General features: G+C 42.7%; 5 protein-coding genes and 3 non-coding genes across 22 annotated transcripts; 4 read left to right on the forward strand and 4 right to left on the reverse strand.

Moving 5' to 3' along the window:
- Window positions 1-15,947: 15,947 nt before the first annotated feature.
- PARG (poly(ADP-ribose) glycohydrolase) lies at window positions 15,948-131,427 on the reverse strand. 4 transcript variants are annotated; one of them, XR_014789332.1, is made up of 19 exons: window positions 130,770-131,031; window positions 126,571-126,637; window positions 116,067-117,065; window positions 113,754-113,937; window positions 107,560-107,682; window positions 104,350-104,433; window positions 98,650-98,724; window positions 75,754-75,846; window positions 72,976-73,133; window positions 60,104-60,183; window positions 57,190-57,250; window positions 53,885-53,960; window positions 45,576-45,723; window positions 32,798-32,876; window positions 30,733-30,841; window positions 25,158-25,246; window positions 23,326-23,431; window positions 20,519-20,647; window positions 17,227-19,251 (listed from the first exon to the last, which is right to left on the reverse strand). XR_014789332.1 is itself a non-coding variant. In XM_084845298.1 (18 exons), exons 1-18 carry the CDS (start codon window positions 131,023-131,025, stop codon window positions 19,094-19,096), a joined length of 2,985 nt encoding a protein of 994 aa, XP_084701424.1. In that variant the 5' UTR covers window positions 131,026-131,427; the 3' UTR covers window positions 15,948-19,093. The 4 variants fall into 4 exon arrangements, 3 of the variants coding, with proteins under 3 accessions (XP_084701424.1, XP_084701425.1, XP_084701426.1); XM_084845298.1 differs by lacking the exon at window positions 25,158-25,246 and having other exon boundaries at window positions 15,948-19,251; window positions 130,770-131,427; XM_084845299.1 differs by lacking the exon at window positions 25,158-25,246 and having other exon boundaries at window positions 15,948-19,251; window positions 130,783-131,031.
- TIMM23B (translocase of inner mitochondrial membrane 23 homolog B) lies at window positions 130,840-155,590 on the forward strand. 2 transcript variants are annotated; one of them, XM_084845311.1, is made up of 7 exons: window positions 130,840-131,517; window positions 133,043-133,101; window positions 136,537-136,630; window positions 139,567-139,651; window positions 147,634-147,692; window positions 148,868-148,978; window positions 154,862-155,590. In XM_084845311.1, the coding sequence occupies exons 2-7, from the start codon at window positions 133,051-133,053 to the stop codon at window positions 154,975-154,977; spliced, it is 516 nt and encodes a 171-aa protein (XP_084701437.1). In that variant the 5' UTR covers window positions 130,840-131,517; window positions 133,043-133,050; the 3' UTR covers window positions 154,978-155,590. The 2 variants fall into 2 exon arrangements, with proteins under 2 accessions (XP_084701437.1, XP_084701436.1); XM_084845310.1 differs by lacking the exon at window positions 130,840-131,517 and adding an exon at window positions 131,520-131,813.
- On the forward strand, window positions 135,876-136,079 carry LOC146350624 (small nucleolar RNA SNORA74). The gene has a single exon (XR_014789710.1). It is a non-coding gene; the product is annotated as a small nucleolar RNA SNORA74 (small nucleolar RNA).
- LOC146350625 (small nucleolar RNA SNORA74) lies at window positions 138,712-138,913 on the forward strand. Its single transcript, XR_014789711.1, has one exon. It is a non-coding gene; the product is annotated as a small nucleolar RNA SNORA74 (small nucleolar RNA).
- On the forward strand, window positions 141,629-141,825 carry LOC146350626 (small nucleolar RNA SNORA74). The gene has a single exon (XR_014789708.1). It is a non-coding gene; the product is annotated as a small nucleolar RNA SNORA74 (small nucleolar RNA).
- A 347-nt stretch (window positions 155,591-155,937) lies between the features above and the next one.
- NCOA4 (nuclear receptor coactivator 4) lies at window positions 155,938-178,492 on the reverse strand. 10 transcript variants are annotated; one of them, XR_014789335.1, is made up of 11 exons: window positions 178,399-178,492; window positions 164,947-165,098; window positions 164,047-164,187; window positions 162,890-162,978; window positions 162,260-162,368; window positions 161,694-161,768; window positions 160,850-160,993; window positions 159,670-160,656; window positions 159,344-159,433; window positions 157,798-158,416; window positions 155,938-157,261 (listed from the first exon to the last, which is right to left on the reverse strand). XR_014789335.1 is itself a non-coding variant. In XM_084845305.1 (11 exons), exons 3-11 carry the CDS (start codon window positions 165,085-165,087, stop codon window positions 157,256-157,258), a joined length of 1,782 nt encoding a protein of 593 aa, XP_084701431.1. In that variant the 5' UTR covers window positions 165,088-165,098; window positions 176,663-176,769; window positions 178,399-178,492; the 3' UTR covers window positions 155,938-157,255. The 10 variants fall into 10 exon arrangements, 5 of the variants coding, with proteins under 5 accessions (XP_084701431.1, XP_084701430.1, XP_084701428.1 ...); XR_014789336.1 differs by lacking the exon at window positions 178,399-178,492 and adding an exon at window positions 176,663-176,729; XR_014789334.1 differs by lacking the exon at window positions 178,399-178,492 and adding an exon at window positions 166,804-166,878.
- A 3,283-nt stretch (window positions 178,493-181,775) lies between these two features.
- Window positions 181,776-192,686, reverse strand: LOC146350628 (elastase-1-like). Its single transcript, XM_084845309.1, has 6 exons — window positions 192,448-192,686; window positions 189,181-189,290; window positions 186,200-186,294; window positions 184,803-185,083; window positions 183,354-183,517; window positions 181,776-182,006 (listed from the first exon to the last, which is right to left on the reverse strand). The coding sequence occupies exons 1-6, from the start codon at window positions 192,584-192,586 to the stop codon at window positions 181,830-181,832; spliced, it is 966 nt and encodes a 321-aa protein (XP_084701435.1). The 5' UTR covers window positions 192,587-192,686; the 3' UTR covers window positions 181,776-181,829.
- Window positions 192,687-202,883: 10,197 nt separating this feature from the next.
- Window positions 202,884-242,823, reverse strand: GPRIN2 (G protein regulated inducer of neurite outgrowth 2). Of its 2 annotated transcripts, XM_084845307.1 has the most exons (3): window positions 228,253-228,565; window positions 224,156-224,248; window positions 202,890-206,176 (listed from the first exon to the last, which is right to left on the reverse strand). In XM_084845307.1, exons 2-3 carry the CDS (start codon window positions 224,223-224,225, stop codon window positions 204,402-204,404), a joined length of 1,845 nt encoding a protein of 614 aa, XP_084701433.1. In that variant the 5' UTR covers window positions 224,226-224,248; window positions 228,253-228,565; the 3' UTR covers window positions 202,890-204,401. The 2 variants fall into 2 exon arrangements, with proteins under 2 accessions (XP_084701434.1, XP_084701433.1); XM_084845308.1 differs by lacking the exons at window positions 224,156-224,248; window positions 228,253-228,565 and adding an exon at window positions 242,559-242,823 and having other exon boundaries at window positions 202,884-206,176.
- Between the last annotated feature and the right edge of the window lie 12,392 nt (window positions 242,824-255,215).

Below are 255,215 nucleotides of genomic sequence, written 5' to 3' on the forward strand. Positions count from 1 at the left end.
TGCAGGGTTAGAAATGTAAAGAATTATTGCTATTGGTCAAACTTGAAATTCCATGGAAATTTTTCATTGTTTCTTGCCCACCAAGCTGCTCTTCTGTAGGTTTAATTAACATGATTCAATTTAAATGTGGAACATTTTGCTTGCACTGCAGTTTCACTCATTTGAACTGTAGCTTCCTTGCTTGCTTTTAAAGTTCTAGCAGCTATATTAGTGAACAGATTACTTCTTTAAGCTCTGGAGATCCAACAAAAGTAGAGATAAGTTCTATTTCAGCTGGTACAGAGGTTTTTACACTGTTTCCCCAGCACACTCTGAGGTTTCCCTAGCACACCCTAGAGCACCATAAGGTTTCTTGGAATTTACCAGGGAATTCCTCAGTGAGCGGAAGTACTGGACAAGCTTCCCTGACAGTCAGATTGCCCACTACTGTTGATCTTCCTCTACAACTTAAAGCCACAGGAGAGTGCTGCTGGATGTATCTAGGGTGAGGTCCAGCAGGCCTGGCCAGTGTCTTGCATCAAGTAAATATTTGGCCTTGAGAATCTTCTGCAACATGCAGAGGTTCAATGGCAGATGTGCAGGAGTTTGTTGCCAGACATATGGATGTGGAAATGGTTCTCTGAAGCTAGAATGTTTGAAAATCACCAATCTAGTTCCAGTGAACCATAGTAAAGGGGGAGGGGAACACACCTTAAGGCAGTGGCTTTCAATTTTCTTCCCTGAGGGAAGCCTTTCCACATCAGCTTTTCTTCCAAAGAACTTCTGCCATAGTACCCTTGTACATTTCAGAGAATTCTGGGGCATATATAGAGGGAAACAGTTCATGCGAAGCATGGGCCAGGCCCTCTGGGCCAGTTCGCTGTCTTTCAGGAAAGCACGCTCACTATCACTGATCTTCTCTTGGAGAAATCGGTGGTTGAGCAACACCACCCCTTTTAGAAATTGTTTGAAATGTTGGTAAGAAGAGACAGAGCCCTTCCCTTTGCACCCCATTATGGTACCCAGTGCCAACTGGTGCATGATGGTGTTGGTACTGAGTGCCTTATTCAGAAGGATGTGGCTCTAGCGAACCTAGGACATGCTTGATGCCTCTGTGATTCAGGGTTCTCCCTCGGTCTTTGCACAAGGATAGGAAGGCTTTCCAGGTTACATTGTATATTCTGTTCATGCAAAGCTTTCTTCACACGGAGCTTTTATCCTACTATTGAGATTGCTCCTTCATGGAAGTTTGCGGGCTCCTTACATGATGTTGTCATCATCCAAGGCGTCTCCTGCCCTTTGTTCTGTTTTTAAATAGATTGAGGATAACGAGTTATCAAATTACCCCATTGTGTTCCACTTCAGTTTCCTCTGTGAAAAGAGGAAAAGCAGCGAGAAGAGGAGCGAGATCAATGAAAGATAATAGAAGACTCAGCTATGGGGAGAAGGAGGGGGAAAGGGGAGGGGGAAAGGAAGCGGGTGAAAAAAGGAGTCATTGTGATCCTGCATTTAAAAAGGAAGCAGAAAGCCCCATTTTAAATGCAGGATTTTAGGCTGGTGTAGAGATGACCTAAGGACAGCAAGGCCTGGCGTGCTATGATCCATGGGGTCACGAAGAGTCGGACACGACTGAACAACAACAACAAGAGATGACCTAAGTCTTCTGAGATGAGAGCAATGTCTTCAGTACCTCATCTGAATATCCCGGCTGGATCTACACTTACCGCCTTTTTTCGCTTCCAATGAGGTTTCACCACCCGCCTTTCACACTACGCTGTACCCACCTCGAATTGAAACCGGAATTTCTTACTTCCGTGCTCTTGCTTTCAATACCCTAATATCCCAGAATTTCCCCGTAATGTGCTCTGATTTTCCGCCTTCACTACCGTATCCAGTCGTAGTCCCCTCCCCCACCTGTCCATATACGGCAGTGTTTGTATTTCCCTCCTGTCCAATCGCAGCTCTCGACGGCCCCATGTCTTCTTCTGGCTACTGATTGCATAGCTTCCTCAGCAGCCCCCGTTTCCTCAGCAACAAGCAAAGGGCTGGATGTGCGCGCGCTTCTCTGATCTCGGAAGCTAAACGGGGTCGGCCCTGGTCAATAGTTGGATGGGCGACCGCCTGGGAATCAGGCTTCCTGCATTGAGCAGGGGGTTGTTCTATCCCTTCAAATGAGATTAAGTTTTACCCCCTCCTATCCCCTGCTTCGGATGTGTGTTTTTTTAAATTAAGGCATTATCCTCACAGAATCGGGGCTTCTCCGCGATGTTTTTTTTTTCTAATTCAGGCATGATCTTCGAAGCTTTGAAGTTGTGAAGCTTCACTTAGCTTCTGAGATCAGACAAGCGTGCACAGGAAAACAGCACTGCGCTCGAGTGTGAACTGAGCTCTTGCATTCGATGAAGCACTGCAACAGGGAAAATGGGTGAGTGTGAATAATCACGTTTTAATGCAAGAGCGTTTAACCCGACGGGACTCCAAATTCATTGCGATGGCAGGCGCAATGTAGATCGGCCCCCCCATCTGGTCAGCCACTGTCTTTCTGCTTCCAGGCAGTTAGAAAGAAGAGTTCTGGTCATGGATCAGAATTGGACCCTAACACAGTAGATCCTTTCCATTGGGAAGCTTCCAGTGGTCCTGCATTGACATGTTCATCAGATATGGGAACCATGGTTGTCTCAGCTAATAAGGAGCTGAGTACTGCCAGCTGCTTTCCTGCCATTGGGGTACATGTTGTTTCTGATGCTGCCAGAAGCTCACAGGTGGTTGCAATGCTGCTGCTGCTACCAGAAACCCTACCTGGTCTCTCTCAGGTGGGGGAGGATGCTCCAGGTAATACCAATCCAGCGAGATGCTCCCCTCTCCTTTCTTTGTGGAATGCACTTGCTGTTCTTTCTGGTCACATTGGGAGGTTGATGAAGGGCAGAGGGAAAGAGGCTGAGAGTGAATAAAAGATTTAAAAAATGGAAGGACTTGTGCTTTTAGGAGCTCCAGCCCAACACATCTGCTCTGCTCTTTAAGCTGGTCTGAGAGGCCAAGGTAGCTCCTCCCACTGGAGAGGCATTCAAAGAAGCCTGCCTGTCTGCTGCAGGAGGAGGCACCACCCCCAGGTTAGGAATGCCCTTTGGGAGCCTCAGCACAACTGTGCTGCATTTTCTGGCCTCCTCTCTACATACATTAACAAAATGTGGAGAAATGGTACATGGCAAATATCTTGAAGCACATATGTACAGGTCCCCCAAGAAACACTAAATGTACATATCCCAGCTTTAGTGCTTAAGCTTTAGTGCTTAAGCTACACAAACACTATGTCATCATCATTGATATAACTTATTACTAATTTGTACAAAGATAACACACAATCAATCAGGTACTTGTGGTATAATTAATACATATCAAGGAGTAACTGAAACACACTGGATCCTTTTTAACCATTTTCCAAGTGTTACTTCTCTCAGAATTGCAAATAAGATTGTGATATAAGGAGACAGCTTGGTTAGCCAGAAATTGATGGCACTGCTGCAATGGAGCTATGAGTAGGAGATATCTCATGTATACCTTATAGGTTGTATTCACTTAAGCAATGATAAATTAACATGGAATAGGCTCGCTACATAACAAAATCATAAATATATGGCCTTTTTAGCTGAGGAAATGTCAGAAAGCTACAGCAATGGTACTTCACAGAAGTTTATACATCTTGTAAATCCTGTTAAAAATGCTAGATAGTATTGGTAAGGATATTCTTTTTCAGGTATATTTTAACTCTTTCAAGAGAGTCACTCTAATATTGGGACTTCTATACATTATAGAACCTGGGAATCAAAAGGGTTGTGAAGACTAAGCCTTTTACAATAATGCATTATTGGTATTCCAGTGTCATGACTCCCCTGGGAGATTCCGCATTAGAGGAAGAACTTGAGCCTTCAGAGCCAAATGTCCCAGGGTCACCCCACATGACCCTGGGACTACCTAAAATGGTCCTGGGCCCTCAGGGGTGATCCCTTCAGATCTGCCTCCTTGAGAGTCAGAGAGCTCAGCTTCTGAGGCAGAGAGGGATGCTGAGCCATCACCTAGCCAATCAGAACCCTGGCACTCTAAGATTCAGACTAGGATAGTGGCCAGGTGAAGAAGTGCCCACTTGCTGAAGAGGGCTCCTCAAGAGTAAATGCCTCCTTGTGAGCAAGGTCATGATCACAAGTTGATTTCTGGGAAAGAGCCTCTGATGTGCTGCATCTGAGTCTTAGGTGAAGATCTGGAAGCTCCAGTTGAGACCTGCTGCTTGCTGGAACACCTTACTTCAGCTCCTAGTGCCTTGAAACCTTTCTTCCTTGAAATTTTTATTTGTTGAACTGACTCATGTTGTTGACTCTTGGATTCCTGCAAGTAACCTTGGACTGCCTTCTTGCTAAATCTTTGTTACTGTGCTCAGAGAACTTCCTGGCTTTGACCTTGGACTGACTTAATCTTGCTACTTGTCTGCTCCTTGACTGAACTGGACCTTGTGGACTTTGGCGGGTTTCAACTTTGGACCATTATTCCTTATCCAAGCTCAAGCCTTTCTAAATAAGACATCCAGTAGCTAGCTGCTTTTGACCAATAATCTAATTCTAAGGTCCAAACAAAGATCTCTAGGCTCCAGAAAGTTGCTTGGGAATCAATAGCCATGATTTGGGAAATCTCTTTCGCTTGGGTTTATTATTGTATCCTAGCCTCCCCTAGCAAATAGTCTTGGCTGGGTAATGATAATGGGAGTTGTAATCCAACACATCTGGAATGCACTGATTTGGGGAAGGCTGCTATATACTGTGGGAAGGCATTGTATATGATAATAAAACCAGAAACTTTGCATTCAAAGCAACAGAGAGCAAAATATAATGCCCATAAAATGGACATTTTGAAATTTGGACAGCTTCTGCTTGAATTTCAGTAGCTGCTTCGAGTAGCTGAAGGCCTTGCTTAGCCTAGTTGCAATATTAGACAATTTATAGCTTTTAAAACTGAGATTTTTTTCAAGTTTTGAACAGACACAAGGAGATGGTATCAAGAGCACCAATCTATAAACTTTCCTTGATACTTAAATTGTTTCACAAAGTCTTTCCACATCCAGTCGGGCACCAAGAAAACTATACTGACTGACCTTTAAAAAAAAAAGTAATAAAGGACACTGAAGTAGCATTTGCATCCCTTTCAATCTATCTATCTATCTATCTATCTATCTATCTATCTATCTATTTATTATACTGTATAGATACCTTATAAATACGTTCTCTGGGTGCTGTACAAAATTGATTAAAACATAACAATAAGGGTGCAATCCTATGGCCGCTAGTCAGTGGCTAGACAGCCATAGAATAGGTCGGTTCCCTGAGAACTGAACTCTACTCCCTCCCACACTGCCTCGTAGGCAGCATGGAATGGCCCTGTGCTCCATGCTTGGAAGAGGAGTGCGGAGGGGCGAAAACAGGGCATTCCTAGGGGCGTGTCGAGGCGGGGAAGTCGGAAATCTGGTACGACGCATCCAGCGTGTTGTCTGGCCACTGCTCCCACACTCCGACTTCCTGCAGCTGTCTAGCCGCAATTGCAGGGCGGCTGAAGCGCAGAGAGGATGATCCCCTCCACGCTTCTCCTGCCCTGTGTCGGATAGGCGGCCGCCTCCTAGTTTGGAGGCGGCCTCCTATCCCGGTAGGATTGCTCCATAAAAGCAATAAAAATTCCTAAAAAAATCTTTAAAATCCAAACCACCAAGAAAATCTCAACTACACAATAAAAAGGTAAAGGTGTCCCCAGCCAGTCGTGTCCGACTCTAGGGTGTGGTGCTCATCCCCGTTTCTAAGCCGAAGAGCCAGCGCTGTCCGAAGACGCTTCCGCAGTCATGTGGCCGGCATGACTGAACACCGAGGTGCACGGAACGCTGTTACCTTTCCCGCCGAGGCGGTACCTATTTATCTACTTGCAATTTCTTGCTTTCGAACTGCTAGGTTGGCAGAAGCAATTACACAATACCAACACAAAAATACAATACAAATTGCAGGAGTTAAGCACAGCCAGACAATACAGGAGTTAAACCACTGCCAATGCTACAAGAAATAAGCTAACAAGATCTTTAAAGGTTTTTTTAAAAAAAGATTTTAGAAGTCCTGGGAGAATAGAAGGCTCGATGCCAGGCGGACTTCCCTAAGGATAGCATTCCATAGCTGGGGACCACCACCAAAAAGGGACGCGGGTGGCACAGCGACTTAATGATGCTGGAGTTTGCCAGCCAGAAATGGTCGACACTCCAACAGTTCGAGCCCAGCTCCGCGTGACAGAAGTGAGCTCCCGTCGTTTCATCCCTAGCTCCTGCCCACCTAGCAGTTCGAAAGCATACCATCTGCAAGTAGATAAATAGGTACCCCCATTTCGGTGGCGGGAAACGCTGGCAGCACTCTATGCAGGGAGCAGGAACCGGCGCTGGATCTGCCTGGACGCCATCAGTGGAGGAGCGGTGGAGAAAAAGCCCGGATGAGCTGACTTCACCCAAGAAGGCTGCTGGCCAGCTGATGCACAGCTAGCTCGCCCTCTTGTGGTGCATCAGTGCAACAAAGACTAGCAACTACTGGCACCAGAACATCTACCATGTAAAAGCATTGTAGACTCCCTGGCAACGTGTGCCATACGCTAAATAAATAACCACCAAAAAGGCTCTTTCCCACATAGCCACCCTCTGAACTTCAGATTGAAGGGGCATTCAGAGGTGGGCCTCCATAGAAGACCGTAAGGTATTGGTGGGTACATAGGAGATAAGGCATTCCATCAGGCACCAAGGGCTTTATTAATCAAAGCCAGCACCTCTGAAACTATTCAGAAGCCAGTGGAAGCAAGAAAGAATGAGTGTATGTAATACGTTCATAATGGCCCATTCAAAATTGTTTTGCACCAGCTGAAATTTCTTTGAATCCATCTTCAAAGTTAGCCCCCATGTACAACCATTACATCAATGCAAATGGGAGGTTACCAGAGCATGGATCCCTGCAGCCAGATTATCCATCTTCAGACAGGGTCGAAGCTGAGATAACCAAAGCTGATAAAAGACAGACCCCTTGACAATTATGGATGCACGAGCACCTGGTCCTTTGGTGAGGGAAGTGGAATCCCTTCTCAAACAGGTTGAATCCCACACATCTTGTATAGTTGGCAATTATGTGGGGAAAGAGTACGAAGTCCCTTCTTCACCCAATGATACACTGGATGAAGAAAGGACCCTGGGTGGTGTAAATCATGACACATTTAGCACTAATCCATAAAAAATTGGACACCACAGTTAATATAGTTCCATCAGTAGGTGTCCAAAGCACTGTCTGGTTCAGTTTTATTGGATGAGTTTCAGTTGTTGAGGCCCGAGGATGTGGATAAGGTGCTTGGCCAAATCCAGTCAACCACCTGTGTGCTTGACCCTCGCTCATCATGCCTTATTACATCCAATAGGGAGAGGATGTCCAGTTCGGTCCAGGAGGTTGTAAATTACTCCTGGAGAGAGGGAGTGGTACAGGCTTCTTTAAAGGAGGTGGTAATTAGGCCACTCCTGAAAAAGCCTAACCTGGACCCAGATGAAGTTAACAACTATAGGCCAGTAGCCAACATCCACTTCCTGGGCAAGGTGCTAGAGCGGGTGGTTGCCAGTCAATTCCAGGCACTCTTGAATGAAACTGATTATCTAGACCCATTTCAGTCAGGCTTCAGGCCTCATTTTGGAATGGAAACTGCCTTGGTCACCATGAGGGATGACCTTTGCCAAGAGAGGGATGGGGGAGTGTGACCCTGTTAATTCTCTTGGACCTCTTGGTGACTTTTGACCATGGTATCCTTCTGGATAGTTCATCTTGGTTGGGAGTTGGAAGTACTGCATTGCAGTGGTTCCATTCCTACTTGAATGGCCAATTTCAGAAGGTGGTGCTGATTGCTCTGTTCTTTGGCAGCCATGCTATGGGATTCCACAGGGCTCTACTCTGTCTCTGATGCTGTTCAACATCTGCATGAAACCACTGGGGAAGGTTATCTGGAGGTGTTGGTTGAGGTGTCACCAATATGCAGATGATACTCAGGTCTATCTCTCCTTTTCATCAAATCCAGGTGAGGCAGTGAGGTGGTGAATCAGTACCTGGACATGGTAATGGACTGGATGAAAGCCAGTAAACTGAGACTCAATCCAAAAAAGATGGAGGTACTGTTAGTGGGTGGTTTGTCTGCCTGGCTAAGTGATGTTCAACTTGTTCTGGAAAGGGTTGCATTCCCCCTAAAGGATCAGGTTCGTAGTTTGGGTGTGCTCTTGGATCTAGCATTGTCACTAGAGGCACAGGAGGACCGAGTGGCACAGATCACCTTTTATGAGCTTAGGTGATATACCAACTGCAACCTTATCTGGACAGAGATAGTCTAGCTACAGTTATCTATGCTCTGGTGATGTCTCGACTACAATACATTATATGTGGGGTTGCCTTTGAAGACGTTCTGTAAACTTCAGCTGGTCCAAAATAGGACAGTGAGATTGTTAATGGGGACTGCCCAACATGATCATATTATGACAGTACTTTTCCATCTGCACTGGCTACTAGTCCATCTCTGGGCCTAATTTAAAGTGCTGATATTAACAGTCAAAGCCTTAAACGGCTTGGGGCCAAATTACCTAAAGGATAATCTCCTCCTATATATACCTGCCTGGACCCAAAGTTCGTCTTTGGTGGTCCTTCTCCAGGAGCCCCTGCTAATGGAAGTGAGGTGAGCGGCTACTAAGAAGAGGCCCTTTTCTGTTGTGGCATCTGTTGTGGAATGAGCTCTCCTGGTGCATACGGTGTGCTCTTTTTGGTGCCAGGTAAAGACCTTATTTTCCCAGGATTTTAGTCTTTCAGTTTCTGTTTTAAATCTGTTACAGTATTTTAAATCTTTGCACAGCTGCTAGTTTTTATTTTTGTTTTATACTGTTGTTTTAAACTTTTATATTGTTTTTTATCATGTTGTATTTTGTGGTTTTAATTGTGAACTGCCCAGAGAGTTTCAGCTATTGGGTGATATAGAAATATAATTTTCAAAAAATAGAGTTTTGTTTCCTGCTACCTCCAAAAATTGTGTGATACCACTCCTGGCAGAAATAAGGAGATATTAAATAAAGCCCTGACTGTTTTTAAATGTGAAAGCACTTAAATGAACTTAACAGGAATGATGGCCAGCTTTTCCACTCCTGAGCATTAACTAATATTCCCAAGGTTGTACAACACAAGAAACAGCCTACCCTTCATGAGGATGGGTAGATTGTCTGAGTCTTACTCAAGTCTTGAGTTTTGAAAACAGAACACGTGAAGAGAAAATGAGGCCTCTCACTGCCACAAAGCTTTCCCATCAGCAAATGTTGCTGCCACAAAGAGTTTACATTTTTAAAGAGCAGATGCTTCTTTTAATAATTTAAAAAATCATAAAGATGCATTTTCTGAGTTCTGCTTGATGCATTTTGTTTCATATAATGACATTCACCCAAGTCGGGTGGAAGAGATATTTAAAAAGGTCACAAACAAGGAAGATTGGGGGTGGGGAGCTCTAGTGAGGAGCAACCACTGACAACATCCTGCTGTTGTTGGAGCTGCACCAGGGGGGACACACTTCAACCTGTCTCTGATGTTATCCAGGGGGCTGAAATGAACATCTATGCATGAATATTTATGTACACAAAACAGAAAGGTAAATTTATGAATAACAAGCTGAAGACAGGACACACACAAGAAATGATAATTTGTAATTTGCTCAAGCAATATTAAAGATAGGATAATGTCTTTCTTACTAGCTCTTTAATGTGAAGCAATCTAGACATCCTAAAGCAGCAACAACAATAAAAAGCACCTTAAGATCATGCAATATAGTTATAAAAAATTCAACCTATATTTGGTTTGGGGGCTTTTAGCCCAACCAATCACAAGGGTTTGGATGTGTAACTAAATACTGGCACAGATAAAGTATGTAAACTGGATGAGATTTGATTTCATCCTCTTCTTCTGGCTAGTCAACTTTAAAATAAGTACCAGAGGAGAGAATAGCAGGGACCTTAGAAGAAACAGTGTATAGCATGTGATTAAATTGGCAGTAGATTCAGGACAGACCAAAAAAAGTCAACATGTAATGAACTAATAGAATTACCCTAGTTATCACAAGATGTGGTAATGATAATGAGATACAGGACCTTTTCAAGATCTGCATCTTTCTAGTGAGCAGTCATTTCCCTGACTTCAATCTTAGGAAAGGCAGATTTACCTGTACCTGTAGTTCTTCAAATGGTCATCAGTGCATTCACTGTGCGCCTGCGTGGAGCCCCATTTCAGGAAATTTCTATAGCTGAAGAATTTTGGCAGGAACCCTCCCCCACCGTCCCAGTGTGCAAGTCTCTGGTAGGCTTCCACCTATTCCCTCAGTTCCTTGAGACCATCCATTGCAGTCTCAGAACCAAGCAAAGCCTCAGTATCAACATCGATATTGACACCAAAATAGGGATAGTGGGTGGGTTGTGTGAGTGCACAGATGACCACTTGAGGAAGGGTCAGAAAGGGTCAGTGGACCCCCCGCACCATCAATCGTACTGTGTCGCGGTCCAGATGCAGTATCTTGCCTCGATCCCATGTGATCAGGTTCATTATCAACTCTGTTTTTTTCAAGCCAGAAGCAAGCTGTCATAAATTACTCAAGTTGAGTGATAAGCAGCAGCTAGCGTTAGTCATTAAATAGTCCAAGGTCAAGAAGCCAAAAGTATCCATCCAAAGTCAAGGAAAACCAAACCAGATACAGGGACAACTAGTCAAAGTCATTCTGGGTTTGAGAATAATCAGAGCCAGGTCCAGGAACTGGCAGGAATGTTTTCTGCTATGGATAAGCATCAACAACTGCTTCCAGTACCTGAACTGGGTTGGAGGCTTGTCTTTTATGCAGAGGCTGATTGATAAGTAAGGCCATCTGGGTTGAACTGCAGATGTCTTCCGCCTGCCCATGTACTGGGCCCCTCCCCAAATACTCTCAGGCTGAGGTGTTCTGTGTCTTCCTCCATCCCAAACAGAGGCACAACAGTATTGGCCATGGCAGTGGAACTGGAGGAGGAACCAGAAACAATCCCTGGGCTGGCAGAGCTGAGAAACTGTAGCTGACAGTGCGCATCGGTACCAATCAGGGGAGACAGGTCTTGGATAATGAGTATGATCTTGGTATTATTCGTCCAAAGTCTGCCCTCCATACCCAGAGTGCAGTTCATCCCAATAGTAGTTGCGTCAAGACAGTAGGTCCAAGCATGAATGCCTATCCTAATCCAAAACTAGCAACTGCGTTCTGTATTTGGGACACTCGTACAACCTAGAGGTATAATCCCTCCAACGTGAGGAGCAGGAGCCCGAAAACATGGAATCCAGAGACCCTCTCTAATTGGGAGACTGGAGACCCTGGCGGTAGGGAGATCTGCCCTGGTAATCAGTCCACCTCCAAGTTGGTGTCAGGACTGGCGATACCTCTCTAATCTCACCTTCTGTTGTAGATGTAATCAGTGCAGGATCCTGGACATGATCAGCTGTTAGAACCAGTTCTGTAAATTGGGCTTCAAGCAGTATCGGCAAATCAGGGTTTGGCAGAGGAGCTGGTACAGTCAACAGTACTATCGGTACAGATGCAGGCAATTGCTCCATCAGGTCCATAGGCAGCCTGATTGCTGTCTTTTTCCATTTCGTTTTCTTCCGCTCCAAAGGACTGTTGCGCTCTGGCCTTTTTCAATAGCTTCTTTGCTACCGTAAGCTTAAATGATTGCCCAGGTGTGAGTGAGTTGATATGACGCAAATTCAGAGCTTGAGCGGGGGAGGAAGCCATCTCCAAAACTCCCAAAGGCTGAGGTGAATGGGAAAGTGTCTCTGATGCCCCGGGGTGTGTGTGTACCTTTGACACCTGCGCCGTAGTGGGCTTGTCTGCTAACAACTCCACCACTTCAAGGGCTTTTCTCTACAAAACAGCCTGCAGCCTGTCAGAGCGATTACATCTAGCCTGTTTTGTAAAGGGTTGACAATGTGCGCTGGCCTCCACTTTGAAGCCTTCTCCCAGGCAGAAGAGACACAAGGAGTGTCCATCAGTAGGAAGCAATTTACTGCCACAACGGACACACTTCTGAAATGGAGCCCTCATGCGCATACACCCATAGGTGATTGTGAAAGCAAAAGAAACAAATAAAATCCCAAACAGCAGTAACAGGAAGAAAAACAAGGGGGCAGAAAGATAAAGTGGAAGAAGAAAAAACATCTCAGCAGTTGTAATACAAATGGTGAACGAGAGAAGTTCCCTATGAGGCTACCAAACGGCGGCCAAGAGAACTGAGGGAATAGGTGGGAACCCGCTAGGGACATGCACACCGGGATGGTGGGGGAAGGTTCCTGACAAAACTTCCTCAACTGTAGGTTTCCCAAATGAGGCTCCACACAGGCACAGAACCTATATGCATGATGGACAGGGACTATGAAGAACAAGTGGTCTGCATTTGAAGAAAGTATCCCAAAGCTATTTTGGCCACCAGAGCCAGATATGACAGCACAGCTCACATCCCCAAAACGTTTGGGGTTATGTGACCCTTAATTAATGGGAAATAAACGAATTTAGAAGAACCATTTTACTTTGAACGTAAACACACACATATTTGTACTACTGTTGTTATTGGTATACTAGTATTATAAATGACAGGCATCGTACTGGGTCATGTGGATGCTACTTCTGAGGCAAAGGTTGTCAGTTGTAACTATGTATTGTGCCCCAAGCCAAACTCTTAGTACAGTGGCACTGTGATGATTTCCTCTTCTATGGGACTCTACCCGCAGGAATGTGCAGATAGAAACACAATTCCCTGAACACTAAGGAGAGGGTCTTAGTTCTGTGGCGGTGCATATGCATTGCATACAGAAGGGCCCAGATGTAATCCTTGGTATCGCCTAATAGGGCTGGGAGATTCCTGTTTGAAACTCTGGAAAGCCATTGTAAATTCAATATAGTTCAGGGGTAGTCCAAAACATCTGGAGCTTACTGGGTTGCCTACCTCTGGTGTAGACCCTACTGAGCTAGACAGACCAATGGTCTAATTAGGTATAAGGCAGCTTCCTATTTTCCTTCCTAATTTAAACTTCAGTGATTTACAGTGCAATTCTTTATGTGTCAACTCAGAGGTAAGTCCCTTTGAGTTCAGTGGGGCTTACTCCCAGGTAAGTGACTATAGGGTTGCAGCATTAATCCGTAGAACAACAGTAAGTGATCAAATAGAGGGGAAGAGAGTCAAGAGGTTACTGTTGATGAAAAACACAGACACACACACACACTCATTATAGTTCTGTCAAACCTGGCCTCTCTACACCTTCCTGTGGCCTCCTGGCAATTTCACAGGTGCAGACAATAAAGGTAAGGCTGTGTGTCAACTGGGAGAAAAAGAAATGTTGAATTCTTTAGCCCTTTGTGTGTGAGAGATCTTTCCCAAGCACTAATCTCAAGATAGCCTCAACCCTTTGGCCTAATTCTGACTCAAGTCAAGCTAGTATCACTTTCTGCCCAAAGCTAAACACTACAGCGGTCATTTATGTTACTCAATGTCCTTGTAATCTGATATATGTTGGGATGACTACCAGAGCTGTCAGAATAAGAATTTTTGAACATAAAAGCTGCATCTGCTCCAGAAGACTACAAGCCCCTATGGTGAAACATTTCATGGACATGGGACATGATGAAAATGATTTGAAGTTGTAGATTACTGAAAAGATTCATGGTTGTGGAACTATACTACACCATCTACTGAGAAGAAAGGAATTTTCTGGATATATACATTAAGAACTATGTTGCTTTATGGGCTTAATGAGGAATTAAGTTGGATGCTATATTTGTAATTATAGTAGTAAGTTTCTTTGTGCCCATCTTCTAATCAGTTTCATATTATACTTGCCATTGTTTTATTTTATTACTTGCTTGTTGTATTTTAGTAATAGTTTTTCTGATTGTATATTCAGGATTATTTTATTGGTACCATGTTTGTACAGATCTTATTTTCTTGGCCTCCAAGATCACCGCAGACAGTGACTGTAGCCATGAAAAGTAAAAGACGCTTGCTCCTTGGGAGGAAAGCTATGGCAAACCTAGACAGCATAGTAAGAAGCAGAGATATCACCTTGCCGACAAAGGTCCATATAATCAAAGCTATGGTTTTCCCAGTAGTAATGTATGGCTGTGAGAGCTGGACTATAAGGAAGGCTGAGTGCCAAAGAATCGATGCTTTCGAACTGTGGTGCTGGAGAAGACTCTTACGAGTCCCCTGGACTGCAAAGAATCAAATCAGTCAACCCTAAAGGAAATCAACCCTGACTGCTCATTGGAAGGACAGATGCTGAAGCGCAAATATTTTGGCCACCTAATGCGAAGAGAAAAGTCACTGGAAAAGACCCTGATGCTGGGAAAGATTGAAGGCAACAGGAGAAGGGGACGGCAGAGGATGAGATGGCTAGATAGCATCACTGATGCAATGAATATGAACTTGAGCACACTCCGGGAGAGAGCGGAGGACAGGAAGGCCTGGCGTGCTAAGGTCCATGGGGTCAACAAGAATCGGACACGACTTAACGTCTGAACAACAACAACCATGTTTGTAAGCAGTTGTTCTCTGTGTATCCGACATGGGTGTAACATCTGTTTGGCTTCCCAATATACATGTGGCTTTAAAATTTCTTCAGGCTCCTTGACTTTGAGAGTAATGCATTCAGTATTAGATAATTACAGGCACTCTCCCTTTGCCAGATAACACACCTGCATTGAGCTTTGATTAAGGCCTTTATTTAGAAACCCAGATTACAATAGTAGATGGCTACTCGCGGTGTCCAAGCCACATGGTGGAACTGGATGTAGTGCTAAAAATCTTTTTTTTCTTGAAATAGAGCTAGATATAGTCCTGCTTAGTATACATTGGTGGAAGAAATTTACCATTTCAGGTAAGAATATTTTAAGGGTTTTTAGCTGATGGGTTGCTCTCATTGCTGTAAGGGATTTTGTGGTGTGATAACTTGGACATTTTTATCAGGTGTTTTGACTTGTAATGTTTTACATATGGGAGGAAATGTTTATACTCCCCTATTCAGCAGATATACATACATACCATTTGGCGAGAAGCCTACTAGTTTAAAAATTGTTGGTAAATATACCTTCTGCTATTTTTGAGCTATTTTATTGAGTCAGTGATAATTTTTTATATATATTTAAATCTGTTTTTGTTTTACAGGCTTTATGTAGCATCGCTGCAATTATGATATATTAGTTGTACTAGGTGATTATATGGGCTGTAATTTGTGTGGTTACCAGTAGTAAGCTGGTTATCACTTTCTGCTGGACATGAATTTTTCTGTATGCATTTTATTTTTGTATTATTTCCTCATACAAGCTCTGGTCTGCAGTCTGAAGTGGTACAGCCCTGGCACTGGTTTACCACTTCCATGAGGACTAAATTGTAGGTGCTGCTGTTAAAAGGAATTCAGGACTTTTCCTGCCTCTGGAGAGGTTTCTGATAACTGAAGAGGAAGCTGTAGCTTCACTATTTCATGTGACTATGAAGTGTATTCCTACTATTGCAGTGAATCATGGAGTTATTGAAAGTGACAGCCCTATCTGGAAGGAATAGTTGCTTTCTGTTAGGACTGTGATCTGGCTACGGATGCTATGACGGACACAAAAGATCAGATAATATGTGTAACAACGTAGTTATTTCAAAACTATGTAGGATGGTTGAAATGACTGCCATATGAATTAGTCATATCCTAAAGGTCAGCTGTACAATGCTCATTAATTTTCCCCACAAATTGCTGTTCGCTTAGCTTGCATGCTCGTGCTTGACTGTGGATTATGTAGATTTTAAAAAGCTTTTGTTAGTGAAATAAGCACAAGAAATAACATACAAGCATTTATTACAACATGATTAGCATTTATTACTGCTAAAACTAACACAACTAAATGTGTATAGCATCAACAGTATGTAATGGCACAGTCCTTGCCCCAGATACCAATCCATAAGAAGACTTCTCCTCTTATCCCATGACTGCTGAAGTTTTTTCAGAAATCTTTGATGAGGTTCAAAGAATACTTGCCTCTTTAGGTAATGCAGCAAAGTGACATGATACTGGCTCATTATACAAATATATTCTAACATTTCTGCCCCACAAAAATATAAATATAAATGCAACATCTTTTATGTATTGTAATCATTGTGCATTTCTTTCTATCAATGTGCTTGTATCTTATTCTAATATCTGACCACCATGACCCTCAAATATTATCAAAATAACAAAAATAATTATGTTAAAGCAGTGCCAGTCCACTTGACCTCAGCAAATGCAATCATGGGGGCATGTATGATTTGGACTGGGCCACAATTTCAATTGCCCTCCTAGAGCTGTTACATGCCCCATATGAAGAACTGAAACATACCTTAAGTATGCTCTCATGGGGCAAATAGCAGCTGGAAGCACTTCAGGTAAGGAAAAAACACAGCAATTCTCCACCAGCCCCTTTCAGCTACATTTACCATTAAAAAAACATGGCTTATCAAATTATGGATCTCCCAGTATCTTCTCTAGTTTGGTCCTCAGACCAAGATCCATCTAATCAGACACTGTTTCTAACAAGAGCTAGCCAGATGCCTTCAGGTGCTCAGAGTATGTAACTTATTCAATGGAGTGTATGCACTGAGAACATGCTGTGATGGCTTAGATGAGCAGAATGTGGTACTGAGCGAAGATACGAGCTTCCTAACCAGTTTTCTTTACTTTTAATTTTTTTAAAAAGAAAAGCAAGTTTCTAGCACTTGTGGCTGTGAAAATATCCCTGAAAGTGTGGGGGTAATACATGGATGAAACTCAGAAGCCAGAGAGGTGGCTGAGTAAGACTTTCATTGCCTTGCTCCTTCTGCCTCCCTGACTAGTTAAACGAGAACATATTAAGCAAAAATTAAAACATTGCACAAAAACCTTATTGCAAAATAAAGACCTGTACATTTGCTTAATTTGCATAACATACAGCTGCAAAGTTCAGGGATTTTTGGTGCAGAACTTGGTTTGTTTGGCTGTATAAAATTTTATTTTTAGTGTAGAGTATGCATAGCTTAGACTATGTTCCCGGTGACAGGACACAATTTCCTCATCAAAACTCCATGTCAACATGCTTCAAATGAACATATCAAAAGACAAATGTGGAGAAAAATGTTCCTTGGTTTTATTATTTTCCATTACAAAAAAAATAATGTACACAACATACTGATTCTTCACCGCCCCAATCAAAAAATATAACAAATGCACAACTTGCAAGTTTAAAGAATTAATGATACATTTCAACCTTTTATAAATTATTATATATACCCATGGGAGACCATAATTGCATGTTTGTCACTGAGGAATTTTAGATGGAGATTGGTCAAGAGAGAAAAGCACTCTACCACACAGCTGATTACAATGGCACTTTCCCATCTAATGGATGACTGGCCCATCAGCTCTTTCAGTATTTAGGGTGCAGCACCAGGCAGTTCTCTCTCACTAAAAATAGAGAGTACACCACATAGTTGAGAAGGAAGATACTGAGCAATTACAAAAGAAATTAAGATGAAGGGGAAATACTGAATTGACCTAGAATTATCCCTTTTGGCTTTGATGAAGCATCCTGGACAGTTTAGTTTTCTCTTTAATTAGGAAACTGCTGGGACTATATGGCTGTTATTACCCTATTAACCCTGTACTATTTTGCTTTAAAGCTGGAGACGAATACAGTATCGTGCCGTATTCAACATTAAACAACAAGGTTTTCTTAATGCAGCTTTCCCTCTTAACTACTGTAGAATTGGTTACAGCGAAGTTTCTACTGCTGAATAATCTCTATTATCTCTTGGCAAGCTCACAGCAAGCAACAAGTACCTTATATTTTTATTTCCTTCCTTTTGTCACAGCACTTTCCCATAAAGGACAAAATCCAGCAGGAACATTTCCTATGTCCCACTGAAACAACAGAGAGCAATGAAAGTCTGCAACTGTAGCTTTGGACAACTCCCATTTGTTCCAGTGGAACTAGTCTTGGAGAAATTTAACCTGGATTGTGCCCTAATTCTTGGAGCATTTATCAAATCCCAGTTTGAATGAAGTTTTCCACAGTTACCAACACATGCTTTATATGGGTTTTATATTATATAATGAAACCCCAGGTATAATATTCACTGTACATTAAATATATAGATATATTTCTCCACCTACATCCCAGCAACAAAACTTCATGCAATTTAAAACCATTTAAAAAAGCTTTTTAACCATTTCATGAATATATGACCCTTGCTACAGATTTTTAGAATGTAAGAAATAATATACAAAGTCAATTTCACCTTCTCTAAATTTCATCTTGGCTATTTTTGTAGTCCAGATCCATCATACTCCTTTCCTTCCTGCTGTTCATGCTTTGTCTCCCAACCATGCTCCCATTCGAAAGGAGATGTGCCCTGGATATTCCTTTCGTTATTGTTTCTAAGGCATCTTTGCCTATCTTATGTCTTTCAATAAACTGAAACAGAAGTGGGGTTGTTTGTAAAGCTAAAATTAAAAAGTCTAAGGGGCTACAGCAACCTCAGGAGGAAATGGAACTGTATGTCCAACACAACAGATAATTAGAAGGCTTTCTCCCCATATCAACCTCAAATTATACCGCTGGCATGCTAAGTGGTTTATATAGGAAATCTCTCTCTCTCTCTGATTAGCTCTATAAAAATTGAAAAAAGGGTAGATGTGTATAAATCTGCTGTTTTCAAATATACCCATACAGAATACAGAGTGAAAACCTAACCCTGAACCCAGGAAATAAAGTATGTTAACCAAACATTTTGTTTTATGTGTGATGATTAGGGTTTACATTCTACATCAGAAAGAAAACCTGTTCCTTTTCAAGATTGATCTTCAGGTAACATAAAACAAATGCAATATTTATATACATGGATGTTAAATTAAGCTACACCATATGTTACATTTAACAATTCAACTGATATTCTACAAGGAAAAGAAGGATATTCACTCTGCAAATTTTCATTCTAGTCATCAAAACATGTTCCTCTCTCATCATCAGTGGAATCTGCATAGGATTCTACTGTATTGTATATGAAAGTGTAGAGTTTGACTTCTGGTCTTGGTGTAGAGCAACACCTGCATTCCTCATTGTAATATCTGAGCAACAGCCTGTAAACATCCCCTTGAAAAAAAAAAAAAAAACGATAACAGAAAAAATAAAGTCAGTAATTTTGAAATAGAAATGTACCAAGATTACAAGCATGAATACAAAGAGTCCTCCTTGGCATTTGATGCTAAATGGGTCCATTACTCATAAGGAAAAATAGTTCCACAATCTTTTTAATGTTAAGGACCATGTTTATACTATCAGTAATTATAGGGAAATGCCACCAAGTGGTGGCATTTCCCTGTAATTCTTCTGGGGCTACATGTTCTTATAAATATGTCCCACATGATGAACTTGACCCAACCATCTGAAGCTTAGGGCACAATCCTATGGGATGTGCCCTGGCTACTCATAAGCCTCTGAACTCAGAGGCTTATGAGTATTCTATGCAGAGCGGGAGGGACCTCATGCCTCCCACTCTGTATTTTAGCTAGAAGAGTGATTTTTCCTGGCTAGCAGAGGCTTCAGGGAGGGAGAGGGAAGGAGGTTGGGGCTATCTCATATTCTCACATTCACAGTCTCCTCCCTGCCCCTGTGAGCTTGTAACAGCAGCCGGCGTGGGGTGGGGGGTTGTGGGGGAGGGGGTTGGAGCGCAGTTTCCTGTCTCTGAGCTCAGATCCAGGAAACTGAAATACCCTATGTCAAAAAATTAGGAAAATTCAATTTCCTAATATAAAAATATATATGAATAATTTAAAAAATAAGGAGCAATTTTCCAGCCATTATGGTTGTGGCAAATATGCATCACAATGCACATTGTTGGCTGAATCTCAAAAGCCAGATGAATTCCTAACTAAGATTTCTCATGGTCAGAGTGTGGGATTTCAGTGCCCTAGAGAGTCCCTAAGCCCATGACTAACTGACACAGAACAAAGTATGTAAAGAGAAACCATGCCAATCTGTATGGTTTACAGAGTTAGCATGTTTCATTTTTATTATCCACTTTCATTGCTCATTTTATTCACACTTTTATTGTCACAGAAAGCGTGTTACCTTGGCACATATTTCTTTTCAAGCACAGAGTTGACACTGCACATAGGTTGCGTTATAAGAATAGAGGCAATCCAATAGCGTATTATGAGGGATATTTAAACAACAACAAAACTACCCATGTTTTAAAAGTGTGTTTGTGTAGGACTGAATTGTAAACACCACAGCTCAGCTTCTCCATTTGCCCAAGATGTTTGCCTTGATTTAGGGCAGTATTATAATAGCGACCATGACCCTCCCTTGTTTATCACCATACATGCTTCCAGAGAGAAAGCTATTAGTTGATGCTTACCAACAGTTTGTCCTTTCTCAATTAGGAAAGTGTGCATGCTGTAAATGTCTCTCATCAGCTCAGCATCTCCAAAGGTGAAATAAACAACATCTCGTCCAGCCTCCGCAGCTGCCAAGATTTGTATTAAAGCTGAAGCAAATTCACACAAAAGGAAACAACAACAGGTAAATAAAGAATGAGAAAGTTTACCAGGAAAACACCAGACAATCCCATTTTTCATCTGCAGCTCCCAAAGGTGTTTATAAAAGGCAAGCAAGAACTTCTTTACTTGTTCCTCACATGTTCTGAGGAGCAAATAAACCTCAGACCAATGAGAAGATGCTGCTGTGTTCATGTCGAGGCCAGGGGTGGGAAATCTCAGGCTCGGGGACCAAATCCAGCCTGCCAAGCTTCCCCAGATATCCACATCCCCTTCCCCTGGCCTTACCCCATTTCCCCCAACCACTGATCGTTTGGTGGTTTCTTGCCTGTTGTGCTGTTTCTCCCCATTTTAAAAGCGTGAAATGCCTCTCCTGAGGCTTAGTTACTGGCAGTAAGCTAAAATCTGCTGGTAATTTTTGTATTTGTGGCCTCACTCATTTTGCCTTCAGCCCTGCCCACCACTGGAATGTGGCCCCCAAGAGCTTCTCCAATTTGGCCCTTGGACTAAAAGAGGTTCCCCACCCCTGGCCTTGGCTATGGATAGAGCCTTGACTCCATGAGGCCAAAGATTGCTCATCTAGATGCCAATATGTCACTTAATGTGTTAATATGTGTTAATTAAGTGACATTAATATGTCACTTAATGCGCTCCCATACCCCTCAGCCAAAGAATCATTGCACAGTAGTTTTCCTATCTGATATCCAGGCTTATTTGCCATGATGCAAGAAGTGTAGCATGAACATTTTTACATGGTGAGTACGTTTACTCACCAGAAATGAGAGTATTAGCCACAAGCAGGAGTGGCTGAACGAACCACAAATCTTCTGTCTGTGGCTTGTTCATCATTGCATGCAAACCAGGAACTCTGGCTTGTCTCTCCCTTGACATGCAACACAACCGTCTAATCTGTGTATTCACACTACAAAAGATACTCATGCCACTCTTCATACATTATGGTAAGCACAAGGTCTCCTATAGCGAAATTAACTGTAAGTACAGCAGAAAATAATTTAAAAGAGTGAGGGAGATAGTTCAGATGTTATTAAACCTAACAGCCTATTTGAATAGGGAATGGATGAGAACCATGTGCATCTGAAGCAACAAAGTGGGAACTAAGCTGCCTCAATGTATTTCCTAGAACAATTTACTGCCTTCCCTAAGTAGGGGAGAATAAGCAAACTCATTCTGCAAAGAAAAACAAACCCCTCATCTCCTGCAGCAACGTAGCTTCTCAGTATAGCTCCTTTATTTACTGGATGATACTGTATTAAAGCATGAAGGAAAGATGGCTCATTTTGCACCCAATATCACGGGACAAACAGATGAGGGCTTTCTTTAATCCTAATTTTACTCACTATTGCACCATTTCCCTATTTCCAATATATATTCACCTTAAACAAAGAATACATTACCTTGGCCTTTAATTCCCTAGCTTCGTGGAAGAATTTATGAAAATAAAAGGTCACCTTGCATGTTTTAATTACAAGGATTTCAGACATATGAAATAAATGGTGGGCAAAGGGTTGCTATTGTGTTTTTTGTTTCTGCACATTCTCCTGTGGTGTGATGGCTCATCTTCCACTTGCAAACCTTATAAGTGAATGTTATCTGCTTTCTAATTACCAAAACAAAAGTGGCAGATTTTAGTTAGGGATTTTTTTGTTGTGGATCCAGGCATTCATTGTTCAGTTTGGAGAAAGGGGCAATTTACATGCACTGATGTAAGAAAACACCATCGTATTTAATCAAGGGGCTCTAGGAAACCCACAACTGAATTAATGGCCCTCATGACGTATCAGATCAATCTCCATTAACGGCTGATGTTTTAATCAAACTACCAAGCAGTCTATGAATTTGGTAAAGCTTCAGTAACCCAGTTTTTATGAAAGCACCTAATTAACCAGGCAGCACAGGAATGTGTGAAAGAGAGACTTCTAGAGAAATTCAGCAGCAGCACCACCACTGGTGAAAGATATCAGATGACCCTTTGCTAAAACGGAAATAACTTGCTTACTCAGATTACAATATGATGGTGAGGACAGGATACCATACCATTGTAACAGAAAGTTCATTTGTTTCGACTATGAAGCAAAACTATGAGAACTGCAGAATGGGCAAAACAAGGTTAGGGAAGGCTCTGACTGCACAGATGCTAACATTTCAGTCCTGAATCAATTCTGCACAGATACACAGCCAGTTCAGCTACTTGGGGCTAGCTTCAGGTTCACCTTTGTGAAGCATTCTCACATAATCATAATGGACACATTGTGGGCTGGTTCATACAACAGCCTATAAATGAGGCTCCATATGTACTGAAGCCTTTGAATGCCTGTAAAAATGAATGGCTTCAATAGCTACTTCGGACACCCATGGCTGGTCAGCCCCCTTCCAAACCGCCCCTTGCCCCATCATGGTGTGGTGCATTATTGCTGCTTGTCCACTCATCTGCCAGCAGCCCTTCACATTTTCTGGCACAGAACAAGGAAATCCATCTCAGCAATTTCCCCTCCTTGTTCACCTTGCTCTCAGCTGTTCTAGCCCGCAGTTGGAAGAGCAGGGAAAAGCAGCAAATGACTGAGAGAACAAGGAAGAAAAACAGCGGGGAGCAACTTGTTTGTTTTACCTTCTTTACAACATTCTAACATTGAACTATAATAACATTTACCTTTCAATCTTGAATCACCTCCAAAGGCCCCACACCCCCAGTTTCCTGTAGCTACTGCTGAAAGGTGATGTGGTGGGATACCAGGTCGAGAGAAACCACAGTAAGCCTAAGGACAGAAAAGCAGCTCATAGCACTTTGCAATTTTGGTTTATCAGGCATGTGTGCATTTTTATTAACACCATAAAGAACTTTAGCTAATGGACCACTGCAAAACATCATGTATGACAATGAACCTTCATGTGCATTTTCTTTACATCTGTCTCATGGCTGCCACAATTTCCCCTACTACCTACCTAACCTCTGTGCCTTTTCTTTCATCCATTCCCACAAGTCCCAAACTTTCCTGCCTCAGTCCTTGCCCCAAAATTCCATAATACTTTAAAAATCTGTATCTTAAAAGCAGAAAATGTTATGTATATCTAGCCTTAAGTAAATCCAATTCATTCAGAATGTTTTGTTTGGATTATCAGTTTCCTTGGCACACAATTTCAGTTGTTTTAGTATTTAATATATGCATCCCTATGTGTGGCCCACAGGGAGGGATTTTCTTCTCTGATCCACTAAATGTTATAGAAGGAAGAAGTTAAGATCACAGTCATCAACCCTTCGCTCCAGAACGTTTTGGTGGCATGTGAAAATTATAATACTTTTATTTATTTACAACATTTATATACCACTCCATATCTAAACAGATTCTGGAGTGGTGAACAATAAAAGATATCAAGAATGATCCTATGTCCTGGGCTCAGGAACTACTCACCCACAGGACTCCCATGTTGCCAGGATTCAGCTTCAATTTATTGGCCCTCATATAGCCCATAATGGGGTATGAATCTAAAACCATACCAGTAAACCCCATCATTTGATTTGAAAATGGCACAGTTGTTTCACTTGAGCCAATTACAGAAAGCAAGTGTACAATATTACACTTCAGAAGAATGCGGGCCCATCAGAAGAATGCCTGAGGCAAATCTTAAAGTACAGGCAGGCTTATATAGGTGAAAGCAGTCTTTCAAATAAACTGGTCCTAAGCCATTTAGGGCTTTAAAGGTTAAGACCAGCACTTTGAATTGGGCCCAGATGCGTACTGGCAGCCAGTGCAACTGGAACAGAACTAAAGTTGTTTTCAGACTTCCCAGCTCCCAGCTAACATCTGGGCAGCTGCTTTTTGTACCAGTTGCAGTTTCCAGACCATCTTCAAAAGCAGCCCCACATAGAGCACGTTGCAGTAGTCTAGTGTGGAGGTAACCAGTAACTGAGACCAGGTATGACTGCTCCAGATTAAGGTTGTAGCTGGTGTACAAGCCACAGCTTATAAAAGGCACTCGTGGCCACAGCCACTACCTGCAACTCACCAGACTGTGACAGGTCCAGGAGCACCCACAAGCTGCACACCTGGTCCTTTAAGAGGAGTGCAACCCCGTCTGTTTCACACCACATAATGGGGCATGAAGAACGCTCCTCCCCAGGATTTTGAAAAAGCTATTAAAAAAACCCCTTATACATATGTATATGTGTCTGTAATCACACTGTCTTGGATGGATTTATAGACTTGTTTCTTCCATCCCCATGGGGGTTGTACATTCTGACCAATATTAATTTTAATTTGGCACTCCACTATTATTCATGATGGAGAACTTACTCAAGATATCACACATTATAACAATCCCATTGGGCATATGTGGCTTTAAAAAAATCATGTATGTTTGATGTGACACCACACAGAAGGTTTATGAGAAATTATGATATCCAGTACGCCTTTGCACCAGCTGTGGAAAATCACAGAATAGTAGGGCTGGAAGGGGCTTATAAGACCATTGACCAGCCCCCACCAGAAAACAAGCTTGTCTTGGAGATACTTCTGGAGCATCATTAACATATCAGCTTGACTCCATTTTGTTTATCTTTAGAGGACACATTCCTGAAAAAAAGGTGAGAAGGGAACATAAAGCAACCATCCAGAAGAATGAGGCAGGCTGCCTTTATAAATATAGCTACCTGCATTTGCTGTGAACACTATTAATAGAATTAGACGTTACAAGAAATAGAGCAGCCGCCACTCTCGATTACTCCCCATTTCTTGGGATAAAGCACATGGAATGATGCTGTTGCACTGATAATTTCCTTGCTGCTGAGAGCCAATGAGGCAGGAGCAGTGAATGCCCAGCACAATGACTACATCGCACAATGGGGCTGTTCACATGTAATGGTGGCAAGTTGTGGTGTTCCACAGCCTTTTTGAATATTCAACCCCCAATAAGGCCAGGATGCTATAGGTTAATCATGGGTTAAACAACCCACAGTTAACCTAAATACTAATTGTAGGTTAACTATGGCTGAGATTGGACAATCAGTGGGGGAAACAATGCTGTGTCAGTTGTTCCCCCCACCCCGAGTGTGCCAGTCATACAATGGGATTATCCTAACTACCCATGTTGAATCACGGGTTGCTATGTCATCTGAACCCAGCATGTGGCGCAGGCATAGTGACTTTTCACCTACCCTACAATCCATCGTTTGCAGTAGGGATTGTAAGGTGGGTGAAAAGTCACTACTCCTGTGCTGGACACCTGGTTCAAACATGGCAACCCACAGTGCAGGTAATTAGGGTAATCCCAGTCAAGTGACTGGTACTGAAGGGAAAACAACCAACGCTGCATTGTTTCTCCCATTGATTGTCTGAAACTGGGGTATGTGTTCTTTAATCTACAATTAACCTACAGTGTCCAGGTTTGGACATCATGTATCAACCCCTGAATGGGGGCTGAAAATTCAAAATAGCTGTGGAATGTGCCTGGCACATGTCGTGGCAAATTGTGGGCTAATTAACCCACAATTTGCCACAATTATGTGTGAACCGGGTCATGATGTTACCATCATTCCTTCTAACACTGACTCAGGTTTTCTTGTGCTCATGAAAATGTAGCACAAGGACTTACTGGTTTGCCCATCTGTGAAGTCAATTAGGCTGGGTTAGGGCTTTCTTGGGGGTGGTCCCACACTGGTGAAGTGCTGTTCCTGTTGAAATACATATGGCGCCATCATTACAGGCCTTTGAGTGGGGCCTATGGATCCATTTGTTTAAAATGGCTTTCTCATAAGAAAACTCTTTGGGGGTTACAGTAGGATATGAGCTACATATTTTTAATTATTGATTTGATCTTACTGGGCTGAATATTTCTTGTGATAAGTGTTATTGCTGGGTCCTGCTGTCATTAATTTGTTATAGCATTTTATTAAATGGATTGAGTATATGTTGTAATCCTGGCATATAGAAGGGGAAGAAATGGAAGCAGTGACAGATTTTATTTTCTTGGGCTCCAAGATCACCGCAGACGGTGACTGTAGCCATGAAAGTAAAAGACGCTTGCTCCTTGGGAGGAAAGCTATGGCAAACCTAGACAGCATAGTAAGAAGCAGAGACATCACCTTGCCGACAAAGGTTCGTATAATCAAAGCTATGGTTTTCCCAGTAGTAACATATGGCTGTGAGAGCTGGGCTATAAGGAAGGCCGAGTGCCGAAGAATTGATGCTTTCGAACTGTGGTGCTGGAGAAGACTCTTATGAGTCCCCTGGACTGCAAGGAGGTCAAATCAGTCAATCCTACAGGAAATCAACCCTGACTGCTCACTGGAAGGACAGATACTGAAGCTGAAGCGCAAATATTTTGGCCACCTAATGCAAAGAGAAAACTCTCTGGAAAAGACCCTGATGCTGGGAAAGATTGAAGGCAAAAGGAGAAGGGGACAGCAGAGGATGAGATGGCAAGATAGCATCACCGATGCAATTAATATGAACTTGAGCACACTCCGGGAGAGAGCGGAGGACAGGAAGGCCTGGCGTGCTATGGTCTATGGGGTCATGAAGAGTCAGACACGACTTAATGACTGAACAACAAATATGTTGTAAATTTGTATGTTGGAAGCTTCCTTAAGAGGGAGCCTAATTTTAAAAATAAAAATAGCTAAAACCATACCACCCACAGACAAGTCAGAGGTATCAGCCGTCTCAGGGTAACCCCAAGGTTTGCAGGGGTACAACCCTGGCACGGGGATGGGAGAAGGACCCCAAAAGCAGCCCAGCTTTGGAAGTTTACTAACAGTGTAACACACTTTTCACCTTGTGTCTACTAAAGACAGGATTACATGCTTCTAGGTTATGGAACTCTCTACCAACTAGTAAGCAAACATAATCATTCTTGAGTTTCTGTTGCTTGCTCTAAACATTTCTATTGACGCAAGCCTTACCTGATCTGTGACCAAGCCCATATGTGTTTACCATTGTTTTTTAAGACTGGTTTAGTGTTGCCTTATCTGGATTGTATTGTATTTGTTACTGCACTGAACATACCACTGTGTATATAAATGTAATAAAATAAATAAAACAAATGCAGTGGCACAGAATGTTGACAGAGGAAAAAACCCTGATTACTGGATTGGAGGTAATAGAATAGAGTGGCTGGCAAGGAGGAGGAAGGAAGAGACAGAGATAAGAAGAGTAAAGAGAACCATCTCATTGACTGGAAAGGTTATTCTCTGGTTCACACTGATCAATGGGGAAATCAAATTTAATGTAGCTGGGATTAAACACAAGTGTGTCCACACCATGCCACCTTCCAGTAAAACCCCCAAATGGAGGAACTAAAACCCAAATAGAGAAAAAACCACCTGGAGTGGCTGGCACCCTGAACAGAAACACTCCCATGCTGCAACTTTCTAATGCAGGGCCACACTTGTTCCCTCTACTTCCAATGTGTAGAGCTGAGTAGTGCTGCTTATGTAGACCAAACAGCACCATCCAGACACAAGAAGGAGGGAACAGCAGGCTTTGGGAAGCCCTGAGGTTTACAGAAGTACAAAAAATATTTAGAAAAAAATCTAAGTAGGGAGACCCCAAAAAACCCCAATGAGGACTCAGCATTTTCAGTCACAAAATGCTGGCTATTGGGAAGGGGAGAGGAAAACTGGGTGGGAGGGTGAATGGAATATCTCGGAAGAAGGCACATGGACTGAAATACTGAACAAGATACTCCACACTACAACATTCTGTTGCAAGTCCCACTTCTACTATGTGACACTAAGAAGAAAAGCGAGACACATACAGAGGAAATGAGTAATGGCAGGCTTGTACAAGGGAGGGAACCAGGGACAAGGATGGGGCTGGCACCCCCCTGACAATGGTTAGGCTAACATTTGTGCAAACACACTCCACAAATAGCATTACATTTTGCTACATGACAGGTGCAATAGTGACACCTGCAATATCCTGAAAGGAATATGCCTAGAGATTCTTAGCCTATGGTGATATAGTTCACAATTTCCTCATAAATCTAAGTTTACTTTAGTTAATGAAATGTAAAATGTCACTTGTCTCATATACAATCCACTACTTAAAACCCGCCACTACCCAAAGAGGAAGAATTCTGTACAGCAGAAAAATGCATAAAATCTATCCTAATGTACAATTTGCATCTTTCCTATCAATGTGATTGAATACATGAAGTCTGATGTCATATGCTTGGAGTAGGTGATTTAGTTTTCCAATTAAGCTGTCAGTGAAGTTTACAAATTTTATTTACTGTCTTTTGCAGAGCTTACTTTATTGCCATCTGTGATGGTATCTGATGTTACTTTCAATATGAAGCACTAGCTTTTACTTCCTTTTTTAAAACAAAATTAGTATTAATCATGCTATGCCATTTTTGAAACCATAATATTAAGGTGTGTGTGTGTGTATGTCTTTCTTAGATGGAAAATTAAGAAAAGCCTGTCACACTAAACTGAATATGCTTAAGCATATATGGTAGGATGAGATGATCCAAATCCTTCAAGATTATTAGATATATTTATATGCCAGAAATGAAGATGCATTACAAATGATAGAAATGGATATGCTTCTGTATTTGTTTTCTTGTTGCTACACCTGCCCTAAAGAGCTCCATGGCTAATGTGGGACACCAATGCTGTAATTTATTATTCTGGAGGGATGTAATATGTTGCATGCTATTAAAAACTCTTAGGAAGATTTGAAAGAAAACCGTGTAAATGCACTTTCAAATTCTATTATTTCTTTAGAAGACATTTGGGTGGGATGCTGTTATAGTGGATTCAGACAACCTATTTTTACCAGACATGAAAGGACTTCTTCAATCAGAGTAAGATTCTGGTGGAAACATGTTGTTTGTATTCCACTGACACCACAAGTTTAGCAAGCTATGTTTTTGAAGTTTGGTTAAAGCGTTACTCTTCAATTGGTGGGTCAAGTCCCACAAGTGAGGCATACACAAATGTATGGTTACATGAGTGACACCACCATTTCCTTCCTCTTCTACAATTTTTTTTTTTTAAATAGACCTGGTTTGCATGTCAAAACAATCCAGGTTGGTTTTTTCTCCCAAACCCTGGGTTATTGTGAGTGAAGTGGGAGCAAGTAAGCATTCTGCTTCTTGCTGCCCAATTACTCCCACAGCAGGCTGGGTTGTTGATCATGACGCCTGAACAAAGTATTCTTGGTTATTGGGGGAGAGGCCCAGAGTTGTAACCCATAGTTTGTTCTTGGGTTACAGCTCTGGGTTGTCTTTCCCCCCAAGAACCCACAATTCTGGGTTTGGGCATCACAATCGACAAAAGAAAAAGTGAGAAAGACAGAAGAAAAATGGGGTGGCCAGGGGGTGGGGGGAGAGTGGGAAGGAAAACATATATGGCAAAAACTACCATAAAGTCCCATATTACAGGCTGGCATTAAAGGTGGGTTCTGTATCTGAAAATGTCAAAGGCTACTGGGCTAAATAATAAGTATAATAATCATTGAGTTTCTTGCATGCTGGACCTTTTCAGATAATCTAATACCACTAGATTGCTACAAAGCGTACCACATACTGAGAAGAATTTGTTAGCCTGAATCTACTCCTCAGCAGAAAGAAAATTTGTTTCTCATTGAAAAACGAACAAAACAAAAACTAACCATTCTTCAACATTAGCTGCTACCTTTAATGAATCTAAGCAGTATTTCATTTAAAAACTAGGAAGCTTATCTAGAGTTATCTAATCATAACAACACATTGCAGAAGGTATTGGTAAGTATAATTGCTTTGCAACCATTTTTGTGGACACTTGGATTACACTTTAAAAACAAAACTATGAGTTCAGTTTTCTAAATGAAAGGAGGTATTTCATGAGAGAATCCCTTCTCAGCCAGATTTAAACTGGCCAGCTTCAATTTTAATCTTACTGTTGAAAATATGAATAACACCTTGTGTGAACTGACACTGCAATTAAGCAGAAAGTCTCCCTTCGAAGAGTTGTTGACATTGCAAAAATTATTGGACAGCACAACTCAAACACTAATGAAATGGCTACAAATAAATGATGGGCTTTAGGCTGCAGATGGATTAAGGAGTTACTGGCCTTGTTGAGCTCTCTTCTAATTTTCTCAGGAGCAAATTGATCAAGGAAACGTCTGAAATGAAATGCATCTATGGCCACAATTTCTGTGCAGCGCCTCTGCCATTCATCCCTACATTGGAGAGTGGGGGAGAGAAAGAAAAAGAGTGAGGTGGTCAGTAAAATTAACTGTGATAATATTGGTCATATAAGCAAGACTGAAAATGAGTTCATCTCTCAAGGGCTTCGCCAGTGGTGAAAAGCACAGAAATAATGTCAGGGAAAGGCAATGCTGTCATAGATCATGGGTGAACTCAGTCAAAGGGGTGGGTGGGAGGGAAAGCTGATGCAGGAGGAGACATGAATTTTCCCCACAGATTTAGAAATGCATTAGTTACACAGTGTGAATGTCAAGAGCTCAAATATTAAATAATGGACACGGTATGATGTCAATTATTTGCAAATATTCCCTGGATGGCCAAGAAATATAAAATTTTATTTTCTGTATGTCAACATAATGACAACATAACATATATGTTTCAAGAACAGTCCTTTCTTCTCAGCCTTTATTCACCCTGTACTGAAATTGTAATCCTCAACTAGGTGGTAGAAGGAAAGAAACTGACCAAGCTTTTGTCCCGAAACTTGGGTCTCTGTAACAAATGTACTATATATCTTACAGTTCTTTTCACATTCTGGGCTAACACATAATGGGGTTATTTGAATGACACACCAGCCCGCTGTGAGTTATCTAATCCATGGTGAGGCTGCGGTGCATGCAGCCGCCATTTTGATTACACAATCCCCAGCAAGCATGTCATGTGAACCCAGTAAGTGTGGGTTATGTGAGGGGTAAACAATCCTCACATATCCCATGGTCTGTTTTAGGATTGTTTAACACTCATATAACCCACACTCACCAGGTTCGCATGACATGACAAGCCCCGAGCAGGGGTTACATATTCAACTTTGCACCCATAGGGTGCCCGTGGCTTGTCATAGGGTAAATAACTCACGATGAGCCGTGCCATGTCATCCGAACCAGGTCACTGTTTAGTTAACACTACTGTGTCAGACCGCCCCCCCCCCCCAATAATCCTGTTTCAGAACTGCATTTAGAAAACTAACAGTGGAAGACATCATGGAACCAGTTCAAGTGGGAATTAAGACTTCTGTGCAAGTAGCAGGATCAAATCTTTTTCATGTGTATTAAGAGTAAAAAGTCAGGAAAAGTGTTACCACAGTGCATAAAAACTGAATTACACCAAGTGAAGGCTACTTCTCATCTTGCTTTTGAAGACATGGTGGCACTCATGGGAGTCACGTCCATGACCACATTATACTGGTATACACCCCCTCTACCTGTGAGAGAAAGTTGATAACTCCAGAACTGCTCCAGATTTTTTTCACATGTGCACCTTCTCTCAGAAGTAGCCCACATGTATGTTTTCATGGCTCTTCAGGTACACATCAGATGTGTCTTGAAAGTTCCCCAAGTATTTCCAAAGCAAGGTGGAAACATGGCTCTAAGAGGCCTGAGCAATTTTACACAAGCACTTGGAATTGGAACCCAAAACTCAAGATGTGAAGAAACAAAAAAAACAGTGAACTCAGCTGGTGAGTGCTGACAGGACTGTAAGCAAAACAGGGCCACTGAGAAACAAGAGGGAGGTACCAGCATCCTTGGGGAAGACCTGAGGTTTATTGAAGTAGAAACATAAATATTTTTTAAAACTAAGGGGTCAACCCCCCCCCCCACACACACAAAAGCATACCAATAAAGACTTGAGCATGCTCAGTAATTACAGAATGTAGAGTGACAGATGGAAAAGAAAAACAGAACAGTGTGGTGTAGGAGAGAAGAGTGGAATGCCCTGCTTGGAGGGAATGGTTCTTGTTCACGGTTCCAGCCAACACTCCTTTTAGGAGCGAGGTTCCATGGCAACTTTTTATTGCAGGTCCCACTTGCATTATAATAATGTCAACCTCAGTCATTTGCAGTGAGTTTGCAGCAATGTACAGGACTGAAGATCTAATATCAAGTTTCACTGATGAAAATGTCCAAGGCATTCATTTGCAAGCACATTACCTGGGTGTTTCATCTTCATGGCACCTGGCCCACCGATATGTTTCTGCATAGCCAGTATATTCACTATATTGCTCTGCACCTGAAATAAATAAAATTTTGCATTATATAAGCCATTTTCAGCTGAGTATTTTCTTTTCCTCTGTACAGACATTCCTCTTCTGAACACCTGTGCCAGTTTCATTAGTGCTAATAGAATAGTGGAGGGACAGAAGAGGAATGTCATCTGAATAAACAAAAGCAAGTAGATGGGATCCAGAAAAGCCAAATGCACAAGATTGGAGAAATCTGTGCAAAAGAGCGCCCCCCCCCCCGTAGGAAAAGGTGTGTATGTCAAGTGTTGAACAAGTTGCCAAGCTCTATTACCAACCATCTTCCTCTGTCTCATCCTAACAAAACTCTTATCTTACTGGAATTGTGAATGTATACTGAAAACAAAGTCTAAATGCCTTACAAATGGGAAATTAGGTTGTCAAGAACCAAAGCGAATAAAACAAGTCTGCAAAATTCTACTCTCTGTGTGTGCGGGGCGGGGGATGTGAGAAAAGTGTTTGGTTAGCATTATTGTAATTCACTGTCTGCCTTGTTGAAACAGAAGGAGGTTGTCATGCTTGATTGGTATAGAAGGCCAGCAAAGGTTACACCGTCTCAGGGTCTGAAACTCTGTGATGAGCTCAGAATAATCAGCTATTCTTTCATACAACCTAGACTAGAAAGTACATTTCCTTCTGATTTTAAGAACCATATAGCAATTTCTAAGCCACAGATTAGAAAGTTCACCAAAATCGAATTGCTGTAGTTTTGCATATAAAGAAATAATGGATATATAATCACTAGCATTCTAGTCTGGAAGCTTGTATCACACTACATATTTAGGTTATCTGTGAAATCTGAAACAGGATAGGAGGTGGGACAGTCATGCCTCTTCTGAAACATCTGGGAAAGATTGCCCCCTTTGTTGTCAAGATAAATTAATTGCCCCTATTGAAATATAGTTTTAATTTTAATTGTTTCTCTTTTCTTCTTTGCGTTTTTTAATCTCTTATATTTAGGACTATTTTACACTTTATACAGCACGTTTGCAGTGGTAAACATGTAATGTGTGAAGGAGATGGATGAAAGTGTTAAGTGTGAATATTCCAAAACACTTAGTATGATATGTGTTGTTGTTCAGTCGTTCAGTCGTGTCCGACTCTTCGTGACCCCATGGACCATAGCACGCCAGGCCTTCCTGTCCTGCGCTCTCTCCCGGAGCGTGCTCAAGTTCATATTCATTGCATCCGTGATGCTATCTAGCCATCTCATCCTCTGCCGTCCCCTTCTCCTTTTGCCTTCAGTCTTTCCCAGCATCAGGGTCTTTTCCAGGGAGTTTTCTCTTCGCATTAGGTGGCCAAAATATTGGAGCTTCAGCTTCATTATCTGTCCTTCCAATGAGCACTCAGGGTTGATTTCCTTTAGGATGGACTGATTTGACCTCCTTGCAGTCCAGGGCACTCGTAAGAGTCTTCTCCAGCACCACAGTTCGAAAGCATCAATTCTTCGGCGCTCAGCCTTCCTTATAGTCCAGCTCTCACAGCCATACATTACTACTGGGAAAACCATAGCTTTGATTAGACGGACCTTTGTCGGCAAGGTGATGTCTGTGCTTCTTACTATGCTGTCTAGGTTTGCCATAGCTTTCCTCCCAAGGAGCAAGCGTCTTTTACTTTCATGGCTACAGTCACCGTCTGCGGTGATCTTGGAGCCCAAGAAAGTAAAATCTGTCACTGCTTCCATTTCTTCCCCTTCTATATGCCAGGAAGTGATAGGGCCAGATGACATGATCTTAGTTTTTTTAATGTTGAGTTTCAAACCAGCTTTTGCACTCTCCTCTTTCACCCTCAACAAGAGGCTCTTGAGATCCTCTTCGCTTTCTGCCATTAGGGTGGTATCGTCTGCATATCGGAGGTTGTTGATAATTCTCCCAGCAATCTTAATTCCGACCTCTGATTCATCCAACCCGGCATTTCTCATGATGTACTCTGCATATAAGTTAAATAAGCAGGGTGACAATATGCAGCCTTGTCGTACTCCTTTCCCAATTTTGAACCAATCGGTTGTTCCATCTCTGGTTCTTACTGTTGCTTCTTGACCCTCGTACAGGTTTCTCAGGAGACAGGTAAGGTGGTCTGGTACTCCCATCACTTTCAGAATTTGCCACAGTTTGTTGTGATCCACACAATCAAAGGCTTTAGCGTAGTCAATGAAGCAGAAATAGACGTTTTTCTGGAATTCTCTTGCTTTCTCCATGATGCAGCGAATGTTGGCGATTTGATCTCTAGTTCCTCTGCCTCTTCGAAACCCAGCTTGTACTTCCGGTAGTTCTCGGTTCGCATACTGCTGAAGCCTAGCTTGTAGGATTTTGAGCATCACCTTGCTGGCATGTGAAATGAGCGCAATTGTGCGGTAGTTTGAACACTCTTTGGCGTTGCCCTTCTTTGGAATTGGAATGTAAACTGACCTTTTCCAGTCTTGTGGCCACTGTTGAGTGTTCCAGATTTGTTGGCATATTGAATGCAGCACTTTAACAGCATCATCTTTTAGGATTTTAAATAGCTCGGCTGGAATACTGTCATCTCCGCTAGCTTTGTTGTTAGTAATGCTTCCTAAGGCCCACTTGACTTCACTCTCTAGGATGTCCGGCTCAAGTTCAGTGACCGCATTATCATGGCTATCAGGGACATTCAGATCTTTCCTGTATAGTTCTTCTGTGTATTCTTGCCACCTCTTCTTAATCTCATCTGCTTCTGTTAGGTCCCTGCCTTCTTTGTCCTTTATCATGCCCGTCTTTGCACAAAACGTTCCCTTGAGATCTCCAATTTTCTTGAAGAGATCTCTAGTCTTTCCCATTCTGTTGTTTTCCTTGATTTCTTTGCATTGTTCATTTAAGAAGGCCTTCTTGTCTCTCCTTGCTATTCTCTGGAACTCTGCATTCAGTTGGGTATATCTTCCCCTTTCTCCTTTGCTTTTCGCTTCCCTTCTTTCGTGAGCTACTTGTAAAGCCTCATCAGACAGCCACTTGGCTTTCTTGCATTTCTTTTTCTTTGGGATGGATTTCGTTGCTGCCTCCTGAACAATGTTACGGACCTCCGTCCATAGTTCCTCAGGCACTCTGTCTATCAGGTCTAATCCCTGAAATCTATTCCTCACCTCCACTGTATATTCATCAGGGATATGATTTAGGTCATACCTGAAAGGTTTAGTGGCTTTCCCTACGTTCTTCAATTTAAGCCAAAATTTTGCAAGAAGCAGCTCATGATCTGAGCCACAGTCAGCTCCAGGTCTTGTTTTTACTGACTGTATGGAGCTTCTCCATCTTTAGCTGCAAAGGACATAATCAATCTGATTTCGATATTGACCATCTGGTGACGTCCATGTGTAGAGTCGCCTCTTGTGCTGTTGGAAAAGAGTGTTTGCTATGATCAGCATGTTCTCTTGGCAAAACTCTATTAGCTTTTGTCCTGCTTCATTTTGTACACCAAGGCCATGCCTGCCTGTTATCCCGGTGATTTCTTGACTTCCTACTTTAGCATTCCAATCCCCTATGATGAAGAGGACATCTTTTTTTGGTGTTAGTTCTAGAAGGTGTTGTAGGTCTTCATAGAACCGATCAACCTCAGCTTCTTCGGCCTCAGTGGTTGGGGCATAGACTTGAATTACTGTGATGTTGAATGGTTTGCCTTGGATTCGTACTGAGATCATTCTATCATTTTTAAGATTGTACCCCAGTACTGCTTTTCCCACCCTTTTGTTGACTATGAGTGCTACTCCATTTCTTCTAAGGGATTCTTGCCCACAATAGTAGATATGATGGTCACCTGAATTAAATTCGCCCATGCCTGTCCATTTGAGTTCGCTGATTCCCAAGATGTCGATGTTCAATCTTGCCATCTCATGTTTGACCACCTCCAGCTTACCTTGATTCATTGATCTGACATTCCAGGTTCCTAAACAATATTGTTCTTTACAGCATCGGATTTTCTTTTCACCGCCAGACACATCCACAGCTGAGTGTCCTTTCGGGTTTGGCCCAGCCGCTTCACTCTTTCTGGCGCTACTTGGAAATACCCTCTGCTCTTCCCCAGTAGCATATTGGACACCTTCCGACCTGAGGGGCTCATCTTCCGGCGTCATCTCTTTTAGCCTTGTGATACGTTCCATGGGGTTTTCTTGGCAAGAATACTGGAGTGCGTTGCCATTTCCTTCTCCAGTGGACCACATTTTGTCAGAACTCTCTGCCATGACCTGTCCGTCTTGGGTGGCCCTGCACGGCATAGCTTATGGCTTCACTGAGTTACGCAAGCCCCTTCGCCACAACAAGGCAGTGATCCATGAAGGGGAGTATGATATGTACTGGGAGGTCATTACTGGCCAGGGCTACCCCCAAATGAGCATTTGGGGATGTATGTCTCCCCTTTGAACATTAGCTGTTTTCTGTGACAAACACAGATGTGTCCATATCGTTGTGTAATCTGAAGCAGTTTTGAGAGTCTGAGCGCTTCCAGATAAGGTCCACTTCCTTCAAATGTAGTTGCTATTAACTCCTCTGAGCCCTTGGAGTAGGGCAGGGTACAAAAGAAAAAGAAATATACCCCCTCTGTTTTTTGTTAAGAATTCGTTACATAGGAGTGTTCTCCTACAACATTCAGTTCAGTACCATTTAACACTTTGCACTGCAATATAGCCAGATATGCCACTAACTGTATACTCAAATGGGAGTCATAGCTAATCCCAGATCCTGGATCCTTTAATTTCTTAGATGCACACCCTTTTCAAAAATGTAAATGTGTGAACAGGCCCTCAATTGACATTTGGTAGTTCTGCTTTCTGTAGCATTTCTGGCATGCAAACACTTCATATAATCCTTTGCTCTGCTCCAATCCTGGGAGGTAACTGTTATTTTTTGTTAACAGTTAATAATTTACTCATTAATTTTAATTCATTAATTAATATTAAACAATGTTTAATAGTTAATAATTTAACAAATGTAACATATAACAACTTAAACCAGCAAGGCTGAAGCTGAAAATAAGTGATTTTGCCCACTCCAGAAGTTCATACCTGAGGAGGGATTTGAAGCCAGGTTCCCTAGGTCCAAGCTAAATACTTTCCATTGGATCACACTGATTCTCCTTCATAGACTAGTATTTTGTTTTGTTTTTATTACAGTATTTATATGCAACCTCTCAGCCCCCTGCATGTTACAATTTATTAGCCATGTCTCCGATCATTTAAAAAGACCTGCACACTGCTTCTGGTTTGTGGGATAATGTAAATAATCACAAAATACACTTAGTCATATTAAGCCCTCACTTGCTGAATGAAACACAAGGCAGAGTGAAGGTGGAGAACAACTCCAGGAAGAAATATATATTGCACCTGGGGAAGCTGCCTTTCAAGTTCAAACAGGAAAAGGCTTTACGAAGTGATTTGAACTGCTATTGCTATTACCTGCCTTTGGCAGACGCTTAACACTCCAGCAAGCCATGCTGTACATACTGCTGTTCTTCCTCCCCCCATTTTATTCAGATCACTGCCATTTCTCCCTATCCCACCCACACAAACTATTCCTTCTCCGAAGTTCCAGTCCCTCACCAAAACTTGCATTATTTCCTTCATTTTCACAAAGTGAGGCATATGCCAGCTGAGGCATAGGGCCTCAGCTGGCAACACAACTGGGAACAAGTGAACAAAAATGCACTAAGTGACATAGCATATGTACAAACATCCGACTTTCCAGTTTCAGGTGTTCTTAAGCAGACAAGTTTATTGGTGGGATATGAAACAGGATTGGGAAATGATGGTAGTCTTCAAGGGCAAAGCTCTTTGATCACAGATCACATTCCTGAAACTTTAGCGGTGCTTATTTAAATAGAGTAATTGTATGCTTCAACTTGTTTTTAATCCATTAATATCAAAGTCCATTATTAGAAGAAGTCTAGATGTTAATATGCAATGTGTTTGCATGGACGATACTATGCAGTATCTGCTACTTAGTATTTGCATAGTAGTTTTAGAGAGTTCAAAGCACTTCACACACATCATCGCAATAATTTTCACCACAATCCTAAGCAGATCAGTACTACCATTTCCATATTGCTGATAAGGAGCTGAAAGTTAGTGGTTTCCTTAAGGTCACCAAGTGAGTTGAGAGGAAATTTAAACCAGAGACTTCTTGCATCACTGCTCACATTTGTGCATCCTATGCATGTTTACTCAGAATCAAGTGTTCAAAGGATAGCGGCTTTAGTTACTACATTGCAGTAGCTATAAGGATTTCTCCAGAATGGGAAAAAGTCACCTTATAAAGCAGATGCTTTGGTGCAACTAAAGTGAGTATAAGGTATATTGAAAGTGACAAGAGAGCAGTTATGTGCTGTATATACACAATAACAAGGGCAGACTGCATTTTGCACAAGGGCTTGAAAAAACATGTATTTAATAATGAGAAAAGTGAAAATGGACATGAATAGCTCTTCAGGCAGTTCTTTTTAGGGATGGTCTCTCTCTGTGGACACCTTCAGCTTTGAGCAGAGAATACATCCTTCAGGTAAGATGATTGAATGGGCCTGTTCACACAGTCAAAATAAGCTACTGTGTGAACTGGCTTAAGCCACAGTGGCTTATTTAAACTGTGGTGTGCGCTGGGCACAATTTTCATAATCACCACCAAGCCACCATGGCTTGTCATGTTGTCTGATCCTGGGCAAATCTGTTAAATAGACAGAGTTTTTTTTCCCTGAGCAGAGAATTTGGATCTTGTGCAGATTTATAGTCCTGTGTATTAGTCATTAGCTTTTCATTATGTTTATTTTTAAAGCATTAAAAATGAAAATCATGGAAATAATTTACACTTCTTATTTCATTATTAAAGATACTGGGTAGTATCCAATGTTAGTCCTATGTAGAGTAGACCCATTGAAATGAATGAGACATAAGTTAGTCACAACTAACTTAAGTCCCATTCATTTAAATAAGTCTACTTTATGTAGGACTACTATAGGATATTACCCATTTTGTTTTACACAACTTTTTTTATACAGTGGCACACTTGTGCCCTCCGATGTAATTCGTTTTAAAAGAAGCAACATCACAACACTTGGGAGGGGGTGAGGAAATCATGAAAAAATAAACTGTCTCTTAAAACTAACAATTAAAGCAAATCACTGATGTTCATAAATGAAAGCCTGAAATATATCAAGATGACTGCCACTTAAGAGGCAGCACTCTCGCCTCTCAGGCTCAAGATGCTGGAAAAGGAATAAAAACTGTAAGGACTTCATCATAACTAAGTGTCTGTACTCTTTTCATCTTCTCCATTCGTTTTTGCTCATTTGTTTGTGCTGCCAACATCTTAAGAAAAAGGAAAGCCTTGAACTGTGAGAGTGTAAAGGGTCAGGGAGAACAAGTATTAAGGAAATGTAGAAACAGCCACTTAAAATGTTCATTCCAAATATCAGAAGAAAGAAATCAATAAAGAAATAATGCATACAAGCAGACACAAGCCAGAGGGGTTCTGCACCTGTCTTATAATGTATATTACGGCCTATAAAGGGAGGCAAGAACATAGAAAGAGAATTGCACACATAGGAGAAGGGGACGGCAGAGGATGAGATGGCTGGATAGCATCACGGATGCAATGAATATGAACTTGAGCACGCTCCGGGAGAGAGCGCAGGACAGGAAGGCCTGGCGTGCTATGGTCCATGGGGTCACGAAGAGTCGGACACGACTGAACGACTGAACAACAACAACATACATCTCCATGGAATATACAGGAGGTAGAGAGGTACTATCTGCTATATGCTAAAGCTTCTTGGGCTTCATTAATCTAAAAAGGATAAGGAATAAATAGATTTCGTTAGAGGGACTGGTCCACTACCAAACATGTAAGCTATATGAAAGAAGAGGAGAAAGGAATCACCACTGTCTTTGTCTTTAGTCTTATAGCTAGTGGACATCCTGGAAACATAGAGGGAAACCCCCATTGTGGCCAAATATGGATTGTCCCAAAACTGTGAAAGGTGAACACAAAGTAACAGAGAAAATGCAAAAAGCTAGTCAAAACCAGAGTTTGTTGGCAGCATATACACATGCTGTACTTTTGCATGGTCCAGAGACTCTTACTAAGATCATGAGAACCCCAGCTTTCATTGCAAAGGTTCCAGTTTCCTGCCCTTATTATTGTTTCCCCCCCCGCAATGTATTTCAATTTAAAAGGAGCATCATCATTTTACATACACAGTGCCATGGATGTATGGTGCTTTCTAGATTACTGTAAGCAAAAGAGGCTGGCTCCTGCTCTGAGGAGCTTACAGTTTAAACTGGCAACCTAAACATAAATATTAAAGTTAACAATTACTTAAATGGTTGCTGAGGCAAGTTTGAACATATGATGGAAACATCTTCGAGAACAGAACCCTCTTTCTCTACATGACAATGGCTGCAAGGTTATTGTATGCACAAAAGTGGAAGAATGAAATAATACCAACAGTGAGCGAGTGGATCATGAAAACGATGGAGCTGGCAGAGATGTCAAAACTTACTATTATAATTAAAGAAGGATCAACAACTAAATTTATGTTAGATTGGAAACCTTTTATAGAATTTGTACAAGAAATAGAGAAAAATGATATCTATGTAGGTGGATTTTGAACTTTGAAATGGTTAATTCTTTTTGTTGTTGTTAAAATTAGGAGAGAAATGAGACAATGTCTGTGAACCTCAATGTATGATATACAACTAAGATAAGAAGTAGAGAATAAGCATTTGTTGTGTAAGGGGAGCCAACGGTAGATATCTTACAATCTTAAGAGATATTTTAGTGTATGTATATTGTGTGTTTATGTTGTTTTTGTTGTGTTTTGTTTTCCTTAAAATTTTTTTTACATCAAATGAAACATCTTCGAGAATGGGTAATGGGGGGCAAGCAGAAAACCAACCTGGGTGCTGTTGTTGTGCCCCAAATCTGGGAGATGATAATTTTTGAGAGCATATAGAAAAAATCAATATGTCAATCAAATTGCAGTTTGATATCCACTATATTCATACAAATATATACATTATGTTACTTTTCATTTTAGAGCTGCGTAATTAACTGCATTCCTTAGATTCCTGAACATTTTTCAAAATTTATCAAAGCAAAATACCAAAATACAGTTCTGTAATCCCCAACATTCCCCCTGACTAAATGGTAGGTTGGAAAAACCCTCTGCTTGTGTTTTTGCATGACTAGTTTAATATTTGTTACTGCGATGATCTCAAGCAGATGCTAGCCAATTGCAACAAATCTAATTTCTTTCAAATTTCTCAGTCTCTTCTGCAAATTTCAGCAGCACAGTTACATCCATTAGGCCACTAAGTCAAGATGCATCATTGAAATATTGTAATTTATCAGGCAGATAACTGCACCCAGCAGAGACTTGTCTAAGCACAAAGATGGAAGCAAGCCAAGGATCAAATGAGGATGAAATGACCATTTCCATTAAGGGAGCAGGACATCTCATCACAGATATTAATTAGAAAGCACTGTAATAAAGTAAAGTGCACTAAAAACGGAGAATGCTATACGTGTTTGTTTGCCTTCCATAGGAAATAAAAGCATCCATTTTGGGTGCAGAAGCTCTAAAAAAACTGTTTTTATCCTTAGAACGGATTATGATAATTCCCCCTTTTTACCATTCTTTTCAGGAACTTAATTCAGTACATAGCAAATCAATGGAGCTTTGACCTTGAGAGAGCAATCCATATGCTTTACTGTAGCTTAGAATGTTCTTTAGTCCCTATTTCATATGCAATCCCAGTTTTGCAGATCCTGGTAAGGGCAGCCTGCTGCCTTACCTCACACTTAAAATAGCAGCTTGAAATCAACATCCTAAGGACAACTGGTTAGTTGCATTCATCCTTTCTCCAATGTTTTTCAATATCCTTTGTTAGCGGGTGTTCTGCCTGCAGCACACCTGCCACTTCCACTTTTACTGCACAACCCATGATCAGCTCCTTTATAGGCTGTGGAGTGTCCAAACCTTGACTGCCGGGTTGTTTAGCCCCTAAACAATCCAGCAGTCTAGGTTCGGACATCACGCTCCACAGTCTTTGAAAGAGCTGATTGTAGATTGTGGAGTAAAAGTGGAAGAGGCAGGCATGCTGCAGGCAGCGTACCTGCTCTCTCCTGCTCATGCACAACAACCCATTGATTCTTTAACGTGCGTCATTACGTGTGAACAGACTGCATCCCTTCTTCACATTGATTTTCAAGCATTGATTCAAAGAAGTGGAAAACTGGCTATTTTGGTCAAACAAAAGCATCTGTAAGGGGATCATTTAGGTTTTATCTGCTAACATTATTTTGTGGCATTCCTTACTTAATCCTTGGAAATCGCCAGAAATACACTTCAGGAATCTCTAGAGAGCTCTGTGTTTGCAGAATGTTTATGTCTCCCATTCAGTGGAAAGACCACTGGAATATACTGAGCCTGTTCTAAAGATCATAGGATAATGCTAAAGGTTTCTAAATGACATTCTGTTTTCTAAATCAATACTCAAAACTGAATTATCGTATGCATTAGAAGCTCAATGTTACAAAATGCTACAGGAGTGAAGGCGCTGGGAATTCCTAGTTTCCTAACACCAGGCATTTCCCTATAGAATGTTATTCTGAACTGAACATCTTACCAAGCTTTCTAGCTCCCCATATCCTCTAAGAACTAGCAGTTGACTTACCTCCAATGAAGGGCACTTCTTATGCACTCACAACTGATCTGAGAGTAGCGGATGAGGTTGGATGAGTAAATAATGCACACCATGTGGGGTGTTAACGATTTGGCAGTTGTATTTCTGGGGCTCTATCTTAAACATCCCACATTCAAGTAGACAGATACTTTCAGTGACCACAAGCCTCTGACCATTCCCCATAAGCCTTTAATTGAGTTTTGATGCTAATCAAGGGAGCTCCCATGAGCCAAAAGGGATGAGGAGGGAAGGGCAACAGCACACCCAAATGGAGACCACAATCCTCAGATTGAACTGTGATATTATATTCTTACTGCTCTTAATATTGCCTTAACAGCTGTTCTTGACAGTTGTCTTACTACAAGACCTAAAGAAAAGAAATATGTGAAGATGACAGAATTCTATGTTGTAGAAGAAATAGATTTAGTCACTCTATTACGAAATGAAGGGATCCATCTAGGTTAGAAGACTGTGCTGATTGATAGTAGCTTACAGCAGCCCTGCAATGTAACCCATTGTTAATAGTGCAGGATAGAGATTGGGCGGAAGCTGGTTTGTATTCCCAGTCAAAAATCCCCCATACCTCTCAGTCTGCAGGTCAATTTATTTAAATTGCCCCTTCAGATCTTCCCCCAGGCCAAATTAAGCATACAATTGCATGCAGAAGCCTCATGTTCCATTGACTTGCATGCAGACTGGTTGCGTTTTAAATTATCAAAAATGGGGGTGGGGCAGATGCACATTAGGATCTAAGTCAGAGCAAGGCCTCTTGTCTTTCATGCTAACTTTTGTTCTTTCAATCCTCTAAGTGACAGGCTCAGGTAACAAACACACATGAGGGATACACTGCAATGTTTTGTATATATTAAAAGCAAACCCAATTCTCTAAGTGCCTATCCTTATGCAGCCAAAATGGCATTATCCATGTACAAGGAGGAAGTATCAGCTGACTTGGCAGAACTCCACAGTTTGTCATACTACAAAAAAAATCCTGTCTAGTGAAAATGCAGCAAAAAAATAGGCCATCTAGTGAAAATGCAGAGCGGGAGGAGCAACGAGGCAAAGGTCGCCTCCACCACTCTTCCTGCTCTGCATTGGATGCCTATAAGCCTCTGAGTTCAGAGGCTTATGAGCATCAGGATAAGATTACATAGCACTGTAGGAGTGCATAGGATCACAGCCTTAGACCTCAATGAAATTGAGGTCTAAGGCTGTAATCCTAAGGTGCTATGTTATTCAAAAGTTGTCTGTGTATTTATAACGTACTCTCCTATAGATGGGCTATTTCTCGAGTTCCAATACAAGAAGGCATCTAAGCAGCTACATAATTTTACTCATGACATTTTTAAAGAATTATATTCTTTTAGTACATTTATATTCCACCATTCTTCCAAGGAGTTCAAAGTGACATACCTAATTCTATTCACCATGACTCATTTCATCCTCACCCTGTGTGATAGTTAGACAAAGAGTTAGTGGGGATCTTCACATGACATGGGTGAGGCTGAGGACAAGTGGGGCACATGTGGCTGCCATTTTGAACATGCAACCCCTGCTTAGGGGTTTTTCATGTTCTGCGAACCCGGCAAGCATGGGTTATACAAAGGTTAAACACCCCTCACATAACCCGCACTTGCTGGATTCACACGACATGACAACCTTCAAGTGGGGTTGCATACTTAATGTGATGCCCATGGGGGCTGCAGCTTGTTGAGGGTTAAATAACCCACGACAAGCTGGAGCATGTTGTCCGAATCTAGTCAGTGACTACCTCACCCTCACTCAGTGAGCTTCATGGTTAAGTGAGGAAGTGAAGCTGAATATCCCTGATTCTAATCCAACATTCTAAACACTACACTGCGCTAGCTCAGTTCCAGTGAATACATGCCCTGAACTGCTGTCTCTTAACCAGTGCTGTTTTGAACCAGCATTAAGTTTGTGGAGCCTTTTGGCATCTGTTTCACATGAGGTATGTGAATACTTCTCATGTGTGAGGCTTATAAAAACTAACCTGTGATAATTAGACATTCATTGTGATCCAGGACTTCAGTAATGAGACGAGATACAATCAGTTCTGGATTGATTAAGAAGCGAATTTCTTCTTGCACCAGTCCTGCACCAGTGACACCACCTCCAACAAAGCGATTAGCAAAATCAACCTGACAGAGACACATTTTATGTGGTTACTGGACATTCAAACACTTATCTGTTGCACATATTGATTTTTCATGATCAGCTGTGATTGTCTTGGTTTTGACCACACACACTTAAGCAATGCTACCATCCAGCCTGAGCTGTTTATACTTTGTGTTTAGTTAGTCAGTTATTATCTCATTAATTCTGAACTCAGAATTTGTAGCCATGCAACACTTACACTCTGAGAACTTGCGCAGTTTGGGGATGACATGTATACATACAAAAGATTGTGATGAACCTGGCCAATATATACAATATTGGCCATGATTGCTTAAGTCCTGGCCAGCTAGATATTACTGGCTTCCATTTCAAAAGGATCAAACTCCATTTTGACTCTCTTGTCACATACGCAACGAAAGCTAGTTCTTCCCTATTTCCATCCTGCCTGGTTAATGGGTGCCCAGTCAGGTAACTATTTGTAAATACCCTTGAAGAAAACTGATCAGGTCCTGCCACTGTTAATTTGAATTAGTATGGACAACAGCAAAGTTCTCTTAACCTTGGTTTCCCTGACTTGTTTTTCCGCAAGCTTTTCTTGTCTGCCTTAAAAGCTATTTAGTCCATGTCACATGGTGGGTGATCTTCCTTTCCACAATTCTGAAGGCTTTTCCTTATTAAAAGGTGGGCTGAAGTTACCCATTCTTTAGCATGCAGAGGGTCTTCTGTTTTAAGATTCTTATTTGCTGCTGCTTCTGCTTTCTGACAGACAGCATGTGCTTGAGGGCAATGGAGGCTGGCCATCTGCCCCCTAGGCCCTTGAATCAGAGTCTGAAAACTGACCTTGTCTCTCGGAACCCTCAAGCTGTCCTTATGCTGTTGTTGTTTTTACCTGGTGCTCAGTTTTAATCTGTATTTTCTATTTTTATTGAAATTGTTTTTATCTATTGCTTGAAGCCACCTTGTGAGGACATCATCCTAAAAGGTGGGGCATAAGTATTTAAATTAATAAATAAAATAAGAATCCACCTCCAACAAGGGAGAGCATGTTATACAAATAACTCCTTTACTTTTAATTCCAAGTGACCCAATTCCCTAAGAATAAACCCACTGTTATTAATTATACTATATACCCTCTGTATTTGTACCATTCTGTGCATTGGAAACATGGAGGACCACTGTATTTTGAGGAGTTAGTGGTGCGCCAGTTCCCTTGCCTATGTTTAGAGTGCCATTTAGGCCTGTTTATGGAGTTGGATGCCTTTTCATTAGTCCCCAGATAATCATTCTGTTGATGCTGTATTCAATGCTTATAGATAAGCCTCTGGCAGAAACTCGAAGTTAGCTACTTGTGGTTTAGAATGGCTGAGAAGAACATTATCTTCTGGGCTTGCAGCCTGCTCATTATTAGGGCTGGTGTTTTTCCCCTGCAGGATGGATCAAGTCATGGGACCATGTCCAGAATGGGAGGGATCAAGGGGATAGTATATGATTCCGTGGGACCCTTCCAAGGCAGAATTTCACCATACGCTGAGCCAAACAGGTGCTGCAAGGCCAAGCTGTTATGGAGTCATGTTAGCTGCTGATCTTATCTTTATAAGATATCAGGGTTCCCAGTAGCTGAGAGAAAGTATGCTTTATGCTTTTAATGTATTGTCTTGCTTTTTCTCCCTTTATTAACCTATTTTAGCTAAATAAACTTCTTTCCTTCCCCCATTGGTGTGTTCATTGCCTCTATATACAAAAAGAACTACTGCCTATTGACAAAACAATTGGCAAAACATTCTATAACTACCTACACGCTTAAATGCTCTGTTGTTCCATATGCTACTGAGAAATGGGTATCTTGGTTTTATAGGAGAAATTCTTAGTAGGCAACAAAAAGAATACTATTAGATGCCCATTTCTGAGTGGTGGCAAATGTTAACTGTAGTTTTTATGATTTCTGAATTTTACGACAGGACATGTTTGAGAATGCACAACTAGGCCGCTTGTGAAAACCTCTGCTTGGCTGTTAGGCTCTCTACAAAGGTTTAATACATCTCTTCATTTTATTCAATACATGGGATCCAGGGGCCCCTTCACACATTACGTTTCTTAGAGGCACGCAAAAAACATTTTGAATATACCTGTAAAATCCTTAACATGCGTACGTAGTAAGTGCATGCTTCTGCCCATGTGAATCATACTTGTATCACACTTGTGAATGTAATAGCAAACATGACATTTGCTACCACTGAAGGCAAAAGGAGAAGGGGACGGCAGAGGATGAGATGGCTAGATAGCATCAACGACGCAATGAATATGAACTTCAGCACACTCCGGGAGAGAGTGGAGGACAGGAAGGCCTGGCGTGCTATGTCCATGGGGTCACGAAGAGTCAGACACGACTTAACAACAACAACAACACATGAAGTGGCCTTGAGTCGTGTGCAGCTACACAACAGGCACTTTTTCTCAATTCACACTATGGCCCTGTTCAGACATCACACTAAGCCATGATGGTTTGGAATTCTGAGTTAACCATATTGGCTTAGCATGTTGTCTGAACAGGTGTCTGTCCCAACTATGGTGGTTTATTAACCACATTCACTAACCACTTGCTGCAAGGGCTCCAACATGGGTAAGTGTGATGTCTGAACAGCCTCTGTGGTTAATTGACAGCTGCCATAGAGCTCCATGGCAACAGCGGCCAAAGCACCAAAATGGCCGACAGCACCAAGCACCAAAATGGCCAACAGCACAACGGCCACTGGGATGCACGGCTGCCCATCAGGAGGACTGCGGATTCCTGCAGGAGGGAGGGTGGTTAGAGAATCGTTAGTCTAACCACATTGCAGAACATGGTTACCTGCACGTGTGGCTATAGCATTTGCAGTGATTAGCAGTAACCACTATGCACCATGATTAGCCTAACCACCCTTCCCCAGTATGCATCTGAACAAGTTTTGTTTTTTAACAACTGTGATGAAATACTCTTTGATTAGGCCTAGACTTATCTATCAATTTTGATAGACTGATCAATCTATCAAATGGATTGGATTCTCGCCATCTCTCAATCCATCCAAATGGATGGATTCTCTCCATCTCTCAATTTTCCAATTTTAAGTTCATTTTGTCCTGTTTCTGCATCCACATGGAAATGTGTGCACATTTTCATGCACATTTCCCCTAATATAATACATTTTGTACATTATTTTCATGAATATACACATTTTTGTGCACTCTTTCCCCTAGTATATGCATTTTTTGATTGGAGCACTACTGAAAGATAACTGTTCGCATATTGGTTTGGGAAGTGCAAGTTTGCACATTAATATGCAAAGTCACACACTTTGGGCAGTATCCAACTGTGTCATTCTGTTAGTGCAAATGATGTTGCACTAGAGGAAACTAGGTTCCAAACTATGTGGAAGAGGAGAATCCAACTAAAGTTACAGTTGCGCAATAATGATGTACAACTGCTTGCGCAAGCATAATAAGCAACCACTTGTGCAATGAAAAGATTCATGGAGCTCGGCTAGCACTACTTGACTTTGCAGAATGACACTTTTGGATACTGCCCCATATATACTTGGCCATCAGCAACCTACCCTGGGGCACATTTTCTTCTGTAATTGAAATCTAGCAGCACTTTTTGATCTACAGAGATTTCTGCGAATGTATGACTGAAGACACTTGAAAGGGATGAGTGTTTTTATCCACAATGCAAGTGACAATCTGTATGGTCTTGGCTTTTTGTGCCAAATAGCATGAAGGATACTCAAACAATCAGCACCTTGTTTTGTTTTTAATAATGCTCAGTCTACTTTATGAACCCCTAGGGTCTCCTCTGCCAGCCCAATTAAAGAGAAAAGTAAATCAGCCTGTCTGCACACTAAGGTCATCATCAGAGACTCTTCTACTGGTGCTCCTGCCAAATGAGGTGCAATGGGTGGCATTGGGGGAGAGAGCCTTATTGACAGTTTTCTATCTATGGAGGCTGGCCTAGGGTGTACACTGTCATCTTTTTGATGCCAAAGACTTTATTTTCCCAGGCTGTTTTTTTTTTTTTTAAAGCAGTGTTAGTTCAGAATTTAAGCTCATGTTCTGATGTTTTATTTTTCTTGTAGTTTTGTATGTTGTGACATTATTTTAATTTGGAGTTTTGTAAGCTGCCCTGATAAACTGTATTGAAGAACAGGATATACATCTGTAAACTAATTAATAAAGAAACAACTGACTGAATTGTTTAAAAGATAATGAGGGCTACAATAAAAATGCTGGAAGACATTTGTGGTTGAAGCATTGTTTAAAATATTGAATGTGTAAAACGCAGGAGAGAGCCCTTTTTAATATTTAATCTGAGTTTGTCCAAGTAGAGGGATTTGTTCTGTTTATGCAGGATCAGAAAGCCAAGTAACTGAAATGGGACTGACAATCAAATCTCTCAGGTGAGATTGTTCTGGGTGCGTTCAATGCAAATTTATACAGTACAACAAATGCATTATAAAATATTTTCCTCCCTCCTTCTGGGCCTATAGTTTTAAGTGGCTTGGGAGAAGATTTAATATTGCTTTGTGATTTTAAAATGCCTCTTGGTTTTTGTGCATTTTCCGGAGGAAATATTCACAACATTGGAAAATGGCCTTATGTTTCAAGGAAATGCATGACAGAAGATTTGCCAGGATGGATTAGACCACTAGTTCCTTATCTGGTTTAGCTAGAACTACCCCCAACTCCAAAGACTGGGGCATGAAAAATGAATTGTCGAAGGTCACAAAAGAAATGGGAGCAGCGAACTGCAAAGCTTTTGAACAGTATCCTAATTAAGAGACCCTCCCTTCCTCCCCTGTATTGCAGCCATTACCTGAGCAGGATTAGTATCAGTCATCAGCTACAATAGTATAGATTATCAAGTATAAATATATTAACTGTTGTCTAATTATATTCATTCTACATACTACTGCACTACCCAAAGATTCTAATCAAGGCCAAAATCCCATTACACAGGGTTCTGTATGAACGTAACAGGCTGGCACAGCCACTTTTCTTAGAACCATACTAATCTAATTCATGATAATAAGCCAATGAACTTGATTAGTAAATGGCAGGAGAGACTGTATACTGAAAGTGATAAGGAGATCATGTAATTATGCTAGCAACTAGCAATACGCTAACACTACTATGAATATTTGCGTGCACATTCTGCTAATTTTTGTCAAAATGTAACTACAAAATGTAACAAAATGTACATTTGTCAAAATGTAACCAAATGTAAATGGAGCAAGAGGTGTGTGAGAACTATTGCCCCATTGCCAATATCACCTTTGGGGGCAAGGTGTTTGAGCCTGTGGTGGCTGGGCAGCGTCAGACATTCTTGGAGGAAACTGATTATCTGGATCCACTACAGTCTGGTTTCAGGCCAGGGTACGGCACTGAAACGGCCATGGCTGCTCTGACTGACAACCTACTCCAGGTGAAAGACAGGGGGAGTGCTACCCTGTTGATCTTCCTGGATCTCTCAGTGGCTTTTGACACCATTGATCATGGTGTCTTACTGGATTGGCTCTGTAGGATGGGAGTTGCGGGCACTGTGCTACAGTGGTTCCACTCCTACCTGCAGGGCCGATTCCAGAGAGTGGTATTGGGGGGTTCCTGTTCTACCCCATGCCTATTAAGTTGTGGGGTGTCACAGGGTTCTATTCTATCCCCCATGCTGTTCAACATCTATATGAAGCTGTTGGGAGAGGTCATTAGGAGTTTTTGGGGTGGGGTGCCACCAGTACACTGATGATACTCAGCTCTATTTGTCCTTGTCGTTGGAGGAGGCGGTGAAGGTGCTGGACCACTGCCTGGAGGCTATAATGGGCTGGATGAGGGCCAATAAATTGAAGCTAAACCCTGACAAGACAAAAGCTCTGTGGATTTGGTGGTTTCCAAGTCTGGGAATTGGGTAAGCGACCTGTCCTGGACAGGTCTGCACTCCCCCTGAAGGAGCAGGTGCGTAGCTTGGAAGTACTCCTAGATCCAGCCCTGTCACTGGAGCCCCAGGTGGACTCCGTGGCCTGGAGTACTTGGGGCCAGCTTCAGCTGGTCCACCAGCTACAGCCTTTCCTGGACAGGGATAACCTAGCCACAGTAGCTGGTAACTTCCCGATTAGACTACTGCAATGCACTTTATGTGGGGCTGCCCTTGAAGATGACTCGGGAGTTGCAGCTAGTGCAAAATGCAGCAGCTAGACTGCTGACCGGAACACCTCATAAAAATCACATAACACCAGTTTTAAAAGAATTGCACTGGCTGCCAATATGCTTCCGGTCAAGATTTTGGTGATGACATTTAAAGCCCTAAGTGGCTTGGGACCTCGATATTTGAGGGAGCGCTTCTCCCTATATATGCCTGCCCAAGAACTGAGATCTGTTGGAGGGGCCCTCTTCTGCGTCCCACCAGTACGAGACATACACTATGGTGGGACGTGGGAGAGGGCCTTCTCTGCTGTGGCACCCTGGTTGTGGAATGCCCTTCCCTTGGAAGCCTGATTGTTGCAGACATTGGTCTCGTTTCGGCACCACATGAAAACATGGCTTTTTACCAAAGCCTTTGAGGGCTAAATGCATTCCCTAGTACATTATTTTAACTGTTTTATTCTTTTACATTTTAACTTGTATTACCTTATTTAATGGTTTAATATGATTTTAGGTGTTTAAATTATTTATTGTTTTATACTGTTTAAATTGATTTTTTATCTGTATGCCGCCCTGAGATCTTAATGATACAGGGTGGGATAGACACGTTTTAAATAAATAAATAACACTTCTTTTTTCCATACTGATGCATTTTCTTAACACTGCAAAACAAATCATTTATCAAATACTTTTTATTATATTTAATTGCGTAGTCTTCATGTTTTACTGTGAATTACAATTGATTCCATCATTGGTATGAGCACCTCCTTCTCCTGTTTATATGCTGCATGACTGTTTTAGGTATATTGTTCTCACAATATGCCCAAAAGCTTGGTCCCAAAAAAGGGCAGGGAACAGTCATCTTATCTTCTCTATTAAGACTGCTCTAGTTAAGTGGTGGCTGCTAACTATTTTCTTTTCCTGAGGTTTCTAAAGCTTTATAGGCTGCTCCCCCAAGACACATCATAGATAAGCGTAATCCACAATATGTTTTTGGAGAATAGAGGTCCCACCCTTTCTACATTGCATAATATTTCCTGATCTACGTTACTCAGCCCCATTTGTTTCTAACAGGTCCAAAGGGTGATCACTGCAACATTTCGCTTTTTTATGCAAAAGTAAGAGACAGCAAGGTTACTAATGTATAATGTATTACTTGAGTTTAAGTTGATTTTATCCCATTAATGAAATAAATAAATAAATAATGGCCTATGTGAACAATCTTCTGGAATGTTCACCAAGGCAAGCCTCATTACAGTGAATAGGAGCCACACAAGAATACGGTGGTGATTTTGTACAGCTCTGACTTATTGTAATGGGGCTTGTGCAGGAAAATGTCCCAGAAGACTGCCCAAGACAACTGGACTGGTATAAATCCTACTACTTTGGCATCATGAGACAGTGGACTGGGTTTTAAATCTAAAAAGGACAATAAACAGAGTTATTAAACAAAAAGGTAACAAAACAAGTACATGCCACAGTACTTTACATAGCACTTCAAAATCAAGTTCCCTCTCAGCTTTTTTTAATGCCTGTAGATATGAAAGAGATAGAGTGCTTATCAGTTTATTTTAGCTGACTGGCTCTCAGTCCAAAACAATTCTACTAGCAGCAGACAAAGCTTCCTGAATTGGTCACCAGCTGGGGCACAATAACAACACTTCCAAAATAAAATTGGGAAAAAAAAGGAAGAAAATTGGCAGCCTGTCACTTTCATACCCTGGAAGCCCCTCTCCTGTCACTCTTCAATCTCTGTTTGACCTGAAGAACCTGGAGCTATACAGGTCTTATGATTGTCAATCAAAGGGTTTTTCAACAGAGCACAAATGTGGAAAACAAGGTGAACTGGAGACAACAGATAATGTTAGAGCTGTCAGAACAATCAATTCTGCTGTGTCTGTTATACCGCATAATGGTTTGCTACTTTCACACAACCTAGGGCACAACTGAATTAAATTGCCCAATAGACCAAAGTTTGGTACAAGGAAAGCACAAATCTATGTGTGAGTCTATTCTTACCTGTAGCATCCCATGCCCATTACTCTCAATAGTACCTTCATACGTGACGTGCAGTCTGGACATTTTTTTCTGAGTTCTGTAACCAAATCAGCACATACACACAGAAATGCAAAAACATGATAGTACTTTATAGAGAGAAAATGAATATTTACAAAGAAGAAATTTTAACATGCTTAATATTATAAGTAAAATGTCTGGTGCCAATGAATCTGTACAAAATCATAGTAATTTACAGTTCAATTCTAGAAGTTGCCACAGCAGAAAATAAGTACAAACGATGGCTCACACCTTCTGTTAATTCAGTACAGTAAATACAAACCATGTTGTTTGTTACCAGTGCAAAAAGTCAGCTTTAAACAGAGCACCATGTATTCTAGAGAGATAAATTAAACAGACAAAAGGCTCTTGTGTGTCTATGTGTGGGGTGGGGTGGGGGTGGCATGTAACACACCACTGTGCTGCACCAAAGGTTTGTGAAGCAGACCCTATGGTTTTAAAAGGTGTATTTTATTATTCTTGTTAAATACAGGTGAAACAAGGAGTCCCATGAGAGATGGGGAGGGGGAATATGAAGTTCCTTCCTTTATTTCTGCATTCCCACCATGCAAGGAATGAACAGCAGCTTTTGCTCTTTCACCATTTATGTACTCAGATGAAGCTCTAAAAATGCCCATTTACTGGCCCACCAAAAAACAAAACAAAAAACCAGCCATAAAAAGCACGTGCACTATCAGACTCAGATAGAATTCTTAATGAGGAATGAAAAATTGACATTTATACTGCTCAAGATCTAAAATCCAGATAGTCATGTCTATTTTATTTCTGCTGAAATAGGTCATTTAAATCCTTTTAGATTTAATCCAAAATGGCCCTGTTTTGCTCATTAAAAAGCAAAAAATAAACTTCATTCTAATGTGCAAAGATAGTCTGATATTTTTGATAATAATGTTAACCTGTTCGATTTAGTACCCATTTTGCATCCAGAAAGAAATTCTTATTCTGCATAAAGTGGTATTACTGGCATCTTATATTATTCTACAGTGAAATTAAATAGACCAAAGGACAAGTTTAATTTAAACTGCATTAGTTGCAGCCAAGTACTGTTTTACTGCTCCAAAAACACTTATTTTGGCCTAGCCTAAAAGAAGGTCCAAATGCTAACAGAAGAAACAGTTTTCATGAAGCAATTTTTGTGCAAAACTTGAGTGCATGGACATCAACTCAATCTTACGTTAGACATTTCCAGGGAACATTTTGTATGAAAAATAGCTTAACTTCACTTTCAAAGCATCTGTCTACTTAGGTTCACTCAGCTTAATAGAAAGCATATTATCATCCAATTATGAACATGTAGTTAGCTATCCAGAAACAGTTTTATCAGTTAGTGGCATATTTTGAAAACAAAATACAGCAACATGGTTTGTAACACCTGAGACTATTTCCATATACATAGTTAAAGCTGCAATCCTATACATACTTCTTTGGGAGTACCGCTTAGTTCAGTAAGGGCAGAAACCTATGCATGTTTAGACAGAAAAAAGTCCTAATACTCTCAGAATTTCCTAACCATGGTGTCTGTCTGTCTAAATATGTGTAGACTGCATCCTATGACTTTCTTTGAAGTAAAAATGTACAGGATCATGCTGCAAGAGTTTGAAGCTCATTGAAAACCACACCAAATCATCCATAAACATACAATAATGCTCAAGCATATAACCTATACTATAACTATCAAGCATATAGCCGGCTACAGGATATACGTTATGATAGTGTCAGCCCCGCACAATAAGACATAGAAAGTAGTAAAGGCCATATACTTTATTGGTCCTACTTCTAACTCTGGGCTTCAGAACTTCTCTTTCAGCAGAATGATAAGCTAACATGGCCAGGATGCATATGAAAAACAGGCAAGGTAAGCTAAAATACCTTTAGGTTTTTCATTCTTTCTTTCAAGAAGCTTTAACCTTGAAAGCTTGCAAACGTTCAGCAACAGAACATGGCCCAATATAACCAGCTGAGATTTCTCTGTTTAAAAATAATATCTCTTTCAGAACTAATTCTAGTATTTTCTAGAAGCTAGACTTTAAGATCACATTCTGCTCCAATCACTTTGAAAAAATGAACTTCTCAATGTATTTCATATTTACAGTTTTATCTCTACAACTGTGTTACAACTACAATGTTTTCTTGCACAAAAAATTGTCTCTTACAAATGGACTGTGACATCATTATCTCCAGAAACCCATCTCTTCGTAAGAGGCAGAACAAGATTACTCAAGCAATGAGCACCAGGGGAATGCAATGTCAATTCCCATCCTGAGTAATTACTCTCACTAAGAAATGGCTTCTGAAATGGCATCTCCTTTATGCCCTTTAGGGTCTGGATATCCATTTATCATGCAGTAACTAAAGGATATCTGAGAAATGGCAGAACTGAGAAATTTCTTTTATGCCATTTGCCAGATACAGCATAACATTTCTCATTCTGCTGTTTGGTAACAAATATACATTTGTCATCTTAGGTAAGCAAGAGACATAAGTAAATAAAAATGTAATTGTATGCTGATGCCAAATATGTGAACCAGATGCCTCAGGCAGGTAGGCACATGTGTATACATCTGTTTTTGGGCTCACAAAGGATATTATATCACCTTAACCACATGTAACCAACAGATCTATATCACAGACTTGTATAAGTTCAATTGCTAAAAATAGTGTGTGTTAAGAGATACAAGTGAAATTCAAGCTGAAATTCAAGCTATAGAGCAGTGCCTGATACATTGAGATAGATAGATAGATAGATAGATAGATAGATAGATAGATAGATATAGATACATTTTAAAATCTCAAGTAATCTCCCAAAGCCATTTTTAGCCAATGAAACTGGTATGGGTAAGTCATTCCATTTTTTGTGGTTTATAGTGAATGAGAGGTTTATGGTCATTGTGTCTGAACCATGTATACCTATGAGAAGTGAAGCTGCCCAGTGCTTCTGAGAATAAGTTACAATGAACCCAAAACATTCAGGAAGGTAGTCAGTGGCCCTGAGCAAACATCTAGCTATATATTTCACTAGCATAAATGCTGTGCCCAAGCTCTATGGATAAAGAAGTTTCTCTAATATTATTTTTTTTAATTAAGTATCCTTTCTTAATGAGATTGCCCTGACACCTAGGTTTCAGAATTTTATTGAAACCCCACTGAAGTTGGGATGAAATCTAAAAACTCATAAAATTACTGGATTTGGTTAAAATTGCCACTATCAAAATGAGGCCACTTCAAAAGAGACCTTTTTTTTAACCTACCTTTCCCAATCTGGAAATTCCTGTAGACACTGTCTTGTAAATGTTACCAGTCCGGTAGGTTCTATAAGCAAACAGACCCAAATAGGTACATGTTATTCATGGATGTTTTTAAATTATTGCATTTAATCTGGAGAATATGTGCTTTTAACTTACAAATGTGGATTAGACTGAGTTGTGTGTGCAGGGGGCTGTGGGGAAATCTGTTCCACTGATGGGTGCTGTTCTGCCAATGGGAGCTACTAGGCAAGGGGTACAGACCCTCAGGCCAAGGGGCCAAATCTGGCCCTCTGGGATTCCCTCAATGGCCATGCCCGCTTCCCCGGCCCAGGCCCCATCCCCTTTCCCCCAACCGTTGATCGTTCCCTGCTTTTCAACCTTCCCCTCCCCCCATTTTAAAAGGCTGAAATGCCTCTACTTAGTTACTGACAGTAAGATCTTCAAGCTAAAATATGCTGGTATTTTGATCCCAACCCTTTTGACTTTGCTCCCCTCCCCCCCCCCCCGCCTTGCTGGAATGTGGCCTCTGAAAGCTGCTCCAAAATGGAATTTGACCCTCAAGCTGAAAGAACCCCTGCATTAGTTGGATATAACCATAACAGTGTCAATGCAATTAAGGTTGTAATTCTATGTACACTTTCCTGGAAGTAAGCACCATGGAACACAGTGGCCTTCTGAATAAACATAAATAGGACTGCACTCAAAAGCATGTATCAAGACTATTTTATTCCACTGGAAAGGATTCATTTCTTGTGCTTTGCTACAGTTTAGCTGATTGATTCAATAAACTAGTACATGAAGAAAGTGACAATGCAATATCCTGGCAAAGGACTTTATGGGAAATATTTAAAGAATCCTGTTGCCCTATCAGAAGGTATAAGGGATTCAGGAGGCATGATGGAAGCGTTGTATATGACAATTGCCATATTAGGAGATAATGTTTCACAAATTAACTATTCACCTACTGAAAACAGTGGTTTTCAGTGACTCAGGATATTGTCACAAGCAACTTCATTACCCTTTCTAATAATAAGTTTTGGAATAGGATATTTAATTTCGAGGATGAATTATTACCAATTTTTTCATCCATTAAGCTGAGAAAAGTTCTATTTTGTCTTCTTGTAAGGAGGTTACAAGTTACTGAGTACTAAGTGAATTGTCCTGTCGTTGCCATGAAAGAAACATTTCTTTTAAAGTGGAGATTAAAAAATGGCGAGATACATATTAAGATTGTATCTGGATATTATCAAAACTTCAACAGTACACCAAGGCAGGATACCCCCACTGTAAGATACAACATGAGGAGACGTGAGCTTACTGTTTTTGCAGGGAGCCACATGTGTTCTAACAACTGGTTCCAACCCAATTACTGGCCTGCTTTTGTCAATCCCAGGTCACCTAGATATAGGTACTCCAATATATACGTGTGTGTGTGTGTATACAGATGTAACGGTAGATGCATACAGGTGTGGATCCAGACATCTGCCCATATAACAGGGTTGATGGAAGCTGACTTTCCTACCACCTCTCCTCATTAGCTTCCAGAGCTCCCCGCAAAATGGTTCCCCAAGGGTCGGGGACCCAGCTGAGTGGGGTGGGCTGTGGCACGGGGGCTAAGAGGGAAAGGAGAGATGGTGGAGGCATCTTCGGCTCCACTCATACCATCTCAATTCCAGTAACACTAATTGTCATATACTCCACTAAGTATCTTGTCACGTACATATGGAAGTGACTCACTGCACGGATAACCGAAGCAAAGCTATTCCTGCCTAGGTAGGGTCACAGCTGGCACACCAGTTCTTTTATGAAAGATATGTTCAGACTTCTGTTAACTCCCCCTAAGGAGAAGTGCAATCCTTCTCAGAAGGGCAACCAAGACAGTTCCGGTAACAAAACCAAGCCTAAAGCTTGACTGAAATGGATCTTTAAAATCTGCTTATCTAAGAGCACTTGAAGTTGACTGACTCAAGCACCTTGCCCAGGAAAGGGATGGTAGCTACCAGCTGATGGCTGTTGAAAGTCTTCTGGGTCCAAAGAAGTTTTTTTTCAGGAGCAGTCATACCACAGCCATTTTAAAAAGGTACCTGGGACTGCACCCTCTCTCAAGAAGGCATTTACTGTCTCTTGGACCTAACCAGTCATCCCCTCCCTGGTAGTTGTAATAAGCCGAGAAAGGCAAGACTCAAGCATACAAGTGGTTGACCCAACTTGGCCAAGCACCTTGTATATACTGTATCTCCTTAAGCCTAAAACCTGGAAGTCATCCAATAATATAGGATTAAATGGCACCATGGTTACTTCTACTGATCGACCTACTTTAATTATACTATCCAGATTGTTGCAGATGCAAGCAATTTTTTCCTCAAAGTGTCTTGCAAAAATGTCAAAACATGCTGCTGATGGTTCCTCCATATCTCATACTGGGACACACTACAAAAGACCTCCAAACAATCGGAAAAGCTCTGAGGATGAGAACTGTAAGAATACAATGGTGGAAGGGTTTATGGGATTCTTGTCACTATTTTAGTGGTGGGTGGGTATGATCTACCTCACAGGGCCAGGAAGTCCATGTTTTTTAAAAAAAAATCCATATTTTTTACGTTCTTCCTGTAATAAGGGACTGCATGAGCTGAAGGCCCACCCTATTTCTCAGCCCAGATAAAATCCTTAGGGCCAAAATTATGTCTGATCATGTCCTTTGCTGAGCTCTATCTTTACATTACAGTTTTATCCTGCTATCTATTGCCATACATGTTATTATACAGGGCCTAACAAGTTTTAGGTGCTTAATAAGTAATAAGTAATAAGTAATAATAAGTAATAAGTAATAACATTTAACATAAATCTGTTCATTGGTGAGGCAGAACTACATAATGCATGGCATACAAAGACTACTAGATTAACAAGACATTTTTACTTTTCTCTGTGACTCTTCTGAAGTAACAGAAAAGGGTTTTCAGTTTCTCAGGCTTCCTTGGTGAACGGCCTTCAAACAACCTAAGAAAAGCAGAAAGTGGAGATGATTAATGGGAAGTCTGTAACTAAATGGAAGCAAGAAGTAGTAACCAAATTAACAGGTCAATTAGTTGTAGCAACACCTCAAATGTGAATGTTAAGACAGCAAATCTGAGTAAACGTGAGTTAAAGACAGTCCAGTATTAGCTCTGCGCATATCAGCTCTTCACATATCAAAGAAATTAACATTTCTTACATGTTCTAAAAGCCAGAAATGGCCCAGGACACAAACCGAACAGGTTCGGACGACATGCTGCGGCTCATCGTAGGTTATTTTAAGAATGATGAGCTACAGTGCCAGCCGGCATCAATTTTCATATGCCAACTCCTGTTGTCGTGTTGTGCGAACCTGGAAAGCATGGGTTATGCGAGGGTTGTTTAGTCCTTGCATAACCCACAGTTGTCAGGTTCGCACATGAAAACCCACAAGTGGGGGTTGCATATTCAAAATGGTGACCACATGCCAGCCTCACCATGGGTTGCTCACAATGGGCTGTTGTGTTATGTGAACAGCCCCGCTGTCTTTACACTGTAATATATTTGATATAATACACTAAAATGTGTGAGTATTTCTCATGGAACAGTCAGATAACTGTTGAACGTTAATTATTATTTGCCTGCTATTTTCCTGGGTTGAATTACAACCACTAAGTTCGACTCCTTTACCTTCCATGCTCGGGGAAAAGTTGTAATTTTCCTGTTCATGGAAGAGAAGTTATGGTCTCACCTGAATTAGCTCTTCAGACATTATAATGCTCATATTAGTAGGGCAGTTGTGTGTGTATGGCTAGCCAGCTACAGTGACATCTGCACTGGTTTTAATGGTAAATCACGCAGAATCTAATTTTTGAATATCTCAAGAACTATCTACATCCCCTCAAGACAAAAATTGTTTTTATTGACTTACACTGTGATGGCTATGTTAGGGAGGAAAAATAGATTCCATCCTTCAGACATTTCACTGCATGTGAACCAGTCCCAATTCCTTTTATTCACTGCTTTTTAAAGCTTTACAAAAACCACACACTAACATTATCTAGGGATTCTTAGACGAAATCCTTTATGAGAGTCAATATAATAGACATCCTCTATTTTTAGCTATTAAGAGAGAACGTACTTTTACATTAAATTTTTTTTTACTGTGTCATCCACCTTCCAGCAACCTGCACTTATATTGCTTAATCTGATTTTGTATGAAACGAAAATCATCTTTATGGGTAACACATAATGCAATTTGCCTGGAGGGAAAAACTGGGGGACTTCAGAAGCAGGATGCCTCTAGTAACATGTTCACTAAAAGATGTCAGATATGGTAGAAGACCTTTGAGAATGCAATCTCATTTTTAAAAAACTATTCTTGAAATACTGGAATGTTAACTGGAAATGGAAAGTGATGTAATAGCATCCAGCTAATACCATTTGGTAGAAAGGCAGACCAGCTTTTATGCAACCCCCTCGCCCCTGCCCCCCACAGACACCTCCAGGCAAAGTCAGTTTTCTAGTACTGAAATGTATTTAGTGTGTTTGTAAAACCTGACTTACATGAAAACTATGTGATGAAAAAAAATTCAAACTTAAAACATTAATTTTATTTAGAAATATTTATTCAATCAAGGCAGCAACTAAAAGAGAAAAAAGTGAGCTTGCAGTTCAGCTGACCTTGGAAGTAACTGTACAATGCTTATAGGGAAAAGAAATATTATTTGGATTATTTTCAACCTAAAACCTTTTAGCTGTGCCGAGCTTAGTGTGGTTAACATTATGGCCTGGTTCACATACCCAGAGTATGGGTTGAGTATGGGTTGTTGTTGAATCATGGGTTGTCGTTGAATTGTGGGTTGTCATTACATGTGAACCCTTCACTATGGGTTAACAACAATGGGTTGTAAACCATGAACCACCAAAGAAGAAAACCCATGGTTTGTTGTTGGGTTATGAACACACACACACACACACACTACTTATGGTGGGGGTGGGAGAGAACTGTAAAGAGTGAGGTCAAAAGGAAATTAAATGTAGAAAATACTGACAGGGACAAGCAAAATATTAATATTCAAAATGAGTTGCTGCTGATAATAATACAAACATCCTGGCATTAGGTAAGCCAAACAACATATGTAGTGCGATAAAAAAATCCTTTATCCTGATTCAAGCCTCTGGTGATACATTTGAAACTGTTGATAGATTCTAATTCAGTAGTCATGATGGGAGTTGTAGTCCAACACATATGGAGAGCATCATGCTGGGGAAGGCTGGGCTAGCCACTAAGAATATGAACTGAAACATTTAAAATTGTTCTAACGATGGAAAAAAGAAGGCAACATGAAAATCACCTTAGATATTAGTGGTTTCAGCAGAAGTCTAACACAAGACACTGGTTTAACATTAAAATCTCACTGAAGCCAAATTGTTTGCATAACATTAAAAAGAATGAGGCAGGAGGACAGTCATAATAGTTTTAAAAGGGTAGGTTGAGCTATGGTTGTTGTGGAGGTTGTGTATGTTTTATCTCACTTTCTCAACCCATGCCTCAGCCAATGCAGTTCCCTGCTTAGCATTCAGATAATCAATTTACTAATATAAGAACCTAGCAGAAAAAAACATCTTTTAAAAGATTCATCTAATTATAGAGCAGTGTAAGTAAAAGTCAAAGCTCAGCAAGCCCAGTTTTACATTATAGTAATTGATAAATTACTTGCAGTTGCATATTTCCCTCCAGTAAGCCACTTTTGCCCAGTGCAAGAAGCTCTGTCAAACTGCCACATAGCTGCTTCAATTTAAGAGAGAAAGATGTAAAACTTTGAAACGACTGCCCATTGCGACAATCTTTTACCTTCTGCATTTGAATAAATGCAGTAGCAGTATTAATCAAGCTTGATATAGATATTTAAGTATTCTGAAATAATACAGAGATGAGAAAGCACACTAGAAGTCTTCAACAGGCATAATCTAAGGAACGCAACAACAGAATGTCCAGCTACTGCTTTAGTTTGGGTTCAGTTCTGATTATGTTTTGAATACAGTGCTCCTGCTGTTGACTGGATTTGTTGCTTGATCCTTCATTTATTCATCTGCTTGCTGGGATATTATGTTTTATGCTTCTGGTGGTTATTGTTTCTATTGTTGGTTTATGTTTTGAGTATTGTGTCTTGATTATGTGTTCTGTTAGCCACTTTGAGTGGCTATTATGCTTTTCTCTTTGGTCTGTTGACCACAATAAAAAGAAAACAAACTTTGCATTTCAAAAGGAAAATTTACGAAGGAAATGTTTTTCCAAAGGAAAGCAAAGCATTTTTAAAAACAGTTTTTAAAAATGTTATCAGTTTCCAGCCAAAGTTTGTAATATTCCAGTGTGTATCCATAACCTATTTGTTGTATATAAATTATTCACTTTATAGACAATATGGGAAAAGGATGTAATCATGTGTGATTCCCCCTTCTCCACCCCTCTCCCAGCAATGAAGTTTGCGCTTATCAGATTTTTGCTTGTAGCGGTGCTGTAAGTACAGGGTTGCCCTTTTGGTCTCCACAAGATTTAATAACGCATAAAACATCCTTATAAGTCCTATTAGTCTTCCCCTGTCCCAAACTGAACCACTGTGTGAAGCCTAAAAATAAGGTACATAGTTTCTAATGAAGTACCTGGTGTCTAAAATGGCTGCTAATCAGCTGAGCGAACAAACCATGGATAACCCCAACTCCTTTGTAATTCTTATAACTCTCCTTTAAGGATTAACTTACTCTCCCCTTTAAAAGCCATCTTTCTGTGTTGACTCCAATTGCCTCAAGCTATTCAGTGGGCACAGACAAAGCATTAGTTGGCCTGTCATTCAGTTATGCTCATAGCACTTTTAACCATGGATCTCTGCAACACCATTTAAAGGTGTTCAGTCTGTATTATAGGGAAATTGTCCATATATTAGTGTTAAGGGAAAACCAGATCCCAGAAAGCTTTAAGAACAGTCTGAAAATAGTTTCCACAAAATAACCTTTCCCCTCTATTTGGGGGAAAAATATATTCAAATGCTAAATTTAGGGCAAGTGAAAAGGGCTTATATCTGTATACCCCATGGGCTGGATCCAAACTTATTAGAGCAGACCCATTGAAATCAATGGGATTCCAGCTAGTCACGATAACTTAAGTCCCACTGATATCAATGGGTCTACTATAATATGACTAAGTCTGGCTCCATCTCTATATTAGCAACAAAAGACAGATTTTAGGAGTCATTTTTCAACTACGTAGTAGTACTCCCCATGCCCCCGCTAAAATTTAAGCAGTGCCTTTCACATCCAGCAGTGAATTAGACATTCAATTGAGCATGAAGTGGATGTTTACAGTTTCCTATTTTTACAAAATAACGTGAGAATTTTCCACTACTCAATTAGATGTGCTTTCTGATGAGAAAGCCTCAGAGCAGCTTCAAAACAATGTCGCACACAAATCACTGTGGAAAGCAAACTCTTGGTTATGGCTACAAGTCTTTCAAGTAAATGAGCTTCAATTTCTCTATTTACATAGAAAGTAGCTTAGAGATTATGGATTCCCATGGCTTAAAACTTAAAGAACACACCTCAGCCATTTAACCTCACAGGCAATTAATTATCTTGTCATATTTATTGCAGTCATTTATTGCATATTTATTGTCAAGTGTAACATCACCTCCATGCAACAAAAATGGTATTGTTTTATCTAAAGGTGAGTTATTTCATGTGCTTACCCCATCACAGTCACCACCCCCCATGTGCATTAGCCCATACTACATACTGATGCTCAAATTGCCAACACAATACCACTAGAAAGCAACCTACCTTACCTGTGGTTTTCTAATGGTTGTTAACATCACATGCACTTGAATGTGAGCAAGTACATCCATGCATGATATGGGCGCACATGCACAGGTAAAAAAACAGCACAGGCAGTAAGCATGTTGGATTCTTCACATACTGTAAATTTGGAATGGGACGAAAGACTGGGTTGGTTGGTATATTGTTCATAAAATAAATAAAATCAAGCCATGTGAAAAACCACGTTATTACTTTTCCACCCCACAGAGTACCAATTCCACCATCATTATATAAGCCCATATATAAAACTATATTCATTTCTGTATCTTAATATTATAAAATCACATAGAAATGAATCAAATGCTTCATAGTTAGTTTCCCTGATGACATGGATAGGTGATGTCCAAGAGAATGAAGACATAAAGGGCCTGTACAAAAGGGAGTACTGTGGGGCAAAGATAGCTGGCAAGGGGAAGGGTGGATTATAAAGATGGGTCCCACCGGCTGTGTAGGTCTAGCAAGGATTGGTGTTTTGTGTGCAAATAGGCGGCAACAGGGTGGGGGAGGGATATGGCTATTATGAAGTTCCAGATGAGTAACTGTGTGCCATAATGTAATCCTTAGTCACCAACAACCCTGAGGCAGAGGACGAATACATACACATGTGCATGTATGCAGGCCTTATTTCATGAGTGGGCAACCCACGGACCACATGCAGCCCTTGGAGGTCACCTGTGTGGCCCACTGAGGGTGCTCTGGCCCCTCAGTTCCCTCCACCACACTGCTGCTGCCAACCAATTCTGCTGAGAAACAGGGTATGCATGGATGGCTTTTCTTGCGTATCTTGTTCCCACCCACCCCCACGCGACCCTGGATCAAGATTGTTGGGGAGGATGGAGAGGCTTCAACCTCCGTCTCAGCAATCATAAGGGGGTGGGGGTTTAAAGCCTCTCTTCCCCACCCCCAGCAACTCTGTGTGTTTGAAAGTCTAATGCGTGTCATGGCTCACCTGCCAGCTCTGTCCACTTATGCAGCCCCCAAAGGGTTCCACAGAGGCCAATGCAGCCCCCACAACAGCAAAGGTTTGCCCACCCCTGCCTTAATCAAAAGATTTATATATCATCCTTCAGTGAAGTTTCCAGGATGTTAATGAAGAGCGTACCCACATACCCGAATCTCACCTGAGACCCAGACTGAGTGGGAGCAAGCGTACAGCCCATCCTGAAGACCCAAACTAAGACCCTTCAAAAAGATGCCTAAATTCTCTGCTTTGCTGAATAACAGTTATACATTTTCATGACTGAGGAGACAGAAGGTGCACTTGGAGGCCACCAAGCATCACTGGAAAGCCTTCAAAACCAGGAATCAGAATCTATCTTTAAAAATCCTACCACTACACACCTGAGGGGCAGGGCTTGCTCCGCTATTTCAGAGAGCAGTTGCTCTGGTCTTTGTAAGGTGGGCAGGTATATTGAGGTTATGGGACAGCAGCACCTAGGCCATATTATGCCACACACTAGTGACCTTTGCTACTATGTTGGCTATCCCTGGGAGTTATCCCATGACCTGAAGGATCTACCACTGAATACTTGGAGCTAGTTGCCCCTTATTCCAGGTAGGCTTCCCCTTAGACCTCTTCCAGAACCCCAAAAGCTCTCAGCCCAGCCATAACAAGACCCTGAGTTAGCCCGGTGCAGCATAAAGAGCACCTTAAAAACTAAATGTCATTTTGGCCTGAGCTTTTGTGGCTTACAGCCTATTTATCCATCACTTTCATAGGCTAAAGCTGAAACCACAATAAATGTTGTCTATAAAGAACCACAAGATACTGTCATTCTTATTCCAAGTTGTGACTAGTACATAAAATTAATATAATTCGGCTTCTACCTTCTTCAGCTACTCTGCTATCTCCAAGGCAGGTCTTCAAACCAGCTTTAAGTCTAACCATATTGACTCCTGAAAACATTCAGGTGTTGGAAACTGACTTATGTGTAGGGGGTAACTAGAGCAAATTTTTAAAAAATATAATATGGAGCCCTATTCCCTAATCAGATTAGCTCAAATAGATGAAAAAATTAACTCCACAGAGAATACTCATTAATGTTATCAAATTGATGTTTATGGTAAGAGAGAATTACATTATAGCTAAATCAGATTACCATTTCCCTGTATAAACACAATACGCAGCATAATAATTTCCTTTCTTAAAACCATTCCATAAAGACACATATATCTTAACCAGTGTATATTTTCCCCATCTTAATTTTTTAAATGAAATTCACAAACCTTCCTTGTTGGCACTAAGATGATGTCAGGGGTTACAGAAGTGTTGCTACTATTTCAACTGCTAGCTTTAACAAAAGAAGCATACTCCGGTTTAAGCTGAAATCTTTGTGTGTAAATTCATATTCAAAATTGTGTTCCAAAAAAAGAAAAGGTATTTTCTATCTTATATGAATTTAATATTATTTATGAAACAGAAAAATGATTGGCCCCAGGAAGGGTAGGTGAGGGCAACAGCTCTTCCTTCAAGGTTGGGTGTTTTTGATCCTTTATCAGTGGGGAAGGAAGAAGAGAAAGAGTTGCAGTAATTATTATTTTATTATTTATTACATTTCTATACTGCCCCGAAGCAAAAGCTCTCTGGGTGGTTTACAAAGATTAAAGATTATACACCTGCTGACCCCAGAATGTGTCTTATTATAACCAAACTTCTCTTGGTCTGGAGAAGTTTGCCTACTAAAGTAGCACATATTACTAACTGAAGTAGTACAAGTGCTCCATCTCTCATACTCAGAGGCATAAGCGTACTCTTTTCTTCTTGCTTACATACATAGACACTTATATGCAATCTCTGTACAATCATAAGAACATAAGAAGAGCCATGCTGGATCAGACCAAGGGTCCATCTAGTCCAGCATTCTGTTCACACAGTGGCCAACCAGCTGTTGAACAGGAAACCACAAGCAGGGCATGAGCACAACAGCTCCCTCCCAACCATGTTCCCCAGCAACTGGTGTACATAGGCTCACTGCCTCTGGTACTGGAGGTAACACATAGCTATCAAGACTACTAACCACTGACAGCCTTTTCCTCCAGGAATTTGTCCAACCCCCTTTTAAACCCATCCAAATTGGTGGTCATCACTACATCTTGTGGTAGTGAATTCCATAGTTTAACTATGCGCTGTGTGAAGAAGTACTTCCTTTGATCTGTCCTGAATCTCCCACCAATCAGCTTCATAGGATGACCCTGGGTTTTAGTATTTTCAGAGAGGGAGAAAAATGTCTCCTATCCACATTCTCCACACCATGCATAATTTTGTACACCTCTATCATGTCTCCCCTTATCCTCCTTTTTCCAAGCTAAACAATCCCAGCTGTTGTAACCTTCTCTCATAAGGGAGATGCTCTAGTCCCTTGATCATTTTAGTTGACTTTTCTGCACTTTTTCCAGCTCTACAAAATCTTTTTTTAGGTGTGGTGACCAGAACTGGACACAGTATTCCAAGTGTGGTCACACCATAGATTTGTATAGGGGCAGCATGACATTGGCAGTTTTATTCCCAGTTCCTTTTCTAATTATGCCTAACATGGAGTTTGCCTTTTTGACAGCGGCTGCACACTGGGTTGACATCTTCATCGAGCTGTCTGCCACAGCCCCAAGATCGCTTTCTTGGCTGGTCACCACTAGCTCAGATCCCATCAGGCTATAATCACTCTGGGCAAGTTTTGGGCAGGCAGGCAGAAACACATTGTTAGTCCTGGACCAGCTACACTGGTGGCCAGTGAGCTTCCAGGCTGTATTTCATATGCTGGTTCTTACCTGGAAACACTATTATAGGTAGAGAGCACTTATCCTCATGTTGGCCACCCACATGAGCTCATCTTCGACAGCCATGCTCTAACGGCCAAAGCAGATATGACTCTAAACGTGTGAATGCACATTTTTTTCGTTTAAGAATAGCGGTCACAGGGCCCCCAGAGGAGGATCAGAATTGCAGCGTGCAAGGAGAGGGAGTTATCCCCTCCGCAGCCCCACCAAATCCCACCCCACTATTGTTACCTAGCTAGAGGCTTTTTCCTGCACCACGCTGTTCCCAGAGTCTACATGCCTGGTCAGTTTTTTGAACTGGCTCTCAGAAACTGGTCTAATTTGAAGTGTTTAAAGAAACTACACTGAGGCTGCAATCCTATACACACTTATTTGGGAGTAAGCCCCAAAGAACTCAAGGAACTCACTTTTGAGTAGATGTGTATAGGATTGTACTGTGAGTAATCATGATTTCTTTCATCTCTAAAACTAAAAAAAAAAAAGCATCTACATAATCAACCACTCATCCACCTAAGTTCCTAAAATATTTATGCAAGCAAAATATTACACATCTGAGATATCACAGGATGTTTTTAAAATGCCCTCAGAACTCAACCTTCTCAAGTGTACAGCGGATGGGTTTATTAATAAAATATTCATTAATAAAATTATTATTAATTTCAATTGGCCTTTTACTTTTCAACAGAAATTACATTAGAAAAAATATATGGAGGCCTGTACGGTACTTACTATTGGAATAAATGAAAGTGGGATTGGCAACAGAGGCCATCAAAAGATGGAATGACTTCTTACACCAAAAGTCTGGTTCTCAGCAGGATCACTCAGAAGAAAATCTCACAATGTTTAATGGGAGTTATTCCAAAGTAAGTGTCCAAAGGTATCAGGCATGCTAAATCAGAATGCCTGGCACTTCTTTGAAATTCTTCCTGTTGCGCTTCCTGTGTTGTCATTTCCATTACTGAGGGAGCAGCTGCTATCCGGAAGACCCTACCACACAAAGACAAAATGAATGATGTTCCAGCCCCAATACATAAAATTTCCAAGCAGTGCTGTCAGCTCGATGTTTTAAAAAACTTTTAATCGCTTGCTGTCATCAGCCTGTAACACTGCCAAGAAATGGTGTACTTGAGAAGGTTTAAGGGAAATAAAATACATAGTGTTCTCAACCTTTTGTACCAAGTGTCTCTTGCTTTGATAAAACAGATTGATGGCCCTGTCACAACTCAAGTCAGCAAACACAGAGTTTTCTATTTAATATGTACATATTAAATGTGTCATTTCATTTTATTACCTAAAATGGTTGAGCTCTACACAATGTAGAAATAGTATTTTCTAAGAGAAGGAATACCTCCGACTGCAAAAGGTACTAGATTTATTTTGCCAAGCAAGTCTCAAGATTTAATTATTTATTTATTTATTTAGCAAGAGGGTGCAGGTGTAAAGGGGATGCATCATGTAATTTTACTTAAATGTTTACAAGTTGCAGTTTGCTATAAGTTTGCTCTCTCTCTCTCTATATATATATATATATATCTCCCCTCAGATCCTAATCTGAGGATAATACTCTCTGATGTCTTTCCTGCACAAATGTACACATTCATTGTTTTTGATGGACATCCTTGCAGAGCTGGAACAATACATCTGTAGCATTTTTTAAAGAATTTTTGCTAGTTACCACCTGCACAAAGCTCATGTTTTAATTACAAGTACCAGATAATTCACTGTGAATTCAAAAAATGGCGATGTCCAATGTTCCACACAGAAATATACACACTAATAAATCTGCAGTCCACAAAACTGCGATCCATATAACACATGGGTTTAGTTTATTCCACAGCTTTGCAAATTCCTCTTGTTCTACGAGCAATTCTCTCCTCTCTATCATCAGAGAGAATGATTGCAGTAAAACAGTGTATTTTGTATGGTATTCCTTTAGCCAACAATATAGATGCTATGATGAATGTGACAAGAACTGGGAAGGGTTGCTGTACGCCTTGCAATACTAGCTCTAGCATGCCTCAAGCTCCCATATGTATATCCAAGCTGCAAAGAGTATCAAAACAATGCCACCAGGGATGGAAAGACTCCAGTGCCAAGGTACTAGAAAGTGAGTGAGGGGCCATGCTTAAGAGGAGCCCAAGTGAGGAGTCTCCTTGCATGTGGGCTTTGCCTATAGGACTGAGCTAATCACTTGGCACTCCCAAGAGTATCGATGTATCGAGAAGCAGGATGCAAAGAGATCTTCTCGCTCCAGATGGATATGGCAAAAGTGGAAGAGCTAATCTCAAAAGGGCAGCTAGGGCTTTCCATTTATCTCAGCCTTTCTGTCCCTGCCCTAAGGCAAAAGGAGTCAAGCTAGTCAAGAAGGCAGCATTCCTACAGGACCATCTGAAACAGGCTCTGTCCTTACAGCAAGAACCTTTGAGAGTTTTTCAACTCAAATAAGCAAACAAGTACAATAACTAAGAAATGTTTGCTTGAATTTTATGTTCAGGTTGTAATATAAAGAAGTGATATATGAACTTTTCCTTTAGAAAGATGCAGAATTTCTCTGTCACAGACTTCAGCAGAAAAAAGAAAGGCTGTTTTTAGGTCAGTTGTAAAATAAAAATAAAAATAAAAGCCCAGTAGTTAGATTTAAAAACAACAACAATAACTAGCTGGTCAACAGCTAGTTTTACCAGAAGGTCACGGGACATGGCAACAGTGGTCACAGAATCCCCCAATCATCCAAGGTGGCCTGCCGACAAATTTTATTGCAACAACTCTTCATGCTTGCATACCAGGAGAAATAAAACATATTCAGAATTCCTGCTTCTAGTAAGTATCTTGTTTTAAACCTAGCTGGGTTAAAGTGAAATCTGAACTTGAAACAAACATGTTAAAATGTTTTAAAAATCTGAGTTCCTATCAAATACAATGGCTTGGATCCTAAAGTAAGTTAATTTAAGGAAAGTTTCCCATTCCCTTCCCCCTGCAGCTCCCTGCACCCCCGAAAAGCCTCTCCGGAGGACTGGGGAGTCTTTCTGAGCAATGTGAGATGGGGAATGGGAGCTGCTAGGAGAGGGGAGGAATCAGTCAACATTGATGCCACCTCTGCCCTAAGGTGTCCCCTGTACTCCATGTCACATTGCTCAGAAGGGTTCCCTGAACCTCTGGCAAGGCTTTTTAGGGAATGCAAGTGACCGGGGATGGGGGTGGAGAGATGTAAAACTTTCCTTCCATTAACTTCTTTAAGTTAATGTATCTTAGGATCAAAGCCAATTACTGAATTTCTAGGTGAAGAACAATGATGGAGAACTAACTGAATTTTTAGCTCAAAAATTTTAACATGTGGCACAACAGATCATGTGGCAAATTATGAATATGTATGACTGTCAACTAAACAGCATAAATATTTGAAGCATTGTCCACCTAAGGTATTAAATCCAATTGTCTTCAGAGGGAAGAAGTTTGGGCCCATACTCCCATAGAAATTCACTTGGTAGGTTTTGGAATTGAAACATGCTCGACTTCAGATGGTTTCTGCCCTTACTTTCCAACTCCCTAAATACAAGCACTGTAAGATAAACACCAAGGGAGAGCTTTGCCTTCATATCTTGCTCTTGGCTTCCCAGAAGCATCTGATTGACCACTGCTGGAAACAGGATGATACACTAGATGGGCCCTTGGTCTGATCCAGCAGGGCTGCTCTTAAGTTCTAAATGGACATTGAAGAAAGTGACATTTGAGGAAAAGGCTGGGTGACCAGCCAGATGGGCGATTAATAAATTTAATAATAATAATAATAATAATAAGGACCACTAGTAGAATTGAAGGGGGTCAGCAGAAGGAAGCAAGCAAGCAAGCACTGGGTTGCTTTATTATTAACAATAATAAAGACACCCTTCATCAATTATTTATGGTTCTGCTTATTTTATGTTCCATCAATGAGTACTCTCATCAATGAGTATGGTCTTAAATCTAATTTTTCACATTTTCCAAGCTTCACTAAATAGGTTTATCTTAGATGAAGTGTCTGTATTATTTCCTGTTTTTAATTAGATGATTTTGGGAACCTACCAAGTCGATAACTGATATGATATAGGCAAAAAGGCTTCTCCTCCAGATTAAGAGACCTGAAAGTGTGATCTGCTAAAACTGGCACCATACCTGTTGAAGTTAATATCTGGATAGCTTGAATATTCTGATTTCATCTTGGCATTTCGCCGGGGAAAAGTGCAGAAGAAGGCGTTTGCTAGTAAACTAGCAGTCTGCTCCTGTGACATGGTGATGGAGTGGTTCATTTTTTGTTTCAGTAGAGGTATCGGCTAACAAAAGGGCAGAAAGGTGGGCGTAATTAGTTTAGCAGTTCAAAAAACAAAACACCACCCAGCAACAAGAACAGAAAAGAACAAAATTACATTTACTAATTTAGAGCGGATGTAATTTACGGGCATTGGTGGTTTTAAAATCAGCAGCACTATTAAAGTCAAGAGCTGTTCACCCAAGATGATTGGGAAGAGTCTTGTTTGACAAATTGCAGTTTTTAATCAATAACAACAAGAATGGCAAACAAAGCATCACTAGCCCGAACAAAATAAAGCGTCCGTAGGAGAAACACATGGAATATGAGCAACAGTGCAAGCAAAATAAAACACAGAGATTGCAACAGCTGTATTTTACAGTCTCACTGTCACACAGATTAAAGAAAATGGGCAATTACAGCAATCACATCCTAACAGCTGCAAAACAAGACGGCATGATGGCACACGAAATAACACGACTATGAAAGAGGAACTGAAGCATTCCTTCTTTTGATTTCCTTGTATAAGTGAGAGCAAGCTTCAAGAAAAACCACATGAGGGTCCATTCAACATCGCTATTATTGTATAGTTATTTTATAAACTAGCTTATCATATCCAAAACTAATTATCTGCATAGATCTATATAAAATGTGCACAAAGGACAAACTTCCCCAACCTGGTGGCCTCCAGATGTGTTGGACTATACCTCCCATTATACCCAGTCAGCATGGCTGAGGGATGATGGGAGTTGCAGTCCAACACATCTGGAGCACACCTGGTTTGGGAAGGCTTACATAGGACATAATCTAAGATTAAATTATTTTGTGAAGCTACTTGAAGATATATGGTTAAAATGTAGGTAAGATTTACTTTTAAAATGAAAACATCACTGCTGTAAAAAAAATATTTATTTCCCCTTCTTCCTTAAAATTTTGAACATAAAGCACCAACATCACTCTTTGTACCCCTTTGGAATGATTCTGAGATATGCAAAAATGTGAACTCCTTTTATCAGAATGCATAAGCTTCTCAGGTTATTAAATAATAGTTTAAGCTGGATCCATCCAAAAATATAACATCTAGCTCAAAGGATCATCTACGAACAAAGCAATGCAGATGATACATTTCAACAGAAGATTTACATTAATATATATCTATGGGAATGTACACAATTTAATGTCACAGATGAAAAAGTTGCACAAGAGCTGATCCTGAGGTTCAATAGACCTCTATAAGACTTGATGCAAGTCACAACATCATAACAAGCTGACTGATTATGCCTAAGGGCTTGTTTACATGCTCTAAAATCCTCTAAGCAGAGTGACCAAGTGGACACACCCACATAAAGAAAACAACATATGAACTGGTGTGACCACTTGACAGGAAGTGCTTTCAATTTGAACAGATGTGATGGCTGAAAATTGTGTAAGAACATTGCCACAAATCAGCACTGGGAAGTACTGCCATTATGATCAGCTCTTATGACCGGCTCCTATATGAAATCCTCAATATGGAAGGCTCCTGAATGCAAGAGGAAGTAGCATTTGAACTCATGTGCCCACATTATGCACCACTTCCCAATGACTTACAGAAGCAAAGTGGCTAAAAAAAAAATCACTGTTGTTATAGCTTCACTGAGCTATTTCCACTAAAAAAAAATAAAATCCTCTAGCCAAATGTATTACCAGTCTGTGCTTTGGCTTTATAAAAGCAAATGATTGTGTCACAAAGTAACTAGATGAAAAAGATTGAGAAATTCTGTATGAAGTTTGTCTGCATGAGACAACTGTATTCCAATTATTGATAGAATATGTAAACCAGTGCCAATGGTGTATTTTAAGTTTACCTGAGGCTAAGCTCAAATAGTGTTTCAAAGGCAGGTTCTTTGCTTTTTTGTATCATCTTCAATTTAATGCAGGGGGACTGCATGGCAACAAAGCATCCTTAAATATGCATCATTCTTTATGTTGCTCACCTTGTGTTATGGTTACATTTTTTTACAGCTGTCAAAAAGGCTTTCCAAAGAGCTAAGTGGTACAACAAGACAAAAATATCCTAAGTTTCTTTTCCCCCTGAAAATTTCCTTGTCAGCATTAAACTATGCATAATTTTGTTGTACTCTTTAACCTAAAGAAATATTCTTTAAAAAAATTAATTTCAAAAAGCAGGCAGTTACAATTACAAATTTATCTGTTACTTGGGTGAGCAATCCTACTGATTTCATTGGGAAATAAGAGTTTAAATCTCAATGTAAAAGATGTTACTTGCATACTATGGATAAATACTACCATACAAGGAGTAGTTTTAAATTGGATTAACAGCCAATTCTCTTTTCATACATTAGAAAGACATGAACAGAAAGAAATCACCTCAAAATGATAACTTCCTGGCTGTTTCAGCACATCCCTCTAGTGTATGCAAGATTTTGATCTATCACTCAAATCAAGGTTCAGAAATGGGACAGGGAGTATTTAATGTCCTTTTATATTGTTATAGATGTGTGTTGTCCTCACTACTCCCTAGGCCTAGGTCAACAAGGCTAGAACCACGTAACAGGGCCTTGGCATTTTGACCTCAACCATTTGTCATGGTGTATAGCAAATTAATCTACTAAAGAGACTCCACTTAAGATGTGTCTACCAACCTGGGTGCAGATAGCAGGCAGGCAGAGCGCAAGCTTTACCATATCAGGCAAAATGGATTGAAACAGATGCTGAGCCTCTGCATCTTCAAGCACCTGTAGTACAAACAAAGGACAGCAACTGAGTCCAGGGTTAGGAATATGGTCAGCCAAATCAGGTTGTACAGCAGCTGAGTTTCCCAAGATAAAGTTATTTCTTGGGACAAGAACAAAAAAAAAGTTACATATACACATATATACACATATTCGTAGTAACGGAAACAAATATAGGATTTCATGTATTGCCTACACTGTTGGCAATTCTCTGCTGGAAATTTTAGATAAAACCATTAAGGGTCATATAAATCTGCTAATACATTTATAATAAAACAGATCTGTTAACAGATTCCAATATCTGGCTAGATATTGGGGGGAAACATTAGAGAATGGCTATTTAAGGCTTTAGAAATTTCTCAGATTGATAATTCAACAGATCAAGTGTGTAACAGAAACTGTATCTTTTTTAAAATATATTTTTATTTATTTTATCTTTATAAATGAAATAAACAATACCAAAATTACCAACAACCTGATCAATACTACAATTTCCCAGCAATACAATATTCTGATGAGGACACCACAATAACAAATAGAGAAGGAAAAGGGGGGGGGGGAAGGAAAATGGAGGAGAAAAGGAAGTGAAGAAAAAAGAAGATTCTTTCCCCTTTCCTCCCCCTCTCCCTCCCCTTTAAAGAATTATGTTTAAACTCCCAATACCCCCCAGCCTCCGATGCCATTCTATTTTAAAAACTATATCTATAACCTTAACAATCCTACAGTTTAATAAACAACCTTACATTTCAATATAATATCATCAATCTTATATCAAAGAAACAGGTCTACAATTCATTCCCAGAAGCCTAAGAAACAACTGTATCTTGTGGACATTTTTTTTCTTTAAATGGCAGCCTTTTCTTGCTTTGTAGAACAATTATTCTTTATTTAGCAGATAGGATAATTTTGTGTTTAGCATCTGATATCAATACAAATGGGTGGGGGAGCTGTCATCCACAAGCTTTAAAAAATGTAAAAGGCTGCCAAAATTCTCCCATTGCTCTCAACTACAAGAATAGGAGAAAAGAGTAATTTTAATTGTCACTTGAAATGGGTATGTGTGGATGTAATGGTTAGAGTACTGGACTGGGACCAAGGAGAATGGAATTCAAATATCCATTCAGTGAATGAAGCTCACTGGGTGACCTTGGGAAAGTAACTATTTCTCAGTCTAATCTACTTCACAGGATTGCTGTGAGGATAAAATGGGGATGGGGGAACTATTTACACTACCCTGAGTTTCCTGGAGAAAAAGTGAGATATAAATGCACCAAACCAATAATGTAACAGATTTTTAAAATTATTTTATTGAGTTTTAATCACATATTTTCAATGTAATCAGTGAGCACATAAAAATATTCAGTTACAGTCAGCCAGGATCACAAGAGTTTCAACGTATTAATAACCTTATATTTATCCACAGAAGTTCTTCAGGGGGTTAAAATTCAGTTGTAATTATAGAACGGTATCCCTTCTGTCCATGACATGATGGTGGTTTTCTCTGGGAATCTTGTTTGTTGATAAAGTCTATGAATTTATACCAGGTTGTATGGAAGGTGTCAGATCCTTTTTGTTGTATTTATGCCCTTATCTGTTTAGGTAGTTTTTCAGCCAACACAATATTTCAAAGGTAGTTATACCACACAATTATTGAAAGATCTTTAGACTCTTTCCAATTCTTTACTATTTATTGACAAGATGCTACCATCATAAAGGTCAGCATTTCTTTGTGTGTAACAGAGGATTAATACAATTCCAGACACTGGAAAGCTACTGAAGACTTCACAAGGTAGCAGTGACTTAAAAACCTGACTTCAGCAAACAACTGACTTCAAAAAATACTGCAAGAGGATCTATGCATTCCTTGTCATCCACATGAATCTTCTTCAGGAGTGAAGACTTACAATTTTTTCGGAAAAGCTCCTGCAATATTTTAAGTAGTCTTCCATTTTACTGTATGTGTTTTACATATTTTTGCAATGATCCTATAACTGAAAACTGATTTCTTTGTTGCAGGAATTGGTTCAGAGTCAGAGGGCTTAGGCAGGAAAATAACATTTTAAATGTCAGTAGTCTTTAATTGTAAGAGAAAACATAAAAACTGTGGAGTTGTTCGGCCACAGCACACACATCTCCCAGTAGTAACACAATAATGTTAAAAGACTGAATTTGGATCTCAAGAAGCAAAATAAAACAAATCCATATGAGTTGAATTCAAAGGAAGACATTTAACCTTAAATGTCTAGAAGATTGTCAGCTTCTGATAGTTCCTCTCCTTTGGGTAGCACCTCCTGTCTTTTAAAACTGACACATGAATAGTGGCTACCATGCTTTGTTGACTGCCACAAACTCTATAGTTTCACTCATCTGGTGACAGATTATGGCACTGGACTTTGTCATAGCTGTCAGCACTTCAACCTTTCCCTTATGCAGCTCTGGAAGTAAATGTGGTAAGAGCACAAGAGACAACTTCTTTGAAACAGAACTGCAACCAACAATTTCAAGGTTAGGTTTGGAAAATGAGTAAGAACTGCACCTACTCTAGTTATGTAATACTCACCTCTTAAAAATGGTAATTTCTGCTTCACCCCATCCTTTTCAGCCTTCTTTCATTTCTTTGTGACAAACAAGTTTACAAACTAGCAAACTCTTGAGCATGGAAATAAATGTACTTCGTTAGTAAAACCTGAAGACACTAAGAATAAGCACATGTGTATGTGCTTTAGGGTCAGTCTCCAGAGGTCACTCCTGCAATACCAACTTAGACAAATATGCCTGCCAATCATTTTTAATGAGACCACCTCATGTGTGTGTGGGGGGGAAGGGTTATATGATTACATACCAATTTTGTGTCATATATTTAGGGATGGCGGAGAATTTCTCCCCGAATCTTCGGGGGGCCGAGTGCCAACGCATTCGGCCCCCCGAAATCGGCGGTGAAATTCTCCGCCACCCCCCCGCCACCCCCCGGGATGGGACTTACCTTTGGCGAATGTCCCTCCCGGCGGCGGGTCCCGACGGCGGTTCGGCGGCGGTTCGTTGCGGGCGGGGGCCAGTCTCCCGACCGGCTGCCACCGCCGCCATTGCAAAAAAAAAAAACTAAAGTAAAAAAAACACACCACACCCGTGATAGGCTACGTAACGATTTACATAGCCTATCACGGCTAGATTTCCACAGTCAGCCGTGATAGGCTACGTAAATCGTCACGTAGCCTATCACGGGTGACTTTGAAAAAAAAAAAGGTGTACGCAAATGGCGGCTCCCATGGGGACCGCCATTTGCGTTCTTTATTTTGGCATGTCTAGTCTATGTAAAGATTTACGTAGGCTACGGCGAAAATAAGGGCAACGCAAATAGCGTGCCCTTATTTTCGCCGTAGTCTACATAAATCTTTACATAGACTAGATGTGCCAAAATAAGGAACGCAAATGGCGGCACCCCATGGGCGCCGCCATTTGCATACGTGCTTTTTTTTTTTCAAAGTCACCCGTGATAGGCTACGTGACGATTTACGTAGCCTATCATGGCTGACTTTGGAAATCTAGCCGTGATAGGCTACGTAAATCGTCACGTAGCCTATCACGGGGTCTTTTTTTTTTTTTTTTACTTTTTGTTTCGCGGCCGGGGAGACGGGGCACTTCTCCCTGGCCTGAATTTCGGCCGGGCGAGGCAGGAAGGCTCCCCCCCCTTGCCTGAACTTCAGGGAGAGAAGCAAAGCACCTCCCCCCCACCGCGAAGCCAAGCTGCGAAAAGGTAAGTGACTTTCGTACATCCCTACATATATTAAAAGCCAGCTTCCCGTGTCTGACATGCTCAAGGACAAGCATTACGGAAGTGGCGCATGGACTGGCTGAAGGGAGAACTCACACTGTTTGGATTCACAGAGATGCATTACTTCCCCCAACACTCCCATTCCCTGGCACTCTGGAATTTCCCTCTAATGAGTGATGCTGTTATCAGGGACTCTAGAAAATGGATCTCACATTGTCAAACAGTTCCTGAAAGCATTGTTTTAGGGGGAAAGTAGCCTGAAAAGTTACTATACTATACTATACTATACTATAGAATAGCAATCTTCTGTGATGTTTACACCAGCAGGTTGACCAGGTCCAACATGGGAAGTTGCACCTTTGAAAACAAGGATCTACATGGTGTAGATTGTCACATAGTGTGACAAACAGGTATTTGACAGCACATGTATGATACAGTTACATTTGTCAAAGAACCGGAACCAGCTGCTTTTCTCTCCTGAGTTTACACTCAGCCTAGATCAGACAGAACAGTAAACAATAGCTAATTGTTAAAAGAGTAAGCTTGCTCACACACACCTCCCTCTCTTTCTCTGGTGCAGCCATGTGGAGATCAGAAGCTTCCACTTCCATTTTAGATTAACCATAGTTTTTAGCACCCTAACCTGTGATTAATCTTAACTATGGTTAGTGAAAACAAGCCAGCTTCTGAAACCATAATTTGAAGTTGGCTTGTTTTAGCTAACCACAGTTAAGAATAACAACAATTTGTCCATGTTCAGACATAAAGTTTAACTTTAAACTGGAAATGAAACCTTCCAAGCTCCTCCTCTGGGCCACATGGGAGAAAGAGAGAGAGGAAGTGGGAGTGCGCACAAATATGAGGCTGGCTGCAGCTTGTTCCAATAGCAAGAAACTGCGGATTATCATTATGGTTTGTTGTTGTGTCACATGAAACAGCCCTTTATTTTCCTTACATTGGTGCCAATTACTGCTGAAGTCCCACCTTCAGGATTCAATCACTGAATACTGAAAACAAGAATATGAACTCATTTTTCTTTGGATAGCACATATTTTCCAAACGTAGGAAATAAGGTATGTTCATTAAATGCCTTGATACATAAAAAAAAGTTGCTCATCTGTAAAAAAAAATATATATATATAACCTGCTGCTGACCATTTTTTTGCCCTTATCCTATTATAACACTGTACTGGTTGCCTCATCTTCTGAATAACTCCACTTGGAAAAAGTTGTATGATGGTATAAAACCTAGACTATATCTATCTTGCCACCTAAAAGATGACAGCATACCGACAGATCCCATTTTTTAAAACTCTCATTTTTAAAGCAAATTTATTTCTCAAGAAACATACCTTGTTTACACAATGCTGTGTGCCACTCACCAAAGAAATTACTTGGGTGAATTTTCTCAAGGCCAGCATATGAGTGATTGCTTATATGAAACTGAGTTTCAGCTCTGATTCCCAAAGACCTGTATCAGCAAGAGTCCCACTCATTTTAACAGGTGTTTGCACAGGCAGATTACTCTTGCGGACTGGGCTGCCTGGAGGATACAAGGAACTTAGCAGAGAGGTGACAGCACAAGGCCAAGCAAATTTGGCTTACAGTTTCATAAAATAGACATTCATACTGCAGTCAAAAGAGGATTGTTGAGAGCTACCATAAGTAATGTCTTCATGTTTGCATAATCTGACAGCCCAGCATAGGTTATTTAACCCACAGTGAAGCTCAGGCATGTAGGGTGTGCGTGTGTGCTGCCATTTTGAATATGCAGTCCCTGCTCAGGGGTTGCCATGTCATGCAAACCCAGCAAGCACGGGTTATGTGAAGGTTGTTTAATCCTTGCATAACTCACACTAGCCGGGTTCACATGACATGACAACCCCTGAGCAGGGGTTGGATATGCAATCTGGCACCCATGGGCATCGTGGCTCGTTGTGCGTGTGGTATTGCTCCTTCAAACTGTGAACACCATGCACATCTAACTACACATGGGAGAAGCCAGTGAGAATAGCATGGGACAGAATGATACTGGTGAAAGTTTTTAAATTTAATCCTGACAGACCGAACAAACTACATGATACACTACTGGATCACTCTATCAATCACATAAAGACAACAGGATAATCAAGTTCCAAAGAATTTTACATGCCTGTAAAATAGCTCCACTTTCTATTCTGCCCTCCCCATCTTAAACCAAAGGATGCTTGCTGACCAAACCTCATTCCCCTTAGCAAAATTAATGCCTCCCTCAGATCTAATGCAATTCCCCACCCACCCACAAACACACTTCCTGCACATAAGAATAAAATAGGTTTTGTTTGCAGCAAACTATTTGTTCTGTTTTTATAAACAAACTCCTGATTTAGAATTGTTTTTACATTCTACCATTTACTGTCACAGCCTTCTTTAATGGAAGGCAGTTTTTCCTTCTGTTTTAAATGAATACTGAAAACAATTCCAGAGTCTTAAAAAAACACTGAATTTAAACTGAGTTGCAGGTTATCACTCAATCTGAGAACTGACCACAGGTTCCCACCCTACTCCACAAGAAGGTGGTATGTTCCACAGCATAGTGTCTCTTTCAAATTAAACCATATATTTATTTCTGCATCAGCCAGATTTCCTTTATATTTAGAACCTTTGGCAGTAGATTCCAGAAGAGAAAAAGGAACCTGAATGTAGTGAAAATTCACTGCATTTAGCTTCCCTGAACTCTTCTGGAATCATTTTAGTAATTTAAAATCTTAACAGTGCTTGATATAGGGTATAAAACTCTCTCGGCTGGCACTGCCTTTCCTAATCTCAGTAGGTTGCACCAGCTGGCACATTCTTTACTCAATGGCCCTTGCCTGCCCTGCTAATCCCTAGACTAGCCTTCCCCAACCTGGTGCCCTCCAGATGTCTTGCACTGTAACTCCCAGCATTCTTGGCCATTGGCCATGCTGGCTGGGGCTCATGGGAACTGAAGTCCAAAACATCTGGAGGGCACCAGGTTGGGGAAGGCTGCCCTAGACCAGGCTTGTAAATAGCCATTTTCCTGATTGACAACCTAAAAGGAGCAGGGTGGAGAGAATTTGAAAAAAAAAGATTTCCTGTGGCAACTTTACCTGGTTTTTTTGGAGGATCTTGCTTACCACAGCCAATCAGGCAAATGGCCAATTACAGACATGGTTTCTGTGGTCAAGCATGGGCCACCAAGTAAAGAATGCTTCTGCTTGGAGTCATCTGCTGAGTCTGGACAGGAAGTGCAAGCTGAGCAAGCAGACTTACTCCAAATCAAGCACCATTAGGATTTCACATCCCTATGGTGATTCCAGGAGAGAACAAGAAGCCTTAATGCAGTGTCACTGGGTTGTATCCAATGCAGTACGAGGGCAACAATGCTTGTGCAAGGGGAATTCCCTGCCTCCACCTCCCCACTGCAGCTCAAGCTGCTCCGGGACCCTCAGGAAAGGCTTTGGATATGGGGCAGGGGACTGCAGGTGGAGGAGGGAACTGAAGTCACTCAGATGAAGGCAGCTTGCATGACCTTAATCATAGTAATCGAAACCGTCTGAGCCACTAGTTCACACATATTAATGTTAGTTCCAATGTCTAAAACTACAAGGTAAGAAAATGTTTGCGACTACCAACACAGCCCGAATGCAACCTCTAAGCACTGAAGGAATGCGGTAGCAAGCTCAAGGTAAGAAGTATTCACACATTAGTTTTCTATTCTTACATGCTGTTAAAATGAATTACCAGCATTACAAGGGAAGATGGGTATGGGAGGAGAACTGTAAACTGTGCCCATTCCCTTATTCAGTTACTATATGAAGTGAATCCACCAGGAAGAAAATGTATAGCTTTCAAGTATATTCACTATCTTAGAATGGTTTCCCGATTAGAAAAAAAACAAAAACAAAAAGAAAGAATAAGGTAATCTTTGGAGGAAGTAGGGAAAAACCACACTGGATTATGCAGAGAAGAACCTTATTTGAGAAGAGGGAAAAGGAACATTTGACATTTATCAAAACCACAAACTGACACTTAGAAAAGAAAGGAGGAGACAGCTTACAAAGACAGAGGTTAATTTGGCTTCCTTTAATTTTTTCTGAAAGCTAAAATATGTTTCCTGCCAATCCAAGACTGCAATGATCTCTCAGGTGTATCCTACTTGACAAGTAATGCTTCATTTTAATGATTTCCATAATTTTAAATAAAGTTCAAATGCTTTATGAGAATGAGTAATGAGAACTTATTTTCCTCATTTTATGGGATTTTAAAACAAATTTCTATTTTCAAACAAAATATGCGATCTCTCACCAGCTCCTTCCACTATTTACAGTTATTCCAATAAGCTCCCCAAACTCTGTCTAAGTTCCCTGAATGACAAAACTCCTGCCATATCGGCTTACCACAGAATGGTCTGTATGAAGGGTTGTGGTGAACCATGATATAGCAGGAGTTTTGTTTCATTTCATGTATTATATTTCTACACTGCCCCATAGCCAAAGCTCTCTGGGTGGTTCACAAAATTAAAAACCATTAGAATATCTTAGATGAAATATAAAAACCATTCACATAATGACATACATAACACACACACAACGTATATCTAAACCAATTTAAAACAATCAGCCAGGGACAATCAAGAGTCTCATTATATGCTGCCAAATGCCTGAGAGAAGATGGCAGTTTTAACCTGGCATCGAAAAGATGACAATGCTGGCGCCAGGCGGGCCTCATCAGGGAGATTATTCCATAAATGGGGAGCCACCACCGAAAAGGCCCTCTCCCTTGTTGCTGCCCTCTGAGCCTCCCTCGGAGGAGGCTCCTGGAGGAGGGCCTTAGATGCAGAGCATAGTGTATGGGTCGGTTCATGCTGGGAGAGGCATTCTGTCAGGTACTGTGGTCCTGAGCCGTGTAGGGCTTTATAGGTCAAAACCAGCACTTTGAGTTGGGCTCGGAAGTATATAAGCAGCCAGTGCAAGTGGGTCAGAATTGGTCTTATATGTTCAGACCTTCTGGTTCCTGTTATCAGTCTTTGTTTGAAGCCTAGAAGTCAGCAACAATGGTGGTTTCTCCTCCTTTCCATGCAAACCAGGCATCTACCTCAAAACAAAGAAAGACTGGTGAAAACTGTTGCGGCCCACCATCCTCCTCATTGATATGTGAATTAATTAATCTAAATTCTGTGGGAACTTAGACTGCCAGCTTTCATTCCCAGGGTATGTCTCAGGTACAACTGGCATTGTCCATGCCTCATCCTCTACTTCTATTTTTGGGGTGCAGGTGAAGGGAACAAGTGATGCATGAAAGAAATGCTCATTTCCCCTACACTGTTCTTTGCTAGGCTAAGGTGCTTCTTAGTATATCTGTCCAAATGGACAACCCAGTCTGCAATTTCAAATGGCAAGCATGGCAAATGTCCTCTAGTCAGTTTAATTCTTCGTGTAAGCTCTTCCCCTGCTCCCAACTCTGTGCTGTAGTTTCCCCTTTCCTTTGAAAAGGCAGGTAGTTTTCTCCCTGCCCTCTATCCCTTCCTGACACTATAGCCATATGGACTGACACTAGCCATATGTACTGATGGTCCCACATGTCCCTATTAGTTGCATGCTCCTCTTAATTGTGTTGACTAGAGAGTACCAAAGGTGGGATGAAGAAACCAGCAAATGTAAGCAGTAAAACAGAACAGCCAATCACCCAAATTAGTATCATCTGAATATAATTTCAGATACAGCTTCTCAGACAAGTAAACAAACAGAAGGAAAAAGAGAACACGTGTCAATAAAAGCAGCATCAGAATTTCAGTGAAGACAAAGCTGATTTATCAAGTTAGCATATTCCTAACTCATCAGCAAAGTTCAAGTAAGAGAAAAAGAAAAGAGCAGCAAGAGGGTGCTACTAAGGGCCAAACTAGACCTGACCTTGAATGCATTTTGCATTCAACATGCAAACAGCATCAGCTGTAAAGGCTAATAATTATTTACAACAGACATGGAGGGGGATTTACCATTTACCTCCCAATACAAATACCACCTTCAGAGGAGAGTTTCCTCAGGAGCAGGGGAGGAAAGGGTTAAATTTATCCTCCCTGCCTGCTGCAACCTTGATAATTATCAGCCCCGCACCAGCTGATGCTATTTGCCTTTGCAAAAACCTGCATGTTAAATGCAGAGACACATTTAATATCATCTCTAGTTTGGCCCCAAGTTGCAAATAATTGACTAATCTGGACTTGTGTTAACATGAACCTATTTATATCAATTTAAGATCAAGTGCACCAAACCTGAGAAACCTGAAATATCATATTTGAGTGCATTCTTCACTTTCTGCAGTATTAATGCATTTTCAAAATGCTTATCTCATATCTGAAATATATAGCATTCACAAAGCAACTGTCTTTATATTCAGGGGTTTAAAGAAGTTTCCAATTTGTTCAATAAAAGGGAATGTTTCAGCTTTTTTGGACAGGAAAAAAATCTCCATTCTACATCTGAAAGTCTATTTTTTAAAAAATATTGGATTCTATAAATATATGACCTTGTATTTTTGAAGCATACAAACTAAAATGAAATGCAGCATGGAGCAAGTGGATAACATTCTTGTGCCTTGGGTCATTTTGTTCCAAGCTTTAAAGCCTGCATTTATAGTACTGACCTCTCTCAATACAACTTATTTCTTTTAGTACTGTCCAGATAATTATAAAAATGGTTCATCAAAAAACCAGTCATCAGTACAAAATGCTTGTATATTAGCGTTTCCATTTTCTGTGGTTTTATTAATCGAAGCAAACACTTGGTTAAAATCATATATGGGTTTTATCTCCTTCTTGGCACACCACCTGATATAGAGATTGTGAGCCTGAGAATGGGGCCTGTGTCTTATTTTAAATACAGTTCATTGTTTTGTAGCTGGTCTAGAAATCATAAATGTAAAGGAAAAGAAACCACTGCAATTAGTGAATATTTGAACCTGGGTCAGCAACTTATTCCAGACACCTCACTTTTCCCTGTTCCTTGTTCCCTGACTAGCACCTCTGCCTCCTACTTCTCACCGTGGAGAGAAGGTAATGACTAAACTGGGAGGTGACTAAACTTTTCTAGCAATGTTCTGTCCCACAGGATCAGGGATCCTGTTAATCAGGGATGGGCAACCTCTAGCCCTCAATATGTTCAACAACATCTGGAGAGTCACAGGTTTCTCACCCCTGCTGTAAATGCAGGACCTACTGGTTTAGTTATCACCTTCTCCCATAGTGAGAAAGTATGAAAAAGTCTGAGAACCTCTCCCAGCCTCACTCCAGTTACGATCCTGAGGACAGGTACATCACCATAACAATAAAACAGGTAGTAACAGAGTCTCATTGATCAGAGTCTCATTGATAAGTTATTTAGGGCCTGTGTGAATATGGTGTGTTTTCAAGAGGCACTAAAAAATTGCCACTGTTTCTGCCTCTTGAATCACAAGTGGGAGAGTATTCCAAAGGGCAGGTGCCACCACTGAGAACACCCACTTACATACCGCTACTTCGTGACATTCCACTGGCTGCAGAACAACCAGTACAGCCACCTCAGAAGATCTTAAGGGTCGGCTGGGTATGCATACAGGAAGACAGTAAGCTAGGTATCATGGTCCTAAGTTATTTAGGGCTTTGTAGGTCAGCAACAAAACCTTGAACATGGCTTGGTAGCTAGTAAGCAGCTAGTGCAGTACTTTTAACACAGGTATAATATGCATATATCTAGGTGCTCCACTGAGCATATTAGCTGCTGTGTTCTCCACTAGCTGCAGCTTCCAAACCAAGCACAAGGGCAGCCCGTGCAGAGCATGTTACAGTAGTTTAACCATGAGGTTATCAGTGCATGGATCACAGTGGCTAGGCTATCCCTCGCCAGGAAGGGACATACTTGGAGTACCAGCCAAAGCTCATAATGGATGCTCTAAGCCACTGAGCTTACCTGCACCTCTAGTGAGAAAGATGGATCCAGAAGCATCCCCAGACTATGTACCCATTCCTTCAGAGGGCGTGCAACCCCACCCAGAACACATGAACAGCTCAATTCCTGGGCATGGGAACCACCCACCCATAGGGTCTCTTTCTTGTCAAGATTCAGCTTCAGTATATTAACCTGCATCTAGTCCATAACTGCATCTAGGCACCGGTTTAGAATGTCCACAGCTTCTCCTAATTCAGATATTACAGAGAAACAGAGCTGAGTGTCATCAGCGTACTGATGACACTTTGCTTCAGATCTCCTGATGTCCATTCCCAGCAGCTTCATGTGCATTTTATCCACATAGAATTTTCTGCCAAGGGGCTTCAGCTCATACTTGTATGTCAGTCTTCCCCAACCTAGTGCTTTCCAGATGTTTTGGATTTCAACTCCCATCAGCCCCAGCCAGCATGGCCAATGGTCAGGAATCCTGGGAGTTATAACCCAAAACATCTGGAGGGCACTAGGTTGGGGAAGGCTATTGTATATGCTCATGTTCATACCTTCCTTTGTTCTAGCTTACATTGTAAGCTCTGTTACATTGGGAGTATCTGTCCCGTTTCACCAGGAACTTTTGAACATCTAAATTAACTAATTATTGAATTTATCAGTTAAAAGCCAAACATTTAATAGATTTTTAAAAAATCAGTTGACCACACTAACAAGAAGGCATCATTAAACAACCTGGAATTTCCCATTTCAGTTTGGTTCAGGATAGCAACACAAAATTAGCCCCCACATACACCAAGACGGCTCCCAGCTTCCCCTTCACCTCAAAAACCAAAACTAAACCAAACAATTAATGATTTTATACTATCATTTTAATATTGTTGTTATATTTTTATATTGTGATTTTAATTGATGTAAGCTATCTTGTGTAATACATGCGTATTATAAAGGCAGGGTATATTTTTTACTCTAAATACAAATCTAAAAATAAAGGGTTATATCCAATTAGTGCCTCCCGCTGAAAGAACAGCTTCCATCACTACAATGGGGAAGAGACAAATTCCTCTTCCCCCTGCACCCCTGAAAAGCTGCTCTGGAAGACTGGAGGATCCTCCCAAGCAGGGGACTGCTGGGGGGTGGGGGGGGGGGAGTTCCATTTAATGGGCCAGTAACACTGGCTTTTGCCCATTGATAGTAGACCAATCATTACTATATGAACTGTTTGTATAGGTTATTACCTAAAAGCATTCCCAAGTAAACAGTTCATTGATTTGAATAACTTGCTCTACTCCATGCACTATGCAATCCCCACTGAAACAATACGAAAGTAACATTTGAACATTTTCCCATTTAAACACGTATCTGAAATTAAGAATCATCATCAGTATTCAGGTCCGCTGGAATGGAAGAGAGTTTTCTCTGCAATGGAAGGGCTCCCTCTTCTGTCAGACTTTTTAAAAGAATACATGCAAGCGTTTTATATGGACCGAAGTCATTTCAAGTGAAAATTAGTTTACCCTGCTTAGTGGCATGCATATATTAACAACGCCCCTCAAAAAATTATCTGCATGTTATAAGGCTAGTTCATCTAGATAGATATAGGCTGCATTCAATGTGCTGGACAAAAAACAGAACTAAAACAAAGGTCTTTTAGTTGTTGTATTGCTTTGAAAAGGACCATGAAATTCCTTAGCCAGCTCCTGAAACCCAAGTCCTGCGTGTTCCAAAAGAGATACTAAAATTGGGTTATTTTAACTACTTAAGCACTTCTAAAATAATCTTAATCAGTCTTTTCCCCCCAAAATGGACATGATTTCTATTATATGGGCAAACACCAATAGTGCACTTTAGATTGAATTTGCCAAAATCCAAGCAGATTTACTTGCCAACTGAATCCTTTACTCATGTTATCTAAACGCTCCTTTTAAAATGCTTGTTAAAATACAGTAATTTATTAAATGCTTTCAAATTTGATATGTAATACTTAGTATTTGAGTAGTGCATTTCAAGTGTTCACAACACTTCACATACATTATCCCAAAATTCCTTACAATAGTCCTCCTCTGGGTGCCCCTGCCAAATGAAATGAGGCAGGTGGCTACCAACAGACAACCTTTTCAGTTGTGGCACCCTGGCTGTGGAATGCCCTCCTGGAGACACTCACCTGGTGCCTACATTGTGGTCTTTTCAGTGCCAGGTGAAGAACTTTTATTCTCCCAGGCATTTTAGTCCTTCGGGTTTTTGTTGTTTTTAAACCTGTTATTGTATTTTTAGATCTTTACACTGCTGCTGGTTTTTACTTTGGTTTTATACTGTAGTTTTAAACTTATAACAGTTTGATATTATGTTTTATTATGTTGTCGTATTTTATGGGTTTAACTGTTATGAACCTCCCAGAGAGCTTTGGCTATTGGGTGACAAAGAAATGTAATAAATTAATACAAATAGTCATGTGAAGCTGGCCAGTATAATCAACCCAGCACTGCAGACCAGGTGCTGAAGAAATATTGGTTTGCTTAAGGACACCTGACAGGTTCATTTCTAAGGTAAGACTTGAACTCTGGAGTCACATGCTCCCTTCGCAATTCTATATCACAAGGCTGGGGAGATTTAATGTTCAAATAAATACGGGGTTTTACAAACAGTAAGGTAGCATGCAAGTTGAAAACCTGCTCCCAGTTTCATTATGTGTGGGAAGGAAGGAGATTGGGGCAGAACAAGTATTTAACCAGCCCAATGTTGCACCATTTAAAGTATCAGGTGGTTCTTGCCACTGTTGTCCTTCTCAATCCAGCAAGAATCTCTTTCACAGAGCAGTCCACAGTAAGTGACAGACATCGTAATTAGTAGCAGAAATGAGCCCTAAGTTGTACTTCAAAGCTAGGCTGGACATAACACATTAGTCTGTGGGACTGAGTAAAAGAGTTGACTGGTATATCAAATACAAGATAATTTACATAATACAAAACTAACAAGACACTGCATTTGAAAATAACTATGACAACATACAAAAACAAGCAGTACAATCAAGGAATAGCAAGGTTTACTGAACCCCCTTGATTTACATTACGGTCTCTAAGTATGAGAAACCAAAATAAAACAAATCCTCATTATTAACAAGTCCGTGAGGGTAAGGTAGTGAGAAAGGTGAACTCTGTGGCTTATACTAGAAGTATTAAGGGGCCTTCAGAAAGAAAATCCTCACAGACTGTTCTATCCTCCAGCAATAGAAGAGTTACATCTCAATCATCTATGCTAGTTGCAATTCTGATACAGCATACAAATATGTTTGATTGGATCTCCATCTAGACGTGTGCAACAGGGCAGGTGGAAATGTACTTCCTTGCGCTTTCAGCCCCCCACCCCCCAAATGCTACAAAGAAAAGGTGCCTTTGCCTGATATTCAGGGATCCCTCCTTCCCCCTCAGCCACCCACACCACAGCCTATCCCCAACCCTTTATGTAGCTGGAGGCTACATCTTCAAGGGGCTGGAGGGGCTGCCATGGGAGGGAGACAGCAAAGAAACCCACTTGTGCCAGTCGTTAATCTGGATCCAACCTATTGGCTATGGTCAAGCTGCTCATAAGAGCCATGTTATTGATATATGATGTTATTTATATACAGCACTGTGTACATTGTTGTTACTCGACTAACCTTACTCATGATATCTAAATGTGCCTTTTAAAATACTTGTTAAAATACAGTCCTTTCTTAAAGGCTTTCAAATGTAATATTTAAATTTGGTTTCTGTCCCCAAGCAGCTGCTTCCATGGCCATGTTTTAATGTTATGATAAACCCAAACTCCAGAGAATCCTGGCTTATTTCTCAAGAGCAGCATGCTAGCACACATTGCCTGATCACTCCCACTTTGCTCCTCCCACCAGCAAGGACAGCTAAACAAACCAGAAACTCACCAGCAAGGAAAAATTTAGTGTTATGTTCGAACCCAACTCATGGCTTATCACTTCCAAACAAGCTAGGAATCTGAAGCCAACTTCAAATCTAGGTTCAGATTAGAGGGGTGACAAACCAAGAGTCCCAGTTCAGACACAATGACCTGGTTCACATGACACACCAGACCTCACTGTGGGTTAGTTAAGCCACAGTGATCAGTGGTGCACACCGGGTGCGATTTGAATATGCAACCCCAAATTGTGGGTTGTCATGTCATGTGAACAAGCCTAGGGTTATGTGAGGGTTAAACAACCCTCGCATAACCCGATGGCTGGGTTCAGTTGACACTGCAACCCCGCAAACAGGAGTTGCATATTCAAAATGGTGGGCAGCATATGCCATGGCTCATCAGGCATTAAATAACCCAAGAAAGGCTGACGTGTCATGTGAACCAGCCTATCACTAAGCTTTTGCTTCCTAGCATGTTCTTGCTTTGTCTGCAGCTCTTGCTGGTAGGAGGAGTCAGGAGGGAGCAATCAGGCAGGGTGCACAAGCTTGCTGCTCGTTAATGAAAAGCCAAGATTCTCTGGAATTCTGGCTGATTGCTACATGCGAACATGGCCTTTGTCCTTAGCATTCACATCATGACTGTGTACCAAGAACCTTTCACTGATCTGCAGTTTGGGGAATACTAGTAATGTATTGGAGACATTAAACTTGTACCACTTCACTGCCAAAAGCAGTTATCTCTATTTAGATGTGTACATGTGTGCGTCAACAATGTTTGTGGCAAGATACCCCTTGTTGCAAATATAACATTGCATAATGAGACTGAAAGAAATGGCAGCCAGTTCCACAACTGGTGTGTGTGTTTGCTTGGATTTTATTAAACTACAATATTCTTTTTTCATGTCTTTGGAAAATGCCATGCTTGCTTGCCTCAACAGAAGCCCAAAGTTAGCAAAGAGTCTTCATTAATTTACCATACTCAAACAGTCAAGTTCAATTTAGTATCTATGCAGAACTGACTACATTAAAAAGCACATGAATACTAAAGGAAGTGCTTTGTGAGTGTCCTGGCATTTGTTAAATGAATAGAGTCATTTGTCTGATCTAAATATCTAACAACACCCATGCAGATGGTAAGGGGAAACAGATGCCCTGATGAGCACATGTAGGAAAATAAAGGCTGGTTCCCACAGTGATATGCAAGCGGGATCATTCATATTATCCCTTTCAAGTGTGTATCAGCAAATAAAACCGGATGCAGTCTGTTTATATTTAGGAGACATAACAATCATATAGGCATATCAAGAAAGTATGCATTTCTGCTATTTAAGTAGAGTTTCGCATTTTGGCTGCAAACACAAATTCTACCAGAATGGCTATCAGCTGCTATATCATGGAAAAGGCTGAGCTACACAAGATGGTGGGGCTGTTCGCATGTAACAATGGCAAATCGTAGGTTAATTAATCCACAATTTGCTGTGATGCATGTCAGGCATGTTCCACAGCCTTTTTGAATATTCAGCCTCCAACTGGGCTGATTGGGAATTGAATATTCAAAATGGCTGTGGAATGTGCCTGGCATGTGCCGTGGCAAATCGTGGGTTAATTAACCCACAATGTGCCAGTGTTAAATGCGAACTGGGTTACTAATAACATCCTGGACTTCTTAAAAGTGATTTCTTTTTAAGATCAGTTAATTGTATGATGAATATTGTATGACATTATTGACATATTGGAGAAATCCCTTTCTATAGTCTGATCCAGATGGTTATATTATTCCAGCTGTATTGTACCAGATGTTTTATGTTTCAGCTGTAATTAAGAGAGATTAATCTAAATAAGTTTTATGCATTGCAATTTCAGATTTTTGACATCATACTATTTTTTTAGCTTCTTGCACGAAGTACAAAGCTGGGAAATACATTTTATTTTACTCAATATTTCCATGTAACGTTGAATATTTGTAATTATGCTGCTTTTAAAAACAACAACTTTTCTCTTCTAACCTGATCATGACTAAATGAAGTCATCCATTCCAGAAAGACAGAGTAGTCCCTCCCACACATAGGAAGCAGGAATGAAAGGTGTTCTGGCCTCTTTTTTCATCTAAATGTCAATAACATACATAATCTAAGCACAGGTTTGACCTCTCTTTACTTCAGGCCCAATATTCCTCTCAACAGCCGCTGCACAAGATCAATCTCATCAGGCTGAAGTGTTTCCCTCCCTATTGCTTTGCTTTCTAAGAATCATAAGGAAGGGATACAAAACATCCTGAGTCCAGAAAAAAGTGCTAAGGAGCTTGAATGTTCTGTCCAAATGTGCTCCTGACCCCAATTCAGTACTGATAACCATAACATATTGGTAATCTATCATACATTCATTTGTGTGTGTGGGTCAGAGCGGAGAACTGCACCATTGAGAATTTGCCACTTGGGTAAGGGGACATGGCCAGAATCTGGAAGTGTATATGACCTTAATCTTCTCCTTGTGGCTCCCAAGGAACTTAAAATAATCTCACCCTGTGCTTTTTTAAGGTTATCCTTGACTTCTTCCCTGGGGCATGACACAAGTCAACAATAAATCCTTATGTGTCTCATTAATGGTTGCTACCAGACTGGCTCTGAGAGCCAAATTAAAAAGGGACTGGGATCTTAATAGCCTGCAGATCAAAGGTTCTTCCATTTATTCTTTATGACTGAGAATAATCAAAGCTGGACTGTGCACATACATAAGGAACAGTTAAGGGACATTGTACACAAAAAGTAATTGTCACTACTCTCACAAAATGCAATAACACTATAAAGCAAGAACCCCTCTTTAGAACACAAACAATATTCGCTTAATGCTGTGCATTGTGAATTGGAAAACAAAATGCATTATTTCCTCAATTTACCTTTTATTTATATAATTACTGGCATCTTTGTAAGAATGAAAACCAAATGCTTGATTAAAGTTAGAGGTTTCCAGAAGTACTCATTAGTATTGATTACTTTTATTCTGTAACATATTGGAAATCTATCACACATTCCTTTGGGGAAAAATGCCACATTAAGTGATCTGATACATTAGGAATATAAATTATTAGAGTAAGTGTTTGGGATTTAATTTAGTGGAACGTAGCACAAGTGAGTAATAAAATACAGCCCATTACTTCCAGCTTTCAGCAGCAAGCAAAAGGAAGACAATATTAGCACTGTAGATTTTAAAAACCAAAACATATCTGCCACTTCACCAAGGTACTACTCTTAGTTTACTATAAGCAGATTTTTAAAATATATATTTGCAATTAATATACTCGTCTTTACTGTACTCTGGGCTAGACCCCAAAGAACAATGAGTGGAAAGAAAAGAACTGCTAGAGCTGTTGTGCAAAGACTTGCACAAATTCTCCTTATTTATTTGAATTGTACCACACCTTTCTACCAAGAAAATGGCACTCAAGGTGGTTTGCAATCATAGATAAATAAAAACTTGATTAAGAGCGCAATTTTATGAGGATAGGCAGCCACCTCCGAACTCGGAGGCAACCGCCTATCCAGTGCAGGGCAGGAGAAGCACGGAGGGGATCATTCCCTCCGCGCTTCTTCTGCCCTGCATTTGTTGCTAGACAGCCGATTTCGGCTGTCTAGCCACAGGAAGGCAGAGCAGTGGAAGCGGCTGCCGGACGATGCATTGGATGTGTCGTGCTGGCATTTTCACCTTCCCTGCCCTAGAACGCCCCCCAGAACGCCCCGTTTTGGCCGCTCCATGTTCCTCTTTGGAGCGCGGAAGGGGGGGGAAGGTCAGTTCTCCGGGAACCAGCCTCCAAGCGCGGGCTCCGAGGTCAGTACCTGGAAAACCAGATATCCTATGGCCATCTAGCCGCTGACTGGCGGCCATAGGATTGCTCCCAAACAGTAATAAAATTAATACATTAAAAAACACAATTAAATGCTAGAGGAAAAGTTTGCACAATGCTGTAATAGATAGGTTCTATAGCAGTTCTCCCACTTGCAAAAGCCAAATAACATATTTGGATTTAGTTTCACTTTTCTTATGCAACATTCTAATGTGAGATGCATACAGCCTGTCCACAAACAGTAGACACCTTCTGGAAAAGAAGTGCAACTTTGGATCCATCTATGCCCATTTTATTGCAGGGAGGGGAACACAACACAGAGAAAAATCCTTCCTGGTCCTTGATATTCTAGTAACCTGCATACAATATTTGTAGATTGACACACTGGAATTTTGCATACACAAATATGTAGAGAAATGACTACCTTATAATAATTATACTAAGTAGACATGCAGAATCAAACTACTTTTTTATTTAACACATAACGGGAAATAAAGATTTTGAGCCCTAAAACATCTAGGAAGCACAATAGGTACAGACAAGTAAAGGAACAGGGATGTAAAGTAAGTAAACCCTCTGTTAATTGGAAGCCCCATGCAAACTAACTTCTTACTTGTGAACCGTAAGCTCCATCTACCTGGATACTCACAAACTTGCCTAGCATCAACTTTGATGTCTTTTCAGGGCCAAGGACATTTTTATCAGCTCAAGTCTTTTACATGCTATTTTTTAAAATCTAGCTGGCTCTGATTTATGCAATATTAACACCTGCTGCTGTTGTGTTAATTGCTTTAATTACATTTAATTTAATTGTTTCTGTTGTTTTAATTATATTGGCTATCTTGTTTCGGTTGTTTTAAAATGTTGTTAGCTGCTCTGGGAACCCTTCAGGGTTGAAGTACAGGATATAAGTCTATGTATATGAACAGACACACAAACTAGGCATGTGTTTTGAGGGTCCTGTCTGCAATCACAATAGCTAGAGATTTCCTCTGATTTGCTATTAAAAACAAAACAAAAAAAATCAGATTTTCAAAAAACAGAAGCTGCTATGGAATCTGAAATTTGAGGTCATATCCCACTGTTTGTAGTGTGATCACAGCCATACAGTTTCCTAGAATCCTTTTTCTATTTATTTCTCTCTGCCACCAAGAGTACTGTTTCTATTACTAATAGTTTACAAAGGATCAGAATTTGTTTTAAAGTGTGCAGTGGCACTTAGTTATTCTCTCTATTTCCTTTCCAGGCAGTTCTCTGTTTTGAACTACTATACTCCAGAGCAAGTGAAAGCTAATTCTACATCAAACATTTTGCCTTAAGAGCAGAAGACAAACAAGTCAAAGCATCAGCTATTGTTAAAGCTGTCAGCTTGCAGTATCGCTGGGATCCAAATCTGCATTTCACTCCAGCTGGTGCGTTCAGGTTAATCGGCAATCATCTCCATTTAGTCCCCAAGGAAACTCCATTTCCATTCAGTAGCTAGCACACTCTGGAACTGCCAAGCTTTCAGCAGCTGCTTTGGTAATTAAAGGAATACTTCAGAGCTTTTGCATTACTTAACCCTATAGCTGACTTTTAAGCACAAGGTCATCTCTCTAAAAAAACATGTTCGTACTGTCAATGCAATTTTTCAAGAAGCAGACAGTATTCCAAAGCAGTCTGTCAGTCACTGGGGGAGGACTGTGTGTATGCATGCATGCCCACATAAGACAGCTAAATAGGTCACTCCACATTTTCTGCTAGTCTAAGGGCGCAATCCTATGGGGCTAGGTGCCCGCCTCCGACCTCGGAGGTGACCACCTATCCAATGCAGGGCAGGAGAAGCGCGGAGGGGATCATCCCCTCCATGCTTCCACTGCCCTGTATCTGCAACTAGACAGCTGATTTCGACTGTCTAGCTGCGGGAAGGCGGAGCAGGGGTAGCAGCTGCCAGATGACACATAGGAAGTGTCATACCAGTATTTCTGCCGTCCGCGCCCCGGAACGCCCCGTTTTCGCAGCTCTGCGCTCTTCTTCCAAGCGCGGAGTGCAGGGCTGTTCCCAGCTTCCTGTGAGGCAGCGCAGGCGGGGTGTGGGGAAGGTCGGTTTTCCGGGAATTGACCTCGGAACACAGGCTCTGAGGTCGGTTCCCAGAAACCAACATATGCTATGGCCGTCTAGTTGCTGACCTGCAGCCATAGGATTGCTCCCTTAAACTTTCAAGTAATGTCATAGCCATGGAAATACTTTTTGAGCTCTTTGGCAGAGCTTATGGTTTACATTGCCTGTTTGTTACACCAAAATGTCCACTACTCATTTGTATGTGCTACTCTGATTTCACTCCCCAAATTTCTAAGGACTTTACAAATAAATTACTGTTCCAATAAACCACAAGTCATTTTACCATCTTTAACAAATGTATTTCTACCCTTCAGTTTATCTCCCTATTACTGCTGTCTTCTCTAAATAGCACTGATATTACATACTGTCTCAGGCTAACACTCTCAGCCTAATCCTCCAGGTTTTTGAACTTCTAAGAGTCTCTTGTATTCTTTATTGCAACTTGTATGTGGTTTCTGTAGATGTCTGACATTTGGTTCAAATACCAAACTGCATTTTTAAGAATGGAAATACCATTGGAGAAGGGGATAGGTGGTGATCATGCCCTTCAACTTTTTAGTATTAAAGAGAGGTATCAGAAACTTATTGAAAGGTTTTTCTAGTGGTACAACCCATCTTGTTTTTTGGTTTTGTCCAATATAGCCAACCACCCACTCAAGTGTAGATCTTACAGGAGGTATGTGATATATGGTCTACTGAGACATTACACCAAACAAGGTTTGTGCTAACCATAGTTTAAAAGCTAAAGTATGGTTTTAGCATCCAAACAGGCAACCATGGTTTAGATAAGCTTGTCTGGTTTTGTTTTCTATTCTCCGAACAATCCGTTTCATAAACTGATTCCCATCTCAGCCCCTGGAGATGGAGCAATTATGGTTTGTCAATCCAGACATCATGCCAATTCATACTTAGACAAAATTATGGTTCGTAAACCCACTTCAAACCATAGTTTCTGATTCTGGTTTGTGGGCTAATCACAAACCATGGTCTGTCAATTTAGAGAACATGCCAAACCATAGTTAAATTTCTTTAGCCGTAGATTACTCTGATGGCTAAATTGAGCCACAGAGTCTGTTCTCATTCCTCTAACTATAATTATTACTTTTATGAACGCCAACTGAATGATGAGTGTGTTCAGTTAATCACTTATAAACAGTATTTATAAAGTAGTTAACAGTATTTATAAAGTAGATTAAAGTAACAAAAATAAAACCCAGAAGTAATAAGTAATAACTTATCAAATAAGGGTTTTTTTACCTTATCGCAGAAGTCAGTAAGGGCTGTGAAGTCCCATTTCTTGGCATATGCAACATTATATCTGAGGATAGCCTCCTACCAAAGAAAAAATTGCAAAAAACTGAGAAATGGGAGAACATTTTTGAAGAAACAGCTCCCTCTGCTGGTACAGGACTATTTAGCAAAATATCTAACCGTATTTTACAATAATCTTTACCAAAACTACCCCATTGCAGGAAGAGTGAGGCCAGATTTCAATAGACACATTGTTGGAAGGGACCCAGTAATCCATTCAGTCTTTCTGCCCTGGGACAGAATTTCTTATATTTAATGGATTCCTAGAAGATGCCAATCCAACTATTAGTCTGGTAATATCTTACCAATAGCAATTTCAGAATTTTTTATTTTCTTCACAATACTAATAAACATATTTTGCAAAAATTTAGACTCTGTTTCCTGAAACAAGAGAGAAAATAATATTTAATGGCACTAGGCACAATTCCACCAAAATGACAAACTTTTTAGTCCCACTGATTGAATAAAATCAATGGTTTAAAACTCTATAGTCTCATTTTCTGAATTTGTGCTAATTTCATTTAGATCTTTTTAACATTCAAATTTCCTAACTGAACATTTAATTATACAGACAAGTATAACAGATTCAAGTTACCACAACATATTTAGAATAGTGTAATCTATAGATACTGGTACTTCCTTTCCATATATTCCTACTACTGCACACTACCAATGCTCTTTAAACTCCATTAAGTTTAAAATGCAGTCTGGGGATTTAGCATCAGAGCTTTCCAAATAGGGAATGCTGCCAGCCTGCATAAGCTATTCCCCCATCCATATTTAGCCTTTGAGAAAATTTTGTGCCAAATCCTCAATCTACTTTTTATGTTACTTACTTTGTTTTGTTTGTACCCTGCCCTTCCCGCAAGGAGCTCAAAGCAGGAGCCCTTTGATTCAGGCACTGTTTCCCTGTGCCTTTCAGACTCCTGCCTGGAAACTGCAGGTAGTTCAAGCCTGGATGCTATCATCACAACCCAGAATCCTCCTGCTCCTGAGCATAATAAGATACCAGAGAGCCAATCCTGTGCCACTGCTTGCTACACAGCTCCCCAATTGGACCCATGTCAGGTGTCTCAGCCTAAAAGTCCTGCGAGTAATATTAGGCTAAGTTGAAACTGCAATTTCTCCAAGGTCATCCAGTGAGCTGAGTTCATATCTGAGTGGAAATCTTAGTCTGCATATCCCATCTCCTGTCATGCCCCCATCAGAAGTCTCCAAGGAGGTGGAAGAGTTAGCAGCCCCAGCGGAGGACAATGCCCAGGCCCTACCAGGGCCCACACGACAACAGGGGCCCGAGCCCGTGGAGGAGCCTGCTGAGGTCCCAGCACCTTGGGAAGAGGGGGAGTCTGCCTCAGAAGAGGAGGTTGAGTGCCCACCAAGTCCCAGGGACTGATGGAGCCAGAGGAGGCAGGCCCAACTCAGAGAACTTCGACAAGTGCCAGGCTCCAGCAGAGGTCTACCTGGGAGGAAAGGAGCACCTCATGAGTAGAGGGCCCACCTCATAAGGAGGATTCTCTGTAGTCAAAGTGAATGACTGCAGCTGGGGGTTGAGTGCAACTCTGCCGGCTCCAGGATAAAAAGCCCAGCAGAGGCTTATAGAAGCTGCTTGAAACAACTTCTACGTTTGACAGTACAGCCTATTACCTGCCTGTGGACCCTGCTCCATAAGTGACTTTGGCCTGGATTTTACTACTTTCTCTGCATAATCCCTTTTGCCTGGCTTTACTGTTTGCTTCTTTGGAGGTGATGAGGACTGTTTCTGGACCCTGGCTCAGCTTACCGCTATGTTGTACCTTCAGCTACTGACTCAGCAGACCCCAACCCAGCCTCAATACCCAGCAGTGAAAGAGGACATCTCCAAGCCCAACACAGTGGTCATGGCATGAAACTGGCTCTTCCTGAAATAACAGGCGTTCCAAGAGCAATTTGGTGGTTTATTTATTTTTATTTATTTGATTTGTACCCCACCTTTCTACCAAGAAAAATGGCACTCAAGGTGGCTTACAATTACAAAGAAAACTAGATTAAAAATAATAAAAACCAATACATTAAAAGCACACCAACAACAGAATAAAAACTGCTTCAAACCCAACAAATCTGCTTACATGCCAAAGGCCGGCTTAAATAAAAAGGTATTTGCCTGCAGGCCAGCAGAGAGGGAAAGAACCTAGCTTCCCTCAGCAGGGAGCTCCACAGCCTGGGAGAAGCCACTGGGAAGGCCCTCCTTCGCATTGCCACCAAACTTGCCTCTAAGGGTGGTGGTCTCAAAAGAAGGACCTCTCCTGAAAATCTTAAGAGTTGGGCAGGCTCATATGGGAGAAGGAGGTCTTTCAGGTAGCCTGGTCCCAAGCCATATAGGGCTTTATAGGTCATAACCGAGACTATAAATTCTTCCAGGAAACAGACTGGTAGCCAGCGAAGCTGTTATTGCAAGGGAGTCACGTGCTCCCTGTAATTGGCCCTGGTCAACAGTCTGGCTACAGCATTCGGAACCAGCTGAAGTTTCTGAAAGGCAGCCCCACCTAGAGCACGTTACAGTACTCCAAACAGGATGCCACTAAGGCATGCATGACCATGGCCAGGTCAGACATCTCTAGGACGGGCACAGTTGGTGCAGTAGCCTCAGCTGCACAAATGCACTCCTGGCCACTGCTGAAACCTGGGCATCCCGGTTAAAGGCAGAGTCCAGAAGTATACCCAAACTGTGAGCCCGAGTCTTCAGGGGGAGGGTAATCCCATCTAGGATAAGCTTAGTCACTATTCCCTGGTTTAGGAAGGAGGTTCTAGGAAAAAAAGTGTGCGGGGGAGAATAAAACTGGTGCTTGCACACTCTATGCATATAACCTTCTAAAGCCACTGATTTCACTAAGATCAAGGGGACTAAGAACTCTAGCTAAATTGTGCCCAATGCCATTACATATTATTGTCTTTTGTGTTTCAGGAAATCATCTGAAAAATAGACTTTTTCTAAACTTATAACTTGCTATAATGTAGCAAGTTAACATTAATTTGCTAACTTCCTTAATTTTCAGCAGTGAACTGACATCACAAAACACCTCATTTGTTAAATGTGTGTCCTATCATGAGATATACAATATAGGCAGACAATACTTTTTATTGGAATAGCATTTAAGCAAGAACATGGTGGGGCAAGTCTGTTAAATAAAGTTTTATCCAGCAAAATGGAAAAGGTGACAAAGGCCCAGTTTGCATGCAACAATGATCACACAGGGGTTTTTTTTTAAGCCTGGGTGGCTGTGAACTAGTCAGCATGCTTGGTTCCTCCTGGTGGCAGGAGCACTTGACCCCGGATTGTTTAATGTGACATCTGAACCCGGAACTTTGGTTTGTCTTTCCCCAAATCAGAGTTGGGAGTTCGGATGCTAGCAGTGGGAGTGATTGAGCCGCAGTGACTAGCATGGTTCTTCTGTGCATAATGGGTCTATACTATGCAATGCAATAACTTATCCAATAAAAGAGTATTAGCTCTCCTATTTTGTACTGATCATTCTCAAAGAACACAGCAATGATTCACTATGCCATTTTTCATGCTGTGGAATCTTGCAACATTGATGGATGTGCATTTAACTGTGAAGCATGTGGTCATTCATTTTGAGTCTCACTTCAACAACATCTTGAACAACCCACCCATTTTCCAGCAACTGTATCAAGATACGGTCAAGCAGTTATTTCTATTGATGAAGTGACAGCTTGGGAATATAAACATGAATATAATGACGCCAGACTGCCTTATGGAGATGACAGCCTAGGTGTGATTAATTTCAGTGTCCAAGTTCATTCTTACCTTCTAGCCAGTGAAACTCAAGCCAATTCTAAGCTAGGTAGTAGATTTAATTATTTTGTTTTACTGCTATTGGCAAGCGCCCACAAAATACCTTAAAACTAATCAGCCACCACTAGCTACACTACTACAGGAGTGCAAGACCCCAAGCTACAAATAATAATTAATCCCCTTTAAAACAGATATCTTATGTATGTAAATAAGAAATTTAAGGCAATTTTGGGTGGAACTAGCTTTTATGTATAATCACACAGACAAAATTCCAGATTCAGTACTATGAATAAACATCACCCCACCAACAAAACCACTGATTCATAAAAGAACAATATTATATTTCTTTGCCTCCCCCAGAGATGTTGGGGAGGCAACCACAAAATGTTAAAAACAACTACAACTAATACATTTGAAAATAAATGACTTGCAAATACGTCATTTTCCACAAACCAACTTAAATTTCTCATCACCAGACTTTGAGTCTCAGGGCACTGCACATAAAGCAGCAGCTAAGTAAAGCTAAAATAAGTATGGTTCCGCTCCATGCCTGTATGGGAGACCACCCAATCCTGAGAATTTTGGAAGTTAAGAGTAAGAATGCTTAATTAACATGTGAACATCTTCCATGAAGTTTAAATGCCAACAGACTGGCCCTGCTTGCACAATCGCTTGTTTAAACCGTGGCGTGTGCCATTTCGCTAATTACGCTCCTGGGTGCGACTTGTCGTGTTATCCGAACCAGGGTGGCATGGCTGTTGGAGGGGAAAACAACCCTCAAATAACCAAACATAGGCCATGATTTATTTGAGGGTTGTTTCCCCCTCTAACAAGCCATGCTGCCTGGGTTCAGACAACACAAGCCATGCCCAGGTGGCTAATTAGCCAAATGGCATCCAGCACATGCCATGGCTTAAATAAAAAAGGTAAAGGCAAAGGTGTCCCCAACCAGTCGTGTCCGACTCTAGGGTGTGGTGCTCATCTCCACTTCTAAGCCGAAGAGCCAGCGCTGTCCGAAGACGCTTCCGTGGTCATGTGGTCGGCATGACTGAACACCGAGGTGCACGGAACGCTGTTACCTTTCCCGCCGAAGCGGTACCTATTTATCTACTTGCAATTTCTGGCTTTCGAACTGCCATGTTTTAAGCCACAGTGATCATGCAAACCAGGCTACTCTCAGCTTTAACTGGCATTCCAGCATAGTGAAGTGGGCTGCAGCTAAGGATTAACAAGGACCGCACATTTTTAAAACTCACGATAGAAAATATAGTGCAAATATAAACACGTATTCTCCAAATCCCACTTCTAATTTTTCCAGGGAAAGAGTAAATTGGTTCAACCCCAAACCATAATAATTATACTTCAGAACAAAATGTATGTCCATATTCTTCCATGACAAAAATTAATACAAATTGTAAAACTAATCAACCAGAAAAAGAGTTGTTCTAGTTCCCCTAACAGTAGATCATGTTTCTTTTTACAAAATGATGAATGTTGACTATGCCAAGTGCAACTTTTTTTGGTAACTAATTGCATTTTTGCACTATTCAATACATAAACTTGGGTTGTATATCCTAATACAGGCTTTGTCATAGAATTGCCTCAATAAAATTCTCTCACGTAGGCTCATGGCAGCATAAAAAGTGGTAGTGGACACTGCATTATAGGTCCCATACTATGTTCCTAAATATAACTACATCCATGAAAATGTCAGTAAATAATTGCTGTCATTCTTATAGCGGAAAGATATAATGATGACATTGAATATATCACACAGACAAGCAAAAATCATACCTGGAACAAAAAGCTAACAATTCTTTAGAAGATTATAGCTTTTAATTTAATAGCCTTACCTTCAAATCACGGGAGCTGGTAAATTTCTTAAGTAGTGAAGTCTGGATTAATTCCCATCGGCTTCCAGCAGTCCTGTCACCATTCTGTAGAAAGAAGAAACATTTATATTTAAAATTAAATGGATTCAACTAAGAAAATACATTGAGCCTCACAACCAATAAGACAAAAATATAGAATTAAAATATAAATTACTATCTACTTTGTAATTGTGTTGCTGTTAAGGAAGAAAATAAGAGAGGTCTATTGCTCAGTTTTAGAACTCTCAGGGATTCACAAATTGAGACCGGACATGTATGGTAGCCATCAATTATTTCTACTGTCAGTGAGAATACACCAGAAGTACCTCTGAGCACATACAGAGTGCCTTACTCTTGAACAAGTGCAGCCTACTCCTCTCCACACAAAATTGCAAGCCTGAGTCTCTGCATGACTCTTCATGGTCATTAAACACTGCCCCAGACTCCCTAGCAAGTGTTGTTGTTGTTCAGTTGTTCAGTCGTGTCCGACTCTTCGTGACCCTATGGACCATAGCACGCCAGGCCTTCCTGTCCTGTGCTCTCTCCCAGAGTGTGCTCAAGAATCCCAATTCCCTCCCCACAAAATCAAGTCCTAGTTTTAGTTATTTATTCAAAGTATTTATAAGCCACTTTTAAAAGCAAGCCCTCATGGAGCAACATATGTAAAATGAAACAATGATACATTAGGCCAGCCTTCCCCAATCTGGTGCCCTCCAGATATTTTGGACTTCAACTCTCATAAGCCCCAAGCAGCATGGCCAATGATCCAGAATTCTGGGAGTAGTAGTCCAAAACATCTGGAGGGCAAGTGTACATAGACACAGCAAATAGATGTATGAGAAGACTGCTTCAGATCACACAGCCATCAATTTGCTTAAGGAAATGCAATAGTAAAAAAATAGATTTTTAAGGCCCTTTTACAGGCCTATATGGAAGGGGCCAAGCATCTGTTAACCAGAAGGGGGTTCCGGAACTGTAGGGCCACCACCAAGAAGGCCTTGTCTCTTGTGCCTGCCAAGTTAACCAATTTTACCAATAGGCACGTGAGCAGGACCTGCAACACATATTTCAGATTATGGGCAAGGTTGCACAGGTGCATGTGGTCCTTAAGGTAACCCGGTCCCCAACAATATAGGGCCTTAAGACCAAGATTTTGAATTGGGCCTGGAAAGGTAGCCAGTACAACTGGCATAAAAGTGATGCTACAGGTTCAAATTTTCTGGCCCCTATTAGCATCTGGGCAGCTGCATTTTGTACCAGCTGAAGTTTCTGAATTATTTTCAGAGACAGCACCATGTAAAGCACATTGCAGTAGTCCAGTTTGGAGATAACTAGTACAGGTCCTGCTGCTCCACATAGGGCCACAGCTGGTGTACAAGCATGACCTGGTAGAAGGCTGGTAACTCCAATTTTCAAGAAATGAGTTTACATCTGTATGTTTCCTATACATGTCTGTTTGTCAATACCCGTTGTCATCCCGAATTTCCACATCCAAAATGTATTTTACTTCTGACATATGCAATATCAAATATGATGCTATTATGTATGGAATTTGACAAATTTATAAACTCCTTATGCATGGTTTCTGTCCCTGCTGCCACTGGATTATTAAAAAAAATAGAATGTGGAAATTATTTATTTATTTATTTAAATTTATTAGCTGCCCATCTGGCCAGCTACCCGGCCACTCTAGGTGGCGTACAATATGAATAACAACACAAAATACAATGTAATCAACTGTACAAAACAACATTGCTCTAAAAAAAACCTAACCCACCCCAAATGCCCACCTGAACAATCAGGTTTTCAAAGCCCAGTGGAAGCTCATCAAAGAGGGGGCATGGCGGAGGTCACTAGGGAGAGAATTCCAGAGAGTGGGGGCCACCCCAGATAAGTGCGGGAGTCAAGCGAGAGCCATCAAACCACGTGCACTAGCACACTGGCTCACTCACAGTAGCCCAGGGTTTTAAAGCATCCCTCAGCTGCTGTTGTATGCAGACCAAGCCAGACATTTCGGTACTCAACAAATTTTCTATAGTTTTTATGGACCCTAGAAAAATAAGCTGTACATCTGTCTTACAAAACATAGACCAGAATGACAACATTCATCTTCTACATGGAAAATTAGCATGATCATACTGCATCTTTCTCTAAAACTTCATTAAATAGTAGCATTTATATCACACAGTAAAGCTGGGTGGCAGTGAGTTCAAGATCAACAAAGGAAGTACTTTTTCACATGATACATAATTAACTGATGTGGCAATTGCCACTAATTTAGATGGGTTTTCAAATAGGATTGGACAAATTCATGGAGGTCAAGTCCATCAATACCTGTTAGCCACGACAGTTAAATGAAATCTCCTTGCATAGAGGCAATATAATTGAACAGCAGATGAATGAGGCAAACAAGGGAACATCATCATCTCCACGCCCTGCTTGTGAGCTTCCCATAGGCATCTGACTGGCGACTCCTATAAACACGCTGGACTAGCTACATGGCCATCAGTCTGACTCAGAAAAGCAATTCTTATGTTTTACCATCATCCACCAAATTGTCTAGGATTGTACAGTGAGCCTCTGGAAATCCTTCTCACATTGTACAATACAGAAAACTGCCCTGAACATGTGGGATAAATGGAACTATACATTTAAATAAAAGTAGAAAAATAAGTGCTATTTTACACAGACCAATAATTTAATCTCAAATTATTTCATAGCTTCAAATGCCTGGTCAACAGCTTCTAGTATAAAGGCTACTTAGCTCAAGGTGTATTCATTTGTTGAGCTGCTAAGGTAGGGTAGCTTGAAACCATGGACTTCTGAGGTCCATGAACATACATTAGCCTAGAAATATAGCTATAACCTTCTCAAAGTAAGCCAGTGTGACATCACATTAAGTGTAGGTTATGGTAACTTCATCCTCACCACTTATTACAAACACTTTATCAGTGCTAGACAATCAGATTTACAAAGTACAGGTAGGAAAATGAGCTACCACACATTTCTCAGAATTCATATACTAAATTAATATCACAAGGCAATGTGTCACAAAGGGTTAGCTATCAAACTTGAACAAATCTTCTGATAACACAATCATCTGCACATGTGAATTTAGGGTATATCAAAGACATTTGATAGATGTGAGCCTGACAAAGTTCCATTGTCTAAAAACTTAAACATTTGCCTCACCTCATCTTCTACAGGATATAAATTTTGTTCTGAACAAGGCATTTTAACATGTTTATTGTCCCATAAATCCTTGTAATGTGTTGGGAAAGGTTTAGGTACTTCTCCTTCCTTCAGAAGATCTACCTGCAACAGAGAAGATAGGTAAAGAGTGCTGTACTAAACTTTACTAAAAAAAAAACAAATGACCCCTGATCTTAAGATATTTATATGAAAATTCAATACTCTTTACCCCCAAATATATACATATATATATATAGATACACACACACACACAAATATACAAATGATGCTGCAGCACACTCTCATTTGTGACTGAACTGTTTTTTAATGTATAAACTGGATGCACAATTGCTGGTCATTTATTGTGGTTTAAAATATAAATGAGTAACGATGCCCCAGGACACGCAATCTGTGAAGATTTACATCACACTGAAACAAGCATTTCAGATACAATGAAGCAGAAATTAGTCCCAACTGAGGCTGCAATGCTGTACAGTTACACAGGAAAGTCATACTGAACACAGAAAAAATTCTTAGTAAACACATACGTATAAGATCAGACTCTTAAGTCACTGGGGCTTGAGTTAATAACGTTCAACTGCAGTCAACTGGACTTAGTTATGACTAACATTTGCCTCTATTTCAGTTTATTTAATGCTGCTTTTTTTTGTTCTCATGTTTTTATGTATGTCACTTTGAGCACTTTTTAACTGGAAAGCAATCCAAATTGAAACCAGATAATTCTGTTTTTTTTTATTACAGCAAAGAACTAGATAATAAAAACATGACAACCAGTTATCAGTGACAGTATCAAATTTATTGGAGGACTGATGTGTGCCCAATGACCAGCACCCTAGAATTTGGCAAGAAGCTCTCTCACTAGAGATGTAAAGTTTCCAGAAATTTTGAGGCCATGGAAAAAAAATATTTTTCCCAGAAAAATTGGAAGTTAAAAATTAAAAAATAAGCAATACTTATTTTGTTAGCACTCTTTACAGATCTAAAGTCACTTTGTTGCTTTAAGACAGCCTTCCCCAACCTGGTACCCTCCAGATATTTTAGACTTCAGCTCCCGTCAGCCTCAGGCAGCACGGTCAATAGCCAGGAATTCTGGGCACACTGTAGTCCAAAACATCTGGAGGGCACCAGGTTGGGGAGGGCTGCTTTAGGAACATAACACAGCCTTTCTGTTTCTAAAGTTATTTTATGTATGACTTAGCCTGCTCATAAAATTATCATTATATTTTAAAACTTTTAAAAGTAAACTCAGTTATTAAGGGTGCAATCCTACACATGTTTAAAAAGGACGAAGTCCTACAACTCCCAGCATTCCCCAGCCAGCAAGGGTTTTCCATGGCTCGCTGGGGAATGCTGAGAGTTGTAGGACTTTGTCCTGTCTAAACATGCATAGGATTGCACCCTAAATTTGTAATTGCTGTCTGAACAGATTAGAACTACATTAAATGACTGCTACAGCATCAGAAACCCAGGACTCTATAGAACAAAACCCAAGCTGTCAAGAATGCACAATGGTGACTCTACTCACATGTTGGGAAACCGAGCATAAATGTCTATCAGTAAAATATACACTAGATCAATAAGGGCGCAATCGTATGGGGATAGGCAGCTGCCTCCAAACTCGGAGGCAACCTCCTATCCAATGCAGGACAGGAGAAGCATGGAGGGGATTGTTCCCTCTGCGCTTCTCCTGCCCTGCATTTGCGGCTAGACAGCTGATTTTGGCTGTCTAGCCACAGGAAGATGGAGCGGGGGAAGAGTCTGGCGGACGACACACAGGATGTGTCATACCGGCATTTCCACCTTCCCCACCCCAGAACACCCCCGGAATGCCCCGTTTTGGCCTCTCTGCACTCCACTTCTGAGCGCAGGGCTGTTCCACACAGCCTGTGAGGCAACGCAGAAGGGGGGGAGGGTTGGTTCTCTGGGAACTGACCTCAGAGCATGGGCTTCAAGGTCAGTTCCCAGAAAACCACATATCCTATGGCCGTCTAGCCACTGACTGGCGGCCATAGGATTGTTCCCTAATTCTAAGAAGGAATGAAAGAACTATGGTGGGAATCTTACAGAGAGGACTAAAAAAATATTTTCCCCCGTGGCTTCATTATTTCCAGACATTTTACATCTCTAGTCTTTCTATAAAAGTGTTCTTATTACATACTTCTTAGAAATCATTTTGGGGGGAGTAAAGGCCAAGTAACAATATACAAGGCTTTGTCTTAAATCCTAAATTAAAATATTTCATAATCCAAAACAGTTCAATTTTTTGGAAAAAAAACAAAAACAGTCCTCGGGGGGAAAAAATGTTTTTTTCTGGGCCTTCACATCTCTATCTTTCACCTGCCTATACCATGTTCTTTCTCTCCCTGCTTCCTCCTGTTTTTATCCTATATTGGTGAGCGGAGGTGTAGATGAGTGCCTCAGCCCCTACCCAGCACACTCCTCAAAAAGCATGAGATGAGTGCTCAGAGGTTTCATTTCTTTCTCATCTGAGTGAGAAATTGCATGAGCATGGCCTCCACATGAGGCATCGCTGTGTAGAAGCACCTAGCTCACATATTCTTATGGAGGGAAAAGAGGACAGAGGGCAAACAGTTCACCTGTGAACCAAACCGCACTTTCTCCCCACTGTCTTCTCCCCTGTTTCTCTCATGTCCCTTTCCCACCTCCTCCCTAATGCATGTGCTGTTCATAGCAAAACAGGGAATGCACCACCTAGGGTGGTTCCCAATGTATAAGTCATGGACTGCAGAGAGCCAGCACTATGAGCCACTGGCTTAAGGGGGTACCTAACCAGGGGCAGTGTTAAGGGTAGGCATGGTCAGGCACCTCCTGAGGGCCCACACCCCAGCAGAGGCTTCCTGACAAGAGGCCCCTGGACATGCTGCTCCTCTTCACCGTTGCAACCTGCCTCTCATACTGGTCCAGACAACAGTAGTGATGAGAAGGAGAAGCAGGAGATGCCACTGCTTACTTGCTCAGTGGCTCACTGCCAAGCAAGCAAGTTGTAGCAATGGTGAGGATGAGGAGCAACAGCAGCTGGCAACAAAGGTGATGAGAAGGTAGACTCATTAGGGCAGGGGGTGTCTTGCCCCAGGACCCACAAAATCCTGGAGCCAGCACTGTAAATAACACATAATGGGCAAATATATGTATTAAAATCCCAACACCATTTCTTTTCTTTCTAGTGAAAAGCCACTTAAAAAGGATGGAACGGATATCAAAGAATAGGGAGGGCTTAACTGCTCCCCCACCTAATATTTCCCTGCTCTAAATAGGCCTCACCTGTTTTAAATGTGTATTTGCAAAGGCACACATACATCTGAAATTCCATAGGTGGAAAAGCTGCTTGGGGGCAGGCAATTCAGAGAAAACAAATGGAGGGGGAGGGACAGAGAAAAAGCAGTGTTTGAGATTACATGGGGAAGGAGAGCCAGTTGTGTGGGTTATCTAGAGAAGTGGTCTCCAAAGTGGGGTTTGTGCATCCCAGGGGTGCACAACATGATCCATTGGGGTGTGCGAGCTGCCTGATAATTGAGCAGCCTCCTGCTGCTTCAGCGAACTGCTATTGTGTGCAGCGGTGGTGGCAGTGGAGGCAGCAGGATGGGACAGGAGCCAAGAGGGAAGCTCCATGGCATTTCCCTCCCGGCACCAGTCCTGTCCTGTGAGAGCAACTGCACCAGTCTCTGCCAGGCACAGCAGAGGAAGGCACAGTTGCCTGCTCTCGGACGCAGCACCAGAGCAGCTGCCATCCCGCTGAAGGAGAGTAAAACTGTTCCAAATTTGCTGACCTTTTCTGTGATGACAAGTTGCTGTCAGTAGTATGCTACCTAGCAGATATTTTTGAAAAAATAAACACACTTAATCTGTTCCTTCAAGGTAAGGGTGATGTTTTAACAATGAGTGAGAAAGTATCTGCTTTTCAAAAGAAACTTGTGCTATGGAGAAAGCATTTTGAAAATGGATGTTCAGAAATGTTCCCATCAGTATGTGATTTTGTCGTCGAAAACCATGCAAGTGTGTCACCTATAAAAACTCTCATATCTGCATACTTTTAAAAACTTGGAAACTGAGTTTTCTAACCTGTTTAAAAATCTTCCAAATTAAGAGTTTCAGTGGGTTTTGAACCCATTTGTTAAAAATATAAAAATGCAACACCGTCTGATTAGTTTGCAAGAACAACTGATTGACATCAGGGAAGATGGAAGTTTTGTAACTGAATTTCAACAAAACCGTTTGCATAATTGGTGGATGGGATTGAAAAATGAGTATTATGATTTAATAAGGGTAGCCAAAGATGCACTTCTTCCATTTGGATCTACGTACCTTTGTGAGGTGCCCTTTTCAGCTATGAGAGCCATTAAAACCAAGTATCAAAATAATTTAGAACGAGACCTTCAAATCACTGTATCACAAAGTGTTAAACCAAGATTTTTAAAAAATAATGAAGCATATTCAACCACACTACTCTCACTAAAAAATATTATTTAAAAAATGTTTAGTGAAAACAAATAGTTTTTTGTATTGTTAATAAAATATTATTTTAAAATATTGTTTATTTCATCTTTATCTCATCCTTTTTTAATTCCTATTTTTGTGTATGTTTTGTAATGTATGTAATATATTAGTACAGTACTACATGTATATCATTTATAAATAAATATAAATATTGAGGGTGCGTACTCAATTTTTTTTACTGATAGGGGTGCATGATCAAAAAAGTTTGGAGACCACTGATCTAGAATGGTGACACCACAAGAGGTGAAGTGTTAAGTGCCCACCTGCCCCATTCTGTGATCACCCCCTCCTGCAGTGGCTTTTCTTTTAAAAACAAACACAGTGACAGAGCTCCAATATTCGCATATGTGTGCAACATAGTCCCCAAATGTTGCTCTTTCTAATTCTAGGGCCTTCTTTTCTAAAGACTAGTGACCTAAAGATCTCCACAGCTTGCTGAAGCTGCAGACCCAGGGCAGTATCCAACACTGCTGTTCCGCTTACACTATGCTAATGTAAGCAACATCCACCGGTATGCCAACAGCATAACCTGGTGTGATGGGTTTCCCAAAAAAACCCATCCCGCCAGCTTATGCTATTGGTGTACTGCTAGAGGTAGGGATGGCGGAGAATTTCTCCCCGAAACTTCGGGGGGCCGAGCGCCAACGTGTTCGGCCCCCCAAACAAGTTTCGGGGAGAAATCCTCCGCCCCCCCCGCCCCCCGCCCCCCCCCCGGGACTTACCTTCCCTGAATGTCCCTCCCGGCGGTGGGTCCGGCTGGCGGTTCGTCCGGTGTTCGAGCGGGGCAGGAGCGGCAGCCGGTCTTTCGACCGGCTGCCGCCCCCGCCATTGCAATGAAAGAAAAAAAAAAACACGTCCCCTGATAGGCTACGTGACGATTCACGTAGCCTATCACGGCAAGATTTGCAAAGTCAGCCATGCTGGCTACGTGAATCGTCACGTAGCCTATCACGGGTGACTTTAAAAAAAAAAAAAGTGTGTACGGATAATGGCGGCCCCCATAGGGAGCCGCCATTCCCCTTCCTTATTTGGTCGCTGTAGTCTACGTCAATGTTTACATAGACTACGGCGAAAATAAGGGCAACGCTATTTGCGTTGCCCTTATTTTCGCCGTAGTCTATGTAAACATTGACGTAGACTACAGCAACTAAATAAGGAACGCGAATGGCGGCTCCCTATGGGGGCCGCCATTCGCGTACGCGCTTTTTTTTTTTTTTAAAGTCACCCGTGATAGGCTACGTGACGATTCACGTAGCCTATCACGGCCGACTTTCCAGATCTAGCCGTGATAGGCTACGTGAATCGTCACGTAGCCTATCAGGGGACTTTTTTTTTTTTTTTTTTTACTTTCGTGTTCGCGGCCGGGCGAGGCGGGAAGCCTCCTCCCCGGCCTGAATTTCGGCCGGGCGAGGCGGGAAGCCTCCCCCCCCCCGGCCTGAACTTCGCGGGGGGAGCAGCGAAGCGCTCCCCCCCACCGCGAAAAAGCTGCGAGAAAAGGTAAGCGACTTTCGTTCACCCCTAGCTAGAGGTCACATATACTAGCAATACATCAACAGTGTAAATGGGCAGTGTTGGTACTGCTCTCTATCAAGAGAATATCTGGCCAGCCTCATTTAAATATGAATAGTTTTGTTGGTAAAGCAACTTGACTTTCATACTCTGATTGTCACTGTATGATTGGCAGAAGATCTCAAGTGAGGAAGACGTGTCCCACACATCGGCATTCTTCTCATCTCTTCAATAGGTGTCCCAAACCACTTTTTATTAGGTGGAAGTGGAGGAGGGGTATATCTAGGAATCTTCCTTCCCAGTCGATGGGGCTTTAATTCACAATGTTCATTCCTGCCATTAAAAATGTAATTAAAATTAATACCTTAAGCATGCCTTTCTGATTGGCTAAAGATTTTTAGTGGGAAACTTATGTAATTTTTCTAGATTTCTTTTTAAGAACATTCAAAAGCAGCAATACCATCTGCTAGGATCATATAAACAAGCCTGGTGCTGTTTGGAAACAATTTCATCCCCTACAAATTCTACAGAGTGGAACAATAAAACCATAAACATCCCCACATTTTTTGGAAGAGAAATCCCAAGATCTGCACTGTGACACATACATTTACTTAAGACCAGTTCACACATTCTACCAAATGATAGTGACATAATTCGAAGTCTCGTGACAGATGAACTCATAGGTGCACACGTGAACTTCCTTTCATGAAAGGTACTGTGTTTGAGGAGAGACCAGGTAATATGAAATACTGTCTGTCTGTGGTGTTTGATCTATGATGGCTGTTCCACACTTCAAGTCATCACTGGATGTTGCAAAGAAAATAGTATGGAAAGCAGGTATGCTTTAAAAGCAAGTATTTAAGCTTGAAAACGGCAAGTGTTCATTTGCTGTTCTAAAATGGTGCCCAGATAAATATTCAAGTGAGTACCTTTACTTTATTACATTTATTACATGTCTCCTAAAATAAATTTCTCTAGGCGTTTTACAGTCATCTTGGAGATTATGGCAGGAAACACAGATGTATTTATAAAATATATACACCACTCTTCATCAGACAGCTCCCACAGCTGCTACTTCCAAACAATTAATAAAAAAACAGTATAGCAACAAAAATTACAATAAAAACTAGCAAAAGGACAACACATTCAGGACTTAAAATCAACTAGCTAACATGCTGGTAGGCTTGGGCAAATAAAAAGGCCTTCACATAAGGCAGAGAAGACAACATATGTGACAACAGGTGAGTTTCTCTGGGAAGAGCATTCTTGATGCAGTTCACCACAATTGAAAAGGCTCTCTGCTCATTACCTGCCTAACCTCCAAATGGGAGCAGGGGAGAACACTCAAAGATGATGAACATGGAAGTCAGACAGACTCATACAGAAGAAGGTAGTCCTTTAGATACTGGTTTCCTAAGCCATCTAGGGCTTTAAAGGTGAACTCCAGGACCCTGAATTGTGCCTCAAAACTGATCACCATCTAGTACAGTAGTTTAAGAATTGGTGAGATATAATCCTCAGGTTGCTAACTGGGGCTAACTATAACCGTTTCTGAGGATACTGAACAATCTTCAAAGGCATTTCATGTAAAATGCTTTGCAGTAGTCTAACCTGGAGGTTACTAGAGGAAAGCTATCTCTGTCCAGTGCAGTTGGCACACCAGTCTAAGCTCGTGGAAAGGGCTGGGTGCCACAGAAGCTACTTAGGCCTCAAATGAAAAACTGGATCAATATGCTTCCCCAAACTTCAAACTTTATTCCTTAAGGGGGAGTGCAACCCCATTCAGAATAGGGTGAACACCACTTCCCTGATCAGACAAATCGCCCACTAGCAGCACCTCCATCTTGTCAGGATTGTGTTTCAGCTTATTGGTCCTCATACAGTCCATTACTGATCCCATACACTGATTCAGCACTTCCGCTGCCTCATCGAAATTAGATGAAAAGAAGTAACAGAGTCGGGTGTCATCAGTTTACTGATAGCACCTCACTCTAAATCTCCAGGTTACCTCACCCAGCACTTTCATGTAGATGTTGAATAGTGTGGGAGACGAGATGGAACCTTGCAGAGTCCTAGTAACATAACAGCATTGGGGCTGAACACCAGTCTCCCAGCACCGCTTTCTAAAATCAGCTGTCCAGGTCGGAGCACTATAACATTGTGGCTCCAACATGGACAGCCTATCCCACCTATGGCCAATGGTACTGAAAGCTGCTGAGAGGTCCAGGAGAATTAGCGGGGTTGCATTCTCCTTGTCCTTCTCCTGGCATAAATCATTCTACAAGGTTTGCCACTCAGCAACAACATATCTTAAAGACACTTTGAACTAGTCACATTTTTTACATCAAATATCCATTGTCATAGCTGGTAGATTTGCTTACTATATAGACACACACAAAATACGAATTGCAATGCCACTGGAGCATACAGGAAGGAAGAAAACTGAAGAGCAAGAAAATTACCTTTTCTCTTCTGTCCTGGGAACCCTCATGAAATGGGCAGTAATTTTAGAGTCCTTCCTCCCACAGTGTTTGGCACCTTTGCATTCTGATGACACAGGCAAGATCCCAGATGACTCAGTGTGTGTTTCACCCTCTTTGAGTGGATTATCCATTCCTTCCAAGTGGAGGCTAAATCGAGCACCTTCACCTCTCCGCGAAGGAAACTGTGACTTTCTGGAATCCAAATCAGAATCTGCCCTTCGAAACTGTGAGGATTTGCTTGGTGCTCTGGACACGTCAGTATCTTCTCGATCCTCAAGAAGTGGACTGGTGTCTTCATCAGCCTCTGAGCCCTGACAGCTGTTTTTGGAATTATCTACATCCATCGGTGATTCAGGTTCACTCTCTTTCTCAAAAGAAGGAGAATCCCCCAAACATTCTTGATCTCTGTTCTGAGAACCATACAAATCAGATGAACAAGCATCACAGCCTGCATCTGAAAGTGGGCTCTCAGGCACCACATCCACCTCATCTAGCTCAGAATTTATACAGGTTACATGCTCAGAGTTGCAGTTCTTAAATGACTGTGGATTTTGTAAAGTCACTTGCCTTTCTGTATCGCACTCTTTTGAGGGATGTTTTATAACTGCCACCTTCAGAGGGCTGCCTGATGAAAGCTTGCTATGAGTACAGTTTTCCTGGTTTTCATTGCAGCCGCGATGAGCCTGGCTGCCAGTTTTGTGCATTTGATTAACATTAGCATTTTTCGACTGCTCTCCAGTTTGGATTACTTTCATAGACTCTGCTTCTGAAAATTGATCCTTATGTGTCCCTTCAGCTTCCCATTTATGCATGGTGCCAGTCTGAGGCAAGGCCACATTCTTGGTGCTCATTTCCACAGATAATCTTGAACAGCGCTGCTCAAGAGCATCAACTTTTTTCACATGTTCAAAAACATTATCTTTCTTAACAAATGCCATTTTGGGCTCTGTTTCTGTGCTGCTAGTTTTGTTTTGTAAGCTGTGAAAGGAGAATACAAGAAAGACTGCAAATGAAAATTTGTTCCATAAATGTAAGTGATAAAAGTGATATCCATCTTCCTATAAATTAAACTATTAAAGAGCTTCAGGAAACTTAATTTGTAGCATTATTTTCACTTTAAGCTTTCTATGCTAGATTCTGCTAGGACTTTCATCCCTAATTCAAAGGATCGCCTATTACCAAGTTATCTCTGTTTAAGACACTTCTAGGTCACAACCTCTTCTTCAATTAACTAAACACAGCAAGAGTTCTTTTTCTGAATTTAAAGAACGACACCAGTATTTAAGAAAGTAGAATGAGCTTGGTTTATATATAGTCCTATCAACAAAAAAGATATGGGTAAGATAAGTCACTCCCAGATCATACTATCCTATGGCTGCAATCCTATACACACCTAGCTGAATTCATTGGGACATAATCCTGAGTAGACATGCATATTGTGAAACTGGAGACATTCATTTTTGTTAAATGTTTATATTATTACTGTCTTTCAGATATATTAAGTATCACTGTAGTATCACTTTGTGCAAAATGTGCACAACTGTGCAATACTAATTATTCATAATCTAAAATGAATAGAGATGTTATTTTCATAGGTTTTTCTTATATTTGGGATAAAAATATTGACTTTACTCCAGCCATGCAATTTGCCACATGTCTGGGAGAAGAAGCAATTACCCCAGGCAAGCATGCAAGTGGCAATCTGCAGCTACTGTACAATGAGTCATTCACTCTCTGCTACCAATACAGTTTTGTTTCTGCCCCTGTACCACTGTGCTGTATTAGCACTAAGATCTTTGCACAAGCAGCATCCCCTGTCTCCTGGACATAACAAGCTAACAGACCTTTAAGGCTTGAACACAGCACTATCTAGAGAACCACTCTGTAACACAAAGCACTACTGTGGAGTCTACACATGGGATTCTCTCCTCTATCCCTTTTGAGGCTGGAAGAGAACAAATTGCACACCATGCGGTTGCTGGACATGTGGGAATAGTCACAATTAAGTGAGATGCAGTAGGCTATGCAACTGGAGCAGAAGATTGATGAACATCCCTCAGTAATTATTTACAAAACTGCTCTAATCTACAAAGCATGGAATCAAAATTAAGGCGTGGCAGACCGCGGTTAATGGCTAAAGGACCCTTAAGTCTGGTATCATCACTTCAGTATACATGGTTGTCCAAGGATGTTCACTCTGTTTTCTGCTTATGAGACTATCTCCTGCTCAATAAAGGATTGTTGTTGTTGTTGTTGTTCAGTCATTCAGTCGTGTCCGACTCTTCGTGACCCCATGGACCATAGCACGCCAGGCCTTCCTGTCCTGCGCTCTCTCCCGGAGCGTGCTCAAGTTCATATTCATTGCATCCGTGATGCTATCTAGCCATCTCATCCTCTGCCGTCCCCTTCTCCTTTTGCCTTCAGTCTTTCCCAGCATCAGGGTCTTTTCCAGGGAGTTTTCTCTTCGCATTAGGTGGCCAAAATATTGGAGCTTCAGCTTCATTATCTGTCCTTCCAATGAGCACTCAGGGTTGATTTCCTTTAGGATGGACTGACTGGACCTCCTTGCAGTCCAGGGGACTCGTAAGAGTCTTCTCCAGCACTGCAGTTCGAAAGCATCAATTCTTCGGCGCTCAGCCTTCCTTATAGTCCAGCTCTCACAGCCATACATTACTACTGGGAAAACCAAAGCTTTGATTAGACGGACCTTTGTCGGCAAGGTGATGTCTCTGCTTCTTACTATGCTGTCTAGGTTTCCCATAGCTTTCCTCCCAAGGAGCAAGCGTCTTTTAATTTCATGGCTACAGTCACCGTCTGCAGTGATCTTGGAGCCCAAGAAAGTAAAATCTGTCACTGCTTCCATTTCTTCCCCTTCTATATGCCAGGAAGTGATAGGGCCAGATGACATGATCTTAGTTTTTTTAATGTTGAGTTTCAAACTAGCTTTTGCACTCTCCTCTTTCACTCTCAACAAGAGGCTCTTGAGATCCTCTTCGCTTTCTGCCATTAGGGTGGTATCGTCTGCATATCGGAGGTTGTTGATCATTCTCCCGGCAATCTTAATTCTGACCTCTGATTCATCCAACCCGGCATTTCTCATGATGTACTCTGCATATAAGTTAAATAAGCAGGGTGACAATATGCAGCCTTGTCGTACTCCTTTCCCAATTTTGAACCAATCGGTTGTTCCATCTCTGGTTCTTACTGTTGCTTCTTGACCCTCGGACAGGTTTCTCAGGAGACAGGTAAGGTGGTCTGGTACTCCCATCACTTTAAGAATTTGCCACAGTTTGTTGTGATCCACACAATCAAAGGCTTTAGCGTAGTCAATGAAGCAGAAATAGACGTTTTTCTGGAATTCTCTTGCTTTCTCCATGATGCAGCGAATGCTGGCAATCTGATCTCTAGTTCCTCTGCCTCTTCGAAACCCAGCTTGTACTTCCGATAGTTCTCGGTTCGCATACTGCTGAAGCCTAGCTTGTAGGATTTTGAGCATCACCTTGCTGGCATGTGAAATGAGCGCAATTGTACGGTAGTTTGAACACTCTTTGGCGTTGCCCTTCTTTGGAATTGGAATGTAAACTGACCTTTTCCAGTCTTGTGGCCACTGTTGAGTGTTCCAAATTTGTTGGCATATTGAGTGCAGCACTTTAACAGCATCATCTTTTAGGATTTTAAATAGCTCAGCTGGAATACTGTCATCTCCGCTAGCTTTGTTGTTAGTAATGCTTCCTAAGGCCCACTTGACTTCACTCTCGAGGATGTCCGGCTCAAGTTCAGTGACCGCACTATCATGGCTATCAGGGACATTCAGATCTTTCCTGTATAGTTCTTCTGTGTATTCTTGCCACCTCTTCTTAATCTCATCTGCTTCTGTTAGGTCCCTGCCTTCTTTGTCCTTTATCATGCCCGTCTTTGCACAAAACGTTCCCTTGAGATCTCCAATTTTCTTGAAGAGATCTCTAGTCTTTCCCATTCTGTTGTTTTCCTCGATTTCTTTGCATTGTTCATTTAAGAAGGCCTTCTTGTCTCTCCTTGCTATTCTCTGGAACTCTGCATTCAGTTGGGTATATCTTCCCCTTTCTCCTTTGCTTTTCGCTTCCCTTCTTTCGTGAGCTACTTGTAAAGCCTCATCAGACAGCCACTTGGCTTTCTTGCATTTCTTTTTCTTTGGGACGGATTTCGTTGCTGCCTCCTGAACAATGTTACGGACCTCCGTCCATAGTTCCTCAGGCACTCTGTCTATCAGGTCTAATCCCTGAAATCTATTCCTCACCTCCACTGTATATTCATCAGGGATATGATTTAGGTCATACCTGAACGGTTTAGTGGTTTTCCCGACGTTCTTCAATTTAAGCCGAAATTTTGCAAGAAGCAGCTCATGATCTGAGCCACAGTCAGCTCCAGGTCTTGTTTTTACTGACTGTATGGAGCTTCTCCATCTTTGGCTGCAAAGGACATAATCAATCTGATTTCGATATTGACCATCTGGTGACGTCCATGTGTAGAGTCGCCTCTTGTGCTGTTGGAAAAGAGTGTTTGCTATGATCAGCATGTTCTCTTGGCAAAACTTTATTAGCTTTTGTCCTGCTTCATTTTGTACACCAAGGCCATGCCTGCCTGTTATCCCGGTGATTTCTTGACTTCCTACTTTAGCATTCCAATCCCCTATGATGAAGAGAACATCTTTTTTTGGTGTTAGTTCTAGAAGGTGTTGTAGGTCTTCATAGAACCGATCAACCTCAGCTTCTTCGGCCTCAGTGGTTGGGGCATAGACTTGAATTACTGTGATGTTGAATGGTTTGCCTTGGATTCGTACTGAGATCATTCTATCATTTTTAAGATTGTACCCCAGTACTGCTTTTCCCACCCTTTTGTTGACTATGAGTGCTACTCCATTTCTTCTAAGGGATTCTTGCCCACAATAGTAGATATGATGGTCACCTGAATTAAATTCGCCCATGCCTGTCCATTTGAGTTCGCTGATTCCCAAGATGTCGATGTTCAATCTTGCCATCTCATGTTTGACCACCTCCAGCTTACCTTGATTCATTGATCTGACATTCCAGGTTCCTAAACAATATTGTTCTTTACAGCATCGGATTTTCTTTTCACCGCCAGACACATCCACAGCTGAGTGTCCTTTCGGGTTTGGCCCAGCCGCTTCACTCTTTCTGGCACTACTTGGAAATACCCTCTGCTCTTCCCCAGTAGCATATTGGACACCTTCCGACCTGAGGGGCTCATCTTCCGGCGTCATCTCTTTTAGCCTTGTGATACGTTCCATGGGGTTTTCTTGGCAAGAATACTGGAGTGGGTTGCCATTTCCTTCTCCAGTGGACCACATTTTGTCAGAGCTCTCTGCCATGACCTGTCCGTCTTGGGTGGCCCTGCACGGCATAGCTTATGGCTTCACTGAGTTACGCAAGCCCCTTCGCCACAACAAGGCAGTGATCCATGAAGGGGCAATAAATAAAGGATTACTTCTACATTAAAGGGATACTAATAGTCTAATGCAGAGATGGGGAATCTGTGCCCCTCCACATGCTGTTGGACTGCAACTTCCATCAGCCCTAGCCAGCATAGTCAATGGTGAGGGGAGCTGCAGACCAACAATATCTGGAGGCTACACATTCCCTATCCCTGATCTAATCTGAATGCCCTAGCAGCAGCCATATGATGAGGCTACAGCAGAGGGAAGCAGGTCTATTCCATCAGCTCTGCTAAGAGAGAGAGAGCTGGCTCTTCTTCAAGTGCCACCAAGCAATAGCCAGCTTACTGAACTGTTTCCATCCCAGCTAGTCATTATATACGAACTGTATGAACTGGTGCCTGAGTGTGATTACTTCCAATGGAGATATTCCTATTTAACAAAAGGGTCCAAGTCAAGTTACCCAGTCATTTGGACATTAGTTATGGCCCAGTTGTTGTGAGCTACTTTTGTGGTGTTCATTCTAGGCTGTGATGGAGCTGGATGAGATTTTGTGTATTGTCTATGAATACCTTTCATATTGTTTTTAGATTGTTTTATGGTGTTTATTTTTATTTGTTTTATAGTGCTGATTATAGTTTATACTGATTGGGGTAGGTTTTTTCTGCTATATTAATTAAGGTTTTCTGTATTTGTGTGTGTAAGTTGCTTCGAGACTGCTCTTTGCAGTGAGAAGCAATGCATAAATTATATTAATAATAATAATAATAATAATAATAATAATAATAATAATAATTGAACATAAAACATTGGTTGTGGCCCACTTGCACTGGCTGCCTGTTCATTTCTGAACCCTATTCAAGGTGCTGGTTTTTACCTACAAAGCCTTACATGGCTTGGGACCACAATACCTGATGAACGCCCTCCCCAGTACAAAACTACTCATACACTACAATCATCATCTGAGGCCCTCCTCCAAGTGGCTCTTCTGAGGGATGTTTGGAGGATGGCAACAAGGGAGAAAGTGGAACACTTTTCCCAATGAGGTGCACCTGACGCCAACGTTGTCATCTTTTCAGGGCCAGGATAAGACTCTCCTCTACTTCCAGGCATTTAACAGCATATGATAAGGTGTTTAATGCGCCCTGGGATTTTTATTGTTGACTGTGTGAAATTGTTTTATATTTTTGTACGTAAATGGTTCTATTATGTTATTATATTGTAGTTTAGGGCTTTAGTCTTTGTAAACCACCCAGAGAACTTCGGCTATTGGATGATATAGAAATATAATAAATGAAATGGAATGAATGAAGTAATAATAATAATTTTAAAAATTAAAATAAAAAATTAAACCAAAATTGAAAATAGAGTAACTACAAAAACCCTAATACTGTTTTGGCTTAACACATTTTAATCTCAGCAACATTTATTTATTTATTTTATTATTTATTTATTACATTTCTATATTGCCCAACAGCCGAGCAGTTCACAACAATTAAAACCATAAAATACAACAGGATGAAATGCAATACACAAATGTAAAAGCTTAAAATTATAGTATAAAACAAAAATAACCAGGTAAAACCTAGCATCAGTGCAAAGATTTAAAATAGAGTAACAGATTTAAAACAACAGAAACTGAAAGACTAAAATGCCTGAGAAAATAAAAAGTTCTTCACCTGGCGCCGAAAAAAGCACAATGCAGGAGCCAGGCAAACCTCTCTGGGAAGCTCGTTCCACAACCAGGAGACCACAAAAGAAAAGGCCCTCTTCTTAGTAGCCACCCGCCTCATTTCCTTTGGCAGGGGCTCCTGGAGATGGACATCTGAGGATGATCTTAGTATCTGGGCAGGTATATATGGGAGGAGACGAACCTTCAGGTAACCTGCCCCAAGTTATTTATGGCTTTGAATATTAACACCAGCATTTTGAATTGGGCCCAGAAAACGACTGGCAGATAGTGCAGATCAAAAAGTAGTGGCATAATATGATCATGTTGGCCAGTCCCAGTTAACAATATCAATGCCCTACTTTGGACCAGCTGAAGTTTCCGGACAATTTTCAAAGCCAGTCCCACATATAATGCATTGCAGTAATCAAGACAAGCGGTTACCAGAGCATGGATAACTGTAGCTAGGCTACCTCTGTCCAGATAAGCACGGAGTTGGTATATCAGCCTAAGCTGATAAAAGGTGCTCCATGCCACTGAGTTCACCTGTGCCTCTAGTGACAAACAGCACCCCCAAACTATGAACCTGTTCTTTTAGGGGGAGTGCAACCCCCTCCAGAACAGGCTGAACATCACTTAGCTGGGCAGATAAACTATCCACTAACAATACCTCCATCTTATCTGGGTTGAGTCTCAGTTAATTGGACCTCACCCAGTCCATTATCACATCCAGGCACTGGTTCAGAACACCCACTGTCTCACCTGGATTTGATGAAAAGGAGAGATAGAGGTGGGTGTCATCAACATATTGGTGACATCTCAGTCCATATCTCCAGATAACCTCTCAGTCCATATCTCCAGATAATGTCCCCCCCGCCCCGTTTCATGTAGACATTGAACAGCATGGGGATAAAATAGAGCCCTGTGGCACTCCATGGCATAACTGCCAAGGGACAGAGCAATAATCCCGCAGCACCACCTTCAGGAATTGTCCATTCAAGTATGAGCAGAACCAGTGCAGTATCTCCAACTCCCAGGCCAGATAGCCTATACAGAAGGATACCATGATTGATGGTACTGAAAGTCGCTGGGAGGCCCAAAAGAATCAACATGGTCACACTCCCCCTGACCCTCTCTCGGCAAAAGTCATCCCACAGGGCGACCAAGGCAGTGCCTATTCCAAAACCAGGCTTGAAGCCAAACTGAAATGGATCTAGATAATCGGTTTCATTCAAGAGTGCCTGGAGTAGGCCAGTGACCACCTGCTCAAGCACCTTACCCAGGAGAAAGGGATAGTAGCAACTGGCCTATAGTTGTTAACATCATCCAGGTCCATGTAAGGCTTTTTCAGGAGTGGCCTAATAACTGCCTCCTTTAAAGTGGCTGGAACCACTCCCTCTCTCAAGGAGCTGACAACTGCCTAGACCCAGCCAGACATCCCCTCCCTATTAATAATCCATGACAGCGAGTGTCACTGTCAAGGTTCCCCTTATGATCTGGACACCTTGAACAACTCCCTAAGGATCTCTTGCCTCCTTAAGAGTCCCACCTTCTTTCTTTTACCTTCCCCTTTCCAATAACATGGGGTTTAGGCTATAAGCATGGGGTTATTGACATTCTAGACCCAGGGTTTAACCACAATGGTTTAATGGTAAATTAAAGCAAGCAAATCACAACTAAATGTATTTAACAATAGAGCAGTGTGAAACAAAAGGCATTAAAAGAAAATAAAAGTTGCAAAATTCAAGTTCCTTTACCCTAGCTGTATTTAGACTTCTCCAGGCTGCTTCTTCCTACTCCTGCTTCAAGCTCTAGTCTCCCCGACTCTGCTTTTCCTGGCTTTCTCGCTCTCTTTATATACCCTCCTCCCTCAAAACTGGAAGTACTGCTTCAAACCTGAAGAAATGAAACTTAACTGAGGAAATGAAACTACTCCTTTCAGGGATACCCCCTCCCAACAAAAAATCCAGGCCTCTAAGCCTGACCGTTTTTCCCTTTGCCTCTGTAGGCCTCAGTCCTTCACAGTCAAGCACACAGGTGGTTGACTGGACTTGAACAAGCACCTTGTCCACATCCTCAGGCCTCAACAACTGAAACTCATCCAATAAAACTGAATGAGATGGTGCTCTGGACACCTCTACTAATGTAGCTGCATTAACTATGGTGCCCAAGTCATGATGAATGCATGTGATTTTATCTTCAAAGTATCATGGAAACTCATCACAGCATGCTACCAAGGTTTCTAACATCTCTCTCCCTGGTCCAGATTGCAAAAGGCTATGAACCACTTGAAAAAGCTCCATTGGAAGACACTGAGAAGATGCAATGCTGGTGAAAAAGAACTCCCTCTTTGGCACCCTCACTGCCACACGGTAGGCTTGATAACGAGCTCTAACATGTGTTCGTTCGGACTTGGCATCGTTCTTCCTTCACCCGCATTCTAACCATCTTTCCTCTTGCTTCATTGCCTTCAGCTCATCTGTATATTATATAGCCAGTCTTTCTGAAATTGATTTTAAAATGTACCTAAGGGCATTTTATTTTCATGGACCCTTAAAAAGTTATAATACCATCTGTAAAGCTGGGGTTGTGGGGGAAAGCTGTTTTACAAAATAAGTAAACAGATTTCCTTGGAAATAAATTCCACTCATTTTAATGGGGCTTACTCCCAAGTGAGTGCACATAGGATTGCAGCCTGAAACCTTTTTGATACTGAAGAAATCTTTGTTTGCATTACCCTCTTTGGCTCTTCCTGGCATAACAAGGGGGCACTGACTGGCATACACTTGTTTTTTCTTTTTCATTTGAAACCTCTCCCCTGCCTAATTTTATTGTTTATTAATTCAGTTCAAATACTATAAACTGGGTCAGGCTGCAGTGCAAGAAGGTGAGCACAAGTTATTTATATAAATAAAATAAATAAACAAACAAACTTTTGGGTGTTCAAAATATTTCACATACACTATCCCAGTAATCCTCATAACAATCCTGTATCATGGAGGGGTGGGGGCTACCAAGGCTGAAAGAACAATATCTTCCCTAAAGCTAACAAATGAGTTCATAGCTGAGGTGGGATATGAAAAAGGCACTTCCCAGTTCAAATGCTTGCTTAGAAAATAAATTTCACCAGCTCTCAGTACTCCCAAGCTGCATCACTCTCATTAATTCTTTGCAACCACAGTTAATCCAGGTCTGCCAGAAAGCAACATAGCTGGGGTTGGGGTCAGCTATGGCTTCCCTGGGAAATTTTTGTGAACCGCCCAGGGAGCTTTGGCTACTGGGCGGTATAGAAATGAAATAAATAATAAATGAATATGCAGTACCATAAGAAATATTCTTTAAAAGATAATATAGCCCTTTCTAACAAACAGTTCTGTTTTTACCTTTTTGACTCCACTGTTTTGGGTCCTTTATTCTCCATCCAAGAGGTAATCCTCCTTTGTTTGTAAACTGTAAAACAATTATAGCACATTTCATTACAACAGGAACCTTCCAGAAGATGACTTTAAAATCATTAGAGATATGGGTAGGATCCATACTTAGTCAAGCTTAGTAGACCCATTAAAATCAATGGGACATCAGTTAGTGAAGAGATCTACCTTAAGCAAGACTAAGTCCGGATTCAACCCATGATATTCAGCTTCTGTCTTCACAGCTAAATTTCCTGCAGACTCCAAACTTGATTTATGGTGCTTTGGCTAGGGACCATTTCACACATTATGCTGAGGGAAACCATAGTTTGCCACAGAGGTGTGCCCAAAAGTGAGCTGCAAACAAATCCCACTCCTGACAAGCATATCTGTATGACATGGTAATAAGTTATCAGAATATTTAAGGTCGCAATCCTATGGGTTGTGCCCTGGGTACTTGTAACTCCCCTAATTCAGAGGCTTACGAGTACCCTATGCAGAAAGGGAGGTGCCTCACACCTGCCTCTCTGCATTTTAGCTAGACAATTTTGTCCATCTAGGAGAGATTCAGGGATGGGGGGGGGGAGGAGGCTGGGGTGGCCATAGGAAAGATCATAGGAACACCGCCCTGGTCTCCTCCTCTCCCCTCAGGAACCCCCCTCCCCATCACCATGCTTTGTTTCATGAACACAGAGAAGCAGCTGGCACAGTTCCCTCTGTGCTGGCTACGAGGGGGAGGGGTGGGGAGCACAGTTTCCTGGCTCCAAGGTCAGAGCTGTGACTATGAGAAGGATCTTGGAATTGTCGTCGATCACAAGCTGAATATGAGCCAACAATGTGATGTGGCTGCAAAATACGCAAATGCTATTTTGGGCTGCATTAATAGAAGCATCGCTTCCAAATCCCGGGAAGTACTAGTTCCCCTCTACTCAGCACTGGTTAGGCCTCATCTGGAGTACTGTGTCCAGTTCTGGGCACCACACTTTAAGAAGGATGCAGACAAGCTGGAGAGGGTTCAAAGGAGGGCAACAAAGATGATCAGGGGACTGGAAACAAAGCCCTATGAAGAGAGACTGAAAGAACTGGGCATGTTTAGCCTTGAGAAGAGAAGACTGAGGGGAGATATGATAGCACTCTTCAAGTACTTGAAAGGTTGTCACAGAGAAGAAGGCCAGGATCTCTTCTTGATCATCCCAGAGTGCAGGACATGGAATAATGGGCTCAAGTTACAGGAAGCCAGATTCCGGCTGAACATCAGGAAAAACTTCCTGAGTGTCAGAGCAATACGGCAATGGAACCAATTACCTGGGGAGGTGGTGGGCTCTCCCACACTGGAGGCCTTTAAGACGAGGCTGGACAGCCATTTGTCAGGGATGCTCTGACTTGGATTCCTGCATTGAGCAGGGGGTTGGACTCGATGGCCTTGTAGGCCCCTTCCAACCCTACTATTCTATGATTCTATGATTCTATGAGCTCAGAGCCAGGAAACAGAAAAATCCTATGTCCCTCAGACACTGTCTAGGGGATATAGGATTGCTCCCTCCGTGACCAATTCCACCAGAGTTATTGGAACAAACGTGTGTGCTTAGAAAGTTCATTTCTTGGGGCATCTCTTCTCCAATTCAGGAAAAGATTCCACCAAGGTAAGGTGGATCCAGAACTATGAAATCAAATGCTATTTTCAAGTTATTACTAAACAAATAGTTAGCTGTAATATAATCAAATGATTATAGTATTTGAATTTAATTAATAAACTATAAAATTAGGTAGAGGAAAGATTCAAATGAAAAAGAAAATACAAGTGTATGCCAGTCTTGTTGTGCCAGGAAGAACCAGAGGAGGTCCTTCAAACAAAAATTTCTTCAGTAACAAAAAAGTTTAAGGCTGCAATCTTATGCACACTCACCCGGGAGTAAGCCCCACTAAAATGAGCAGAATTTATTTCCAAGGAAACATGTTTACTTATTTTGGAAAACAGCTTTTCCCCACAACTCAAGCTTGTATATATTTCTGAAACCTTTGTTGCAATCCATGCACCTGATGAAGCGGGCTCTTGCTTATGAAAACACATGCACAATAAATATGTTACTCTTAAAACTGCCAGAAGACATTGTTGGATTTGTCACCATAGACCATCATGACTCCCCTTCTTGGATTGCAAATTTGTATTTGTGATTTTAATTAAGTGGGTTTACTAACAAACTTTATTTTATATTAGTTTTAACAACTTTTATATCAATATTAATTGATCAAATAATATTTATCATCTTTCCTTAAAAACATTTGATCTTCCTACATACTTACATTATGATATTGCCAACAATGCATTTGAGGTCCTGCTAGAACAGGGATACAGAACCACTGGCCTAGGGGCCAAATCCAGCCCCTCAGGGGTCTTCCAACAACCATGCACCCTTCCTCTGGCTCCACTCCCTTTCCCCCAACCACTGGTTGTTTGGTGGTTTCCTGGCTTTTGTGCAGTTTTTCACCCATTCCAGAAGACTGAAGGCTTAGGGTGCAATCCTGTATGGATTGCCGGCGGCCTCGGAACTCGAATCTTTGCCTCTGCACTCCAGCCGCCCTGCATTTCTGCTAGATGGGCAATTCTGCCTGTCTGGCAGCAGCACCTCAGAGGAGGAGGGAAGGAGGCTGGGGCAGCCATAGGATAGGTTGTATTGCAGCCACCCCAATCTCCTCTCCTCCCCGCCACCAGGAACACCTCTTTTCCCTGTCTCCATGCTCCGTTTTCCAAGCATGGAGAGGTAGCCAGAGTGGTTCTCTCTGCACCGGCTCCAAGGAGGAGGTGGAGCTCGGTTTCTTGGCTCCAAGGTCGGAACCCTATCTCCAACTTTGGAACCAGGAAACTGAACTATCCAATGCCCCCCAGACACTGTCTGGGGGGCATAGGATTGCTCACTTAGTTACTGGCAGTAAGAGCTGTAAGCGAAAATATGCTGATATTTTTTGTTCTTTGGTCCCACCCCCTTTTCCTTCAGCCTCTCCCACTACTGGAATGCAACCCCACGAGCGCTTCTCCAAAATGGAATTCAGTCCTCAGGAGAAAAGAGGTTCTGCACCCCTCTGCTAGACCAACCAAGTTCAAAAACATATTCTCTATTCTGTGAATTAGAGAATGACAATATACAGAGGTGTGGTGTCAAATCAATTGACTGGTTAAATATTGTCAATTAGTCACCAGACAGATATTGCCAAATACTCTGTGAAGCCAAGAATGCCCTTGAATGGCTTTCCTTTTAATTGCATCATGATGTCTTGCAAGGCAAGACTGGCAGCTCTCATCTCCCATCACATGGAGCCCCCATCTCATAAAGCTGTCACATTATAATGGCAGAAGAATAATTTCCAGTTTCTATAGGCAACATGACAAAAAGTCAGGATTGTTTGCAATATCACCACTAGCTGCACTAATTTAAAAGAAATGGTTACGTATTAAGTATCCATTCTATCAATTACCCTAAAGTTCATAGAATCATAGAATAGGGGGGTTGGAAGGGGCCTATAAGATCATCGAGTCCAGCCCCCTGCTCAATGCAGGAATCCAAGTCTGTCCAGCCTCATCTTGAATGCCTCCAGTGTGGGAGAGCCCACTACCTCCCTAGGTAATTGGTTCTATTGTCGTATTACTTTAACAGTCAGGGAGTTTTTCCTAATGTTCAGCCGGAATCTGGCTTCCTATAACTTGAGTCCATTATTCCATGTCCTGCACTCTGGGATGATCGAGAAGAGATCCTGGCCTTCCTCTCTGTGACAACCTTTCAAGTACTTGAAGAGCGCTATCAGATCTCCCCTCAGCCTTCTCAAGGCTAAACATGCCCAGTTCTTTCAGTTATCCCTTCCACTGTCCAATCCTATGCATGTTTACTCAGAAATAAGTACCACTTTATTCAATGACCCTTGTTTCCATGTAAGTGAGTCTTCAACTGCAGCCATAAAGTCAAGCAGAGTATTTATAGTAAATGGTTTGAGAGGGCTACAGGAACACAGCTCTTAATCATCCGGGTTTTTTGTAAAGGTATTAAGGCAGTGTGGCATTACAATAACAAAAAGGTGCAGAGAAAAAGGGACTGTCCTCCCACCCCTCAAAAACAAGCAAGGCCCGACAAGCAGGCAAACGAAAAGACAGTGAAAAGGATACCGACAGTGGCACAAACCTTTGTTCCCCACCGTGACTGTAGGGATGCCTTCGCTGCTGCTCCTGCTGCTTCCGGGCCCTTGCTCCCTGGTGGCGGGAGGAGGAAAGGGAAGAGGAGGCTCCTGCCGCTGCAGTGTCACTTTCCTCTTCAAGGAAGGGGCCTGTCCTTCCTCTGAGCTACTACTGTTGGCGGTGATGGTATTTGCGGAGGAAGAAAAAAAGGGGTCCAACCTAATTCTTTTACTGGGAGTTTCACACTCGGGCCCCGCACTCATGCTTGTGAGCAGCCTCGCCACGCCACCCCGTTTTGGCTTGCCTCACCCCCCACCTCCCCAGTTGTCGTGGGTGAATGAAGTAGGGAGAGCAAGGCCAGGGTCACCACTAGAAGGAGACGGGGCCCGGCGACGGGGCTCCCCAAGGAGAAAGGTGGGCAGGGAAACTTCCCTTCCACATCCTCCTGCTGAAGAGAACAAGCCTGGCCCAGAGCCCGCACCCTAAGAGGGAGTGCGAGAGCTCCTGAGGGTGCGGCAAGGACTAGCCACCGAGGACTAAGCTGAGTCCTGCAGAAGAGCAGCTGCCGGCGGCCCCCTCACAGCGTCGTCCCTTTAACCCCGCCGCCTCGCGCCCGGAGCAAACGGGACCCCCCCCGCCCCCTTCTTTTCGCCGAGCCGGAAAGCAAGACAGCGCCGAGCCACCATCGTAAAGCGGAACAGGAGACGAGAGAGACGCGAAAGAGGAAGTATCCGATCCTACAGCGGCGCGCGCGGGTGAGGTAGAAGCCGCGAGGCGTCGCTTTACGGCAGCCTCGGCCTTGCTCGTGGAGAGGACGTTGGTAGCGGTGCCTTTCCGTTTTGGCCGCGAGCTGGGAAAGAGCGAGCCGAGGGCGGGGAAGGAGCCAGGAGCCGCGGCTGAGGGGGGAGGGCGGCCGAAGCCTCCCCACAGAGGTTGGCCTCCATGGAGGGGGGCGCCGGGAATTCGAAGGGCTCCGGGCTCGGAGGCCTGTTCGGCGCCGGAGGAGTCGGCGGGCCGGGCTATTCTCATGCGGACCTAGCCGGCGTCCCTTGTGAGTATTGGACGCTGGCGCGCTTTCTTCCTGTCGGCCCTTCGGCCAGTCTGGGTTTCTGTCTTGCCGCGACGGAGTCCGCAACACTTGTGGTGAGGGAGGCAAAGCAGCCGTCGCACGAGGACGTTGCTGCGGCGAAATCACTCTTCCAGACGTATTTTCAAGGTCGTTTCGCGCCTGATTGGGAAGTTCAGGCAGGCATCGATGGCGTTTTCGCCACCCATGCGGCTGAAAGCGGCCCTCGCTTCAGTTTAGGGTTGCCAACGTTCAATCCTCTGTTGGCCAGAACGATCAGTGCCATTACAGACGATTCCTTCCGCATGAGCGACGGTCTGGCGCTGATATAAATAGCGCGAAGGATGCTCGATGACAGTTTTAAGCCTCGCATATGTAGACGGGCTGAATAGTGTTGAGTGGTTCACGACTGGTTTAGAAAGTATTACACCCTCCCACCCCCAGCGGCCATTTTTCAACGTATGCGTTGTGATTTACTCTGAGTAGAGTCACAAGATGATTTACAGTAACACAGTACAAGGATGCAACCTTGACTGTGGGGCATGATGAAACTTTCCTACTGAAGTACTGCCAATTAGGTTGAAACTCACGTACCCGTTTCTCTCTGTGCACACGACAATGCATGAATCTTCAGGCTTCTGTAGCAAGGGTATCTTCTTGGTTTGTAATAATAGAGAAGTAGAGCTTAATACAAATTTTTCATTCACTGAGGTTTAAGGCTTGGAAGTTGGTTTCTAAAGAATACCTTTGAGCATGTGTAGTGTTCATCATTAACAATTAAGAGTACAATCCTATGCATGTTTAGACAGAGAAAAGGCCTACAGCTCCCAGCTTGCTGGCTGGCACGCTGGGAGTTGTAGGCCTTTTCTCAGTCTAAACTTGCATAGGATTGCACCCTATATGCTGTTTTTGTACTGGTCTGAAAAAAATCAGATTCCCAAGTATAATTTTTAGGTGAAGCAGGTAACTATGTCTATGATGTTTTGGCCAGCAATGGCTGAATTAGCCTGTTGCAAAGAGCAGGCATGACATGATGAATATCCCTCTCTTGAGTAGAAATTTCTTGATGGACATTGTGTGGCGGGGTGTTTCATATATGAAAGGTACTGCTTGAATGTTTTCATCCTTTTCTGTGCTAGTCCTTCCTTTACATGTTTTCAGATCTAGAGTATTGGTGAGATTTACCTTTTGGCTTTTCACTTTTTACCTTGCAGTGACTGGAATGAACCCTTTGTCTCCATATTTAAACGTGGACCCCAGGTATCTTATACAGGTGAGATGTAAATTTTAGTTCAAATTGTATCAACAGTTAGCTGTACTTGATGACCAAAATGTTCATTTCATAAATTATGTAAAGTTCGTGGTTATATTATTAATTAATCTTATGCATTTCTGCTCACCGCAAAAAGCAGTCTCGAAGTGACTTAGGCAAATCTCTCCCCCGCCCTTCCCCTATCCTAGAATTAACACCACAAAAGCAGTCCACAACAACTCGGCCATAACGAATGTCCAAATGCCTGGGAAAATAAGTACATCTTTGCCTGGCACCGAAAAGACAACTGTGTCTGCACCATGCAAGCTTCCTTGGAGAGAGTGTTCCATAAACTTGGGGCCATCATAGAAAAGGCCTATTCATGAACTGCCACCCCCAGGCTTCTCTGAGAGGGCACACAGAAAAAGGCCTCTGAAGCTGACCTTAGAGCAGTTAGATTCATACAGGAAGAGGCAGTCCTTGAGGTATTGGGATCCTGAGCCATGTGGGGCTTTATAGGTTAAAACCGCCACTTTGAATTTGGCCCAGAAAAAAATAGGCAACCATTGCGGGCAAGCCAGGACCATATTTGTGTATTCACATTGCCTAGTTGTAGTCAACAGTCTGGCCGCCAAGTTCTGCAGTAGCTGCAGTTTCCAAACCATCATCAAAGACAGCACCACAGACAGGGCATGGCAGTATTCTAACCTAGAGGGTACAAAAACAGACCGCTGACACCAGGCTATCCCCATCCAGATAGGGTTGCAGCTGTGCTACCATCTGAAGCTGGTAGAAGGCACTCCATGCCACAGAGGCCACCTGAGCCTCCAGTGATAATGATGGATCAAGAGTACCCTAAAGCTGCACACCTGCTCCTTCAGGAAAAGAGTGACCCCATCTAGAGCCAGTTTTACTTCCCCCATCTGGACAGAGAAACCACACACCAGCAGAGCCTCAGTCTTGTCTTCATTGAGCTGTAGCTTATTGGCTCCAATCCAGACTGTTACCAAGGCCAGACACCAGTTTAGCACATCCACTGTCACACCTGCCTGAGATGAAAAGGAGAAGTAGAGTTATGTGTCATCAACAAGTAGACATTATATTCTTCATTGTGATCTGCCCAGAGAGCTTCAACTAATGAGCAGTATAGAAATATAAATAAATAAAATAGCTTTTGATGAAGTCCCTCAGGAAAGGTTCCTGAGTAAGCTTAGCAGGCATCACATAAGAGGACAGGTCCTCTAATGGTTCAGCAAGTTTAAAAAAACAAGGGTAGAAATAAATGGACAGGTCCTAATGGAGATGAGGATTCTCAAGGATTTGAATTTGGACCTGTTATTTAATTTATTCATAAATGGAGACAGGAGTGAAAAGGCCAAATTTGAAAATAGCTCCGAACTCATCAGAGTGCTGAAAACCAAGCAGATTGAAGAGCTCCAGTTGGTTGTGGTGGGGGACTGTTGCCTTTATGCTCTACTTGGGGGCTTCTAGGAAGCATCTGGCTGTTGCAAACTATGGGAAAGATGCTGGACTAGATAGGCCTTGGTCTTATCATTAGGTGAATTACTTCATCTATTTTGGTATAAGCCAAGATTGAACCATTTTTTTAATGTTTTGCTAAGAGGAAAATAGAACTGTATGCAGTAACATGTGATTTAACTGGCAGGAACTGAGATTACCTGGCAGCAGGTATATAGAAATGGAGGTGGAAGTGCAAGAACAGGAGTGCGTGACTGACCATCTCCTGAATTATTCACAAGGCTGTCCTGGAATTTAAACAAGCTACGCAAACTTGCATACATTGCACTGTTATGATGCATCGTTTCCCAGGTTACACAGTATGGGCTATACTGTTACTCCCCCAACACATTAAAAAGTATATCCTTTTCTATTTCTTAGGCTTAGAACAGTTAAGGCACAATCCTTTCTAGATAGGCGGCCACCTCTGAACTCGGAGGCGGCCGCCTATCCAAAGCAGAGCAGAAGCATGGAGGGGATCGTTCCCTCCGCGCTTCTCCTGCCCTGCTTTTTCTGCTAGACAGCCGATTGTGACTGTCTAGCCGCAGGAGCACGGAGTGGAGAAGGAGGCTGCTGTACAACACATTGGATGTGTCGTACAGGCAGCTATGATCTCCCTGCCCCAGAATGCCCCCAGCCACACCCCTTTCTGGCCCTTCCGCACCGCTCTTGCGAGCACGGAGGACAGGGCTGTTCCACGCTGCCTCAGAGGCAGCGCGGAATTGCGGGGAGGCCGGTTTTCCAGGAACTGACCTCGGAGTGCCGGCTCCGAGGTCAGTTCACAGAAAACAGCACATCCTATGGCATTCTAGCCACTGCCTAGCGGCCATAGGATTGCTCCCTCCATGTTTTTAAAGTGTCTGTCCCAGCCCAACAGACTTCAGAGGGTATCCTGGTTGTATTGAATAAACTTTACTACTACAAATTAACCGCCCAGAGAGCTTTGGCTATTGGGCTGTATAGAAATGTAATAAACACATAAATAAAACCCAGGGGCAATTTGTACATTAGCCTCATAATGAGAGATATATCTAGCTCTAAAAGGTGGTCAAAGAGGCAGTTTCTGCTTTAGAGTACTTACGGTGTCCAGTTATCTCCTTGATATGCTAGGACAGAAAGATCTGCTGCCATACACAATTCTAGCTTCTAGTGGCTTTTGGCAGCAGCCTGTAGAGCGCTCTTCTGGACCAGGGAGAGAGGGTGCTTTATTATAAGGCTCAGTGTGAACTGGCCCTAATCTGAGAGTTGATAATTCTAAGTATATTTTGTTCTTAAATTCCAGTGGTGGTCAGCTGTCTGTGTCAGTACCATGTCTGTGACAGTGTTACACTGCTGGGAAATAAAGATACTGTTTATTTTAGCTTTATGTCATTGTCTCCGTTCTGGAGGCAGCTGACAGCAGTGTGGGACAGTACTGTGCTTCTCTGAGAGTGTGCTGAGCAGATAATATCATGCTCAGCACTAGTCTTGAAGCATACACACATGTTCAGCTTGCAGTGACTTTTATTTATGTGGTAGAGTATCACTTACAAAAATACACAATAATGTTTTACGCCATTTAAGATCATTTTGCAGTTTATGGTAGCAACACATGCTGTGGGTTTTACAAATGACCCTGAGAGACAAAATGTGTACATTTTGAGTTGAGCATTTCAGCCATTTGTTCTCGTTTGATGTGGAATATGTCCATAAAAGAACATTGTTTATCTAATTAACATGTGTAATTGTTCCTTTAGCTAATCTTTCATTTGAGCGCTAAGTGAGCTAAAAGATAGTAAAGGGCTACTGATTTCCCCCCTTATTTTCTTTTACAATATGCAAGTAAAATTAACACTTATCATAAATGCCAACATTGTAAAATTTAGGTCTCATGCTTATTTTTTATAAAGCAAAGGAATTCATTTACAAATATAAATGAAAAGGATATTTCTATTTCAGGACACAGATGAATTCATTTTACCCACTGGAGCTAGCAAAACCAGAGGCAGGTTTGAGCTGGCATTCTTTACAATTGGAGGATGTTGTATGACAGGTATGGGACCGTTTTTAATTTCTGTGATTATGTTGGACTGATGTGGGGGTTGGACTCGATGGCCCTGTAGGCCCCTTCCATCCCTGCTATTCTATGATTTTATTTTGTTTTTAAATAGTTAGGATTTATATATACATGTGCATGTGGACATCATAAATATAAATAATTAGCCAATTCTCCAACATTGTATCTCTTTGTCACAAGAGTTCTTATACTTGGGGTGTATCAGACACTGAAAACCGGTTTGATATATGTTATGGCTAAAACAAGCAATGTGAACTTATGTGCATTATATTTATTTTATTTGTGATACTTCTATACCACTTAATATAATAAAATCCCTAAGCGGTTCACACACGTATCTTAAACTTACATTTAAATAAATCATTAAAAACAATTACAATAATATATAGAACAATACAAGGAGCGGTAAGATGGAGCAACATGATTAATTACATTGAATTACAAGCCAGGGAAAGCCTGGGTGAACAAGTGCGTTTTCAGGAGGTGTTTGAAACATGACACATTTTCTGCCTTCTGAACTGCCTGTAGGGGGGCGCCACTACTGAGAAGGCCTGCCATCAAGGTATTATGTGGCAGCATTCTTTTGGTTTTGGAATGACCAGCAAGGCCTCCTCTGACAATATTAAAGGTCGGCTGGGTATATAAGGGAAGGCAGTCTGCTAGGTATCCTGATCCCAAGTTGCCTAGGGCTTTGTGTGACAATGGCATAACCTTGAGCATGGCTTGGTATCTAATAGGCGGTCAGTGCAGTTCTTTTAACACAGGTGTTATGTGAGCATAGCTGGGTGTCCCAGTGAGTACCCTTGCTGCTCCATTCTGCACTAGCTGCAGCTTCTGAACCAGGCACAAGCACAGCTCCACATAGAGCACATTACAGTACTCTAATTGTGAAGTTACCAGTGCATGAATCACCATGGCAAGGCTGTCCCTATTCCTGGTGCATCAACCAAAGTTCATAATGGGTGCGCTGGGCCTCCAGTAACAGAAATGGATCCAAGAGCTCCCCCAAACTACATGTCTACTCCTTCAGAGGGAGTGCAACCCCATCCAGAACAGGCAAACACCACAATTCCTGAATCTGGGAACTGCTATCCCATAGGGTCTCTGTCTTATCAGAATTCAGCTTCAGTTTATTAGCCCTCATTCAGTCCATAACTGCATGCAGGCACCGGTTCAGAACGTGCACAGCCTCTCCCGATTCAGATGTCACAGAAATAGAGCTGGGTGTCATCAGCATATTGCCTCAAATCTCCTGATGATCGCTTCCAGAAAATTATACAGGCAAATTCTAGAGGGGAAATATGTTACTCTGTTGTAGCAAAAACAATAGGGTCCTGTGGCACCGCAAGAGTCTACAAAAGTTTATGTCACAATGTGTTATGCTGTTACAATGCATTGATTTTCAGACCCCATGATCTCAGCTGTGTTTTCCCCCCATCCATCTTGTCCCATAAGCTTTCGGCGGATGTTTTAAGAGAGCAACCCTATGGCCCCTAGACAGCATCCAGGGGCCCATAGGTTTTTTCGGATTCCTGGATCTGAGACTGGAGACAGTGCTCCGACCTTGGACTCAAGGGTCTGAGCTCCCCGCCCCTCCCCCTTGCAGCCAGTGCAGAGAGAACCATACCAGCTGCCTCTTTCAGCTCACAAACATGAGGTCGGAGAGAAGGGAAAGGGGTGTACTGGTGGGAGGGAGGGGACTGGGGAAGCAGTGATACGAGCTATCCCTGGTCTCCATCCCTCCCTGATGCCTCAGCTAGATGGGCTAAATGCCTGTCTAGCTAAAATGCAGAGCAGGGGGAGTGCAGAGGCAAAGATTGCCTCCACACTCCTCCTGCTATCCATAGGATGCCCGTCAGCCTCCGAGTTCAGAGGCTGACAAGCATCTGGATAGGACTGCACCCTAAGTGTCATCCACAAAACCTAACAGACTTGAAAGGATATTCTAGGTATATTCATTTTACTGTAACAATGTAGAGCCTTTATTGCTAAGAATGAACACTTAAACATTTGCTTGTTACTTTGGGAGCAGCCAGTTGAGTCTGTCGTTCCTAAATTCCAGCAGTAGTCAGCTGTCTGCATCACTACCATGTCTGACAGTGTTATGCTGCTGGGAGATGAAAGTACTGTCTCTTTTAGCTGTTTGTCAGTGTCTCTGTTCTGGAGGCAGCTGACACCAGTGTGGGGCAGTATTGTGCTTCTCTGAGAGTGTGCTGAGCAGATAACATCCTGGTCAGCGCTAGTCTGGAAGCATACAAACATCTGCAGTACATAATAACCTTAACAATTGTAATATAGTATATGTGGCTTGTTTTCAAAAAACAAAGCAATGTTTTGTTCTATCATCTTTACCAGTATTTTACATTTATAACTTATAAAACAAATGTTGAAGATTCTTGTACAGTTGAAGATGTGAGGGGTTTTTTTTTTACTAATTACAATTCGCTACCTATTTTTTACCATTTTTACTACATATTTCTAGGGATTGCCTAAAAGATAATGATATTCTCTCTACCCACCCCCAGTAGAGAATAGGTGTTAATGCTATGTTATGCTGTGGGGCATGATAGAGTAGGAAGAGAGGAGGCAAAAAGAGAAAATATAGAGCAAACAGTATGCAAGGGAAGGAAGGCCTGGAGCAAAGAGAGGCTGGGGCAAGTGGTTGGCACTTTTCTTCACCCAGACCTCTGCTAAGACATCTGTAAAATTATATTGCCTTTCACTAGTATAACTGCTATAATACACTATTGCAAAACTGTTGTATATGCTTCAGTAGAAGCATGTGATCCTTAATGGTGTATTTTTCTGTAGACTGCATGTTTAATTGATGAGAGCTGTTTTGTCTCCTTCTGGAATGTGTGTTCTGTTCTCATTTGCAGTAGCTAATAACTCCTGTTGTCCTACCTTAATAGGAGCTGCATTTGGTGCCCTGAATGGCCTGCGGCTGGGTTTGAAGGAGACACAAAGCATGGCTTGGTCCAAACCTAGAAATGTACAGTAAGTACTTAATTCCATTATAAACACCACATACTTTTCAGCTATCAGTAATGGCTCCTTTTTGTCCTGTTTTCACAAGAATTCAAAACGATCCTTGGTTGTGCAACCACTTGGTTCTCTTCTGCTTTGCTGGCATGCAAGGTTTACCATAAACCTTGCCTATAGTGTGAAAATAACACCTAAGAGTCTTAACTTGACAAATTAAAGCTATTGTGGCAATACAATTAAAAGGGTTAAGGCACAAAGCTTAGAAGTTCTCTTATTCCTGACAGCAATTTATCATTGTCCTGAATTTTGTTAGGAGCTAGGATGAGCTTACTATATGATAAATATAATATTTTCTTCATTTCTCACAAAAAAGAAAAAAGAGTGAGGGCTCCACATTAAGGGGACAGTCTCCCCCAGAAGACCTAGCTTTTGCCTTTTCTTCTGCTACCTTACACCAAAAAACTCAAGTTGCACAATTTTGCCAATACACACATGCACATATTCCTTAGATTTCTGTAAGCTTACTTTTAAAATGAGGTTTCTTGTTTTTCCTGGGAAATCTTGGGCAATCAAAAATTGCATTGGACATATATGATTCAAATTCATGACCTCTTATTTTTACAAGCTCAGGTGATGGTCCCTGACTACTGATAATTCTCTGCATCTCATGGTTTGTCTTCCTCACTGACGGCTGCAGTGTTAAACTTCTAGATCTACTTGTAGACAAACCCTAGGAATCTCCTTTTTTCACCTGATGCTTTTACTCTATTCAGCAGCCACTTTTTTGTCTTTCAGTATAGCTATGTTTACTTCATGGCGTTAGAATGTTGAGCTTGCATTAAAGTCAAGCATGCTATATTGTAGTGGAAGCCACATATGGCATTAGACATCTAATAAACCCTGTTGGGTGGGGTAGGAGCTCAGGCAGAGGACAAGGAAGAAAGAAAGGTAACAAGATGAGGAAGAGTAGCAAGAACAAGAGAAAATAAAATGGTGGTAAAAAAGGAAGGAGAAGTCAAGGATGAGCATGGGAGGCTGTAATTATAGCCCTATTCAAGTCTGAACCTGTTGAGAAAGGAATGGGGCTTTTAAACAAGAAGCTCTGAAGGGGAATTCTTCACATGTTCAGCTGAAGGTGCTTGGAATCCTCTCTACAATCAGGAACCCTGTACTATCAGGGTTCCTGATTGTGGGGAAGATTCTAAATGTGTTCAGTCAAACACACACAGAATATCCCTTCAGATCTACCCTTACAAAGCAGGAAGGTCATGATGGTGCTGTCACACAGAGGGCGGGGCTAGCATGTGCAGTCCCATTCATCCCTTCACTGGTTCACCATGGTACAAGCAGTAACACCTGTAAAAGACATAAGATGTTACAGGAGTGAATTCTACTCCTGCTTTACCTACAGCCTTTTTAATTTGCATGGGGTGCTACTGTCTTTACTGTGTTTGCTTTCCCAAGAAATATAATTCCAATTTATAGATGGGAGAGTTGCCTAGTGACTTTAGAGACAGAAAAGTCCACTATACTGAAATGGTGATGGAACCTCAAGCTATTTCCTTTTTTAAATTTGCCAACTTTTTAACTGACCCGTTTCTCAGCCTATAACATCAGCATGTTGATAGCATGCTGATACTTTTTTATCTCCATGCTCAATTGTGAGCTGTTTCTAGCATCAACCTACAAATACAGCATTCATGGGTTCTTTCTGTGTTTTCCAAAGCCAGGCACTTGGGGTTGTTTGTGGATTAAACAACCCTGAATTAATCCAAGAACAAACTATGGGTTAACTTGAGGTTGTTTAATCCATGAACAACCCTAAGTGGTTCTCATGCTTCTGCAAGAGCTTACACAATAGGATAAACATGTTTGGATTTAGTTTGCATTTTTTTGCTCAGTGCAAGGCGTGAAATCTTCTGAGAGTAGAAGATGTCTTCCATGTGCTGAAGGGTGCCTTTGTATCTAACCTATTGTTTGTCCCATAGTTCCAGTGGTAGTCAGCTGTCTGTCAGTACCATGTCTGTGACAGTGTTACACTGCTGGGAGATGAAAGTACTGTCTATTTTAGCTGTTTGTCATTGTCTCTGTTCTGGAGGCAGCTGACACCAGTGTCGGGCAGTACTGTGCTTCTCTGAGAGTGTGCTGAGCAGACCCTGCTCAGCACTAGTCTGGAAGCATACACACATGTTCAGCATGCAGTGACTTTAATTTCTGTGGTAGAGTCTATGACTTTTGTTTTATATGGAAGGGTTTTTGCAGTTTGCGTTTTATAAAGTCTATAAAAAGTGATATTGAAGATCTTTGGTCTGGGGTGTAATTACTAAATAAGATGTACACAATTTAACATTTTTAGTTTTTACATGCTTTACGGTGTCTTCTAGAGATAGAACTAAATATAATTCTGGCTTCAAGAGTCAATTAACCATGTATTTATTGATATTTGTATGCTGCTTATTAAAGTGCTCAGGGCAGCTTATAATAAATAAGCATAAAAACAATTTAAATACAAATTAAGACATAAAACCAAAAAATCAAAAGCGGCATAAATGCAGCAACAGAAATGAAAACTCACTGCAACACCAGAATATAACAAATCCTAATATTAAAACAATCTAAAACCTCTAAAGAATTAAAGATTAAAATGCTAAAACACCTGGGAAAATGAAAAAGTCGTCAGCTGGCACCCAAAAGAATACAGGGTAGGCAGAAAGTAGGTGAGACTCTCGGGGGAGGGCATTCCATAACTGGCATGGCACCACTGAAAAGGTCTTTTCCCCAGGAGCCATGCACCGCACCTCATTTAGAGAAGGGCCTTGGAGGCTGATTTCAGGAACTGGGTAGGTACATATGGCAGGAGGCGATCCTTCAGGTAACCTGAGCCTAAGCTGTTTAGGGCTTTAAAGATTAAAACCAGAACCTTGAATTTGGCCCAGAAATGGAGTGGAAGCCACGCAGATGACAAAGCACTGGCATAATATGATCAAACCAGTCCTCATCAGTCTTGCCACTCCATTTTGGACCAACTGAAGTTTTCAGACTGTTTCCAGTGGCAGCCTCGTGTACAGCACATTACAGTAATTCAAACAAGAGGTTACCAGAGCACAAGTAACTAGCAGCACGATCTCTGCTCAGATAGGCTGATATACCAGCTGCAGCCCTAAGCTAGTAAAAGTTGTGTGAGCCACTGAGGCCACCTGTGCCTCTAGTAACAATGTTGGATTGAGGAGCACCCCCAAACTGTAAAATTGACACTTTAGGGGGAGTGCAGCACCTACCAAACAAGTTTAACATCACTTAACTGGGCAGACTAACCACCAAGTAACAATGCCTCTGTCTTGTCTAGATTGAATTTCAGTGTATTGACCCTCATCCAGTCCATTGCTCAGGCACTGATTTAGAATGCCCCCTGCCTCATTTGGATTTGATGAACAGGAGAGAGTGAGAGCTGGATGTCACCTGCAGTTATTGGTTACACCTCAGCCCACTCCTCTGGATGACCTCGCTGAGGTTTCCTGTATACGTTAAACAGCATGGGGGATTAAAAACTAGCCATGTGCTACCAAACCATAACTACCCCCAAACCATAACTACCAAAGACTAGAGTAATAATGCCCCAGGTCCACCTTCTGGTATCAATTATCCAAGTAGGAGTACATTGTAAAACAGTGCCTTCGACATAGCCTCTCTAGAAGGATACCTGGTCAATCATATCAAAAGCCACTGAGTGGTCCAAGAGAATCAAAGTTCCCCGGGTCTCTTTTTTTTATTATTATTATTATTATTATTATTAAATTTATTAATCGCCCGTCTGGCTGGTCACCCAGCCACTCTGGGCAATGTACAACATACAATAAAAACAGTTTAAAACAATAAAATTCTACAATAAAAACATTTTCTAAAATACCCTAACCCACCCCAAATGCCTGCCTGAACAACAGCGTTTTTAATGCACGACGGAAGCTCATTAAAGGGGGGCATGACGGAGTTCCCTAGGGAGGGAGTTCCACAGAGTGGGGGCCACCACAGCAAAGGCCCTCTCCCTCGTCCCCACCAGTCTAGCTGTCCTGGCTGATGGGACAGAGAGAAGGCCATCCGAGGCTGATCTTGTTAAGCGGCCTGTCTGGTGCTGCTGGAGGCGCTCCTTAAGATAGGCTGGGCCGGAACCATATAGGGTTTTAAAGGTCAAAACCAACACCTTGAATTTGGCCCGGAAAACAACTGGTAACCAGTGCAACTCCTTCAGCACTGGAGTGATGTGATCTCGCCGGCGGCTGCCTTTAATCAGGTGAGCCGCCGCATTCTGTACCATCTGCAGCTTCCGAACCGTCTTCAAGGGTAACCCCACGTAGAGTGCATTACAGTAGTCGAAACGAGAGGAGACCAGGGCATGTACTACTGATGGGAGCAGATGGTCGGGAAGGAAGGGGCGCAGCCGCCGTATCAGATGGAGTTGATACAGCACTGTCCGGCTCACAGCTGACACCTGAGCCTCCATGGACAGCTGGGAGTCCAAAATGACCCCCAGGCTGCGGACCTGGGCTTTCAAGGGTAGCCATACCCCCTTCAACACCAGGTCAACATCCCCCAGCCTCCTCTTGTCTCCCACCAAAAGTACCTCGGTCTTGTCAGGGTTCAGCTTCAGCCTATTCCTCCCCATCCAGCCACTCACCGTCTCCAGACATTTGGACAGGGATTCTACGGCCAACCTTGGTGAAGATTTAAACGAGAGGTAGAGCTGCGTGTCATCCGCATATTGATGACACTGCACCCCAAACCTCCTGATGATAGCCCCCAGCGGCTTCACATAGATGTTAAATAGCATTGGGGAGAGGATGGAACCCTGTGGCACCCCACAAGTAAGTGGCCACGGGTCCGAAACCTCCTCTCCCAGTGCTACCCTCTGGTACCTGCCGGAGAGGAAGGACCGGAACCACCGCAATACGGTGTCCCCAATGCCCAACCCCTCCAGGCGGTCCAGGAGGATACCGTGGTCAACGGTATCGAAAGCCGCTGAGAGGTAGAGGAGAACAAGGAAGGAGCATTCACCCCTATCCAGAGCCCTCCTCATATCATCTACCAAGGCGACCAAGGCTGTTTCTGTCCCATGCCCAAGCCTGAAGCCCAACTGAAATGGATCTAGATAATTGGCTGCTTCCAAGTATGCCTTCAACTGCACCGCCGCCACCCGCTCAGTCACCTTGCCCAAAAATGGCAGATTTGAGACTGGGCGAAAGTTGTTCAAAACTTGAGGATCCAAGGAGGGCTTCTTTAAGAGCGGTCTTATCACTGCCTCCTTGAGGGCTGATGGCATCACTCCCTCCTCAAGGGAGGTGTTCACCACCGCCTTGATCCCCTCACCCAGTCTCTCTCTGCAGCTCATAATGAGCCAAAATGGGCAAGGATCAAGTAAGCAGGTGGTCGGCCGTACCGATGAAAGCACCTTGTCCACTTCATCAGGAGGAAGAAGCTGGAACCGATCAACAGAGGTCATCCCACAGGGCTGCTTCCATTCCAAAACCAGGCCTGAAATCCAGCTGAAATGGATCTAGAAAATCAATTTCATCTGGATTTAGCCAGTGACCACCCACTCAAGCACCTTGCTTAGGAAAAGGATGTTAGCAACCAGCCTGTAGTTGTTTACGTCTTCTGTGTCCAGGGTAGGTTTTTTAAGAGCGGTTGAATTATGACCTCTTTTAACAAGACCAGTACCATCCTCTCATGGAGGAATTTACAACCATGTGGCTGTAAATTAACTCAGTGTCAACTGCATTGGAAATCTTAGTATCATCATTCCTCCTAATAGTGAACTCTGCTGAGTACCAACAGGGTTATAGCTAAATAGGGCTACTGAGAAAAAAGAAGAAAGTATCACTGTACTCCGGAGTAACCCCAAGGTTTGCAGAAATACAAAAAATCACATTTTTAAGTGTCTGTATCATATCTTGAGGAGCTACCAATGAATAGACATATTTCTCAAGATCAGCAATCAGACTCTCGATAATGTGTAGCCCTGTTTTCAAACCTACCAGATACAGATGCTTTTGGAATCTGTTTCAATGAATGTCCCCTTTTAATAGATTTATTAAAAAAAGAGCGATGTCTATGTAAACGTTTGGTTTTTGGCTATTTGTGTTTAGTTTGTGTCCCATGACATTCCTTCAGAAGCTTCAATTATTAGGAGTAATTAACTGGACATGAATAAGCAGATTATACTTCATAGCCCTGATCCAAATAACAATACAGAGGACCTTGGGAACTGCTATTCTTCATACCACAAGGCAAACCATTTTTGGGGTTCTGGGACTTACAAAAGCAGTTTGTGGTAAGGCACAGGGGCCTGCTATTTAAAGGGGGAAAGTTAAAAATCCTTATGGGCCTGCCAAGCCCTTGTGTGCACCTAAGCTTGCCGTTTGGATCCCAGCCCATGATATGTACATTGTGTTGAATATGTTGGCCTACAGAAAAAAAATACGTTTCTGCTTCTAAAAAATGTAAACAATAAATATTGTAGTGAGCATGTTTTTGGAAAATGTTCTCAGGAACTAGAAGAAGTCTTATGTGGGATTTTAATAGGAAGCTGCCATATACCAGGTCAGACTACTTGTCCAACTAGCCCAGTGTTGTCTACTCTGGGGGTAGGCAACGTGGTGTTCACTTGCACCAGTGCATTCCTGGACACCTTTCTTAGCACCCGCCTGTGTGCCCTGCTCCTCCTCCCCCCCCCTTTTTTTAATAACTAAATTTCTTAGTAGCTGCTGGGGTCACTTCAAAGCTAAGTGAGGGCCTCCAGCCACTGTTACCTGTTATTTCTCATGAATGCTTCTGGGTTACACATGTGGCTCAGACATTCTTAGGAAACTAAGGTGGTGGGTGGCTGCAGGCTGATGCTTTCTTTTGCAGCGAGCCCAGCCACCAAAAGGGAACTCTATTCTTAACGTGTCATTTTTTGAAGCAGGCTGGATTCATTTTTTAAAATGCAATTAATTTAACTTTAATACAGGGCCAGAAATATTGGAACAAAGATAACTGTTTTGGCAGTTGGCCTCTGTACACCACCACATTGAAGCTGAAAGGAAACACACCCAGATGGGAGCAAAGTCAGGACTTTCAGCTATAATTCAAGGGGTTTGACAAAAGTGGGTCACTAACCATTCTGGAAGTACAGCCAGTGGTATACACACAACCCCATGGTTGGTGGCTCATAAGTAATGGAACTAATGGCTGACAAGCAGCTGCATGGCCAGGTGTGGCCTGTTTCCTGCGTATCCCATGACCAATCAAGCAGATAAAAGGCCTGGAGGTGGTTCTGGGTGTTACATTTGCATTTGGTAGCTGTTCACTGGAACTCCCAACATGAGGTCCAAAGAGGTGTCCGTGCGAGTGAAGGAGGACATCATGAGGCTGAGGAACAAAATAAACCCATCAGAGAGATAGCAAAAACAGTGGGAGTGGCCAATACAACAGTTTGGAACATCCTGAAAAAGAAGGAATGAACTGGCAAGCTCAGCAACAGCAAAAGGCCTGGAAGACCACAGAAGACAACTAGAGTGGATGACTGCAGAATTCTGCTTGTGGTGAAGAATTCCTGAATGGTTAGTGCCCCACTTTTGTCAAACCCCTTGAATTACAGCTGAAAGTCCTGACTTCGCTCCCATCTGGGTGTGTTTCCTTTCAACTTCAGTGTGGTGGTGTACAGAGGCCAACTGCCAAAACAGTTATTCTGGCCCTGACTGTATATTTTCTAAACTAGTTCTTATGCAGTAAAAATTGCATGGTCAGCATGCAAGAAATCGAAGGATTGTGCAAGATTTGATTCTTCTGTATGGAAAGAATTTAATCATCATTTTACCTTGCAGGCTTATGAAATAGATAGAACAGGTTATATAACAGACAGTAGCAGAAAACAGCTCAATTGTGTATGGGGCCTTTTGGTCTTGCAAGCTATACCATATTATAAAGCAATACCCTCCCCCCCCATTACTTTCTTGTAGGATTCTAAATATGGTGACAAGGCAAGGAGCATTATGGGCCAACAGTCTTGGATCTCTAGGTAAGTAAGCTTGTTCTGTGAGCTAAATCTACATGAGTAACCCAGTTTAATTTCTCAGTAAATGTGGAAGTCTAAAAAATTGATAGAAATTCCATCAAGTGGGCCAGCTGTTTCAGTTTTGGGAGACCACTGTATTGCATTACATAGCACAGGATGACTTCACAGCCTGTAGACTAGGGATGCTTGAGATCTGAAAGATCATTAAAGACTCAGACCTCTACAAGTTTTCCCCCGTCAGCAGAGAAATCATAATAAACTGCAGCACTGGAAAATTGCAACTTGTGTTTGAAGGAGACAAAGTTCAAGATTCCAGTATTGCAAGTGATACATTAACAGATGCTTCACAGCTGTGTTTGTTTTCTTGAGTAATATCTCTTTATTTTTCCTAGTCCTTTACCCTGACCTGTTTGTAGTGACAGCTCTGCAAATATTATAGACTTCTTTGAAAAGTAGTGAGGGTCATACTGGAAAAGCGTGTGAGAGACTAATTCCAAACAAAAAGTCACACTGAACTGCCATTGTTAGTTTCTGGTATGAGACAAGGGCTGGGTTTGGACAATTAGTGGGGGAAACAATACAGTGTCAATTTTCCCCTGCCTCCATATGTGCGGGTCGCATGACCAGGATTTCCCTAATTATCCATGCTGTGTCCTGGCTTGCCATATCATACGAACCTGGCGCATGGCATGGGCATAGTGACTTTTCGCCCACCCTACAACATCTGTTGCAAGCCACCAGTAGAGATAGTGTGGTTGAACTGTCTGCTGCTATTAAAAAAACCCAGAAAGATTTGTTATTGTCTGGTGTTCTGGACATTGGCTGGGATTCAGAATGCTACTTTAGGGAAGGCCAGGGTCTTGGGCATACCCAGTAGGCTTTTTGACTCCAGAGAGGTGCGGCAGGAGAAACAGACTGCTTTGGAATCTCCCCTAACTTCACATACATTTCTAACCTGCCTGCTTTCACATACTCATGCAAGTTATTTGTTATCTATGAGAACCAAAGTTGTTCATTGCCTGCCAGTTGAAGGAAATCCTTATTTTCCATAGGAAAATGTGGCATTTTCAGGTCTGACCTAATTAGAAAAGATACGACACCAAAATCAGAATCTTACTGAGTTATTTGTCTGGTGTTGGGTGTTGTTTGTTTGACTAGCAACTTATATTCCATTCCAGCATTACTGTATAGCGCATTTGGAGTTATCATAGAAAAAACACGAGGCGCAGAGGATGATCTGAACACGGTCGCAGCTGGGACCATGACAGGCATGCTGTATAAAAGTACAGGTATGTTGGCAAAATGATCATTAATCTTGTTTTTGAAAAGAAGAGTTAAGTCATAAGTACACTTGGTAGGAAGTGTTAACTACACAGGGCTTTTTTCTAGTCAGAGTTTTGTGTAGTCAATGCCATGTCAATTGACTTCTGTGATAATACGCTTTTTGTTTTAATCTTACAAACTAGGCATGAAATGTATGGAAACTAAAATTCACTCTTCTGTGCTTATCAATTAAATTGTCTATTAAAGCTTAATTTGAAACCCTGGTGCAAAAGCTCTGCCTGTAGTGGGTTCTAAGCAAAGTTAGATTTATATCTTTGAATTAATGTTGATAGAAAATTATCCGGGGCAAAAAGACAGGAATTCTAAAAATTGGGGATAAGTATGTGTTGCTTTTTTGTGGTAATGTCTTGTGGCAGTTCTTAAAAATAAGGCACTTCGTTATTGATTCATTGTGGTAAGAAAAGGCAGGAAAAATGGAAGTGAGATATATGTTCCAAACATGGACTTGTTCGCCTTCAAGTACTACATATGTTACCAAAGTACTTGAGTTATACTACATAATATATAATCTGGTCTAACAAATGCATTGGTAATGAAAATGATACTAGAATATGGCCATAAAATCCAAAATAATTAACTGGCTCTGTAGAACCGAGTCATAGTGACCTGGTTCGCATGTAATGACAACCCAGAGTATGGGTTGTTGCATTACCCAGAGTTTACCCATAATTTGTCTACCAGGCAATTGCACAAAACACAAGTTGCTTTTTCAGTTCCTGTGTTGTTTCCATCCTCCTTTGCCTACTCTGTCCCCATATCTCAAATGCTTTGCGGTACTGTAGTACTGGTATGTAGAGCAATCAGGGTTTTTTTTACCACTCTTGCCTGCCACCTCTGTAGCCTGACAAAACAACCCATGAACATAGTTCTGGGTTCACATGTAACGACAACCCAGGATTCAACATCTCATACTCAACCTGTACTTTGGATTGTCATTATGTGTGAACCAGGTCAGTCTATTTACATTTTGTCCCTTAAGTAGTGGAGTGGGAATAAACCAGAAGTATATGTAGAGTTTTAAACTTTAATCTTAAAGTTTAATTATTGGCACAGGGGATAAGAGGAAAATAATTGCTTTGAAAATTATGCAAATCATGGTTCATATTGAAACAGTAAGAACTAGTGCTAAGTAGATATCTAAGATTTTAGCTTGTTTGAGGGGATGCACGGTATGTAGAATGACTCAAGTCCATAGCTGTAAGAGCGCAGGACAGGAAGGCCTGGCGTGCTATGGTCCATGGGGTCACGAAGAGTCGGACACGACTGAACGACTGAACAACAACAAATCTAAAGAAAAAAGATATCTGATACTGGCATGATTCCCCTAGAAATCCAGGAAATGTTGCACATATTTAGGTGTTATACCTCAGAAGCTATTAAAAGATTCTCCATGAGTCTTTGAGTGGAAACAAAGTGGATGAGAGAGTTTGGTGCCTACAGAAAAACGAAATGATAGAACAAATCAGCGTACAGCAATGTGTTAGATCAGCCTTCTGCAACCTGGTGCCCTCCAGATCTTTTGGACTACAACGCCCGGCATTCTTCACCATTGGCCATCATGGTTGGCGAAGGCTGGGCTAGATGAAAGCAGTAACAGTAAAGGAGAAGAATCAAGGGCTTGTTTTGTACACAGATTTTAACATTCTGAAGAAAATTAGTGTATAGATTGTAGTAGAGGTTCCTTTAAGTTTATCCATCTTTTACATCTAAATATATTTGCCTGAACTTCTACCTAGTACAGCTGCAATAGAACACTGTCCAGAATGAACATAGATGTCCTCTAAGCAATAAAGCTATTTGTTCTGTTTGTTTAAAGATTAGTTAACTTTCAGGGCTTCTCTTAATGATTTTAAATGGCACTCACAATGTCACATGCTACTGCAATACTGACAGCAATTCTTATCCTAGTTATGTGGCATTTAGATGAAATATTATTGTAGTATCCGGAAACTAATTGGAATTACTGATTCGTTAGCAATATGCTGCACAAAGCACATGGAAACTCCCTGTAACCTGAGTGCCACAAGTCCATAAACCTGTAAAAAAAAAAAAAAAGATGTTCTAGCCTTGTTTCATGTTGCATTTAAAAGTTAGCCACTTCTAAGTTTATATGTGGTACTGTTTCAGTGATAAAATTAGCTGCTGTTTGGGTGTTTTGAGCTAGTAGGAGGTTGCATTTGAAAATGTCATAGGAAAAGGCCTAAAATATAGTTGAAAATCGATCACATTATGCAACGGATTGCTTTTTCTCCCTGTGCATGTAGAATAAAAGTACTTGTTGGGTCACGTTCAGTCTTCAGCCTTGGGTGCACCGCATGAGCTTACTTATTCTTATTTTCCAATTGTGTGCTGTGATATGCCCTATATATGCTGACTATATCACAGTTGGCTTATAGAACTTGAAGAGTTTTTAAAAGAATCTTCAAGCCAGAACTTTCAGAAAGTCACTTTTAGACCTGTCTCTCTCTTGGAGTCTCCTGTAAGAGGTAGGGAAATCATGCCATTCAAAAATGTGTGAACTTTTTATTTTAGACTCAGGTTGCACAAAGAATCCAAAGAACTTGGACAAGCAGAACTCCCAGCCACATCCTGAGTTGTATTTGTAATTCATGTAGAGTTCAAGTCAAAACAGATACAAACAATGCTATCAACAAATTGCTTAATATATTGTTTACAGTGGGCCACCAAGGGTTCCTTTGACTCCTTCTATGGCTCCATAAATGGACAGGTCCTGCACCACTTAATGAAATATGCTTTCTTCACTGCCACAGAGTTGACTCTTAAGATGAATCTTGCTCATGTTCAGATTCATCATCAGTCTTCTGCTGCCACCAGTCAAACCATCAATGCTGCCATTTCATCACCCACAGCTTCTTCGAAAATCAAGGAACAGAATGGACTACTGAGCAGGATAGGGCATCTGGGAGTGATTTTGTAAATCATTCAGGTCATTTTCCCTTTCCAAATGTTGACTAGATCCAACAGAACCACCAATTGAGCCAATAGAAAATTATCTAGAGCCATCCTAATATGTGAACTTCAGGAAGGTTGGTAACTGCCCAGTTTGGAAAATCAGCCATTGCAAGCTTAAGAGTCCTGCCTGCCTCACATCTTCCCCTTCCCAAAACTTGCTTTGGCAGATTGTAGAGACAGCAAGGGGTGGACTGGTGTGGCAGAAACCTCATTCTTGGTTGATCTCGAATACTTCTGAACATGGATTGAGCTTGGTCACAGTGGGATGGATGTTTCCCAGACTCCCTAGCAGCAATGAGGCACTAAGGTTGAGGCCTCTGCAGCACATAGAAGTCCTTCACACTAGCCCTCCCTGCCTCTGCCCCCTCCCTTAATGGGGTAAGCTTTGGCAGGGAGGGCTGAGAATAAGCCCCCCTGAACTTCCTTGAAGAAAAAAAATTCAAACTTTTTCCTGAACATTTTCAAAAACCTCAGAAAAAAATAGTTAATTGCAAGGCAAGCCTTAGGAGCTCACCCATCTACTCAGAAAATAAAATCTTTGAACAAGTACATGCAGTGTTTTTGACTGTGCTCCTTTGTTGGAGATTTGAATGGAATGTTAGTAGCCTTAATATGCAAACCAAATAGAAATAAGCAACACCATAGAAGTTAACCAGACTAACACTGTTAGGTCTATATGTCTACTCAGAAGTAAACCTCATTGGATTCAATAAGATTTACTTCCAGGTGACTGTATAGGATTGAAGTCTAGATCTTCCATATAGTGGTAGTCACCATGCCAACCTACCCCCTAATGGAATGTAGCTTTACTCTCACCTTTCAACAATCCTCTGATTTAGATTGTGCCAGGGGAGCGGAGGACAACAGACTTCCATTGGCAGCTAGAATGCAGGATTTATTTACTAATAGCCATGTTAGCACTGAGGTAAAAGTAAAAATCTTGTGAGGTGGTATGAGGCGCTCTCAATTCTCCTGGTAGGGAGGGGGTTCCTATCCTAGACCCAGTTCCACTGTTAAATGTCCAGAAGTGGGGTACAGCTTGCAATAGGTTCTGTAAAGGGTTGCTTTCATATATTGCAGCCTGTCAGTATACACCATTTTCTAATGCTCATATCTTACTGTGTATACATTTAAGAGAGATGACAGATGCTTGCTTCATGAGACTCACTGAAGTCAAATTGCTATCTGAGGCTAGCAGAATTGTGACTGTAAGGGAGGAGAAATACTTTGGCCTATCGCTTAGTGAACAGAACTGGAAGGGGTGGGGGAGAGTTCTGAACACTGTCAGGTTAGGCTCTCTCAAAACTTTCTCACCTAGCAACTCAGCTTTGTTCTGTCAAACAGAATTTGAATGTTTTAGGCAGCAAAGGCAACCACCACAACTCCCAAGTACAAACCAAATTGCATATAAGGGACTTGCCTGTACATTGGCGCTTAGTTCTTCTGCCCCCTTTTTCAACGTTCTCTAATTTAAATATTGAGCAGCAGCACAGCAGTGCAAAAAAGGAGTTTGGTGTAGCTCAGGAGTTGTCTGACACCCATGGGGGGCGGAGGCGGTGTGCTGTGACAACTTCTGCAACTCTTGCCATTTCATGATCTGCTTTTACTTACATAGCATATACTCTTGAGACAAAGATTCTGGGCTGTATAGGTAGAATCTCTCTGCCTTCCCAACTATATTTGGTCTGGATTTGGGGTCAGTCACAGGATATTATTTAACTGTAGTATTCTTGAATAGTTAGCTTTAAGCATTTTAGTAACGTACTATATGTAGACTTCCTACATATCTACATATAGTACATTGGGGGTTGGACTCGATGGCCTTGTAGGCCCCTTCCAACCTTTCTATTCTATTCTATTCTATTCTATTCTATGATCCTATACCCACTTAACTGGGAATAAGCCCCACTGAACTCCGTGGAACTTGTTCCTCATAGATATCTATAGGACTGCCATTAAAGATGGGCAACAAAACTTGCAGGAGCTTTTTTTGTACAGCTATATACTTAGGATAGATTATGAAAATTAGCGTCTTAAAATTTAATCTTCACTTATATTCTAATTGCTGCTTCAAACATGGCTCTCAACAGGGAGGCTGGAGGAGACTTCAAGCTACCTGGCCAGGTTTTTATTCCAAAGAGCTTGTGAAGGACAGGCAGAAACACTAGCAAATAGCTCCTCTTCAACCTCCTGAAGTGTTCTGTGATTAAACACAGGCTAGAGCATTAATTCTGACTTATCAGTTCCTTTTGCAAGTCTGGAGATCAACAGTGACTTGAATCTGCTGTGATACCCAATGTAGCTAAAACTTAAATCCTGCTGAACTCTGAATGCAGTTGCGTTACCTAGATAGTTTAGGAAATTCTACATACGTATGCAACTTAGAATGAAAAGGTATTCACGTTGCAAGCAGTATTTGCAGGCACTTTCTAGAGCTGACTTGTATCTGTCTGGAAGCTGTATAGTTAGTGCAAATGTTTACTTGGTTTTTTTCCCCCTCTTCAAGCTTAGTTATCTTTTTGAACAGGATTAGGATTTGGGAAAAAAATGTTAGGAACCTCAAAAAGGCAATCGGGTGTCTGGGACAGGGTATTTAAAGTCTTTTCCTTCTCTTGCTTCTGTCCTCCAAAAAGATGGTGTGCAATGTAACGTTGGTTAGCATTCTCATTGAATGTGTATGAATGTTTGCACAAAGTAATAGCATTGTCTTATGATCAGTCTCTGGTGTATAGTCATGTGTTTTCCTTGTGTAAACTTTAATTTGCAAATGCTCCAATACTGCAGGATCCACATGACAACCTTTGACAATGTTCTTTGCCTGGTATTTCCTTTATTGATACTTTATTCTCCTGCAGGTGGACTACGTGGGATAGCAAGAGGTGGTGTTGCAGGACTGATGCTTACCAGCCTCTATGCTGTCTATAACAACTGGGAGCATATGAAGGGCTCAGTGCAAAGGCAATCACTTTGAACAGAATTGAGAACTGAATATCCACTCATGGAGCACATTCAGACTTGAATCCCTTCAGTACAGCACGGACCAGAATGGAACTTAATAGACTACAGAATCTCATTGTGATGACTTAGTTACTGCCACATCGTGACAAGTGCTGTTTTATCTGTGAGGATGAAGACCTTGTCTCCACTGCATGTTCATTTTTGCCCAGGCCCGTTACTGTACTTTAACTTTGGTCACATAAACATCTGTGTCTTGTGATCAGGGTTTACTGATACCGTTGTTTGATTTGATTCTAATAAAAGTTTATGTCCTCATGTTAATTTCTTCCTTTTACACCATGGGCCATTTATATAAACCCTTGTTCAGTAATATCCAACAGATAAAGACTTGGGTTTTTTGTAAAGGTACTTGTGTCCTCAACAGGGCCCAAAAGGTCAAACACAAGGTAGGTAGATTTAAGACATGCCTGTAAACAGTTACCTATATCCAGATAACTAGTTAATTGTGGTGCCTACCTATTAGCAGTTGTTCTATGGTATTCTGTAAGAAACTGTACAGATGGGGATCAGTGATTTGTATAATTCCAGCACTTGGTATTGAACAGAATTAAACTGTCTGGCTCTTATTTTTAATGAAGTTTCTAATCCTTAATACTGTGACAAGCATAAAAAAGCAGTGCCTGCTGAAATCTGAAGGATGGGAATGGTAAAGTAGAGGTGAGACCCAGTAGCTTTGGTGCACTATATAACTCCAGATTACCATAATGAAGGCTTGTTTCATTTGTGTACCTACTGTAATTTGCAAAAGCCTTTTTTTTAACTCTTCAGTTAATACCTGCACTTTTTAAAGACTGAACTCAGGCTTGGATGGAAGTGTCAGTGTTTCAGTTGTTTTAGACACATCCTATTACTAGGAGCAAGCGAAGTCTGAAAACAGTGGCAAGTAATCAATCATGCACACACACACACCAAATACAGTTCTGAAGCAACAGATTTATGCAAATTTGTTCACAGCAATGGTTTAATGGAAAGACTTAATCAGCATCAACAAATACTGGATTAAAGGAAAAGGCAGCAAGGGCTTGCTCTGCCACATGTACCAGTTAATTATAAAAGTAGCGTGCACCCCTACTTTAATTACTGATTCCATCTTATTAATCTGAGCAATATATTAGGCATTCAATGCCATATATTTCAACAAATGGCTCAAACTATTCTAGCACTGCTTATGCCCTAGTTAAGGGTAAGTGTTCATGTGACAGTAACACCCTTTTGCTGCTGAAGGCTTACATTTATGTGGCTTTTAGCAGTTCAGATCAGTTAAACACTTTAAAAACAAGATTTTTTACTCAAGATCAGAGCTTATCAGAAATGCCTCTATGCCATGGGGCCTTAGGCAAGTGGTATTAAGGTTCAGCACTCAAGCAACATTTTCTTTACCCTGAACACCAAGCTGCTTAATCTACACATGTCAACACTAGAATTTTGTATAAAGATAAAAGAAATGAAAGTTAAATAATTTTGCTATTCCAATACAAAACACCTTGTCCTTGGCAATGTGCTTTAAAACAAATCAGAAAGCTTTCATCCTCTCACTTCCCCCACTAGTTGCCTTAACAAGATGGCACCAAAGTTACTGGCAGGCCTTACTGATCTGTTTGGCATATAATCCATTTTTAGCAAAGAAAATAGGGCCCTTCAGCCACTTAGAATACAATATAGAACTCTGAAACACCTAGTTGTTGCATAAGAGCCACATCTCACTAACCATAGTCTTAAGTACCAATATAATATCTTTATAACTGAGAGTGATTGGATAGAAAAGAGCTCTTCATTAAAAACTGCCAAATACAAACAAGATTCCTCTTCCGACAACTTCAGCTATCCACTGAATCCTATCAGACACTCCTCCATTCCCTGGGGTCAGGAAGCAAGAGTAATTCTATTAGTGTAGTCCAAATGCCAGGAATATTTCAAAGCGCTGACTTCCACCATTTCAAGGGACTCTTGAAATTTGACACTTGGGTGTCAAACGAGGGAGAGATCTTCATGCCACAGCCCATAAAATGCATATAATGGTACTGTTGCTTCCATGTGGTGCAAGTTGACTCCACAGCCCAACAACATTTTCTGCAGCCATGATTCAGCTACATACAGCTTTTAAAGTGAAGTTCAAAGTTTAGAAGAGGCAGATATCAGACACAAACTATAAATGCAGAAGACTGCAATCACTCAGTACAAATGTGCGGTGATCAGCAGAGAGGTGACTTGCTTCAAATGGTTCAGGTTTTTCACATCTAGAAAACATAATCCAAAATTAACATGTTAAAACAGAAGACAGGAGCTTTGAAAAGCATTGGCAGATCCCCTCCCTGTGAAGTCGAATCTGCAATTTTGCTTTTGCTAAGGTTCTGCAGCTATACATGATGTTCTGGGAAAGTTAAATTTACTGATGTATTAGTAATTCCCAATTTTTAGGGCATGTACTTTGTCTTGCTGAAGAAATTGGCCATCAGTAGCTTACACTACAGAGGGCAGCCCCTTCTTAGCCAAGATGCTTGGGAGCATAGAGCCTCCCAGGCCATATTGTCATTGCTGCCACTGCAGTCCAAGACCCCCTTCAAACCTGAAGAACTCAGCAGGTGCTCCTACCTAGGGTCCAAGGAATGACAGTTAACAGACCCTATATCCCTCCCAGTGGGAAGGAGATGGGTCCCTTCCATTCCTGAAGCATCTTATTACTTTGCCCTAGATCTAGTACATAGACCAGTTTGACATTCCTAGTCTATACCCTAGGCACACAAAGCCACAAACTCACTCGCTGGATCGTCACCTTGCTGTGGTGAGTGGGCTTGTGTGTTCCAATGAACGCTGTGAGCGAAGCTGTCAGGAGTCATGTACTCGCAGCAGGGCCACCCATGGAGGTAAGGTCAAGGGGGAGGAACCAGACAAAGAACTATCCAAGAAAGTCCTCAACAGCAGAGCAGGCGGAAGATAACAAGGTGTATGTTACAACGGCTGTGAAGGTGGATGAAGGCTGCAGCAGATAAAGGACTACCAATGTCATGTTATTCATGCCATTAGATTAGAGCCTTTTTCTGTGAAGACTGTGTGTTGATCACTGTGCACTGATTCCACACATAAAACAAATTCACGCACAGTCTTCTTCCAATCCAAACCCCAAACAACACGAAAGACTTCATCAACGCTGCCCCCGAACATTTCTGCAAATTACTTGGGAAGATAGGCGGACTAATGTCAGCATATTGGAAGAAGCAAAGACCACCAGTGTTGAAACAATGATTCTCCAACATCAACTTCGCTGGACTGGCCATGTTGTTCGAATGCTTGATCATCGTCTTCCGAAGCAGCTACTTTATTCCCAACTTATGAATGGAAAATGGAATATTGGTGGACAGCAAAACAGATTTAAAGATGTTCTCAAAGCTAATCTAAAAAAATGTAACATAAGCATTCAGAACTGGGAAGCTCTAACCCATAAGCATTCCAACTGGAGGTCAGCCTATATTAAAGGCGCTATGGACTTTGAAGAAGCACAAGTACAGGGCGAAAGGGAGAAACGAGCTCAGCGGAAGGCATGTCAAGCAAATCATTGTGATCGCCTTCCCCCTGGAAACCTATGTCCTCACTGTGGGAGGCTGTGTGGATCCAGAATTGGCCTTCACAGCCACCTGCAGACCCACTCCTAAGACTCTACCCCTGGAAGACAATCTTACTCGGTCACAAGTGATCGCCATGACTGACTGAAAGCCACAAACTCCACCCCTTTGTTTTAAACTGATCGGCCCATGGCTCTTCTCCCCTCCCCTTCAAACACATCCAGCATGGTTAACAAAATATACACATATGAGATATTGAATCTCTGGGGCAAGGAGATTCCCTTGCCTGAAGCTGCATGTAGAAAAGCCTAGGTGGGGGTTGCAGATAGACTAAAGAAGGACAACCAGAATTACAGATTTGCTTGGGAAAACTGTCCCAAATCACCACCTACCTGACCCACAGACTAGTGTCCAGTTAGAGAACATGCACCCCACCCCCAAATTTCGTTACAAAAACCTACGTAAGTAGGTTAATCAAAGTTGTAGCTTGGACTTGACATAGAACGGTAAAGTTATTTAACAAATATTGCTTCAATATCTTTCGATCCTCTGTATAACAACATAGGGCAAGACCATTGTGAAGGGTTACAAAAATAATTCAAAGTTTTAGTAGCCAGCCATGCACAGGGCTGAAGAAGTAGGAAACATTTTTCAGGAACCTGGGATATTTGCAACCTTGCAGTTGAGCAAAACAGGCTAATCAAAGGAAAAGTATCAATCTCTAACCTTGAATAGGAAATGGGAACTATGAATGGTTACCTGTAAAGGAGTTTGGTACAGCCACTTTTCTCTATCTCCATTCAGCTTCATACAGGCAAAGAGGTCGCAAACTGTAGGAAGTCCGCAGTCCTATAAAAAATAAATTTCCCCCCATTAAACTGCATCTAGAATGTAGAGAACTTTACTGTCTTAATCCTGTATCTCTGAACAATTAACAGAGGCACCAGAAAGCAATCTTAAAAAGATTTACTGCTCACCGCAAGTGGCAAATCATAGGTGGTATTAAACACATAAATACACATCATGCTGTGCTACTGATTATCTTTAATATGTTAGGTCAGTCCATGGTTAGGAGTTATACATACGCGTGCCTTCTTGCGCAGCAGCCATTTGTCTTCTGTTGGAGGCTGGTTGGAGATTTCTGTGTTCTTTGAAGACAACACCCAACTGTTTACATTAAGTGGGAGGTGGAAAGGTTCCAGAAACTCCAGAAGGGAACTCTTGCAACTCATTTCAGCTTTCTCCCTGCTTGATTTCTCTTCTGTGCTCAATGCGTTGTCTTCTGGTTTGGCTAGCCAGGCTGACAGTGGGGTTTCAAGCAGTTTTTTCAGTGGTTCTACAACCTCAGGGTTATCCTGTTTTGTTCTAGAAGTGGCCAGTTCCTCCACCGGCTGCCGGGAAGGATGGAGCCAGATATTCACAGCAGGTTTAGGTTTCTCAGGCTCAGTGGTGGGGCTAGGCATCTGGCGTACTGGCATGCCATTTTTATCCTTGCCTTCTTGCCTAAGGAGCCACTTGCATAGAGCTTCCTTCTCACAGTTTTCATCACACACACACTCTGAAAAGCTAGAGCATGACTCATTAGCTCTGCACACATCTTCTACTTTGAAAGAGGGCTGCAGAAGCCAGGCATCATTGGTGGGTAACTTCTTCACTTCGACATGCTCACTGAGACACTTAAGATTGCCAAGATTTTCTATCTCTATGCCCTTGGCCTGACTGCCACAGCAATTATTGCAGGAGTCAGCTTTGGGGAGCCAATCACTGATATTGTATTCCTCCCTAAAAGGCTTAAACACACATTTCCATTCCTCCTCTGACGCATTCTTGTTTTCTGATTCAGGAGAAGTAAGTAGCCAGTCAGAAAGATCCATTTCTTCTTGCTCTAGGATCTCCAATTCATCTATCTTTTCAATGGAGAAGGTGGATCCAGTTGTAGAGGTGGAACTCTTACGTCGGCGGGAATCCATTTCCTCAGGAATGTCTTGCTGGTTCTCTAGGAGCCAGTTCTCCAAGTTTCTCAGATTTCCCCATGCTTTCTCCAAATAACACACTTTGGAAGACTTTAAATCCTAACAAAAAAGAAAGCACCCAAAACATTTAGCTCCATTATATAGGAAACGTTTTCTAGGGAAGAAAGAGTTGTTACCAAGCTATTTGATTTGCACCTCAGTATAATAAAGAGATGGTAAAATCAAGAGTTCCATCCCACCAGTTCCAACTTTGCTAAAACACCCTCTTTCCCAATTAATGAGAAGACAATACCTGATTGGTCTCTTGTAAGTGGGTTTTCAAGAGCCAGTCCTCGTGGTTGTGGCTAGGAACATATGGACTACAGCAGGCACTATTAGGGTTGCTTCCAAGAAGCCAGTCAGAAAGTGGGCAACCCAGTTTTCCATATAAAGGTTTCTGCCAATATCACAAAAGCAAGTTTAGTGTTGCACATCTTATTCTTGTTAGAAGTCACCAAGAAAAACAGAAGCTACACCACCCTAAGAAGGGACTAAGGCATTACTAAAGCCTGTGAGTTTATGAAAAGGATTCTAACGTTCGTGCAACATAACACTTCCAGAATCTGAAGTGCTACTTTTCCTTTAGTAGTGAATTTTCAGTCGTGCCAAGCATGCTTAATTCAGACCTATACCCAAGTGCACTAACTGGTATACCATGGTATGGCGCCTCCACAAGAAAGATATGCAGAGCTCCAAATTTTGGTCTTTTGAGTACTTCAGTCACATGCTACGGATGAAATACACATTCACTTATGGTACTGTTGCAAGCAAAGGGCAGTATCCAATGTTAGTCCTACTTGGGAGTAGATCTATTGAAATGAATGGGACTTAAGTTACTTGCAACTAACTTAAGTCTCATTTCAATGGGTCTACTCTAAAGAGGCCTAACATTGGATACTATCCAAAGGTACCCACTCTGGGAAGTTAGAATATCACAGCAATCATGTCTCATACATCATCCTTGGTCAAGACTACCTTCTGTTACTCAAGCTAAAAGGCCTCAAGCCACAGAAACCATTAGAAAGTGTTGGTAAATGCTTCCGTTCTGCTGCCATCGCCCAATCAAATTTGCAGTAGACAATTTTTTTTAACTCTACCTGTTCACATTTAGCCATCACAGGACAGTTCTGCGCAGAAATCCAAGGGGCATAGTCATCTTTGTCAGATGTTTGCTATTTAAAAAAAAAAATCAGAATTATGTTAAACTTATGAGTAGTAATTGTTCAATGAAGTTTTAAAATAACAAAGTAAATGCCTATTATGTTTTTGGAATTTCAAGCTGGTAACACAACATTTGATACCAAATAAGCATATGTTTGGAATTTAAAAATAAATACACAGAAAAGTCATTCATGGGGATCCAGAGCCTTGCAGCTGGTTCCATGAGTGCAGGGGGATTTTTTAGACGTGTTTTTCTTCAAACAGCAGCTCTCCATACCATTCTGCAAGCTGTTTTTGAAACTAATGGGAGTTTCAAAAGCAGCATGTGCATTCTGGTGAGGGATGTGAGCCATTCAAGTAACAAATCCCAGAAAAAGATAACAATAGGCCCCTGCAGAAGCTTAAGCAAGCTCTTCAGGATCCTGGCTGCTGATTCTAGGCTTCCAAGTGACAGCTATGTGGAACAAACTCCACTACCCTTGAGAAAAGCCCTTATACTCACCATTGTTGTGATCGAGCCAAAAGATGTGATGGCCTGGCGAAGGAATGGCACATCAGCCTCAAAGTTCAGGATGGAAGTTTCTTCTGGCTGGAGAGTTAAATTCCCTAGTCTGGGCGGGGGGTGGGTGGTGTTAGTCAAGAATTCAAACTAAAATATATATATATGTATCATGAACACAATGAATTTCCCATAAACCCAAGTTAAAGAAGCCACTACTCATATACAGAGGTTAAGCTGATCTTGCAAAGAGCTGAAAACAAGAATTCAATTATCTATTTTGATGTGCACAAATTACAGTATACCTCTTAGGTTTTAAGGATTCATTCAAATCATCAAATTCTCATCCCTATTGTAATTCACAGACATAGATGTTTGTATTGCCTATGGTAATGGTAATTTTCCAAGAGGATCACAATTTTTAAACCTTTAGTTCAGTATTTGCAAGAAACACACAGGGAAACACATAGAGAGCTTCGGCTATTGGGTGGTATAGAAATGAAATAAATAAAAATATATAAAATAATTTGCTTTCACAGAAAGACATAAGGTAGGCAAACAAAAATGCAACAGAAATAATACTAAGCCCAACATCAAGCTGAATAGCCATCTGAATCCTATAAAACTGCTTACCTCTCCAAGCACACTGACATTTGATTAGCAAGGTCATTACTGTGAGGCTGTTCCAGCTGGTGGATAAGACAGTTGAATTGTCCCAACAACTGTAAGACAGACAAAATACTATTATTATGTAACTAAAAACATCATGAGCCAACATCAGCAAGGTTTAGATATGAGACTGTGTTCTTATATCAAGAACAAGCAGTATACTCTCAAGGCGTACTGTGATTTTGAATATGCAAAGGCTAGAGATGTGAAGGCCTGGAAATAAAACTGAGAAAAAATGGAAAAAAAACATTTTTTCCCCCCGAGGACCATTTTTGTTTTTTTCCCGAAAAACTGAACAGCTTTGGATTATGAAATATTTTCTTTTCGAATGTAAAACAAAGTATTTATATATTGTTGCCCAGCCTTTACTCCCCCAAAAATGATTTCTAAAAACTACGTAATAAGAACACTTTCACAGAAAGACTTGAGATGTAAAATGTCTGGAAATAATGAAGCCAAGGGGAAAATATGTTTTTAATCTTCTGTGTAAGATTCCCAGCATACTTAGTTCTTTCATTCCTTATTAGAATTATTCTTCCAATGTATATTTTACTGATAGACATTTATGCTCAGTTTCCCAACATGTGAGTAGAGTCACCATTGTGCATTCTTGGCAGTAAATGTGCATTCTTGACAGCTTGGGTTTTGTTCTATGGAGGCCTGTATTTATTTAATAAGCAGTCATTTAATGTAGTTCTAATCTATTCAGACAATAATTACACATTTGAGTTTAAGTTTAAAAGTTTTAAAATACAATGATAACATAAAGTAACTTTAGAAACAGAAAGGCTGCTTTATGTTCCTAAAGCAGCCCTCCCCAACCTGGTGCCCTCCAGATGTTTTGGACTACAGTGGCCCAAGCATTCCTGACCATTGGCCATGCTGCCTGAGGCTGATGGGAGCTGAAGTCCAAAATATCTGGAGGGCACCTGGTTGGGGAAGGCTGTCTTAAAGCAACAAAGTGACTTTAGATCTCTAAAGAATAGCTTATTTTTCGGGTTTTCCCAAATTTCCAAGTTTTCCAGAACGGTTTTTCCCATGGCCTCAACATTTCCAGAAATTTTACATCTCTAGCAAGGGCTACATGCATAAACTGAATCAAGTCCACAGTTAGACCTTACCCAGCAGAGTTGCTGTGCTTGTTGCTGCAAGGCCTCCTCCTTCAGTTGCTGGATGAGATCTACCTGTTCAAGCAGCCAAACTTCACGACTACGCAAGCATTCCAGGTGGCGGCTTATGCAGCTGTGAATCCTGGCTTTCACCTGCAAGATAAATGCAAAATCTAGTCCTTGTCTCTATGACAAGTTCCATCTAAGCCATGCCTGTGCTTGAAATAGAAATTGCCGAGTCACATTTAGGATACGTGTTATCCTAAATTACTGACACCTCTCATTTACATCATCACAATTTTGCACTTCATGCAGTGGTGGGCCCCCATGACATGAGGGAGAGGACTAAATTCCCAGGCTGTGATAGGACTCTGAGCCAGAAAGTGCTTCCCCCATCAGCCAAGTCCTGGATACAATGGATCTCCACTGGCAGGAGGACCCTCAGTGATCCACACTGGAGGTGTAAGAGTGACTGCACATTATTACTCCAGTGTTATTTGGGAATGAGGGAATCCATGAAGAGATGCTATTTTGTTCTTATGCTCCCTTGTGCATGGCTTTGAGGGGTTCAGAAACACACTTGTAATTCCAGTGTGCAATTATCTACAGTTTACCCAGCAACTGTAATGGACATCTCTTACTTTTCTATGGAAGATTAAAAAAAATACTGAGGTTAAAAAAAATCCCCATGACCAACACAAGAAAATTCAGCCATAACACACATTAGTGTGGCTTCCTGCCATCCGTGTTATTCTGTATGAAAAGATTAGTAACAATAAAGTGTACAGGACTTGTAAAGGAGGAACTACTGCTGGTTTTGTAACAGACTCCATTACATATGGAGGCAAATCAAGATGACCTCTGCAAGTTGTTGAGGGTTTGGGTTTTGTTTTTAAAGTATACTTCAAATACCTCTCTCCAGTTTTCCTTAACTTGCTGCTCAGCCTTGACTATTCCAGCAATTGCTGTCTCTAGGTCCTTCTTAGCCTGAAGACACTTGTCAAGGGGCTCCTTGCTGCAAGAGCTTCCACTTCTCTCTTGGAGTGGGATCATCCTTGACAATTCTAAAAATGGGAGAGGAAAATGCACAAGATAATCTGTGATATGCCCCAGGTAAACAAAGGAGGATGAAACTCCTAACAGACTGTGCAGTGTCGGTTCTACTACCAAAACAACACAGATAAGCTGAGCAGAGTCTAGCCAGCTGTCCCTCCAGAATCTGGCACCTTGTACGTAATGCAAGACTTACTACTGAATAGCCATATGCCAGAATTTCCATTACATTCTTATTTATGTTGCAACCATTCCCTCATTTTAACATCCTTGCACACTTCTGTCTTGCTCACAACACAATATTTAAGTATTGCTTAGAGCCAGTGATTATTAGTTCATGTTCTGCATGTTTCCCTATAAACCTTGAATTCTTGTTTTCATACAGTAAATCTTTCAAACATCCAGGTTTCTGAAACATTTTAACAACCATCTTATGATCAGCAGAGTCACATGTGTTTGGGGGGGCTGTACTACTTCAGATAAGTGGAGGATAAAGTGTTTGAATATTACCCTCATATTAAAGCAGACTCTCTTTATATTCAAGACTAGCATGTTGGGAAGAAGGGATCCAGTATCCCCCTCATTGTGCCAACTGGGCAAATTTTACAGTATTACAATATGCATAGCTACAATGACTGGAGATGGTGCTCTCCATAATTTAGAATTGGGATTATTTTTTTATAAGGCTACCAACAAGGACTGGGATTCATAGGAAGGAAAAAATAAAGGGTAAGGAGACATGAGCAGACCTCTGGACTCTTGTCTTCTCATGGTGACCCTTTATCATAAGAAGACAAGAGTCCAGAAGTCCAACTGCTAGACTCCAAAGCCTGACATTCACCCACTTCCTACAGTTTTAACAAAACTTGTCAAAGTTCAGTGTTGTCTAAAACTACACGGATTAGAAGTCTGATTTGTTTTTCAAGAAGTGAGAGCTGGGATTCTTAGGCTCAGTTCCACAAGGCCATATTCCATGCCCCATGAAGCAATTTCATTGTTCCATTTCTGTTATTAACTCTTACTTTAGTTTTAATCCATTACTTGTATGTACACACTTTTCATTTTAAGGAGACATGTACCAAGACATGTAACAACTTCCACCCTAATATTCAACACACAGAACTAAAAAGTGTTCTGCCTTTGATGTGAGATACTATTCACAAATGACGTTTTCTTTCAATTCTGTAAATTCTGCAAAGTCTGGACACCAGCACCGATAATACTGATTCCTGGGGGGGGGGGGGGGGTGTCAGACATCACTCCTTTTTCCAGAAAATTGCACCCTTTTTCCAGACACAAGCTCAGTTATGCACAGAACGCCTGTAAAGAAACCAAATTCCCAGCATCTGTGCCCTTGCAGAGTTTCAAAAGCAGAAGAGGTTTCTGTTAACATGTAGAGGACTGCATAAAGCAGAGCAAAATGAAGTAAGCAACTTCTGCAACCCAATCCGACATTTGCTCAGAGTAAACCCAACTGAGATCAGTGAGATTTGCTCCCATGGGTAGAGGATTGCAACTTTCAGGTCAAAGCGCTTAACTATTTTACACATATTCCAGAATTGTGCCGGCCCAATCCTATGCATGCTTGTTCAGGAAATAACTCCCACTTTATTCAATGGGGCTTTATCCCAAAAGTGTGTGCACAGAACTGCACCCTTACTGCCGTACCTGCCCGTCTCTTCCTACCGCCCTGCACCACTCCAGTATCTCGCATACCGTGTTTACCGTCCGCCAGGGAGGATGAGCTGAAGTTCCTGCCGAGCTACCAGGGCGCCTGCTGCAGCAGCAGATAAATTATCAGCAGGAACAGGCTGCTTTAAACGTATCCGCATGCCAACACACGTTGTGGGCCCACCCTCAGGCCCCGCCTCCAAGCCCACGTGGCCAGAGCCGCCACAGCTGGGACAGAGCTTTGCACGTCGGCAGAACAAGGTGGGGGAGAAGATGGAAAACTGCCCAGCAACGCCCGCGGGAGCAAAAAAGCTGAGCCGTTCATTCAAATCGGGGGCGGAGGACTGAATGAAATGCAAACTGAGCAGAGGCACGACATTGTTTTACAGATGGACTTGTACCTTGTTCCAACGAGGGGAACATTTACCATCATAAAAGAACCAGCTATGATTATGCCCATGCCTATCTTAAATTTCTAATCAGCTTGCTTGTACAAGTAAATTCAGGACTAACTAAAAATGTATATTAAAATGAGGCGTGCTTTCCCACAGATTTACAACCAGACTTTCCGATGCCGAACACTTCAGCACTCTCCCCATCCACCAGCCCGATCCTATGCACACTTGAAAGGCCCATGGAAATTGGCAGGCAGGATTTGCTTCCTTAAGAGCCCAGTGGCAGAAGACACGCTACTTTGCATGTGGAAAACGCCAGGTTCACTTCCTGGCATCTCCTGTTAAGGGGATCGCAGCTAGCAGGACGGGGAAGGATTTCTGCCGGAGACCCTGCTGTCCGAGGAGCCAGTACTGGCTGAAATTCAGCCGCTAAAGGCGCAATCCTATGCATGTTTAGACAGGAAAAAAGTCCTACAACTCCCAGCATCCCCCAGCCAACATGGCTGGCTGGGACATGCTAGGAATTGTACACCTTTTTTCTGTCTAAAAATGCATAGGATTGTGCCCTAAATGGATCTAATGGTATGGGGCAGCTTCAGTGCTCCAAGAAAACATGCAGAGGTTAGGGCTGCAAAACTGACCTGCAAACACAACAGTTAAATAATCATGCTATTACATGTATATCTCACCTTTACTGCAAGGAGATCAAGGCAACATATATGATTCTGCCCCGCACCCCAGTTTAGCTTCACAACCATGCTGTGAGGTACCAAGGTCACCCAGTGAGCTTCACTGCAGAGTGCAAATTTGAGCCTGGGTCTCCCCAGTCCAACTCTCTAACCACTACACAGACTGGCTTCTCCGCAAGCTGTTTAGTGCAATGTAGCACCCCACCACCAAATTAAGATACAGCCAGCCCTGGGCATATATGCGGGGGGGGGGGGAGCATATCCCTTTCCATTGCTCCCCACACACACTTTTTACTGCAACAATTTAAAAAAACAGATCCAAAGTATCACAATCGGATTCTGGAGTGAAGGAATTAAACAAAAGTTAAGCCAATTAAAGCCTGACACAGAAACATGTTGAACCCACTAAGCATTTTTGAGACAAAATATAAGCAGTTACATTTTGTACAATGTAACACTTACTACTCTGGTTACTAAACATTTGAAAAATATTTGAAAAAAAACACCTTGAATTGTCTAGCAAAATGCTTGCAAGGTGGTAATCCCCCCCCCCCTTGATGCAGGTGTTCAATTAGCTCATTCTGGGTTTAGTTTGTTTTGCCTGCAGGTCATGCTCATATCTATCTACTAGTTTAAAACCACAATATGTTGCAATACATCCCACTGTATCTCTTATATAACATAGCTTCCTTAATTCGAAAACAGACAAATTTGTAATGCTTGTTTCATACTGCTTGATAAACAAAATGTGTCTGGCTTTAGTAGGACGTCTTACAGATTAGATGCTCTGATAACACTGGTTGCCCTAAATCTGGCCACTGTGTATATTTTCGTAAACCAATCTCATACATTAAGGCAGGGATGGGGAATATATGGCCCTTGTAGATGTTGTGGGACTGTAACAACCATCAACCCTCACCATTGTCTATGCTGGCTATGGCTAGGGCTGATGAGAGTTGTAGTCCAACACCATCTGCACACGTTCCCCATGCCTGCATTAACGGAACTTTTCAGCTTAAAAATCTACCCATGCAGCCCAGTCACAGACATACCATACAAGTTTGTCAGGGGTCCACGAGCAAGAGAGTGCTATTGCACTCAGGCCTTGCTTGTGGGCATCCCACAGGCAGCTGATTGGCCACTGTGGCATGATTCAGCATGGCTCTTGCTATGTTCTTGAGTGCTCAACATTAAGATCAAAAAGGTTGGCATGCACTAGAGACAGGGCCTTCTCACCAGTGGCCCCGAATCTTTGGAACTTCCTTCCAATCGACCTACCTATCCAATTCTGGCATCTAGGTGGCCTGGAAGACCTTCCTCTTCAAAGCTGCCTTTGACTGATTCCATATGTTGGCAGAACAGCTTTGTAAGTAATTTCTGAACATCTATTCTGATTAGATCATGTGTGATTTTTACCTTGTTTCTCACTTTTTTGGTATGTTGCTTTGGGAGGACATAGCCCTAAAAAGCAACTTTAAAATGCTTCGAATAAGTACTTCCTTCAGTGTTAAGTGTGCGGTCCTCTAAAGCTGGCATAGGATTACAGCCTTATGTTACAAGCATAACAAGCAGATCTAAAACAACCTTGCACTCCCTACCAAGTATGGGCATAAGGCAGGTTCACATATGCATGCAAATCACTTGATTTCACTTCACTAGCAGCTGAATATGTGTACTGACTATTGAAAAATATTTTGTTTGGAGTATGCAAGGAGGCATGGAAATTCTGTAGTGTTAGACCTCTAATGGCGCATTCACACATAAAAGACATGAAGTGACACACATGCAGTCTTCAATGATAAATGGGTTAGAGATGGGGGGCAGCAACAAAAACAATGAGGATACAGAAGGAGACATCTTATTCCCTACCAGCTTTCCCAAGTTTCCGATAAACCAAGATACCTCCCACTTAGGAATTTTAAACAGCCCTGACTTCGTTATGAACATCGGAATTTACTCTAACTTGGGAAAGACTTCTCCCACTTTATTTCACTATGTCCCCACTCCTACTAAATTCTGTTCCAATCAATGGGATTATATCTGTGTAGATGATCTGCCCATTACTTCTAAAACAAAACTAGAAAACTCATTCGTTGCCCTAAGAGTTTGGTGTTGGCATACAGCAAATTGAAGTCCATTCTCCAAACTGTACAAGTTTATAGCTTGCAGACTACAGCAGCCAAGAAGCAGTTGGCCTTAGAAGTCACATGAGACACCAACAAATGCATACAAGTTACCAGTTAGAGTGATATACTAGTCGGGGTCAGTGATGTGATGTACCATTTCACAAGTTCATTAGTAACAAGTTCATTAGATCCATTTCAGTCGGGCTTCAGGCCTGGGCATGGGACAGAAACGGCCTTGGTTGCTTTGGTGGATGATATGAGGGCTCTGGATAGGGGCGAATGCTCCTTCCTTGTTCTCCTCGACCTCTCAGCGGCTTTTGATACCGTTGACCATGGTATCCTCCTGGACTGACTGGAGGGGTTGGGCACTGGAAACACTGTATTGCAGTGGTTCCGGTCCTTCCTGTCCAGCAGGAACCAGAGGGTAGCACTGGGAGAGGAGGTTTCAGACCCGTGGCCGCTCACTTGTGGAGTGCCACAGGGTTCCATCCTCTCCCCGATGCTATTTAACATCTATGTGAAGCTGCTGGGGGCTATCATCAGGAGGCTTGGGGTGTGGTGTCATGATATGTGGATGACACGCAGCTCTACCTCTCTTTCAAATCTTCACCAAGGTTGGCAGTAGAATCCCTGTCCAAATATCTGGAGACGGTGAGTGGCTGGATGGGGAGGAATAAGCTGAACCCTGACAAGACTGAGGTACTTTTGGTGGGAGACAAGAGGAGGTTGGGGGATGTTGACCTGGTGTTGAATGGGGTACGGCTACCCTTGAAAGACCAGGAGGCTCAGGTGTCAGCTGTGAGCTGGACAGCGCTGTACCAACTCCATCTGATATGGCGGCTGCGCCCCTACCTTCCCGACCATCTGCTCCCATGAGTAGAACATGCCCTGGTCTCCTCTTGTTTACACTACTGTAATGCGCTCTATGTGGGGTTACCCTTGAAGACGGTTCGGAAGCTGCAGCTGGTACAGAACGCGGTGGCTTGCCTGATTACAAGGTAGCTTCCGGCGAGATCACATCACTCAAGTGCTGAAGGAGTTGCACTGGTTACCAGTTGTTTTCTGGGCCAAATTCAAGGTGTTGGTTTTGACCTTTAAAACCCTATATGGTTCTGGCCCAGCCTATCTTAAGGAGCGCCTCCAGCAACACCAGACAGGCCGCTTAACAAGATCAGCCTTGGATGACCTTCTCTCCATCTCATCAGCCAGGACAGCTAGACTGGTGAGGATGAGGGAGACGGCCTTCCCTGTGGTGGCCCCCACTCTGCGGAACTCCCTCCCTAGGGAACTCCGCCATGCCCCCTCTTTAATGAGCTTCTGCCGCGCATTAAAAATATGGTTGTTCAGGCAGGCATTTGGGGTGGGTTAGGGTATTTTTAGAAAAATTATGTTTTACTGTGGAATTTTATTGTTTCAAACTGTTTTATTATATATTCTGTACATCACCCAGAGTGGCTGGGTGACCGGCCAGATGGGCGATTAATAAACAAACAATGGATGGATGGATGGATGCCAACTGCAAATACAATATTAGGCAAGATTGAAACTGCCAAAGTTGTAAATAATGTTTTCCAAGTAATTACCCCTAGCAAGTATGTGAGAGAATACATATATCTCACTGAAATCCATATATATCTCAGTGTGAAATGGAACTAATAAGACATGACGACGAAACTGAAGGTATCTCAACAACCTCAGCGGAAGGGAGTTGAACTCTGTTAAAATAGATGAGTGGCTGTCAGGATATCATACACAGTTCTTTGGGTTGCTAATATTTATTAGTGTCAACAGTTTTCAGGACCCTTTTCCCCCTTAAATTTAAACAATGAATGGAAGTACATGCAAGTGTAAAATAACTGGGTGGGTTTTTTTTTACATAATATGACATTTAAATAACATTAGGCGTGCTTTAATTTCCCTCTCAAATATTTCAGGTCAAATACTTGTGGTAATTTGCAACAAAAATTAACATGGGGCACTTTTTTTAGCTGTGTTGTTTACTAAATACAAATTTTAAAAGTATGCTAAATCATATCACTCTCTAGGGCCCCCTTCCCCAACTTGGTGCCCTCAATGCTTTGGACTTCAACTCCCATCAGCCCAGCCAGTATGGCCAGTGGTCAGGAATGCCACTGGGGAAGGCTGCTCCAGAGTATAAGAATTTTTTCTGATGTAATTTGCATAGGATTCTTTTCCAGGAAATTTTCCAAAAACTTTCTAATTCAAGATCATCTGGACAACCCACATCACAAGTCAGTGTAAAACTAAAGACACAGCAAGAAGTAGTTGTTTTGCTTATGCAGGCAGGGTGGGACAGAAGGTTTCCAGTAGCAACATGACATAACTTGAAACACACAATGCCTTTTATACAAGAAGTGAAAGTAACCGTGCTGGCCAAAAGAAAAATGTTAAAACCCATATTACCATAATTCCTTTGGGGCACAATCCTATCGAGATAGGCAGCTGCCTCCGAATCGGAGCTGACCGCCTATCTTAAGCAGGGCAGAAGACGCACAGAGGGGATCATTCCCTCCGTGCTTCCCCTGCCCTGCTTTTTTGGCTAGACAGCTGATTGCGGCTGTCTAGCCGCAGGAGCACGGAGCAGGGAGGGAGGCTGAACGACACATAGGATGTGTCATACACGTAGCTATGCCCTCCATGCCCTAGAACGCCCCCAGCCAAGCCCCTTTTGGGCCGCTCCACACTCCTCTTGCAAGAGCGGAGGACAGGGCTGTTCCACACTGCTTCCAAGACAGCACAGAAGTGGGGGGAGGTTGGTTCCCAGAAAACAGCATATCCTATGGCCATCTAGCCAATGTCTAGCGGCCATAGGATTGCTCTCTTATTAGGCCAACTCAAAGGTCATAAAATATTGTGCAAACATTCAGCTTCTTCAGAACTCTTCAATCAGACAAGATTCTTTGTTTACAATCTTGCCCTGTGATGAATTCTGAAGAACTCAAAAGCTTGCAAGTATCTTTGAGTTGGCCTAATAAAGAAATTATGTTAAGAGGGTTTGAGCATTTTTGTTTTGGAATGCTTTTCATGTTATCAACTCACTGTGCTCCTCTTGAAGTACATATCCAAAGTTTGAAAGTAAAAAGTAGTGGAACAAGAAATTAGCTATAACCATTTTCAAACAGCCCCTCTGTAGACTTCTCTTTTGCGAAGGAGGTTAGGGGCTATTTGAAGTTCATCACATGCCTACACAAGAGGAACTGCAATTCTTGCAACATTAAATTCCCATTTCACAAGATATAGGGTTTTCTTGTTTTGTTTTTTAAGGCCAAACTGTTTTCATGAAGCACTATGCTAGCAGTACATCAGATGCTCATCCTCTATTATTCTGGAACTGTGTAATGTTTGAGGGCCTTACTGGAATAGCTACATCCCCCTCTCCCTCTATAACAGCACTAAATTAAGTTTAGCAAGAAGCACCTTACAACCACACAGGAAAGTGCCATTAAGTGCTTGTATCAGATGGTCGCAGGAAGTTTCAGTACATTTAGGATCTATTTCACTAAACTAAAACCAAGCGTTTTTTCCAATATTACTTTCCCTAAACTTTTTAACACAAAATGCCAGAAAGCAGGCAGAAAATATGTCAATAGTCACTTATGAATCAGACTTATTTACAGAAACTTTCTAAACTTTTGCCAGACACACAACTCAAATCTAATCATTCCCGGACTGAAAGGTATGCATTTGCACACGAACCCTCTTTTGCGAGGGATGGGACACTCCACTACACACATCCTAGAAACGTGTGTAGCAGGCTTAAGTATTTTTTCTTACTCCATTACTGAAAGGAAATCATGGTTGACAGCAGTCACCCTAAGTAGGGCTTAGGTTTTGTGGATGCCCTGTCAATGCGTCCTCATTTGTTTAATTACAAGAGTTCCAAAGAATGCAATTGGGTTCAATGTCCTTCAGTAGAAGAGTATACAGCAGCCATAGCAAGTAAAATCTAATAACGCACAAGTAGATTTACAAGCCAGCCTGCCCACACAATAACTTATGTCAGTCACTGTGGCCTAGAAGAAAAAAATTGGCCCACTGCCAACCCTTGTCACACAAGCTTACCAATGAGTGGCTACTTATGAGCAAAATACATTCTCGACTCCAGACAACTTGCAACCAGACATAGCATAGCAAAATAAAGTTATGACCGACAGTCATATAGCATGCCACCATTAACCCACACAACTACTATTTTCTAATGAAATAAGTAGGCACTGGAGTGTCCCATCATAACTACTACATGCACACTGGAGGGGATGGGGCTACATCGTTTTTCAGTTGTTAAGTCCGACTCTTCGTGACCCCATGGACCATAGCACACCAGGCCTTCCTGTCCTCCGCTCTCTCCTGGAGTGTGCTCAAGTCCATATTCATTGCATCAGTGATGCTATCTAGCCATCTCATCCTCTGCCGTCCCCTTCTCCTTTTGCCTTCAATCTTTCCCAGCATCAGAGTCTTTTCCAGTACTTTTTTCTTCGCAAATATTTGAGCTTCAGCTTCAGTATCTGTCCTTCCAATGAGCAGTCAGGGTTGATTTCCCTTAGGATTGACTGATTTGACCTCCTTGCAGACCAGGGGACTCATAAGGGTCTTCTCCAGCACCACAGTACTAAGGAAAGTGCACTCAGCTCCTCATCAATCTGGTGTAGAGCAACGGGGGGCTGGGGGAGCACACATAGGAAGTGCTCCCACATCCAGGGAGCAATATGGAGCAAAAAGCAATTATGCTAGCTTACATTCCCTTTGTCTTATTTTAGAAACATAACCCCCTGTGCGGTTCTTCAAACAAATCATTTTTTAAAGAGGCTGTAAATCCCACACCACCTTCAAAATATGTAGTGGCTAAAAGATGTCATGACCACATTCTTTGCACATTCATAAACATAAGATTATATTATTGACGCATCATCAGGTCACCTAGTTTATGACAGCCAGTTTTCCATTATTTGTGTGTTTTTATTAAGAGACCAAAGGAAAGCATAGGCCTTTGCTCTGATTCAGCATGGCACTTCTTATGAAAAACAACTCTGTTCTATTTTGGCTACCTTTTCTCTTAATCAAATGCAAGAGGGGAGGGGGAATATCTAACATGAGCAAATAAAAGCTGCAATATAAAGCCTCAGGAATTACCCCAAAACCGAAAGGCTTCAACAAAAGCCACTCACTCATGTATTGACAAGACAACTCAACTTACAGTAAACATTTATCATTGAATGATAGTGTATGCTCAGTTTCTTCCTTTGCCCCAAAGTAGAATATGGGAAGGAAGAAATAAGAAATATGCAAGACCAATAAAAGTGACTCTTGATTTATACTGCAAGTTGGGTTTTTTTTTACTGGGAATAAAGTCTGCTGGAGCATATTTTTAAGACGCATGCTCTTGTACAAGTGGATGGTGGACTACACACAAGGACCAGGATCCAAAGACCCTTAGGCACATGCAGGAGGTTCATTAGCTTGCACACCAAAGCTTCCTTATTTTCCATAAGCACAGCTTCCCGCACTGTGACATAGACTGCTCCCAACTCCAGCTATCAGGACCACATAGGTAACATAGAAGGAAGGAAGTACGCCCAACTTCACTGTGTACATGGAGTTCCCTTGACAACCTTTGGGATGCAGACAGCTATACTTTATGTCATCGCTAAGTGGGGCAGGGATTTCATCATTTTCCTCCCTGACATTCCCTTAGCACTAGTACTAGAAAAAGTATTAAATTGAGATGAATGCAGACACTGCTTTTATTTATTACTTTACCAAAAAAGCCCCCGTTCCCGTCTTAAAGACCAAGATAATCCTTGTATCCCACACCACTTCATTTCCCTCTATGTTTCACTAACTTCAGCATGCAGGCTTTTACTATTATGTCTCTAAGACTTAAGGGCCTTTTCCTGCCCTGCAGTTGTATGCTCCAGCAGCTCCAAGCAGGGGTTGGAAGTTCTATGCCCCACAATCCCAGCTGCAGTGATGACTGCACAAGGGCCAAACCAAGGATCTACCATGGAATCCCTAACTGCAGATCTGCTACTGAGTAGTTTTGAGAATAGCAAGAGAAGAATCTCCTGCTAGAAGTGGTCAGAATTACACCAGCCAGTGTGGCCTCAAGAGTTTGAGTAACAAACTCATTCCACAGAGACTTCTACTGCAATCATTGTACTGCAAGGAATTACAGTTCTAGTGTACATTGGAATTACCTGCCAGTGAAATTCTGGTGCTTTGACAGAAAACCCCACCTAACCTGCTCTATGACAATTGCACAAGGTGAAACCAAGGGTGGAGTTACAGTTCTAATTATAGTTTCAACTTTCCCTTTCAACTTCCTAGATTATTCAGCTCCCAGCAACATCCCAAACCTCTTCTCTATTCACCAACATCAAGATGCTCTTGCATCCACAACTGCTGCTACTGCTTGCCACCACTGTCTCCTAATTCCTTTGAACAGGGGCTAGAGGAAGCCACCTTACTAAGAACTTGCAGAAAATACACTGGAATCAGGAAAAAGTCCATCTGTCTGACAAAGCAATCTGTCATTAGTATATTTATATCCCACTGTTCAAGGCAGCATACATAGTCCCCCCACATTTTATCCTAACAACCCTGAGAGACAGGTTAGGTTCAACTTGGGTCTCCACAGTCTTAATCTAACCACTACACCACACTGGCTCTCGCATACCTCCTCTGAGTTGTTTTCCTTCTTTTATATATGTTCAAGTTTCCATCGCCTGCACCCACCACAGAAATGCAGCTACTTTTTAGACAGCATGCAGCAGCTGATCTCCTCTGAAGGACAAATGGAGCCACCAGTCAAGGCTCTAGGTGAATCCAGACAGCAGAAACAGATTTGAACTTTTGTGTCTGATGAGTAGTATAGCTTTATGACCATGCTCAAGAGAAGCACAGTGATATCCTCTTCATCAAATTTTAAAACAGCTTGACCATTTCTCATTTGTATTATCTCACCAGCCCAACTTCATTGCTGGATAATGAGCAGTAACTATTCTTAAATGAACACATTCAAGCAGGATTCCTCCTTACTATGGGAAAGGGACGAAACTCATTTGCAAGCAGCAGAATGCATGCGCTACACAGATATGTTAGGAAACAAAGTATCACAAAGACCATTTGACAGAATTTCACCCCTCAAAATGGGAAAATATTCCACAGGAGTTGGAAAAAATGGATCAAATGTCAATATGGTAGCAAAAAGTGTTTTCACTATTAAGCTACAGCAATTTACATTGTTTTAATGTAATACCTTAATTTGTGGATTTTAATGGAAATATATTTAAAATATAAAAATGACAGGCAGCCCAGATTTCAAAAACGCTGGGTACCTTTAGCCATTTTTGCTAGGGTTCTATTATTCATTTATTTTTAAGGCAGAGAAAAAGTGGTGCAACAATTCAGTCAAACTTCTATTCCTAGTGACATAAATCACACTGAAGCATATGTTTAACTTTCTCCCAATGAAATCAATAAAACTTTAAAATGCTTAACTTTGGCTTGATCGTATCCAGCATTTGTATGTATGTATTCAAAGCTGAGTGTATGTAACCACCCTTCCTTTTAATCCTATGTGACAAAAGGACACAATTTTTTCTGATAGGGGTAGACAGACTGAGGGAAAAGGATAGCAACTGATACAAAGGCAAGCAGAGAATGCATAACTGAGCTGAGATTTGAGTCCAGATCCTGTCACAGTGGCTCTCCTGTGCTAGGGGAGAAAATTAAGCATAGGGAGGGGGGAAATTTAAGCCGCTGCCACCACCACCCAAAAAAGCTTTGATTAGCAAGTTAGGGGGCAGGGTCTAAATGACATGGGGGGGGGAGTTACATTTTACAGAGACTGCCTGCATTTTCAGTTCTTGCATATGGGGATAAAAACATACAACGTAAGAACAGACATGATGAATCAGACCAAGGATCCTAGGGAGGCGGTGGGCTCTCCCACACTGGAGGCCTTCAAGACGAGGCTGGACAGCCATCTGTCGGGGATGCTCTGACTTGGATTCCTGCATTGAGCAGGGGTTGGACTCGAAGGTCTTGTAGGCCCCTTCCAACCCCACTATTCTATTATTCTATGATCCATTTAGTCCGGCATTCTGTTCACCCAGTGGTCAAGCAGCTGTTGATAGGAAACGCGCAAGCAGGAGAGATAAATATTACATTTGATTGCAAGTTAGCGGCAAGCTTAATGCGCGTTCACTCTTCCCACGTGGCATTATATAACTGGCAAGGCGCTCCCTGGGCCTCACTCATCCAGCCCTTCCCGCGGTCAAGAGCAGACAGCGGCGGGGGGGGGGGGGAGAAGGTCAAGACGAGGCCTGAGCTGCTGCTGCTGCTTCCGCCACAGCAGCCTCTGCACACGAGGCTGCGCCCTCCGGCCCTCTTCCGCGGGTTCTGACTCACCGGGCGAGCGGCGAGCGGCACGAAGACAGAAATCCCCGGCTGAAGGGGCAGCAAGGGCACGACTTCACCTCAGGAGGCTCAGGCCGGAAAAGGGACGTGCTCTCGCGAGATCCCAACTCGGGCGCGGAGGTTTCGGAGGACGGCGCTCGGCCCCCCCCCCCCCGTGGGTCGGAGGCGGCGCGTCAGACCCGGAAAGAGGGTCAGGCATGCGCAGTTGGACCGCGGGCTGCCTCGGGTTATTACTGCCAGAGGGCTTGTGTGATCATCGGCGCCGCTCTGTGAGTGATCGCCGCGCTTGTCTCACGCGCGTTTATGTGAACTGGCAGAGTGCGAGTTGTGTTTTGCATTTGATTTCCTTCCGACCTCGCCGCTGTGCATAGCCGCCCCTCTCTACACCAGCGTTCCCAAACTTGGTGCCCTCTAGATCCTTTGGACTGCAGCTCCCAGCAATCCTGACCATTAGCCATGCTGGCTGGGGCTGATGGGAGCTGAAGTCCAAAACGTTTGGAGGGCCCCGGGGAAGGCTGTTCTGCGTCTCTGTGTGTATGCAAACGCCAGTCAAATGAGGAAAACAATGCATCTGATGACGCCGTGGATTCAAGCCGATGAAAGCGTGTATGCCATGATGAATTTACCAGTGTTTAAGGGAGGGATGGGGAATGTGAGGCCCTCCAGATGTTGTTGCACTACAATGCCCATCAGCCCCAGCCAGCATACTCAGTGCTGAGGGATGATGGGAATTGCAGTCAGATAATGTCTGGAGGGCCACATATCCTCCATGCCTGCTTTAAGGTGCCACAAGCCGCTTTGTTTTCATTTACAGAAGTATCATCTGTGTCCAAATTAGAGACATGTGGGCTAGAATTGAAATCCAGATCTTCTCATTGACAGATGTGGAGATGCAGTCTTGAGATGTTTTCATCATTTGGGAAATGACCTTTCTAAATTGCTTATGTTACAAGATGTCACAAAGTTAAAAAGAAAGTGGGTTTTAGAAATCAAGGTCTGGCATTTAATTCAATTAAGCGCATCATCAAGGTTACATTTGAGGGCCCCAAACAGCCCAATGGCAACTGCGTGTGTTGAGTGGGCACAAAATACTGACTGACCATTGTGGGAGAGAACGGGAAAACCAGGTGGAAGGATGAATGAATGGAGTGGATAGGACACGGCTAGCTGATGGGAACAGTGAACAGGAGCGTTCGGCACTGCATCATGATTTGCATTACGATTGTATTGTGACAGTTTGGGGGTGTTACCAAGTGTGCCAACAGCACGCCTGAGACCACAGAGCTAATCCCCTGATCCCTGCTAGGCCAAAAGGAAGACTGCCACAGCCTTCACCAACCTGGCACCCTCCAGACATGTTGGACTACATCTCCCATCATCTGCAGCCAACATACCCCTTGGCAGCATCTACACAAGTGGGACAATAACGTGCTACTGTGCAAATATGGAACATTTATACAAGAAACTGAAGATGTCTTGATTGAAAGTTGGGGCGCAGTTGTTGAAGGTACTGAAATCACTGGGCATTATTTCTGAGTAGAAATATATAGGTTTATGGTGTTACACTGGAACTATATGGATGTTTACTCAGACATAAGCCCCACCATGTTCAGTGGGGCCTATTCCAAGTAAAGTGTTGGTCAAGGAACACCTCATTACTTTGAATGAGTTCAAATCTCCAGGGCCAGATGAACTGCATCCTAGAGTCATAAAGGAACTGGCAGAAGAGCTCTCAGAACCGCTGTCTATTCTCTTTGAGAAATCATGGAGGACCGGGGAAGTGCCAGATGACTGGAGGAGGGCTAACGTTGTCCCTATCTTCAAAAAGGGTAAAAAGGAGGAACCTGGGAACTACAGACCAGTCAGTCTGACATCAATCCCTGGGAAAATTCTGGAGCAGATCATAAAGCAATCCATCTGTAAGCACCTTGACAACAATGCAGTGATTACTCGAAGCCAACATGGATTTGTCAAAAACAAGTCCTGCCAGACAAATCTGATCTCATTTTTTGATCAAGTCACCTCCCTTGTAGACCGTGGGAATGCTGTAGACATCATATACCTCGACTTCAGCAAAGCTTTCGACAAAGTGCCCCATGATATCCTGATGAGCAAACTAGCTCGAAGTGGGCTAGATGAAACAACGATCATGTGGATCCACAGTTGGCTACAGAATCGGACCCAAAGAGTGCTTATTAATGGGACCTTCTCAAGCTGGGGAGAGGTAACGAGTGGGGTACCGCAGGGCTCAGTCCTGGGCCCAGTGCTCTTCAATATTTTTATTAATGACTTGGAGGAGGAGGTGCAGGGAATGCTGATCAAATTTGCAGATGACACAAAATTGGGAGGGATAGCTAATACTTTGGAAGACAGAAACAAAATTCAAAGTGATCTGGATAGACTGGAGTGCTGGGCAGAAAACAACAGAATGGCATTTAATAGGGACAAATGCCAAGTTCTGCACCTAGGAAAAAGAAACCAAATGCACAGTTACAAGATGGGGGATACGTGGCTCAACCACACTACGAGCGAGAAGGATCTTGGAATTGTCGTCGATCACAAGCTGAATATGAGCCAACAATGTGATGTGGCTGCAAAAAAGGCAAATGCTATTTTGGGCTGCATTCATAGAAGCACCGCTTCCAAATCCCGGGAAGTACTAGTTCCCCTCTACTCAGCACTGGTTAGGCCTCATCTGGAGTACTGTGTCCAGTTCTGGGCACCACACTTTAAGAAGGATGCAGACAAGCTGGAGAGGGTTCAAAGGAGGGCAACAAAGATGATCAGGGGACTGGAAACAAAGCCCTATGAAGAGAGACTGAAAGAACTGGGCATGTTTAGCCTTGAGAAGAGAAGACTGAGGGGAGATATGATAGCGCTCTTCAAGTACTTGAAAGGTTGTCACAGAGAAGAAGGCCAGGATCTCTTCTCGATCATCCCAGAGTGCAGGACACGGAATAATGGGCTCAAGTTACAGGAAGCCAGATTCCGACTGAACATCAGGAAAAACTTCCTGAGTGTCAGAGCAATACGGCAATGGAACCAATTACCTGGGGAGGTGGTGGGCTCTCCCACACTGGAGGCCTTCAAGACGAGGCTGGACAGCCATTTGTCAGGGATGCTCTGACTTGGATTCCTGCATTGAGCAGGGGGTTGGACTCGATGGCCTTGTAGGCCCCTTCCAACCCTACTATTCTATGATTCTACTATTCTATGATTCTATGTTATAGGATTGCAGCCCTACTTCCTGTTTTAGTTGGTAGAATACAATTTGTGAGAAAAGTTGTGGGGCTCGACCTGAAGGCCTGGGTTCATTGAATCTCATTTCCCAAATCATATCCCCAGTATTAAAATAAGCACACATTCCTGCATTTACAAATCATTTTATTGATATTTCTGGGCTCTCCTAGTCTTTCCTGTCTTTACAAAAAAAGGTCCTGCATCCTGATAGCTTCAATCCACGGAATGTATGCAGATGTCCTAGTAAAGACCGTAGGCTTGTTCTGCACCTGGCATCCAACTGGTCCAAAGCTAACGACTCCATGGACCTCCCAAGTATCTTTCCCAATCTGGCAAAGAAGTGGGCCACCCGAGTCTCCCTGAAAGAAGAAAAGATTGCCCGAGGGTTGAAACATGGTCTTGTGCCAGTGGCATTCAGCGGTGGAAGCAAGTGTCAATCTAAGGGTGGTGTGGGAGATCAGTGATTAGGATCTTTCACAATGTTTAAAGGGTTAATAGTTTAAAGGGGGTGGGTAGGGAGGAGACGATTTGGACTGAGACCTCAGTGTTCTGGGAGAGAGATTAATACTTTTCCTCCTTGCCATTTTCCTAGTTAAAATCACCTCCCCCAAATTTACTTCCCCCATGTGGCAAAACATATAGGTACCCATTTAATACCTGTATGTTTTGACCCATGCAGCAAATAACTAGGTTTGGGGGGGGTGGGGGGTACCTGGGGAAAATAGTGTGGGTGGAGAGTTAAACCACCCTCCTCTAGTGCCATGGTCTCGAATATCCCCTGCTGCCACTTGCATCAGCTTCTAGTAGCCCCTTTATGAAACTGGGGAATCCTATTTACAGATCTCCTGGATCACATCCAGCTTGACCCTGAGTGAGCAGAGTCACATATGATGTACTAGCACAGGGCTTAGCAGTTAGCAGCACAGCACGTTTTGAGCTTCAAAAGTTAAAAAAAAAACCCACCCACTTCACACACCTGGGCAGTGGTCTCAGAATATCATCAAGGGAGATGGTGCCTAGTTTTTGAAAAGGGAGGTGCCAGGATCCAGGCCTATGGGGGAGCTTTGCCATCTGTCCAGGAAGGAGACCCTGTTCCATGTTTCTAACTGTATGGGGACAGGTTGCTGTTACTTACTGGAGGAAGTAACACTCTGTACATGCTCAGAGGCACTTGTCATATATTACTGCTTCATAACTTTCTTTGGAGAAGGGGCATGGCTACAGATGGGATCCGGGATTTGTTCAATGGGATGGGCATGATTAAAGGAGATGTAGGGCTACAAGGCTAGGGGTACCTATCCAGATATCCCTCCCCCTACGCCTCACAATACTTTCATGACTGGTGGTGGGGTACCATCTAGTTCACAGAATCAAACAAACCGAATTCTGTTGATGGGTTCTCAATGTACACACGGCACAACCAGATCTTCAGATGCTAGAGTTGCTACTGTAACCTGGACTGCTTCAGATGGAGCTGGCTCCTAGCACTATAATAATCATTGCTCTTCCACTGTGAGTAGAAGTAAAATACTGCCCACACAGCTAACAACTGCCTTCCACACTGTCAGGGAACACAGCATGCCAATTCTCCCTTAAATGCTTAGTGTGAAAGCGCCCTAAAAGGACAACTTTGGGGGAAAGTTATCCACTGATTGCACCTAAAATATTTTGTGGAAAGGCCCTGGATTAACTGCTGTTTTTTTTACCTGGCAGGCAGCAGGAGACCCTGTGGTATCTTTCAATCCAGCACACAGCATTGATGATTGGACTTTGCCTCCCCAGAATTTCTTGAGATGGCATGTGTGGAAATCTAGGACTGGTAACTGAGCCTGGTTCAAAACCTCAGATAGGGTGAAGTTTTCTTTCCCACCTTCAATACATAAAACATAAAGAGTAAAAGCAAGAATATTGCTACTCCAGATATAACATTTCAAGGAAAAGTTTTATTAAAAGGTTTTTCTTATGAAACATATTTTTCCCCTAAGAACAGCAAAAGGAAAAAAAAGAGCACTCTCAAAAATTAGCATCTCATGAATCTGGAGATCTTATTCTAATTTTCCATCTTTTACAAGTCTTGTTCACACAACCAAGCCACATGATATCTGTACTGCTGATCCTCAGTGGAACTACATGTTATAAGGAACATAGGATTGCCAACACAAGGAGGAGGTTCCCACCTGCCATAATGCAGGCTTCTTAATACCAATTCAACTGGTCACCTATGACGGGTAAGAATTGTTCCCAGACAACCAGGCAGGAAAACTTTACAAAAGTGGAGGTGAAGATGTCAGTAAATTTCCAGGGATATGAGGGTGGGGTTTTAGTGTCCTGCATAGCTCCTTCCTCCTGCCTCTTGACTAGCAGGAGCAGAATAAATTATGCAAGACAAAAATGCATAAGTGGGAATTTCTCCCCCACCCACCTCTAAAATAAAAGTATACCCAAAGTTGGCCGTGTGTTGCTCACCACCACTCTTCATTATTGAAATCTAAATAGGAAATTGCTGTAAGCTGGGTTCTCAGAGTTGCACTGCATCCCATCTAAGTGTATATATGGGATGCAGCGTACAAAGACTTGGACAAGGGTGTCCTAGTTTCAAATCCACCCTCAGCTATATGATGCACCACCCTGGCTGACCTTATTCCAGGCTGTTCACACAACATGCTAACCCACACTTAGTGGCTGAATGTGGGTTATTGTTGAACTGCAGGTTGTTTGTTGAACCATGGGTTAACATGTTGTCTGAACCGAGGACATTTTCTGCAGGAATGCTTGTTAACCATCCTGAACAACCCAAGAACAAACCATGGGTTCTGAAGGTGGCTCGTTCGAGAAAAATAAGCCACACTGCATGGTTAACAAGCCACCCTGAGGAAAATGACCTGGGTTCAGACAACATGCTAACTCACGGTTCAACAAACAACCCACAGTTCAACAACAACCCACACTCAAGCACTGAGTGTGGGTTAGCATGTTGCGTAAACCCAATCAACATCTCTCAGCCCTATCTACCATACAGGGTGGCTGCAATGATAAAATGGAAGGCAGGGTACCTATCTTTGAAGGGGAGGATAAAAAGTATAGCTAAATAAGTAATACCATGTGCTTCTGCATCTCATCACTGAAACTGTGTAGTCTGAGGCACTATGAAATACCTCTTGTGCCCCCCCAGCCGGTCACCCAGCAGGAGTGTCCCAGATGGAGAAAGCTGTCACTCTTTGGCAGGCACGCATAATGGATAAACCTGTTGGCCATAATGTCTCCCACTGGTTTGACCAAAGCAATGTCATACTCCAGCTCATCTAGCTGAGGGTAGTGGAAATGTTCATGCCGATAAATGCGCTTCACCCGGTAGCTTCTCTCTGTAGATTCAGGGTGGTGAAGCTTATGCTTGCCTAGAAGAATTCGCCAGTTTGTGACATCTTCTGCCTGTCCCCTAAAAATGAAGTAATGTAGGAGTAAGTGTGTGGTATAACACGGTCTCAATTGTGCTTTCTTTCTCCTTCATTCTTGTGTCTAAGGGTGCTTCCAGATGGAGGCCTCCTATCAGTAGCAATCAAAAGGCATTGTGTGGCTATTCCATCTTTTCTTTCTTGATGGTTTTTTCTGATGAGAAAAAAAGACAGAAACAATGGGAAACCACGGGAGGGGTAGAAGTGGAAGATGTTGTTGTTTGGACCCCAGGTAAAATTCTGTGAATGAGGCAGGGCAGTTACATGGTAAAGGCCTTGTCTGGAAGCACCCTTGTTCTCCACATTAAAATGGCTTAGTACCATTGCTAGCTACCACAGTATACCACATTGCTAGCAAAGCCATAGGTACTCAGAAAAGTTTATTCAAACATGAAGTTCCCTACACATTCCAAGTGCAGCTCTTCATCGGGGCCAGTTAATAAAACCATTCAGTTGTATAAATGCAAATTACACATGGAAAAATTACACTGGCAAACACAGGTTCCCAACCCTGTTTTTACTAAATATGGGGAAGGGCATTTGAGAGCTAGTGTGGTATAACAGTTAGAATGTTGGACTAGGATTCGGTAGATCCAGGTTCTAGTCCGCACTCGGCCATAAAGCTCACTGGGTGACTTTCAGGCACTCACTGGCTCTCAGCCTAACCTACCTCACAGGGTTGTTGTGAGGATAAAGTAGAGAGGAAGAGGACCATATAAGCTGTCTTGGATTCCTTGGAGGAAAAAAGCGGGATATAAATGTAATAACAAAAATGTATAGGTGAGAAAGGAAGGGCGGTGCTTAGCTTTTCCCCTGCCTATTGCTTCCCACCTCCCCACAACTCTTCTCCTTCAGTTGCTTTCCTTCTAGTCAAAAAGAAACCCAGCTGGAGTGAAAATGGCCTGGGAAGAGGAGGAGGAGTGGGAGAGAAGCAGTGGACAATAGAAAGGATAGTAACCTCCCCACACACACACACACACACACCACTGAGAGGGAGAATGGGTCTTCAAAAGGCATACAGTTTTGCTGGAGCTGCCCATCATATATTCTACTCTCTCATTTATCTACCTCCAGGCATCCCCAAGCTGTGCAGAACTTACTTCTGGAAGCAGTGGGCAGCTGTCAGAACCCAGTGTTTGTGAATGAGGGTGCCCCCACAGACATGATCAAATTTGTCACCTGGCATGGAGCGAACCTGGGAAGCAAAGTGAACGGAGAGAATGCATGTAAATCACAGAGAAAGAGATGGGAATGGGGCAATTAACCTCCACATTGTAGGACCTATGAAATAGCAACCATTTCATGAAGGGTTTCAGAAGGGTTTGGGTTTTTTTCCTAACCCGGCATTTTCCTATTGCATATATACAAGTGAGACCAACAACAAAATGTTGCGGTGTGGAGGTGATCCTGTTCAGGATACCAGCCTTTCAGAAGACTCCATTCCATCCCCCCTCTCCTCCAACATTCAACCAGTATTTTGTGGCCACTGAACATGCTCATATTCTCATTGGGCTGTTTTGAGTATCGTCCCCACCTCCCATACATAATGTATGGCTGTGAGAGCTGGACTATAAGGAAGGCTGAGCGCCGCAGAATCGATGCCTTCGAACTGTGGTGCTGGAGAAGACTCTTACGAGTCCCCTGGCCTGCAAGGAGGTCAAATCAGTCCATCCTGAAGGAAATCAACCCTGAGTGCCCATTGGAAGGCCAGAGGCTGAAGCTCAAATATTTGGCCACCTAATGCGAAGAGAAAACTCTGGAAAAGACCCTGATGCTGGGAAAGATTGAAGGCAGAAGGAGAAGGGGATGGCAGAGGATGAGATGGCTAGATAGCATCACCGATGCAATGAATATGGACCTGAGCACGCTCCGGGAGAGAGCGCAGGACAGGAAGGCCTGGCGTGCGATGGCCCATGGGGTCACGAAGAGTCGGACACGACTGAACAACAACAACAACCCCACCTCCCACTCCAGCATTTGTTTTTCTGTACTTCTGCAGACCTTGGGTTTCCCCCGCCTGCTGAAACCTCCCCCTTGTGAAGAGGTGGGCAACACGTGGCCCACGCTGTTTGTGCAGCCCCCGGTTCTCATCATGGCTGAAATCCTAGGAATTCTGCTGGGAAGCAAGCCATGGGCAAAGTGTGCCCCTTGTTTCCCAGCAGAATCGGGCTCCTAACAGCCCGCCAAACAACTGTTGGGAGCCCAGTTCTACCTAGGAACATAGGAAGCTGCCTTATACTGATTCAGACCATTGATCATTCTAGCCCAGTAGCGTTCACACTGACTGGCAGTTGCTGTCCAGGGTTTCGGGCAGGATTCCTTCCTAGCCCTGCCTGGAGATGCCGGGGATTGAACCTGGGACCTTCTGCATGCCAAGCAGGTGCTCTACCACAGAGCTACAGCCCCTCCCCTACTTGGAAATTCCAAATGTGCCCACCAACCCAGAAAGATTGGAGACTCCTGCCCTAACATAACCAAGAATCAGGACGAGGCTAGTAATAGGCCTGATTCTCAGTGGCTGGGAACACCAAGGGCAGGAAGCAGCAGCAGCTTCTAACCCAATAATTTTCACTTTACTTTGCTCAGGGGTCAGGCTTTTATGGCATCTGCTGAAGCCCACACCTCGGGGGGGGGGGGGGGCGCATCCCCTATTCCTCCAATCCCTGTGGCAGGTGCCTGTTCACTGGCTTGCTTACTGTCAGTGTGGGGAGTGGCACAGATCTGAGCCAGAGGGGCAGGACAAGCTAATGAGAAGCTGCAATGAGGAGGAGTGGGGATGGCTATTCTGAGGGCATCTTGCTCAAGGGATCCTCGAAACCTCTAGCCATCGCTGACTTTGTTCTGTGTGAGTGGATGGCTTCTCCTCACTCCTAGGCCTAAGAGTAAGGTGCTGCATTGGGGGGGGGGGGGCGGCATTGTGACAGTGAATGCAAAACCTGCTTTCTGTCGTAGCACCGAGCAGTCTCGCTCTCTTGGCTGAGTCCAGACTAGCTCTTTGCTATGAATTGCTATCCTTTGTCCGCTCACTTTTTATGGTGAATCCACACAGGAGCTCTATTCAGAAATTATCTGCACATAAGGCTGAACATGTGGAGGGGGAGTGTGACCACACCTTAGGGTAGCCACGTATGAATCATCAAAAAAGAGGGTACACATCTGCAGCTCTGCATGACTGGGACCCTCAATTGTGTTTAGCCCCATGTCTGGAAGAGAAATTCTGAATGGGTTGACATCACTGTTCAATCATTGCACTCCAGTGTTTTCTCTGTTGTCATCCCATGTTTTTCAGACCTTGATTTTTTTTTTAATTGCTTATATATGCGACTGCACTATCAGCCTATCAATTACTGACAGGCAAAAACCTGTTGATGTTTTTCAGCATAACTCTGCCTTTATATTTATTCATTACATTCATTATTTTATTCATTACATTTATACCCCACCTTTCTTCCACTGTGGAACTCAAGATGGCTACATGTGGTTCCCAGGTCCTCTCCCCTCCAGGCACTGACCAGACCCAGACCTGCTTAGCTTCAGCAAGGTGGCTGCTCATGTGCCTTCAGACTATGCCTTGGAACCTTTTACATTGAAAGCTTCCTGGTTGTGGGTTTGAGCCCATTAATGTTTCCCTGCTCAGCAAGCCTGGGAAATTACTGCCTAATTGCCCATTATTTAGTCAGCTTTTGTTTCTGGTGATTTTGGTGGGATGTTAAATTACTACTTTCTTTATATATGTTCTTTTATTTACATTATGACAAAATAGTGCTGTTTTGCTATGATGGAAATAAAAGAAGAAAATAAGTACAAGAAAACCAGTAATTGACACTTAATGAACAAGAGCAGAGGAAACTAAGGGCAGTTAGTGACTAATTCCCCACCATGCTGAATAGGGAAGCAATATAATGGACTGAACCTGTAAACACAAAGCTTTCAATTAAAATTAAAATGGACTTTTAATGAATGCAACTTACTTGTGAAGAGCCATGTCTGAGACATTTTTCCTCAGAATCCAATCCCTCCCCAGAACTTTATACATGCCCCAGTTTGATAACAATTGTTTGAAAGTTTAAAACCTTTGTACCTGTAAAGAAACTTGCCAGGGCCAAGAATGAGGCCTTGCTTCATTGCCTGCAATAATCTTTGCAAATACGTTTGGTCGGAAGTATGCAACACCACAGTTTTGGGGCCAGTCTATAAAAGAAAAAGAAGTTTTTAAAAAAGTTAAAGTTTGAAAAGCAAAGTGAATTTTGAACCGCTAGGAATATGTACCCAGGGTTTCCGTATGTGCGGAAAGGAGGCGTCTGTGTGTACAGGTGTATGCACAGAGGTCTTACCAGACAGTACATGTACATGGAAGTGGAGTCTGCTTGCCTGCCCCTACCCCACATACATTATTATAGGGGTGGAGAACATCAGACCCAGAACCAAATCCAGCCCTCCAGTGTTCCCCAGATGGCCACGCCTCCTTTCCTCAACCACCAGTTGTTTGGTGGTTTCCTGGCTTTTGTGCCATTTTTCCCCATTTGGAAAGTTTGAAATGCCTCTTGTAAGGCTTCGTTACTGGCAGTGAGAACTTTAAGTGACAGTATACGATCATCTTTTTTGTAGTTTGGCCCCACCCCTTTTGCCTTTGGCCCTGCCCACCACTGGAATGCAGCCCCTGAGAGCTTCTCCAGAATGGAATTCAGCCCTCTGGCAGAAAAAGGTTCCCCACTCCTCCATTATTAAAATGTCTAAAAAGTGCTACAATCCTTTTTCATATATTAAGAACATAAGAAGAGCGCTGCTGCATCAGACCAAGGGTCCATCTAGTCCAGCATTCTGTTCACACAGTGGCCAAACAGCTGTCGACCAGGAACCCACAAGCAGGGCATGAGTGCAACAGCACCCTCCCACCCATGTTCCCCAGCAGCTGGTGTACATAGGCTCACTGCCTCTGGTACTGGAGGTAGCACATAGCTATCAGGACTAGTGGCCATTGATAGCCTTCTCCTCTAGAGTTTTATCCAACTCCCTTTTAAAGCCATCCAAATTGGTGGCCATCACTACGTCCTGTAGTAGCAAGTTCCATAGTTTAACTATGCATTGTGTGAAGAAGTCTTTCCTTTTATCCGTCCTGAATCTCCCACCAATCAGCTTTATGGGATGACCCCGGGTTCTAGTATTTTGAGAGAGGGAGAAAAATGTCTCCTATCCACATTCTCCACACCATGCATAATTTTGTAGACCTCTATCATGCCTCCCCTCACCCTCCTTTTTTCCAAGCTAAACAATCCCAGCTGTTGTAACCTTCCCTCATAGGGGAGATGCTCCAACCCCTTGATCATTTTAGTTGACCTTTTCTGCACTTTTTCCTTCCTGGTATATAACGGATGCATGGAAGGGGGAGCCTTCCATCCATACATTTATTACAGAGGGGGGGGGGTAGCCGAAGCTGTTTTGTTCACATGTTACATGAAGGTATGGACTATCATATTTCATTCATCATGTACTGACCTAGAATCCTATATATGCGATTGGTGTTGTTTCTGAAAGGTTTGAGATCCTTCACAATAGGAAAATGTTCATTTTTTAACACCAGCCCCCTTCACATGTGCTCATAGGCAGTGGATTCCATGCTGCTGGAGAGTGTGCATGAATAAATCAACCACCTGAGTGGAGAAAATTGCATGGAGCTTTTTGACTTTATTTTTATTTTGAAGATGTCTATGCTTGATTTGATTGGTGCTCTCCCTTCTAACAGAGTGAGAAAGATTCATGCCATTTGCCCTGCTTATAGGATTTTCTTCCCATACACACACTCTCTCCAGGAGTATTGGATTGCATCATGGAAAAGTGGTTCCCACACTGTTGTAACCTTAAGAGAAGGCAGTTGCTCCTCTGTAATATTCTAGGATTGGTTTAAATTTTTAACCATTGTAGAAGGTATGTAACCAGAAATGTTATGCCATTCAGGGCACCCACAGGTTACACCAGGCTGTCCTAAACCAACAAGAAGCAGCCAAAAACTAGGGGAAAAAGGGGGGGGGGATAATCTATCGTGCTTGAAGTGAATTTATTACAATTTATAAATACAATAAAATTAAATAAAATTTAAAATTAAATAGTGTGGGCCTATCAATCATTCCAGTGCTTTTGCCCTCATTGGCCAGGACACTGGAAGCCGAGAACAGGTTTACTGCTTAGTGAGCAATTGGATAAAATACTGCCTACACATCTTTCCTTATATCTGTAAGTAAGCAGGTGAAATACTTTTCTTCCTTTCTTTTTTAAATGGAAGATGAAAATTGAAGGGATCTGGAATATCTAGGGGACAAGGCTTCTAGACCCCTCACTCCGCTCCCATGGCTGCAGTCCTGATTTTAAGTGAGGCATATTACAATGGGACAATTTGAAAGTGGATTATTATAAATAACACATTTCCTGAAGTTGCCTTTGGAAATCTTTCTGATAAGTCCAACAAATCACTGGATGAAAGTTGTCATAGCAAAATGTTTTGTAGCGGTGACCATCATTTTCTCTCCTAGCATACTGGAAGTGTAGAGGAAGGGGACAGAGTGCTGAATATCAGAATCCAACACTTAGCAATTAGAATTGCCTCTACCTTTTCTTCCCCATCTATAAAATGTCAATGTGACAGTTTTCACAGGGTTGTGAATTCTGTTTATGCCCTGAATCACAGGGTTATTCAATAGATGAAATACTAAAAGACTGTACTGAATTTATTCATACCAACGTGGTAACAGCTGTACAGCCTGAGTGTCCTACTAAATTCAGTTCTTTCTTTCTTACAGTTTGACACTGTCCTTCCTCCAAGGAGTTCAAGGTATACATGATTGTCCACCTACCCATTTTATCCTCACAACCACCCTATGAGGTAGGTTAGGCTGAGAGAGTGTGATTGGCCCAAGGTCACCCAGTGAGCTTCATGACTGAGTGTGGATTTGAACTTGGGTCTACCCCAACCTGGTGCCCTCCAGATGTTTTGGATTTCAGCATGGCCAATGATCAGGAATGTTGGGGTTGTAGTTCAAAATATCTGGAGGGCACCAGGTTGGGGATGGGTGGTCTACTTAGTCCTAGTACATAAGATTGCAATCTTAATCGGTTTAACTCTGCATGCATGTTAGGATCTCTTCCCATGTCTTTCCTTGCAGGAAGAAATTAAGCAAGGGATTTTTTTCCCCCCAACACTTGATCTCCATGCTAGGAAAAGCTTTCCCAGCTTAATTTCTCTGTTTGAGATAGGTGCTAAATACACAGGAACAGACCAAGAAAAAAAGCACATGATAATCTTAATACCCATTCAAAAACCACCATCAAAAAAGATATTTTAGTCCCAACTCACCTAAATCCAGCCATTTGGGAAGAAATACAATTCGAGACAAAGAAGCCTTTTTCAAAAGGAGCACCAAAACCAGAACAAATAAATTATTCAAAATCATTGCCCCCTGCCACCAAGAAAAAAGACTTGATCCAGTGAACATACAAATTTAATGTCATGAATGTCATTGCTGAATCCAGTGAGAGAGAGAGAGGAGGGGACCGTAACTGCTGCTTCTTGTTGCTTTCACTGTTAATAGACTCAAACAAAGCACAGGGGATCAAAACAGCAAGGCCTAGATGCTTCTGCCTGTGCTTAGCACTCCTTTTTGTGACAGACTGTAGGAGGGCAGTTCTCATCAGCAATTTTGCACTGAAGGGCCCAAGCCGGTCAGCTAACAGATGAGCAAGACACAGTTTCATGTTTGGGGGATATGCAGGAGGGTTGGCAACTGACCAGAAACAAAAACCTCAGCCTGGTACTGACTCTGGCTCCCACAAGTGGAGGTGAATATGGATGTCAAGTTGCTACCTTCTTTACTGCCCCGGCTCTTGTGTCTGTAAGAGCAGCACGAACCACAGTCACTAGCAGGGGAAGCTTTTGACTGCATCCAGATAATGCTTCTTTCCCTGCAGTAACATCACTTTGCTAATCTCTGTAAATCAGGCTGTTGCTAAAGGCAGAAGAGCCGGAGCCAATTTAAAAGCTGACAACCCTGGGTAGCTAAGGCCTACCAACAGCCTCTAAAAATCCAGATAAGAAAGGCATAGGATTTATAAGGGGGTGATTTTAGAACTAGAAGGTGATGGTGATAAAGAATATGCCACTGACACTTTCTACCACCTAAGGCAGGGATGGGGAAATTTTGGCCTGTGGAACTCTCTTGAAGCCTCCAGTTGGGAAGGTGAGTAGTATGCAGGAGAATCCCCACTGTTATCTCCGATCACAGATCAGAGATAACAGCAGGCATCCAGGCAGTGGGGGGACTCGGCCAGCACTGAAGGGGACCGAATCCATTTGCACGCTGCCCCCAGTTGGGGATTTTATTTATTTATTTATTTATTTCTATACCGCCCAACAGCCAAAGCTCTCTGGGCAGTTCACAAAAATTAAAACCAAACAGCACACAATAAAACAATTTAAAATATAGAGAACATTAAAACCACAATATAACAATACAACCACAAGAAAACCTAGCAGCAGTGCAGGAGTTTAAAATACAGATTTAAAACAGCAAAGCTAAAAATTTAGAACGCTAAAATGCCTGGGAAAATAAAAAGGTCTTCACCTGGTGCCGAAAGGAATACAATGTAGGTGCCAGGTGAACCTCACTAGGGAGCTCATTCTAGAGCCGGGGTGCCACAGCAGAAAAAGCCCTCCTCCTAGTAGCCACCCACCTCACTTCCTTTGGCAGGGGCTCATGGAGAAGGGCCACTGACGATGATCTTAAGGCCCGGGCAGGCACATATGGGAGGAGGCGATCCTTCAGATAACCTGGCCCCAAGCCGTTAAGGGCTTTAAACGTTAATACCAGCACTTTCAATAGGACCCAGAAATGGACTGGCAGCCAGTGCAGCTGGAAAAGTACTGGCGTAATATGAGCTCGCAGGCCAGTCCCTGTTAACAATCTCGCTGCCCTATTTTGGACCAGCTGAAGTTTCCGGACTGTTTTCAAAGGCAGCCCCACGTATAACACATTGCAGTAATCCAGACGAGAAGTTATCAGAGCATGGATAACTGTAGCTAAGCTATCTCTGTCCAGATAAGGGCATAGTTGGTATACCAGCCTAAGCTGATAAAAAGTGCTCCGTGCCACTGAGTTCACCTGTGCCTCAAGTGACAGTTCTGGATCCAAGAGCACCCCCAAACTATGAACGTGATCTTTTAGGGGGAGTGCAACCCCCTCCAGAACAGGTTGAATATCATCTAGCTGGGCAGACAAACCACCCACTAACAGTACCTCCGTCTTGTCTGGATTGAGTTTCAGTTTATTAGCCCTCATCCAGTCCATTACCGTGCCCAGGCCCTGATTCAGAACAGCCACTGCCTCACCCGGTTTTGATGAGAAAGAGAGGTAGAGCTGGGTGTCATCCGCATATTGATGGCACCTCAGCCCAAACCTCCAGATAACCTCCCCCAGCAGTTTCATGTAGATGTTAAACAGCATAGGGGATAAAGTAGAGCTCTGTGGAACCCCATGGCACAATTGCAATGGCACAGAGCAATAATCCCCCAGCACCACCTTCTGGAATCGGCCATCCAAGTAGGAGCAGAACCACTGTAGTGCAGTGCCTCCAACTCCTAACCCAGACAACCTATCCAGAAGGATACCATGGTCGATGGTATCAAAAGCTGCTGAGAGGTCCAGGAGAATCAACAGGGTCACACTCCCCCTGTCTCTCTCCCGGCAGAGGTCATCCCACAGGGCGACCAAGGCAGTTTCTGTTCCAAAACCAGGCCTGAAGCCCGATTGAAATGGATCTAGATAATCCGTTTCATTCAACAGTGCCTGGAGCTGTCCTACAACCACCTGCTCAAGCACCTTGCCCAGGAAGGGGATGTTGGCCACTGGCCTATAATTATTAACATCCTCTGGGTCCAGTTTAGGCTTCTTCAGGTGTGGCTTAATTACCGCCTCTTTTAAAGCAGCAGGCACCACTCCCTCTCTCAAGGAGGAATTTACAACCTCCTGGACCCAGCCAGACATCCCCTCCTTGTTTGATTTAATAAGCCATGAAGGGCAAGGGTCAAGCACACAAGTAGTCGATCGGACTTGGCCAAGCACCTTGTCCGCATCCTCAGGCCTCAGTAACTGAAACTCATCCAATAAAACTGGACCAGACGGTGCTCTGAACGCCTCTACCAATGGAACTGCATTAATCGTGGTGTCCAATTCATGATGAATCTGAGCGACTTTATCTTCAAAGTGCCGTGCAAACTCGTCACAGCGTGCCACCGAGGATTCCACCGTCTCTCTCCCTGGCCCAGAATGTAACAGGCCATGAACCACTCGGAAAATCTCCGCTGGATGACACTGAGAAGATGCAATGCTGGTGGAAAAGAACTGTCTCTTTTCCACCCTCACCGCCACAGAGTAGGCTTGATAGTGGGCTCTTACCTGTGTTCAGTCAGTCTCAGCACGAGTTTTCCTCCACCTGCATTCTAGCCGTCTCCCCTCTTGCTTCATTGCCCTCAGCTCAGGCCGGGCTCTGCTCAGGGGGAGAGGGTGCTTGGGCGCGATCGTGTCAACTGCCCGAGTCATCTCTGCATTCCACTGAGCGACCTGGGCTTCGACAGGAGCACCAGCCATACCAGCAGGAAAATCCCCCAGAACCCTCTGGAATCCATCAGAATCCATTAATCTCCATTTTAATAGGTCCCCCACCCTTGCAGAGGGGGAAGGCTGCCAGGAGTCTAAACCTCAGTGGGAAGTGATCTGTCCATGACAAAGGGACAGATGTTAATTCCTCCACTTTCAGATCACCATCCACCTGCCCAGTCGAGAAAACCAGATCAAGCGTGTGTCCTTTTATATGCGTTGGGCTGATGTCATGTTGGGACAGCCCCATGGTTGTCATGGCGGCCATGAAGTCCTGAGCTGCCCAGGATACAGCAGCCTCGGCATGGAAGTTGAGATCCCCCAGGACCATCATCCTAGGGGTCCTCAACACCAAGTCCGAGACCACCTCCGTCAGCTCAGGCAGGGAGTCTGATGGGCAGCGGGGTGGGCGGTACACCAACAGTCCTAATCTGTCCCGGGTACCCAACACAAGGTACAAACACTCAAGATCTGCACTTGAATGAGCAGGAAGCCTGCAGAGGGAGATTGAATTCCTATAGACCACGGCAACCCCCCCTCCCCGACCCTCAAGTCAGTGTTGGTGCTACACCGAGTACCCAGGAGGGCATAGCTGGGAGAGAGTGACCCCTCCCAGTTCCCCCACCCAGGTCTCAGTAATACATACCAGGTCAGCCCCCTCATCCACAGTCAAATCATGGATGAGGGAGATTTTATTTTGGGCCGACCTGGCATTCAGCAGCAGCACCATCAGACCCGAGGGCAGACTGGTAAGCTGCCAGGAACCATCAGGTTGGAGGAAGAACCAGAAGAGGGGACAGCTGTAAGGTGTCTAGCCCCTCTTCTCCTCAGCTGGCCTGTTAATCCCCCAGTGCCATACCTCCCCCTGCCCGTGACCACAGTTATGGTGGCACCTCCCCCACCCCCTGAGCTGCCCAATAGTCCTCCCAGGCACATATTAAAATGTTAGAATATAAAATGCACAACAGTTTAAAAGAATATAAAAGATAAAGGAGATAAAAGAGAACAGCAGCTAAGAAGAAGCAGATAAAGTCCACGTTTGCCCCTTTCTCCCTCGTCTTTAGAGCTGCTGCCCTCTGCTGCTGCTATTTGCTGCTGGTATCTGTGGCTGCTGGTGTCTCTGGAGAGGCAGGTGGGTGGGTCTTCAGGTCCTGTTCCATGCGACTCCAAGTGCGACGCTAAGTGTGCACTTAGCGTCGCACTTGGCACGACGCAGAGGTGCATGCCGAGGTGCTGCCTCTGGCAGCCCCGCCTGAAGCACCTGCTTGGCGGGGGCAGAAGCAGGCTCAGGATCCACCTGGTGCAGCTGCTGGCTGGTCCTCCTTCCCACAGGCTCCTTCCCGAGCAGCCTCTGGCAGCCCCGCCTGAAGTACCTGCTTGGCGGGGGCAGAAGCAGGCTCAGGATCCACCTGGTGCAGCTGCTGGCTGGTCCTCCTTCCCAAGCAGCCTCTGGCAGCCCCGCCTGAAGTACCTGCTTGGCGGGGGCAGAAGCAGGCTCAGGATCCACCTGGTGCAGCTGCTGGCTGGTCCTCTTTCCCACAGGCTCCTTCCCTGATTCAGACAGCTCCGGGAGGATCAGCCACACCACCCACATGGTTGACTTGAGTACTTTGTGCTGAGAGGACCACGGAACTGTACACCTCTCTCAGCACAGAGAAAGGAAAAAGAGGCAGGGGCAGAGCAATGACATCAGCAGGTGTGACCACACCCACTGACATCATCCAGCCTATGGAGGGCCACTGGGGGGCAGTTTGGCCCCCCACCTAAAACATCTTCCCCACCCCTGACCGAAAGCAGGTGACCAGCCCTTTTATGCCTTCAAACAAGTATGTGTAAACTCCACACCGCGAGCAGGACCATGCCCACTATCTCTGCTCTGGATCTCTCTGCATTCATCTGAAGGCCAAAACAGGGCCTAAACACATACACAGGCTCTGTGTGAACCATAGGGATTTGGGAACCCTGCAAAATGCAGCATCCCCAATCTTATGAAGAGAACCTGGGGGTGTACAGCACATAGGGTCTGTTCCTACTTTTGAATCAACGTATGGAGTTGGGGTAGGGACTGGATGCAATCCCTTGGTACATGTTGGGCCTACAAAGTTTTTGAAGGAGTAAGAAGACCTTGTGCCTAACATTATACAACATTTTCAGTGAATGCGTGAGAGGGAGCAGGATCCCATCTTCTGGCCATGCTGGTCCAGAATGCTGCAGCCAGACTGTTGACTGGGGCCAATTACAGGAACCCCATGACTCCCTTGTTACAAATTCACTGACTACCTATCTGTTTCCAGGCGGAATTTGAAGTCTTAGTTGTGACCTATAAAGCCCTATATACAGCTTGGGACAAGGCTGCCTGAAGGATCGCCTTCTCCCATCTGAGCCTGCCGAGGTCCTAAGATGTTCAGGAAAGACTCTTCTTTTGAGACCTTCAGAGGTGCGTTTGGCAGCAATGAAAAAAACTTCTTGGTGGCTGCCCCCTGGCTCTGGAACTCCCTGCAGAGTGCGGCTGGGTTTGCTCCCTCTCTGCTGTCCTTCCACTGCCAGGCAAAGACCTTTTTATTCAAGAAGGCCTTTGGCCTGTAATTTGGTCTGTTGAGTTGGATGCTGTTTTTATACAGTTATTGATGTTTTACATTGTGTTTTAATGCATTTAATGTATTGTTTTACTCAAGATTTATTTATGATTGTAAGCTGCCTCGAGTGCCATTTTTCTTGGTAGAAAGGTGGAGTACAAATCAAATAAATAAATACATAAATGTCCCTGATGCCCACGCACCTGCCAACTGCACCTTGAATGGAAGTGTGAAATGAGCCCTATGGGCATAGAGGCACACACTGGGTGGATTCACCCAGTCATTTTAACTTGTGCATGTTTTAACGATTAAGAGCGTTCTCTGTTCCTTTATTATTGCATTTATGTTGTGATCATTGATTGAACACCGCCCTAAAATTCTAAATAGAATGAAGGCAGTATGAAATATTTTTTAAATACATGTGTGTACATGTAGGCATGCATACACTGTTATATAACCCTGATCAGCCAGGATTCCTGATTGCATGGGGATCCATATCCATGATTCCAGCTACTGAGTATGCTACCCATTTGGTCTCTACAACCACCAAGCAGATTTTATAAAATCAACCTGTAGGTGCTTTTGTTTAAAGACTACCATGTTTTCTTTGTTTCTGTTTTCTGCCTTAGCAAGACACTCAGATAATGAATAGTTTTCATATTTCCACAGGGATTTCTTCCACTTGCTTGTCTGTTCATGCATGTCTCCATATAATGCACAAATGTATTTTCCTTGTGGAAAGGACAAGGTCCAGCCAATTAGTCTGCAAGAACTTCCTCCATTATAACCTTAACAAGCTGCACATACCCTCTGTTGGACATATTTTTCCCTTTTTAGTTTTAAGTATGCAGTCCAGGGTAAAAATTCTGTGTAACTCCAGAGCTTGCCACATGGTACTGTGAATATTGAGTCCTATGTCGAGTAGGCCCACTGAAATGAATTAGGCTTAAGTTAGTCACAACTCACTTAAGCCCCTTTCATTTCAGTGGATCTACTCAGTGTAGGACTAACATTGGATACTACCCATTGATTGATCTTAATGAATTTATTATTTTACTCTTTTTAAATTTTGTTCTAATAATGATGACGTACAACTACCTGTTTTTCGTGGACTGCAAGATATTATAGGCCCCTTGCTAGAAATATTGGATTTGTTCCGCAAATGAACACTAGGTGGCATGAAGACGCTTCTTCATTTAAAAAAAAAAAAAGGCGGCAGCAAAGGCAATTTAATTTACTAGCTGCTCTTGACCCAGATTCATTAAATTACACTGTCTTCAACGTCAATAGGGGAGACACACACAACATGTCAGCTTGATTATGCAGCTGAACAGACTGCCCTACAATTGGTGATAAATTGGTCACAGGGACAGTTTTTCTTGCTGAATTGTCTGTGATCAAACCCACTGCAATGGTTTCATTTCTGTTCTTCAATGCCACATTTACTTCACACGTCGCTTAAGGTGGGACGTGCTCTGCAATCTGTTGGGAGCCTGATAAGCACAAAGGTGACATCTGATTTGGCCACATTTTAAATGGGATTAAATGCATGTAAAGACTCAGGAGCTGCAGCTTGGGATTCTGCCAGCTCTCTCCATTGATCCTTCTCTGTGTAATATTTAAGAGGTGGAACCAAAATATCTAGGAAGTGCAGTAAAGAGTCTTCCTCTAACTAAGGGATAGGTAACTAGTGGCCCTCCGGAGCAGACTTGGGGGAAAGGAAAAGACGGGGAAGTTCATGCAAAACAATTATCAATACTTTCATTTATCATAATACACAAGAACAGTGCCCATTTCTGTGTGCAGCACATATGATCCCACAATTCACGGTAACTCAGCTTCATTGAGCCAGGGCTCATATCTGAAACTTGTTGGCTCAATCCTGGAACATGTGAATGCAGTAGGGATGTACGAAAGTGACTTACCTTTCGCGGATTATGTTGATGGTGGGGGGGAGGCGCTCCGTTCCTCCCCCCGGAATCCTCGAACGGCTGGCTGTGCTTGGCGGCAGCTCCGCAGAGCAGCCGGCCAGGCCAGAGCCATCCACAGCTGGATTTCCAGCCGCGGAGGGCTCTGGGTAAAAAAAACAAAAAACAAAAAACCGCATATGCAAATGACGGTGGCTACGGCCACCGCCATTTGCGTTCCATCTTTTTGGCCGACTTAATCTATGTAAATATTTACGTAGACTATGACGGCGAAAATAAAGGGGAACGCAAATAGCGTAGCGGGCGCTATTTGCGTCCCTTTTTGATTCCCCGTTTTAGCCTACGTAAATCTTTACGTAGGCTAAAACGGTTAATCAAAAGAGGACGCAAATAGCGCCCGCTACGCTATTTGTGTTCCCCTTTATTTTCGCCGTCATAGTCTACGTAAATATTTACGTAGATTAAGAAGGTAAAAAGAAGGAACGCAAATGGCAGCGGCCATAGCCGCCACCATTTGCGTACGCGGTGTTGTTGTTTTTTAAACCCACCCAACCATGATAGGCTACGTAAAGATTTACGTAGCCTATCACGTCTTTTTTTTTTTTTTTAAACCTAGCCATGATAGGCTACTAGGGATGTACGAAAATCACTTACCTTTCGGGGATTATGCTGATGGTGGGAGGGAAGGTTCCATTCCTCCCCCGCCCCCCGGAATCCTGGCCGGCTGGCTGTGCTCCGCAGCGATTCTGCAGAGCTGCCGGCCAGCTCCACAAGCAGCCAGACATCCGGCCGCTGGCTAGCAGGGACGCAAATGGCGGTGGCCGTAACCGCCGCCGTTTGCGTCCCTGCAGTCAGCCGTGATAGGCTACGTAAATCTTTACGTAGCCTATCACAGCTGACTTTAAAAAAAAAAACATGCGCGTATGCAAATGGCGGCGGCCATGGCCGCCGCCATTTGCGTTCCTTATTTTGGCACGTCTTAGTCTACGTAAACACTTACGTAGACTAAGACGGTGAAAATAAGGGGAACGCAAATAGCGTAGACGCTATGCTATTTGCGTTCCCCTTATTTTCGCCGTCGTAGTCTACGTAAATGTTTACATAGACTAAGACGTGCCAAAATAAGGAACGCAAATGGCGGCGGCTTTTTTTTGTGTTTTTTTTAAAGTCAGCCGTGATAGGCGACGTAAACATTTACATAGCCTATCACAGTGTTTTTTAAAATCTAGCCGTAATAGGCTACGTAAATCTTTATGTAGCCTATCACTTTTTTTTTTTTTTAACTGGAAATGGTGGTGGCGGCAGCCGGTCGGAAGACCCGCTGCCCCCGCCGCTGAACCGCCGCCAGAGCCGCTGCCGCCAGGAAGATCCACCCAAGGTAAGTCCCGTCCCGGGGTGGGGCGTTCCGCCACCGATTTCGGGGGGCCAAATGCACTGGCATTCGGCCTCCCCGAGGTCCGTGGCAGAACTTTCTTACATCCCTAGAATGCAGAGAAGAGTGCTCCTAAGAACAGCATAAAGCTCTATCACTTCTTAGCGACCCAATCTCCTCCCAACTTCACATATCTTGGATTAGAAGATGGAGAAGGCTTGAGTCCTGGAGCCTATTTTGTTCAGCTGGATGTTTATTTCTGTCCTCCTGGCCAGAAATAATCGGCTAGAGTGCCCAATTTGCCATCCTCCATCCTCCATCACTTACTGCAAAGGTGTATGGCTATACTTGCTTGAAAATGAGAGATGGAGAAACCAGGACAGATGGAGTTATTACATCCAGAATCCTTGCAGCACATCAAAATATTGGATGCAAAGCAGCTACCATGTGAGTAGAATCAGAAGTAATGAATCTGTGGAAAAAGGTGAATCCACTACTTGCCTATCTATCATTCTTCAGGAGGCACTCCGCTCCAGGTTATAAGCATATATCACACCTCAGTGCAAACTCAAAACCACCTATTGATCTAGCAATTATTATGTTGCAGAAAATATAACAATTCTAAAAGGCCATCAGGCGTTGTAAATTTGCAAAGAAAACCAAGTTTCTGCTTTCAGAGTCATAATTTAGAAAACTGCATAGGCTATTTGAACACATAGTTAATCACTGTGTTTGCAATTAACACTAAACTGTGGTTTAGCATGAGAACAAGCCCACATGCATGGGCTTGAGGAGTTCAGAAGCTTCCATTTTTGATTAACCACAGTGTAATGTTACATCTGAATCCTGAACAGTGGTTCACCTTAACTACAGTTTACTAAAACAAGCCAGCTTCATAAACCACAGTTTGAAGTTGTCTTGGTTTAATAAACTACAGGTAAGACTAATTGCAGTTTGTGCGTTCAGACGTAACGCTAAACTGCCGTTAGTCAAAAATGGAAGTGAAAACTTCCAAACATCTCCTTGCAACAATGCTGGAGGGGGAGCACACCAGCCCAAGCCTCACCCTTGTAACAATAAAACCATGGTTTAGTGTTAAATGCTAACGCAGCCAATATGTAGAAGAGTGTTAGGGGTTTTCCTCCCTAATTCCTCCCTTAAAACCCCTCATGCTTTAATCCCTTTCCAAAAGCCATAGAAAAAGCCGTAAGAGACACAGTATTGTAAATGCAAGCAGTAACCTAAAGACCTACAGTAAGCAAAATAAAGGAACAGCTGTTTTATTTATTTTTTTCAGCTAGCAAGACATTGAGCTCACTGTCTTGTTGTCCTTCCTCATCATGTTTTTGTCTAGTGGTCATCAGTTCAAGAGAATAATTACATTTAATGTCAGGAAAACAAAAGTAGCCATATGACAAAATGATAGGTTAACCCGAGGTTAAATATTCACAGTAAACCATCCATTTATGACTCATGTAAGTATCTCCGGTAACACTGTACATTTGTGCCTTGGTAATGGTGTAAGCACCAATTCCCTCAGGTATTTTGAAAGTAATTCCTCACAGCCAAAGAAACTGTTCCGCCAAAGTGCCCTGTCCACAAAACTATGCAATGATTTGCAATGCATCCAGTCTAGAGGAAAGACAGATTTATAGTACCCAGCATTGCCATTCAGTAAACCATCTAGTAATGAGTATACTAATGTATTGTGCCTTTTTCATAAATTGCTTAATGCCATTTGCATCTGTGTAAAAATTAAAAAATGGAATTTAGCTCTAGTATTTAAAACTACATGCATAATGTTATAGTAGGACAAAATGTAGGAAGCAAAGTTGAACACTAAGGGATACACAAATCAACCTTTTCCCTATATATCTTTTAAAAAAGATTTTCTACAATTAATAAATGTACAGGGAAGTATAATTATGTGCCCTAGGCTGTCACTCGTGCAGAAAAGGTAATCTTTGCTTGAAGTATGATTCAAAGCTAGATCATAAGGGTAGAGAAATACCATGTTTAAAATTCAGGCATTTCCAATAAACAATAATTGTTGTTGTTGTTTAATTAGCACCCCTGCTTTCTCTGAGCAGATCTACACAATACTCAATGTGAGGTGGCACAATTCTGGACTGCTTCAGTAGGGGTGGAGGGGAAGAGAACAGTATATTATTTGTTTATAAAATTTTAGTTAAAAGGTTTTTAGTGGCCTTTCCAATGTTGAAATTGGTGTACATAATAATTAAAACTCAAATACAGACAGAAGAGGCATGCCTTACAACCCTTCCCAAAGGCCAGAAAGGAGGGGATGGGAAGAAGAGCTAATTCCACAGCCTCAGGGCAATCGATGTAAATTGAATGCCCTCCCACTAAAACATCTCCGCCCCCCCTGCCAAAAATCCCCTTTCTAAATGTAGCGAACTAGCAAAGAGATCGTTCTCCCCCCGCCCACCCCCCACCCCTCATGTGTCAGTTTATTTATTACACACAGGAAGATTTGTATGTGGAGGATCAGTCAAAAATAAGAAACCCACCCCCTCTGCAATCTGAACGGAAACACTCCAGAACTCTACCACTTCATTCTAAGTAATGTGTAGATCAGCTTGCTGGGATATGAACTAAAAACCCTCCCTGGAGCCTCTGCTTTGTAGAGTTCTATTTTAGACCAGGTCACATTTTCCAACTCAGTTCCAAAGGGACTCCATACTGTGTACCAGCTTTAATGTTACAGTGTTTATTTGCAACTGTTTTATTTTTAAATGGGTCCTGCAGTCTCCTAGGGTAGTTTATTCCACTGCTGTACTGGAACGGGCACAACAGCCAGGATTTCTTAGACAATGCATCATTGTCCTGAAAGATGTTTTCTTTTCCTCTTTAGCTGGCAGTTCTTCGGTACTTTTCCTAGAGAGCTCTTCAGGTTCCATTTGGAACTGTTCTATCTGAATCTCCAGATGTTTCTGAATGGCCAACCCAAGAACTTCAGGATCAACAGCTGCCCCATAGACTTCCCACGTCATGCCTTCATCATCCCATCTCACTTCCCGCACTGGAGACTTTTCACCCTCTGCCTCTGGTTCCAGATTAACCTCTGGGAAGACATGAGGGTGGCCTTCTGCCACAACAGCAGGGCTTGTTGCCACAGACTTACATTCCTTTGTTGGGAGGGTTTGTACCTCTGCATCTTTGCACTCAAGTGGAGGCTGCAGTCCCCAGGTAAGGTCATTCATGGAGGTCATAGTCCATGTGTCCTTAGTCTTCATGACAGTGTGAACACCATCTTGGTGGCTATTCAACACCACATATGTCATCTTCCTTTCCTCTTGGGTCCTGCTTGGTTGTAAATAAGGCTGAGTATGCACCATGTGCTCCCCACGCACACCACAGCATCTCAGTATGCGTTTTGCATCCAGACCCGATTCACTCACAGATGACACCAGTTTTGGAAAGGTGGCTGTTTCAGTAGCAAGCAAAGACGGACAATAATCCCGGTTTACTTGTTCTTTCCCTGATTCACTAACTGAGCAAACCAAACGTGGGATGAACTGAACAGAAGGTATTGGCAAGGAATGACAATAGGCTGGAATGGTGCCCCCCTCCTGCCTTATGTTATAGGGGGCGGCAGTATTGTTATGAATAGCCATCATACCAGGTGGGTACATACCAGCTGAGAAGTTATTATATACAATCCCACCTTGAGCATACATTGCCCTGTTTGAGAAATTATCTTCAGGCATATGTGATCCAAGGACAGTTGTGCGATATGCTCCAGGATCTGTAAAAACAGAAACACTGTGCGATACAGCACCATTGTCAAAGACGTTAGCAGGCACATTTTGGTCTCTAGGCAAACTTGGGACCCAAGCCAAATGACTTTGAAAATCTGGGGCATTTTCATACAAGTCTGATCTGTACTTTGATCTTGGAAAAGCTGTGTTGCCTGCGGAAGCATCGGAGCTGCTGTTGGAACTCATCTCAGAGTAAGTGGCACTTGTCTCCATGTGGGACGTGGAACTCTGTGGCTTACAGCTACATGTTAGGTCAGAAAGGCTTCTCTGAACTGCCACTCCCAGTCCTTCCATTCTGCTCACATCTTGCAGATTCGCACCATAGGCTGAAGACATATTCTGAACTGTGCTGCTCTTAATATACGTTCTGGGGTCCATCCCTTCTGCAGAGGCTGGGGGCTGGTCAATGCATAGAAAGTGGCTAGCACTTTTGGTGGTACTCTGCATGCTGTCGCTGGGAGACACGCAGCTCACAGTTCTGACAGCGAATGCCATTTCCGAGTGGGTTGAAGACCATTCTAAACTAGGTGTGCTTCCAACATTGGTCTCCCTCACCTGGGCTTGGCAGGCGGAACTGCTGAGACTTTTCCGGAGCTCCTGTTTGCTGCTCTGTCTTTCCTCAGAGCCCACTCGCCCAATAGCCGCCAGATGTGAGGAGCTCTTGGAGAGAGCGTGGTAGTTTACACTCAGAATACCGCAGCAGACGGAGTTTAAGGTTTCCTGAGGGGAATGGGTATGCAGCTGGTGACTGTTAGTTGCCATGGCAGATGGGTAGTCTATGGGAGGAAGAGACAGACAATTAAAAGCAGTTCAAATGTTAAACAGCTTTGATCAACTGCTGAAATCAATTCATATCCTTGCATATCACAACTCAGAACTGTAGTACCCCCTGGCCATTTTAATTAATAAAAAGCTGCCATTTTGTAGCCTACAACTCCCATGATCCCTCACCATTGGCTATGCTGACAAGAGCTGATGGCAGTTGTAGGCCAAAACATCTAAAGGGCCCCACGTTGCCCACCCAGTTGTAGGGGACCGACACTTCGGTTTCAGGTGAAGTCCATCCCGTTTTCTCATGCTTCATTCGAGTAGTATCTCAGATCTTTTAAATCTTGTTTTTAGCTGCTTTAAAAAACATTTCCCCCTCTTTTGCTGTTTATACTGTGCTATTTTCTGCTGTTGTGTTTTATAATTTTTACTGACACCATTATTATTATTTATCATGCATTTCTTTGAAAGCCTCCTTGTGGAGTTTTAAAGCCAAAAGTTGGTATCTAGTTTTTTCAGTCTATAAATGAACGAATGAATAAAAGAGTGTCCTGACATACAGTGGGTAAAACTCCCTGGCATGGAGATAAAAAAAGGAAAAGCTTTGCTTGCTTGCTTTCTGCATGTCAGGTAGTTGTTAGGACTAGTACATGTGAAGAGCCAATATGGAAGCTGCCAACCCTACCAGAAGCTTCTAGGTCACCCCTGGCAACCCATTAGGGACTTGATATGTAGGAATCCCTGGGGGGCTCAGGCCACTTGGCCAATATAGCCTTGGATTTACAGCTTTTGCGCCGCTTTACCAGACAAAAGCCAGTGAAGGATTTACAACAGACCCACCTACTGTGCCCTCAGCTCCAGCGGTGTAGTGGTGGCAGGTCACACCAGGGCGTCGCTCCGGCACTTTTTTTGAAGCCAGCCCCCAGCCGGGTTGCAGTCTGCTAAAGAAGGAGGAGGGAGCAGAGGGAGTGTGGGCGGCTGCCTCTTGGCTGCTTCTTGGTCTACTACACAGAGCTGGCCAGACAAAGGGAGTGAGAGAGGGAGCCTGAGGGAGCTCTGCAGCCTCCACTCCCCCCCACCTCTTCTCCTCAGCTCTTGACTTCTCCACCCATCCCTGCTCCGCACCTGCGCGCCCCCGGCGCTGCCCTGCTGCCCTTGTCTCCTGCAACACCGGCCACCCGTTCAGGGCTGCTGCTGCTGGCCATGGCAGCAGCGGGGGGGGGGGGGCACTGCCACCATTATTTACTTATGGGGCAGGGCAGGTGGCTGGTTTGTGCCAGTTGTTAGGATTTATCACACAATCCTATGCATGTTTACTCAGAAGTCAGTCCCACTATGTTCAATTGCCAACTGGGCTTTCTCCCAGGTAAGTGTGCGTAGGACCGCAGCCTTAGCTGCCTTCCCAAGATCTCTGTGAATTTAATTCGAAATGAACACCCATTAGATTGCACTGTTAATTCTTGAACATTAATTTCTACAGCAAGCAGAATTGCCAAATGCAACCTGCTCGGTCAGCTACACTTTTTGGTACAAGGCTGGCATGTATCTGGGCAGATAAACCCTGGTGGAGGGGAGGGAAACAGAAAAAAATCAGTTGGGAGGAGAGAAGAAAGAAGGTGTGGGGGCGCGCGCGTGCGTGTGTATGTGTGGTTCAATCCGGCTGGTTGTGTGGACGTTTCTGTTGCGGGATGGAGAGAGATAATGAAGGAGCTTAGGAAAGGCTAATGGGTAACGTTGGGGCACTAAGGGAGTGTGCAAGGGGGCTGTTTAAATGAGAAGGGATCTGTCCATGAGGGCTGAGTTGACAGGGGGACGCTTCCATAGAGTATCATATTTTGAAAACCTAAAATGTGTGTGTGTGTGTGTGTGTGTGTGTGTGTGAGAGAGAGAGAAAAAGATTAATCCAATTGAAATGCCACTGCCTTACTCTCAGCTGCACTGTTTTTGGATCCTAGTTGATGGTTGTATATCTTACAAGGTTGTACAATCTTAGAAGGGGCATGGCTATGAGGGAGCGTGGCTGTGGCTGTCAAGAAGGGACCCTGCACTTCTGAGTTTGCCACTACACTACTGCTCAGCTCTCCCTCTATACCCCTTCCCAGCCTCCCTTCCCCCTTTTCCTTGTGGCACAGCGCTAGGCCTCAGACAGTGTAGGTTGCTCCCTGATTTGAAGATGAAGGTGGTTTCAGTATTTCAGACCATGTAAGGTCTTAGGAGCATCCACTTGGCCCAGTCTACATATGCAGGCACACAAGGTGTTAGAACGCTGAGCATCTAGATTGCGGGTGGCGATCTTTTAAAATTCTCCTCCACATTAAAAATTAAGAAAACTGGGAGAAAGGTTCTATCTAGAGTTGTGTGCAAATGGCCTCTCAAAATCTTCCACCATATTTGTGAGCAGAGAAATTCTGTGGGCAGAGGAAGGAAAAATTCTCCAACAGGGCTCACCATTGGCAGGGGTTGTAGCACAACTGCTTTCTTTTTTCCTAAGCGTTTTTTTTTTTTTGGAGGGGGGAGGGTTGCATTGCAAGTGGCAACAGTATCAACTGTGTTGGCAGCCTGGCTCCCATTTTGCATCCTCCACAAGGCCCCATACCTTGCATAATTCTGGGGCATCGTGGGGAGGAGAGGGAAGGCAGCCACCACACCTCAAAAAAGATGAAGAACATTTGGAGAAAATTCTGCAAACTAGCCTTTTATATCTAAAAGGGGATTTAAAAAAAAGGGAAAAGCTCAGAACTTCTGAGACAAATGTCTTCTGATAAATTTTGGCTCAGCTCTGGTTGTAATTTTTCAGGGTTCAGCACCTTCCCCAGGGTCTTCCAAACATTAAATTTCTGAGGGATTATTGTGGATACATCTTGTCTCTAACACAGGTGCTTATAATACCACTACTTCCCTGAAAGCCCGGAAGCAGGTGTGAGGGGGGCGGTGTTGGGTGCAGCTCCAGGAATGAGGCAGAGCTAGTGCTCTGTCAAAATCTACCCTGAAAGTTTTCTTCCCCCATGAAAAAGGCTTCTATTTTTCTGTTTTATTCTCAAGGCATTTTATAATTTATTTTGAATTTCTTTGGGTGGTATTTTGAGTATACCTAATCACTGCGAGATGACTGAGGGTGCTTTGTGTTTTTTCTATTACACATCTCTCCATTGCTCTGCAGCCTCCCAGGCTGCCTGCACTTCCTGCTCTGAAAAAGCCCTATGAGAGGAATTACCTCAAGATGTCTTCCCCTGGGTTTTAATTGAAGTGTGGGAAGCTGAGGAGGCTACAAGCTGCTGGAGAGTTGATTCCACAATGAAAAACAGGGCAATCGCATCCACTCTTTGGCCACCTCGTAAGCAAAGTACGCACAAGAACCCTGAACCCAGCCCATGACAATTTCTCCAAATTTTTCTTCTCCTTTGAATTTCTTTTCAAAAATGATTTATTTTCTAGCAGCTTGAATGAATATGATCAAAAAAATGTAGGAGAAAATTTCAGCACAGCACTAGTTCTATTCCAGCCCTTTGCCAACTGTACTGGTTTTCTATTGGCAGGGAGTTTTTAATATCCAGGAATGTGTTGTATTCAGGCACGGTGAATGAACTGTGCACTGACCCCTTCAGTACAGCCCAGCCCCAGACTGCCCCCTCCAGGCTCTCCTTTTGCTTGGCCTAGGAAAAGAAAGCCTGATTTTCGTAGGCCTCTTTTTTGGTAGAGTCCTTCCAGGGAACTGTATATAAACCTGGTAATGTAACAGACTTATTATCAACTCCTGTGTGGAGCATGAAATCAGTCTTCAAGGCTCTACTGAAAACTCAGGGATCATACAAATCCTCCCCCCACCCGACACACACACACGCGCGCGCACACACACACACAACTACAGTCTAAAAGCAATGCAGTCCATTCTACCAGCACATTCTGTTGCATGTGTAGTAAGCCAGGCAAATTCTGGCAGCTGGCCAAGTCACTGGTTTTATTTACTGAGTGACTATTGTCATTGACAATGAAAGGGCCCCTCTTTTGAGGGTGAAAGTGGAGAGTGCAAAAGCTGGTTTGAAACTCAACATTAAAAAAACTAAGATCATGGCATCTGGCCCCATCACTTCCTGGCATATAGAAGGGGAAGAAATGAAAGCAGTGACAGATTTTATTTTCTTGGGCTCCAAGTTCACCGCAGACGGTGACTGTAGCCATGAAATTAAAAGACGCTTGCTCCTGGGGAGGAAAGCTATGGCAAACCTTGACAGCACAGTAAGAAGCAGAGACATCACCTTGCCGACAAAGGTCCGTATAATCAAAGCTATGGTTTTCCCAGCAGTAACATACGGCTGTGAGAGCTGGACTATAAGGAAGGCTGAGTGCAGAAGAATTGATGTTTTCAAACTGTGGTGCTGGAGAAGACTCTTACGAGTCCCCTGGACTGCAAGGAGGTCAAATCAGTCCATCCTGAAGGAAATCAACCCTGACTGCTCATTGGAAGGACAGATACTGAAGCTGAAGCTCAAATATTTTGGCCACCTAATGCGAAGAGAAAAGTCACTGGAAAAGACCCTGATGCTGGGAAAGATTAAAGGCAAAAGGAGAAGGGGACGGCAGAGGATGAGATGGCTAGACAGCATCACCGATGCAATGAATATGAACTTGAGCACACTCCGGGAGAGAACGGAGGACAGGAAGGCCTGGCGTGCGATGGTCCATGGGGTCACGAAGAGTTGGACACGACTTAACGACTGAACAACAACATGTTACTAGATGTGCGTGCCAAAGGGCACTAATCTCCGTGCTTCTTAAAAATACACACACAGTTTCTATATGTGGCTAATCAAGCACAGCATCACCATACAGCAGTCTCAAGCAGCTGCTGGACTCCGGTCAGGACCCCACTGCTGATGCCTGGCCTGGACCCACTTCTATAACATAAATTTGGTGCTCAGCAGCTGGGCCTTAGAAGTCGCCACTTCCCACAATCCCCAAGAGCAATGCCATAGGGGCATTGTGGGAAACGTAAATGGTGGTTTTCTACCCAGCCCTAACTAGCATGCTGCCACTACCAGGTAAGCCCTCCGGGGTCCACTGAAGTAGGAGGGAGCCCATCAGTGGGCACCACCTTTGCCGAGGGCTCCTTTGAACAAAGAGCTGGCCCTGTAGATCAGGGGTGGGCATAAAGTAGATTTCCAGATGTCTTGGACTTTAAGTCCCAGCATTCCTGACCATTGGCCATGCTGGCAGGGCTTCTAGGAGACCTACTTTCTTTCTACCCCTGCTGTAAAGAATATTGCTGCTATTATGGCGTGTGTGCGTGTTTGTGTGTATGCTCTTATAATAGATTCCTTCGTGGGTGGGGAGTAATTTAATCTTGAATGTATGCAAGAGCAGATCGGGTTCTACGTTACTTTTGTCTCTCTCCCCCTACTGCAATGGCACCCTGGGTGGTCTACCAGATCTCAGTCTTTGCCTAAGTCCTATCAATCCTCCTAAAATCGCCTGTGATGCCATGCTTCTCCTTATGCCGGCTCCTACTCACTCTCCAACCCACACCCATGGCTCCAGATTCAGAACTGGGGGTGGATGGGGAGTCAGTCCACAGTTAAGTTCCAGTGTTAAGGGGTTCAGAAGCAGTCCAAATGTTATGAAACAGGCTGCCCAGCATAAAAAAGGAGTTAATGTCATTCCTCAAAATGGTGTTTACATCTGGAAATCTGGAACAAATCTGCATTTGGACACAGCAAACAAGAAAATCATGCCATTTGAAGTGGATATGTTATGACTTATGAGATCAATATAGTCAGACAAGCAGAGGAAGGATTAGGATAGAAATGGAATTAACATCCACTGTTTTTGGCTTAGCTTCAGAAGGGGATCTGGAATGCTTTTTCTAATTCCACTGAATTGCTTTGCTTGAAATCAGCAAGAGTGTGTGAGAGCTTTCCCTATGAGTTATGATGAAAGCAGTGACCTACTTAATACACTAGTAAATTTAGCATCTGGACATTATTAGATATTCTGTGCCAATGTGGTGGGAAATTACTGAAAACCTCCAATTAAAAAAGAAATGGAAAAACTGAGAATTACCTGCGTGGTTTTAATTGCAACTTCGGAAACAAGGTATGTAGATGAAATTCATATTAAATCATGACAAATTGGGAGGAGGTTTTCAGAACATGTGGCATTTTTATATCATCATCATCATCATCATCAAAGAGCTTAGGAAAGCCCAGCATGAATGACAGTAAGAATATTTGGTAAAATACAAGCACTGACAAAGTTTATCTTTATGATATGAAACAAAACATTTTATCTGTGAGTGACACTTCAGATAAAGACCCAACCTGTCCATCTCACAGACTTGACATTTACCAGTTGGAAGACTACACTCCTTGGCAATTGAGCAAAAAGCCCCCAAATAGCACGAACATTTTTTTAAACATTAAGGAATGAAATAACTGTATAGCCTAACCTACCTCGCAGGACAAACAACAAAGAGTCTTGTGGCATCTTAAAGTCTAACAGATTTACTATGGCATAAGAGCTTTTGTGGACACTGTCTGCTAGAAGTGGACAGTGTCCACCGAAGCTCTTCTGCTATAATAACTCTGTTAGTCTTTAAGATGCCACAAGTATCTTTTTTGGTTTTGCTGCAACAGACACAGCTACCCATCTGGAAATTGCTACCTCACAGGGTTGTAAGGATAAAATGGAATGGGGGACCATGTACACTGCCTTGAGGTCCCTGGAGGAAAGGTGGGATAAATATATTGAAATCTTATGGGTGAACAGAGGTGTTTTTTAGTGGGAGGAAAGGGGTTGTACCCATTCTGTCTCTCACTACCGTTTGCCAGTCCTCTCCTGTCCTTCCCCACCCTCCTTGCTTCAGCCACTCCCCTATTCAGCACCCTCACTCGCCCCCCTTTCTGCTCCATCCCGCTTGCTATCACAGCTTCACCATCCTGGTGAGTTTCACACACAACTGAGCAGCTGGCTTTGGGAAGGGAGGGAGACTGCCTGCACTGCTTCCTTCTAAACCCCAAACCATCGCTTAGGCCTAGAGGTAGGACCTTTTCCTCCCCCAGACAAGCTTCCAACATTCTCTCTCTTTTAACATATGTAACCCAACAAGGCCAAATCACACATGACGGTGGCACGAGTCAATGTGGATCATGCTGATGCTCATGAGGTGACTTAGAGCGCAATCCTATGGGGATGGCTGTAAGCCTATGAACTCAGAGGATTATGGCCATCCAATGCAGAGCAGGAGGTGCAGCAGGAGCAATCTTTGCCTCCACATTCCTCCTGCTCTGCTGTTCAGCTAGAACGGCTTTTTCACCTGTCTAGCTGAGGTGTCAGGGAGAGGAAGGGAGGCTGGAGGATTCCTCGTAAGCTGGCCTCCCCAGTCCCCTCCCTTCCCATGGGAACGCCCCCTTCACCTTCCCTCTGAAGTTGCTTTTGCAACCTCAGAGAGACAACCGCAAGGGTTTCTCCATGCTGGCTGCGAGGGGGAGGGGAAAGGGAGCTCAGACTCCTGGGTCCAAGGTTGGAGCGCTGACTAGACATTGTCTAGGGCCCACAGGATTGCACTCCCCAAGCAGTCTTACCATGTAAGAGGGGAGAGTTCTATCCCTGCGAACTGCTTCTCCCCAGCCATTTTAATCCGGACAGAGTTACATCGGATCATGGAACCCCGACAACAGAAACACAGCCAGGAAGTAGGGTGGTCACTTATGCATTGCCATCCTGCAACATCCTGGCCCCCTCCGAAGAGAGCAAAAGACAGATCTGCCTATCATACAGATACGCTAATTTATATGTATAGCTTCAAATTTAGAAACAATTCACTACAATTTAAATAGAAATACAATACACTTCCCCATACCCATAGTGAGGACGATGGTGACCTGTGTGCCTGCTCAGCCTGTTGACCAGATCGATGAGCAACTTCAAAGCCACTGTCCTCCCTTCTTCCAGTTCTTGATCTTTAAAGCAATGCTGGGTGGGGGAACCACATGACTTAGGCATGCATGACTCAAGAGAACCATGATGGAAATTTCCTGTGGGTTTTGGGGGAGGGGGTACTGATTAGCAGCCCCATGCAGCTGTGCTGAAGATTGGGGCTGCAGTATTGGGGATGAGGGTTTGTTTGTCTGTTCCCCTGCTCCCATTTTCTCAACTGAAGTCCTCCACCAAAGCTGCTATTTGACCTTCAGAGAAACATACAAGTAGGGATGCCAGAGAAATCTGCAAGGGATTCAAGTAAGTTCAGATTTCTATGAATCCAACATGCAGATTTTGCAGCAGACTGGCTTTTTACCTGAGTCACACGGATTCTGCTGACTTGCAGACCAATTTTTTTTTTTTACTTTGGAGGGAGATTTGCACAAATGCACATTAGTGTTAGTGGTTTAGATTGAGGAAACACCTCTTCCTTCATTTCCAGTTCCTTAGACTGCAAAGGAGCTGCCTGGGACTGATAATGAGTAAACAACCTCCACAGCCCCACTGGAGATCCTGAACACTGCTCTCTAGAGTCCCATCTAGTTGACCCCAAGAGCACATGATCAATTGTTCTAAATGTTGAAACTGAAAATGGTAGGTAAAGTATGGTAAAGGTCTACAAATCTGTATTGTGCTGCTGAGCTTTCACAGAAAATGCAAGGGTCCTTTTTCCTTAGCCCCATCTAAAAAAAACCACAGCAACACAATTGGACCTCCTTTCAGTAAGAGTGATTGAACATATTATGAGTGTTTCTATAACAGACTGGTCTGCGCACACATAACTGAAGGCAAGGAGCTGCACTTTAACCCCAAGGTTTTATACCAAGAAGGGCAGTGTGATTTTAATTTAGTTGTAAGATTTACTCCAGTAGAAGACTGCTATATCTAGGTTCTTATCTCTGTGTAAGCTCATTACTGATGCCCTGATTACAATTAGCAACTTCTTAAAAACACTGCTTGGGATTTGGGAAGAAATGTGCAAGAGAACCTCTCATTCATTATCTGCCCTGAAACCACTTAATGATGCAAAGTGGGTCATCCCTTGCTCTTGGACCTGTTGGAATAGTGATGGCAGGAATTCAACCCCAGTTCCCCTGAAAAGGTGCAAGCTAAGGGTTAATTTGTTCTTGGAGTTTTTAAAGCAGTTAGCAGGTGCAAGCTACTAGTCATTTGGGTTGCAGAATTAATTAATATCTCTGGATGCATCAGAGAGGCTTGAGTGCAAACAGGAGTCACAAGTGTGGGAGGGATGTTGCTTAGCAATCAGGTGGAGCCAAATAAATTTCTTTTTTACCCTGGGTTTCATGTATATAAAAAGACTAGCATGTTCAGTATGCTTTTTTTAGTGAGAGTAGTAGTGGTTTCATTCATGGCCTGGGATGCTTCCATATGAGGCTTTCATGGTGCCATCACCATGCCTCATTCAGAATTTTATAGGGGGTCTAGACAATGATGTCTTCAACCTGTAACCCTCCTATATTACAGTACTGCTTCTTCTATTCCTTTCTCTTACTGCAGAAAATCTGTTAAGAAAAAAAGTTGGGATAGCTGCACGCCTTCTCATAGGTAGTGCTAGGAGCACTCCATCTGGAAGCACCCCTGATCTGCTCTGCTGTTTTATACTTCTCTTGTTGCCTAGCCAGGCAACTATCTCTTTATTACTCTAAAGTTTCCCAAGCCCTTCACTTTCTGGGCTCAGCCTGCTTTGTTCAGGTACTTCTGCTAACAGGAGGACCTAAGCTACACATGACAGTGACAAACTGCTTCTTTCAGCACAGGTCCTCCCCATTTGTATGTAAAGCGGGGGTAAAATGTAAAGGGCCGAAACCACAGTGCTGAATCCTTGCAATCTGCCCCTTTAACTGCTTTTCTCACAGCCAGGCTCATTTCCTGTACTGGAGCCCAGCTAGAAGAAAACCAGCCAGGATGAGAAAGGGACTGTAGGGAGAAAAGCTGTGAGAAGGAGAGTTTCACATCGCCAGCCCATGTATCACTTTAGTTCTCTAAAGGCTAAAGTGTAAAGCAGAATGAACCTTCTGCTTTACACATGAATGGGCAGATCCACATTTAAGGACATGGACTGGCCACCATCACAAGACATTTGGGCCTTAGCGTGGGCTATTCTTCCCTTCATGGATCACTGCCTTGTTGTGGCGAAGGGGCTTGCGTAACTCAGTGAAGCCATAAGCTATGCCATGCAGGGCCACCCAAGACGGACAGATCATGGAGGGGAGTTCTGACAAAATGTGGTCCACTGGAGAAGGAAATGGCAACCCACTCCTGTATTCCTGCCAAGAAAACCCCATCGAACGTATGATAAGGCTAAAAGAGATGACGCCGGAAGATGAGCTCCTCAGGTCGGAAGGTGTCCAATATACTACTGGGGAAGAGCAGAGGGTATTTCCAAGTAGCGCCAGAAAGAGTGAAGCGGCTGGGCCAAAGCCGAAAGGACACTCAGCTGTGGATGTGTCTGGTGGTGAAAAGAAAGTCCGATGCTGTAAAGAACAATATTGTTTAGGAACCTGGAATGTCAGATCAATGAATCAGGGTAAGCTGGAGGTGGTCAAACATGAGATGGCAAGATTGAACATCGACATCTTGGGAATCAGCGAACTAAAATGGACAAGCATGGGCGAATTTAATTCAGGTGACCATTATATCTACTACTGTGGGCAAGAATCCCTTAGAAGAAATGGAGTAGCACTCATAGTCAACAAAAGGGTGGGAAAAGCAGTACTGGGGTACAATCTCAAAAACGAAAGAATGATCTCAGTACGAATCCAAGGCAAACCATTCAACATCACAGTAATTCAAGTCTATGCCCCAACCACTGAGGCCAAAGAAGCTGAGGTTGATCGGTTCTATGAAGACCTACAACACCTTCTAGAACTAACACCAAAAAAAGATGTCCTCTTCATCATAGGGGATTGGAATGCTAAAGTAGGAAGTCAAGAAATCACCAGGATAAGAGGCAAGCATGGCCTTGGTGTACAAAATGAAGCAGGACAAAGGCTAAGAGTTTTGCCAAGAGGACACGCTGATCATAGCAAACACTCTTTTCCAATAGCACAAGAGGCGACTCTACACATGGACATCACCAGATGGTCAATATCGAAATCAGATTATGTACTTTGCAGCCAAAGATGGAGAAGCTCCATACAGTCAGTAAAAACAAGACCTGGAGCTGACTGTGGCTCAGATCATGAGCTTCTTGTTGCAAAATTTCGGCTTGCATTGAAGAACGTAGGGAAAACCACTAAACCATTCAGGTATGACCTAAATCATATCCCTTATGAATATACAGTGGAGGTGAGGAATAGATTTCAGGGATTAGACCTGATAGACAGAGTGCCTGAGGAACTATGGACGGAGGTCCGTAACATTGTTCAGGAGGCAGCAACTCAATCCATCCCAAAGAAAAAGAAATGCAAGAAAGCAAAGTGGCTGTCTGATGAGGCTTTACAAGTAGCTGAGGAAAGAAGGGAAGCGAAAAGCAAGGGAGAAAGGGGAAGATATACCCAACTGAATGCAGATTTCCAGAGAACAGCAAGACAAGAAGAGACAAGAAGGCCTTCTTAAATGAACAATGCAGAAATCGAAGAAAACAATAGAATGGGAAAGACTAGAGATCTCTTCAAGAAAATCGGAGATCTCAAGGGAACGTTTTGTGCAAAGATGGGCATGATAAAGGGCAAAGAAGGCAGGGACCTAACAGAAGCAGATGAGATTAAGAAGAGGTGGAAAGAACACACAGAAGAACTATACAGGAAAGATCTTAATGTCCCTGATAGCCATGATAGTGCAGTCACTGAACTTGAGCCGGACATCCTCGATGTCCACTAGAAATTGTGCTCTGCTTTTCTCATAATGAAACTGATTTTGTAAATGTATTCTGGAAGGGCCATACTGCAGTGGCAGAGCACATACTCAGCATGCAGAGGGTCCCAGGTTCAATTCCCGGCATCTCCAGGTAGAGCCAGGAAAGAATCCTGCCTAAAATCCTGGAGAGCTGCTGCCAGTCAGTGTTGGCAATACTGGGTTAGATGGACCAATGGCCTGACTCAGTATAAGGCAGCATCCTATGTCCCAAAGTCCAGGGAAGCTAAAAGCATAAAACATTAACTGCAATATTGTAAACAGGTGTGTGTATGTGTGTGTGTGCGTGCGCGCACACACACACACACATAACAACAACATTGTGGCCTTACTGCATCACAGTTGAAACATTTTTGTTGTGGTCATCTAGATTAGACGTTAATATGATTCCACTACTGGGAAGCATTCCTACCACCACCACAACCACCATCTTTTTCCCTACACGTCTACATGCTCTTTCAAAGCAGAACGATTTAGGCTACTGAAGTCAGGGGAATTGTGGCACGTCCCCCATGCCCTGGGGGAAACCTATGGCTATTCATACAATGATACTGTCTGCAGGGGACAATGTTGAACAGGGATTGACAAAACAAGATTAAATCTTAGAAATATAATTTTCTGGGACGAGGGCACTAGGGCCAATCTAGACCTAGTGGCAGCAACTGTCCAGTGCCCTGGTTGGCAGAGGGCAGGGAAGCTGTTCCACTTCCACCATAACTACATCTGGCTTGGCTTATCTTCTCAGAATTGCTACTTTAAGCATTTCCTATCTTCTTAGCAATACCTTTGATTAACAGACAAAGGGCAACAGGGCAAATGGGGACAGAAATTATCAACACCACCGCATGCAGATAAGGCACATGTTCAGAATGACCATTTCCCCCAGAAGGTTTTCCACCACAATATGGTACTCAGCAGTTTCTTTCTATCATTGGCAGGGTTGGCCCCAGTGTCATATGAACATCTGAAGCTGCCTTATAATGTGTCAGGCCCCTGGCCCATCTAGCCCTGTACTGCCAACACCAGTGATCTTCACTATTTTTCAAGTGGGAGCCATTTTGGCAAAAAAAAATTCAGGGTGAGAGTCGCAGTAACTTATTACTAAAATTAACACAGAATAACCAAATGCAAAACTTTTATGTTTGGGACTTCAACTCACATCAGCCTCAGCCAGCCTGACCAATGGTCAGGAATGCTGGGAGTTGTAGTGCAAAACTCCTGGAAGGTAGCAAGCTGACTTAATGTATTGCATTCCACACATACACCTTCAGAGAGATCCAATTGTTTCTAATGGGCATTCTCATCATTCATTGGTACATCCCATAATGAAGATATAATTCAAGAAGCTGAATCGTCTAAAGAATGTAAGAACTGTGCTGGATCAGACAGAAAGAGGCTCTCTAGTCCAGCATTCTATTCCCAGTGGCCAACCAGGAATAAAAGGGTAATTGGGCCTGGAGGAGCCTTCTTGTAAACAGATCTCTGTGATGTAGCAACCAGCCAGCACACACATACACCCCGCCGTGTGTGTGTGTGTGTGTGTGTGTGTGTGAGAGAGAGAGAGAGAGAGAGAGAGAGAGAGATACCACTCTCTCTTTCTCTCCCACTGTTCTCAATGCAAAAAGTCTCCCGTTCCCCCTGACAAGTATTACTGTAAAACCTACCCTGCTTGTAAATCCCTGAGGACCCAGTCCTCTACCTCCTTCTCTTTTAGGCAGAGCCAGAGAGGCGATTTGGGTCTTTCTGTCTCTTCTTCAAAGATGAGAACCCCAGCCCATCATTGTGGCTTTACATGGTGGGAAGAGTCTCCAAGAGCAGAGATTTTCAGTAGCCCTCAGATCCTCCATCAAGCAGCAGCAGCAGCTCTGATATGAGAAGCAGGCACACCAAGGGAGGGTTTCCACCAGCAATTTACTCTTTCACAAATAATACCGCACTTTTCCTGCTCTAGAAACATTTGCTAAAAGGCTCTTTAGACACAGAAGCGAAACTGGAAAGGTCATGACACCATCTAAAGAACCCATAAATTGTGAGTTGAGAATGACAAAGACACAATAAATGCCTCATGTAGAAAAGCTCAATGTAGTGGGAAAGCAGGGGGGTGTTTCCACCAGCAATTTACTCCGAGCTGGCTGTGTTTGGAGGTTGTTAGGGATACGTGACGTCATGGCCATCCCGCAGCTTACCATGAAAAAAACAAGATTTCCTGAGACTGCTTAAAGTCCAATTCTTTTCCTTAAGTCGGGTACTCCCTAGTATAGTTGTTGTATGCCCCAATCCCTGCATTTAGCTCAGCTTTGCTAGCCTTGCCCAGGGGTGTGCCTTTCACCATGACCGCAGTCGAGCGGTGTTTCCTCCCAGTGTGCGGAACGAGGCTTGCCCTCTGAATGCCCACAGAAATAACAGAGAAGCCCTTCAATTGACAAGGCACATATCAAAGCCCAATTCCTTAAATGCGATTAAGCACCATCTCAAGGCTCTGATCCACTGCCTTAGGATGTAACTCCTTCATAGCTTCCTTATAGAGATCCTGTGGGTTAAAATGGAGGCTGCTTTCCGTCTCTTTCCCACAACAAACCCATTAGTGTCTCCTCAGAAGTAACTCCCATTGCGGTCAATGAGGCTTGCCTCTGAATGCCCACATCAGAACTTACTGAGATTCCCCCTCAATTGAAATGGCACATTTTAAAGCCCAATTCCTTATGTGCAATTAAGCGATCAAGTGCAATCTCAAGGCTCTGATTCATTGCCTTAGGAAGTAACTACTTCACTGCTTCATTGTAGATATCCTGCGGGTTACAGTGGGGGCTGGTTTCTGCCTTTGTGTTTACTGGTCTCTTTCCCACAACAAACCCATTACTGTCTTCTCAGAAGTAACTCCCATTGTGGTTGATGAGGTCCTGTGGGTTAAAATGGGGGCTGGTTTCCACCTTTGTGTTCTCCCCCACTCTTTCCCAGCACAAGCATATGTGTGTCTACTCAGAAGTAACTCCCATTGTGCTCAATGAGGCTTGCGTCTGAAATGCAGGTGCATCTGGACTTTCAGGGGAAAGGGGAAAGGGGGAGAGGGGGAAGCCTCTCTTATTGGTTGAGCAGCCCCTGCCAGTCAGATGATCTCTCCAACCCCCACCCCCCACCAGGAAGTATGTTCTGTGAAGCGATTTTTACTGCTATGGAGAATCTGCTCATGGAACCCTGCTCACAGCAAAGCCAATTCCTTTTAAAAAATCCAGTACTCCTCCATTAGCGTCTGCTTCCATTGTCATGGTAACACAGCAAAAGAAGCCGGAGGCTAGTGGCCAAGAAACAGAGAACCATTCAGAAGGTGGCCAGGGTTGGGAGAGTTTAGTGTCAGTCACCCACTGAATAGGCAACAATGGGACATACACCATCTCCCATTTAGTTGTGGTACCACAACTTGCAAAGAGCAGAACATTCACTGAAAAACAGCTTCTGATATATTCCTTCAAGGTCCCTCCCACTAACACTGTAACTGGAGAACCCTGATCAAATAATTTCTTGATTGGAAGCTTGAGCTGTCAGTCACAAAACTACACATACACCCCTCCTATGTCTCTTCCACTCCCCAGCATTTTCCTTTTATGGAACACATGTGGGAGATTCAGAAACATATCAATTTAGGACAAAAAGTATCACCACACCCTCTGAAGCATGTCCAAAGACTGAGGACCAGCCTGCTTCATTTTGGACCAGGGCTATGTCATGTTCAGAGGCAGTCTCAATATCTCCAAAGTGGGGATACTTGCCAAGGCGTCTGCCCAGCCCTAACATATCATGCTCAAAGCAGTTTACATTTAAAAAATGACAACCATAGTGACAATACAAAGATTGTGTACGCTACAACTTACCTCTAGATTTGCAGGTTAAGGCTTGTTCTGCAGATGCCCTCTACTTCATTTCAATGTACAAAAGCTAGTTACACCGCAAAGTGTCAGCTCAGCAGTTAAAACCCTGGGGATCACCTTGCTAAGTGAATGATCTTGTCCGCTTTTACTGACCTGTCACTGTCAAACAGTGTTAGTAATTTTATTTTTTGTCTTTTTTTGCAGTTGCATAAGTGTGCACTTGCGGCTCTCAGATATGTGTAGCCTTGCCTCGTTAATATCCTTGTATGTTTCTGCTGATCCCCAGGGTTTTAGTGTTGAGCTGACACTTAAGTGTGCCCTGCTTCCATTCCACACTTCCCTGAGTCTCCAGCAAGTCCTTTTAAGAATGATCTAGGCTCCACCCCCTCCCTTTTTGTGGCTTCCTGTTACTGCTGCGGTTACTGTTATGGGAGCAGTGAAAAGTGGGGGGAACCTAGATCTCTCTTAAAAGGACTTGTGTCATCTCAGGACTTAAAACCCTGAGGATTGCCTTGCTAAGAGGGAGATCTTGTCCCCTTTTCCTGACGTGTCACTGTCAAATGGTGCGCAAATTAGCCTATGTGCAGTCTTATCAATTTCCTTGTATGTTTCATACTGCACTTCTTTCCTTTGACAGCCAAAACATACAGCGATATTGACAAGGCAAGGCTACACATATCTGACAGCTGCAACTGTGTACTTGCGCAACAAAAAAAAAACAAAAAATAAGAATAATAACACTTATGAACACATTTGGGCACATTCCTGGGGCTAAATGGCCCCATTTGCACAAATGTCTGGGTCTAAAAAAAAGAAAAAAGCCACAGAACGAAAAGGGGTCACAATCAGAATGGGGAGGGGGACAGGGCAGGCAGACAAGATGGGTTCTGCCATGCAGGACACTGCGATACTGGATGGAGGACCAAGGGGGAAGGAGGGGGAGAACAACCCATGGTGAGTCTGACCGTCTGTTGGGCGCACCCCAGGTTGTTCCGAAAATAACCCACACTGCTTAGCTTATTCACAGGGTGGGTTGCCATATCATGCAAACGCAGCCAGTATCTTAGATTATTTCCTCCAAAAGGAGCTATTGACCTACTGAACTGGTTCACATACATTGCTAAACTATGGTTTAGCCAGTGTTACATGCATGAGCCTGGGAGCTCATATGGCTGCAAGGAGGTGATTGTAAGCTTTCACTTTCATTTTCAACTAATCATTGCTATTTGTTATGTTCAAACCAAAGCAAACTGGTTAGTCTCAACTATGGTTTAGGTTGGGGAAAAACAAACTAATTTCAAACTTTGCTTTATGAGCCTGTCTAGTTTCCCTAAACCAGGGGTGGGCAACCCATGGCCCATGGGCTGCATCCCAATTCCCTCCCCTGCACCGTGTTGCCACTGCCACACAAGGCAGAGGAGAATCATCCACGTGCACTGTTTCCTAGCAAAATTGGGAGCCCATTTCTGGGAAATGGGGCATGCAGGGATGTCTTTCTTTGCATGTCCTGTTCATCAGAATCATCATCATCTAATTTATATGCCGCTTTTCCACAAAAAGTGCCCAAAGCAGCTAACAAAACAGCAATTCAACAACAAAAAAGCATACCAATATATCATTATAATAGGATCTCATTACAATAATAAACAACTCATGTCAGTGATACTAACATAATAACATTTCAGATTAATTACAAAACAGGCAAAATCAAACATTGCAACACAATATCAATTATTATCTTTCAGTAGTGTGTAAACCAGAGCCCAATAAACTAAATCTTTCCTATGCATTAAGACTTTAATAAACACTACAAACTGCAACAGCTATGCCCGGAAAACAAAGCTCAGAAAATAGCACCCAGGTTTCTTACAGCCTGCAACAGATCTCTCCCATGCTCCACTCTCTCACACTGGTGAAGTTCTCAAGGCTCCAACAGAGACAAACAAGAGTGGTGGTGTTCAGTCTCTTCCCCTGTGCTCTGGATGTTTCTGCTGTTCCCCAGCAGAATTGGGCTGTGTGGGACATGCAAGGAGAGTCATCCCCGTGTACCCTAATTCCCCCAGCTATCAAGACTGCTGTTTCCCTGCTGCTAATACGGGCTCCCTACACATGTTCTAATGAAGGGATGGGGAGGCTGCCGTAGATCCTGGGTTCAAATACTGGTGAGAAGGTGGAACTTTTTATGTCTCTCCAGGGACAATGCTGGGGGTGGGAGATGCAGTGGTAAACGGGCTCAGGGTAACAGAAGACATTTCTAGAGAGTAAACATACCTGCAGATCCAGAGCCAGTAGCACAACATCCAGTTCTTACATAATGGTACTGTTGATCTTTCATCAACATTTGATTTGGTAAACAGGATCAGACTATGGAATAAATTGCAGACCAGAAAAATATTAACAAGAGACTTATTTTAATCCAAGAGCTTTATACCCATACAAGTATGCACTGACTCTCTGGGTACTTCAACAGAAAAGATTACAACTCAAAGGGGTAAAACAGGAGTATTTGCTAGCATGTTTCTTACTTGGTTTTTATATTAATAAAAACCTCAATATTAATTATTATTAATATTAATAAATATCCTCAAGTTTTGAACAACTTTTGCCCAGTCTCAAATCTGCCATTTTTGGGCAAGGTGATTGAGCGGGTGGTGGCGGTGCAGTTGAAGGCACACTTGGAAGAAACTGATTATCTAGACCCATTTCAGTCGGGCTTCAGGCCTTGGCATGGGACAGAAACGGCCTTGGTCGCCTTGGTAGATGATATGAGGAGGGCTCTGGATAGGGGTAAATGCTCCTTCCTTGTTCTCCTCGACCTCTCAGCGGCTTTCGATACCGTTGACCACGGTATCTTCCTGGACCGCCTGGAGGGGTTGGGCATTGGGGACACCGTATTGCGGTGGTTCCGGTCCTTCCTCTCCGGCAGGTACCAGAGGGTAGCACTGGGAGAGGAGGTTTCGGACCCGTGGCCACTTACTTGTGGGGTGCCACAGGGTTCCATCCTCTCCCCGATGCTATTTAACATCTATGTGAAGCCGCTGGGGGCTATCATCAGGAGGTTTGGAGTGCGGTGTCATCAATATGCGGATGACATGCAGCTCTACCTCTTGTTTAAATCTTCACCAAGGTTGGCCGTAGAATCCCTGTCCAAATGTCTGGAGATGGTGAGTGGCTGGATGGGGAGGAATAGGCTGAAGCTGAACCCTGACAAGACCAAGGTACTTTTGGTGGGAGACAAGAGGAGGCTGGGGGATGTTGACCTGGTGTTGAATGGGGTACGGCTACCCTTGAAAGCCCAGGTCCGCAGCCTGGGGGTCATTTTGGACTCCCAGCTGTCCATGGAGGCTCAGGTGTCAGCTGTGAGCCGGACAGCGCTGTATCAACTCCATCTGATATGGCAGCTGCGCCCCTTCCTTCCCGACCATCTGCTCCCATCAGTAGTACATGCCCTGGTCTCCTCTCATTTAGACTACTGTAATGCGCTCTACATGGGGTTACCCTTGAAGACGGTTCGGAAGCTGCAGCTGGTACAGAATGCGGCGGCTCGCCTGATTAAAGGCAGCTGCCGGTGAGATCACATCACTCCAGTGCTGAAGGAGTTGCACTGGTTACCAGTTGTTTTCCGGGCCAAATTCAAGGTGTTGGTTTTGACCTTTAAAACCCTATATGGTTCCAGCCCAGCCTATCTTAAGGAGCGCCTCCAGCAGCACCAGACAGGCCGCTTAACAAGATCAGCCTCGGATGGCCTTCTCTCTGTCCCATCAGCCAGGACAGCTAGACTGGTGGGGACAAGGGAGAGGGCCTTTTCTGTGGTGGCCCCCACTCTGTGGAACTCCCTCCCTAGAGAACTCCGTCATGCCCCCTCTTTAATGAGCTTCCGTCGTGCATTAAAAACGTTGTTGTTCAGGCAGGCATTTGGGGTGGGTTAGGGTATTTTAGAAAATGTTTTTTTATTGTAGAATTTTATTGTTTTAAACTGTTTTTATTGTATGTTGTACATCGCCCAGAGTGGCTGGGTGACCAGCCAGATGGGCGATTAATAAATTTAATAATAAATAAAATAAATAAATATTAATATAGTGGATGAACTATCTTCTCTCTCCTCCCCCAACCCCTGCAACCATAGGACAACATAACATTTCAATTCTTTTATATGCAGACAATATAGTCTTGTTATCCCATACATACATACATAGGGATGCTACATAGATTACTGAAAATGCTGGGAGCTTATTGTAGAAATTAATGTCTTAAAATAAAGTTATGATACAACTACAATAAAACTAAACTTACGGTGTTTGCTAAAAGACATAAATGGCTCCTGGATAATCACGGTATTGCACAATGCTCAGTTTGTAAGTATTTTGCAATGGATGTGCTAGGTGGGAAGAAATCACATTTTCCCAGATTCAAATGGAGTGCTGACTGAGTGGTATTAAAATGATATCCCCACAACAGAAATGTGACTCTGAGGAAAGGCAAAAGGGCATGAACTGTGCATTTACTGGACACAAAAGAAAGGCTCTCTCCTTCCACAGCTTATCTAGGGGCCAACTACACGAACCTTTTACTCTGGGGTGGGTATAAGTCAAGGTCCTTTCGATTAGATGACGTAGTCACCACTTCGCAGTCATCCGTAGTTTTCTCCTGGAAAATGCAAATTTCCAAGGAGGCGTTTTGCTGTGATGTCTTTGGTTTGCTGTGGGTTTCCCGCAGTTCGAGCTGTCTGTCCCTTCCCCAAACTAACTTCGCATTTTGCAGTGGGCGTGTTGTAGGCATGCATAGTGCTTGCATTACTCTGTGATGTCCCTTTACTCCCCCCATCCCTTCACAGCTGCTCAGCTGCAGAGGCACAGAGATGCGCTTTCATCTATTTAATCACACTTTTGCACATTTTTGCAGCTTCGTATCTTCGCACCGGTTGCTTTTGGACTCAGTGCCCGAGGGCCAGGGGGGTCTTGGGGGAGAGCCAACATCGTTCCGGCCACCATTTCGGAGCGATGGGTACCGCTCACGCTTGTGAGTGCGAACCAACGCAAGAGTCTCAGGCTGGGGAACTGACAAACAGATGGCATGGAAAGGAAGGCGCACAGAACACTCACTTTTTACCTAATGAGGGACAGAAGGACACAGCAGAGCCCCTAAAATACAAAACAGCCACTGAAGTGTGGCACCCCCACACTCACGGGACTGCTCAGCTGCGCATTTATTTATTTATTTATTTATTTATTTCATTTCTATACCGCCCAATAGCCGAAGCTCTCTGGGCGGTTCACAAAAATTTAAGTATAATGGCAAAAAAAAGGGCACAGCGGAGTCTGTTAGAGAGGTGTGCAGTAAACTGCAAGTGTATACCACCAGAAACTACTTTGAGGCTGAAATGCTGTGCAGTTGTGATGGGGTGGGGGGTGAAAGCAGTGCCATGTAGATGGGGCCCTGGACTACTATCTAGTAGGAAGAATATGTCACAACATCCTTTCAAACATTTTTAAGTGATGAAAAAATCCCCACTACCCACAAAAAAATGGGAGAATATAATTTGGACTTCTTTTTTTACTTGACAAGATTACCAGTTCACTGTATAACTTTGAATGCTCTTTAATCTACTTGTGACTTAGTTTACATAACTGCAACAGGGGAATGAGTTCTCCTCCCTGCCCCCAAAGTTTAATTTGTGCTTGCAAAGCATTCCTGAGATTCTTCCAGGAGTATGTTGTACAGCATATTAAGGCAAGAAAAGATCTTCAGTAAAAAAACAAAAAACGAAGGAACAAATTCTCCTCCTTCTCATACTACAGGCCTAATTCATTAATTTGATCCTTCCACATTCATAATGAGATTTAGACAATGCAACTCACACAAAAAAGCCTGTTTGGTTTTTGTTTTGTTACATAAAACGATTACCACCAGCATAACAGTATATGGAAACCACCCTTCCTCTTCCCTCTCCCCAGTGTGTCAGGTGGGGTGGCTAATCCCAAGAATTTCACATACATAAAACAAAGGATTACTCAAGTGTTGTCATCATTTTGTGACAATTAATACAATTTCTCTAATTAAAAAAAACACAACAGTATATGTTTTTAAGTGATGGCCTTAAAAATGTCCTTCCTTCCAGATGGTAAATTGCTACTAATCAAATCACTGCACTGGGTTTTACTTAATGCCCAGACCAACCTTCCTTTTATTTTTAGCTGCACCTCAAATTATCTTGTTCAAGCAAATAAACTAAAGGCCTTGTGTATTTAATGCAGGCAAATAGCTACATTTGCCCATATTCTGTTTCAGAGCTGCATGCTTCTTTTATAAACACCTGAACAAGCCCTAAAGCTTCGGTTACACCTGGGCACCTCCTTTAAAATCCTTACCAATTTGATTTAATATAATTTGTCCTTCTTGTCCCTGCACACCATGTTTTGTGAGCTACTGCAAACGTGCACACAAAAGCTTCCTCCTTTCTGGATAATCAGGCTCCAGGGCTGGTGTCGGGGTAGGCATGGTTGGGCACCTTTCAAGGGCCCACACACCAGCAGGGACCTGCTGACAGCCCCCTGCAGTTGCTTCTCCTCTGCACCAATACAACCTGCTTGGTCACCTGCCTCTCACTCTGGCCCATAATGGTGGTGGTGAGGAGAAGGAGCAGTAGATGCTACTGCCTACTTGCTCACTGGCTCTCTGCCTGGCAAACAGCAAGTGGTAGCAATGATGAGAAAGAGGAGGAGGAGCAATACTAGCTGGATACAATGGTGGTGAGAAGGCAGACTCACTGTGGGATGGGGACCATTGAGGATGTCTTGCCCAAGGGCTGTCAAAAACCTGAAGCCAGCACCTCCATGCTCTACTTCGTATTTTGGAGATGAGCTTAATGCTTTGGTTTTAAAATCACACTATATGCAGCCCTTAATATACATGGCTAATCTTGCCAAATTATGCTAATTGGGGAGGAGATTTTGGAGAAAGGTGATTCTGAAATTACTGGACATGTGCAAAGTCAGGGAAAAAAGAAAAGAAAGAAAGGGTGAAAAAACTTGTGATGTTCAGGAAATATGGAGGGATGCACCATCAATTTTTAAAAACATATATACAGAAGGTGAAAGATGAACAGGATTGTGGCTGGGATGTAAAGATTGGCAAAACCTTTTTCCAGTTGACCAATAGTAGTACTAACAGGCATCAAGATAAGTTTGCTACCTCTTCATTACCAAGTGTAGCATCTAACCTCAGAAATAGATGGCAAATTGGGATTTGTGTTGGAAGGAATGCTTCCATCAGCCAAGCCACTGCTGTACTCAATGTAAATACCAGGTGTGGGAGCCCAAATTCAAACTGGGATTGTAGGAGGAAGAAGAGTTAAAGCTCCCCCCAACCCAAGAGTTAAAGCTCCCCCCAATCCCCCAATCAGGAGTCCTGTGCCTGCTATTTCTTTTTAAAAACACAAACACGCATCCAACTATTCATTACATGAATGGTATCGTGTCTAGTTTGGCCCTCAGGCATAGAATATACAACCATAACAGCATATAATTGAACAAATGACACAAAAATGGACTAATACAGACAGGGGTTATTTGAGCACTTAGCAAGGACTCAGAATGCACTTGGAGGGTTTTTTGCTTGCTAGGGCATCCACACTGAAACACCCCGCGCATGGAAACTGCACATCCAGAAGGCAGGTTCTGTAGCTTCTCCATGACCTGCTAGCATTGCATATGCAAAGAGCTTTTAACATGGGAACACTTTCAAACAAGTGATTCTCAGCATTATATTATTGTTATTTATTTATTTATTTATTTATTTTTCCACTTATGAGTCACTCGATAGCCAAAGCTCTCAGGGCAACATACATAATAAAAACAAATGCAATTAAATCAATAATAAAACACATTGAAGAATTTTGTAAAGTTTTAAAAGCAGTATGTGTATCTGAAGTGGCATAGAACATATCTTTGTGATTTGCTGAATATCAACAGCAGAGTACCAAGAAATTTAGAACAGTACAGTTTCAAGTCACTGTCTTCTGTATCGGTTTAGATCTGTCCATCTTCACACAAGGATAGTTGATTAATGAAGCTACTCCACTACTTGGTAAGTAATTCACAGCCCAATCCTGTTTATTCAGGAGTCAGTCCACTGAATTCATCATGCTTGTTAAGCAATATCCTAGCTAAATTTCATTCATCTCATTTTTTTCTCCATTTTTAATTTATGTGCTAACTTTCTACATTACTCTGCTCAAGGAAGCTTAAAACCTATAGAAAAAAAATAACTAAACAAAATACACACACCAAACCCTAAATGTTCAATCTGATAAATATAAGAATGAAAAATAATTAGAAACAAAACAATTTAAATCAACCAAATATCAATCAATTACATATATATTACAAATTAGCAAATAATAATTAAAACAAAATCACTCACAATTATAATAAATCATTAAGTAATTACAAACAGCCAAAACAGTAACAGCAAATATACAAAAGATAAGATTCCACAGTCCACGCAAAAAAGATCAACTTAAGGTGCAATCCTATGCATGTTTAGACAGAAAAAAAGTCGTAGCTGGCTGGGGAATGCTGGGAGCTGTAGGACTTTTTTCTGTCTAAACATGCATGGGATTGTGCCCTTAGTGGCAAGGCTGGTTGCTAAGGTAGTCAGAAGTAATGTGCTAAATTGCATTATGATCTGCATCAGCTAAAGCATACTCACAGGTAGGGTGGCCACTTAACACATCGCCACTTATATGTCACCAAAAACAGAGGACAAAGGATGACACAGAGTGCATAAAATTTGCATGTGCTAATTTATATGTATAGATGCAAATTTAGAAATAACTAGAGTTTAAATAGAAATACAATACATCTCACCATAGTGAGGAAGATGATGTGTGTGTGAAGTATTTAATCACAGGGTTCTTCCCTCCCGCAATATAGGTATACTAATAATAGACTTCATTGGCAGGGTCGGGTTTTTTAAATGTTTACAAACTCAGAAAAAAAATTGCATATAATTAAATCTGAGTTATAAAGTGCCATGTATTCTTGTCTTTCCAGCTACCTTTTACTTTGGGCAGGTACACTGAAATACTGGAGGGCTGAGAAAGTAACAGAGTGGCATTGTAACCAACAATCAATGGTCTTGGCCATTATAGTTTGGACTAGAAGGCAAAAAAAAAAGTGCAATAACGATTCTCCTCCTTTTAAACAAACACTGAGGTCCGATTACTTCATCAGGGGTAGGGAACTTGTGGCACTCTAGATGATGTTCTGCTACAGCTCCCATCACCTCTGACCATTAGCTATGCTACCTGGGGCTGATGGAAGTTGGGATTCATCAGAACCTGGGGAGGCACAGGTCTCCCACACCTGATTTAAGTCCTCTGAGTTCTATCTACCTTAGAAGAACGAACAGGGGAGTATAACATTCAGAATGAGAATGGAGGAGGAGGAACAGACTTGGTGTCTGGAGGGAGGCAGAGCGGTCAAATCCCTTTTATAGACAACACAGATTATTCCCCTTTGGCAAATGCTGCTTTTAGAGGAGCTAATGACCCATATAAGAGGACATGTACACTTTGTATATTGACAGGAGAGGTTCCGAAAAAGTTGTTTGTTGAAGTGAAGGATATCAAGTCTATGTTTACAAATATTAAACCAGTTTTAATTTCTTAGAAGCTTCAGAACTTCCAGGATGACCTAAGGATGCTGGTTGGGGAATGCTGGGAGTTGTAGGACTTATTTTTTGTCTAAACATGCATAGGATTGCACCCTTAAATTACTTTGGTTGAGAATGTTATGGGCGTGGGTGAACCCTCTCCATTACCCACGGAGGCAGCTCTGTTCCCTGAGTGATGGCATAATATTGAGCAGGCAAAACCTTGTTCTAAGGAGCCAAGGGTAAGTTTCAATGTTTTTAAAATACAAGGGCAAAGAGATCATGCCGCAAGTCAAAGTAACTGACGCTGAGGTATATGATTCAACTACAAATTTAAGAAGAGTTAAAATAGGAAGAGCTCAAAGGTTCTTTCTGTACTTAGCACTCAGTTTCACTTTCCCTTTAGTATTATTGACATACTGATTTATAGTGCTATCAATGTACATAGCACATCCATTGCGCTGTAATTAATAGACTATCATCCTGGATCATTCTGTTTTTTTAATATATCACCATCAGTCTACATGGTGCTTTATAGAATAACATAAGCAGAACACAGACTAAAATTTGACAGTGGGGAGACAGTGGGGCAGGTGGAATAGAGAGGTCATAGTACAGCGGAAGAATATGCACAAATGCAATTACACATTAAATTCACTTTGAGGTATAAGCCAAATGCTTAATGGAAGGAGCATGATTCAGACAAATAGCATTTTCCCTGAGGTGTGTTGACTTTTCCAATGTCATTACAGTGGAGTTAGACTCTCCAAAACGATCCAGTACGCAATTTGCTCCATAGGAAATGCCTGTGGCATGAGTACCCTGCTCATGGGCTATAATGCTCACATATGTAGGCCATGCTTGTGACCTACTAAGTGGGCATGTTAGTACTGATTCCTGTTCCTGAGAGGAACACACACAGCCTCGCAATATTGCTGGCACTGTTGTTCTTCACCCTGAAGCCTCAGCCCTCCTTTAACCACAACCAACTAGTACCACCCCCTCCCATCTGTGGACATGCCCCCTTTAAAAGAATCTTTAACTAAATAGTACTGTATAAGAAGAGTAGTACCTCGGAATATGTACCAAGTGCCTTTCTCTCATCATCAGTGAGCAATTGCAGCCTGTCCCTACGACAACTCTACATCGGCCTAAAATCCCGCATTTAAAACGCGGCTTTCTGCTTCCTTTTTAAATGCAGGATCACGACAGCCTCCCTTTACACGTGCTTCCTTCCCCCTCCCTTTCCCCCTCCTTTCCTCCCTTATCTGAGTCTTCCATATGTTTCATTATACAGCTGCTAGATGACACTGTGGTCTAGCTCCTCTTATTGCGGCTTTTCCTTTTTCATGAGGGAACTCAAGTAGAACTCAAACACTGTAATTTGATAACTCATTATCGCCGACCTTTTAAAAAAATGGAATAAGCTCATTTAGTGTGGAAGACACCCTGGAGGTTCATGACGTCATCTAAACGATCTGCAAACTTCCATGAGTAACCAATCTCAATAGCAGGATAAAAGCTCCGTGTGGAGGAGCCCTTAGAATTAAGAAGCAGGGGTTCTTCCAAGGCAGATGGAAATGTGCTCACATGGGGCTGAACCCTGACATCACCACTCGTTTTAGAAGCTAAGCACTGACTTCACCTCCCTTGAGAACACAGTCCAATGTAACTTTTGGAAAGTGCCACTTCTATACTAGTGTTCAACATTATGGTATGGGATACATGCTCACTTTCACCATCAATCAATTCATAACTCATGGATCAACTCAAAAGATCTCTGAGAGAGCCCTTGAACAATCCAGATCTACCTTCAAACAGCTAAAACCAAATTAATGTAAAGAACAGTGTTAAAAAATCCCTGATTTTAACCACGTGAAACCAAACAGATTTCTGTAGAGCCCACCATCACTAGTGAAGAAGGCAGTGACAAAAATGACCAAGAAAGGGGAAAGAGCATTGGACATCAAATTGGTGCCAGAAGGAGCATTGTTTTTTTTAGGGCAATAACTTCTGTGATCCGATCACCTCCAGCCTCTCCCCTCTCTAGCCAGTGAACACCTTTCATGGCTTGCTCAAAAGTACCTTGGCAATGCAATCCTATGCATATTTACTCAGAATCAAGTCCCACTGTGTTCAATAGCGCTTTCTACCAGGTAAGTGTGCATAAGATTACAGCCTGAAATTGTAGCTTTGTTAAGGGCACCGATCAATGCTTTTAGAGATCCCCAGTCACATCACAGAAGTACAGTTCCTAAGGATGCCTTAGCTGCGAGTGAAAACTGTTGAACAGTTTTGAAACTGGATTAGGTTTGCAAGCGTAGTCAGTAATATTTTACTGTACCTGAATGCAGGTGACATGGGGATGTGTGGCAAAAGGAGTTTGATAGCTGGCCTTCACATGTAGCAGAATCACATGGTACATCTCTTGGTGGATTGTACCAGTTATTGCAGGTGGCAATTTCATGTTTCAATGACTCCACCCACAAAAGAAAAACCTCCAACACCCTGCACATAGATAACTAGCATGTCAGGGAAAAAGGATCTAAGTTAGTGTTCTCCCCCAGATGTCCAAGTTTTTTTCTGTGCAGGGAGGGTTTTTCCCCTGGACTAAACCACATGATTCTTCTGCATGTACAGATCAACTTTTGGTTGGTGACTAGATGCATTGATTCAACATATCTGATCCCCTTAAACAACTGTGCCAATGTCAACACTGATTCCTACTACCCCAGGCATAGGCAGGCATTTAGGCCCATGGGCACATTTGGAAATTTGAGAAACTGTCCTGGATGCAACCATAAAATGGCTGCCATGGGCAGGCATGGGCACTCACAAAGGACAAGTAACCTGCCCAAAAGCATATATGGGAAAGTAAGGTGGCAGCAGCTACAGGTTTCCACTTCTCTTTGAAGCAATCCCAGCTGCCGGTAAGAAAATATAAAAATATTTTAAAAACAAACATTGGGTGGAGTAGAGCGTATCAGTGGGCACCAAGAAAGGTGTCTGAGGGCACAATAGTGCCCATGGGCACCATGCTGCCTACCCCTTGTACTAGCTCAACACATCAGTCCATAGGACTCACAAGGTCAGTAAGCAGGGCAACTGGGTATAAAACGCCACACAACATGCAAGTATCACCTGCTGGCTTATCCATTTCTGGCTTAGCGCTAATACACTGAACCAGTGAACTAAGAGCTCTTGTGGACACGGCTGAATACTGACTAAACATGGTTGTAATCTGAATTGAATCACTACAGATGTGACCTCATGGCATTTGTGGATCATTCATGCCATGCATCTGATCCCTGCAGTCCACATGCATCAGAGGCTTCAGCCTATTTTGTTCCTATCTTGTCCACACAGGTGTTTGCAGGAACTGTGTAATCTGTGCAGCCAACTTCATAGTGTTGGCACAGGGAGAATGAAACATAATAAAGGAACATCCTATGATGTGGCAGCCAGGCAGGCATTACTGTATCATTAACAAAGCAAACACCTCTGGCATTAACATGAAACATGCTAAAGTTGCATTCAATTGTCTCCGTCTTCTGCACAGTTTTTAACATTGCAAGAAAAATTTAAATATCTCACTTCCTAGAACAAGCAAAAGGCAATGCATATGAGGTGACTCTTGTTTTCAAGGTTCCCAACTGGAATCTGATCAATTCTATTTTCAATCAGATGCTGCCACTGCCCAAGTAAATACCCATATTGAGGATGTGATCCTGAGCTCATTTACCTTGAAACAAGCCTCGCTGGAATCAACTGGATTTACCTATAAATCAACATGTCTAGGACCGGGTTGCCAGAAACATAAATAAGCCCATGCAGGTTTTTATACAACCCAGCATGATCTTCAAGCTGTAGCAATGGAAAATAATGTCAATGTTCTTTTTGTAAGCTGTTGTCAGACCAGTCTTGAAATAAAAAAAATCAGGTACATTTCTCACTAGGATGACTAGATGCAGCTTCCCCTACCTTTAATAGCTGTGCAGCGAGAGGAAATTGTGACTGCCCAGTTTTCCTCACCTCTGCATGTGTTAAGCTACATCAGCTGGAATTCTGCACAGGTATTAAAAGTACAGGAGCCCTGTCTTTTGCATCTGATCTCTATAATTCCCAGAATTATAGAATATTGATCACCATAATCATAAAAAAAAAGTCCTGGAATTTTTTTAAAAATGCAGATAATAATGTGTTAAAAACAGAGCTTTAAAAAGATGTTGTTGTTCAATCGTTCAGTCATGTCTGACTCTTCGTGACCCCATGGACCATAGCACGCCAGGCCTTCCTGTCCTCCGCTCTCTCCTGGAGCGTGCTCAAGTCCATATTCATTGCATCAGTGATGCTATCTAGCCATCTCATCCTCTGCCGTCCCCTTCTCCTTTAGCCTTCAATCTTTCCCAGCATCAGGGTCTTTTCCAGTGAGTTTTCTCTTCGCATTAGGTGGCCAAAATATTTCAGCTTCAGCTTCAGTATCTGTCCTTCCAATGAGCAGTCAGGGTTGATTTCCTTTAGGATGGACTGACTGGACCTCTTTGCAGTCCAGGGGACTCGTAAGAGTCTTCTCCAGCACCACAGTTCAAAAGCATAGATTCTTCGGCGCTCAGCCTTCCTTATAGTACAGCTCTCACAGCCATACGTTGCTACTGGGAAAACCATAGCTTTGTTTATACGAACCTTTGTCGGCAAGGTGATGTTTCTGCTTCTTACTATGCTGTCTAGGTTTGCAATAGCTTTCCTCCCAAGGAGCAAGCGTCTTTTAATTTCATGGCTACAGTCACCATCTGCGGTGATCTTGGAGCCCACGAAAATAAAATCTGTCACTGCTTCCATTTCTTCCTCTTCTATATGCCAGGAAATGATGGGGCCAGATGCCATGATCTTAGTTTTTTTAATGTTGAGTTTCAAACCAGCTTTTACACTCTCCTCTTTCACCCTCAACAAGAGGCTCTTTAGATCCTCTTCGCTTTCTGCCATTAGGGTGGTATCGTCTGCGTATCTGAGGTTGTTGATAATTCTCCCAGCAATCTTAATTCCGACCTGTGATTCATCCAACCCGGCATTTCTCATGATGTACTCTGCATATAAATTAAGTAAGCAGGGCGACAATATACAGACTTGTCGTACTCCTTTCCCAATTTTGAACCAATCGGTTGTTCCATGTCCGGTTCTTACTGTTGCTTCTTGACCCTCGTACAGGTTTCTCAGGAGACAGGTAAGGTGTTCTGGTACTCCCATCTCTTTAAGAATTTGCCAGAGTTTGTTGTGATCCACACAATCAAAGGCTTTAGCGTAGTCAATGAAGCAGAAACAGATGTTTTTCTGGAATTCTCTTGCTTTCTCCGTGATCCAGCAAATGTTGGTGATTTGATCTCTAGTTCCTCTGCCTCTTCGAAACCCAGCTTGTACTTCCGGTAGTTCTCGGTTCGCACACTGCTGAAGCCCAGCTTGTATGATTTTGAGCATAACCTTGCTGGCATGGGAAATGAGAGCAATTGTACGGTAGTTTGAACACTCTTTGGCATTGCCCTTCTTTGGAATTGGAATGTAAACTGACCTTTTTCAGTCTTGTGGCCGCTGTTGAGTGTTCCAAATTTGTTGGCATATTGAGTGCAGCATTTTAACAGCATCACTTTTTAGGATCTTAAATAGCTCAGCTGGAATACTGTCATCTCCGCTAGCTTTGTTGTTAGTAATGCTTCCTAAGGCCCACTTGACTTCACTCTCTAGGATGTCCGGCTCAAGTTCAGTGACCGCACTATCATGGCTATCAGGACATTCAGATCTTTCCTGTATAGTTCGTCTGTGTGTTCTTTCCACCTCTTCTTAATCTCATCTGCTTCTGTTAGGTCCCTGCCTTCTTTGTCCTTTATCATGCCTGTCTTTGCACAAAACGTTCCCTTGAGATCTCCGATTTTCTTGAAGAGATCTCTAGTCTTTCCCATTCTATTGTTTTCTTCGATTTCTTTGCATTGTTCATTTAAGAAGGCCTTCTTGTCTATCCTTGCTATTCTCTGGAAATCTGCATTCAGTTGGGTATATCTTCCCCTTTCTCCCTTGCTTTTCACTTCCCTTCTTTCCTCAGCTACTTGTAAAGCCTCATCAGACAGCCACTTTGCTTTCTTGCATTTCTTTTTCTTTGGGATGGATTGAGTTGCTGCCTCCTGAACAATGTTACAGAACTGCGTCCATAGTTCCTCATCCACTCTATCATGTCTAATCCCTTAAATCTATTCATCACCTCCACTGTATATGCATAAGGGATATGATTTAGGTCATACCTGAATGGTTTAGTGGTTTTCCCTACGTTCTTCAATTTAAGCCGAAATTTTGCAACAAGAAGCTCATGATCTGAGCCACAGTCAGCTCCAGGTCTTGTTTTTACTGACTGTATAGAGCTTCTCCATCTTTGGCTGCAAAGGACATAATCAATCTAATTTCAATATTGACCATCTGGTGATGTCCATGTGTAGAGTCGCCTCTTGTGCTGTTGGAAAAGAGTGTTTGCTGTGATCAGCGTGTTCTCTTGGCAAAACTCTATTAGCCTTTGTCCTGCTTCTTTTTGTACACCAAGGCCATGCTTGCCTCTTATCCCGGTGATTTCTTGACTTCCTACTTTGGCATTCCAATCCCCTACGATGAAGAGGACATCTTTTTTTGGTGTTAGTTCTAGAAGGTGTTGTAGGTCTTCATAGAACCGATCAACCTCAGCTTCTTCGGCCTCAGTGGCTGGAGCATAGACTTGAATTACTGTGATGTTGAATGGTTTGCCATTTTAGTTTGCTGATTCCCAAGATGTCGATGTTCAATCTTGCCATCTCATGTTTGACCACCTCCAGCTTACCTTGATTCATTGATCTGACATTCCAGGTTCCTAAACAATATTGTTCTTTACAGCATCGGACTTTCTTTTCACCACCAGACACATCCACAGCTGAGTGTCCTTTCGGCTTTGGCCCAGCCGCTTCACGCTTTCTGGCGCTACTTGGAAATACCCTCTGCTCTTCCCCAGTAGTATATTGGACACCTTCTGACCTGAGGGGCTCATCTTCTGGCGTCATATCTTTTAGCCTTGTGATACATTCCATGGGGTTTTCTTGGCAGGAATACTGGAGTGGGTTGCCATTTCCTTCTCCAGTGGACCACATTTTGTCAGAACTCTCTGCCATGAGCTGTCCGTCTTGGGTGGCCCTGCACGGCATAGCTTATGGCTTCACTGAGTTACACAAGCCCCTTCGCCACAATAAGGCAGTGATCCATGAAGGGGAGAATAGCCCATGCTAAGGCCCAAATGTCTTGTGATGGTGGCCAGTCCATGTCCTTAAATGTGGATCTGCCCATTCATGTGTAAAGCAGAAGGTTCATTCTGCTTTACACTTTAGCCTTTAGAGAACTAAAGTGATACATGGGCTGGCGATGTGAAACTCTCTTTCTCACAGCTTTTCTCCCTACAGTCCCTTTCTCATCCTGGCTGGTTTTCTTCTAGCTGGGCTCCAGTACAGGAAATGAGCCTGGCTGTGAGAAAAGCAGTTAAAGGGGCAGATTGCAAGGATTCAGCACTGTGGTTTCGGCCCTTTACATTTTACCCCCGCTTTACATACAAATGGGGAGGACCTGTGCTGAAAGAAGCAGTTTGTCACTGTCATGTGTAGCTTAGGTCCTCCTGTTAGTAGAAGTACCTGAACAAAGCAGGCTGAGCCCAGAAAATGAAGGGCTTGGGAAACTTTAGAGTAATAAAGAGATAGTTGCCTGGCTAGGCAACAAGAGAAGTATAAAACAGCAGAGCAGATCAGGGGTGCTTCCAGATGGAGTGCTCCTAGCACTACCTATGAGAAGGCATGCACCTTTCCCAACTTTTTTTCTTAACAGATTTTCTGCAGTAAGAGAATAGAAGAAGCAGTACTGTAATACAGGAAGGTTACAGGTTGAAGACATCATTGTCTAGACCTCCTATAAAATAGCCCCTTCGCCACAACAAGGCAGTGATCCATGAAGGGGTTAAAAAGATGAGCAGATGACAATTCAGTGAAGGAAAACCTCATGCTATTGCTTCAGTCTGGACTTATTATGGGGTCCTTGAACTTTGGCAACTGCAGCTGCAGTTCTGCGTACCATTACTTGCAAGTGTGGCTCATTCATCTGAGTGGGACAGAGTAAAACTACAAAGGGCTGGACCTACCAATAAAGCGAGGCAGCTGCCTCAGGCAGTAGATGCTGGCAGTAGGGAACAGGTGGCAAGGTGTGGGAAGACAGAGGTGTATGCATCATGTGGCCTGCCCTGCACCTCCTAAGCTACCCTGCTGCTCCCAGGTGTTGAAGTAAGATACATGGAATGGGGCTGGGTGGTATCCTGTCCTTCACCTTAAGCAGCAAATATTTCTGGCAAGCCCTGGATGTTCATGGCTTTGGGGCTTTAAGTACCCATCCTTCCCCCGTCCTTACATACAGACTTGACTTTTGAAACACCTTCCTACCTATCTGTTCGGCTACAGTTCAGCCATCATACAAAACAATTTCAAAATTTGACTTAGAAATTAATTTGTTTGGTACATTGGTCTCTTTGGAAAACCATGTTGTATGTTTACCTAATGCACATTCAAGAAAAGCCCTCTTCTATCATTCAACATGTCATAATTTGTACTGTATGTTTTAATGTATTGTACACTGCTCAGAGAACTTTGATTATTGGGTAGTTTAAAAGTACAGTCAATAAGTAAATAAATAGTGGCTATTTTCCTTTTTTTTAGTGTTTTGAATTTGTCATATAAAACCTTGTAATTATGTATGTTCCTGGGTTATCGGGGTGAGAGGAGAGATGTATATAAGCTTACCAACATTTTTTACAAGCTCTATCCTGTGCTTTTAGTAGCAGCCTGACATACAAGCCAGATGTGCTTTCTCTCATCATATATCTCCCTGCGAGGAAAAGGTTCACCTGCTAAATCGCTGTAAGTCAGGCTTCTATTAAAACAAGGGCGTTGATCCTTAGGCCTGCAGTCCCGATCCAGCCTTCCAGGGTTCTTCAGAGGACCATGCCCCTTCCCCTGGCCTCATGCTTTTCCCCAACCACTGACCATTTGGTGGTTTCCTGGCTTTTGTGTAGTCCCTCCCCCTTTTATAAAAGGTAGCAATGCCTCTCCTAAGGCTTAGTTACTGAGAGCAAGAGCTTTACACTAAAATATGCTGGTGTTTTTGGCCTTGCCCCTTTTGCCTTTGGCCAAGGCCCCCCTGAGAGTTTCTCCAAAATGGTATTTGGCCCTCAGGCTGCAAATGGTTTGATACCCCTGTGATAAAAGCACAAGAACCATAGGTGGACCCCAGAGCAGTGGCGGGGGAGCAATAACCCCACTCAAACAAATAGGCTACCTTCCTACCCGCAATGCTAGACCCCTGTGATTACTTGAAGGAAAGGCATTTGTGACATGCTCACCCATCCTCCCCGAAATGCTTGTTGCCCTTTCTGAGCCCTCACAAATATTTGTTTCCAATGCTACCATTCAGCAGGCTTAGTTTTTTAAAAATATCAGACATACACTGGTAAATGAATGCACACTGTCAGTGTATGTATATACACACACACACACACACTTCCAGCATTTCAAGTCAGCCACTGCATTCTACATTTTGTCAACAGCAAAATAACCAACACCTATGCAAATTCAACAACAGTTTTAGCTACTAAGACTTAGATCTCTACGAACTAGGAAAAGATCCACCTTCAGCTAAAAAAAACCAGTTTAGGTACTGGAAACTTTAGTGGCCTCAGGCTAAGTAAGAAGGTAATGATATAAGTAACTAATTTGCTTTCAGAAGACCATGATAGGCATTGGGCTGGATCAGTTTTGGGGGGAGATCGGGATTGGGCTCCCTGCTTCCCTGCGGTGGGATCCCCCTAAGGGATCTGGGTGGGTGTGGCACCAAGACCAGGCCAGCATGGTGGCTGCAAGCATGCTACATCCAGGGTGGAGGGAAAGGGTTCATGTTAGAAGTCTGCACCATGCTGAGTCTCTGACCCTTCCACCCACCACCAACGCTCCTGGCAGGTGGGCCTGGAGGGAGAATCGGACAGCAGTTGGGCTGCCCGATGGCGGGATCCATGCCCTATGCCTCCACCAATCCTATTCAAAATTAATAAAGTTGTGGCCAATTTAATAACCCATTTAAGTTGGCGTCTCTGGTTTGTTCCTTTCATCTGCTGCATGGACACAATTAGACACTGCGCCACATAACTAATTTTCTTTCAGAAGACCATATCACAAAATTGATAGCATTAATATTTTCTCAGCAGTATGTAACCGATCATGGTATGTGGGGAGATTTATCATCAGATAAGACATTGTAACAAAAAAGGGGGTGCTTTTCTCCTCTTTCCCCAGCTACCTCATTTAATAACAAGATACAAACAGATGAGGCACACACCAGCTGAGCATCCCTAAAACATTAAAGAACAGACGCAACTGTTATGAAATCACTACAAGACACATAAAGAGAGAGCAGGGACTTAATTTGAGCCACAGGCCCCAGCTCCAATAAGTGTAAACATAGCCACAGAACCTATTTGCAGTGTTAATCTTCCTTTCAGGAATAGACAAAATAGTGAGTACCTCTGAGCATGTGGAAAGCACATTTCCCTTCCTTCCAAATAACCACCCAGTCACTCCTTCTGTCTAGGATGAAAAGGCACGGCCATGAGGGTCAGAGGGTGCAAATTCAAGCACATATGAGCCCTAGAAAATTCTTCTTAGAAATTCTCGGGGGCGGGGGAATAGATAGATAGTTAGCAAAAGCTCACAGACATTCAGCAAGAGAAAATTAAAATACTCTTCTATCAGAATTGAATCCAATACATTTCCTAGCATCTTCGAGAGTTTCTGTCTGAGTTTGTCTCTGTAGCTCTTCTAATCTCCAGATGATCAGCTTTGTTATTCCCACAGACACACACACACTTCTTAAAAACGAGATTTCACTCTCCTTTGCAGGAGAAAACAGAGCCTGCGTCGGCAGCAGCGCTTACCTTCCCTCCAACACACTGAGATTTCACATCCAGACTTGCCACAGGCCAGGATGCCTTGAGGGCGGTTGAAAAAGATGCTCAGAAATCAAAGAGAAACCCCAAAAGCTATCCTCAGAGAGAATTTGTAGCCTCTCTTTGGGAACTCCCACCAAGGACCAAGGAGGAAGCCAAAACAGCATCAAAGCCAGAAGGGAAGAAGAGAACAGCCCATGGTGTTTTCCATCTACAGGTGAGCTCACTCACCACTTTAGTGCCTCCCTCCCCCCCTCTTCCCCAGACGGAGAGGAAACAAAATGGAGACTGGCAGCGAGGGACAGAGATAATCCTGCTGCTTTCATCTGATTAGAGAAATGGCCTGTGCAGAGCCAAGGGAAATAAGGAAGGAAGGAAGGGAGGGAGGGAGGAAGAAAAGAAACTAGAAAAGAAGGTTAAGAAGTTAAGGAGGTAGCAATCTGGCTGGCCCTACCATTATGGAGAGTGAGGGGGCTGCCTCAGACAACTGATTTGGGGTGTCATGAAAGGGCAGCGAATGGTTAGTTGTTTAGTTTATTACTGTTGTGTTTTTTTACTGCCAGGGAAGGGGAGAGGTGCTTGTGGGCTTCTCTGCTTCAGGTGCCAAAACACTTGTCCAGCCTTAGGTGTTATGTACCTTGACTTGCTGGTGGGAATTTGCTGCTCTGCCCCAGGCAGCAATATATTTTGAGCTGGCCCCAAGGCTAATGAGAATTATAAAAGCAGGCAAAGCAAGGCATAGTAGGGTGACCAGCTGCAAAGGGGGGGGGGCGTCCTGTACCTTGCATAGTTGTATAGAAGAGAGTGTTTCAGCTGGGCAGCTTGTCATGCAAAGGGGTGTGAGAAAAGCTGCCCCTGCTGAAATTCCCTCTCATCTACAACTCTGAAAGTTACAGAAGCCTTGTCTTCTTTTGTAGATGGTCAGCTTGAGAGGGAGGATAAAAAATGGTTATAGCAGGGCAGAACTGAATTTAAAGGGGGGGGGGCTAAATAAAATTCGTATTCTCTTAATTTAAACTCTTTTCGTCAGTTTTCCAATTACAGCACTGTTGGATTGAGGTATTATTCTAAATTGCATCCCAAAATGGAGGTGTTGTGTTATTTAGTTACAAATATAACCCAAACTTTCCAAAATGCCTGAACCCAGGCGGCAGGGGTTATTTGAGGGTTAAACAACCCTCACATAACCATTAAAAAAAAAAACCTATAGAGGGAATGTCTTCAAAATATTCCCATATAAGGACTTCTTATAACCAGCACCCATGACAGTTTGAGGTTAACAGCACAATACTATACATGTCTTCATATGTATAAGTTCCACGGAGTTCAATGGGGTGTACTCCCAGGTAAGTGGGTATAAGATTTCAGTCTAGTATAGGAATACAAGAAGATTAGGTAATTTTGTCTTCTCTGTTTCTTTCCAGTGTCGTTCTTTTCTGCTTCACTCGTGTTTCTTCGCCCAGGTTCAACCTCACATAAAACAAAGAAACAAACACATGAAATGACCATGACTGGTAGATCAAAGCAAGGTTTGATAGTTACTGGGTTGGAAAAAATCCAATTTAAATGTTTAAGACATCCCCCAAATCAGTTTTTTAAAGTATCAGTTTTTATCCACCCTACGATAGTCTTTTTGTTTTAACTATGCCTTGCTTGGTCCAACTCCACTGCCATATAAGCACAGAACAACAACCCTCCTATCTAGCCTGTGCCTTTGCCTGCATGGTACTTGGAGAAACTGAAAGCCCAGAACTTTCAAGATGCAAGAGCTGGTCATTAGGCTGGACAGAGACATTTTCATGAGATGCATGAAAAACTGAAATCAATGCCCATGTTTGACTTGTAGGCAACTTCATTTTTATGGGACTGTAAGTTTCGGTCTAGCATGTTTATGATGAGATTTTGTTATAGCTATGTGATTTTTAAAGTGACAGGGAAATTTAGTATTTTATTTATGATCTTTTAAAAAATGATTTAAATAAAATGTATGATTAAAATTAATGTGCATGTGGGTTTTAAACACAAATTGATTTTTATCCACCCTAGTTAATATTGCGGGGGAAAGGGGTGAACTGCTCAGCAACATCCAAATACATATAAAACCAGCATGATTGGGAAGAGGCTAGTCTGGAATCTTACTCCCTGATATGCTGATTTTGTGTGCACAAGAATTTTTTTTTCATATGGAAACATTCAAATATGAAATTTCCCACCTTCACTCTGAATGCTGCAGCCAGGAAAAACTACACCATGTGATTCCTCTGCATATGTAGCTTGGCTTATTTTCATGGTTTAAAGATCTTAGTCTGACTTTGAAAGGGAATTTCATTTCCCCTATTGATAGCCATCTGATCCCTGAATTGAATAGTCCTCATCCTCCAGCTTCTTAGCTCACATACAGACCCGGTTCCTATGTAACAACAACCTAGATTATGAGTTGAGTATGGGTTGTCGTTGAATCATGGGTTGTCCTTACATGCAAACCCTGAACTATGGTTTAACTATGGGTTGTTAACCATGAATAACCCAGAGTTCACAACCCAACAACAAACTATGAGTTCTCTTCCTGGGTTGTTTGTGGTTAACAACCCATAGTTAAACCATAGTGCAGAGTTCACATGTAATGACAATCACGATTCAGCAACAACCCATGATTCAATAACAATCCATACTCACCCTATACTCTGGGTTGTCACTACATACGAACCAGGCAAAAAGCTTACTCTCCAGTTGTCTCTTGGGAAGGTCACAGTGGTCACTTCCCGGTTGTCTGCTGGATAACCATGACTTTAGGCTATGTGATCTGAAGAGCATTAGAAAGCTTCTACCATTCATATTAGAGCCCAAACCCATTTAAGCTGTTAAATTGAATCTGCATTACTTAATGTTAGCCTTAAGGCAGCCTTATTCATGTGTTCTTTGAAAAAAAATCTGGTGAATGATGAGAAAAGAATGTAGGCCTCCAGAAAAGAGATGGAAAATTGCTCACTTGCTTGAATTCTGTATGCCACAATCAATTTGGATCAAGTCAAGGGGGCCTATATTAAAAGGGGAGGGCATTTTAATGGTATTATTGAAATGCTATGTTGTTGTTCCAAATTGGGCAAGTAAGAGCCACATCTCAATAAAAATTAAAGCTGTTTCAACACAAATGTTTCTTCTAGCATCAACCACTGTGAATTAGTACGCATGGTCTTCGCAGACCATATGGCGACTCTGCTGATTCTCAGGCCAAACTTTGCCATGCAAGTCCAACTGACAGTCTAGGCCCTAATTCCAAGTAGCATTGTCCAAAATAATTGCACACAAATTCTGCGTTACTTGGTACCTGCAGCACCTTTTCCGAAGACTACTAGGTCACGGTCCAGAGGTTCCCTGGTACCTTGAAATCAGCTGCTATTGTCTTTTGCAACACTTATCTAGGTATGCACCCATATATTTTTGAATTACAATCACCCATAGATAAATATTGTGTAAGATGTCTAAGAGGGGCTTGGTTTGGATGTTATCCATTATTAATATCCGTTCATTGTAGAACATCACATGTACATATGTCATAAGTGTTCTGCACTCATATATTGGAAAATTTCACAAAAAGTAATTAATAAATCCACCGCTATATTAGAAGACAAGGCAGCTGTGGCTTCTGTGTGCCCCTCCTTTTATCTGCCCCCCTTTCTTTCCTGCTGTAATGAGCAGGATTGCAGCTATGCCTCAGTGCATGCAGGGGAATAGTGGACAAAATAGGCAGAGAGGGAGAGAACTGTAGGTGCCCTATCCCCTAATTCAGTGTTGGGTTGAAAGGCACAGAGGGAATTGTTGGGTTGCAGTTTGGCAACGCTAGTTCCATATGCCACATCCATAGTAGCGCTACACCACAAAACAAGGCCTGGAAAAAGCTGCATCTGAACACACCAGAATGTAGAGGGTCACAGTATTACAACTCTGGACACACCTAATACAAAAGGGTTGCAGACTGCATCAAATCAGGGCAGATGTGAAAGTTATTCCAGTGTAGCTCCTTCAGTGTTAATTTCCCATGAGTACTAATTCACTTCTTCCCAGGGACATTGTGAGAATGACTGATGAAAAACAGGAAGCACATTATATTGTAACGGGTGCTATCCTATACATGTTTAGACAGAAAAAAGGCCTATAATTCCCAGCACTGGGAGTTTTTTTCTGTCTAAACATGCATAGGATTACACCCTAAAACTATTTAACAAAATAACAATCCCCTAGACCATTAGAACAACATTGCCACCCAGAGGATGCTCAGGACACAATCCAGCAAATCTAGCCATAAATAAAACCCAGTGAGGGAGCAATGCTATCGCCCTTAGGCAGTGTTTGGAGAGCCATAGGATTGTTTGGTTAACTGGCTAGTCGGTGACTAGATGGCCATAGGATAGGTCAGTTCCCGGGAACCAACCTCGGAGCCCGCACTCCTAGGTCGGTTGCCTAAGAACTGATCTTCACCCCCTCTGACACTGCCTCATAGGCAGCACGGAACAGCCTCGCGCTCAGAAAAGGAGTGCGGAGCAGCGAAAATGGGGTGTTCCTGGGGGCATGCCAGGGCAGGGAAGTCAGAAATCCAGTACGACACATCCAACTTGTTGTCCAGCTGCTGCTTCCTGCGGCTAGACAGCCAAAATCAGCTGTCTAGCTGCAAATGCAGGCTGGCTGAAGTGTGGAGGGGACGATCCCCTCCGCGCTTCTCCTGCCCTGCATGGGATAGGCAGTCGCCTCCGAGTTTGGAGACGGCCGCCTATCCTGGTAGGATTGTTCCCTCCATCTCATTGATTTCAGTGGGAAGTGTCGTTCATATGTTTTCTAGATGTGCACCTTAGATCTTTTCCTAAGCATACAACATAAGTGTCCACATTTTTATTTCCTTTTTTCAATTACATGTCATTTTTCTTGCTCTTCCTTGAAAGAGCTGAGGAAGGTACATGTTAGTCATTTATTCTCACAATAGCGCTGTGAAGTATGTCAGGCCAAGTGAGAATGACTGGCCCCAAGATCATCCAGTAAGGTCCATGGTGGAGTGGGGATTTATTATTGTTGTTTATTATTGGCTTTTTTGACATCATCAACAATCATAGCTCATTATAAAGCCACAGAAGCAAAAGGACAGGACTCTACAGCAAGGAGCTTAGAACCTAATTTTTGAAAGAAGGGAAGATAATAGAGGAGAGGAAAAGGAAGGGAAAGGCATGGCAAAAAATACATGCAAATACAGTTCCAGAGCTCTCACTCTAAATCTGACATACATATGGTAAGAGCTGTTCACTCAAGCATACATCCAACATTTGGAGGGGTGGGTGGGATCACACTTCCCAGTCTCCAACACTGCACACCTGCCCCACTTGCCCTACCCGCTATATTGAGCACAACATTTAAAAAGGGAAGCCTATGCATATGCAGCCCTCCAACATACAACCGCAGCTGTGCCAAGACAAATCCCCCAAACACAGAAGAAGGCAAAAGATCTCACCGGGGAAGTAGAGACAACACTGGCAAGCAACCTATATTAAGACACCGTCAACACAGTAGGACCACACACAAAGTGAAGCATAGGCATAGGATGGTAATTAGGCAAGCTGGGGAATACAGTTGTTTCTAACACCTGAAGTCTGGAATGGCCACCCTTGGTTCACTCTGTTTTTACAGAGAATCCAGAAGATGCCATTGTCAGCCTGTGGCATTCCAGTTATTACTATGTTGTCCTTTCTTTGTTCAGACCTGACTTATGGCCACTTAAAAGAAAAAAAAAATCAAACACAATTGCAGTTCCAGCCTAACCAGTGTAGACCAGCAAAAGAGCTGCAGAGACTTTTTAGGGCAACTGTGCCTTTAACAGGAAGCTTCTTGCAGCTTCCAACCCTGTTATTGCTTGCTAATCAGTATAGCAAGGGCATTACTGATTAGCTCAATTGCCCTTTAATTACTCAGTCCCTCTTGACTGCCTGTGTCTCTGCTGTCCTTTGCCAAACAAAACACATCAACTGGGAACTGAACTTCTCTGGCGTGGGTTCGGGAAAGATAGCACCGCTGTTAAGGGGTGGACATCACATCTTGTGGAAAGGAGAAGCAAGATATATGAACTAAAATCCTATTGGACCCTTAACAGTTGAATCATACTTCAACACTGGAGACATCCTCCACTATATCTGAAGGAAGCAGGCTAACTTGGGGGGGGGGGATGCATCACACATACAGCTCTGTCCTCCAACACCACTCCATTCCAGAGTAAAGTAGCCGCCTGTGGTGGCTACTTTACTCTGCCTAATGGCAGGGCTGGTCCTAGAGGCAGCTTATTAGCTCATTGGCAATCTAGGGAACACAGTCCGGAGCCTTCAGATCCCCATTGGCTGCCTGAGGCATATACATAGTTGACAGACATTGAAAATGAGAGAATGCTATTCCGGTCAATTCTTCATAATATGATGAAAAGGAGAGACAAAGTCCAAGGATGTTGAAAAAAAATTCCTTTAATGATACAGTGGGCTACTCAAGAATAAATCTTTATTTTTTACATCCTGGGACTTTATCCTTCCTTTTTACCATGGGATTTTGGATTTTCTCCAGTTTTGTCTGACTTCAACTCTCAATAATACAATGTACTATTGTTATACTGCTCAGCATACAATAACAGAGCCAGTGTGGTGTAGTGGTTAGAGTGTCGGACTGGGACTTGGGAGACCCAGGTTCTATTTCCCACTCAACCATGAAGCTCACTGGATGACTTTGGACCTGTTATTGATTCTCAGCCTAACCTACATTACAGGGTTGTTATGAGACTAAAACAGAGGAGGAGGACCATGCAAGATATTATGGTTTTATTTATTGTTGTCTTTTAACATTTTGATATTTTATACAACTTTAATATTGATGATTTAATTATATTTTTAACTTTTGTATACTTCTAATGTTAATTTTAATGTTGTAAAGCTGCCTTGAGTCCCAGTATTGGGGAAAAGGCAGGATACAACAGTAATGGTAGTAGTAGTAGTAGTAGTAGCAGCAGTAATGCAAGAGGGAAAAGGGTGGGATATAAATGTAATAATAATAATACATGAGGGAAGGCAGGGAGATTTAGAGAGCAATCCTAGGGCCACTAGACAGTGTCTGGATAACCATAGGATTTTTTGGTTTCTTTGAACTGAGCTCAGAGCCAGGGCTCCAAGCTCAGTTCCCAGAAACCACACTACCCACCTCCTTTCCTGCCGCCTTATAGGCACCTCAGTTCTTCCCCGTCTCCATGCTCATAACCACGGTGCAGAACGGTGAAAAGGAGGTGTTCCTGGGGGCGAGGAGGGGAGAAGACTGTGGAAGCACTGTCAGTGTCATCCTGGCCTCCTCCCCTCCTGCTCCGATGTCCTCAGCTAGACAGCCAAAATCAGCTGTCTAGCTGCAAATGCAGGGCGGCTGAAGCAAGGAGGAGAGGATCTCCTCCGTGCTCCCCCCGCCCTGCATTGGATAATCAGCCACCTCTGAGTTCAGAGGCGGCCAACTATCCCAATAGGATCACATCCTTAGTTCATCTAGAGCAGCCATTCCCAATCTGGTGCCTTCCAGATGTGTTGGTCAATGGCTGTGCTGGCTGGAGATGATGGGAACTGTACTCTGACACATCCAACACATCTGGAGAGCACTGGGCCATTGTCTACCTGCTTTAGTGGCATTATGTATAGTAAGATTAGCTGGTTGGAAAGTGTTCCTGAAGGAAAGAGGGCACAGACTAATTGTGCAAGAAACTCATGAGACAATTGTGTAGCAGTTACACTGTAGCCCAGGCTCCCAAAATGCCTTGTCATAAAGAACAGTCCTAGTGATAGTAACAATTTACCCTGGTCAGGTCTTCAAGCTGACTGCTTGTGGGGATCTGTGCCATTAAAAAAGCTGCATGCTCAAGGTTATTGCTGTTGTTTTTAGCCCTATTTTTGGACAGGCATTGCAATATTTCAGTCTGACAAGAGGTGGTGCTCTTAGTATATCTTCTGAAAGAAAGCAACTGTCTAAGAAGGTGATTTTCAAGCTTCCTAGTCAAGGAACGCTTTCCACATTGACTTGTCTGCAGAGAAACCCGTGTGCGCGTGTTATCGAAGATGCTGAGCAATCATTCTTCTAGGGTCCTGTTTAGTAAGTGGTTTTATTGAAGGGCTACTTTGAGAAGGGAATGGGACAGCAGTGGCTGGCCAAGGTGTCAACTTCCACCCACCATATTGCCAAGTTCTGTTACAGCAGGTGCTGCTCGTCATCCACACATCTCTTTTGTCTCTGAAGCTGGAAACTGGGGGCGCCATCTCTCGAGGCTTTTATCATGCACTCGTGGCGAGTCACTCACAGAAGTTTGCAGGCCCTTTTCACAATGTCATCAACTTCCAGGGTACATCCAGCAGTATTTCCCAGTTATTCCATGTTTAAAAAATCCAGAGATAATGAGGCATTTAAATATATCCCAGATTTTCCCCACTGTGTACATTTGTTGTAGTGCTATTAAACAGCCATTAGATGGTGATGTTTCATTGCGAACTATGGAACATTGAAAATTGAAAACTCCCCCTCTCGGCAATAACGTGATGGCTGTCTGGGAGCCAGCAGTAAACACGGAAAGGCTCCACAACAGAAAGAAAGCCTGGTAGGACTGTGGGTTTTTTTCTTTAATGTAGAGATGCCCTGGGTGTGTATATATGTGTGAGAAAGACAGACAGAGATGACTCCCAGAGGGTCAAATGAGGCCCAAAGCCCACCAGTTGCTGATCTACAGAACTTCAGGCCCGGGGGCCAAATCCAGCCCACCTGGGATCCCAAACCAACTCTCCAGGGTTCCTCAGATGGCCAGTCCCCTTTCCCCCGGCCCCACCCCCTTTACCCCAGCCACCGATTGTTTGGTATTTTCCCACCTTTTGTGTAGTTTTTCCCCATTCTTTGTTGTTGTTCGGTTGTTAAGTCCTGTCCGACTTTTCGTGACTCCATGGACCATAGCACGCCAGGCCTTCCTGTCCTCCGCTCTCTCCCGGAGTGTGCTCAAGTTCATATTCATTGCATCGGTGATGCTATCTAGCCATCTCATCCTCTGCTGTCCCCTTCTCCTTTTGCCTTCAATCTTTCCCAGCATCAGGGTCTTTTCCAGGGAGTTTTCTCTTTGCATTAGGTGGCCAAAATATTTGAGCTTCAGCAGTATCTGTCCTTCCAATGAACAGTCAGGATTGATTTCCTGTAGGATTGACTGACTGGACCTCCTTGCAGTCCAGGGGACTCATAAGAGTCTTCTCCAGTACCACAGTTCGAAAGCATCAATTCTTCGGTGCTCAGCCTTCCTTATAGTCCAGCTCTCACAGCCATATGTTGCTACTGAGAAAACCATAGCTTTGATTATATGAACCTTTGTCGGCAAGGTGATGTCTCTGCTTCTTACTATGCTGTCTAGGTTTGCCATAGCTTTCCTCCCAAGGAGCAAGTGTCTTTTAATTTCATGGCTACAGTCACCATCTACGGTGATCTTGTTCAGTTTCAAACCAGTTTTTGCACTCTCCACTTTCACCCTCAACAAGAGGCTCTTTAGATCCTCTTCACTTTCTGCCATTAGGGTGGTATCGTCTGCGTATCTGAGGTTGTTGATAATTCTCCCGGCAATCTTAATTCTGACCTGTGATTCATCCAACCCGGTGTTTCTCATGATGTACTCTGCATGTAAGTTAAATAAGCAGGGTGACAATATGCAGCCTTGTCGTACTCCTTTCCCAATTTTGAACCAATCGGTTGTTCCATCTCTGGTTCTTACTGTTGCTTCTTGACCCTCGTACAGGTTTCTCAGGAGACAGGTAAGGTGGTCTGGTACTCCCATCACTTTAAGAATTTGCCACAGTTTGTTGTGATCCACACAATCAAAGGCTTTAACGTAGTCAATGAAGCAGAAATAGACGTTTTTCTGGAATTCTCTTGCTTTCTCCATGATCCAGCGAACGTTGGCGATTTGATCTCTAGTTCCTCTGCCTCTTCGAAACCCAGCTTGTACTTCCGGTAGTTCTCAGTTCACATGCTGCTGAAGCGTAGCTTGTAGGATTTTGAGCATAACCTTGCTGGCATGTGAAATGAGAGCAATCGTACGGTAGTTTGAACACTCTCTGGCATTGCCCTTCTTTGGAACTGGAATGTAAACTGACCTTTTCCAGTCTTGTGGCCACTGTTGAGTGTTCCAGATTTGTTGGCATATTGAGAGCAGCACTTTAACAACATCATCTTTTAGGATTTTAAATAGCTCCACTGGAATACTGTCATCTCCACTAGCTTTGTTGTTAGTAATGCTTCCTAAGGCCCACTTGACTTCACTCTCGAGGATGTCTGGCTCAAGTTCAGTGACCGCACTATCATGGCTATCAGGACATTCAGATCTTTCCTGTATAGTTCGTCTGTGTGTTCTTTCCACCTCTTCTTAATCTCATCTGCTTCTGTTAGGTCCCTGCCTTCTTTGTCCTTTATCATGCCCGTCTTTGCACAAAATGTTCCCTTGAGATCTCCGATTTTCTTGAAAAGATCTCTAGTCTTTCCCATTCTATTGTTTTCCTCGATTTCTTTGCATTCATTTAAGACGGCCTTCTTGTCTCTCCTTGCTATTCTCTGGAACTCTGTATTCAGTTGGGTATATCTTCCCCTTTCTCCCTTGCTTTTCACTTCCCTTCTTTCCTCAGCTACTTGTAAAGTCTCATCATACAGCCACTTTGCTTTCTTGCATTTCTTTTTCTTTGGGATGGATTGAGTTGCTGCCTCCTGAACAATGTTACAGACCTGCGTCCATAGTTCCTCAGGCACTCTGTCTATCAGGTCTAATCCCTTAAATCTATTCCTCACCTCCACTGTATATGCATAAGGGATATGATTTAGGTCATACCTGAAAGGTTTAGTGGCTTTCCCTACGTTCTTCAATTTAAGCCAAAATCTTGCAAGAAGCAGCTCATGATCTGAGCCACAGTCAGCTCCAGGTCTTGTTTTTATTGACTGTATAGAGCTTCTCTATCTTTGGCTGCAAAGTACATAATCAATCTGATTTCAATATTGACCAACTGGTGATGTCCATGTGTAGAGTCGTCTCTTGTGCTGTTGGAAAAGAGTGTTTGGTATGATCAGCGTGTTCTCTTGGTAAAACTCTCTTAGCCTTTGTCCTGCTTCATTTTGTACACCAAGGCCATGCTCGCCTGTTATCCCGGTGATTTCTTGACTTCCTACGTTAGCATTCCAATCCCCTATGATGTAGAGGACATCTTTTTTTGGTGTTAGTTCTAGAAGGTGTTATCGGTCTTCATAGAACCGATCAACCTCAGCTTCCTCGCCCTCAGTGGTTGGGGCATAGACTTGAATTACTGTGATGTTGAATGGTTTGCCTTGGATTCGTACTGAGATCATTCTATCGTTTTTGAGATTGTACCCCAGTACTGCTTTTCCCACCCTTTTGTTGACTATGAGTGCTACTCCATTTCTTCTAAGGGATTCTTGCCCACAGTAGTAGATATAATGGTCTCCTGAATTAAATTCGCCCATGCTTGTCCGTTTTAGTTCGCTGGTTCCCAAGATGTCGATGTTCAATCTTGCCATCTCATGTTTGACCACCTCCAGCTTACCTTGATTCATTGATCTGACATTCCAGGTTCCTAAATAATATTGTTCTTTACAGCATCAGACTTTCTTTTCACCACCAGACACATCCACAGCTGAGTGTCCTTTCGGCTTTGGCCCAGCCGTTTCACTCTTTCTGGTGCTACTTGGAAATTCCCTCTGCTCTTCCCCAGTAGTATATTGGACACCTTCCGACCTGAGGAGCTCATCTTCTGGCGTCATATCTTTTAGCCTTGTGATACATTCCATGGGGTTTTCTTGGCAAGAATACTGGAGTGGGTTGCCATTTCCTTCTCTAGTGGACCACATTTTGTCAGAACTCTCCGCCGTGAGCTGTCCGTCTTGGGTGGCCCTGCACGGCATAGCTTATGGCTTCACTGAGTTACACAAGGCCCTTCGCCACAACAAGGCAGTGATCCATTAAGGGGTTTCCCCATTCTACGAGGTAGAAATAGCTCTCTTAAGGCTTTGTTCCTGGCAGTAAGAGCTTTAAGCTCAAATATGCTGGCATTTTGGCCCTGTCTTTTTTGACTTCAGCCCTGCATACCATAGGAATGCGGCTCCCAAGAGCTTCTTCAAAACAGAATTTGGCCCTCTGGCTGAAAGAGGTTCTGCACCCCTTGTCTAGGGCTAACAGCCAGCTCACACAGACTGTTAGCTATCCCCATTTGACCCTGTGTGAGCTGAAAATGCATCCTAGCAGGGCCAGCTCCAGCAGCGGACATCCTTGGGCAAGTGCCAGGGCCTTGGCAAGACCCACTGCTGATACCTATCTTGCCTCCCTCCCCTTACTTTTTTTCCAAGCCCAGCACTCTGAGCAGTGGCAGGTGGCATTGCAGAGTCGGAGAAATTGTGAGAAATTGAAAGGATTGCTAGAGGCAGTGACCCACCGCTCCTTGGAACATTGCCTCCACAGCCAGGTAAGCCCACTGGGGCTCATGGATAGAGGAAGGGGACTGCCAGAGGACACTCTGCCCAGGGGACCCTCAAACCCAGAGCCAGCCCTGCATCCTAGAACATACCCAA

This window comes from Heloderma suspectum, chromosome 3 (assembly GCF_057233095.1).
Source record: "Heloderma suspectum isolate Gila_16-S chromosome 3, 16-S_ref, whole genome shotgun sequence".
NCBI lineage: Eukaryota > Metazoa > Chordata > Lepidosauria > Squamata > Helodermatidae > Heloderma > Heloderma suspectum.

What these genes read in the sequence shown, in the direction of transcription:
- GPRIN2 (XM_084845307.1), bottom strand. Translation starts at nt 224,225, where the DNA reads ATGTTGATGAAAGATCAACAGTACCATTATGTAAGAACTGGATGTTGT. An exon ending in TACTGGCTCTGGATCTGCAG is followed by an intron (nt 206,177 to 224,155) that starts GTATGTTTACTC and finishes TTCCTCCCATAG; the next exon opens with ACTACCCATCTGCCATGGCA.
- PARG (XM_084845298.1), bottom strand. Translation starts at nt 131,025, where the DNA reads ATGAGTGCGGGGCCCGAGTGTGAAACTCCCAGTAAAAGAATTAGGTTG. An exon ending in CCCAGGACAGAAGAGAAAAG is followed by an intron (nt 113,938 to 116,066) that starts GTAATTTTCTTG and finishes TTTTAATGGCAG; the next exon opens with GAATGAACATTGTGAATTAA. An exon ending in TATATCCTGTAGAAGATGAG is followed by an intron (nt 104,434 to 107,559) that starts GTGAGGCAAATG and finishes TTCTTTCTACAG; the next exon opens with AATGGTGACAGGACTGCTGG.
- NCOA4 (XM_084845301.1), bottom strand. Translation starts at nt 166,801, where the DNA reads ATGCGAGATACTGGAGTGGTGCAGGGCGGTAGGAAGAGACGGGCAG. An exon ending in CGGTAGGAAGAGACGGGCAG is followed by an intron (nt 165,099 to 166,755) that starts GTACGGCAGTAA and finishes TCCCATTTTTAG; the next exon opens with AATTGTCAAGGATGATCCCA. An exon ending in TGATGGCTAAATGTGAACAG is followed by an intron (nt 160,994 to 161,693) that starts GTAGAGTTAAAA and finishes TGATATTGGCAG; the next exon opens with AAACCTTTATATGGAAAACT.
- TIMM23B (XM_084845310.1), top strand. Translation starts at nt 131,705, where the DNA reads ATGGAGGGGGGCGCCGGGAATTCGAAGGGCTCCGGGCTCGGAGGCCTG. An exon ending in TGGAGGATGTTGTATGACAG is followed by an intron (nt 136,631 to 139,566) that starts GTATGGGACCGT and finishes CTACCTTAATAG; the next exon opens with GAGCTGCATTTGGTGCCCTG. An exon ending in TCCAAACCTAGAAATGTACA is followed by an intron (nt 139,652 to 147,633) that starts GTAAGTACTTAA and finishes ACTTTCTTGTAG; the next exon opens with GATTCTAAATATGGTGACAA.
- LOC146350628 (XM_084845309.1), bottom strand. Translation starts at nt 192,586, where the DNA reads ATGTTCACTGGATCAAGTCTTTTTTCTTGGTGGCAGGGGGCAATGATT. An exon ending in TCCCAAATGGCTGGATTTAG is followed by an intron (nt 189,291 to 192,447) that starts GTGAGTTGGGAC and finishes TTTCTTTTATAG; the next exon opens with ACTGGCCCCAAAACTGTGGT. An exon ending in CGGCTGGGGGGGCACAAGAG is followed by an intron (nt 183,518 to 184,802) that starts GTATTTCATAGT and finishes TATGTATTGAAG; the next exon opens with GTGGGAAAGAAAACTTCACC.